This window comes from Natator depressus, chromosome 3 (genome assembly GCF_965152275.1).
Source record: "Natator depressus isolate rNatDep1 chromosome 3, rNatDep2.hap1, whole genome shotgun sequence".
Classification (NCBI taxonomy): domain Eukaryota; kingdom Metazoa; phylum Chordata; order Testudines; family Cheloniidae; genus Natator; species Natator depressus.
Window position 1 is genome coordinate 130,825,864 of NC_134236.1, and position 288,358 is coordinate 131,114,221.

The window sequence follows — 288,358 nt, forward strand, 5'->3', positions numbered from 1 at the left end:
TAGGTTCAGTTTTAGACAGAGTTTGGGAAGAAGGAAGAGGAGAAAAAATTGCAGAAAAAATCATTATTCCCCCAGCCTGTTTTACAACAATAGCATGGCAGGAAGTGGAAATGGAAAGCAGCAGCAAAAAGACATAGGGTGCAGCCAGAGGCGAAGGGAAGAGCTGCCAGACTAGGAGTTGCAGAGATTAAATGTTCGAGAAGAAGAAAAGTCACCTGTCTCCTGATAAACCTTGCTGCTGTCTTGCAGCTGGGGAAATCCAACTGCAGAAAATGCCTTCTCCTTCATAGTGGTTCCTGGTAGCACAGAGACTTCCTTCTCACACTTCTTTCTCTACCCCACATTTTAGTTGTCCTTTTTTCAGAGAGATTTTCCTTTGGTTACTCCTACCCTAATTTCTCCATAGTCAATTGCTACAAACCAGACCTCCTTTCTTCATCTCCTTTACCTGATTCTTCCTTCTAATTGTAACAGAAATTTCTAAAAGTCTTTCACCTATGCCAAATAGAATCTCTGCTTATTCAGAGCCTGGCTAGATGAATAGTTAATTCCCCTTTATTTAACTATGGAGTAGTTTCATCCAGTCAGAGGCAGCTTATCAGTAAGACTAATATACCTTTTTAAAACTCTTATGGATGAGCTATTCTGAGTCACACATCAAGTCTGTGTTCTAAGCCAATCAGAACTCCGCAGGTCAATAATGGCTACAGTTCATAACTGCAGTTGGAGTGCACCAGGATCCAACAGCTAGTGGTTAAATCTACATCAGCCTTCTGGTATTAGAAATAGTCACTGATATAAATTTTCCCAGGACCAATATCTCTTGAAGGGTTTCTTTAGGAGACATCCACTGCTACCCTATGCATTTTTTTCATATGCAGCTTTAAATCAGACCCAATAAAATCTGTGTGCTTTAAAGAGCTCACTAATATGAAACTGATTTTTAAATGTAAGGTCAGATCCCATATAGGGCAAATGAAACCATGAGGGGGACATTGTGTATAAGTAAATCATAATCTACTGTTTCCTTTTCAGTTTTAGATTTTCATCTGTACTAACTCCCCTTCTTACCTACACAACCTATTACTTTTCTAAATATGTTTTCCGCCTTTTATGTCTATTCTCTGTTGGGGTAAATACAATTCCTATTTATGGAGGAAGAACTGACCCTTCCCTGATTTGGCAAACAATTGTACAAGAATTGAATGGGTACTTAATAATGTTCTGTGATCCCTACCTTTAAAATTGAATTACAAGCATTTTTTCAGGATGCCTGAAAGTTACAAACCTCTCCTCCTCAAAAAGAAAAGGAGGACTTGTGGCACCTTAGAGACTAACCATTTTCTTTGAGCATAAGCTTTTGTGAGCTACAGCTCACTTCATCGGATGCATGTAGCTCACGAAAGCTTATGCTCAAATAAATTGGTTAGTCTCTAAGGTGCCACAAGTCCTCCTTTTCTTTTTGCGAATACAGACTAACACGGTTGCTACTCTGAAACCTCTCTTCCTCAATAAGTCTTGTGGTGGATGCAGCCAGGCCTTTGTTAATTACTTATCTAGGCTATCTTGCTGGTTGCTGAAACTATAAGTAGGAAATGTAGGAGCAGTTTCCTCTTCCTAATTTTACAGAGAAATAGCCTATAAAAGGATATTTTATGGTGGGCTACAAACCAGAACACTTCTACCTTTATCTTCCATAGAGAGAACCCCTGGTGAGCATATGGATTCCTTCCAGCATGTGTGTACATTATGTACTTTAGAAAAGTAGATGTTGGTTACCATTGCTCTAAGTGAGGCAGCTTCTCTCTTCCACTAACTTTTGGCACCACATCTGTCCCTCCTGTCCCGCTAAACGATCCATTTATTTCAATTCTCTCCGTAAGCAGCTGCTGTGCTTCCTATCCTAACAGAAGTGCGAGGACTACCAACTGGACTTCCAGCCTTCCCCAACCCAAAATGACCATTAAACCTCTACGTGACCATAAGTAGATTCAAATCCCTGGAGAATTTTTTTTAAATATATCTGAATATATCAGTGGTACAAATAGCATAAACAACAGCAGACCCACTGTGCATGGGAGCTGTCCAACCCATACTGGCAACGAGCCAGAACGTGGGTCTTTATCATCCTCTATATAGAAAACTGATTTTGCACAGCGTTTATTATTATTATTATTATAAAAAGCTGCTTCTGTGCAAGATTGAATTTTTCTACCAAAAAAACAAAAATCTGCCGTGATTAAGACAACGAAACGTGGCCCCCTGCGCCGGCCCTTCCCCCTGGGATGGAGAATGCTCATTAGGAGGCAGCGTCCCCCGAGCTGCGTGTGTGGCTGACACAAAGGGGCCGCTTCAAGAGACCCTACGCAAGTGTGCCTGGCTCGCCAGGGCGCTGTGCGCTAGGCGGCCGGCAGGAAAGTGGGGAGCGGGAAGTGAACGGCCGAAGGCAGGGCCTTGATGGGGGGCCCTCGGGCCGAGCGGCGCTGGAGAGGTCCCCGCCGCTAGCTCCCGGCGGGCCGGCGTCAGAGCCCCTTGCCCCCGGCCAGCCCAGGCCGCTCACCCCGCGGCGCAGCTCTCCGCTCCTCCTCCTCGGGCTGAGCCGGGCTCGCCTCCCCCGGGCTGCCCCGGGCCGGGGGCTCCCTGCGCCGCCTTCTCCTTTCTGGGTAGCGCGGGGTCGGGATTATTTCGGACACGAGCCCTCCCGGCCCCTTCCCCTGGCCCGAGGCGGGGGCCGGGGAGGGCCCGGCAGACGCTCCTTATACGGCCCGGCCTCTGGTCCCTGGGCCCGGGCCAGGAGCTCCTTCTTTGGGCAGCCCCGCGGCCGCGCGGCGGGTCTGGGGGGCTCCGGCCGGGCCGGCCGGGCTCGCTCGCTGCCCAACACCCAAATATGGAGACAGACGGGGAGACATTCCTGCGGCCGGCGGGGGAGGCGGCGGCGGCGGCGGCCCTATAAAGACCTGCCGGGGCCGGGCAGCCCACCGAGCTGGAGAGCCGCGAGGAGCCTGAGCCGGAGCGGAGAGCCAGGAGCCACCCGAGGTGAGCCGGGGGAGCCCCGCGGGGCGGGGGCTGAGTCCGCAAAGCCCAGGGAGCGCGGCGCGCCGCGCCGCGCCGCCAGACGCCCAGCCGGGGCCCGAGACTAAACAGTGTCTGGGGAGCCGCCAAAGCGCCAGCCCCCAGCGGCGGGAGCCTCCCCTCCGCTGCAGAGAGCGAGCGGGCGAGCCGGGCTGGCTCGCCAGGCTTCTGCCCTCGTGCTGCTGGGGAGGAATCGCGTCTACACGGGGGGGCACAGCTCGGATCCCTCGCCAGGCAGCGAGAAACTAGCGCCTCTTGCCTGGACTGCGGCCGATCTGCCGGGCAACTTCCCTGGAGCTGAGCTGGCGCTGGGTGGAGGGAGAGAGTGCTAGCAGGTACGCGTTACCTGCCTCTCTAGTACCTCGTTACTGATGGTAATGAACAAGGACATCGTTTAAGTGGCTCCTGCTGAGCCAGTCTTCTCTTTGATTGTAGCCCGGCGGAGGGGTCAGATTTTAAGGAAAAGCACAATACCATAGATTTTTACTATTTGGATTTTAACTATTTGTGCCATCCAAGATGGCACTTGAACTTGGATTACTTCGCAGTTTCTTAATTCCATCCAATTGAAAGCAGCACGTGTATTGTTTCAAACTTTTAAAATCCTTTAATAACTAGGCGAAAAGTAACTTTTGAAAGTTTACTCTTCCTGTCTCCAGTTTTTGCCACACTATTGAATCAAAGTGCCTGGCCTTTATTTTAAAACTGTGGCTTACTATTGTTATCCTGATAAAGGTTTATAATTATTTCTCCTAAATACTCTTGGCCGCTATGATCTACTTTAGCTTGTGTTCCAGATTGATGAGATTATAGGATCACAATTTTTACCCTCCCCCCACCACCAAATATAATCACTGTATGTATCTTAAGTGTATATATTAAAACTACCAGATTACATGGTGACAATCTCTAACCTTGATAAAATGAGGATCAAGGAATAAAGAAAGCAGTTTATTGAGGATGTGGTGGATTAATTCTATTAGTTCTTTGAGCTAATTTACAATTTTCTATAACCCATACTGAGTGGAATAAAGATTTAAAATAGAGTTATAACATTGAAGGGAAGGCTGGATCTACTTTGAGTTTAAAATGTGATTTTAATTAACCACTTTAAAGTAGTATAGAAGTTTTTTGTTTTAAATCAAACCCTTTGAGATGCCCATTGGACCTTGCAGCCCCATTCTGAAGCCACGCCTCACTTTACCCCGCACCTTCTGTGGGTGGGGAGAGCCTGGCTCCTCTGGGACAGTGGATCATGAGTGGTGAGACTGCGGCTGTGTTGCATTGTCTCTCATCAGCTCTTACGGTGGTTTGATTTTCTTGCTGTTCCCCAGAAAGCCGACACCATGTGTGATGAGGATGAGACCACCGCGCTCGTATGCGACAACGGCTCTGGCCTGGTGAAGGCTGGCTTCGCCGGGGATGATGCTCCCAGGGCTGTCTTCCCCTCCATTGTGGGCCGCCCTCGCCATCAGGTACGATGCCCTGTCTTCTAGCCGTTCCAGGACTGCAGCTTCACAGAGGTAGTGCTGAAAAACCAACCCCTGCTTTCTGGGGAAAGTCCCTAATCACTTGGGAGAGGCTGACCCCCCTCCATAATGGGACTGAGTAATTTATATGCCAGCTGTGCTACAACTGCCTGCTGTCACACCAGCTGTGACCCAATCACCGTTCCTCCCATCATGAAACTAGCATATATATATTACTTACTAACACTTATATAATATGCCATCAGTGCCCCACAAATGTGCTCTGTGCTCCATGCAGGCACACCTGTAGTGCAACAGCTGCTCTTACAATAGGCTGGATTTGCCCTAGCTGTGCCCTGTGACTTGGGAGCCTTCTCCTCTTCTGACCTGAGCTGGCTGTCACTCCCCAGGGTGGATAACGTGTGACTCTCTCCCTCCTTCCCCGGAGAGATGTTAAGCTCCCCAACCCCCTTTTGTTCCTCTCTAGGGTGTCATGGTGGGTATGGGTCAGAAAGACTCCTACGTGGGGGATGAAGCTCAGAGCAAGAGAGGTATCCTGACCCTTAAGTACCCCATTGAACACGGCATCATCACCAACTGGGATGACATGGAGAAGATCTGGCACCACACTTTCTACAATGAGCTGCGTGTGGCCCCCGAGGAACACCCCACCCTGCTCACTGAGGCCCCCCTCAACCCCAAGGCCAACCGTGAAAAGATGACCCAGATCATGTTTGAGACCTTCAACGTGCCCGCCATGTATGTGGCCATCCAGGCTGTTCTGTCACTGTACGCCTCCGGCCGTACCACTGGTAAGTGAGAGTAATGGGCCTCCAACAGCACCTACCCTCACCTGGGGGGCATCCACCTACCAGCATAGGTGCCACCCACCCTCACCTAGTGAGGGCACCGACCCACTGGGATAGACTCTTAGACATGAAGAGAGGCCCCCCATTCTGCTTTAGATTGATGTTGCCACTAGTAAAAACAAACTTTGCCTGCCCCTTTTCCGTGAGGTCCTGCAGGGTTTGCTCCTTCCCTTGTGACCATTTTCCCCAGCCTTGCCTTGTGTTGGCTTAGCGAGGTGCTCGGTCTCACCCGCTCTCCCACCCCCTCACAGGTATTGTGCTGGACTCTGGTGATGGTGTCACACACAACGTGCCCATCTATGAGGGGTATGCTCTGCCACATGCCATCATGCGCTTGGACCTGGCCGGTCGGGACCTAACTGACTACCTGATGAAGATCCTGACAGAGCGTGGCTACTCTTTCGTCACCACTGGTAAGTGGAGCCTGCACGCCCACCACCACCTCTGATTGGCAGCATACAGCAGTCACACTCGAGGCTGACTTGTTTAACTTCCACGGGGATGGCCAAATCCTGCAAACCTGCACTCCTTTGTGTGACTAGGGATCACCACTCAGTGCAATGGGCACTTGTACTTAGCTACTTGCTTGTTAATTGGCACAGGTTTGTACTTAATAGACACAACCTGAGCTGGGGGTACCTGGTGTGTATTTGCTCAGTGTGGTCCTGTTTGATAGATTTAATGTTAAACATGGGGATCTGTATCTGATGTTCCATGTTGAAAATCTGGGACCATGATTTGACTCCCCCCTCCAGTCATATTGTTGACTGACTCTGCACAGTCTCCCCCAGAGCCAGAAAACATGTAAGCACGTTCTTTTGGAGCCCTTGCCTGTTCCCCTTGACCTCTGGCTATGCTGTTTTCTCCTCTCTCCTGTTCCAGCCTTCTAACATCTTGTTTTTCCCTGTGACAGCTGAGCGTGAGATTGTGCGCGACATCAAGGAGAAGCTGTGCTATGTGGCTCTGGACTTCGAGAATGAGATGGCAACTGCAGCTTCCTCCTCCTCCCTGGAAAAGAGCTATGAATTGCCTGATGGGCAGGTCATCACTATTGGCAATGAACGTTTCCGTTGCCCAGAGACCCTCTTCCAGCCATCCTTCATTGGTATATAATCTTCTCTCTCCAAAGAAGTCCTTCCCTTCAGTGTTACTGATCCTTCTGCTTCACTGGTGAATTAAGTGCACTTACCTCTGTATTCCTTTATCTCCTCATGTCACCAGGTATGGAATCTGCTGGTATTCATGAGACAACTTACAACAGCATCATGAAGTGCGATATTGACATCAGGAAGGACCTGTATGCTAACAATGTCATGTCTGGTGGTACCACCATGTACCCTGGTATTGCTGACCGCATGCAGAAGGAGATCACAGCTCTGGCTCCAAGCACAATGAAGATCAAGGTACACTTGACTATATGATTATTGACTCTTATATTCAGATAAGACTTATTTTCAGACAAGTACAGTGGAATAATATATAATACTTAACACTACTGATCTTCAAAGCACTTTACAAACAATCAGATGCACCCATTCGAACTAACTCTACCTCTTTGGCAAATGCCATTCCACCTCCCTTAACATGTTAAGTTAGGTGTAGTAAATCATAAAATGTTTTCTGTGCCCATATATGGTTTGTTTACTGATCAGAGCTCTGCTTACTCTTGTAGATCATTGCACCACCTGAGCGTAAGTACTCTGTCTGGATTGGTGGCTCTATCCTGGCTTCCCTGTCTACCTTCCAGCAGATGTGGATCACAAAACAGGAATATGATGAAGCTGGCCCATCCATTGTCCACCGTAAATGCTTCTAAGCATGTTTACATGATCACTATGCTAACCACTCTCAGGATGACACTGTTGTAAGTTGTAGGTTGTTGAATACCTGCAACAGCCATGTAACTTTCTATTTTGTAACAATTTCTGTTACTGTTGCTGCAAACTCCAAGTGACACAGAGTGTATGTAAAGTGTACATAAATTAATGTATTATCTCGTTTTGTTTATTTTTAAAACCATGCCCTGTGGAAGGAAACCAAAAACTTCAAGAAGCATTAAATCAGTCATTCTGTCATGCCCCATTGGAGTTGGTTATGTCATGATTTATTTCTGTTTCTGGAGCTGAAATCTCTACATACATTTATCCTGTTCTTTATAACTGGTTACAATTTAGGGAGGAAAAAAAGGTTGACACTTTAAATTGACATAATAATGATGCAGGGTTATTGTACACAGTAGCAATGCTACATTAAACAAACACACTGGGTTATAGAAGGTCAGAGTGCTTCACAATTAGTTTTCAAAATATATTTAAAAGGTTTTGGTGTCCTTTTTTTCCAGTTTAAATATAAACCTGAAACTGCTTTCTTGGTTCTGAGAAATACTTAAACATCTATAATATTTTTAGAATTACACCTGATCTTCCTATTCTGTGCTATCATACAGGTACTGCCCTAGCCTCAAGTTCAGGTTCACATTTTCTGCGTAAAATCTCTTTTTCAACGGATTACAGCCTGGCTCTAAAAAACATGGTCATAGCTGTAATGTGCCTATCTCAGCCTAGACACCTTTTTCTAACTTTTTAAAAAGGCTGTTGGGTTGTAGGAGTTGCTTAAACTCAACAAAAACAAAACTCCTTTTGAAGGAGATGCAGTCTTACGCTGGCCCAATGCCAAAGAGATTTCACTGGACAAATGATCCTATGCAACACATGTGTTGCAAATGCCTCATTGGAACAGAATGTAAATAGTAAGTTTTTTATAACCCATTTCTAAGTGGAACTGACAGGAGAGGGTTTTCCTTTAGAACTACTAGTAAATCACTGGGCTAAACTATATATAACTTAGCTGAGCCCTTCACTCTTTATTTGGCCATTCTGTGACTGCCCTGAAACACTGCATAAAGTAAATGCCCAGTGGCAAACAGGGAGTGGGGCTTAAACATAGATCATTCCACTCTATTATACACAGGCAAATATCAACTACACCCCCTCTTGGGAAACAGGGGCAGTGCCCAGATGAGCCTTGGGAGCTTCCTCACAAGTTAGGCAAGGGACTTTGGCGCCTGAGGGAGATCCCTCTTTGAGAAGGGGTCAGAAACTTACTGTTGTGGTTCTTGTTCAATGGCTTCAGACTCTGAGTCAATCTGGTGGCCCTAGTTTGGCTGTCAGTAAATAGTAAAGACTGAATCATAAGATCCAAACCCAACTACGGATACAATTAGGAGGCCCACGGATAAGCCAGAGCTAACTGTTCAAGCTCCCTTTCATTAGCCACAGCATTTCTTCCCTGAGAGGAAGCCACACCTTTTAGCTCTTGATTAGGGAATGGGACTCGGCTGCCCTTATTAATTCAGCTTCAGCAAAAATCCAAATTCTTTCCCCTCTGCTCAGGAACTCCTGACCACTCACTCTTCAGGTGCTCACTCTTATGGACCCAGCAGTATGAGGGGATTGGAAATGTAACTGGGAGTGGCCAAGTCTTTCAGTGCACTCCTAATAGCCCAGACCCCCTGTTTGTCCTTCTAGTAGGAAAACGGAGATGGGGAGTGTTGTGGTTGTGGGGATGCACCCTAGGGGTCCTGAAGGAGCTATGGATCCTCCTTAATGCAGAGTTGGTAGGCTGGAAAATGGTAAGTGACAAAACAACCAGTTTTGACAGAGTATCATCCTAATGGAGGTAAAATAGGAAGCCAGTAACCCTGTCCCCTGTGTGTTCCTCCCTCATGCCCTGGAATGACTGAAATGGGTTCCTTTAAGCATCGTGGCATGATTCTGTTAGACAGAAATGAATCTCTAAGAGCCTTATTTGATATGGATTTCTTGGTCATGATCCCATTGAAATAATTGCACAGTAAAGTCAAAGAGATCGCAAAGATCCCCAAATATTGCATTTGTTTTAGATAAGGGTTTTTAGAGACATAAGGTATGTGCATGTGTGTAAATGATTGTTAGAATAAAAGATTATCACAAAGGGATTCACACTGGTATAGGACTCAATCCTACAAGCTTTAGTCGTGTGGCTGAGTGTTTTCAGGTCTAGACCATTTAGTGTCTTCAAAGTATTGTCAAAGTCAGATTCAGGACTCACATAATTTGTCAGACCACTCTATTTATTAGCAAAGAGCTTTGCTAATGCACCCAGATGTGAGCCCCTCTCTGAGGCTCAAGATAACTTATTTATACAGCTAAGCCAAAGCCAATTTAACATAAGAGACAAAAGAAAGCAGAAACTGACAAATATACATATATATCTTATTTGCATACTAACGTTTACCAATCTCCTAGCTCAGTAGGAGCTCTAAGTAATGTAGTTTGAGGACCCATTGTCTCACACTCCTTAATGTTTCTCTTCCTGACAATATATTTCAACAAACCCTTCAAGTAGCATTTCTTTAATGAATTATAATTTCAATATAATTCATTCTACTTTCACAATCCCTCCTTTTGGTCAAGCTACGCAATGACCAACAATGACTGGGTTCCACATATCAATCATTCTTTATCTCTTTGTTCATCAGTGATATTTAAAATAATCAAATTAGCACTCTGGTTTGGGGCAGCTATCTGTGTAGCATGCCTGACACAATTTTGGATACAACAGGAAAGTAACTGAAAACATACAAAAATTATTAGGATTCCAAACAGGAGAGATAGGGCTCCCTGAAACAACCAGTTTCCTATGTCAGAGAAATTGAAAAGGTTACTTAGCCACTTCCATAAAGAACTTGGCTCTTTGTGGGGAAGATATGCGATTTGTTCTAAGTGGCTAGCACGATCTATTACCTCATTGGTGTTGTCTGGTATATACACACAGCAGTCTTTTCCAATGAGAGCACAAGTCCCTCCTTTTGCCGCCAGCACTATGTCCAATGCCTGACGGTTTTGGAGGGCCATCTGTTTCTTTGGCCAGGGCTCTTAAACTTTCTCCGGTTTCATTTGCCATTATTTCAACTGCTGCTTGTAACCTTAGGATACTTTTTGCATGATGTATTACTCCCCCTAATGGTATTAAGGAACCGCCAATGGCCTCTTCCCAGGTTAAGGGGCTTATGTTGTTTACATACCATTGGGCATCTGTTAAGTCCCTTCTTTTTTGCCTGAAATTGCGGAGGCGTTCTCGAGGGAAGGTTCCGAGCACTCGGAATTGTGGGAAGAGTCGGGCGGGATAACAGATTCCTGACCAATTAGCTGGTAGTGCGGTATAAGCTCTGGTCCCACACACCCAGTGATGGCCTATTAAGGCCAGGAAGGGTCGGTTGCACCCATTTGTCATATAGGTGTTTGCAAAGGAGGAGGAGTATCCCCCAAAGGGTACAGGGTAATTCTCCTTACGAGGAGTGGTGTTATTTGCATGACATTGAAAGACTGTATTGTTTTCACTAAGGTTACTGTAGGGGGAATATGAGATTGATTTCTCTGTTTGATCCCAGGTTGAGAAAAAAATTCATATCTCCATACCCGGCCCGCCACTTTTTAGTTTTGTTTGAATAATCCCATACACCATTGGCCACAATATGCTGAAGGCAACAGCTTTTCCCCAGATCCAGCCCTGTCCCATTACATACCCAACACCAATGACCTTTTCCCTCCACCACACTTATCCATTTAGATGCATTTATTCCCACCGCTTCCCAAGTGTCATTGCTGTTCCATATTTTGTTAAACGGACACGGCCCTCCAGTGAGGTCTGGGGACTTGAGTGGGATAGCCAGGACAGGAACACCAGTTTGAGAGTGGGCTGGGATGTGGCTGCAGACCCAGCAATTAGAAATATTAAGGGTCTGAGCTATCCACACCTGCTGCTGGATAAAAGAATTGTCATCGTGGTCTCCCCGGACCGTAAGATACCAGCAGCCGAGGAACAGGCAGAGGCGCATGTTGGAGGCAAGGCTCTTCTGGTTCTGACAACCTCAACTGAGGGAACCGCAGTCACGGTTTTATGCCCACCAGGCAGTAGGCGCTAGGCTCGCTACTGCTTTTTTTTTTTTTTTTTGCTCGTCGTCTGCTTCTGGCAACCCTTACGAGAGCGTAGATTGTAAGGTATTGCAGACTGTTCCTCTACGTCTTCTTCTGGAGTCAAAATTGACTCTGCGTTGTCCTGAGGCGATGGTTGGTTCTCTGGGGATGGTGCCTTCTTATACCGTGAAGCATGTATCCACGCTGCGATGCCAGATAGCTTAACAGCCGTCTGTGTAGTAAGAAGTACCTGATGAGGACCCTTCCACTGGGGCTCCACGGCGTGCTTTCAATGATGGCGCCGTACGTAGACCCAATCACCTGGCTCAAGGTTGTGGCAAGCATCGGAGGTGGGTTCCGTGGGCCAGGCGACTCGAACCTGTGAATGGAAGTGACTTACAGCTTGCATTAGTCCCTTGCAATACTGAAGGAGCGCACTGTGAGTCAAGTTCAAATCTGGAACGGGAGTAATGGTAGTCATAGCTCACATAGGGTGTCCCATAACAATTTCAAAGGGACTTAATTTATGCCTTTGGGATGGAGTGGATCTCATGTCCATAAGGGCTAATGGCCAGCTTAATCCTGTAGAGTTACAAATTTTAGCAAGCTTATTCTTAAGTACACCATTTTGTCTTTCAACTGCACCTGCACTCTGTGGGTGGTAGGCACAGTGCAACAGGTGTTTGATATGCAATATACAGTCCAGGTGTTGAACAAGTTGTCCAGTAAAATGTGTACCCCGATCACTGGACAGAGTAGCAGGAATTCCCTTGGCAGGCATAATATGATTTAACAAACATTTGGCAACAGACAGTGAGTCAGTCTTGCGACAAGGAAAGGCTTCAGTCCAACCGGAGAATAAACATACCATAACCAATACAAATTCATATTGTTGACACTTAGGCATTTGTGCTTGAGGCAGGCCCCGGAACCCCTGGGCCACTTTTACAGGTTTACCAATATTATGGCTTTGGCAAATGGTACAGGCTGCACAGTGGCGGGCTGCAAAAGAGCTAAAATGGGGGGGCCCACCATCCTGTCTTTGTTACAGCAGAGACCATTCCCTCCTTTCCGACATGCGAAACACTGTGTAGCAGGGCGGCCAGAGATGGGTAGAGTGAAAAGGGGGCTACAAAGGTGCCAGTAGGCGAGCGCCAAAAGGAATCAGGATGTAGAGAGCAACCCTGGGCAACCCAGGATTCTCTCTTGGTTTCTGGGGCAGAGTCTTGGAGCAGGGTGAGGTCAGTGAGGGACCAGGAGGGTAAGAGGAGAGCGGAGAACAAGGGAATCAGACATTTCGACTAGGCACGCTGCAGCAGCCACAGCATGCAGGCAGGGGGATAAGCCTTGGGCAACAGGGTCTAAAGTGGCAGAGAAATAAGCCACTGGGCGGTTCTTTTTTCTGTGCATCTGAGTGAGAACTCCAAGTGCACACCCAGATTGTTCGTGGCAGAAAAGGGCAAAAGGCTTAGAACAGTCAGGCAGCCCTAAGGCAGGGGCAGAAGCCAAACCCTGTTTGAGGGAAACAAAGGCAGAATAGGCCTCAGGGGGCCACGGCATGGGGTCAGGCACAGACAATCGAGTGAGTTCCTGGAGAGGTTTTGCAAGGGAGGCATATTGGGGAAACCATTGTCTGCAAAATCCAGCCATGCCTGAAAACTTCCAGATCTGGCGTGGGGAGCGGGGTCGGGGAAAGCTAAGGATAGCTTGGACGTGGGTGGGAGAAAGTGCACAGGAACCCTGGGAGAGGAGAAAGCCAACGTATGTGACAGAAGCTTGACAGAGTTGTAGTTTAGAGCGAGAAGCTTTGTGACCCTTATTTGCTAGGGCAGTAAGGAGCACTAAAGAGTCAGTTTCAGAGGCAGACAATGAAGGGGAACAGAGGAGTAGATCATCTACATATTGGACTAGTGTGGACCTGGAAGGGAAAACAAGGTCAGCAAGGTCTCGGGCTAATGCTTGGGAAAAATATGACGGGCTTTCAGTATACCCCTGGGGCAGTGTGGTCCATGTGTACTGTTGCCCCTTGTAAGAAAAGGCAAACAGGAACTGGGAGTCAGGGTGAACCGGGACAGAAAAGAAAGCGGAGCACAAATCAACAACAGTAAAATGAGTTGCATCTGGTGGGATAGAAGCCAGAATCTTTGAGAGAGGCAAGTTTTGATCCTGTCCACCTATGATTTGCCTCTTCCCACCACTGCATGAAACAATCAACTTCTTCTTTTGCCAATTTAGTTTTAGGTTGGCCGAGTTTGTCTTTTAAGACGTCTACTCGGTCTTTGTCCCAAGATCCTAACAGTGGACACTGAATTTTGGGATTCTCCTGAGTTAGCCTTTTGCATTCCCATACACAGCCTTTTGAAGCCATCCCCCACCCATGTCATGAGGTTTTCTGTTCATTAAATCACAACAATGCTAGCAACAAGACAAACACCACAGACAAACAACACAAAACATAGATCCATGGTATTCTGAGTTATTCTTCCGCTGGCGCCAGCTTGCTTGTAGAGTCTAAAAACAAAAGAAACAATTTCCACCCCCCTGGTGGGGACAGATTATTGCTTAATAATAATACCACTTTCTTTTAAAAATTTCCTTGCTAACTGCAGGAAAAACAGAAGAATTACCTCCAGGATGTACTTATTTTGTTCTATAGTCAGGCTGTTCTATAGTCAGGCTAGTGAATTACCCCACGTACTGATCATTTATGAAATTCATGAGGTGGTGTGCCTCAGTTTCCCCTCTTGTGCAACAGACCATGTTTGCAATAGTTTCTCTGCTGTACCAAGCTATAAGTTTATTCTCAGGTAATAGCTGAGACACAGCTTCAGATTTTAGTACTATACACACACACAAAATTTTCTTTTGCCTAACATCCCTTGCACTGCGATTACTCTTTTACACAACTGTACCCCGATTACACTTCCATCTTGTACAACTAGACACAACCAGGAGCAGCCAAGTTAAGTTCCAATAGAAACCCCTTACATCCTTTAGTGATTTTGATTACATTACCCAATAGTCAAACAATGTTGATCAGATTCTCTCTCTGCCTGCAGCAGTCCCTTTCTGTGGGAAAAGGGCCCATTTTCCCTCAGAATAGCTGTAAAGGCTTCTGGGGACAGAAGCATAGTGGTGGTAGTAGTCACTCTACCCGACCCCCTTAGCCTAGACCATTTTTCCAGAAATTTACAGGAGTCCGGACTCTTCCTAAAATACATAAACTGAGCCGGCGTTCCTCTAGGGAACTGTCCCAACTTAGACGTCTGGTTACCCATACAGGAGGACTTTACACACCAATCACACAAGAAGGAAAGTCGGGTTCGTCAGAGCGATGCCCAGTGCAACACACAAAAGGAGCCCACAGGCTACTGCCTCAATCGCCCTTGCTTTCACACCAAGGGTTTTACCCAAGGCGCGGTGCGGCTGCGATTGTGCAGATTTCACTCACTCAGACCGTGGGGACAGGAACCCTTTGGTCAGCCGATCCCCGGATGGAGACAGCGCCCAGACTCAAACACACCACAGGGAGGACGGATAGACACAGAGACAAGACAGTCCTCAGTCCGGACAAAACACAGAAATAATTACCTGACCAGATTCCTGATGTCAGATCCCGGGATCCCTACCAGAACAGAGTGGGAACCAACAGGTTCGATGGCGTAGACTTCACTGTGGTCATGCACCCTTCCGTTCTGGAGGAGGACCGCTTGGGCCAAATGCCCAGGTGCCGGCTTGACATGGCCGTCCTAAGAACAGTCAGGAGTCACACAGCCCCAGAGAAGACGGTTGCCATCTCGGTGGAACCTCCAAATTGTCAAAGTCAGATTCAGGACTCACATAATTTGTCAGACCACTCTGTTTATTAGCAAAGTGCTTTGCTAATGCACCCAGATGTGAGCCCCTCTCTGAGGCTCAAGATAACTTATTTATACAGCTAAGCCAAAGCCAATTTAACATAAGAGACAAAAGAAAGCAGAAACTGACAAATATACATACATATCTTATTTGCATACTAACGTTTACCAATCTCCTAGCTCAGTAGGAGCTCTAAGTTAATTAGTTTGAGGACCCATTGTCTCACATTCCTTAATGTTTCTCTTCTTGATAACTATATTTCAACAAACCCTTCAAGTAGCATTTCTTTAATGAATTATAATTTCAATATAATTCATTCTATTTTTACAGTATGTACATTATTTGTAAGGAAAGACTGGGTGGATTTAATGTCCGCTTGAAAAAAGGTTTTAAACTGGTTACCATTGTTATCAACAGCTACAAATGTTTTGAAATCTACATACTTCAACATAAGGTATGTAATACGAAATGCACATGATCTTTAAGCCTGTAGAATATTTTGCTTTTTTAATGATGTCTGTAAAGTGTAAATAACGTTAAGGCATAAGAAAGGTTTGATCTGTTAGCCAAAAGTTTGGGAAGGGTTCACATTTCCTTTTAGCTCTTTGGGCAGCTTTTCTACAACTGCCCTAACCTCATATACTATAAACAGCTAGCTAGGTAAAATGTCACCATTAGACTTGGTTGGTAACCCACTTCTCAGGGGGTTACATTTCAGTTGCTTCAGTTTGCTTCCATCTTAAAAGTAACAACCTCAACCCTCCAAAACAAAAAAAAATCTTTTATACATCTATTTTGCTAAGAGCTGGTAACCATTCTGATAACTCCAGACACAATGAAATACATAGGACACCGTCCTGTCAGACCCCTGCAGAGCTATCCCCCTGAACTGTAAGGCCTTAGAGGATATGACCCTTTTTCTTTTTTAAAAGGTTTTCTGGTACCCCTTAAATTCTATATTAAAAACTGGCATAAGTGTCCACATATTGCAGTGATGAGCCTTGGATAAATGCCTAGACAAATAAGAATTTTGCTGGCATTTGCAGTGGTATTCACTCTTATGCAGGGTTTAAGTGGGGCATAGGAGCTTACCTGGGAACTATGTGCTGATGTGAATTTCACTCTTAGTTCAAGCTTTTGTTAGCAGGTTTAAAAATTTTTAAACTGCTGGGGAAAAAAGGTTAATCTAGAAGAGCAGCTGCTCTTCATGATGGGACAAATGCTGCTGTCAGATCTATGCATGCAGACTAAACTTTCCAAAGTGGGGACCTAAAGTTAGGCTCTTGACTCCATATTCAGGCATCTGATTAAGTGGCCTGATTTTCAGAGGTGCTGAGCACCCTCCATTCTGACTGAAGTCAATGGGAGCTAGGTGCGCAGCACTGCTAAAATTCAGGCCACTTATGCAGGTGCCCAAATATGGAGTCAAGAGCCTAACTTTAGGCACCTATGTGTGAATGTTACTAACTTCATTGGGATTTGTGTGTGCTTATCTGCAGGCAGAATTTGACTCAATGGCTTTATTATCCCTGTCAGTGAATTACATACGCTCCATGTCATTGGAGAAAGCCTAATAATTCTCTTGACATCTCAGTCCTTACTGTCCCTAACAGCAAAATTCAGTGTATTACTCATATACATAGTAATTGCCCTGAAGATGCCATGTTCTTACAATCAGATTCTCCCATTCTGTAGCTAAGTGCCATTGTCCTAGTTCTATTCCTACTGAAGTCAATGGGAAGAATTGGGATCTCTGATTTAAATGTTAAATGAGTGCTTATGGGCTCCATCCTGACTGATCCCACTGATTTAGATGGAAGCAGGATTGGTCTCTAAGCTACCACATTCTCTTCACTTTGGGGAAGCCAGGTACCTGCATCCTCGTTTATGTCTATGGGGGAACTTAGCTCATTATGGTATTATTACAAAATCCAAATGCCTGTTTTCCTTCTTATATGGTCAGAGAGTAAATCAGGGGCCAAATTCCAACTGGGTATACGTGGATGCAACAGCATAGCTTTCTGTGGCGTTTCACTTGCTTTCACCAGGTGGGACTTTAGCGCCTGGTGTGTATTTCACCTGGGTGCTATTTCTGCTTCTGGTTATAACAACACAAGCAAAACAGGACTGGAAACATTTACAAACAGCTTCCGAGGCAGTTTGAATACAACAAGGGTTCAACTGAAATGGTCAGATTTCGCTGGGTAAAACCCTTAGTCCATGCATATTTTGTTTCCTTCTTCAAAACTGAGGCACTCCACTATGTTTTCAAAATAATGTTTGAAGCCCTTGCAGGAGGTCAGACTAGAATGATCATAATGGTTTCTCCTGACCTTAAAATCTATAAATTTACCTCATTGGACAACCCCTGAAATCTCTCCTCTAATCCTTTAAGCTAGTCTTTGGCAGTTTCCATTGTTAATTGTCCTTTTTCGTGATTATAAATTTGTTTTCTTGATTGGATGCTGAATACATCCTTGTCACCGAATCCCCATTGACGTGCTCTGTGAGGGCAGCCATTGTACTATGTACAATCTACTCTACTTTGTTAGAGCAGATCAGTATGCGTGAATGTGGCTGTAGGCTGTTTCCAGCTCCATGCTTCTGCCAAATAAGGTTGGTGTTACGCCCATGACTATGTCCCGTCTATGTGTCATTAATACAGGGCTGTCAACTCACGTGCCTTCGGAGGATGACACCCACACATTCCCTGTGCCACCCACCCCTTTTTGAAACACTCCCATCAGCTGTGCTGGAAGGGTCGGCCGGACCAGTATTTGGGCTCCTATTCTGAGAGGGGCAAGGGAAGGGTGGTGGTGGGATGAAATGGAATAGAGAGAACATGGGAGATAGAAATGGAGGTGAGAGGAGACCCTGGGGAAGTTAGAAACACAGCAGAGGAGGATAATGGTGGGGCGAGATTGAGGCAAAGAGGAGAAAGAAAATGCTGAGGACCAGATTCACTCTTGTGATCCAGCTTTTTTGTGCCAGTCTGGTGGTAGAAAGCGGCCAGAGCACATCAGATGGGGAGTGTGTGTGTGTGTGTGTGTGTGTGTGAGGGGTCACCAGCTCAGGAAGCATCTAGTTACACGAACTTCTACACCACCCATCTCTGCAGCCCCTGGTATAGAGAGCCGGTATAGGGTGGGGGTAAGGCCAGAGCACCACTTTGCTGGGGCTATTCTTTGCTGGAGGAGTGTCCCCCTGCGGCCATAGCCAGCTGATATAGTTTTGAGAAAGTCCCTAGGCTGCTCTACCATATGCTGGGCCAGGCCCACACGTCAGCCCTCCTCTTCAACTGGGCCCAATGATCCATGGGCATAGCTGAGAATCTACCCTGGAAGGTAAAAATAGATAGGAAAGAGAGGCTAAATCCGGAAAAAAGTTTTGAAGAAAGAAGATTTTAGAGAAGAAGATTCAGAGAAACATTTAAATTGGACATGGGCTCAGATTGCACCATCCTGAGAAGCTGTAGATGTGAGCTTCCCCCAACCTGGTAGTGTGGACACAGTTGTAGTACAGCGACAGACTGGGTATGTCTGTTGCTGGAGGAGCACCACCTTCCTGAATGACAGCAGCCAGATCAATGGAAACATTCTTCCATTGACCTAGCAACATCTATGCTAGGGGTAAGGTCAGCATAGCTACATAGTTCGGGGGGGAGGGAGGTGTGGTGTGGATTTTTCACACCCTGAGTGCTGTAGCTGTGTTGACCTAATTTTAAATGTAAACCAGTCCGCATTGTCACTCCAGAGCTCTAACACAGCCCCTTCCCTGCTTTGATCATTATACTGGTGTTATTTAATCTTTTACATAGCACTTCTCACAAATATCGAGGAAGCAGAAGAGTCAAGGCTCAGGGACCAAACTCACTTCTCAATGATGCTGTAACTCCAGGGTGACTCTGCTGAAGTAAAAATCAGCACTGCACTGACAGCAGAATCTGGTCCAATGTGTGTCTTCCTTTCCTGAGAGGTGGACCACATGCCATGAATGCCACACCCCTTTTCATGTTCTGAATTGGGAATTTGTACCCTGTTCTTCTCTCTCTCCCATGGTGATCTGAAAATGTTAAACTGAAAAGCATTTTAACCCACATTAGTTGTTAGTATTGACCTATGCTCCCAGGGCTGGAATCTCCTCTCTCACAGGTTTTATGTCAATGTAACTCCATCAGTCACGCCTGATTTACACCATGGAGAGATCAGCATCAGGCCTAGATTAGTTATCCAATGAGGGCTTATTATTACACATTAAAAATCAAAACAGGAGAGCCGGCTGGAAACTGTCAATTATTTTTCACACAAAAAAAAAAAGAGAAAAAAAATCACTTTTTAAACAGATTTCCTGTGGAAACTTTTTTTTTTAAAAAAAATGAAAACAACCACCACCCTTCCAAAATTTTGGTTCTTGAAAACTGGAAAATGTTGGTTTTACTTTACTGACAAAAAAATGATTTTCAGTTTGTTTTTTCCAAATTTACCCCAAATGAACATTTTCTACAAAAAATTTTGTTTTGTCCAAAAAGCCATTTTGGGGCAAAGTTTTGATTATAACAATTCAGACAGCTCTGCAAAATCGCTTCCAGAAAGTATTTGTCACAGATGGAGAAACAGCACAGCTGGGTGAGTGTGGCCTATTGATTGGTTTATGGGTTCCTACAGGGTGGTGTTGCAACTCCACATGATGCTCTTAATTGACACTTGCTGTTGCAAGGGCGGGCTAGGTGTAGAGAATTCCCTCTGGAAGGATGGCTTTGAATAAGGAGCCCTCCCAGGAAGGACTGATTGGCAGATGGATTAATTCAGAGGGTCTCCTGGCCATATCCTGTCCTAGAACAGCACCCCATACTTCTGGGGTTGCACTGACTAGATCTGGGCCCCTGTGGAAGGGGAGGTTGATGCAGCACCTCTCTGAGTGGACTCTGCACTATGTTCTGGGTGAAGAGTGAAGACTTCGATGTAACCAAGGCTCTTAAATGCTGGAGTTTGCATTTGGACAGGGGTTAACTAAACAATGTATCAAACTCCCCAGTAGTCAGACAGCTCCTTATTGCTATGCAACTGGCAAGGCTATGTCCATTTCATGACAAAGACTAGCACAGGTGTGGGACTTTGTTGCATGAATAGGGTGACCAGATAGCAAGTGTGAAAAATCAGGATGGGGGTAATTGGCACCTATATACGACAAAGTTCGAATACTGGGACTGTCCCTATAAAATCGGGACAGCTGGTCACCCTAGCAGGGTGAAGCTCTTTATTTTGCAAGAAAAAAAAGTGTCATGCTAACTTTAACGATGCACAATAAATGCTACTAAGGGTAGGCTTTGGACAGGCTATGGAACAGCCGTTCTTGCAGACAGCTGAGCTCCACTCTGCCCGCCGGGATCACAGCCAGACATAGGACGTTCCCTCCCAGTTTCACATAACTTTGCCCCAAAAAGCGTACGGACAGATTCTGCTCTTAGTTACACCCGTGTAAATCCAGAGTAACCCCATTGACGTTATTTGGGAATCACACAGTGTAACTGGGATCGGAATCTGGCCCTGAGCATCTAGGGAGCATCCTAGGCAGCCATGGCATGAGCCAGCCTTTTAGCCACACCCAGAGAGCTCCGTATATATGGCATGCTGAAAGCAGCTCCCCTCCCACCAGCCATACACTCCAACCGCAGGCCCAGCCCCTCTCCCCCAGCACGGCTCTCTGAGCTATGGAGAGATTTACAAAAAAACCGCCAGCAGCTTATTTATTAGCTCCAAAGCAAATGACTCTTTGATGCTGAGGGAGCCCCCTGGCGAGGGGAAAAAAGAGGGAAGGATTGTGCAAAGGAGAAAGACTGACAGACCCAGGGCCGTCCCCAGCCATTCGGGTGCCCTACGCAGCCCCCCTGTGGGGCCCCAGGCCTCCTAGGGTCTGGGAGGCAGGAACTGTGGGGGGAGGGGGCACTTTTGGGGGCCCCACAGGCCGAGAGTGCCCTGGGGGATTGGCGGGGGCCGGGAGCAGCCCGCTCCGCTTCCCTCACTCCGGGAGCAGCCCGCTCCGCTTCCCGCCGCCGGCGAGTGCGGGGTCGTCCTGTCCCCAACCTCCCCGCGCTCACGGGCGGCGGGAAGCGGAGCGCGGCGGCTGGGAGCTGGCGGAGTGGAGCGGGCTGGGGCCGGGCTGCTCCGCTTCCCGCCGCTGCCGGGGAGCGCGGGCTCGCTGGGGGAAGAGGTGGAATGGGGGCGGGCCGGGGGCGGAGCAGGGGGGAAGGGGAAGAGGTGGGGCGGAGGGAGTTGTCCTGGGCCCCACACCCCACGCAAGGGCGGCTCTGCCCCTTGCAGTGGGCGCAGCCCGCGGGCGGGCGAGCGAGGGGTAGGGCTGGTCGCCGGGGCTGGTGCTGCGGCGTATGCAGCACGCAGCTGCCTAGGGCACCATGAAATTTGGAGCAAATTTGGTGCCCCAAGTTTCATGGTGCCCTACACAGCTGCGTTATGCCTAGGAGGGCCCTGGACAGACCCGTACCCGTAGAAATAGGCGTTTATTTTGTGTCTAATGGGCTGCGCCTGGATCGTGAAAGTCAATAGGAGTTTTGTCATCAAGCGCAGTGGGAAGTAGATTAGCCTCTGCCATAGATCTGGGTATGTCTACACGGCAAGAGACACTCGCGGCTGGCCTGTGTCAGCTGGGGTGACCAAATAGCAAGTCTGACACACTGGGATAGGGGGTGGGGGGTAATAGACACCTATATAAGACAAAACCTTGAATATCAGGACTGTCCCTATAAAATTGGGACATCTGGTCACCCTAGTCCAGTGGTTCTCAAACTTTTTTCCTGGTGACCCCTTTCACATAGCAAGTGTCTGAGTGCGACCCCCCCTTATAAATTAAAAACACTTTTTTATATATTTAACACCATTATTATATATGCTGGAGGAAAGCGGGGTTTGGGGTGGAGGTTGACAGCTCGGGACCCCCAACGTAATAACCTCATGACCCCCTGAGGGGTCCCAACCCCCAGTTTGAGAACCCCTGCCCAAGTCATCTGACTTAGGCTTGTGGGGCTCAGGCTGCAGAGCTTGAAAATGGCAGTGTAGACATCGGGCGAGGGCTGGAGACCAGGCTGTGAGACCGCATGAGGGGGAGGGTCCCGGAGCCTGGGCTCCAGCTTGAGCCTGAATGGCTACCTTACAATTTCATAGCTCCACAGCTCGAGCCCTGCAAGCCTGAGTCAGCGGATATGGGTCAGCCGTGGGTGTTTTATTGCAGTGTAGGCATACCCAGAGACTCTGGTTGGGATTTTCAAAGGTACCTGAGGCCTGGTCTCTACACAGTTTTTGAACCAAATTAACTGTTTCAGTTAGGGGTGTGGTGTTTGGGGGTTTTCTAAAAAAAATAACAAAAAAACCCAAACCACTCAAACCACAGTTATACCAATACAACCCCTGGTGTAGCCACTTACACCAATATAAAGGTGCCTTACCCTGCTATGGCGTATTTCCTTCCCCTCATAGAAATATCTGTACTCGTGTAAAGTGCTTTAAATTGTGCTATAACTGCATGTCTGCTCAACAGTCTTCTACCACTTCAACTATATCACTGTTAGAGCTGGATGGCGAAAGGTAACTCCATTTTCCAGAGGATTTTGATATCTCAACATCTGGTTTCGTTCCAATTGAGAATGAAACCCAAACATTTCAAAGTTCTCTTCAAAAGGAAACGGATCCCTGGTGGTTGCCCTAGAGTTGCAGATCCTGGGAGCCTTGCAGTCCCCATCTCCAAGGCAGCCTGCCTCAGGGATCCTGGGAGGTCGGGCTGCCAAGGAGCCACAAGTTGGGGTTTCCAGGCTCCCAGCTCCCCACCAGACCTTCAGGCAGGCTGCCGAGCGGCTGAGCTGGCAGAAAAGCAGGCAGGGTTCTATTGGAACATCATCAAAATCAAACCATCTCCACACAATGTTTCTATTCTGACAAATTAGCCAATTCCAACAAACAACAACAACAACAAATTTTCATCAGAATTTTTCTGACTAGCTCTAATCAGTATAGTTAAGTGGTACAATGTGTGTAGCCCAGGGCTGAGGGATGAGGCAGGCACCCAAATCCCACTGAAATTCAATGGGAATTGGTCACAGGCTCTTTTGAAAAACCTAGTCTCTGGCAATAGTACTTAGGTGCTCAACGTTAATTATGAAAAGTATATCATGCTAACTGGTCCTGCCCTGCCTAAATGATCCCCTGGCCAAAGAAATCCAGCTAGATGGAGAGGTGACACGCAAACAAAGAGACCCAAAATCAGATTTAGATCCTTCAGACCCAATAAGGTTTCACCTTTGGTGTCTTAATTACCATAACCGGTGGAAATAATGAAAAAATGGTTAGTATGACACGGAGGTTATGGGCCAAACTATGCTGAGTCAGGCAGTTCAGAGTCAGCTGCTATCACTCCATCCTTAGTTCATCCTGCTTGGTGCATATGAGCCTTAGGGCAGAGGTTTCACAACAGTCTGCTGACAAGCACCGTGCTAAAACTGAAGTAGTGCCCAGGTGCAGAACTAGTGCTTTTGAATGTGTCAGTAACTATTTGTGGGAGTGTTTTCATGGGGTCATCTTTAAGAATGCTGAGGAATGTAAAATTGTTGCAGAAGAAAACTGTTTGTTTTTTTTGCCTTCAAAAATTTATTTTAATAATTAGTCATAATAAATAATATTTTGTGCCTCTATAGTTTCTTGTCTAGGCATTTCAAAGCATTCTGATATAATGAAACTATTATTACCATCAAATCCAAGAGGGATTCTACAGCTGAGACGCTGCATTTTTGTGAGTGCAGGATTGGGCTCCTTAGCCAGGAACAGTGGCTTTGTGGTAAAGGCAAACAAGTGGGAATCCTGAAAACTGTTTATAATCCCAGTTTTGCCACAGACTTGCTGGGAGAGCATGTGGGCCGGGAGAAGTGGCTTTCTGTGCCGCAGTTTTCCCCATCTGTGAAATGGGGCTAATAATACCTACCACACAGGAGGATTATGAGGATTAATTAACATTTGTGAAGGATTTTGAGATCTTGGCAAGGAAGTAGCTATAGTAATGCAGAGTATTAAGATATGTCTAAACTACAGAAATTATACTGGCATAGCTGTGCTGAGGTTCAAGGGTGAGGGGATGTTTTCCGTTGGCATGTTGATGGAAGCTCTCTTCCGTTGACATAGCTGAATCCATACTGGAGTTTTGTCAGCATCGCTATGTCGGTCAGGGATGTGGGTTTTTTTCCCTGTAGCTATGCCCATATCACGTTCAAGAGTAGACCAAGCCTTAGTCATTCCAAATTCAGCTCCACAAGTCAGGTCCCATTTTCACAGTACAAATAAAAGTTCTAAAACTCACCACTGGCTGAAAATAGGGCACTGCTTTGGTTATGAGGTGCTGCAATATTGATCATCTTATGGAATCCCAGGCTGGGTGTCTCTTCTTTTGGGCCCCAACAAATGGATACAACACTATACACTCCTTTTCTGTCTGACTGCTGAGTATCCCAGAAGCCCTTTTAACAGATCTGGTCACTCCATGGGCACAAACAACTGGAGCTGGTGATGTCTTACAACACACAAGGGTCACGGTCCAAATCCTGAGTTCCAGCTCTCCAATGCCACATAGCGGATGGAGCCAGTGAGGGTGTGAGGAGCCAGAGCTCTGGAGCTGGGTTTTTAAAAAATCCAAAATTTAGCAACTTTTCAATAAAACGTTGCACAACTTTTTCACAAAAATGTGTCCCCTTTTTTCAGCCAGCTCTAGTTGAGTACACTCCAGGCAGTGAGGGAGGGGCAGGACAAGGGCAGGACTGCTATGCCATGAAGCTCCAGTCCTAGCTGTGGCATTTTTTTGTCTGTGTACAAGTCACTGTGTTAAGAAGACGTTTATCATTTTAAAAGAGTTGGCTGACCCAGCTGGGTTCAGAGTCAGGTTGTCCATACGTTTATAAATGATCTAGAAGAGCCAGTGACAATATGTACTACTGCAAAATTACTTGTTAGTAAATAGTATGGTGGCTTGTGAAGTACTCCAAACATAGCTGTTAAAAACTGGGTGATTAGGCAATGTGATACCAGATGAAATTTAGCAGAGACAAGTGAAAGGTAATATGCATTAGAAGGTATACGTTAACCTACTTGTAAACAACGTTGGTTTCTGAATTATTGCAACTTCTCCGCACAGAGCGTTAAGCATCCGCATGGACAGCTCAGTGAGAACATCTACTCGTCGTGGATCATTGCTTAAAAAACAAAGGGAATAGGTTGCTGTGAGGAGAGAACAAAGAATAATAATAAGAATATTGTAAGGTCAGCATATGCATTGATGGAACACCCTCCCCTTGGATACTGGACTGAATTTTGATACAATCATCTCAAAAAAGACAGGAAAAACTCCTGAGAGACACAATGAAAATGATTGGAGTCATGGGGAAGATTCCTTTCGAGGAGAGAGGAAAAATCCTGGGGTCACTGAGAGCCAAATCCTACTCACTTTACTTACATGACAGAATTATCTGTGTGAATAAGGTGATCTGAGTCTGGCTCTTTGTTTGGAAAGGCCAAGGGACAGAACACAGAAGGTCTGAAAGAGGGATATAAAATGATAGAGAAGGCCAACTGAGTGCTCGTATTAACTCTGTTCCAGTGAGTATTATTATATAGTCAGCTGGTGTGAATTGACAGAGCTGGATTTGGCCCAAAGTGCTTTAAAGGCACTTGGAATTTTGCAGCGTCAGACCCAAACTCTCTATTTGACATACACACTTAGAAATGTGAGTAGCTTGACTCAGGAACAGTCTTAACTGAAGTAAATAGGAAAAACTCACATGACTATAACAACTCCCATGCAAAAGTATGGGCAGGATCAGGCCATAGATGCAATAAGTGAGAGCTGCTGGGGGTAAAAGTTGGGAAACGGAGTCACAAGTCCACCCAATTTAGGCTTAATCAATTTTCACCTTTATTTTGTACAAGTTCAGACAGAATTGTCACTTATAGTGCCTGGCCGTACACGTGTGCCAGACAAATAATAACAGACATTCTGGGGCAGTGGGAGTCCTTCCACCATCCATGATAGTTGTCATCTTCTTTTATTCCCTTGTGTGGTCTTTCAGTCACATTCTTCAGTTTCTGGTCCGGTTTGGGCCCAAGTTCACTTAGGTCCTTTATACATTTCTACATTAATTCATCTTTATCCAATTGGCTTTTAGGATATCAGCCCTTTGGGTTTTAGGTAACCTGTATATTATGCATGCTCAAGCTTCAATTATCCAATTTGTGCATTTTTCCGGCAGGTTTTGCAGTTTCTGGGTCACGTTAATGTGTGCCACCCTGCCACTCCCAGAGAAAGTGGGGGTTTATTTATTATTCCCTGTCTGTGTATCTTTTACTTACATCTTCTAACACAACATCTTACTTTTGGTCTGTCAGCAATGACATTTTAAGCAGATTAGCAATTCTATATAAAAGAAGAATTGGCAAAACCACACTTATGCCAGCAAGAACTTGGCCTAAGTGTTCTCATCTGTACTCATTCACTATCCGTAACTACAAATCGTTAACATATAACTAAGAAAACTTTTAATTTTACCATTAACAATTCTTCCTTATATTTCAATGTTATAAGTCATTCTGTGCTATCCTTGATGGGTTAGAAAGGAGAGGAGGAGTTAAGGAAAACATGATGATTCTTTAATGTTAACATTTCTTATTTTCCTTAAAGATGGGTTTTTCATTCAAATTCCAATTTTGTTTATGCATCATTACAAAGAAACTTCATTAGAAATTTTCCTGTGAATACATTTTGAGGGGTGTCTCAATTTAGTTGCTATTAACGGTACCCCAACAGAACCAAAAACAATAGCAGCAAGAAGGGAAGAGTAATATAATTAGTTATGCAGTCCAGTAATGGGCACAACTTGAGTATATGAAATGATTAGTTAAAAAAATAAAAAACCCTCTGCCTGGTTCTTTTCTTTTTTTTTTTTTTTGTAATTTTTAAACCTCCGCCTGTTTCCCGCTTTCTTAAAATTAAGTTTCAAACGTGTCTCTTTTTCTCTATTTTATATCACAGAAACAGAGTGCAAAAGGGCATGCAATAAAATGAAAAGGGAAGCAGTGTGTATGTAAAAACAATCAGGCTACAAATATTTCGTAGAGCTTGGCAGGTAAGATGCTGTAAAGAAGAAATTGGAGTACATGCATAAGGCCTTGTTCTGCTCTCAGCTATTTTATGCCTGTATAACACCACGGACTTCAACTGATTTACGCTATGTCTACACTACAGCCACTAGAGTGGCACACCTACAGTGCGGCAGCTGTAGCATAGAGGCTTCCTGCATCGATGGAAAAGGTTTTTCCATTCATGTAGTTAATCTACCCCTCTGAGCAGTGGTAGCTAGGTTGACAGATCTCTTCCCTTGACCCAGCCATGTCTACACCAGGGGTTAGGCTGACCTAACTACAGTGCTCAGTGTGCAAAATTCTTCACAGCCCTCAGCAACATAGCCAGGTTGATATAATTTCTGAGTGTAGATCAGGCCTCACATTGGTGGAAGTGAGAGCAGGATCAGATGCTGAGGTTGGCTTTTACATCATGGTTTATATCTCAACAGCAAGATGATAAATGGTTTCACACTAGTTTTGGAGAAATCACTCTAAATCAAATTGATTGAACATGTGTATGGTGCTTTTATGGCAAGTGTGAGTGTAACGACAAGCCACGTTTGGAATTGTGAACTGAATGTTTAAAGCCAATGCCTGATAAGTTGCTCCCTGGCAGTTTGATTTGTGATTCACCTTGCACAGTCCCCAAACCATGCCCATCTCTATTTATAAATTCATGCCTTGCTATATCTGACTTGTTAAATAAGCATTCCAAAGTGTGGATGGGACTCTGGTGGTATATTATAGGACCTAGGGAATAATTTAGAAGAGTAAGTGTAATTATAAAAGGCACAGCAAATCTGTGCAAATATTCCTTCTTCCTAGCTGTGTTTTGTCATTGTCACAGTACAAATTGCACATGTTTTAGGAGAGAGGGTGAAAGTGAGGCTAAGCCGGGAAAGCATCCCTGTAAAGGCAATGATACTTGAGGCAAAGTAGCCACCAGACCATGCCCCCTAGTGGCTATATGTGGCTTTGCAAGAGGTATGCTTCAGTTTCCTCAGTGTCTTCTCTGGCCTATTTTGGTTGTTTAATGACCTGGCTGTCCAACCAAGTCAGGTAACAGAGTCCAGCCCTTTGCATGGCCTCAAAGCCCTTCACTTAAAGTCTGATAGAAAACAGCAAAACAACTAAATCTTCAGCCCAGCTGGTAGGTATCTTGTTTGCAAGTTAGCCCCAGCTTCAAGCCATCCCAATACCAGTCCCAGTTCCTGGGTTTCACTCCTGCTCCCAGGGCCTGTCACACTCTCTCTCTACCCCAGGTTTCAGGCAGACTGTAGTCCCTGATCAGCCCCTGTGTGCAGTCAGGCTTCAGCTGTCACCTGTTGAGCTGACCTAAACTTCAGCTTTAGGCCAATGAGCTCTCCCCCAGCAGTACTGGTGATAGGGCATGGAGCTGCACAGGACGTGACAGGTGGGTGGTTGGGTGCTGAGGGGTGCTGCAGGAGAACTATCCGTGGAGGGGAAAAGGTGGGACAGCTTGGTTTGGGGGGAGCGGGAGAGGTCTGGGAAGAAGATGGAGGCGGCTGACAGAGGAATTGTTTGGGTGGAGACTGCTGGGAGAAGCAGGGCAATAACTAAGGGAAGTTGGGGTCTGTGGAGGGCACAGAGAAGCTGGGTGTAGCTAGATTAATGGGGTAGAAATGAGAGAAACTCCACGGAGTTGGCGCCTATGCCTGCAGGCTCTTCTGCTGCTCTGCCTGCCACGCCACTAGGGACTGCCTTTCAATGTGGTGGGGTTGCTGGAAGGTCTGCATTGTCTTTTGCAGCTCCAACTGCTGCAGAGCCTGCTCCATGTCTGGATACTGAATCTTCACCAGCTTCCCCCCATGAATTTTCACTCACCATGTGTTGGGGGGGAAATCAAGATCTTGGACAAGCTCCCACTTGTGACAGGACACATGCCCCCACTCCATCCATCCTTGGCTATCCCAGGAATTGCTCAGACTCTGTTCTTTTAGTGTTCACTCAGTATAATTAATTCAAGTCTCCTCCAGCCACACCTGTACAGAGCAACACGACAGTCCTAATCCCTATGACCTGCAGCCCCTATTCATCAGGGCCCTGGGATGCTATGAGAGTCTCTTTCTTGGAATCTCTTTCAATCCAATTCAATCTAATCTAATCTAATTCAGACTAGCCCTCCCCTTAATGCTGTCTTTCTACCTTTTATCCAGCTCATCATCTGACGAGCCACTTAATTCCTTTGCTCACCCAGCTTCCTTCTCTGAGTAGCTAATTCCTCCCTATTTTCTCAATCAGCCATCAAAACTAATTGAGACTACAGCTATCAGTGTGCTGACCCATCCACTAGACCTCAGCAGTCTGTCACACCTTTACATCCTCTCCTCTCCCTTCCTTTATCTTTCTATTTAGCTATTGCTGCCTCCTTAATGAAACCTCAACCAATTAATCATGGCACTAATATATGCTGTTTTCAACCTATTATTCTGTTCCCCCTGCTGATATGTTCTGTCCCCTTCCTCTACCCTATGTCCTTCTTGTCTATTTAGACTGTAAGCTCCTTGGGGCAGAGACTGTCCGCAATTCTGTGACTGCACACCGAGACATATGATTCCCTGGTGACTCACTTATGCCAAGACCACAAGGGCATAATTTTCAGTATAGTTATATTATTCCTTAAATATTACTCACACATACATCTCATACTGATTATGAGTACTGATAAGTTACACGCTTTCAGTAGAGACCTCACATATTACCCCTCATGGATAAATACCATGAAAGTGGTGTATTAGGTGTAGTGAGTTTTTTCAGGTCTGAGACAGGAGTTGCTTCAACTTGCTTGTGAAGTTCACTGAACCCTTTTCCAGTTGGCACCAATGGGCCTTTGTGTTACACGTAGGTACTCCACAGTTGCCAACTTTCACGTGGTAAATAAGCACCCCAACTTTCACAATAAGCCAAAATTCAAGCTAATCCCATTTCAAATCAAGGCCAAAACAAGCCAATCCCTAAGAACCCCAACACTCTATGTGACTAGATCCTCCTGGCGAGCAGTCTGGGACTATGGTGGGCCCACTGTGCACCCCTGACTCTCTCCCCCTCTTGCCCCTGCTTGCCCCTGCTTGCCAGGAGCCGATTTAAAAAAAAAAGAAGCAACAAGCTACAGGCTAAAAACTAGCCAACAAGCAACTCACAAGCTATTAAATCTAACTATACAACTAGTAAGTCTTTGTGCTGGTATCCTTCCATAGGAAAATTGTTTCAAACTTTACATCATTTGATGTGATCTGGCTCAGACCAAGGGCAAAAAATATCCCTCTTGAGAGGTCTTTTATTTGAGCTAGGAATAATAGCCTTCCTTGGCAAAAATAGTTTTGCAATGCCTAGGGAGAGGAATAAACTATTTATCTCTGACATTTATAAAGCACCCATCATTGTAGTATCTGCACCAGAGGCAGGGAAAATCTCCCCCATCAGCTGGAATGCTCTATATAATTACTACAGTAAAATATTCCATGCATTTTTACCATCATTCTACTGTATGATCTTTCTTGGAGACATGAAAGAGGAGATTATCTCCTCAGGAGTAAAGAATACATGAGCTAAAGTGGTTGCTTTATTTAAAAGTCACACTTTATCTTTATTGCATTCACATTAGACTTAGTAAAAAAGCTGCCCTTGATCCTTATGAAAGGAAGGATATATAAGCCATATAATGAAAATAACATGCAGGCAGCATAGTGACAATGTCATTAATGCAATAGGAACAATTCTTGACCTGTTTTACACTGGCTGCTCTCCAGACTGAAAGGGCCAAGTGGGACAGTGACATTAAATAACTTTATAAAGATGTGGTTGAACATTAGCCCCTCCTTTCTCAGCTGTAGTCTTTTAGCTTTTTCTGGGCTTTAGAGTGACTGGAGCCAAAATGCTGACAGAACCTTATGAGATGGAACCCTTGGTCAGCTCTTGGTCTCACCAGAGCAAGTAAAACCATTGGAGTGGAAAAAAATCAGAGACCTCTTTAGGGACCCTGATTAGAGCCTCCAGGCTATTAAATCCCATCTGTTTCTCTCTCACTCACACACTGTGTTCCAGCCTCTCAGATCAGCAAGCCCAGCTCCGCATGTCTCCTTTGTACTGCTGGCCTGTCTGTTTATAACCTCTGGGGACCCTGAAGCAGTCAGGTATGATGTCCTTGTGCCATTATTAGCCATGGAGCCTGTATTTACACAGCTAAAATTTTTGCACAGATGTCAGAGCTTGGAGCTGAAATTACCTGCTCTTTTATTAAACTGATAAGAACAGGTTTTAAAATTTTATTAAGACGATGTTTAAAAAAAAAAAGTGAATGGTACAGAGTTTAAGCGTAGAAGTTTCTGGTTATCAGGGAATAACGTACAGATTATCAAGGGGCGCGAAGTTCAGTTTAAGATTGGATGGTGTAAGGAATACATAATCTGCAATATCTGCAACTGGGGGTAAAAGGTTAATGGGTCAAAGTACAGACATTGAGGTATGAGGGTATGTTGTTCATATAATGGCTATGTTCAGGTGTGGAGTATAATGAGTGGATACAATGATGACGATTGACTCTCATTTGGTGAGATTTAATGTTCAGTGAGTTTATGGTTCCAGTTCATATGGTCCAATGGAAAAAGTCTCTCGGTCCCTTCTCTTTACTTTTATCTCTTGGCCAAATTAGTCCCTGGTGGAATGTCAATGGAGTTACACCTAGAGTTCATCTGGCCCTCTCTCACTCTCTACTGGAAAATTGTGGGTTTTTTTGTTTTCCAGTAAGTATTCTTCATTATCTCTCTTCTTTGTTCTTCCTTGGTGTTCTAACTAGATAACATTAAAAGAGAGCCCCAGTCTAGCCAGAGTTGTGATTTGGTGGCTTCACAAATGGAGCTGGGGGAAGACAATCATCTGGTACTGGAAGGCAAATGGCTACCCCCCCACCTTGTTGAGCCCCAGCCCTTCCAAGGGAAGCCAAGACAATGGAGGTATGAATAGATAATCTAGTGACAGGTGCTTGAAAAGCCTGTGATAACCCTGCATTGAGCAACCACTGGTATGAGCTGTGGGAAGGGGCTTGCAAGTGAAGTTGTGCAGAACTGATCTAGTTGTTGGCTTATTTTGGCTGGTGTAATGTCTGAGCAGAGACATTCTCCTCCAAGAAACCATCACTTGTTGTGCTAAAGCAAATCTGCTTGTTCGGTAAGGAGCCACCTCTATGCTAGGATCTCTGCCATGCAGGGGATATGGATAAACATGGTAGCCCTTGGTGTACTTCTGTCCTTCAGTGCTCATGAGACTGAGCCATGTCCCCAGAGCATGATGGAGCCTTAAGCATTGCGGGGCTGCAGTCTGGCCTGTTAAATGGGAGAATCTAAAGGCAGTTCTTCTGAGCCCCATGTGTTAACGGGGCCCCAAGGCAAAGCATTATTGTGGGTGGGAGCTTAACCCCCCCTCCGCAACGAATGTCTGGATTATTAGACTATGCCTTAAATGGCTTTCAGTGGGTCCATCTCCGTCCTTGTATACCAGTCCTGCCCAAGCACATCAGTCAGTGCCAATGCGGAATTTTTCCAGTCCGATAGGTGTTTCATGGACCCACAGACTGGCTAGTGTGAGTGCACCAGTCCCTCGCTGGATGAACTGAACACTCAGCTTCCTGAATGGGAGATGGCTCGACTTTGGAATTTCCTCCATCTTTCTCCTTGTGTGCCCTGGAATGGGCAGGAGGAGTGCAGTTCAGGGGCTGAGATGATCGGAGACACCCCAGGGATGGAGTCCTACTTGCTCCAAGTGGTCTGTGCTTGTGAAGTGTGTCCACTGTGCTCTGAACAGGGGCTTGTCTGGATCTGTCCTCCCTGACAGGAACTGGAATGCACTTCACTCCACTCTGGCTGCAATGATTTAAGGGCAGGACACCCGGGCTTATTCCCATCATGTCTCACCTATCACCCTGTGGAACAGGGATTTCCCTTGCTAGCCGGGGGCACAGCAGCCCTTCTCAGGGAGGGGAAGGAGTGACTCCTCCTGTGTGGAATCCTTAACATGACCAAGGCTCTCAAGGCACTCGCTTCTGGCTACAGATGTTTAACAATTAACACCACCAACCAGAAATGTGCCTGCAATATTCATTTCACTGCCAACCATGTGCCTGGGTGTAACAGCGGCATAGCCAATGCTCTCTCGATTGCCAGTCGGGAGATTCTGAGAACTAGCACTGGAGGCCAATGATGTGCCAGAACAGAGGCCGGCAGCCCCCTGAAATCTTGGTTGCTAGAAGCAGTATCCACGGCCAAGGGAGCAATTGCACCATGCACCTGTTTAGCATACACAACGGCGTGGGAGGAGTTTCAGGGGGGCTGAGGGTCTACCACAGCCTGGCCTATCCCAGAACCCCAAATCTGGCAGTTGATGGTTTTGCTATAGCTAATCAGTTATCCAGGGTGGCCTTTTACTGCAGGTCTGCAGGTCATCCAGAGCCCTATCAGGAATTCATGATCCGAAGAATGTGAGAGGGGTGGGCCCGGGCTGCCAGGATGTGCAGCAACGTTAGAAAGACAGTGACCTTGCAGCTCCTTAGGTAGGGTGGCTGGGTGCCTGGTTTTTGGCTGGAAAATCCGGTTGAAAAGGGGACCTCAGTGTCCGGTCAGATCTACTAACTGGACACTTGGTTACTGCGGGCGGGGAAGGTGTGGAGGTGCCGAGTCAACATGCGTTCCAGCCCCTACTCAGCTGGGGCCATCTCCTACCTTTGTCAGGCTGCCGCAGCTCGCAGCCCCGGCTCTGCAGGCAAGTCCCTCCAGACCCAGGCAGAGGCTGGGGGAGGGAGGGGCAGAACAGTGAGTGAAACGGAGAGGGGGAAAGATGAGTGAATGGGGCAGGGCCCCAGGGGAAGGGGTGGGGCAGGAGTGAGGCCTGGGGAAAGGGGCAGGGTCTCAGGAGGAAGGGGCAGGGAAGGGGAGGTTCCAGCACTCCTGCTGGAGTGTCCAGTTTTCAAAATCTTACAAAGTTGGCAACCCTATCCTTAGGCAATTAGTTGAGGTTCTTCCTCAGGTTTTCCTTTCAGGGGGTGAGGCTGTACTCTTGAAGGCAGCCTTTCTGTTGGCTTTCTCTGGGGCCTTCTGCATCAGTGAGGTGTTCCCAAAGGAGACTCTTCAGGGCAGGCTCTCGAACTATAAGACATGCAGCGGGAAGGTGATTCTCTATGGCTCAAGGTCCACAGATCAAAAACCAGTCAGATGGGGGTGGGTGAGGCTGTTGCTTTGCACTGCTTTGGTGAGGGGCACCTTTGTCCTGTATGGGCAATATGGGCATATCTGGCTCAATGGTCACGCAGTGAAGGTCCCCTGTTCCTGCCTGGGGGACTACTCCTTCCAAACCAAATTCCAGTTTGTGGGAGTGTTTAGGAAGGGACTGTCATTCTTGAGCTTGCCATTGGGATAGTATTGCTCTCACTTGTTCCATATAGGAGCTACAACAGCAGCTACCCAGTCAGGTCTGGGGCATCAGAGGCCCTGGCTACAGGGTGTGGGTGATCCAGAGTTTATAAATCCTACGTGCAGCTACCTGAGGGGAGGCCGACACAGGTGGGGGCCATAAGCACCCCATGTTTTAACCATATCTGCTTCCTTCCCCTTGTCTATCCTACAGAATGTATTGGAGCATGCCTATGGGTGAGGACATGGATTAGTGGGCACAGCGCTGTGCACTGGGCTTACAAGAGAGCATGTCATTCAGCAAGGGGCTCGCAGCTGGGCTTCAGGCTGGTGAGAATTTTGTCTTGGTGCAGCAGATGCATAAATTGGGACCAGCTCATGCCTCCTTTGCATGGGCTGGTGCCCCATGAGTACACACCAGACATCAGTGTTAGCACCTGGGGGGGATAACCTGAGAATATGCTCCGGGCTCCAGCTGATTTGGAAGTTCTAAGCAGGCTATTGGACTGCAGGTGGACATGGTTTCCTGGCGTGGGGATAGTATAGCTGGGGCTATCAGCTCACAGGGTTTGGAAGACAACCCATGGCAATCCACCCATGGAAAAGGTGGATAGGGCCTGATGGAAGCCAACTGGAAAGTACTGACACAGCTGGAGTCCTGAAGTGGCTCAGTTTAAAGCCCAGAGTGTGGCTGAGCTTTACCGAGAGGACGGAGTGCACCTGTAGGTGCTGATTTGTTCCTGGATGATCTTGATATTGGGTTGGACGAACTTCTGGGTAGCTCCTGCAAGATGGGGTGGAGGCAGCCAAGCTGCTGCTGGCTCCTTCTTGTGGCCAGTGCTCAGCACAGGAACTCAGTGATTTAGCTTCCAGATCCAATAAGGTAACATAGTGGGCATCCAGGGGGCATCTCCTTATGAGCTTGGGGCATTGTATCTAACCCCCTGAGGGCAAATGTGAACCAGGGGCTGGGGGGACCAATACACTTGAGAGTGGTACTGGCTGGGGGTTGAGGCCCCCTCTTGCCTTGACCCCCCCAAAGGGGGAGGGATGCTAGTGGAGACCCTCCTAGTGTGATGATTGGCTCCCCCTGTGGTGGGAGCCCCCAAGAGTTGGGAAAGGATCAGTGGGGTGTGAGTGACTGTGTGGGGCTGTCCCCCAGTAGGCTCCTGGATGTAATTTGACTTATAAAGTTGCAGCCTGGCTAAAACCCATATCACATGTCCTTGCCTCCTTCCATGCAGTGAGCTCACCAATGAGCAAACCCAATTTAGGAACGCCAGACACAGATGTGTTCTTGTGTGAAAAGCAATTGCACTGTAGATGTTGTCACCTATGTCTGTAACTTTAGTATTAATGAGTGTAGTTAATTATCTCTGGGTCAGCAAGGCAAGGGCCCCATAGTGTCCTAGGCACAAACACGATTGTATAATGCTTTGCACTTCCATAAACGCCTTTCAGTCGAGCCTCATAGCGCTTTGGAAAGACTAATGACTTAACACTATCTCCCTGTGAGGGAAAGTGGTATTATCACCCTTTTCATTGCCACTCTTCTTGCATCATCAGCTGCTTAAAGCAGAAGTCAAACAACGCCAATCATCCCTACCCAGGGCTCATTTTTCCAGGTCTTTTCTGTTCCCCTTTTACAGATGGGAAAATTGAGGCATGGAGAAGTTAAGCCACTTTCCTAAGGTTACAAAAGCCTGTGACAGAGCCAGGAATAGAACCCAGCTCTCATGACACCGAATTCTGTGCTTTAGCTAGAAGCCCATCCAGCTCCTTGGTAGCTGCTAGTGAAATGGGCAGTTCACATCTGTTTGTGGATAATGCTTAGCTTTACCTTACACCTCAGATAAATATGTATGAGGATGATCTCTTCTTGCTCTTTAAACTGAGCTTCTCTTTAGATCAATGTCGGTTATTTCTTGAATTCTCTACATGAAGCGCTCCCCGACTGTAGCCATTTGTTTCTAGTATAGCTTTAAAGTGAATTCTGTGCCAGAAGGGAAGATATCAGTTTGACATGCTCCAGGGCAAAGTCCTCTCTGCTTCCGCAGAACAGCTACTGATCCAGCATGGGCAAGCTTTTCTCCTCTTCTGAAGGGGAGCGCCTCTGGGAGCCAGAGAACATTTTAATTCTCTGTGCTTATTGAGTTCTAGGTCTCCATGCTGAGTAGGGTGACCAGATGTCCTGATTTTATAGGTACAGTCCCTATATTTGGGGCTTTTTCTTATGTAGATACCTATTATCCCCCACCCCTGTCCCCATTTTTCACACTTGTTGTCTGGTCACCCTACTGCTGAGGCTCCTCAGCAAGGTTACCAATTGTGGTAGGGGGCTTGGTGACCACCAGCTCATTGCACACAGGTCAGCAAACACACTTCAGGGGTGGGACTGGGCCTCAGACTGTAACAGATTTTGGTCACTAGTGGTCTAGGCTGGATTCAAACCAGCTACTTAGAGATGAAAGGTTTTGTAATTCAAGTCCCCAAAGCTATCCAGTTCCTGCTGCTGGGTAAATACCTCACAATAAAGAATGGGTTTCAGAGTACCAGCCGTGTTAGTCTGTATTCGCAAAAAGAAAAGGAGTACTTGTGGCACCTTAGAGACTAACCAATTTATTTGACCATAAGCTTTCGTGAGCGATAGCTCACTTCATCGGATGTAATTGACAAATGTCAGATCTGTCTCATCACAAATTGTTCATGAATATAGCATGATTTTGTCAAACATATTTGTTATTCAAAATCATTCTTCCAAGAATCCTTTGTGGACACCTCTCCAACATTCCTTGGGAGAATCCAGCACCTGAAATTAATCTGTCTTTAATTGGACATGCAAGTCACATGATATATCTCTCTTCCCTGAGTGGAAGAGTTTTTAACTTTCAGAATCAAACCTCTGGAACCAATGTGTGTGATCACAAATTTGAAATTTGCTTTCCATGAGGATATTGCAGCTTCTGCAACTGTCACTGCTTTTGTGATCATTCTTGTTGGGAGACTAGTTTGCTAGAATATTTGTACGTAGAGAATGCAAAAAGAGCACAAACATAGCTGAGGTGAATTCATTAAAAATGTGAACAGATAGTCACAGAAAACTTATTGCAATGTTTGATCAGTGCTATTTATAACATGTCTATCTTTCTATGGGCAATTATGCTGCCTGTGTAGACTTTTTTCATCACTAAGAAGGCAAGGCTCATGACAAGATATAGAAACCTTCACATGAATATATTCAGGCAGAAAGCAACTTGTAATACTGTATGTGAGTCCTCTCTCCTTCACCTAAACGTAGATCTCCTGTTTAATTATAGCACTAGAGCTGGAAAAGAACTATTAGGTCATCTAGTCCATCCCTCTGCCAGGGCAGGAACTGTAACAGTACAACCTCTTAGTATTCTGAGTAATGCTATGCAATAGGCCAAAAAAGCCAATGTCAAGTAATGCTAACTTCATAGCAATGCTGATAGACATCAGAAGGCTCCACAATAGCCCTATCCAGACTGAAACAGCAACTAGCAAGCCACAGATATATGTTTCACCCTTCTTGGGGCTCCCTGGCATCCTGCAGCTGTTGTCTCAGTCACACAGACGCTGTCAGGCTGAACACGTAGGTTAGGAACTCTGACTAAACAGAAGACTTTGGAAGGCAGAACTGCAAAGCTGATGAACTGTAGGAGTAGGAGCGCTTAGCATATGCAGGCAGCCAGCCAGCCGGGATCTTGATAAACCCAAAAGAAGATACACTCTAAGACTTTAATCCTCTCTTCTAGTAGCATTTTTCCAGACTGTTAGTCAAGCCAAATGACTGATTTAGTGCCTCTCTCTAGCTACAGACATACACATACATCTGCGGACTCCAAAGAGTTAAAAATAAAGCCCACCCCTTTGTGGCTCATTTCATGTCCATTTAAAGGTGTGACATGCTTTCCATTCTAATACTCCTCTGCCAGATCTGAGGAAGCGTCTTAGCAGTGGCATTTTGATCAAGATCTTTTTATGATTTTTTTTTAAAAAAAAAACCAATATGTATGTAGGATAGCGTCCCTTCCAAAGGTTGTTTCTGCAGGAGTGTGTTTGCCATCCATTTGTCTTGTTTTAAACTGGGAAATAAACTGTGTTTGCCAGCACATTTCCGGTTCTCTCCACTGCTACATGTGTGGTGCCTGCTATGCAGTCAATTAGAGACATTGGCACACATTCAGGAGGTAATTATTTTATGCATCTCCACTGATGGTATAGCAAGACAGGGTCTTTTTGCTGTTTTATACATCAATGTGAACCTTTTCCATTATAGATTTTGCCCTTTTGCACCTTTCTCCAGTCACAGACCTCCGCCTTGTTCCTTTTTGGTGCTTTAGCACAGTGAATATTTGTTCAGATAATTGCTGTCAGTTCCTGCAATCAATTATGTCTTCCTCAGGCTGTTTGGTGGTAAATTATACTGGGTATAACCAAAATGAACATGCAATACCCATGTATTGTGTAAAGAGTCTTTCAAACAACGTGTCTCCTGAGAGTTAGCAGAAGGAACTTTAGGTTTGTCTTCACTGCAGCGTTAACGCTGGTGATCGGCACCTGGAGTAGCCTCATCTGGGTGAGTGGCCACACTGCAATGCCACTCTTGAGTTATTGCGTCCTCACTGGTGCCGCATTCCCCCATACGTATCTGTTATCCTAAGCACCCCTCAGGATAACAGATACCTACATGCTGTGGTAATAATCTTTGTACAAAATATGCCTTGTGAGGTATCACTGGAAAAATAATAACTCACCACCCATTAATACTCTTGCATGATGGATGGATGTGGTGTGCATTAAGAGTTATGGATGTATGCTGCAACGATGACTAAATGTGTTTAAAACAGGCAAGTCAGGGGGAGTTGGTAAACCGAAAGGAATGTATTAGCTTTTCTGTCCAGCCGGGTCACCGGGCAAAGACAGTGAAGGTACATTTACATATTAGGTAAACAAAGCTATCAAGCTAACAAATAGGGGAGGAGACAGCAGGGTGTCTACATACTGCATGAGAGAGAAGCTTGGTCTGGGTTTGCTTGTGATAGACTGTATTGCAAAAGTGTACTGGTTTATAAAGGGGCTGGGCTGAACCTCAAGTGATAAGCAATTGAATCAACTGATTGGATACAATATTACTGTTTTATAAAAGTGTACTGAGTGAGGTATTTTATGTAAACCTATGACACACTGGTGATATAAAATATATTAACACTATATAAAGAATTATGGATCCTCATTGATATTAGGCTTTACAGTCTGTGTCTGAACAAAAGGGAGAAACAGGTCTCCCCAGACAGGAGGGAAGGCAATGTCTCCAATGACATTAAGCAAGGTATGACCAGAAATAATGGAAGCCCTATTTACATACAGGGAGATGGGAAGCCAACAAGAAGGGAAAAAGAGCATAAGGTCATCATGCCTCTTGAAATAAGGTCATTGAACTTTGGAAGATATAAGCAAAGACAGAAACGCTCTTTGGCATTGATAACTAGACATACACAAGGGAACAGAGCTCTTACAAACTGAGAAAGATGGATCCTTCAGGTAAGGGGTGGGGGTTTGAAGTCTGGAAACTGAAAATAGGTGAGAAACCTGCTGTGGCAAAGATCTTTCACCTTGGAAGACAAGGGAAGCCAGCCCCTTGTGCTTCTGTGGAAGGTCCTGACTGAGGGAAAGTCAGCCATGGCTGGGAAGAAGAAGAATGATTGGTGAGAGAAACCATCTTGAACAAAGCCTGCACCTTGCTGGATTACCTTTCACACTTTGAGATGCATGTTTTCACTTTTATTTGCTTCTTATCCTTTCTAAGTTTATTCCTTTTACTTGGCATCACTTAACCTAAGTCCTACTGTTAATACATTTGTTTTATTTTTACTATAAACCAACTCAGTACTGTGTGTGAAGGGAAGGGTGTATTTACCCCAGTGATGTTAATAAGCTGTGATGTGCTTTTGTCTCTTCTCTGAGTAGTCCAGGAGAGGGCTGGACACTTCAGGGCACCTGGTTTGGGGAAATTCAGGACACGGAGTGTGTTGGGGTCACCTTGCTGGTTGTAGCCAAGACTGGTGGAAGCCAGGGTGGGACTGTGAGGCTGTAGACAGACTGTTGGGGTCAGAGCTGCTGAACCAGGAATGGCTGCATAGCACACAGACACTCAGGGTGTAACCTGCATTATTGTTGCTGACTGTGAGTGTCCTAGGCAGAGTGCTACAGCAGCAAGGCATTGTGAGGTGCCCATGGTTGCAGGGAAAATGGTGACAAAACCCCCCATTGGTCTGGATTACACCCCTCAAACTCTGTTATGGCATCACTAGGACTTCTGGAGGCACATCCCATAGTTCTCTGTGCTTCACGAAGCTGAGCCACTCTGATTCTTTCCCAATGAAGTGTGGGAGAACTCGTCTGTCCTGGGCACCTGGAGGGAATTGTGGGAAGGCACTGAAAGACACTCAGCACTCCAGTGATTTAGCATGTATCCTCACTGCCAGGTGGGTGGGTTATCAACCCAAAAGTAAGTGGCAGGGGAACTGTAGCCTATAACTCCAGCCATACCAGCTAGCCTGGATTGAAAGCACCACCAAACTTGAGTGACAGGGTTTTTTTGGTGTGGATGGAAGTGGGAACTAGGGAAAAACCCCAGGCAAGAGCCCCTGCTACTACTGTAGTGAAGATACATCCTTTCTGAGGTTTAGTCAAAGGAGAACAGATGTTGAAATGAGATGAGGTGTCAGCAAATTGGAGTGACGCGGGAAGGCTGTTCCAAATGGCATAGCCTGCAAAGGGGAAGGTTCGCACATCAACAGAGGGGAGAGGGTGTGACAGGACCGAGGAGGTGACCAAAACTACATGAGGAAGCCCGGGAGTAAAGAGAGACAAAGTTCATCAGATGAGGAGCAAGTCCATGGAGCATTTAATAAAAGAAACAAAGACCAGTTTGATCTGGATCCTGCAATGCATGGGGAGCCAGTGGCGTTGCTGGAGCCAGGAGACACATGGTATACTCTGTACATTTGAGGAGACAGCTAGCAGCAGCATTCTGCATCTACTGAAGTTGGGACAGCTGAACTTGGAAAGGCCACAGAGAAGTGGGTGTCAGCAGTGAATGTGGGAATAGGCAGATTTATAAATATGGGAACTATGGAAAGAGAAGGGGTCAGAGAACCCACTCATCACAGCTACAGCCAGGGGAGGCAAATGGAAAGCCAGAGGAAGAGGAAAAAAGCAAAACCAAGTTTGAGAATTCACTTCTCCCAAGGCCAAGCACTTCTAAGACCATTAACTGAAGGAGAGAGGGAGCACAAGGCAGAACAACAATGATCAGCAAACCAATGGTAGCTAAGCTTATAACAGAGAAGGCCTTTGAATCTGGCCCTCTATAAGGCTATGGCTACACTACAGAGCTTACAGCGGCACAGCTGTACCTGCGCAGCTGTAGCGCTGCTAGGGCGACAATAAGCCGATGGGAGAGGGCTCTCCATAGACTGACTCACTCCAGCCCCCGTGAGCGGTGACAGCTCTCCTGCCAACATAGCACTGTCCACACCAGCGCTTAGGTCCGTGTAACTTATGTCGATCAAAGGGTTGGTTTATTCACACCCCTGAGCGACATAACTCCTACCAACTTAAGGTGTAGTGGGTACATGGCCAGCGTACACTGTCTTTTTGTTCTGTGTTTGGACAGAGCTTTGCACATTGGGGTCCTGCTCCATGACTAGGGCTCCTAGGCACTACAGTAATGCAAATAATACAAGCAAATTTGTGCCATTTTAACTAACTGGTGCAAGCCACTAATGTAGACTTAGGCCATGTTTACACTACCACTTATGTTGGCATAACTGATGTCGGTCAGGAGTGTGAATAAGTCACCCCCCCCCCCCCCCAAGGGACATAAGTCACATCGACCTAAACATCAGTGTGGACAGCTCTGTGTGGGCAGGAGAACTTCCCACTGCTGCTCATTGGGGGTGGATTACGTCGACAGGAGAGCTCTCTAGTGTAGCCAGAACCTCACTTAACCAGTTTAATTTAACCTACATTTAAATCAGTTCAGTTTGGGTCAATATATTACCAATTTAAGCTACACTGATTTCAGGAAGGGTTAAACTAGTTTGAGAGACTCTACGCTATTGGCTAGCACCAGTTTAACTAGTTTAATTTTAAAATGATTAGTAAACTGGTGCAACTTTTCTCATATAGACAAGGTATAAGATCACTTATAAGGGTGTAAATCCAGAGAAACTCTACCAAAATGAATGGATTTATCTGGATTTACACAGGTATGATTGAGCTCAAAATGCAGCACAGTGACTTCATAGCCACAATTATTACTTTATAAGTAGATGTTCTATCAGGGTGACTTACTATAGTAGAAGAGAGTTGCTGTCAGAAGTTAAGCATTACTTGAAAAAGGATACAAGGATTTTCTTTGCTGAAGTCCATCAAATTCTGGTCAATATCATAAGCTATGCATAGTCTTCCAGACAACCACTTACTGCTGTGCTGAAACCCAAGAGAGCCTGGATAATATCCAAGAGGCACACTTGGTTCACATATCAAGCCAGCCTCACCCTATCTCTGCTAAAACCCAGGAAGGTTTGCATTCATGTGAGGACCTGGATGCTTTTATAAGGGACTACATTCTACCCTCAAGCACCCTACCACCAATCACAGAAGCTACTACCATATATGGAACTCCATTCACCAGATCTCAGTAGCAAGCCTACTCTCTCACATTTCCCACAGTATAACTCCCAGTCAATGCAGCAATCAGTGAGGTTCCCTCTAGTCCAGAGGTGGGCAAACTACGGCCTGCGGGCCATATCCGGCCAGCAGGACCCTCCTGCCTGGCCCTTGAGCTCCCAGCTGGGGAGGCTAGCCCCCGGGCCCTCTCCTGCTGTCTCCCCTCCCCCACAGCCTCAGCTCGCCGTGCCACCAGCACTCTGGGCAGTGGGGCTGCGAGCTCCTGCCGGGCAGCGTGGCGGGCTCTGGCCGGGTGGCACAGCTGCCAGTCCTGCTGCTCTGAGCAGCATGGTAAGGAGGCGGGGAGCAGGGGGGTTGGATAAGGGGCAGGAGGTCCCGGGGGGGCAGTCAGGGGACAGGGAGCAGGCGGTGGTTGGATGGGGCAGAGGTTTGGGGGTGGGGGCAGTCAGGGGACAGGGGGCTTGGATAGGCGTGGGAGTCCCAGGGGGCCTGTCAGGGGGTGTGGGTGTGGATAGTGGTCGAGGCAGTCAGAGGATAGGGAGCAGGGGGGGTTGGATGGGGGTGGGGTCCTGGGGGGGCAGTTGGGGCAGGGGGTCCCGGGAGGGGGCGGTCAGGGGACAAGGAGCAGTGGGGGTTGGATGGGTTGGGGGTTCTGAGGGGGGCAGTCAGGGAGTGTGAAGTGGGAGGGGGGTGGATAGGGGGTGGGGCCAGGCTGTTTGGGGAGGCACAGCCTTCCCTACTTGGCCCTCCATGCAGTTTCGGAACCCCGATGTGGCCCTCAGGCCAACAAGTTTGCCCAGCCCTGCTCTAGTCTGACTGAAGAGGTAGTGAAAGCAGCAGTTAAGAGGTGTGTAGGAGTGAGAGGAAGTATATGTCCATAGGCTCTTAAAGTCACATCAATTGGCTGTCTGCTAATTTCCCAAACCAGCATTGCCCCCAAGTGAAAGTTAAGACAAGCCACTAAACCAGCAGCTAGAGACGGGGGAAATTCTTACTTTCCTCTGCTGGCAATGTATTCTTTCTTTGTACAAGTGTAATGTGCATTTTCTTTCCTCCTTTAGAAACTGCAACAGAGTCCTCTTGCATCCAGCCAGAACAGCACTGGATGGCCCATTCATTATGCACAGTTAAAATTATTTGAGTTGCTTTAAACTAAACCCCCTCCAGGAAGCACAAGGGTAACACATTCATGCTGCATGCCACGCTGGAAATGAAGGCTAATCATTGCCCTCTATAAGAACATACCACTTCCAAATATTTGTACTGCCTTCCTCTGATAATACAGCCCAGTATAAATTGCTTTCTTCTTTGCAATTGTCATTGGTCTAAAGGCAGCACTCGTCAGACTATTCAGACTTACTGCTCATGCTCCATACTTTACTTAAAGCACTAGGAATTTTTTTAAAACTACCTTTCACCAAGGTGAAAGAGCCTGCCATACCACTGGTGTGTAGGCATTTCTGTGGTGCTACCTGAGTGCCTCATAATAATGTAAATTTCAAGACACCTTCCAATCAAGGATCTCAAAGCCCAAGATATACCACTCAGGTCTGTAAGTGGAGTTGTATGCAGGCTCTCAATCCTGGGGTGAAGAGACTATGTTTAGAAAGAAACAAACATGTAAATTTCAGATAAGCGTAAATTATATGGATTTGATTCTTATTTAAAAAGACAACCAACAACAAAAGCAGCGGAGAATTACTATTCAGAAATGCCTGCTCAATTTCTGCCATTTCAAATTGATATTTAGGAATACGTTTGCTGCTGCTCAATTGCATAACTGTTCTTAATAATTAGTACTTAGCATCTTTAAAGTCCTTTGGAAACATTAGCCTCTTTAATTTTCACAGCGCTCATGATGTGCGTGTGTAGTATTATTGCCTCCACTTTACAGATGGGTAGAGAGAAACACAGAGGTTATGTGACTTGCCCAAGACCAAACAAGGTGTCAATATTAAATTCAGGATCAGTACTTGGGGGCGCATATGGCAGCTGGGCACCAGAAGTGTACTGGGGGGCAACTGATGTAGTGATGAGGTCCCAAGGAGTTCTTGGCTTCTGCACCTGTGCTTAGACCAAAGAAGAAGCCCCGTCCCCTCTTTCTAAATGACCACAGAGCTTGGATTGAGCTTTTAGGAGGCATTATGTTGTAACCAGCCTTCTCTAGTGGCCCCTTTAGTTTCTGCAGAATGTAGGATGTCACATAAAACAAGATAAATATCTAGCCTTCATGGGTCTGAATGTACACAGCCAGCCAGCCTGAAAGAACAGTTCTGAGTGATGGGAACTGCACCCATTCAGCTCAGTTCAGTGCTAACCCTGAAGTCCAGTGCTGACCAATTTAAATAGCAGCCTTGTTAAGTATTTTACTGCACTTAATTTAGCAGAAACATCCAGAGCTTGAGTAGCACTTTCCTTCCCCTTCCCCCAAATATAACTCTGGCTATGGATAGTTATGTTGGGTTGCATTGGTCAGATACTTTTGGTGAAGGATTCCAGATAAATTCATGTTATTGTTGCTAAACTAGGCTGCCAGGGGTCTGCTCCTGTTTCTCACCCGGATGAGATGAGAGCTCTTCACTTTGCTTAACAGATGGGAAAGTTCCTTGGAACAGTGCTTGGCTCCATGCTCTGGCCCTGCCTCTTAGGCAATGTGGGGAGAGTACAGATTACTGGCATGAGAAGGGGAGAAAGGAGTGAGCGGCTGCATTGTCCTCATGTCCAGAGTGAGAGAGGAGGAAGATGGGTAGGATCAGATACAAGTCCAACTTCTGCCCCTCTCCCTTAGTGGTGCCCTGTGTGATTATAACGTCTGCCTAGGTAGGGTGAGGTTCTGCTGCCCACAGTGAGTGACACCTTACTCCTTGAGTGGCATATTGATATCACTGGGACTACCTCGGGAGCAAGGTCTTGCTCAGTGTGAGGAACGGTGGCAGAAACTGGTCCAGAATCACAAGCTCTTTGGGGCCAGTGCTGCCTCTTCTGTTGTGTGTTTGTTTACAGCCCCAGTGAGAAGACACTAAGTGTTTGGGAAAGCTAGTAAAGGGGAAGAGATAAAAGCAAAGAGGAAGCCAAAATGGGGCCGGGGGGAGGAACAAAAGGGAGACACAAATAGAATCACCTTTCTGCATCCAAGCAAATCTCTTACCTTTGGCTGGAACTTGGCAGCTCTGCTTGTGGCAACATGATCCAGCATGCTGGAGCTGGCCTGCTATTCCCTTCGGGAGAGGGCGGTGAGCAGGACACAGCCACACTGGGCCAGAGCCTCAGCTGGTGTCAATGCAGCTTGGCTGATTTACTGCAGTGGGGATGGGCTGATTTCTACCAGCTGAGGGTCTGGCCTGCACACTTTCAGGTGGAGGCATGCATGAGAAAGATGAAAGGATCATAGGCCAGAACAACTAGGGGGACAGGCTGGGGAGGTAACAGTTCACTGACCTCTCAGGGTTGCTTTTCTAGAGAATGATAATTGTGTCCAGACACAAGGGATCCAGCAGTGGCTGAGTCTGCCCATGATCTTATAGCTGTGGTGACCACTTTATCAAGTGTGTTTCACCCGACAGGAAACAGCAGGGAGTCACATCACATCACAGCCCAGGGGGAAACAGGCAAACTTGACAGCAAGGATTAGTCTGCTAGGAGATGGGGAGGGTGTGTATTCAGAGGGAAGCCGAGGAGCTGGATGGGTCTGAATACACAACTCACATAGTTAAGTAACATCACAGAAAAGTGGACCAAGAGTTTAATGAGACGGCTGGTTATGAGACAGAAAAGGAGTGTGTTCTGGTTTGCTGTGAATAGTTGAATCAGGATTTTAGGGGTAAGTCACTGGCCACAGGCAAAGGACCAAGACAGCAGATCATTATGTGTGCCAGATGATTATGGGCAATAGTGCTGTTTTGGGATATGGCAGAGTTGAATCTGCATAGCAGATTCCTGACTGTAGATTAAAAAACAAACAAAAAGCAGGTGTACTTGTAGCACCTTAGAGACTAACAAATTTATTAGAGCATAAGCTTTTGTGGGCTACAGCTCACTTCATCGGATGCATTGAATGGAACATATAGTAAGAAGATATCTATACATACAGAGAAGTTTCAGAGTAGCAGCCGTGTTAGTCTGTATTCGCAAAAAGAAAAGGAGTACTTGTGGCACATTAGAGACTAACCAATTTATTTGAGCATAAACTTTCGTGAGCTACAGCATCCGATGAAGTGAGCTCTAGCTCACGAATACAGAGAAGGTGGAATTTGCCATACAAACTGTAAGAGACTAATTAATTAAGATGAGATATTATCAGCAGGAGAAAAAATCTGCTCAGTGGTTTGAGCATTGGCATGCTAAACCCAGGGTTGTGAGTTCAGTCCTTGAGGGGGTCATTTAGGGATCTGGGGCAAAAATTGGGGATTGGTCCTGCTTTGAGCAGGGGGTTAGACTAGATGACCTCCTGCGGTCCCTTCCAACCTTGATATTCTATGAAAAGGGATATGCGTGGGGAGGTGCATGGGGAGCTGGGGGCAGCAAGAGGGGGCTGGGGGACACTCGGGGGAGGGGCAGGGGGGGTGGCAGGTGGGGCTGGGGGGGGCACCCGGCCCCAAATATTGGTGGAGCTGAGCCCCTGGGCTCTGAATATTGCTGGCGCTAAGGCACCACGTGGAGATATATAACTCGCCGCCCCTGGGAGTTTGTGCACATTTATCCCAGTGTAACCCAGATCAGGGTCTGGTCCAATGACTGTTACATGCACTAAACAAGCTGGTTTTAGTGCACTTTGTTTAAATGTGCAGTTTACTAAAAAACTTGGGGCAAACCTGGCTTCACCTCCCTAAAGCCAGCATGTTTGTGCTGGCGGAGGGAGGGAGGGGAGGCAGAAGGGGAGTGGAGAGGTTGGAAAGGGGATATATCCACCACCCCTTATACCCAAGACCAGTGTGTGCGCCTGCTGTGTAGGCTCTCACCCCATGGCTGCTATTCTCCTAGGGCTGGCAAAGCAACCTCAGCTCCTCTGTGCTGCTTGTGTGAGTTGCTAAGGCTACAGAGCTGCAGAAGGGCCCTATGGCCTGACTCCAGCATGCCTCATCATAATTTTCCAGGTCAGCCCATGTGGTGCTGGCACAGAGAACTTTCTGCGGCACACTGGAAGTTCAGAAGCGCCTCGTACAACTGCTCCAATCATGGTCCCTGTCAGGAAGCCTTTACATGGGATATATGTGGTGTGGAGACCCTCCTGCTGGGGCCCTCCATACCATGGGCTGATTTCACCCTTAGTTCTTATGAAGGATATCCGATTGCTAGGCCTGGGTTATTTCCACTCCTTGTGCTGCCTGAGGCTGAGCGGCACAAATGGAGCAGAACAGGGCAGAGAATCCACCCCATGTTTACTATGACTTTAATTTGAGTCAGTGTTTCCCAGACAGGGTGGTGACAGATCAGCCCAGGAGAGGGCAAGAGACAGGTGCACAAGAAGGGAGCAATGTGGGTGTGGAGAACTTCATGGGCTTGGATCCACTTCAGTTCCCCCCCACAGGCATAGTTTGATGTCTTCATTTGGTGGGGCAGCTCCAGTCAGGGCTGTGTGTGTGTGTGTGGGGATTCTGCACCTCCCTGAGGCTTCCAGTTGTGGGGGGGGGGCAGGCAATGTTCCCCCTCCAACACCCACCAAACTACACCCATGGTTCCCCTCTGAAAATGTGCTGCTGTGGGGTGGGGAAAGCAGCAGGCAAGCCTTTCAAATGCACCTTCCCTCCTGAGGCTGCCCCGGGAACTGCTCCTGCCTATGGAGTACATGCTCAGGAAGGTTGGACCTCTCCAGTGCATCATCAGGGATCTACAACCTATCCTGAAGGACGACCCATCAATCTCACAGACCTTGGGAGACAGGCCAGTCCTCGCCTACAGACAGCCCCCCACCTGAAGCAAATACTCACCAGCAACTACACACCACACAACAAAAACACTAACCCAGGAACCTATCCCTGCAACAAACCCTGTTGCCAACTCTATTCACATCTATTCAAGAGACACCATCATAGGACCTAACCACGTCAGCCACACCATCAGGGGCTTGTTCACCTGCACATCTACCAGTGTGATATATGCCATCATGTGCCAGCAATGCCCCTCTGCCCTGTACATTTGCCAAACCGGACAGTCTCTATGCAAAAGAATAAATAGGCACAAATCAGATGTCAAGAATTATGACATTCAAAAACCAGTAGGAGAACACTTCATCCTCCCTTGACACTCAATAACAGACTTAAAAGTGGCAATTCTTCAACAAAAAAACTTCAAAAACAGGCTCCAACGAGAAACTGCAGAACTGGAATTAATCTGCAAACTGGACACCATCAAATTAGGCCTGAATAAAGACTGGGAGTGGATAGGTCATTACAAAAACTAAAAACTAAATTCCCCATGCTAATTTCCTGCTAGTGTTACTCACACCTTGTCCACTGTGTGAAATGGGTCACCCTGATTACCACTACAAAGTGATTTTTCCTCCTGTTGATAATAGCCCACTTTAATTGAATTGTCTCATTAGAATTGGTAAGGCAACCCCCACCTTTTTATGTACTATGTATATATATAACCTTCTACTGTATCTTCTGCTCCATGCATCTGATGAAGTGGGTTTTAGCCCAAGAAAACTTATGCCCAAATAAATTTGTTAGTCTCTAAGGTGCCACAAGTACTCCTCGCTGTTCACGCTCAGGAAGCAGCTCAGCTTGCCAGACTCTCTGCTTTTGCAATACACAGCCCAGCTGTGAGAGCCCCTGTGCCAGCCCCCCAGAGTCACTAATAGCAGTTGGTAGCCTTCTAGTAACAGAGGGAACCAGCAGCCAAGAGGAGCAAATAACCAGAATGAATAGGGGGAATAAAAGAGAAAATAAGAAAGAATGGACAATAAGAGACAATTCATGGTGCAGGGAGATATGGGGGTAAGTAAAGGGGACGCCTAGCCACCAAGTTATTGCAAAGAGGGCTGTTAATAAGAAATTGAACTACTGTCTTAAGTGCTAATCATTCTGTTATAGTTAATAGTACAATGTCCTGGTGTGAGATATGGCTGTGACAGTTGCTATAGAAACACAAGCTGTTTCAGAGGTTACAGTTTTAAAACCGTGTCCCAGATCCTTGGAGGAGGGTGACAGTCTTATGATTGACCCTTCTTGCAGTTGTACCTGGTGTGCCTGTGCTAATACACTTCCCAGAGGGCAGCACAATGGTGGGAGATTTCCCCATGAAGTCTTCTGTAGACACAGGCCTAGAGTCTCTCATGGCTTCCACATTTTTAAAAATGCAATGCAGAAAAACGAGCTCTTACAGACAAGGCTTGGAGGATCAAAGGCTGGCTAGACTGCTGTAAACTAGATCAATTTAGATGGTCCAAGATGCAGCCATCGCAATTTCCTTCATCACTTAATACCATTGTAAATCATTTTTGAGACAGGCAAAGCGATCTCTCTTGCTAGTGAAACTCTTTCAAAGCTAATGTAGATTAGAGCAGCCACATTACCTCTTGGGAAGAACGGGCCCAATCTTGCAAGGTGTTCCCATTGGGCCCAGCACATTGGGCTGTCATGTTACCCAGTGTAAAACAGCACCATTCTGATTTGGTAGCATTTTCAACCTACTTGGCACTGATGTGAAAACTAGCTAAGGTGCAAGGCACTGGTGAATTGGATCCACAGACTTTAATGGGAATGGTGGGTGCTTAGCATCGTGTGTGTGTGTGTGACTGTTTAAATGAAAGATGAATTTCGCTTTGCATTTCTAATTTCTCCAAATCAAAGTGCAAAGGCCAGCTCCTGGGGGGTTCTTGTAGCGGGAGGGAACAAGAGGGGAGGTAGGAAGCAATGATCAGACATGTAAGGAGGGAAAGACTCCTTCAGAGCTGTAAAGGTGAGGGTGAAAAGCTTGACCGTGATATGGAAAGAGTGTGAGATTCACAATAACTGTGACATAGGAGTTTAGCTAGGTAAAGACTGTTGGCATGGTGGAGTCACAAGTGACTTGTCCAGGTCACAATAAGCTTGCACTTACCATGTCTAAGCTCTCTGGTTTGTTGTACGAAAGGAGTGGCCCAAGCTGTTTTGCTGGCCAGGGTGGAAAACATTTTCAGCACCCCCCTGAGCAGCTGAGCACCCCTCTTCCCCAAGCTGGCCAATTAGGAGCAGAGCACAGAAAAGAAGCCAAGCAGCACAGCAGTTCAGCACCCCCTGGAAGTTGGCCGCAGAGGGACTGCCCTGCTCGCTCACCCCTAGAACCAGCCCTGTGTCTGAGGTACTTTTTGCACCAAAATACATTGCTTTCTGCTAAACTGCTTTGTACGGTACCTGCAGCAGCTCCCTTGAGCCTTCCCCCAGGACAGCATTACGCTTTGCACAGTTGGTACAAGCCTAAAGGGATAAACAGCCCATGAAATGAAACTCCCAGCGATTGCTGGATTACTAGGCCTTCTATTACCAGTGTGATTGCCTAGGACTGAGACAGCTTGTTCTAGTTTTTGGCAGAGTTTAATCGGTGGATGCAGGTCCAGGCAGTTTATCTATCTACTGGCCTTATTTTGCTCATTTGTTGGATTTTCCGGCTGCTTAATTTGCTTAGTGAACCAGGCAGGCACTAAAAAAATCTGTTTCTAAGAAACAGTATGATTTTTCCCCTCTGTGGCTCACTCTCTCACCCAGCCATTATCCAAAGGGCTTGTTCAGCAGTCCCATTTCAGATCACCATCATTCCTGGTTTTGGCTTAGAGCCAGGCTGTAGCTTGAAAAGTTATAATGACAAATAATTTTTCCACCTCTACTACATATAGTGCAGCTGCTATCCTCTCTTATCACTTAGGATTGCAAATAGGCACTTTGGCATATAGTATACATGATTATATTTACTCTTCCTAGAAGTTACCCGTGAGAAAAGAGATCTGTGCTTACTTTTCTGTTACTTCCCCTTTCTAATAATCATTTTATATCTTCCTTGCATCTGCTGACCTTCCAGATGCAAATGATACTGTTTCCAGTCCATGTCGCTTTCTTGTCTCTCTTCCTTTTATAATGGGAAGCCGTATTCTGTTTAGAATTGGGTGGGACATGAATAAGTGTCATGGCTCCTTGGTTTTGTTCCCAGCTCTGCTGCTGGCTTGGTGTGCAAACCTAGCAAGGCACTTATCTTACCTGGGCTGTTGTTTTCCCACTTGTAAAATAGAATAGAAGGGTGTTGTAAAGCTTAGTTAGGGTCTGTAAAGTGGATTAATATCTTCAAATAAAAGGTGCTGTAAAAGTGCTAAGTATCATTTGAATTCTAATGTCATAATTCTAATATCTCTTCATTTATGAAAGTGTCCCAGTATCATCATTTCTTATCCTGGAAACTATGTAGCTGGAGTTACTTAAGAGTTTGATACAATTAGCATGTGAAACTCACTGCCACAAGTTATCATTGAGCTCAGCAGGATTAAAAAAAAATTGGACATTTGTATGGATAAATGAAAACATCCAGAATTACAGCAGTAAGACTGAGAAAACAACTATTGGAAGGGATTTGGGCACTCACTGAAGCATCAACTCTTACAGAAGGGGTTCCAAAAGAAACTTCCTTTTGAGCATGGGTGTTCCCTAACTGCCAACTGTGGGGTTTCTTAACTCTTCCTCTGAAGCAACTGGGGTTGGTCGCTGTAAGACAGGACACTGGACTAGATGGACCTTGGTCTGATCCAGTCTGGCAATTCCTATGTTCCTAAGGCTGATGGCTATTGAAATATGGGAGACAAAATGGATGAGGTAATGTGTTTTATTGGACCATTTTTTCTGTTGGTGAAAGACACAAGTTTTTGAGCTACACAGAACTCGTCTTCAGTCAGTGCAACTCAAAAGCTTGTCTCTTTCACCAACAGACGTTGGTCCAATAAAAGATATTACCTCACTCACCTTTTTGTGTCTCTAATATACTGGGTGCAACAACAGTGCAAACACTATTGAAATCGAAGGCATATTCCCAATGAAGTGGGCAGGAAAGTGAAAACATTTTAATTAGTTAAAGGAATACTGTCTATCTCAAGAAGTTCACCATACACCCCAAAGATCAGTACTTGAAAGCTGTTCTACCTTGCAAGTATGAAGGTCAAAATTTATCCATCCCCCAACGTTCTTCTTCTTTCACTGGAAACTTCTTGGGTGCCATAGATACAAGCTGTGACAGGGTCGGGCCAGATGGCTACAGGAGAGTAATAGAAGGCAGATATATTAGCCCCAGGTTAAGTAGGTCCCTTTTCCCTGGGTAAGGTAACAGAACAATCAAGAACCTTCTGGAGACAATTAAGACAGACAGGCTGATTAGAACACCTGCAGCCAATCAAGAAGCTGCTAGAATCAATTAAGGCAGGCTAATCAGGGCACCTGGGTTTAAAAAGGAGCTCACTTCAGTTTGTGGTGTGCGTGTGTAAGGATCTGGGAGCAAGAGGCGCTAGAAGCTGTGCGTGAGAACGTGGACTGTTGGAGGACTGAGGAGTACAAGCATTATCAGACACCAGGAGGAAAGTCCTATGGTGAGGATAAAGAAGGTGTTGGGAAGAGGCCATGGGGAAATAGCCCAGGGAGTTGTAGCTGTCGCACAGCTGTTCCAGGAGGCACTCTAGACAGCTGCATTCCACAGGGCCCTGGGCTGGAACGCGGAGTAGAGCGCGGGCCTGGGTTCCCCCCAAACCTCCCAACTCCTGGTCAGACACAGGAGGAGTTGATCTGGATTGTGGGTTCACAAAAACAGCCAAACTAAGGGCTGCCGTGAAGCTCCAAGGCGAGCAAATCTGCCAATAAGCGACAGACCCACCAAGGTAGAGGAGGAACTTTGTCACAAAGCACACTGGGCTGTGTATCTGGGTTATTGCTGTCAAGTCACATGTGGACATATGTTTCTGTAGGGTGCTCAAGAAGCCATTAAAAATAATCTTAAAATAGCGTCTCTTGTTTCAGCACTGATCAGTTACTATACAGGAGAATATGATGTGTAGTGGCTTGTGCATGATTACTGCTGCCATCTACTGGGTGAAATATATTAGACTTGCTTCCTCATGTGTCTCTGGTCCCTGTTCATGCTGAGCTAACAAAACTGCTCTTTCAGTTCAGCCAACAGCAGCTTATGTTTCTAGAACAAAAGGTTTTGTGTTCTCTTCTGAAGTGCATGTTAGTTGATTATGATCTATCCTAGGTTTTACTAAGAAATCTATCAGTGTGGTATCTACATGCAAGCAGTAAATTTGGAAAACCAAAGGTGTATGGATAAAAGTGAGAGACCACTGGTCCTAGAGTGACACCACAGCTTTTTACAGTGGACAGTGTTATATGAATCCTGATTTTTCATACTACCAAGAAAAACAACATAAAGGTAAATAGTATGTGGTGGGAAAGGATTCATGAAAGTAGCTAGCAAAAGTTTTGCATTATTTATATAGTGCTGACACTTTGCAGACAAATGTGGAGATAAGGTACCTGTCCTGAAGAGCGTCCAGTCTAAACAGACAACATATAGATGAAGGATAGGGAAAGGGAAGCGACACAATGGAAGTGACAGAACTGTGAGGTTTAGTGCACACTTGTTGTTCCTACCTTTTTGGGTCTGGTGACTTGTTTTAAACCATTCATTTTTGTTAATGACTTAGAGGGAAGGACTAGGATATAGAGGCTTCCTGGAAGAAGTGTGTTTTCAGTAGAGTCCACTCAAGTTAACAGAGTTATACAAGACGCACATTTGGCTTGCAAAATGTCAGCTGTAAGTCACCCGATGGCATCCCTGTACCTTACAGCCACTATCTCCTCCGGAATTGGTGGGAGCTTTCTCTTAGGGAAAAGAGTGATTAATATTTCTAAAATAATGTATTCCATGAATGGCTTTCTCTGAGTCACAACTGCCAGGGAGATATTTGGTACTCTTTTGTTCATAAACTTGACATCTTTTCTAGCCACAAATGAAACAAAAATTGCTAGTTCGGGGGCCTGCCCTCTTACATTAAATCTGTTAGTAATCCTCATCCCCTAGCCTTCTGGAATGTCACAGAAGGTCACCAGCCTGCAACAAGCCATAATTTTCTCTCTCTCTCTCTCTCTCTCTCTCTCTCACACACTCTTAATTAGAATAGTCTGTTGACCCCTAAACCTATGGAGGTTACTGCAAATGAAGTAACTTATTTCATTCTTTAATCACTGATTATTCTCTCAGTTTCATCTGGGTTTGCCCAGATGTAAAGATGCTGGAGGCCAAATTATGTCTTCAGATACAGCTGTGCAGCCTCTTATTTTCCAATAAACATGCTCTCTTGCAAAAGATGTGACTGAGGACATAGCTGGAAGACAATGGGATTGCACAGGTGCAGTCGGGAACATGAGTTGAAGACAATGGGAATTGCCCAGAAGTCACTGGGGGCATCACTGCATCATCTTTACTACTGGAGATGATGCATAAAAAGGAAACACCCAGCTTGATGCTCCATCCCAAAGTGAATTTATTGGCCTAGAAGTGAGGGAGGAAACCTCCATTTTACTTGTAAACAGTGTAAATGTGATAGGGAAGCAGTACAATTCCAATAAAACCTTCAAAGCTGTTTTATAGTCACTTTATAGAGCAGCTGAATGCCACTCTGCAGACTTGGACTCTATCCTGGCCTCTGCCTCCATGTTCCTATGTGAAACTGTCATTTACACCAAACTTTTCCCAGGTAGTCACTTTTGCATGTAACTAAAGCCTGTATCATAATTAGGGCTCCTTGTCTGTCATGGAGGCTGTGGAAGTTACAGATTCTGTGAATTTCTGCAATCTCCGTGACTTCTGAAGCGGCCGGTGCGGCTGGCCCCAAGGACCGCCTGAGCAGTGGTCCCAGGGGTGGTGGGAGCAGCCCCCGGCAGTGGTCCTGGGGGCGGCAAGAGCAGTGGCAGGTGGGTGGCCCCAGGGTCAGCTGGAGCAGCTGCTGTTCAGTGGCCCTTGGCAGCTGGTGCTGCGCCCCCTGGATACCCCCAGAGCATCAGCTCCCTGGACTCCCCCCCACAGTAGCACCCTGCCCAGCAGTGGTCCCTGGGGGACCCCCCAGAGCAGCAGCTCCCCCCAAGGCCCTGTCCAGCAGCAGCCCCCCTGTGGACTCCCCAGAGCAGCAGCTCCCCATGAGCCCTCCCCCCCCCAGCTAAGATTTAGTCAGGGGTATTTATTGTAAAAGTCATGGACAGGTCATGGGCTGTGAATTTTTATTTATTGCCCATGACCTGTCCATGACTTTTATTAAAAATACCCATGACTAAATCGTAGCCTTAATCATAATGCATAGGCACAAGGGGGCTGAATTAAGGCTGCATGAGCAATGTACATTCTGGCACTTCCTAATCTGAGATTGCTTGCCTTTGCCACTTTTTAATCCTTAACATTGTGTTTCCTAATTTGTTATGGCTTAGTTTACTGATGAGAGCAACCTTAAGTACATGACACAGTTTTTTGTTTGTAAATATACACCATGCTTTAGTGCATCAATTGGAGCATAGAGTATAGTATCTATCAGGCATAAGAGAGAATTTCCCAGTGGTTAATAATGGACAGAATTAGGAATTACTCCTACATTTTCTTCCTGGCTGACATTCATTTGCTATGTGGCCTCAGGCAAGTTAACAGCTGGCCCACCTATAAAATTGATAGAACAACCTGACAGGCGTTGTGAGACTGAATTAATGTTTGTAAAGCTCTTTGAGCTCTTCAGAGGAAATGTTCTTCGACCTTTCAGCTCTTCAGGGCAGGAGGTGCATCGTGCTGTATGCTCTGTACAGGACTGAGCGTGCTTTCAGCGCTCTCATACTGCTACAACTTCTACTAGATGTGCTACCTGAGGGCCTGATCCCTGTGTCTGTTGAAATCAATAGCAAAACACCCCCTGAGAGCCAAGTGATTCAGAGACCACGCTCCTGACTGGTATCAAAACCTAGATTACTAATGTCACAGCTTCAGGGTAACTGCACCTGTATTCCCCCTCTGTCATCCTTTGAGGGCACCCACTTAAAATTTCTGACTCTGAGCCATCATCTCTCTTGGGCAGAGATCCTTGTGTCTCTCTCTTCTGACCAGGGGGTTTTAAGGCTGCACAGCTCCCTGCCTTACACTGTGATATCCCCAGCAAGCCAGTCTTCCTAATGGCCAGTGCCTGTGTGCTCCTCTCTCTTGACTCTGAGGGCTAGGCACAGTGTATTGCCAGCAGTAACTACTTACTGCACCACCCTTTGTAAGCAAGCACAGTTATTGTTAATGTAAAAGCATTTAAGAGAAAACATAATAATTACAATAAACAGATTTAAATGCACACTGATCATACTGGGGTCACCCAACTATCTTATGGGGCCCTATTGGGCCTAAGTCTTTCCAACTGTTTCACAAGGGTTGGGGCCCCCTTGGACAGAAAGTCCTGTTTATTTGGTGGATCAGAAAGCAGGCCCTAAGTAAATGTAAACCAGCCTTTTTATACCAAAAACCCTTTCTTTGTCTTTTCATCTCTTGAACCACCATATGCAAGTCTCCCTGGACGGTAGGGGTGTGCCCCTCTGGAGGTGCTCACAACCTGGGTGATTCACCTTAAGTTCCTGGAGGAGCTGTGGTAACTCTATGATCCTAGAGTTGCATAGAATCCCTGGCCTGCAATGATTCATAAACGTAATACAACATGGTCCCCAAGGATATTGCAGGAAGTTGCCATATCTGTCACAATTAACATGTAATGTATCTGTCTCCACAGCTGGCAGATGGTGTTAGGTAGAGGGAAGGAACTGGTGAGTGCTCCCTCCTCCAACTCCTCCTGAGGGTAAAGGATACAAGGGCCGCAGATGGCAGCTAGTTTTCCTGCCTCCCTGCAGCTGACACAATTGTCAGAGCACTTTCCCCACCGCCCAGCTAACGCTAACCTCAGCAAACCCTCCTCCAGTGCTGTTTTACCACTTAAAACCAAATCCCCTCTCTATATGGCCACACAAGCCTTCCAGCAAAAATAACAGAGGAAGTCACGGCTTACAGAGGTTTCAGAGGATAGATACCACAGTGGTGGGTACACCAGGGGTGTTAAAAATGGGCCTTTTCCATAGCATCCAAACACTCACTCGAATCTCTGTTTGTTATGATTCCCCATTAATTTTGCTATTAGTCCTGTGGTTAGAAAGATGTGGGTGCCTTATTTTTGAGACACAGACTGCAGCTTCTGTTTTCATCCTGGCTGGGATGGCGGAGGACAGGATGTATGGTGTTATGGGAAGGCTGTAAACCAGTGGTTCTCAACCTTTCTCAGCTCAGGACCCATCTGTAAACCCCATGCACCATGTCACAACATCCAGAGCAAGAAGCTGAGCCCAGCCAGCCTTATGGGACTGAAACTGGCATCACAAGGCGAATGGGGGTGGGTGGGCGGGCTGTATAACACCCCTCCAGGGCCTCCCACCCCCTTGCCTAGTTACTAAAACCCTTCTGTAAACCGCACCTACAAGACAATCCTGTCTCTCCTCAGAGGCAGGTTGCTGGTGTTGCTGTCTTGATCAAGGAGGATGAATCCAAAGGGGTCAGTAAGTGGCACATATTTGCTGTGTGCATGTGCATGCAGACATCCATACATTGGTGTAGCCAGTGAGTTGTGTCTGCTTATGCCAGCAGTGAATTGGGCCCTAGATGTGGATTGTTGTGTTTGCCCCTGCTTCTTTTTATGTCTTTTGTCCCTGTGTAGGCTGTAGGACCCATATACAAGTAGTAAAGGTCTCCTCCAAATCACACAGTTGCCAGAATGCAGATTACTGGTGCATGAGTGGAGTATAGCGGGACCCTTAACTTGGATAGGCCATGTACACTACAAAGTTTTTGCCATGGCAGATTATATCAGCATATAGCTGCCACAGTTAGTATATCGCTTGTACCTGTGATACTTGGCTTCTTGCATTAGTGCAGTACATACTCACCAGGAGTGGTTGTGTCGATGCACAGTCCAGTGCACCATCGATAGGTATCCCAGTGTGAAACTTGCCACTGTTTATTGCACTGTCTTTTGGGTAGTTTTGGAAATGCATGGTGGGGCAGAAACAACTTGGATGGGGGTTACTGCGAGCACCGTGCCGACTTCCAATAATGCAATGTTCTAGAGTCCCATAATATCTCTATCCTATAATTTTCATGCCTATTTTCAATTTCCCATGAACCCGTGCAGGACTTGTCGCTGCCTGCCATCTCTAACAGTAGCATGAAGTCTGCACAGTTCTGCACTATTGTCATGAGTTTTGCAAGTGCAGGACACACAATCCTTTGGTATTTGCAGAGCCCCAAGGAGAACCATGGGGAACATGATTTCCTGGCAGTGATTTTGCTGTGGTACATAACAAGAACCAACATTGTTGGTGGTGTTCACAGAGCAGCTTCAAACAGTGGAGCGCCACTTCTGGGCCCAAGAAATGAGCACTAACTGGTGGGATCGCATTGTAATGCAGGTTTGCAGAACTTTCAGGTGTGCAAGGCCCCATTCCTGGATCTGTGTGGTGAGCTCGCCCCCAGCCCTCCAGTGAAGGGATACCAAAATGAGAACTGCACTGACAGTGGAGAAGTGAGTGGCGATTGCACTGTAGATATAGGCGCCGACTTCCCCTCTGCCCGGTGGGTGCTTGACCCCCACCCCTGGCCCCGCCTATGCCCCGCCCCATTCCACCCCTTCCCCAAAGTCCCTGCCCCTGCCTTGCCTCCTCCCCTGAGTGTGCTGCGTCCCCGCTCCTCCTGCTCCCTCCTGGAAAGTCCTAAGCTCCGCCAAACAGCTGTTTGGTGGCGGGGCGGTGGGAAGTGCTGGTGGGGGGAGAGAAGGAGGCGAGGAGGGGGGAGCTTGGCTGCTGGTAGATGCGGAGCACCCGCTAACTTTTCCCTGTGGGTGCTTCAACCCTGGAGCACCCACGGCGTCGGCACCTATGACACTGGAAACTAGCCATGCCGGATTGCTACCAGTCAGTGGGAAGTCATTTTGGAGTGGGAAAACCCATTGTGGGGGCTGTTGTCATGCAAGTGTGCAGGGCCATTAATCACCTCCTGCTACGCAGGACTGTGACTCTCGGCAATGTGCTGGACATAGTGGATGGATTTGCAGCTCTGGGATTCCTGAACTGTGGTGGAGCAATAGATGGCACACATATCCCTATTTTGGCCCCCGAGCACCATGCTACAGAGTACATCAGCAGAAAGGGCTGCTTTTCCATGGTTATGCATGGGAATGCTTCACTGACATCAAAGTTGGCTGGCATAGGAAGGTGCATGACACTTGCTTCTTTAAGAACACAGGCCTGTTCAGGAAGCTACAAGCAGAGACCTTATTTGCCAACCGGCAGATTACCATTGGTGATGTTGAAATGCCAATAGTGACCCTGGGGGACCCAGCCTACCCCTTCTCCTGGCTCATGAAGCTGTACACTGGCCACCTCAACAACACTAAAGAAAGACTCAGCTACAGGCTCAGCAGGTGCAGAATGACAGCTGTATGTGTTTTTGGTAGATTGAAAAGGTGCTGGCATTGTTTACGCAGCAGATTGAATCTCACTGTGCAAAATATCCCAATGGTTGAAACTTCCTGCTGTGTCCTGCATAATATTTTGTGAAGCAAAGGGGGAAAGCTTGCCGCAGGGGTGGAGGTGGAGTAGCTGTCTGCTGAATATGAACAGCCAGACACAAGGGCTATCAGAAGAGCTCAATGTGGTGCTACATGGCTTAGGGAGGCTTTGAAAGAGCACTTTAACAGTGAGCCACAGTAATGTGTTGTGGTGTGCTGTGTTCTACCTGAGGAGGCATTCTGGGGAACTGTTAGGAATTTTGTGGTGCTTGGTGCATACCTGTGCATATATCAGTGATAGTGTACCTATTAATGTTGGGGGATTTACTGCACATTTATGACAACTGCATTATTTGGCACTGATCTGATGGGCAGTGAGTGAACAAGAGCATTACTTTCACTGCCAGCAGGTCATAGAATCATAGAAGATTAGAGTTGGAAGAGACCTCAGGAGGTCATCTAGTCCAACCCCCTGCTCAAAGCAGGACCAACCCCAACTAAATTATCCCAGCCAGGGCTTTGTCAAGCCAGGCCTTAAAAACCGCTAAGGAAGGAGATTCCCCCACCTCCCTAGGTAACCCATTCCAGTGCTTCACCACTCTCCTAGTGAAATAGTGTTTCCTAATATCCAACCTAGACCTCCCTCACTGCAACTTGAGACCATTGCTCCTTGTTCTGTCATCTGTCACCACTGAGAACAGCCTAGCTCCATCCTCTTTGGAACCCCCCTTCAGGTAGTTGAAGGCTGCTATCAAATCTTGCCTCACTCTTCTCTTCTGCAGACTAAACAAGCCCAGGTATTATACACCATGTGTTGTAAACTAATAGAGATGAATCACTTTCAAAACAAAAGCGTTTTATTCACTAACGAAAACAGCTCCAAAAATACCCCTGAAGAACATAATAGTAAATATATTTTAACTTAAAAAAAATTTAGGAACCTTAATAAATAAACCAGAGGAAGGAACATTGGCCACTGTAGCTACACATACATCAACTGTGGCTCTCACAGGTCAATGTACATGAAGCTGTGGTTGTCCATGCTTTCCCCCCAGTGTGGAGTGGTAGGTGTAGGCATGCTGGCCCTGAGAGATTCTCAGGGTGGGGGGTATAGAGATGCACTATGCTGCAGTTGTCCACAGACTGCAATGAGAGTTGAGCCTGGGTTTGTTGAACCAGAAGACCATAAAAGTCTTCAGCCTCTGAGTTTGTTGTTGGAGAAGCCCTATTATGTCCTAGCACACCTCCCTCTCCTTTTCCTGAGCCTTTCTCCTGTGTGCTCTTTCCTTCTCCATGCAGTCTGCAATATTCACACTCCAGGCCTTCTCTCCAAGGTCAAATGAGGCACTGGCTTGCAGGATCTTGCAGAACATGTCCTCCTGCTTCCTTTTTTTCCCTTCTCTTTACCTGGGTCAGTCGTTCCTGGGTACATCTCCAGGCCGCAGCTACAGATAAAACACAGCAAGGTACAGTACCATTGTCAGGACAGTAGAAACAGAAAATGAAACTTAAGATTCAGAACTCCCCCCTGCCCTTGCTTCCTAAAGTGTTAAACAAAACAAGCTCATTGACACTTCTGCTTTGGAGTTCCTGATCCCTGGTGCCACCCTCAGTTTAAGCTGTGGTCACCAGGGGTAAAGGAAACGAAGAGGGTATTGCTCAGATGTATGAAACTATGCGTATAGGGCAATGTCACTGAATACTGGCACCATTTTCCACAGGCGGTGGTGGTGTTCGCTGATATCTCACTCCTGAGAGTAAAACAGGCACCGAGAGCACAGCTGCTGCTGGCGTCCCAAAGCCACCTGGGCCCGTATGCTGCTAGCCTGTGTACTGCAGTGGTGCCTGCTGAAGTTATCACTGCCTAGCGTGGGAAAGTGCCCTACTGTAGAGGAAGAAATAAGGCTGCCATCCTTAGAGGAGATGGATTGCAGCGTACCTTCATGGAAGTTTTCATCAAGATCTCTCAGGAGGATTCAAGGGACATCCCTGTGTCCATAAACAAACTGTTCCATATGAGAAGCAGACAGCACTGCTACCACTCTTGGTTGTACTGCGTCCTCTTCTAGCACAAGTAAATTAATGAAAAGTCAAAACCTGTGTCGTGCTAATTTGTGGGTGCCATCCCTGGAATGGGAAATTTATTTACACACTTACTTGAGGTTCTTTCCCCTGCATCGGGGTCAGCTGTGCTCAGTGGCGGGGTGGGCTGGACTGCAGTAGAATCAAAAAACAGCTCCTGGCTCACTACACAGCAGGTTTCCCCAGTTGCCTGTCTTCCTCTTCCTTCTCTTCCTCGTCTACCTCCTCCTCTTTGCTGTTCATGACAGGGGCCTGTGACTCAGGCTTCTTGGAGGTATTCTTGGAGGTGGTGTGTGAGGCCGTGGTGGGGTCTCCGTCAAGTATGGCATGCAGCTCATTGTAAAAGCAGCAGGTTTGCGACTCAGCCCCACATCAGCTGTTGGCCTCCCACCCTTCTGGTACGCCTGCCACAGTTCCTTGGCTTTCACAAGGCACTGCTGCGGGTGCCTGTCATAGCCCTTCTCTTGCATCCCCTGAGCAATCTGCTCCTAGATGTCCACATTTCTATGGCTGGTTCGGAGCTATGCTTGCACAGCCTCTTCTCCCCACAGGCCCAGGAGGTCCAATATCTCCTGTCTACTCCAGGCCGGAGTGCCTCTGTAATGCTTAAGTGAAAACACTCCTACGCCGACAGGAGAGCTTCTCCCGTTGGCACAGTTAATCCACCTCCATGACAGGTGGTAGCTATGCCGGCAGAAGAAGCCTTCCCATTGACATAATGCTGTCTACACCGGGGATTAGGTTGGTATAACTACGTCACTTAGGGGTGTGGATCTTTCACACTCCTGAGCAACAGTTATACTGATATTGGTCTGTGTGTCTCTATTCAGTCCCAGACCTGAAAAAGAACTCTGTGTAAGCTCAAAAGTCAGTCTTTCTCACCAACAGAAATTGGTCGAAGAAAAGATACTACCTCACCCACTTTGCGTCTCTAATATCCTGGGACCAACATGGCTACAACAACACTATTCTATCTAGAATAATTTTTATGAGAAATCTGCCATTCCCACACTTCAAAATATTTTGTGCCAGCAGAGGAGAAACAATCCATTGCTCAGCAAAAAAGAACCCCAGACAAGACAGTTGAATATAAATGTATTGGACAACTGAGATGCCTACTCCAATCTAAGAATAATAAAAAATACCTTTATATAGTACCTTTCATGCAGACATATCCAAAAGAGCTTTGGGATATTTAAAGTCATTTATAGAGGAGAAACAATGAATTATTGACCATAGTTAAGTGGATATTACTTCAGAAACTCAGTAGAGAAGAAACAGATACCTAGTTATGATACTTTCTGTAACATAATTTACATTATAAATATTGAGTGTCAAGTACTACTGCATAGTCTGTTTCAGAGTAACAGCCGTGTTAGTCTGTATTTGCAAAAAGAAAAGGAGTACTTGTGGCACCTTAGAGACTGACTAATTTATTTGAGCATAAGCTTTCGTGAGCTACAGCTCACATCCAATGAAGTGAGCTGTAGCTCACGAAAGCTTATGCTCAAATAAATTGGTTAGTCTCTAAGGTGCCACAAGTACTCCTTTTCTTTTTGCATAGTCTGTGCAACTCAATGTAGAAACAATGATGGGAGGAAAAAGAAACGCAAAGTCTCCTGAGGACCTCAAGTGGGTAAATTTTAAAGTGTTCTGGTTCCAACAGCAGGTTCATGATAGCAAGTTAAGCTGTAGGAAAACAACATTTTATTTCCCAGTTGTATATTTTGCAAAGGATTCTTATGGGAAGATATGGAGCCTTTCTAGTTTTATTTTAACTCAAGAGCAAATAAAATAAAGATAAACAAGCAAGATGGTATATCATCGTTCTGCTTCTCTACCTATCCTTTTATTCAGTGAATAAATAGGACTTCATGGTTTAAAAAAAATGCTTTTTCATATGATCTGCATCTGTGGAGAGGGATGCTTGTCAGGCTAAGGCCAAAAATATGGGCTTTGTTAGCCCAAATCACAAACACACATTTTAGAAGAAACATTTTCATGATGTAACAACAGAAAGAATGGTCTATGGTGAACGAAGGGCAAAGTGCACACACCATGGGACATATGACTTGAAGGGAACTCTTGGGTCATTAAGCCCAGTCCTCATTAGCACATAAGTGTTAAACAGAAAATTATATCTGAAAATTTTTCGGTTTTTGTTAATCTAAGATGGTGTTAGTAGCAGAGGGAAGGAAGTACTTTTAAATGTGATTTTTTAACCTAATTTTGTCCCTTTACAAATGGCATTTCATAGAAGAATCATAGATGATTAGGGTTGGAAGAGACCTCAGGAGGTCATCTAGTCCAACCCCCTGCTCAAAGCAGGACCAACCCCAACTAAATCAACTAAATTTGAAACATACAGCCAGCATTCACTAACAATAAAAAGTTCTAAATAATCATGAAACACAATTTAAAAAGTTAGCAGCGGAAGGCCTACAGTGCAAAGGAACTGTCTCCACTTCCCATCTAGCCTCATGTTTGTAAAACTAATTCATTCCATTTATGTTACATTCAGTTTTGCTACATTATTTTCCGTAATGTGGCAATACTGTGCGCTTCTGAAGCTCTCAAAGCACTTTACAAACTTTTTTTTCCCCATGAGAATGTGCAACCCGTAGGTAATAACATTCTGCTTCCTTAAATTCCCCCTTTAGTTTGAATTGAAGTCATGATAAAGACGGAAGAGATGTATTGTATTATCCAATCCATCCTTCTGCCACTGTAGGGTTATCCCCTATGGCAGGCGTCTCAAACTCCCGACCCGCGGGCCATCTGTGGCTCATGAACCTCCCCAATGTGGCTCCTGGGGCTCCAGCAGTTTTGGGGGCAGGTCTCTTCCTTGGCCCCACCTTCCGCCCCCAGGCTCTCCCCAGCTAGGGGCCTCGGCAGCGCAGCGGAGCTGACCGGGTTCCGCCTGCTCGCTCCAGTGGCTGCCGACCCCGCCCCGCGGCCCTGGGGCGGGGCGGGGCGGTGCCTCCGCGTGCTGCCCCCGCCCCGAGCGCCTCCGCGGCCAATGGGAAGCTGTGGGGGGGCGGTGCCTGGGGTAGCAGCGCACTGATGCGCCCAGTCCCGACCCGCCTTGGAGCCCCAGGTAAGCGCCGCACACCCCGACCCTCTCCCAGAGCCTGCACCTTCACCCCCTCCCCATATACCCCCTCCCGCCCCCAAACTCCCTCCCCGAGCCTGCCCCCCCTCCCCACACCCTCCCAGCCCCCAAACTCCCTCCCCGAGCCTGCACCCCCACCACCTGCCCCAGCCCAGAGCCTGCACCCCAACCCCCTACCCCAGACCTCCTCCCCCACCCAAACTCCCTCTCAGAGCCTTTGGCAGGTGGGGGGCGGAGTTTTGTGGGGGGCGGAGTTTTGGGCGGCACGGGGGACATTATTGGCCCACTGGGAGGATTTGAGGACTGGCACTGGCCCGAAGGTAAATTGAGTCTGAGACCCCTGCCCTATGGTTTATTTTCTATTGTTTAGACCAATCCATTTTAAAATGCTTCAAGCAGTGAGCCTAGGTTATTCCACAACTTAATAGGTCGTGAGGGCTTGAACTGGGAAGGAAAAAAATGTAGTGGTACTTTCCTCAAACTCCACCCCTAAAGCAAGCTCCTCCTACCTCAGACACTAAAATGAGACACCACTCAGTAGATTGTGAAGATATTCAAAATAAGCTCAGTTATGCTCTGTTGGCTTTTTGCTTCTCCTCAATGGAGTTTTAATACTAGGCAGAGCCCAATTAAGACTATGCCTATGCGACGAGCACTTTGCTGGAATAACCATAGGGGTATACTGTACCAGCAATCATGCACTTCTACTGTGGATGCAGCTTTATCAGCAAAACTGTGCTTTTGCTAGTATAATGACAGGTTTCAGAGTAGCAGCCGTGTTAGTCTGTATTTGCAAATAGAAAAGGAGTACTTGTGGCACCTTAGAGACTAACCAATTTATTTGAGCATAAGCTTTCGTGATGCATCCGATGAAGTGACCTGCAGCTCACGAAAGCTTATGCTCAAATAAATTGGTTAGTCTCTAAGGTGCCACAAGTACTCCTTTTCTTTTTGCTAGTATAGCATACACTACACCCCTCCCAAGTGAAATAGGATATACCACAAAAAGTGTAGTTTTTATGGTATAACTGAATGTAAAACGAGGGGCTTTTGACAGCACCAGCTAAATTAGTCACAGATCACACCCCTTACCAAAATAGCTAAGCTGGCAAAAGTTTTCAGTGTAGACCTGACTTACATTTTAGGCAAATGCTTTAGGGTCTCCACACACAGCATCATTGTTTCTTGTCTCCAGGGTTGCAAAAAAAAATGGCTTGAAAACAATTACATTAAGTTAATAATGTTTTTTCCCCTGAGTCTGAAGGCACCCAGGAACAGCGCCCACTGAGCCAGAAAGGAAACTCTATAGCTCCACACTCAACCCCAGAGCAGGCTAGGCCCTCACTGCTCTAAGGAGGTAGAAAGGGGCTAGTTGAGGAGGACTTAGCTATCCCATTAGACTCTACAGGATCGGCTCTTACTTAGTGGGGCTCACAAGATGCCCTCCTGGGCTCCAGTCCTTCCCTTTGACCCCCACAGGGCAATTTTTTTTGGTGGGGGGAAATGGTACTTTCCCAAGTGCCACTCATTCATGGCACCAAACTGAGTTGTAGATTGTGCAGATCTTCGTAATTTCATTGTTCCCCTCCTGTCTGACATGCGTTGAACAGCAGTGAAATAGTCAACACTGTTGACATTTAAAGGCAAGGCATCTCAGTTACTATCTCAAAGAGGTCAATGGAGCAGCTTAAACCTCCCAGAGCGATTGTTTCAGGTTGCCTGCAGACTCAGGCAGACATCACTGCATCCTTTACATGCTGTTCAAGTTGTAAAGGTTTTCATTGCAATCATGAGGGCTAAAGGGTTTCGTTATTATTATTATTATTCCAGTGAAAGCTGAAATTCTGGAGAAGAGGTTGGCATCATTTTTTTTTAAAGCACTGGGTTGCTGACCTGGCCCAATTCTATCCCTGGGACTAGCGTTAACGAAAGAGTATGTTAAAAGAGGGCTGATGGGGAGACACAAAGGAGGGGGGCTGTAGATTGTACCCCATGGCTCTGGAGGGAGAGGGGCAGGTCAGGGAGGAGCCAGGCTGCCAGCTGTACTTCGCTTTTGTCTCCTGGGTGCATTGATCCGACTTTGAGCTCCAGCCCCCTCCGCTATCAAGCAGTATCAACTGCTAGTGCCCCTGGCTGCCCCTTCAGGCTCAGGGGCAGGCCCTGATCGGCAGCGGGGGGGCATCTGCCCGTGACCGTCGTCCAAGGACAGTCCCGCCTGTGACGGGGAGAGGAATGGGGGGGATGCGCTGCTCCAGCCCATACAGGGCCCAGTCGCCCCGACGCCCGCCGGGACAACAGTGTCTGAAGCCCCCATCACAGCCCCAGCAGGAGGGAAGCCCCGGCAAGGAGAACGTGCGGGTCCAGAGGCAGGTTGCAGCGTTCTCCCTCCGCCCTGTTCCACGGGGCCCCTTTGTGACGTAGATGGGGGGGAGGGAGAGAGAGAGTGACGCTCTGCCTCCGCGGTGATTGGCCAGAGCGGGGCAGGGGCGGGCACAGAACGTCGCTGTTTGGGTTTAAACGTTCCAGCGGGAGGGGCGGGCCTAGGCGCTGTTTGCGGCGGGAGGTGGGGGCGACGAAGCCGAGCGGGGTCTCTCGAGCGGGCTCCTGGGAGCGGCCCCGGCATGGTGCCCGCGCGGCCCCGCGTGAAGAGCGAGTACATGAAGCGCTTCAAGGAGCCCAAGTGGGAGTCCTGCGGCCCTTGCTACTGGGAGCTGCTGCGCTACCGCCTCAGCCGCCGCTTGCTGGAGCAGGCGCACCGGCCCTGGCTCTGGGACGGCTGGGAGCCGGGCAGCAGCGGCAGCAGCGCCGGCTCCCCCTCGCCCCCCAGCACCAGCCCCCCGGCCGCGCAGCAGCAGCAGGAGGCGGCAGAGCCCATCGCGTCCGGTCCCGGCGGCCGCAGCCGCGTTGGGGAGCCGGGAGCAGCGGGGAAGGCGAGCCTGGCGGAGCCCCTGCGCGCAGCGGGTAGGTAGCAGGCGGGGCCGGGGGCGGCGGGAGCCCGGCTCTGGAGGGGCCGGGCCGTGACTGCCCGTGGGCAGGTGCTCCCCGCCCGTGGTATCGGGCCGGGAGAGCCAGGGTGGGAGGCAGGTGTCAAACCGCCCGGCTCCCCCTCTCGGGCTCCTGCTGGGCGCGTCGGGCCGCCCCTGGGAAGCTGCCAGACTCTGCAGCTCCGTCGGCCATAGCAGCCTCCACTAGCGGGTTTCTGATTAAAATCCCCCATCGCTATCCCCGCTCTGGGTGGTGCAAGGGGAAGGCGCTTCCTGCCTTCCCTTGCTCCTGGCCTGGCTGATGTAAGACACGGGCCTTTCTGCTCGCCCGTGGGTGGGGGAGCGGAGAATCTGTTACACTGTCCCCTCTGCGTCTCTCTTGTGGTGGGGCCTCCAGCCATGGTGGTCTCCGCTGTCGCTCGCCGCTTTCCGCAGCAGGAGAATCATGTGATTCTTGCCAGCTTGGCTGATGCCCGCAAGGCATCGCTGAAACTGATGAGGATCCGGGTCCCTTGTCACCCAGGGCAGCAAGCGCTTTCAGTGCCCCACGCAAAAGGTGCAGGAGCAAGCAAACAAAAACCAAACAACCCCAACCCTCCTGTGAATTGGTGCCCATGAATGTGGTGATTTGGTGCCCAGAGCAGCTGCCCTGTGAAGGTTTTGTTAATTTCACTCTTCTTAAAGCTATTCGTGGCTGGGGCCTGTTGGGAGGACTGCCTGTAGGCTCAGACAGGTAATGCTGCTTTGGTTATGCTCAGTTCCCATTTGGAAGGCTTTTTTATGACCCACATTTTTCCTTGTAAGGTTTAAATTCTACAGAACTGCCCATGTAGGTCTCCCCACTTGACATGACAACTTTCCTGCTTGGCAAGGGTGATGCACAAATAGGTTGTGTTTTTTTTTTTTAAGCTCCCTGGCTCAAGCGATTTCTAGTTACTTGCAGCCTAGTAACTTATTGTTCGCTTGGAAGCTAGTTGGTCTAGCAGTTGACTCCTACTTTCATAATTCAATACCCTTTCGTAAGGTTTCAATACCCTTTACCTGGCTAACCAAAGAACACACTGTACCAATTTTCCACACCACCTTGCTGGCTTTTCCCCTTGCTTCTGAGTTCAATTAAATTATAATTCTTAAGGAGCTTGGACCAAGCTACCTCTGTGCCTGCCACTTGGTTCCCAACTCTCCTCCAAGACCCCTGTGTTAATGAACTGGAAAAACCCAGAATGAAGCCACTGGTAGCTGGAGACAAAGTATTTTAGGTGCTAGTCCATTACTGTAGAACAGTTTGCCAAAGATCAGATTGTATTCTAATCTTCCCACCTTCAGAGCCTGGTGCAGGACGCAGTGTTGAAGTTTATTCCTGATAACAGAGGTGGTGATTTGGGATGGAATGGGGAAGTGCAAGTATAAGTGACTGTACCCTAGGCTCTGGTCTGCTTGAGTCCTTTATTTTTCATTTTACCTTATTTTCAGTGCCCACATGCTACTGTGATATATTTAGAAAACTCCAAAATTAGAAATGTGGAGAGATTTTATTTAATGTTGAGAATATTTTGGTTTGTGAAAACAATGAATCTTAGTGTTGTGGCACTGTAAATAATTCTTTAAAAAATCCTGTCGTCTTCCTTTGAGTCCTATCTATAATGAAGTATAGACAATCCTCTAGTTCATCCTTGCAATAATAAGACAACGAAAAACAACAGCATGGGATGTTAAATTGTATTGTATGTTTGTAGCTCAGGGAATTATAATTCCAGATTAAGTGAATGTCTGGTATGTTTCAGAAACACTAAGTGCTCTGTGCATCATATGGGCAGCACCTGTGCACATCTTCCTGCTCTGCCCTGTTGATGTGCCTTGCGTACCCCGGAGAGGCTATTTCTAGGGCAAGTGCAGCTGATTCTCATGCTCATTCATTGCTTATCTTCTGTCAAGACTGCCAACACAGGTGCTAGTTGTGATAACTGGCTATGTGGACCCTTGTCCACTACCAATTCTTGTCACCCAGCATTGTGTAGTAACTACTTTCAGTTATCCCTGAACTGTATTGTATTCTAGCCAGTCACACAAGTGCAAGTGTGATTCGTGCAGACACCATAGGGCCTAATCCTTGGGAGTTCCTGAGCACTAGAATCTCCCATTGCAGTGAATGGGTACCTGGCACCTACAATACAGTAACTCCTCACTTAAAGTCGTCCTGGTTAACGTTGTTTTGTTGCTGATCAATTAGGGAACATGCAAGTTTAAAGTTGTGCAATGCTCTCTTATGTCGTTTGGCAGCTGTCTGCTTTGTCCACTGCTTGCAGGAAGAGCAGCCCCTTGCAATAGTTGGTGGGGGATTGGAACCAGGGTGGACCAGCAGCCCCCCTGTCAGCTCCCTGTTCCCATTAGTTTCCTGTGCGGCAGCTGCTCAGCAGGCTATCAGTTGCCAGCAGTTTAGCTGTCCCTCCCTCCACTGCCATGTGCTGCTCTTGCCCTCTGCCTTGGAGCTGCTCCCTGGAGCCTCCTACTTGGGGGTGTGTGTGTGTGTGTGTGTGTGTGTGTGTGTGTGGGAGGGTGGTACTAATGTCAGGGTGTCCCCCTCCTCCCTGCTCCTGCACCCAGCTTATCCCATTTCCATAGAGCAGGGGTGGGGACAGGACAGGGACTGGGCTCAGGACAGAGAGAGCTTCCTGATAGCAGCTTCTGTGTCAACTTGCTGATCTACTTAAAAAGGCAGTGTACTTAGAGTGGAGTCAGCGTAGTTAAAGGGGCAATGCGCATCTTTCACACGGTGTGTGTCTCTGTCTGCCATGCTGTCTCCCCTCCCTTCATTCTGCTGCCTTGTAGCTTGTGAGGCTACATTAACAATGGGTTAACCCTTGAGGGCTCAGCTGATTGCTAGTTCCTAATTTAGCACTAAGGCATCCCCGGGAAATATCCCACCCTCTGACTTCACCACCTCAACCAAGCTTCACAATCATCATCGCTGTGTACAGTATTAAATTGTTTAAAACTTATTGTGTGTGTGTATGTATGTGTCTTTTGTCTGGTGAAAATTTTTTCCCTGGAACCTAACTCCCCCCTATTTACATGAATTCTTATGGGGAAATTGGATTCGTTTAACGTCATTTTGCTTAAAGTTGCATTTTTCAGAAACATGACTACAACGTTAAGCAAGGAGTTACTGTGCCTCAAAGTCAGACTCTGACACATCTACAATATACTAACATGTAAATTAAGTAAAAATATGAAACTCAAAATGGAAGATGTGATAAGAAGTCATACTATGTATATGGATGTATTAGGGCATCTATACCGTTAAGCGCTTTGTGAGGCGAAACGCTTTAACCACAGAAGTTCCACGTATTCCTTTTAACACCACTTTTCTTGCAGCATTTTTTGTAAAGTGAATGTGGTATTGAAGTACCAGGTACATTGATGACTGTAAATCACGCATTGTGGTGACCCTGGCTAGTGGGAAACTGTAACTGTGGCATCTGTGGAGTATCTTTAAAGAAACTCTTCTCCTGATTCACAGCTACTTATGTAAATTGTTGCTATGGTATCAGTGTATCTTTATAATTACATAAGCAGGTTCTGTGGCAAAAAGCAGCAGCAAGGAGAGCTACATGCTAGTTACTGGAGTTTTGAGAACATTGTATCTTCAGAGTATCTCTACGCCACATACCACCATCAATGGTGTGTAGCTATGTGCTGTTGTGAAATCAGGCTGTGTTGACACTACCGTGTGTACCTACGCATGACAGTAAAAGGCTCTGGTATGGGGAGGCAGTGAGGAAAAACTCTGGTAGAGGGGAGCTGCCAGAGCTTTACCCCATGGCTGGAGCCTTTCCCTGTGGCGGGGAGCTGCTAGAGTTTTTCCCCACAGCAGGGGAGCGACAGAATAAGTACATATATGTAGATCTCCCTCGCTGATGTGGGTAACTGTCTACACTTTTTGGCCCGAGGGCCACATCAGGATTCTGAAACGGTATGGAGGGCCCAGTAGGGAAGGCTGTGCCTCCCCAAAGAGCTTGGCCCCGCCCCCTCCCACTTCCCGCCCCCTGACTGCTGCCCTCCGAACCTCCGACCCACCCAACCCTGCTCCTTGTCCCCTGACCACCCCCCCCCGACCCCACCCTCTATCCAACTCCCCCTGCTCCCTGTCTCCTGACTGCACGTGTGCCCCCTCCCCCCCTGCAGAAATGCCGACTGCCCCCCAGGGCCTCCTGCCCCTTATCCAACCCCGCCTCCCTCCGCTTCCCACCCCCAACCATGCTGCTCAGAGCGGCAGGATGGGCTTATTGGAAAGCCTGGGACGTGGGCGGGCACAAGCAGCACTGCCCGGCAGGCACGGTGGGCCAGAGCGCTGTCCAGACAGCGGCATGGCTGTGGGGGAGAAGGAACAGCCGGGGAGGGGCCAGGGCTGGCCTCCCGGGCCGGGAGCTCAAGTGCCAGGTAGGACGGTCCCATGGGCTGGATGTGGCCCGCGGGCCATAGTTTTCCCACCTCTGATCTACATGATATCCAAGGGTTGCTTAGCCAGGACATGAATGCTTTGGCTACTTACACTAAGTGAATCTAAAATAGTGGCGACAACTTTCCATCATCAGACCAATCAGCCCCTTACAATCTGTGTTGAGGATTGTTCATTCCCTTTCCAGCCAGTTGACACTCATTTAGGAGTCAAATTGCACCATAGTCTAACATACCATTCCCATCTAGAACACTTAAAGAAAAGATCTCCTCCTGCACTGCCTTGATCCAGAAGCTGGCAGGAACGTCCTGGGGAGCAGAGGCAAATATTCTACAAACATCAGTCCTAGCGCTGATATTTGTTCCAATGGAATACTTTGCAGCAATGTAGTGCAGAAGTTGGTATACACATCTTGTTAATTTAGAGGTGCACGCAGCCCTACATTAACATCTAATTTATGTTTTGGGGAACTATATGAGCCATCACTTTGAGATGCCATCACCTTAAAACTGCTTGGAGGGCTTTTGACTGATGAAAACAACCTGTCACACACGAGGCTAACATGATGCAAATAAGCAACACACACTTCTCACTAGATGTGCCGGCTTCCAGAAAAAAACAAACCCCTATGGTTCCTGCTAACTTGCCGTGACTGACTACATGACATCCTTTTGTGGCAACTGTTCATGCACTCATGAGCCTTAGCAAGAGAATCTGAAACATAATTTTTCAAATGAGATTTTTAGCATCTCAATAAAGGCAGAATAAGCTGTTTGTGCATGTGTGTGTGTGTTTTTTTTTTTTTTTTGTTTAAGGAAAAGTCCCTCTTCTCTGGTCATACTGTGAACCGTTATGCTGGGTATTTTCAAAGCACAAGGAGAGGAAAATTTATGAAGAGGTAGTATCTACACTTTCCAGTCACTTCTCTTGAACAATTTAATTAGAATTAGAAGTGCTGTGTGGGTAGCTAAATATCAGCATTTTCTTTACTTAGCTCTTCCAAGCTTTGTGACTGACATCCACCCACACACTGCAGTTATATGATAGGGTCTTACCAGGAGATGTGCTTGTTTATCATGTACTATGCATTTCTCTTTTTGTTTTAGTTTAAGAGCTAAGACTGCAACTTTATTCATTAGGTTAATTTTGTCCTAAAAATCTTGTGCCTTTTTTTGTATGGCTGTTGTGAGATTTGTGCATTGCTTGTGGTTAGCACTTCTTGTTCTAATTTAGGAATATTTCACTGTTGCAGCGACATTTATGGGGACTACTGCTTCTTCCTTCCTTGGTCCTTTTGTGTAGCAGTCTTTCCTGAAGAAATAAGTCCTATTTAGATTTCAGTGCTGGTTAGTGCACGTCTTACAACTTATCGCATAGAAAGTTGTCACACAGGCTTATGTTCATTTGGAAGGGAGCCACTTAACACAAGAGTTGGAGTGCCAAATAAAGATCCCGTCCACATGGCCTTTGTCAACTAACTTGAAAACTGTTTCTTTCCTTAACATGGTCTGCATCCACATTACACGTTCTATAGAATCATAGAAATATGGGGCTGGAAGGGATCTCAGTCATTTAGTTCAGCCCCTTGTGCTGAGGCAGGATCAAGTATACCTAGACTATTTCTGACAGATGTTTGTCTAACCTGTTCATTAAAAACTCCAATGACTGGGATTCCACAACCTCCTTTAGAAGACTATTCCAATGTTTAACTTCCCTTCTAGTTATAAAGATTTTCCTAATAGCTAACCTAAATATCCCTTGCTGCAGATTAAGCCCATTACTTCTTGTCCCAAGGGGGGAGGGATAGCTCAGTGGTTTGAGCATTGGCCTGCTTAAATGCAGGGTTGTGAGCTCAATCCTTGAGGGGGGCCATTTAGGGATCTGGGGCAAAAATTGGGGATTGGTCCTGCTTTGAGCAGGGGGTTGGACTAGATTTCCTGAGGTCCCTTCCAACCCTGATATTCTATCTTCAATGGACATGGAGATCAATTGATCAACAGCTGTTAGCGTATTTGAAGACTTATCAGGTCCTCACTCAGTTGTCTTCTCTCCAGATTAAACATGCCCAGGTTTTAAACATTTCCTCATAGGTCAGGTTTTCTAAAGCCTTTATCACGTTGTTGCTAATCACCTCTGGACTCTCTCCAATTTTTCCATATCTATCTTAGTGTGGCCCCCAGAATTGGATACAGTGCTAAGCAGGCAGCTACCTCCCATGTCTTACATACACACACACACCTGTTAGCACATCCCAGAATATAAACCACTTTAGCAACTGCACCACACTGACTCATTAGATACAGGTCATAAACAAGGTTCTGGTGTGGAGGTGTTGATGGCACTGATGGATACAGATTGATGGCTCACTTTTCATCCTCCTTAAAGAATCCCCTGTTGCCTCTTACAACATATGGATGTGTTAACATGAGGACTTGTCCTGGTTTTATTAAGTGTAATTTTTACTGGTGCAGGTTCTTGCGCAGACAAGGCCTGTGCTGGAGAATTATTCAAATGCTGTGTAGCTGTAGTGTGACCCAATTCACAGTCAAGTGGCTTAAAGAGGTGTTGACCTGACGATAGTGCTGTGCTGGAGACGAGGCAGGGAAGAATGACTGCTGTTGACTGTGGGAATTGCACTCTACAGACTCTGCATCCTGTACTCCATGTGTATGGAGGATATTCTTTCTCACCCCTACCTTCTTGTAGTCTTCCATGCTGCCCTTTTGTTTGTGAAGCTTTGCAGGCAAGTATATTGCTGAATCTGTTTGTTTCTTCTTTTGGTACCTTTCTTAACCCCCCCCCCCCCCCCCCCCGCGTTGACTTCCCCAGTCCACTAGCTACTCCAACCTCAAGCTAGATGAATTTTCCTGTTTCACATGGTGTTTAAAAGTGCTAAGAAATAGTAATAATCGGACACCATATGTTTGCATATGCTATCCCACTTCCCAGGCAGTTCATCTCTATTGGCTACAGAATTTGTGTTCTTAGTTTTCACAGTGGGCAGATGTTGTCTTTGAAAAAGCTGGCAAGCTGTGGTGACAACCTACGGCCAAAACCACCAAGCCTAAAAATAACGTTGACTATTTCCTCTTACGTGACTGCCTTTTCCTGCGCTAGCTAAGTACCCAAACTGTACTAGAGTTTACATGCTCAGTGAAATCATAAGCTTGCTTTTGAAAGTTGGGTCCAATAGGAGCTCTGTCTAAACTATGGGTATCTCTTTACCTTCAACCATACACATTTTAAAACCAAAATACTCCATTAAATTTTCTGATCTCGATGAATTTTTTTTTTTATTGGCTTGCTCGCACCTCCTGATTTGAGGGTAGATCTCTGTGCATAGTGTTGGCATCTGGAGAACGGGAATGGAAGGCAAGCTCCCAGTCTGCTCTACAGCGCAAACCTGGCATAAGTTCATGAGTCTTGGGGTGAGGGATGTATGTGCCGCTGCCCACCAGGTGCCATTGTGGAGTTTAAAACTGGATGCTTGGGGGTAGGGGGTTGCCTTACATTTGGGCATAGAGACCACCAGCAGGATAGCAGTACTTTGATTTACATTGTGATCACTGTGTCTTCATAACAGAAAAATGACTTTTATTTAAAGTAGAACTCGCAGAATAATCTAAGGTCCTTCCATAATCTCCTCTTGTGCCCTAATATTTTTGTCATTAACTTTTTAAAACTGTTTGGCTTTTACTGTAAATTTCAAAGAAAAATTTCCATTATACGTATTTGTTACTGGTCTGGGCAAAATGTAACAACTCAAGGCAGGGAGAACTACACAAAAAAGGATTTTTTGGGGGGGAGGGGAGGGTTCATTTTCTGGGATGGAAATGGTTTTGTTTTCTTACAAGAAAGAGGGAAGCCTTCTGGCATTTGAGCAAACTTTCTAACAGTTAATTCATCTGTGTACTGTGAACCAGGGGTCTGTGTCACAGATAGAACCTTGAAAGGCCCTTCTTGAATGCATGTAGAACACTCTTTGGAACAGTGCTGACCAGGCTGGGGAGAAATCCTAGTGTCCACTCAGGACAAGTATCGAACTGCTTTTCTAAAGTGTCACTTTTCCTTCCCACTGTGCATGGTCAACAGATGGTAAACATCAGGGACAACGGCAATGAGTTGCCAGTCTGAGTGGGGGATGTCTGGAAAGGCTGAGAGGAAGTGGAGCACAATAAACAGCTGTGGAGGTGGAAGAATGAGGCGAACACTAGAGCAGAGCTGCCAATTAGAGTGGAGTATGATGGAGCAGTGCACACAGTTGGGCATGCTGGAGGCTGGGGCTCAGTTCGAATGTTCGTGATCCGATGGAGGTAGGGGAGAATGAGCATAGGTAATCTGAAGGCAAGGGATAGTCTAACTTTTCTTGCAAAGGCAGGTTGTGAAATAAAACTTGATTTTCAGGAGCAAGATGGCTTGTCTAACACTGGAAGTCCTGCAGTGCTGGACAGTTGAATTTGTTGGCCATTCTTTCGATTGCATATTAAGTACACTTGTGTAAAACAATTTACTTAAAATGTCATCAGCAAAAAGAGAACAAACCCTCAAATACCTGGAGAAAAAATATAACCCTGTTGACTTTTGGTGTTTTGAAAGGAATCTGCAGAGAGCAGTATTATAGGCTCTGCGCCAAGCATGACAGTGTCTTAAGTGGGACACTTACAGAAAGCTATTTTGGGAAGTGTTTTTTCCCATGGAAATATCAGCAGGATACAGTTGGCAAAAGTGTGTAATCGGGAAGCACGAAAGCTTTCACATGAGGAAGCCCAAATTCAAAGTCCCTTTTGTAAGGGTAGATGCTCCTATAGCGTGAGGTCCTGTTTCACATACTCTGATCAAATCTGTCGCTATCTTCAGTGTGCCTGGTAGAGTTTAAATGCCATATGTCCACATATTTGTTAGCTACGTGGAAAAAGTTGCAGAAGATGATGGAATAGGTAGGCTAGGGAGTCGGTGGAAATGCTGCTGATAGACTGAGTACCGTGAGAGCCGTCAAGTGCTGCTAGGTGGCTTTGGTCACACCCTTATATTGAATCCACTTGTTTTAAGTATTTGATACTTGATGTCCAAAACTACAAAATGACTAGCATGCTCCTTATGCCAGTCTGACACTAATGAGGGGAAGACGTTTTGTATAAATGAGACTTAATGGGGGTGTATCTGCAGTCATGCAGCTGCGGGCTGTTCCTTTTTATCTTTCAATACAACTTCAGGAAGAGATGATTTTTTTTTTAACTGTTGTTCAGGCATGTATATGTATGCAGTCTTTGTCGCTAAATGTTTTAAAGTCAAACTGCTTTCTTATTTTCTCCTTAGAGAAAGAAACAGAGGGAGACAACCAAGAAAAAGATGCAGAACAGACTTTGGTAAAAGAAACTGACAAATCAACCAGCCGTACAGGACAACATCCAAGTCAAAGTGCCTTGTCCAGTCAGAAAGATCGAAGATCAGCTAAAAGTCCTCAAAGGACAGATGCAGCAAAGGAGCATAAACATCCATTTGCTTTATATGGCTGGGGAGAAAAACGTACAGATACAGGGAGCCAGAAAACTCACAACGTCTGTGCTTCTGCTTCAGCACATGAAGTAAGCAAACATTCAGATATTTTTTTACAGTTTAGTTTTCCCCCACGTCTATAGGGAAAGAGGAATAATACTGATTATCTATAATAAAATTCACTATTCTCTTATTGTTACTAGTTACCAATGTTATAATCTTCTTTAACCTGCATCCAGGACTTCTTTGGGGCATTAATGTCTTGAAAAGTTTTCCTCGCTTAGTCGTGCTATGCTATTTTGTCACTCTGTATTAGTCAGAAGGAATGACACTTTGGGAGTGGTGGACTGGGAGGCACTAGATTTGAAATACCTAAATTCTCTAGAGCTCCAGGCTTGAATCCTACAGGACTCACTTGGACTTATCTTTTCCAAGTTTAGGAAAATTGAGTTCTATGTAACGTGTTCTTTCAGTTAAACAGTAGGTGTCCCCTGCCCTATGAATGCAAAGTTAAGGCTTAAGAAGCAAAAATCAGTCACTTCCTAAAAATATTCGGGTGCCCACTTGCACATCCTGCAGGCCTGACTGTCAGGTAGTGTTAAGTACCCACCCTCTGAACCTCAGGTTGTTGAGGTGACAAACTGGGCATCTAAAAACATAGGCACCCAAAATCACTGATAGCTTTAGGAAAATCTTGCCCTAAGGACATCAGAATGGCTCTTCTAATAGATGCCTTTCCTTTCATTGGCTTTGACCTTTTGCCCCAGTGTGTAAATGCATACATTCTTTATATACATTTCAATTCAAACTCTAAGGTTGAAGTCATACCAATGGTTTGAGTGCACGGTACGTTTAAAGAACGTTAGAATTTAAAAAACTCCAGGAAATTCAGTTAAGGTGGCACTCTTCAAACAAGGAACACAACCTACCTTAATTCTACCCTGAAGAAAATCAAATTCACAATCAAGGCTTTATTTCAGTGATGACCACAAGAACTAAAATGCTTTGGTCTTAACTGTAGTGGTTGTGCCACTCTGTCATACAGTACATAATTTATAAACTTCTTCCTAGACAAATAGTATAGTGAACGCACATCCCATCCCAACCCTCCCCTCCCCTCCCTTCCCCTCTTCATTAAGGGCCTGCTTCTGTGAGATGATGCTGAAGATGGGGTCCTGTTATCTATGTAGATGCCAATTATCCAACTGTCATTGGACATGGTAATGTCTCATTATAGAACTTGGGTTGGGAGAGCAACTGCTTATGAAGAATCAGTCTCCTGTCTGAAGAATCCAAATGAACTTGGACCAATACTTTGGTCCCATCACTAATTTTTCAAGCGCACAGATTACTTCTACTGTAAGAAAACTAGTGAATAAATCTATAGCTGGTTTTGGTTGGATCTAAGAATACTGCTGCAGCCTACCCTAATGTAGACCCAGCCTGTGCTGACAAGTTTTTATGCTGGTATGGGAACACCCCCACCCAAATGATGATAGCTATGCCAACAGAAACACACTTCTGTCAGTACAGCTATGTCTATACCGGGGCTTTTGTCTGCATATCTGGTCAATCAGGGGTGTGGTTTTTTCACACCCCCTGACTGACATACATGTGCAGATAGAAGCTTTAAATGTCCCCTAATTTCTAAACTGCCAATCGCTTTGAAAGGTTCCGGACTAAATGACCCCTTGGTGCAGCCTCTGATTAATGCATAGTTCTTTTTTTTTTTTTTTTTTTCCCCAGTAGCGCTGAAATAAGACAAAGTGGATGAAATAAATGTACCCCCACGGTCTGAACTCCATAACTGAAAGTCGATCAGAAGTGGGCAGTTAGCAGCAAGTGTCCCAAAGCAAACAGACAGGTAGACAAGCTCAAGCCTAGAAATAAGTGGCTCAGCTATTGATGAGTGAATCCCTCTGCGTCAGTCCCTTGGAAGCTGAGTAACGTTATGAAGTTGTAAATGTTGAACCTGATAGTGTTGCTGGCTAGTAAAATATTATGTCTGAAGAACAACTCATTATTCCAAAATGGTGACACTTCTGACTGTTGTAACACACTATCTTACAGAATGGCTGACCTTGACCTTGTTCGGGCCTGAGCCCTTTATTCCTTGTTCATCCAAAACTCCTGCTCAAGTCAACGGGTGTTTTTGGTGCACAAAGACTAGGCTTTACATCATCGTAGTATGTCAAGTCCTGATGTCCCATGACAGTGGACCAAGGGTATGGCTATGCTGCATAGCACACCTGGGTCTTTGGGACCCATTCTTTCCAAGCTCTCACGCAAATGTCCACATTGCATTGCTATGTGAGTCTCTCAGGCATGCTGATGCATCCACACTGCACTACAGAGACCAGAGTCAGACATTGAGGTTTCTGGGGCATATCCCAGGTTTCTCAGCACCCAGGGTAGCTACAGACACTCTAGGGCTTGGGTCATTATGTATTGCGGGAGAATGTCTCTGCCCATCCTGTGGAACTTGACTGGAGCCTACCAATGCATTTAGGCAAGCCATTTGAGTCTGCAACTTGGATCCAGCACTGGAGGAAGACCTTCTCCAGCTCACACTCTCTCCTATTTTGGGAATTGGGCAGAGTATCTGAGATACACTGCTGGATGTTTTGGCAGCGGTAATTGTCCTACTGATGGCATCTCTTGGCAGAGGGTCACAGATATGGCAGCTGCAACCTGACTGAAGCTGCTCATGCCTATTGTCAGTCGCAGATTACCCATATGTAGGCTGATCCTTCTGGAGCAGGACTACAAGCACGGATTGGTGGGATCACATCATGCAGACCTAGGATGACTAGGATTTCTTCCAGAACTCTTCATGAAAAAGCAGATGTTTCTGAAGGCTTATGATCAAACAGCTGCAAGTGGGTAGTGGTTTGTGCAGCTGCATAATCTCTCTATATACAAGGCCTTTATGTACAGTCATGTTGCCTTTTAATTAGGTGTAACTATTGGCCACTTAGATCTGCTGGGATATGGTATCACTTTGTTCTTGAATACATGTGTTCCAGAACCATAGTTCCACAGGTTTTTGGGATGGGGAGGAGGCTGACTATGACCAATGCCACTGAAAATAGGTGCAAATGTGTATTGTATTGCATAGCAGCCTGCATGATCCCCCAAATCAACTTTTTGGAAGTCCACATATTAATAATTCTTAATATAGGAAAAAGGCTTGCTTGTGTTTTCTCTTCTACAGCATGTTCCTTAGTCTATCCTGTACAATGTAGAACCTTATTAGGCTAATCTTGGGGTACTCATGAATGCTGGCCAAATTATGGAGATGCTGGTTGTGAGTCCGTAGTTAAGGTTGAGTTCTGTCTTGCTCTTACACTGAGATTATATCTTTTGATTTGTGAAAAATGCTCTGAGCCTATAGCACTCAAGTATACCATGACATTCTTTTAAAATGTACAAGCAAATCAGTTAGTTTGAGTTTTAAAATTAACTAACAGTGGGTCCTAAGAAATTTTTGCTGTAGTCTTTCCTTTTTCCTGAATGATGTTAGGAATGGAATAACACTCTTAATTTTCCATATAGTTAAAGCTCATGGAAATCTTGTGCATAATTACATTTGAAGAAATTAGGCTGTAATTAAGCTACATTTAATTACCGTATCTAACTGTTGTTGTTCTACAGGGTCAGTTCAACAGCTCAAGGGACTCTGAAGTGGGGCCGTTCACACTGGCTGCAACTCAAGCCAACAGTCAGCCTTACTCTACAGTTTACTTGCATGTGATAATTTTATTGATTGTATTGACTCATTAATGTGAGGGAGACTTGACACCTCCTCCTTCAAGATTCTCCAACAGCCTACTAACTTGGGCGTCAGTGTTTGAAAGGTTCCCTAGGGCTCTGCTGTGCACAGAAGGAGCACTGTTGGGATAACTGAGGAAGGAGTGGAGGCCCAGATGTTGGGCCTTGGGGGCTCGCTCCCGTTTCTCTCACTTACATACTTTTGGTCTCCCAAACACTGCCCTTTAAACCAATATGTCAGTTGCAAACTAAGGATCAATTTTGTAAGTACAGTATGCTTTGAATGTTAAGGACTGCTGTGGTGTACTGGTGAATCTGCCCTTAAGTTAAAATAAAAATAAGCTTGTTAATTCATCTTCAGATCAATAGAAATCTCTTATGATTGCATTCTTTTGGGTTTTGGTGTTTACGTATGAATTTTTAAAAACCAAAATTTCCAAAAGGAAGGAAAAATTATTAAGTTAGAGATGTACTCGACTGTAACTCCATTTTAAGGGTAAGATGAAAATTACAGGGGGTTGTAATTCTTAAACCAAGCACTGCAAATGCAGGAAATTCAGTTAGGGTTACGCTTCACAGATTCAAACATGTTAAGGTATGGAAATGCAAACTCAAGGCTACCAAGCAACCTCAACTCTACCTTGGAGTGAAATCATGAAGGGAGGAAAGAGTGAGGGTGGAAATCCCAATTGTTAAAGTTCAGTTTAATCTAATCTGAGACCACAAACACTAAAATACCTCCCTTTTGTGATTAGTGGCAGCAACGTATTTACCCCAGGCTGTTCTATAATCTCTTTGGAATCCTGTAGTAATGGGGAATCAAATTGTTCCCTTTGTTGGCTTGGGGAGTGAAGGTGGAGGATAAATTTTTAAACAACTTTGTTTTCTTGAATAAAAATTAGACTTCTTACTTTTTCCACAAAATTGACTGTAATTCTAAATTCTTGATAGATTCATGAGTCTGCACTACGAGCAAAGAACCGAAGGCAAGTGGAGAAAAGGAAGTTGTCTCAAAGGCGAGTGCACTCTACAGATGTGGATCGAACCTGGAGAGTAAAGCCTTCCCCGCCAGATAATCCCTGGATGACAGAGTACATGAGATGCTACTCGGCAAGAGCTCGGTGAATCAAAACTTGCTTGGACATCTCTCAATTAAATATTTATATTAAATCAGGACATTGGTGCAAACTACTTATGCAAGGTTTTTATAGGGGGTTTCCAGCAGTCTGTTACAATGTTTGTCTGTCTTTTGGCTACCTACCTCATCAGTAGAGTGTAGAGCTGGAGCCATAACATTTGAAGATGTTTTTAAATATAGTTCCTTAAATTTTTAAATATTTCTCCTTTTCTGAAGTCTTTTTAAGAGGCATTTCAATGAACCTTTTGAGACAATTTCAAAATACTGAAAGTTTAAGTGAATTTTTACAAAATCTTTTATAGAATTGGTTCATTTCACAAACTTTCAACTGCCCCTTTAAAAAGACCCCCCTTTTTTTGACTCCCAAATCATGTGATCATAGTGATGTGTTGGAAACCTTTCGTAGGGTGTGATGTATGTGCCATTGCATTATTTAAAATACCTGATTCAACATGTCCAAAATACCATGTAGACTCCAATATCTAACCTGGAAGCTAGTGGCTCTGGTACACAATAATCTGAGACCCAATGAATACTGGCCTCATGAAAACAGCTGTTAGGGATTGTCTATTATATAGTGGAGACTTTTTTTAAAATACTTGATATTTCTCTAAACTTTCAGTAATTAGTAAATCATGCAGATATTCTTCAATTGAGTTTCATTGCTGTTTTTTAAAATGTCAGTGGAATAGATTAATAGGATCTAGTTATTGTGGTGACTTATTTTCCAAGTGAGAAGTCACAGGATTAATTTGCGATTACTGTGACTATTACACCAAATGACGGATGTTGACAATCATTATCTGATGGCTGTTGGTCAATAGACAGTTGCTTGCTGTACCAGTCTTGACCTGATACCATCATACTGAGTTAGTAAAAACACCCATTTTGTGCTTAATTATTTCAATACCAGCCTCTCAATGAAGACTGTATATATTTCAAAATATACTTCATTGACCAGACACCAGCCGATTCATTAGTCTTGTTTATTTTTAACGTTTGTATCTGGAGAGTGGAGAGAGTATTTCACTGGTATGCATTCCATTTGGTTTAGTATGGTTAAGAATACTTTTAGAGGTTTTAGATTTGCAGAACAATTTTGATAAACATTTGCAAATGAAGTTTTCATGGGGTCATATCTGTCCTGGAGGCATATTCGTAACTCCCTAGCAAGGGGAAAGGAAAACAAACCCCTTAGTAACTGGAGACTAATGAAATCTCTTGGCTATTTTTACTTGGTGGATCTGTCTTTTGTACAATGTAGGACTGCCAGTAATTGAGGTTGGCTACTCAGTTGTTCTAATGGAATTTTTAGTTTTGTAGTAAATGTGAGCTTAAACAGATCCTTGCAATAGTTGTGCGCTTTTTGAGATCTCTTTGAAGTGCGGTGGTGGTAATGTAATAGTTCTGAGGTTCATTCTTTTACAGGATGCTTTGGAATCACTGACCGCTTTTGACATAGCTTGATCACACTTAACATTTCAGATTTTTTTTAAACAAAACTTTTAAAATCTGTTATGAGAAATGTTATGCCCCTATTATTGGAAGCGTAGTAACTGTGTGCTTAATGCATTTGACCAGTCTGCTTAACTTCACTGTAGTGAAATGCAGAAAGTAAAGTAAACAAATGGCAATAAGTAAACTGGAATCCAAAAATCTAAGGTTAGTAGTAATATAGGAGTTGGTGTGACTCAGTCTAGAATAGTCAGGCTTTCCTCAATGAAAGGCTGGCTGAAACTAGCCAAATTGAAAGCCATGCTTGCTCAGCAATATTTAAGTTTAAAGGGTTCCTATTAGGCTAAATAATATTTTGAAAGGTATATGTCACGGAGCCCAGAGATAATTAAAACTAACTTATTAAATCCTCCTGAATTTTAATAACACTAAGACATGGCCTCATTTTCTGGCTTTAAAAACTTTTCACTTACAATAGAATTACAAAAAGGAATCAAAACACCTAATAAATTTTATACAACTTTCTAAAAGCCTAGCCTTCTAAAACTAGTCACTAGAGGGTTTTTTAATAGATGGACCATTTGCTTTTCAGATCTAATTTCTGTTTACAATTGAAAATATTCTGTAACTTTATTTGTGGCCAGTAACATTGACTAAAATTGAGCTGCTTAGTAGATCTCCCTTCCTCCAGATCAGTGCGCAGTATTGAGGACATCCTAGTCCATTGCATGTCAAGTTAAAAAATTGACATCTTTCCGCTATCTGGGGCCTAGTTTACTTTCCCTCAAGATACATCTGCTGAAAACATGGTCTAGTTCCAATTGCCCTCTTCTGTTCTCAGGGTTAATTTATCTCCCCGCAGACAGCAGCACAGAAGCTCCAATAGCCCTATGCTAGCAACTGCATTGGAAAACAAAAGTGGCGGTGCCCGTTTCTCCACTGCCTTCTCTAAAACTGCTTTTACTCAGAACATTGGGTGCATCTCTGGCTTTGCTGGAATATTTTGAAGTACCTAATGTTTAGTCTTTTTGTTCCATACTTTCAGCGCAGATATCAAATCAGCCAAACTACTGCCTTGGTCTTCTAGTATTTAAAGATTCAGTAGGTTTGTTTAAATATCCTATATAAGGTTTATGCCCTACCTAAGCATCAGTTTCTCTTTGTTGACTTTTTTTTTAAAGGGGTTGTTCTGTTTTCACCCTCTGGCCAAGTTCGTTTTGACAGGAACAGCTGTTGGCTAACTTGCTAAAAGGCAGTAGTGTCACAAAATCAGGTCATATGCCTGTCAGTTCTGCAGTACAAGGCTGTGGCTAAAAACGGCACTGAATTATGTGCATGGACTGACTTTTTTGGTAACTCAGGTAAAGCCTGAGTTGAGAGGCAGGTTTTTCCTGAAGACTTTTTTTTTAATTGGGAAAGCTGCTGATTCTTCTCTGACTCTTCAAGATAACCTTTTGAAAATAAACACATCAGTCACAACACTTGCGGCCTGCATTAGAGATGGATTTGCTGAAGCAGACTCTCTTAGATGAGAAACTTAAAAACATCTAGCTAGACTAAATGTCCCAACCCTCAGTTTAGAGGAGACAGAAGCTTGTCTTGCACTGAGTTGATTTTAAAGAAAAAGTAAATCTACCAGCTTAATGAACCCTCGTTTTGAAGACAAGACTTGTGTGTGTTATACTTTGTGGTAAATATTTCATAGTATTTTTGCTAAGTCTTCACTAAAACTCTGAAGGGTGTCCCTTCATTCACCAGATACTTAACAGCATTATGTGACACTCGATAGATTTCACTAATACAATGCTGCAGTTCGTCAACTTCACAAGTTCTATGAAGACTAGTTTGGTGTACTTTGTGTACAGTGTTGCAATGAAAACTGTAAAAGAATGCCTTTGTACAATAGAGTAGCATGCTTGTGTTGAATCATGCTGTCACATCTTCCTTGCATCATGTAATTATCTAAATTTCAGTGTAACAAATATCCAAGTTAAGATGCTGAAAGGGACATTGTCTAGCTGTAGAGCCAAATTTGACTTATGATGAACAGTCTTGTATTCCTAGTAACTTGTTTTGATCCACTTTAATTGAGGCAGCAGCTGTACACCATCCAATTTTTCATTCTGGCAAAAGTACATCTGTCTTTAAATATAAAAATTTTATAATGTAATGCACCAGCATTGAAAGTCTCTCTGAGTTGGACAAATGGTTATAGTGACCAAAAGTTGTTAATCTGAGGATCTACGTGCAATGAATTGTTGGTTTCAGTCCATTCCTAGATCACTCAGCAGCAAAGCCATAAATGGAGCCTGACCCTCAACTCTACAGTTAGCTCCTCTAAAAATAGGGGTAGGAGGGAAAGCTGCCTCATGCTGTTTTGTTAGCTTTTGTGAGCACTGAATTCACTTTAAGAACTATGGGGAAAATACCATCTAAGCTTGAAGCAATATGTGACTTTTTTAGAATGTTTTTAAACAGTATTTTGTTTTTAGAGCTTCTGTATTTGTATTTAACACTATGTCAACTTGTACATGTGAATAAAACTGAGTGATTGTTAACTGGCTTAGACTCTGATTTAAACAGTGGTACAGACAGAAGATGCGGGGGGGTGGGTTATAGCTTTGTGAATGTAACTGCCTCTTCACTAACCAAGTACCTATTGACTTTGCAGGCCTTAAAGTGAAAAAAGCCTACTGCTATGTAAAAATACAGTAAGCTTGGCTTCAGCCCTGTCTGGTAATTACCCTGTACTCTGACACCACATTAGGAATAGGTACTAGTATGGAAAATGAAATTGGTGCTTTTCCATCTTCTGCTTGCCACTTTCCAGTATTCCTTTGGAGAACTGGACTCTTCTACTTTTCTCCCCCCACCCCCTCTTGCTATTGTTCCCACAGCAGTTAGGGATCATGTTACACCACACGAATAGCATTTCCTCTTCTGCTTAATGGACAGGACAACACTGGCTTCAGTGCTCTGCACTGTTAAGTGCAGATAGGGGTCCTTCTGACAAGGGCAAGAAGAAATTGCATCAGTTCTTTTGCCTAGGTAAATAGTTCAACTGGTCCCCGTAGCTGTTGGTGCCAAGGGGTGAGAGCTCTGGAAAGGATGCATTAACCTGCCTGGCCTTAATACAGTGGTGTGCTTACTCAGGCCTGATGCTGATATCCTCATTGTCAAGAAGGGCCACTCCACAAGTAGTCAGAGATGTTTATCTGTGTAACAGTTGGTGGTAACTTTCCAAGAAGTTACAGAAGCTTATGCAGGTGTCCTACTAAAGTTCTGGCAACGTGGGGAACTGCAAAAGGAAAGGCTAAAGGAAGTGTTCTTAGAGCTTAGCAAGCTGCTACTTTCCTAGATGTAGGTTGAAACATATTTAGGTAATAAGATGACCAAATGCCAGCAATAGGTATCTAATGTTCCCCAGGGTTGTGAGCTACCTGCCTTAATGTGAAGGAGTCTTAATCTGTACCTACGTGCATCAGCTCCCTGAAACCATCTGCTTCTGGCAGTACAAGCACTACCTGTGAGGCCTTGCTTGGTGCTTCTACATAGGTTCGGGAATAACATACACCAACCCACAGGTTTCCTATAGTGTCCAGCCCCTTATACATTGAACATTCATGGGAATACTGATCAGTCTCATTCCCCCTACTTCTTGCCCTGAGGCTGTTCTTACTTCAGTATAATACTCCTAAAAGCTGCTTTCCTAAGCAAGTGTTGATTCTACTTATGGAAATGTTACTAATGACTTGGCCACAAAGCTACATTTGTGTAAGAATTCCTCTCTTAGGATGCAAGGGGAGAATAGAGAAGTCTGCTGTCATTTGCACTAGTGTAGCATCCTTCATTTCAGATGCACCAATGCTACATCAAGCAGGGGTGGAATATCTGGTGGCAGTGTCTTTGGGATGGCTTTTGGGGTGCCTAGGACTGTGAATCACTTATCCCCCTGCCTCTAGCAAGAGAGATTTGCATGTGCTTAACTCTGTAGATCCGCTCTCTGCCACCACCATCTCTTTGGACTCTGCAGCCTTTACTTTGTCTTGCAGGTTAACAGATGTACCCTAGTCCCCTTTGACACATCCCTCTCTATCATTCACTGAATTCTGCTAATAAATACCTAATATCCTGTCTGCAAAGAAACTGGTTTTTTTTGCTATAAATGTTATGTAGGTGCTGATCCTGAATTAGCAGGATAAGTTTATACAAACAAAAAAAACAAAACAAAAATGATTCCTGAAGACTACACATGGCCTAACCATCCATCTAAACCAGGTTTTCTTCATAGCATGTCCAAGCAAGGCTCTTTAGGATTCCATTTCATGAAGGTAAACAGTCATCTTCTGCAGGACAAATGGATGTCTTGTTACCTTTCCCTTAAATTCCCCACAGTTCATGGTCTCCCCTTGGAGATTGTCCTTGGTATCTTGACTTTGTATGTAAATAGGGTTTTCATTGTGCTGGCTTACAATTCTTAATTTACACATGAACTGAGACAGATAGGACAAAAACCTGTACATCAACTCTGCCTTGATTCAGAAGACTTAAAAGCCATGTCTACACTAGCAAGCTTACAGCTGTAAGACTGCTCATATAGCCATGCTAAGCTGCTGGGAGCAAGCTCTCCAGTCAACATAATAAAATCACCTAAATAAGCATCTCCTGCTGCTGTAACAGCATACACATGAGCACTTAGGCTGCCAAAATTTGTTATTCAGGGATGTTTTTCTCTTCTCTCCCCCCCCCCCCCCCCCCCGAAAGTAATATTTTGCTGACATAAGTGGAAGTGTAGACACGATCTTAGAAACATTTTCATTATCCAAACCTAGCTTTGCACAAAACAATAGTGATGATCAGCATGATCTGGACTTTCATTTAAGACCTCACATGACATCAATTATGGCTATATACCATGAAAGCAATGTAGTGAGACTGTCAAACTTTTTAGGAGTTATTACAACAGTGAACCCTTGGCCAGTTAGCACCAGTGGGTGTCTGTCACAGTCTTCACAAACTAGGCTGATCAGACAGCACATGTGGGTGGGGAAAAAAAAAAAATCAGGACAGTTTAGACCTCCCATTGACCTCGGTTGCAGATGAGTGCCAAGCTCTTCTGCACATCAGCTCTCAGCATCTCAAGCTAGGTACCCAAACATTAGGGACACAACTACTGGCTACCAGAAGTTTGGTGTGAATTGTTTAAGACTACACAGGAACTCAGTCAGAAACAGAATCCAATGCCCTAGGATGGCATTCAACTGCTTTATCATGAGACCTTTCTCACTGCAATTCGGTCTTGTTCCTTACGCTTAACTTATCTTTATTCGGATTAATTTTTACATTAGAAAATGGTGAATGATGCATTTATTTTTAGAAAGTGTTTTTAACTTAAATGAATTTAAAATTTTTATTTTAAATCAGATTTATCCACTTTGGCTCTATCAAAAGTGAGTTGCCCTCAAGAGTTTAACAATTGCTGTCAAAACTTGAGTAACAATGAGTTAAACCAGCTCTGCACTATAACAGAGGTACAAGACATAAGACTACTCACTACAGAACACCTATACTCTTCAGAAAACGTTCTTTATTCAAGATTAGATACAAGCATCAAATATAATGGCATAGTGCAGCACCACACCCAAAAGGTAGGACAGAGTGTTTTATAAAATACTTAAACCTTTAACGATCTAAAACCTCCATGAACAATGAATTATAGACTTCAGATACCTGACATTGTGGTAGGAAAGCTTTGCTAAGCCACTTTGCTTTGGTAAGTCAGTTAGGTCTGGTCTACACAGAGACTGCGGAGCACACAGCAAGCAGCAATAACAATGGGAATATTGGTTTCGCTGAGGTCTAAGTGAGTCAGTAAACTGCGCCAGCAACCCTTTAAACATCCAAATGCACACTGTACCACCGTTCTGCACTTGCTCAGCCTATAGGTGAACAGCTCCCTACTACTGTCCAGGGTGCCTGTGTACAGCTTCATGAGCCATGGTATTAAGGGGTAGGCTGGGTCCCCAGCCATCCCACACTGATGTTGGTGAAATGTCCCTTGTGATCCACCAGTGCTTGCAGCACCATTGAAAAGTACCCCTTGCGGTTTATGTACTGGCTGCCCTGGTGGTCTGGTCCCAAGATAGGGATATGCGTTCCTTCTATAGCCCCACCACAGTTAGGGAATCCCATTGCAGCAAAGCCATCCACTGTGACCTGCACATTTCCCAGAGTCACTACCTTTGACAGCAGCAGGTCAATGATTGTATTGGCTACTTGCATCACAGCAACACCCACAGTAGATTTGCCCACTCCAAATTGATTACCGACTGACCAGTAGCTGTCTGGCATTGCAAGCTTCCACAGGGCTATTGCCACTCGCTTGTGAGGGCTGCTCTCATCTTGGTATTCTTGTGCTTCAGGACAGGGGAAAGCGAGTCACAAAGTTCCATAAAAGTGCCCTTATGCATGCGAAAGTTTTGGAGCCACTGGGAATCATCCCAAACCTGCAACACTATGTGGTTCCACCACTCGGTGCTTGTTTCCCAGGCCCAGAATTGGCATTCCATGGCATGAGCCTGCCCCAGTAACACCATGATCTCCAAATTGCTGGGGACCACGGTTGTAGAGAAATCTGTGTTCATGTCCTCATCACTGTGCTGCCATCCCCTCCTTGCCTGGTTTTTCAGGTGCTGGTTCTACATAAACTGCATGATAATGTGCGAGGTGTTTATAATGGTCATAACTGCTGCGGTGAGCTGAATGGGCTCCATGCTTGCTGTGCTATGGCATCTGCTCGGGCAATCCAGGGAAAAGGGCATGAAACGATTGTCTGCCATTGCTCTGACAGAGGGAGGGGTGACTGACAACATGGCTTACAGGGAATTAAAATCAATAAAGGGGTTGGCTTTGCATCAAGTAGAAACAGAATAGCCCCTGCAAGAATAGAACTCAAAACCCTGGGTTTAGCAGGCCATTGATTTCACAGAGGGAGGGAGGCAAAAATGAATAGAAAACAAATCTCGTCTATTTCTCGTTTTGATCCACTTCATCTATCTTTATACATCTTGCTGGCAGCAGATGGTGCAGTACAACTGCTGGCCATCATCAACTCCTGGGTGCTCGGCCAAAGACGGTGAAGTATTACTGCTGACAGTCATTGGCTCCTGGCTGCTCATTAGAAGACGGTGTAGTAGGACTGCCGACAGGACTGAATTGCCATGAGATGAAACTTAAAAGGGAAATGACCTGGCTGAGTCACTCAGCTAGGAAGGGAAGGGGGGGACTTGAGGCTATGTACCCAGAACCACCCCCGACAATGTTTTTGCCCCATCAGGCACTGGGATTTCTACCCAGAATTCAAATGGGCAGCAGAGACTGCAGGAACTGTGGGATAGCTACCCTCAGTGCAAAGCTCTGGAAGTTGACAGTTGCCTCGGTACTGTGGATGCACACTGCCAACTAAATGCACTTAGAGCATTTGTGTGGGGACACACAATCAACTGTATAAAAACGCTTTCTAGAAAACCGACTTCTATAAATTCAACCTAATTTCATAGTGTAGACATGGCCTTAGAGTAAGAACTTCACACATGGAATGCATGCACTATGTTTGTTTAGGGAAGGTAAGGGGACTATTTAGGTAAACACTACATTTGTCAATCTGCTTTGTTACATGTATGATTAAAATTTTAGAGCCAAACTTGAACTACTAGTTTGGGGATGTTCCTAGCATGACATTTGAGATCTTCAAGTCTATCACTGTGGAATAATAGATAATCTAATGTACACACTGTGGAGAGCTACCCTCTAATGATTACATTTTTCCTAAAGCTTACTACATTAAGTTTTAAAACACCTTGTTACTTTACCTCTAATACCAACTGGTCATTAAAATGAAATATGCATTACACTACAAATCTTAACATATATAAGTCATGCACTTTAACCTTGTTAATGTGCACTGTCTGAACGCACTATTTTTAGAAACACTTTAAGATGTTAAGATCAAGTATATACACTAAGGCTTACTGTAATAAAGCTACTTATTCTACAATGAAGGGAATCTGGAAGCTTACAGAAAAAAATTGTGCTTAGCTTATTTTTAGTTCCAGAAAATTGACCAAACTATTCAAAAAGTACTCTCATATAAACAAAAAAGGCTTTTTTTTATCAGTTTTGTATGTGAATGGCAAGAGGGAGGAAGAGATACTGTTTTTAATCAACTTTAATCACTAAAGCTGCACCAGTTATTTCTCAGACTGTTTGGAAAAAACAAAAAGATCACATTTGTAACACCGAAGAAAACTACATTGTAACAGAGAAAAGTAAAGAGCTGCAGAGAAGGAAAATGAATGAGGTTTAGCATCGAAGGAGGAGAAAGCCACCTGAGACCACACTGCAAGTAGCACTGGGGTCAGAGAATCTTGGAATTAAGCAAACCTTCCTCTTATCAGCACCCTTAACTTGGTGGGTAATAGGAAAACTGGATGATTAAAGGCCCTACCCACTTTGATCACAGCAATAGTGGCAGAAGAGAGACCACGGCTTGTGCTACATCTCAGAACTAGGAAGGTCAGGCGGCTTTCCCCTTTCTTCACCATCTACCAGAAAGTTGAGCAGGAGGTGTAAAGGTGAAAACCAGACACTCATTTCCCAGCATTCATTCCTGTTTTGGGAATGTGGAAAGCAGGACACAAATTCTCCCAACTTTAAGAAGCTGGTATGAAGGCAACATATCCCATTGGACTACCTCCAGCGGAGTTTGGGATCAAAGGATAGGCAACTGCAGGATCCAAAACTAAAAGCTATCAGCAGGGTCTTTCAAGTCTGATGTGCAAACTCCCTCTATTTTGAATCACCAGTCATAGTCTCTCTCTTGTCTGGGAGGAGAAACAGAGGGGCTGTGGTAGAAAGCACTTCTAGATGATACGTATTGGAAGACAACCCAGAAATTGGGATCAAGGCAGATATTTACATATTATGGTTCTTTGGAGTTATTTTAGGCTTTGAAATGCAGTATTAGGCAGTTTCCAAAACATATATGCAAATATACCAGGAGAGGAACATTCCTTGGGAGCATTTCTGGTCAGCTAGGTAGACCAGAAACGGATGGTCAGACATCCATGCTATATAATACTCCTGGGGGAATTCTGCATCACTGTGCGAATGTATGTTTTCATGTGCCATGCACATTTTAAAAATTTTTTGGTAGAAAATAGCTTCTGCCAAAAAGTTGCTGCAGTTTTGCCCACCAGAGGGCGCTGTGGTGCTAGAGCACAGCAGCTGCTCCTGGCAAGCTCCAGCCAGGATAGGGAAGAGAAAGAGCCTGCCTTCTTCACAGTGCCTGTTGGACCAGGTCAGGAGACATGGGGAGATAGACAGCGTGGGGCTGCTGGGGGTCAGATCGGGGCTCCAAAGGGCTAGTGGGGGAGGACAGACTGGGGCAGGGGCTGAATGGGAGTGGAGGCACAGGGACATGGGGGAGGGAGATGCAGAGGGGGAGGGGATGCAGAGCTACAGGGGGGAAAGTGGATGGAGCGTGGGGGCACAGAAACACATGGGGACAGGGCAGATGTGCCTGAAAAAATGGCAGAGGCTAGGGGTCACTCAAGGTCTGCATGGGGACACTCCCTAACAATCCCTCCCCACCCCCCCCCCCCCCCAAACCTGTTCCAAAACTTTTCCCACCCATACCCAACAACCCTTTAAGTTCACATCCAGGTTCCTCTCCAGCAATTTACTTCCCTCTCCCTCAGCTCTTCCATTACCCCTGATTCCCCCAAACCGTTTGCACTGCTTCTGAGGGGTGTGGGAAATAGGTCTGTATTGTTGTTTAATTACTGAGTTCTGTATTAATATGCCTAGTAAGGAATCTATTTGTCAAAAAACATTTCCTGAATCTTTTTTGTAGTATGCATTGTTACAGACATACTTGCTGACAGGTATTTTGAAATAAATAAAATATGTAGAATTTTGCAGAATTAAAAAATATTTTTGGGTGCAGAATTCCCCCCAGGAATAATACAATAAGCGTCTTTTCTACATGTCATTTAAGTCTAATGCTGCATGCTGACCATTTTTATTGAGAAAGGAACATCATACAAAGCTACTTGGATTAATGGCCTGCAAGATTTCAAAGTTAGATTTTCCTTGTACAAAGCATGGTAAAATGATTCAATGTAATCCTTTTGCTTTTACATTCAGTTTAGATACAGACCCACACCCTTTTGGAAAAACATTTAAACTGCACCAAGCCCCACGATGGACTATCTTTAAATGTAGGATTAGAATTCCATTGAGGGGCTCTAGTATCTACCTCAAGCACTCTAGCTATGCTCATGTGCTGCCAATACCCTCTGGCACTATAATTCAGTTTCATTTTAATATTGAAACATTTATATTCTACCTGTGTTCTTTAACAAGTGAGGATTCAGGTATCCCTCAATAATGCAGTTTTTGGCCCATGAAATTGTAATAGATGTCTGACAAATAATTTTCTGTGTTGCTAGGTTTCTTGGGCCAAATCCTGTTCAGTTACACCAGTATAACCTTAAGCTCAATGGAGTTATTCTGGACTTACATTCTTGAGAAACCCTTTGACCCCCCCTCCTTATTACATTCCTTTCAGAAATGCCCCCACTCCATAGGTCCTTAAGTGGCAATACATAAGCTATATAGATTTCCCACCACTCCTGGAGAGTGATGTGGATATCTAGGCTTCCTGCTGTCATTGGACTCTCTCCCACCGCCTTAGTATAGCTCTAATGGAGCCATGACAACAGGATTTCCTGTGCTGGCTGTTTTGCCCCACAATAAAGAGCTCAGGAGGGAGATTCCAACATCCTAAACAACTCTGTATTAAAGTTAATATGACAGGCTGAATACCTGATGCTTTCCAGGGGCAGAGAGAAAAATGCATGTAGCCCACCTATATTCCATTTCCTCATGTATATAAATCACCAACACTATGAAATACCCTCAGTGGGATCTGACAACAGGGAGGATGGTACCCTATTCCAGGCCACAGGGGAGACTTGTATGAAGAGACCCTCCAATTAGAACCATCAAGCCCTATGTTTAAACTCCCATAATACCATATATAGTTTTTTAGAATATTTAAAATAAATTTTAATGAAAATTCCACATTCAGCATAGTTGGTTGCACTTCCTAGATACCGTACATTTGAAACACTTGGCCGCACTGAACAGGTATGCATTCAGCAGCACCCATTACTTTTTATAGCCGATTGCTTTATTAGTAGCTAAAGCATTTTTGAGAAGTGCATTCTAATGAGATTAAGCAATACCTTATAGAAACTGCTCTCATACAGACACATGAGAAATCATTGTGGTGATCTTTCATGGACTCCTCACGCAGCATTAGAATCATTAAACAGAAGATGCACAGTTTTGCCAAACAAACAAACACAAACCAACTAACCTCATTGGCCCCCGCTTCTATACAACAGAAGTAGAAAAGGAAAAGAAAAGAACCAGAGAACACAGAAAAAAAATCCAAGATCCAAGGTCAGACAGCAGTCATTTCAGAGACTTAGCAGCAGCATTTTTAACCTACAAAGTAGGAAAAAATATAGTTGAGAGAAATTTATTTAAGAATGGTCAGAAAACAGGACAGATGCACCTCATTAAAACATCCATTCCAAATTTGACAGATTAGTAAACATAGGTAATGTCCTCACCGTACTTCAAGAATGATCATGTAAACACCCTGTAGAATGTGGCAAACGTAGTGAAGAAGGAAAATCACTGACAGCGCCAGTGGCTTTGTATTTCAGGTCATAAACATAACCTAGTGTGCAATTAACACAAACATGATAAAGCCTAACTCAGTTAACAAGTTTTAGTTAATATGATTAAAAAAATAAAATATAATTGCTTTTAGTGCAACATTTATTATATCAAACGTAAGTAGATCATGCTTTGGAAACTTACTGTTACATTATATACAGTATACAGCAATACTTTAAAGATGAGTGACAAAAATATGTAACGGAAAATGTTTACATACAGGTGAGTCTTAGTATTGTCCACTGAATTGTCAGGTTTGTTTTGCAGTCTGCTGTGTCATATGCACATTCTTGCCTACCACCATACAGAACTGTTTTTCCAGCAGTGGCTTTTCTGTTCACATACGTTAGTAAAGATGTTTTAAAAAAACTGCATAGCCTTCAAGCTTTGTCAGTTGTTGCTACAAACACCAATTGCATGGACATCTGAAAAATATAAAAGAACATATCATTGCTGTGAACATTTTATGGAAATTTAAGCTTTCTAAGTTTAGGGGGGAAAAAAGGTTCAAATCCTGCAATTGGATCCATGCACATGCACCCTTGCGGAGCCCCATTGAAGTTCCTGGGACTTCAGATGGACGCCTTCTTCAAGTCATTTGCAAACTCAGGATCCCTCAAGCTGCATCCTCCTTCTAGTTTTCCTTCATTTAAAGAGCACAAAGCCCTTTAAAGCCCTTTGATTGAGGGACTGCCAACTCACAGATTACACTAGGAATAGAAAGTTTCATTTTAGGATTTAAGGATGACAGTTGATTTAAGAAATCAATATTTGCAAATTTTTAAAACTTTGCTCTCTTTCTTAAGTTTCAACCTCTTCTGTTCAGATTTCTGCTAGCAGCTTTGAATGAAGAGGATGTGTACTACTCATACTATATCACACTCAAGCCAAAATGAATGCAGAGAAAATAATTCAGTTACTGTGTTTCAAAGACCAGTTTTATTTTTTAATACATCTGCAGCTCAGAGCAAGTGGGTGGCTCTCTTCAAAAACCATCTGTTTATTGCACCAAATGCAGCATGTATTGATTACCTGCCCTATGAGCAGGTGACGTATGTGTGCATTCGGTGCAAGGAACTCCTGGCTCTCCGAGACTGTGTACGGGCTTTGGAGACGAGGGTGGCTGAGCTGGAGGAGCTAAGGGAGCCAGAGAGGTACATAGATGAGACTTTTCAGGACACGGTAGAATGGTCCCACCCCCGTCTGACAGCCTCTGTGTTATTGAGGAGGATGAAAGTCTCCGGGAAGGAGGACATCCAACTGAAGCAGAGGGAAATGATCCTGTAGTTGGGACCCTCCTTCCAGATGAGGATACCTCTCCAAGGGAGGGTACTCCAGTTATTAGGAAGAGACAGGTATTAGTAATGGCCGATTCTAATCATTAGAAACGGATAGCTGGGTTTGCGATGACAAAGAGAACCACTTGGTGACTTGCCTGCCTGGTGCAAAGGTTTGTGATCTCTCGAGACATCTAGATAGACTTATGTGTAGTGCTGGGGAGGAGCTGGTGGTCGTGATACATGTAGGTACCAGTGACATGCGAAGGATGGGAGGGAGGTCCTGGAGGCCAAATTTAGGCTTCTAGGTAAGAAATTGAAGTCCAGGAGCTCCATGATAGCAGTCTCTGAAATGCTTCCAGTTCCACATGCAGGGCCAGTTAGACAGGAAGAACTGCAGGGTCTCAATGTGTGGATGAGACAATGGTGTAGGGAGGAGTGGGGGTTTAGATTTATTAGGAACTGGGTAAACTTTTGGGAAAGGGGGAGCCTATACAGGATGGATAGGTTCCACCTAAACCAAAATGGAACCAGATTGCTGGCATTTAGTTTAAAAACTGCTCAACGACCTTTTTAATTTTAAAGGGATGGGGGAAAGCTGACAGGTGCGGAGGAGCACATGGTTCAGACAGAGACATCCCTTAGCGGGAAGATATATTAATGAAGATTCTCTATGTCCTAGTAAGGAGGAGAGGATGGAAGATGATAAAATACAGGTAGGATCTGATGAGAAACAGTCAAATGAAAAAAGTCTCATTCAATTACATCATATAAATGGCAGACATCTAAAAAGTGACAAGTTTTTAAAGTGCTTATATGCCAATGCTAGAAGTCTAAATAATAAGATGGATGAACTAGAGCGCCTCGTATTAAATGAAAATATTGATATAATAGGCATCACAAACACTTGGCGGAATGAGAATAATCAATGGGACATAGTAATACCAGGGTACAAAATATACTGGAAGGACAGAACAGGTTGTGCTAGTGGGGGAGTGGCACCACATGTGAAAGAAAGCGTAGAATCAAATGAAGTAAAAATCTTAAATGAACCAATGTACCACAGAATCTAAGGATAGTAATTTCATGCTTGAATAAGAATTATATAGCAGTAGGGATATATTACCGACCACCTGACCGGGGTGGTGATAGGGACTGTGAAATGCTCAGGGAGATTAGAGAGGCTATTAAAATAAAAAAAACCTCAATAATAATAGGGGATTTCAACTATCCACATATTGACTGGGCACATAATCACCCCAGGATGGGATGCAGAGATAAAGTTTCTTGACATCTTAAATGCATCTTGGACCAGCTAGTCCTGGAACCCACAAGAGAAGAGGCCATTCTTGATTTAGGACCAAGTGGAGCACAGGATCTGGTCCAAGAGGTGAATATAGCTGGACTGCCTGATAATAGTGACCATAATATAATTAAATTTAACATCCCTGTGGCGGGGAAAACACTACAGCAGCCCAACACTGTAGCATTTAATTTCAGAAAGGGTAACTACACAAAAATGAGGAGGTTAGCTAAACAGAAATTAAAAAGATACAGTGCCTTAAGTGAAAGCCCTGCAAGCTGCATGGAAACCTTTTAAAGACACCATAATAGAGGCTCAACTTAAATGTATACCCAAATTAAAAAAACATAGTAAGAGAATTAAAAAAGTGCCACCCTGGCTAAACAACCAGGTAAAAGAAGCAGTGAGAGGCAAAAAGGCATCCTTTAAAAAGTGGAAGTTAAATCCTAGTGAGGAAACTAGAAAGGAACATAAACTCTGGCAAATGAAGTGTAAAACTATAATTAGGAAGGCCAAAAAAGAATTTGAAGAACAGCTAGCCAAAGACTCAAAAAAAGAAAAAAAAATTGTATTCAAGGACATCAGAAGCAGGAACCCTGCTAAACCACCAGTGGGGCCACTGGACGATCAAGATGCTAAAGGAGCACTCAAGGACAATAAGGTCACTGCGGAGAAACTAAATGAATTCTTTGCATCGGTCTTCACGGTTGAGGATGTGAGGGAGATTCCCAAACCTGAGCCATTCTTTTTAGGTGACAAATCTGAGGAACTGTTCCAGATTGAGGTGTCATTAGCGGAAGTTTTGCAACAAACTGATAAATTTAAGAGCAAGAAGTCACCAGGACCAGATGGTCTTCACCAAAGAGTTCTGAGGAACTCAAATGTGAAACTGCAGAACTAACTAACTATAGTTTGTAACCTATCATTTAAATCCACTTCTGTACCAAATGACTGGAGGATAGCTAACGTGACGCCAATTTTTAAAAAGGGCTCCAGAAGCGATCCCAGCAATTGCAGGCCAGTAAGCCTGATTTCAGTACCGGGCAAACTAGTTGAAACGGTAGTAAAAACAAAATTGTCAGACACATAGAAGAACGTAATTTGTTGGGGAAGAGTCAACATGGTTTTTGTAAAGGGAAGTCATGCCTCAATCTACTAGAATTCTTCGAGGGGGGTCAACAAGCATGTGGAAAAGGGTGATCCAGTGGATATAGTGTGCTTAGATTTTCAGAAAGCTGTTCACAAAGTCCCTCACCAAAGGCTCTTAAGCAAAGTAAGCGGTCATGGGAAGGTCTTCTCATGGATTGGTAAACTGGTTAAAAGATAGGAAACAAAGGGTAGGAATTAATGGTCAGTTTTCAGAATGGAGAGGGGTAAATAGTGGTGTTCCCCAGTGGTCTGTACTGGGATCAGTCCTATTCAACATATTCACAAATCATCAGGAAAAAGGGGTAAACAGTGAGGTGACAAAATTTGCAGATGATACAAAACTACTCAGGATAGTTAAGTCCCAGGCAGACTGAGAAGAGCTACAAAAGGATCTCTCAAAACTGGATGAATGGGCAACAAAATGGCAGATGAAATTCAGTGTTGATAAAGGCAAAGTAATGCACATTGGAAAACATAATCCCAACTATACATATAAAATGATGGGGTCTAAATTAGCTGTTACGACTCAAGAAAGATCTTGGAGTCATTGTGGATAGTTCTCTGAAAACATCCACTCAATGTGCAGCAGCAGTCAAAAAAGCAAACAGAATGTTGGGAATCATTAAGAAAGGGCTAAATAATAAGACAGAAAATATATTGCCTCTATAAATCCATGGTATGCCCACATCTTGAATACTGTGTGCAGATGTGGTCACCACATCTCAAAAAAGATATATTGGAATTGGAAAAGGTTCAGAAAAGGGCAACTAAAATGATTAGGGGTATGGAACGGCTTCCTTATGAGGAGAGATTAGTAAGACAGGGACTTTCAGGTTGGAAAAGAGATAATTAAGGGGAGATATGATTGAGGTCTATAAAATCATGACTGGTGTGGAGAAAGTAAATAAGGAAGTGTTATTTACTCCAAATGAAATTAATAGGGAGCAGGTTTAAAACAAAAGGAAGTATTTCTTCACACAGCGCACAACCTGTGGAACTCTTTGCCAGAGGAGGTTGTGAAGGCCAAGACTATAACATAGTTAAAAAAAATAATTAGATAAATTCATGGAGGATAGGTCCATCACTGGCTATTAGCCAGGATGGGCAGGAATGGTGTCCCTACCCTCTGTTTGCCAGAAGCTGGGAATGGGTGACGGGATGGAGCACTTGAAGATTATTTGTTCTGTTCATTCCCTCTGGGGCACCTGGCATTGGCCACTGTCGGAAGACGGGATACTGTGCTATATGGACCCTTGGTCTGACCCAGTATGGCCGTTCTTAGGTTGGATGGACAGCTAGATGAAAAAAGCCCTCAAGAAAACCCTAGAGAGTTGAAGGAAACTGGAGAGTGGGAGAAGTGCTCCTGAGGAAGTTAAGCAAACAAACCAGCTTGATGAGCTCCCTAAAGTAGAGCATCTGACTTCCACCCATCTGTAAGCCCCTGTGTGCTACTGGAAGGAGGAGAGAAAACAGGCTGGTCTATCAATAGCTCTCCCTCTCCAGCCTGGCACACCTCCAGAGTTGGGAAGCATCAACTCTGATTCTGAGAAGGGCTGGCCAAACACAGCTCATTGCCTCCCTTTTTGTTTCAAGAGCCATGCGAAGAGCAGGCAGGAAACAGTTAGGCGTTCTTGCAAGGAGAAATCAGCTGCCGATCTTCATCATTTATCCGTCATTTCCACAGTCTGCTTGAGAACTCCTGAAAGGAGAGCGAGTGATGTTACATTCTAGCCTCCCTTTCTGTCTCCCAGAGACATCTGTCAGACTGGTGCTGACAGATATGCTGCAAATGACTTTAGACAACAGCCTGAACTGGTAACTCTGTCTTAAACCAGCAAAAGGGAAGAAGCATTTGCTGCATTTCTGCTCAAGTCATAAGAAGAGATGCAAGACACCTAAGGCTATTCTTCCTAGAAGGAAGAGGAGAATGTTTGGAACAACATATTATATTTTAATTCATTTTAAAGACCAAGTTTGATTTTTAACATTTACTTTAAAAAAACTGATTATGAAAAAAGCCTTTGATAGATATGGAAGTGTACCCTATGTTTTTTTGAATTCTGATTTCTAGAAATATTTTCATATGACACCGTGGAAATGGTTTGCACTTCTGTACAGTACAGATGTCTATTAAAAAGTTAGAACATATTTCATGGCAGCAGAATAGTGCAAAGAGCAGGGCCTTTGATTATTTTTATTCTATAGAATTTCTCAAATCATTTCATATTTCAACAGTTGACGCATGGAACCTACCTCTACTTGAAGAGGAAAATGGCAGCACAAATGAACCTTTGCATATTACTTTATTGTTCAATGGTTTTGTAACCCAAGAACCCCTCAACACTAACTGGCAAGGAGGTTACAAGAATATCCTGATCATGATACACAGGTTCTGGTTCACCAAAGAATGTTATGTGAAGTCTTAAATGAAATCTAGGCTCATACTGGTCATTGTTATTGTTGTGAAATGTATGTACAGACACCATGAAGAGCTGTGTATGGGTACTGAAAATAAGTTCTTAGATTCTGTGTCATAGCAGAGGTGGAAAAACAGGTTTCCTGTCAGACAAAACATGTTCATTCACGTGCCTCTGTTGCCATGCAAATTAAGCATTTTAAGTTAACACAATGGATGCACATTTACATATGAAGTCAACAGAGAGATATGCAAGTCAACAGAGAAGAGAGGAAAAACAAGTGATGCGGATATACTGTTTCTAAGTACAGACAATGAACTTAGGGGACATAAGTAAAAGGAAAGGAAGACACCCCCTTATCCTGCACCTAGGAAGTAAAGTGAATTTACATTCAGGAAAACAGGATCACAACCAGCCTTGGTTAAAGAAGCTGCAAACAGCTCTGGGTTAGATAAAACTTCGTTAGACAAAAGTTTAACATAATAGTTAAGTTTAGTACCTAGAAAACATGTAATTTTGTTTTTTATGTAGCCCTTCTTTATCCATTATCATTACTCCCCAACTCTTGAATCTTTAATAAACCTATTGCTGTTTTCACTATAACAGTATCTCAGTACTGAGGTATTAAGCAAGGTGTTGATCCTGAGCTGCATCATATAAGCTGGCGTGTACACTGTTCCCTTGGGGACCACAGACCTGGTATTTCTGTGAGTGTTCACTAGACAAGGAGCTGGACACTACAGGAACACATCAAAAGAACTCAGGGATGGGAGTACACCTATTCTTAACTTGCAAGGTAAAGGAACATAAGAATGGCCATATGGCTCAGACCAATGGTGCACCTAGTCAAGAATGCTGTCTTTAAATAGTGGCTGGTGCCAGATGCTTCAGAGGGAATGAAACAGAACATCAAGGGATACCTGCCATCATCCAGTCCCAGCTTCTGGCAGTCAGAGGTTTAGGGACATCCAAAGCATGGGGTTCCGTGCCCAACCATCTTGGCTAATAGCCATGGATGGACCCATCCTCCATGAACTTAGCTAATTATTTTTTGAACCCAGTTATATTGTTAGCCTTCACAACATCCCCTGGCAAGGAGTTCAACAGCCTGACTGTGTAAAGAAACACTTTCTTACGTTGTTTTAACCCTGCTGCCTTTCAATTTCATTGGGTGACGTCTGGTTCTTGTGTTACATGAAGGGGTAAATAATACTTCCTTATTCATTTTCACCACACCATTCATGATTTTATAGATCTCTATCATATTCCGCCCTTGGTCATCTCTTGTCTAAGGTGAACAGTTCCAGTCTTTTTAATTTCTTCTCATATGGAAGCTGTTGCTTACCTCTAATAAGTTTTGTTGCACTCATCTGTACTTTTTCCAATTTTAATATATCTTTTTGAGATGGGGTAACCAGAATGGCAGACAGTATTCAAGGTGTGGGCATACCACGCATTTATATAGTGGCATTACGATCTTTATTGTCTTATCTATCCCATTCCTAACATTTATCTTTGTGACTGCCACTGCACATTGAGCAGATTTTTCAGAGAACTATGTGGAAAGGGCTGGCATTGCCCAGAGAAGTGTGCATGGGTGACGAACAGGTTGGAGGTGTCAGGGAGCTGACATCCAGCTAAGAGCAAGCAACCCTCCCTCATACTGGAGGCAAGGGGGGAGGGGTGACAACCCACCTTGGTACCCCCAAAACCAAACAAGTTAGCTGTGAAAAAGTCCAACGCCACAAAATATGAAGGCTCTGTATGGCGGCATCAATATAATAAACTAATGAGGTAGAGCAACCTACCAAAGATGCTCATTCTCAATTTCTATGGCTTACCTTTTGTTTCTAGAACAAGTGTTCAATTTTTTTTGTTGTGTTTTCTTTAACAGCCACATTCTTGAGCACTTTGAGCCTGTGCTCTACGTGGGGATCTCAGCTGTCTCAAGGCAGCATCTCCATACTGAATTCCTGAGCCCATCCTTTCTGGATCCAGTTCACCTGACGAGAAACAAAATGGCCTTATAAGTTATCCTCATTTGTAGACAACAGATTACAAGTACAAATAGCTAACACTAGATAAAGTTCTTAGCATTTATGTTTTCCTATCCCAGTTATAAAGAACATGATCACAGTTTTATCATTCATATAATTCCATCTCATTTCCCACAGTAGTTTCAAATTGTCCAGTCCTTGAACAGAACTGAAGCAGTGCATCTTACAAGTGACTTAGGGCTTGTCTACATGGGGAAAAAGCCCACAGCGGTTAGTGTGTACTAGTTCCCTGTGGGAACACTTACACTGCGCACTAAAAGTGCCTCGTGCATAGTAGCTTACTCTGCCTGCCCAAAGTGCAGTGTCTCTCTACACTGCAAGATTTTTTTTGGCAGTGGGCACACACGCACAGCCCTCCTAGTATGGGTATAAACAGCAGTGCAGATGGCGAGGCATGGATTAAGTCAGTAGAGTAGACACCTGAAGGGTGTGGATTTGTACCCCGAGTACATTCCCTACATGTTCTCTATTGGCCCAAGCTGTGCCACCCATCTACACTGCTAAATGTAGCAGTGTAGTGTCTTGCTGCGGGAACCTTTCCCTCTGCAGTAAAAGGCTGTGGCAGTGGGCAGGTGGCAGGGAAAGGCTGCCAGCTCCTGCCATTGGAGCCCTTCTCTTCAGGGAAAGATTCCGGCAGCAGGAAAAGGCTCGGGGGGGAGGGCGGAGAGAGGCAGCAGGGAAAGGCTTTGGCGGGGCGGAGACAGCAAGGAAAGGCTCTGGCAGCAGGGAGCAGCTGAAGCCTTTTCCCATGGCCTCCCCTCTCCCAGAGGCTTTCACTAACTTGGGTAGTTATGCACTGCAGTGTTGACACAGTGTGCCTTCCCCAGTGGCATTTAGCTACATGTACACTACATGCCACTGAAAGTGGTGTGTAATGTAGATGTGGCCTTAGTGTGCAGTAGAGTGTGTCCACATGGGGAGATTTGTGCAAAATAGATAATGCACTTTAAATTCACACTCTAGCTTACTGTGCACTAACTTCCCTGTGCAGACAAGCCCTTTGACTGCAGCAAGAGGTCTTTTCCCTTATAGAGGTAGTTAAAGTCCAAAATAACTAACGTTTGCTTTATAGTTCCAATTTCATTCTGAGAAGAAGAAGAAAAAAAAAGGTTACCCAATTTTAGAGACTAGTTTTCAAACAAAAAAGGAACAGGATATTTTCAAACAAAGAAGGATCAAAAGTACCATAGTAAACCAGGGATAGACAGATCAGTTTGATACACTAGGTGTGAGCTTTCTGTTTTGGTCCATTTTAATTTAAAATACAAATAACAAATGGAGTTTTGGCCTTGATTGAGTTAAAAAGGAACAGAGGAATTTACACTAAAGAGTTCCTGAACATTCAAAATATGTCCTTGGAATTCAAAACATGGAAACTGGCTCCCTACTAGACTGAGCTTCCTGATTTTGCCAATTTTAAAAAGTTACTTTATGGAGGCACCAAGTAGACTAGAAAGTGGATTTGCTGCCACGACTATTACCACAATCAAGTCTCACTTGTACTATGAGGCACCTTGTGTATTCTGGAGCCTGCAAAAATAAAAATGAATAAGCTGACCTCAGCCAGAAGCCATACAGGTCAATCAGAGCACTTCTATAGCAAGGCAAGGTCTCATATGTAAGTATATGATCTATTTAATCACCTTGATATTATTATTCCCTACCTATATAAAATCAGGTGCAAAAGTGATCTGAAGAGTCATGTCTGCTCTGATAGTGATGCAGCATAGAAAGCTGCTAAAACTTAAGTCTTCCTAATTCAGAGGCTCTGTACTTGTGAAGACAAAGAAGGCCACAGAGCATGTAGCCTGCAACCAAAAAGCTGAATATTAAGTCTAACATTAAGAAACTCTATGGGGGTACAGTCTCCTTTTGATGAACGCAATTAAATTTAATGTTCATTCCTGTTAACATATATGGGGAGGTAAGAGGTGGATAAACAGAAAGGGACATTTTTCTACAACAAAATGTGTACATTCTTTTATCTATTCATACATGTAATCTGTTACATAGATTTACTGATGCACTGTGACTAAACTTTTACTATAAGGAAATTCCAAAGCTGTGAGATTCTATAGTTTTCACTGTGGGACAAGAAGCGAAAATACATTCTAACAATCAATCTTTATTTCAATTTACCTGATTCAATTTTATTAAGTATTTTTCTTGCACACTGTACAAAGGCCTCTTCAACATTCTCCCCGGTTAGTGCACTTGTTTCCAAAAACATCAGCTCTGCATTTAATGCCAGAAAAATAAAATCTCAGGTCATTAAAACTTTGAAATACTGTTCTGACAAACTTTTTCTTGTTTCAAGTACAGTAAAGAGTAAGAATGTCTTTTAAACAGAAGCTATTTTTAACTGAGACTCTGAAGCAGTTTAGCCTCCCTCCCATACAAAAAAAAAAATTAGGTTCTGAAGGTAGAAGTCCTAGAACATACTGAATATTGACATATTCATGATTATATGCAATTGAAAAATTGTTTTGGTTTGAGATTTAAACATTCTCCCTCAAGTGCTGGAAACTCAAATGGAACAGCATTCTGCTTGTGCATGGGAACCAGAATATGAAGCCAATTGCACAGGCCCATCTAGTTTTACTGTTCAAAGCAAGTGGAGGATAAAAATCAGCCAGCATTTACGGTAACACATTAGATTTATCAAGAGGTTTTAGTAATACAGATATGGATTCTTTAATTGATTGTGTTCTATGTTCCTTTAACTCACCATGCTGTTATTCAGCACAAGTGTTTTCCAGTGAATATTTTAAAAAATGCCCTAAAAGCTGCAAGCATGGTGCCAGAGCGGAAACGGTGATGCGAGCACCAAACTATGAAGCCGCTCCAAGCCAAACCTAAAATACACTTATTTTGAGCAATTTTTAAAATCTCTAATGGAAGGGAGATCATTAAATCAGTGGCTAATATTTCCCAAATAGGTCACAAACAACATTACATTCACCAAATAGATATCTGATCATACACAAATTAAAAATGTTGTTCTAGACTACAAAAGGCTGCATATTGTCTCTATGGCACCATGAGCTAGTTCTTGGATGAAAATTCAGCTTACCACTTTATCTCAAATATGATAGCAATGCAGTTATTTGGAAGTTTACTGCATCTTTATTCAGTCTTCTGAAGTGAACTTTACCTGGGAATACCCTCCCCTCACCTTTCAGTTATAAAATTCAAATTTTAAGATTGAGAGAGAAAGCTATTCAGAAAATCCATCCCTCAATAAAAGGTCTACTTAGGAAAGATTTGTTTTAAAGGTGGAAGGGGAATAGCAGGGAAATCCCACCATTCTTCTTAGCCGTAGCCCAAGATACCTTCACCCACTATCCAAACCAAGGGCATATTTGCATTTTGGATAGACAATACCAACTTGATTTGTTCCAGCGGCTAAAGGACTGTCACCTTATAGCATTTGCTGGGTTGCCTTGTCCATCCTGATCTTCTTAGGAGATGTTGCCTGCCTGCCTACCTACCTACCATTCATGTTACATTTCAAAGAGGAGCAAGCTTAACTTCCCTTTACAAGGTTAATCAATGCTGCTCCACAGTGGCTTAAAGCAAGTACTGTACTATATGTTATCACCAGTTAACAGAGCAAGTTACATAACTGTTTTCCTCTTTGTGAGAAAAAGACAACGTTTGAAGTCACTCAGATCCTCACATAGTGTTGCATTGCCTGCAATTTTTGGATCATAGAAAAATCATGTAGGAGACTGAAAAACAATTAAGATTGGATTTTTAAGACCAGGTCTTGGGTGTGTTCTTTTTAAAAACAAAAGAACAAACAAACAAACAACGCTGTTCCGTCTTCCTTCCCTTTCTCTCCTTAAATTGCAGAAAAGAATCAGCTGGCCTATAACTTTCATATTTTTCCCCAGGTAATGCTCTTTCAGATCCATGCAGGGAGGGGAACCTCCATGCCTGGATCTCACCCCTCCCACATGGAAGCTGCCTTTGTGGCACCATCCTACCCCAAGAACCTGCAAAAGGATCCCCATGGGAGAGGGATCCTCACAGGGGGAAAAGAGTGGGAGCTAGAAGATCCCATTCATCATTCTCTCCCCAGCCCTATGGAGATAATAGCCTGGAGCTGCGTTGCCTGTATTTCTGCCATATTATTTTCTCAGTGGATCTTCTCTATGGTTAGAAACCCTCCTTTAAGAGGACCCGGAGAGTAGTTATGTGTAGGTGGAATCTTTGGTAGTGTGGCTTCAATGCAGCTATGCTATTAGGGATCAGGAAGTAGGGGATGAAGCACCTGAGGCACACAGCCCTTACATGGATGGTTTTAGCCTCCCATGGATTCCTGGGAACAAGGGGGCTTTGTGGGCCATCTTTTTGGCCTTTTCTGTTGTCAGGGAAGAGAGTTCTGTTCACTGACTCCCTCAGGAAACTACATGATGGGATCCTCAGGGAATGAAATTTCCTCCCTCCTTCCCCTTTACTTCAGCGAAGCCCTCTGTATTTAATACTACATTAAAGGGAAGGGGCATTACACTGACAACAGTATTAGGATTTTAACAAGGTTTGTAAGTGGGCAAACGTTAGTTCCTTAGACACAGAAGCTGAATAATTTCAAGTAAAAAAAATACATCTTCAATACTAGATTAGACAGACTACCTACCATTTTCTTGTGCAAACCTGGATGCTTCTAAAAAAGTAACTTCACGATCTGCATCGAGATCCTTTTTGTTCCCACACAGTATGATCACAATATTTTGACTTGCTAACATCCTTGCATCTGTCAACCAATTAGTAAGTGCGTTGTAGGTTTCTCGGCTGCGTAACACAAAAACAGTTCAATAATATACAATTATAAAGATTTCTATAAACTTCTGGACCAGGGTGGCCTAGAGGATAGAACTCAAGAGACCAGGGTTCTATTCCTGTCTCTGCCACTGGCATGTTGGGTGATCTTGGACAAAATCACTTCACCTCAGTTTCCCCATTTTGAAAATGGGGATAAAACTGATCTCCTTTGTAAAGCATGTTGAGATCTACAGATGAAGAGCATTACAAAAGGTTATTTACTGTCACCAGAGTTTTGCGATAGACTGAATATTCACACTCATGAGATATGTCAATGGTGCAGATCTGATAAGTGAATTCTTTTGATAGAACTTGTTGGAGCACTCACATCCTCCTACTCTTCTTTTCACTGTTCCTCAACATTGAGTCAGATTATAAAAGGGGGCATGATGGTCTGGCCACCTCACTTCCTTCTACTGCCCTCTGAAGAATTCAGTTAGAACTCCAAGGAAGAGGGGAAGTTTATAGCTGAAGACAAATTTTTAAAAATGTGTCCTTTGGCAGAAAGGCTGTTCCTACCAGAGAGTCCAGAATCACTCCTATGAAGAGGATCCTTTGAGTGGAAAGCAAAAGTGACAGTCTCTTATCATGAGTCTTAGTCTGCCAAGAAGGCAGGCTGGTTGTGTGGATATAGCCCTGGAAAGGCTTAATTTTGAGGATGCTTTGATTAGCCAATTGTTTAAGGACAGGTATGCATGAACCTCCACTCTAAATGCACTGCCAACTGCAGACAGGCACTTGGGGACAGTAAACACACCACATGAGAGACTGTTGTACTGGAAATGGTTCTTCCTCCTCACTACAAAATGAAGATATTTTCTGTGCATTTGAAACATGCATCCTTGAGATGGAGAGCTCCAAACCAATCTTGAAGGGCAAGGGAAGGTATAATAGATGCTAGGGTTAAGATCCAGAATATAAACTTTCCTGAGGTTCAATATAGATCATAGATCTCTCGCTGGGATCAGTAAATATCTTGAGTAAAAACCTCTTCCTCTGACCTCCTTTGGCACTTCTTCTATGGCCCTCATCTCCAAAAGAAAGAGCGCGCCTCTGTTCATAGCAGGCTTTCATAAATAAGAGGGACTCCTCAATAATCTATTGTATATAGATTCTTATACTACGCTCATCACCATAGTATCTGAGTGCTTACTGGTAGTGCATTAAGCAATGTGACTACATACCTGTCACATGTTTATTCTCACATCCTGTCCCCAGGGGGAAAGCATGTGAAGTGGAATGTCTTGTTTTGGTAGGGTGGTTTTAAAAAAAATAAATCTACCTCTTGCTATGTGAACAGGGAAGGAGGGGGTGAAGGATTTGAATTGGCTCACACATCCACTTTGTATCATTTCCAAATGCCCATTTTGGACTGGGATAACCAGAGACAACATTTTGAAAATTATATAGGTGGTATCCAAATGAGGTTATGGGGGGAGAGGAGGAGATATGGTTCCATATTGGTTCATCGTTCTTGATCCTCAGATCAAGTCTGTGGTCTCAGGTCTGACCCAGAAAAAGTCATTGAGTCTTCCTGATCTTTACTGGTAGCTTATCAAGGACTACCCATTGATGTTGGTATTGTAACCTTTGATTAAAACAGGAGGAACTAGATGAAAATGGATATTTTTTGTCTGTTACCTAAAGACTTACCTCAGGTTTCCTTTGGGAGGTTGGTATACTCCCAAGGACATAGCAGTAGGCCTAGTATCCTTCATTTTAGTGGAGAATAAGCTATCACACTTCAAACAGGAGGTTCTTTACTTTTGTCTCTGAAGACAGACTGAGCAAAGTGTGATGTTTAAGAAATTGCTGAGGCTACTGCTCTTCCAAATGCATCAGAGGAATCGAATGCTGCAATCAGTGTTTTGCCATTAACTGTCCCTCTGATATCAGTGCATTAACCAGCCTTCTCTGATCTTCTGGAAGAGATCTTTAAATATCACCATCTTTTCCTAAAGATGCAACTAGTACCTTGCCATTGTATTCTTGGTAATTGGATACTCCAATGCCAAGTATTGCCAACAAGAAGATTTTTCTGCCAGTTAAATTTATCATCTTTCCTTCTGTCTGCTGGTGTAAAGTCAACTTGATTGGCCTTTGAGCTTTGAACTGCAGCCTCAACTAGCGTGAATGTGAAAATAAAGTTTTCTTAAGGAACCTGATAATAGTTTATCTCCCTACTTGGACACAGCCTGTATTGATGCAGGCTTGGACCGTATGTTTTTGGCTGGCTCTAAAAGCTCATTCAATAGCAGCAATGTAGTCACCTTTTTAGAACCAAGGATATCAAATTTAGGCTGTAGAATTTTTCCACTGCCACAGGAGGATTTTTAAGAGTTGTTGCAATTCTTCCTATTAATTTGTAAAACAAGACTGTATCCTCTGAAAGGCAATGCTAATGCCATGTGCTCCAGCTCTGGAGAGATCTGGTCCTCCAGCTCTGGAGAGATCTCTTGATAACCTTTCAGCACTACCAGAGTATATCTGGAATAATAACTGGAGACTGGTCCTTTTCTCTAGAAGCTGACAGATCCCGGATCTTTGAAGCCAATAAGAGATCTCCCTTAGTTTCTTCATATAGTGAGACTGCTGAGTGTCAGGGTCATGCCCAGAAGGATAACACGAGGGCCATCTAGCCCAGGGAGGTATACAATAATCTTGCCAATAGTTCATTCTAGGCTCTATTTCATATCACCTGTCAGGGTATGGTGCTTGCTTAAATGATGGGTGCTTAGCAGTATACCCTTGCTTGTGGGTATTGCTGGTGAAATAAAAAGTGGTGTAGCTTGTTCCATTCTAATTTGTTCATGTCTTGCACACAACAAAGTTACTGCTTTGAGTAACCTAGTTGTCTTGTACACTACAATCATAATCGGTATTTTTGTGGAAGTTTTTAGTGGGGTTTAGAAATTAGCAATAAGAGCTCACTTTGGAATGAAGTTTAGCACAAGAGCTTTAGACTAGTAGTTTTTTTGATGAACTCATGTGTACACCAGTAAACTGCTAGTGAAGTATAATGACATAACTATGAAACATTCTGTATATATTCTCATGTTTGTGGTAATACAAAATTCCTCTAGCTAAACATTGAGTAGCTATCTAGCTTCGGATTTATTATTGTTATTTTTTTTTTTTTAACAGCACCTATTGCCATATTAAGCAAGAACACCACCTCTAAAGAATTTTTAAGGATTTATATAAGTCAGTTACACTCTGATCAGACTGGTGTTCTACAAGAATTTGGTTATAAAATGTCAGAGGGGAGAAGACAGTTGATCCTAAAAAATCAGTGCATATAAAAGTTAACATAGCTATCTGATTAACATTCTTGAGAACTGGGTTTCACTACCAGCTAAGAAATCTCAGTGAGCCCTACAATAAAAAATTAAGACAGAACCACGAACAGAAGTAATTCTAGTACTACATCTAGAGCTGTACCTCCCAAATCTGGGGGGATCCAGCTAACCACCTCACTTTCTCCAGAGAGCAAGAGGGGAACCGCCATACCAGCACACAGACAAGTCAGGTTTCCAGAAAAGAATTTGCTTCCTCAGTAAAGAGGCTAAATTCTGCTCTTCACTTGTGACACCCTGGGCTTGGTAAACTAGTGTCAGATTGTTATACTGTTTCTACCTTATATTAATGCTGCTTTAGATCAGAGTGGAACTTCACTGTTTAGACCCTGCTCATCCTACTAGATCTTCTCTACACCAATTCCAGCTGAATTCATTTTATTCATTCCAGCTAAATTCATTCACCAGAATTGTACACAGTATTCCTATTAGCAATGCCTTGTACAATGGTATTAATACTTCTCTCTCTACTGGAAATGCCTTGCCTGATATACCTTAGGAACACATTTGCCTTTTTTCACAGCCACACCACATTAAAGCATCCTGTAACTGAACAACAAACCACGTCTCTCTCCTCCTCTGTCGCGTCCAACTCATAAGCCCCTAAGTATTGATTTTAAAGAAAAACATTTTGAATTATTAAGTCTATAATTCGTTTGATACTAGATACTATTAAGTAAAAAAGAAAACGCCAGAAATGGTTAATTTTTATTACCTGGTAATGTCATAGACAAGCAAAGCACCCGCTGCACCTCTGTAGTAACTTCTTGTTACAGACCTGAAAGGGAATTTTAAGTTGCAAAATTATGCTCCCATAATGCCTTTGTCATCTCAAGTCTGGGTTACCATGATGTGTTCCATATGGGGCTACGCTTTCAAACAATTCAGAAACTGAAGCAACTAATTAAGCAGTATTTCCTGGAGGAAGCACCTTCCACCAATGTTTTGTAATCTGCACTGGTTACCAAGTGACTTCCAGACAGAGTTTGAACTGTGGGTTTGACCTAGGAGTTCCAAACTCTCTGGGTCCTGGCTACATGAGAGATTGTATCCACTCATTCCAGGGCAATTGTGATCATCCGAGGTGCATGAACAGTCCTCTGGTTTGCCCAACAGCAAGACATTCTCAGGAGCCTTCAGCTTCGAAATTCATTTCTCCTATTATTTGGTCTGTCTTTTGTGACCTCCAGTGGAGGTTTTCCTAAGAGGCTCTTATTGGGTATATCTACCCTGTCTGCAATATTAGCCCAGGTTCTGAACTCTGGCTCAAGCCTAGCCCCCTCTGCCATTTACAAACAAACAGCAATAACACGGGGCTTGGACGCAGGACCCTACAGTCAAGCCAGAACCCAAGGTTCAAACCCTATTACTTTGTCTTCTGTCAAATTTTGTGAACAGTGAAGTTCTCCCATGCTGCACCACAACAGGCTAGAATGGCAACATTTTTGGAGATGCTAAAAAATTTGGAATATGGGTGTTTGGACTTGGGCCCTCATAATTCAGTGTAGACACTGGTACCCCAGATTGGGACACAGGGTTCAACAATTCCTAACTTGGGGTTACAAATGAGTAAAGATGCTCAAATCCTACGTTAACTAACCCAGGGTCTGCTAACTTGAGTTCCACTAACCCTGGGTATGTCTACACTGCAATGTAAGTACATCGTGTTTCAGACATGATATTTTTTTAAAAATTTGCAACTTCACCAGATAAACCCAGATAAAGAGAGAGTCACCCAGTGTAGGTCAGCTGTAGTTTAGCTTTAAGCAACTAAAGATAATTTCTAATTGGAGTTTTGATCAACCGTTCAGTTAAAGAATATTGAAGTAGACATAACGTATCGTTGAGTACTTTTAGATAGAGGTCAATTCAAATATTTGTATCAAAGCCTTCAGTATCTACATTTTAACTGGGATCCTGGAATATACCAGATAATAAATAGCCGTCTGAATCATTTAAGGGAGTGGAGAGAGGCAACGACCTTCACTTATCAAAACCAAAACACCAATGTACCTTCAACAATATATTGTACCTATACCAACATGTCTGGGACATAGACCAGTTTCTTTAGAAGTGTATTTGGCAGACTATGAATGCATTTGACAAAATGTACTAGGACTATTTTTGTAAAAGACTACATTGATATTGGGATTTATTTTCTTGTATATTTTGATTGGCATATAGTTTCTTGGCACTTCCTTGTTCCAGCCAGAAGTTTTCCACACAAATCTGAGTACTCAAAATGTGATAACATGATATTTGAATTTGGTAAGCAAACTTAAGGCATGTATTATTCTATTTACATACCTTAACCATTATATAAACTTACACTACACAACCAACTGCATGAGTGGTGTTTCACTATATGAAAAACAGAAGGCTTGAACAGTAGAATGATGCTGACTTGCATCAACTGAGGAAGTCAATGGAGCTACACCATTTTACACAAGCTGAGAATCTGACTCAGTGGAACAGAGCACTGACATGACATAGCCATGACATAAACAGATACAACTCCAATGACTCAGACATTAACTGCACCCATTTACACCAGGGCTGAATTTGGTCCATAATATCTACACCTCCAATTTAGTATTAAATATTCTTTAATAAAGTAAATGAAAAAGATACCTGAATCTCTCTTGTCCTGCTGTGTCCCATATCTGTAATTTTACATATTTACCCCCTACATTTATTATCTTGGAACCAAATTCCACTCCTATAGTATGATTTGAGTCATCTTTGACTAAAATAGAAAGAAAAACAGATTTAGTGCTTATTTTGAGAACATTTCAGGTTTATGATTAGATGTTTTTACATAACTTAGAAACATTTCAATATATATTCATTGTGAAGGTAAGAGTATAAACAGTGAAAGTGCCATTAAAAATAGATCTCTACCACTTACTGTAAATGCTAGATAAATCACCTTCTGTGAAGCATATGCTCCCATTTTAGGCAGGAGCAAAACTCTTCAACTGTAACCATAAAGCTACAACTTGCTTGTCAAAAGACCAGATGAATTGTACATAATCCAACGTATCTCCAGTGCCATCAATACATTTTCCCCCTCAATTTTTGAATATCCTGACCAATTCAAAATATCACTGCAGGAAAGATTCTCTTAAAATACAGCCACTTCATAATACTGAACCCACTAGCAATTTTAGGGTAATTTTAATATAGTCTCTGTATGACCATGTTTCAGGCTCTACATTTTTTAAAAACAGATCAATTCAATACAACAGCAGAACACAACGGACTCAGTCTTGTCCACAAATATATAGGCTGTATTTCTCCTGTAAAGTAAATGAATAAGCTTGTTCTTGTACATACATACGGAGCTCATATTTCAAAATGTGCAGCAATTCACACCTGCTTAAGTACAGGAACATGCCCCAGTGCATAACTACAGGGCCATGTGAGTGTTGCATGGGTCAACCAGGAGGTTAAATAGTTTATTAACTAGCTAACAAACCGTACATAATGCACACTGTGTATCAGAATCCCAGTTCATTTTTGTTTAAATATCATGACAATGAATGCATGGCTCAAAGTGATAAATGTAAGATAAACCAATAAAAACATTAAGCACTACTACCAGAGTCAACAAAGTATCTGCTAACATGAAAGGCAGGGTTGCCTATTAGTAGGGCCCTACCAAATTCACAGTCCATTTTGGTCAATTTCACGGTCATAGGATTTTAAAAATAATAAATTTTATGATTTCAGCTATTTAATTCTGAAATTTCAGTGTTGTAATTGTAGGGATCCTGGCTCAAAAGGATTTGTGTGGGGTGATCACAAGGTTATTGTAAGAGTGGTTGCGGTACAGCTACCCTTACTTCTGTTCTGTTGCTGGCAGTGGTGCTGCCTTCAGAGCCGGGCAGCTGGAGAGCAGTGGCTGCAGGCCGGGAGCCCAGCTCCGAAGGCAGAGTCACTGCCAGCAGCAGCAGCACAGAAGTAAGGATGGCATGGTACAGTATTGCCACCCTTACTTCTGCGCTGCTGCCTGTGGAGCTGGGCCATCAGTCAGCAGCCCCCGCTCTCCGGCTGCCTAGCTCTGAAGGCAGCGCAGAAGTAAGGGTGGCCATAGTGCAACCCCCCTAAAATAACCTTCAAACCCCCTGTAACTCCCTTTTGTGTCAGGACCCCCAATTTGAGAAACTCTGGTCTCCTCCGTGAAATCTGCATAGTATAGGGTAAAAAAAAACAAAAAACAAAAGACCAGATTTCACAATCCGCCACACGTTTTTCATGGCAGTGAATTTGGTAAGGTCCTATCTATCAGTCGTAGCAAGAGACTAGGCATTGGGAGACAGCTGAGTTTCCTCAGGACACTCAGGTAAACTTCTGTCTCAGGACACTCAGGTAAACTCAGCTGCCCATCTAGATAAATAGCAATAAAATCTTCCCATCTTTGTGAAATGTTTCTAGAGCATTATGCACTGCCATGCCTTATAGTGGCATAGGAGTGCCTTTATAGTAAAAGGTTGAATCATGACATCTGTTTAAAGGTGGACCTTTCTAAGTTTTCTAAAATCAGCAGTCTTAGTCTGATTTCTCTTTCATCAGCAGGTAGGATTAATGACACAAATTTGGCGTCATTTCAGCTCAGAGTTCCAGAAATAGAAGCCTCCACCCCCAAAAGAGCCATTTCTTAAACATTGTTTTAGGTGGGTGGTGTTTGGTTTTTTTGTGCCCAGAGCTACAGATCAAACTGTTGATGTGATGTGAGTCAAAGGTAGTGCATTTAGTGACAACAGTATTTAAGAAAAAACATTTTTTATAGTGCGCATGTGCCAATACAGTAAAACAGCTAGAGTTTCCATTGCTGTCATCCATATGTTTTAAACTAGTCTCTTATAAGTACTCTAAAAATAAAACAGATTACTCTGAAATTTGGTGTGCCTAGTCGGGGCACAATAGTGTTAGTGATCCAAATTTGCGGTCATTTGACCAAGGGGTTCCCAAGTTATAGCACTCCACAAAATGGTTTATTCTGCTGCCTTGCACTGTTAAACTGAGAGGTACTACGAAGGGATGAATCACAGACATACCTCTTGGTGGCTGTGAACTCACCATTCAATTAACAATCATAACCCCCCACTTCAGACAAAAGGAGTTTTGAACTTAGTGACGGAAGGTTGCTGCAATTTGAGGCTTGGGTCTGGGTCTACACTACAGAGTTAGGTTGACATAAGCTGCCTTGCACTGACCTAACTATGTAAGTGTCTACATTAAAATTTTGTTCCCACCAACATATCTGCCCCCCACTGTGTCGACTTAATAACTCAACCTCCATGAGAGGCACAGAGTCAGTGCTGATGTAGTTAGGTTGACACAGTGCCAAGTTAGACACTGAATTGCTTACATGGACTGTTACTGGCTTTGAGAAGCCATCCCACAATACCCTACACCGACAGTACGAAGTATCAGAGTAGCCATGTTAGTCTGTATCCACAAAAACAACAAGGAGTCCGATGGCACCTTAAAGACTGGCAGATTTATTTGGGCATAAGCTTTCATGGGTAAAAAACCCACTTCAGATGCATGGAGTGAAAATTACAGATACAGGCATAAATATATAGTGGCATATGAAGAGAAGGGCAAATATATATTTATGCCTATATCTGTAATTTTCACTCCATGCATCTGAAGAAGTGGGTTTTTTACCCACGAGAGCTTATGCCCAAATAAATCTGCCAGTCTTTAAGGTGCTACTGGACTCCTTGTTGTTTTACTGACAGTACAAGCGCTCCTGGTAGGACGTGCCTGCTGACACAAGGAGCAAAGTGTAGACACCCAAATGATGCAATTACTGCAGTGGCTGTATGCTGACATAAATTGACTTAATTTTGTAGTGTAGACATGCCCTTGGTCTACAGTAGCAACTTATGTCGGTATAACTACGTTGCCAAAGGGTGTGTAAAAGGAAAAACAGATATATAAAATCCACACCCCTGAATGATGCAAGTTTATACTGACCTACTCCAAATGTAGAAAGCACTGTCGACAGAAGCACTTCTCCTGTTGACTTAGCTACTGCCTCTCAGGGAGGTGGATTACCTACGCCATTGGTGTAGGAAGCGCCTTCACTGAAGTGCTGCAGCTGTGCTGCTGCAGCATTTTAAGCATAGACAAGACCTGACAGTCGGGGGTGGCACTTTCATTTTGGAGGGGAACAAAAAGTTAGACGTGTGAAGGCTTCCCAGGAAGGGAGGAGGGTTTGTGGCTGCAATGAAGGGAGGGGGAAAAATGGAGATGGTTGGCAGGTGAGGTGAGAAAGGTTAGAGGCTTAAGTGAAGAAAGCATAGCACCCCCCAGCTCTGCCAGTGCACCCCAAGCTCCTGCAACATGTATGCTCTTTTTTCTGAGGAGTTGGCTAAGTGTGAGAGTATATGCCAGGAGCTGGAACTCCCTGAATCTTATAATGCCAATAGTCAACGTGAATAATGAGTCATTGCTTGAAGAGGGTATAGGCAACCTGTTCTTTTTTGTTCTCTAATACTGTTAGATGAAATCCTGTGGGTGAGAGAGAATGGGCTGTAAAAGGAAGCGAAGAGCTCTGCAACTGTGGAGTTTGCAGAATGAAGATGTGTGTGTTAAGGGGGTGTATGGGAGCACTGCTGAAAGAGAGAAGAAGAGTTAAAGTTGCATGGGCAACCTTAACTCTGCATTTGCTGGTTTTCTGAAGTCTCAGTTTTGATCGACTCAATGTTCTGCAAAGGAACGACATGTCACCAAGCAACGTCAACTCTGTATTAAAGCAGTTTTTTGCCAAATATAAACAAGTACAAAATAGATAAAGGTGTACTCTCACAAGTGTTGGCCCAGCCCACTCTGGCATCAGAAACATGCTAGTTTACTTTGCTTAAACACTCACTACTAGCATGCCCTAGTATGGTGTACCTGGACAATGTGAACAAGAATTATTACTGAGCATCATAGTATTGATCATCTCCCTCTAAAACAGCACAGTTTTAGAACATGGTTTTGAAAACAGTTCCCAGACGAAATCCCTGTCTACACTGGTTAAAGAAATGTTGTTAGTACAGAATACTTTTAAACAATGTTGTGGCTAGCAAAAAATGGATGTCAGTGTGGATAGAGCTTTAAAACTACTGTACGGTGAAACATCAGACACGTCACTATACACAGACATAAATACTTACATTTCTTCTCAATAAACTGATGAAGCAAACAGGACTTGCCAGTTCCAGCATTTCCAATAACCAAGAATTTAAACAGGAAATCTGAAGAATGAAAACAAAAGAAGACCTATGTGCAAATATGAAAGTGAAGAGAGCCAACTATGAGACATTTACTGCTGTTTTAATATCTGCTTTTTGCCTTGTCAACAGACCAAGTAAATAAGGGTAAGGAGAAAACAAGTCTTCAGTCAGCCAGCTGCCACTAGCTGTTATTCTAAAGAGGAGGAATAGATAGGAAATTTAGGAAAATGGCCATAAAGATAAGGAATAAGGTAGCAATAAAGGGGTTAAAAGAGTTACAGCACGTTTATGGCGCTATAGGGATAGATAACTAAAAAGCAGAGAAGTTGGATTAAAAGGGCAATTTAAAGAAAAAAACAAAGGCATAGTAAGATAGGTGGTCTTTAAAGATGTTTTTCGCAGTATCCCCACTTTTCACAATGAGAGCCCTAAACACTATTTGAAAGTCATTTCAAGTTGCTCAGACATTACAACACAGTTCTTGTACATGAAGATGTTTCTGTAAAGTCAAAATGAAAGTCATACTGAAAGTCCTAGGAATTGATTCCGATCATAAAATCTAGAAGTGATATTACTTAGAAGTAATACCATTTCCATGCCTCTTGGCTGTTAAGAGCATAAGAGGTGATTTATTTTAAACACATGAAAACTGATTTGCTTCATGTAACAGTTCTTACATCAAGAGAACACAGAAAAAGTCAACCTTAAGACAGTCAAGAGAAAATGAAGCATTGCTATTTGTAGTATCAAGAACTAAAAAAATTCACAATGATGCTGAACAAAATCAGAACACCATTCAAGATATACTGATACACAAAGTGGTTGTTAGAGTTCAGGGAAAAAAAACTGTGGAATAACCATATTACAAATCATTAAACTGTTGGATTCAAGATACATAAGCCATTTGTAAGGAATAAATAAGTTTAGTATTATAACAACACCTACTACAAAGATAAATTAAGAAACTCAGTTTTTAAACGGACATACTTCACTTTAAAAAAAAAACCCGAAACAAAAAAACCCAACACACATTACTGAGCACTACCACCTCCAGAAACTCTTGTCACCCTTTAGCTTGATGTTCTGCAGATAGTTAGTGTGGTCATACATTTGTATCATCAATCCATGTGCAAAACCCTTGAGTTGTGCTGTTATGCTTGGATTAATGAAAACAAATTAAAAGGGTATGTGTATTAATTACTTAACTCCATATTCTACTGTAATATATAGAAAAACTTGTTTCAGATACAGAAAATATGTACAGGCTTAAAAAAAAAAAAAGATATATTCCAGGATCACTGCCCTCACATCTCCCTTAAAAATTAAGCCACTTCTTCTGTGCCATAAAAAGTGATTCAGAAATAGAAGTTAACTGAATAATTCTGTATATTTGGCTCATTTATATGTTCAGTATTTGTGCTCTGCCCATACCTGCTTCACCCTTCCCTTAAGGAACTACTTCCACTGTTTGCTTATGACAAGGAAAGGAAAGATTTTTTCCCCCAACATTTAAGTCTGATATTGATATGAGAAAATTTATTAATTTCCCAATACATGGCAATAAAGATTAAATTTGGCATGTTAATTCAGGGTGGATTGAATTAATATTTTTTAAAAAAATTGAACTTAAGTTTATTTTTAAAAGTAAGCCTAATTATGACCTGTGTTGAGACCTAAATTTACTATAACCTATTAAAATCATCTGTTAATAAAAGATATTAATCAGTACATGTTTGTTACCAAGTTTTTTTTAAAAAAGTCAAACCACTGGTCTGGTGGAAGGCACCAGCTAAATACCAGGACAGAGTCTGCTAAAGTGCTGTCAGCTTTTGACAACTAGCCTCTTCTGCAAGTACCAAGACAGTATTTTTGTCATTTCCGTTTATTCAACTGTTCAGTTCCATGACTAGTTATTTCAAAGGTAAAAAACAGATTTGAAGTTGAAAAAGCAGAAAGCTTGGTTCTCTCTTCCAATCTATGATTAAAAACTAGGTGCGAAAAGATATCTACTAGTTTGAAAATCTTGAAGGACAAAGTAACAAGAGACAACTAGTCCAACTCACTAAACTACTGGTAATAGTCACTTTGGTTAATCAATCAGTTAGCTTTAAATTCACAACATGTTTTGATACATAAAAAAGTATCCAGCACATTTAAGGTAGTTTAACCAACATAAAATGCACAAAACCAGAATTTTGAAAGTGTAATTTCCACCCAAATAGAGCTCAACACAAATCACAAGTAAAAATCTAGTAAAGAAGAAATGCATTTGACATTTTCTTCATAAGAAAAAATTAAGTAAATTAAGCTAAACAATTGCTTAAAAGTGTATAGATTAGTACATCCTTCTGATTAGCAAAAAAGCAGCAAATTTAGTGTAAAGGTTATATTTAATTGAAAATTAACACGTTTTAATTGTTACCAATGAGAATTAATCTCTCTTTAGGAAAATAACTAAATACAAAACAAGATTAAAATAAAGTATAAATCAAGGCTTCCTACTTGCCAATTTAAATCATGATTAAAACTCAGGGATTTAAATCAATCCACCCTGAAAGTTACAAAATTTTACAAGACCTATTTTGTTCCAAGCAAATCAGTTTTCTTTTAATCACCGTTATTAGTTTTCTCCTTTAAATACAGCTAGCTTCCAGAGAACACAACATAAGCATGAAATTGAAGTATGAAGACTGGGATTTCACCAGAAAGTGAAGATTAATTCTATCAAGCAGTCAATGTTCACTGGTCAAATGGGTTACATAAATATTAACTTCGAAAAATCGGGCCATGGCTAACATGTCAAAGCAAGGAAACCATACTTCATTAGAAGTCTGGGGTGTGCTCTTCATTTATCGGTTATTTTTCTCCAGGAGCATTCATGCATTCAAACCATTAGTCCATTCTGTTTCAGATGGGAATGATTCTTTGTTACAGTGCATCATTAAGCATTTTATAGGAATAGCAAAACCACCACAAATAAATTTCTCAGTGTTTATAAAATCCTGCTGTTGAAGAGTAAATGGGAAGACAGAACAGAAGACTGATGCTCGGATGTTTCCATCCCTCTTATGTCTGTAAAACTTTCCTCCAGAATGTATTCATCTCTACAATGACAACGTACACTGTCACTGTTTTACTCTTATGGTTGTGTTTTGCCTTTCTGGTGCCACACATGATGTTAGAATTATATCAAAGCATTATATTTTCTGCTAATTTGAGATGTTTGACTTACTCACAGGTATAGATCACTCTTCCTCACTACATTCTGTTCCCAAATTCTTCTCCCAGTTAAACTTCACTCCTCCATCCAGCTATTCTTGCTTCCTTTACAGTTACACAGGAGGGTTTTTTGTTCTAGTTGATGGGCATTCTGGATAGCGTCTTCCCCAGTGGACTGAAAGGTAGGGCTTCACACAGTGTATATCACTGGTTCCTAGGCGCCTTTATTCGGCCTACAGTTCTTCTCCCAACTTCTGTATTACCAAAATGCATGCTTTTCAGAAGGTTTCATTCTTTGGGCCATCTGGAAAGCCTCCAAGACTACTGCCTGCGTCAAACTGTGACATTTATCATAAAATCCCGCAGTGTCCCAAGATGGCATCAGCTGACAGCTTTGTAGATATCTGACAAAGTTTTTAAATTCAGATTTTTCCCCCACTTAAGAATTAACACAAGCTTTTCAAAAGAACATTGTATCTTCATTGTGATCAGTTTGGTTCAATACAGTCTCCCAGATTTAAAGTATATCAGTGACTTTAAGCCCAATTTGAAATCAAGTAGTCTTAGGTAATAGACTTAGCTAAGGCTCCTTGTCAGATTTTGTAGTTAAAAGAAAAGGGGAGGGGGGTGTTAAATCCCCCCCACCACATTGTGTGAAAGAGCCACATCAGACACAGTGAAACTGACTATACAAAAACAAATACAAATAAATCTGTTAGTCTAAGGGGCCACAAGGACTCCTGGTTGTTTTTACTGATACAGACTAACACGGCTACCCCTCTGAAACCTGACTATATACACTAAGTGCTATCAAATGCACAGGGTAAACTAAAAAAAAAAAAAAAAAAATGAAAGATATTTTCCTCTTTAACCTTTTTCAGTTACAAATAACCTCTACAATTACTCTAACAGTTGTACTTAAAAAATGTGTCTGAAAGTTTGAAGATGATGGTATCCCTTCAAATTCTACTCTGAAAAGTGAAAATAGCATTTTGGTATTCCAGGGTTGTCTCTTATTATTTGTATCATACTAGCACAGAGGGCCAAATCAGGATTAGGGGCCCATTGTGCAGTATAATCACAATAAGGGACAGTCCATGCCTCAAACTTTTTGTCATCTAAACAGTCGACTCCAGAGCAAATTTAGTTTACAATTTAATTTTTTACATTTTTTTTTGAACTGCCAGTTTAGTAAACACTGATTCAAATGAGCTGCAACAGTGAGGTTAAGGTGTAAATGGAAGTATATATACACACATCTCTTTATTGAAGATTTTACTAGAACGTATGTTGAAAATACCAGCATAGAATCCATCTTATTTCCACATAGCTCTTTTCATCTTACAGTAAGTATGAACAAAAACAAACTTTTTGTCAGTGACGAACATAGATATGTTTCAGAGTATACACTAGGAGCATATCTGTCAAGTAAAAATGCAACAATAACGTCTTTTGGATGAGTTGCACAAGTTGAAAACACATTATTAAATGGAAATTTTTTTTACACAAAGTGCACAGACTTAATTTCACCACATGCCCTTTGTCCATACATTATGCAACAGGTAAAAAGAGAAGAGTGAGTACTTTTCACTCTGCTGTTTTGGCAAACTCCTCTCACAAAGATCCATGCTACACTCCAGGTACAATCGTGTCAGAAGACCGTTACGACTCCATTCCATTCTGTAATTTAGACAGGATTTAACTGTTTTGAACTGTCCTTGAACTGTGCTGACACAGCCAAAGCTTTAACATGATTCAGAAACATGGTTTTAGTCCTGTCTACCCTACGAAAATGGGTTTTAACGCATCCCCTTGGTCCAGCTATAATTTCAGCATACACTAGTCTTTATTCAAACTCAGTGAGGAACAAAATTGATTTCTATATGCTCACTCCATGTAGTATTAGAGCACTGAAAGCAATTCACATTTAGTGCTTCTACTGCTGCTGAATTGCCTGAATGTCTTTTCAGTCATCTCTTCCCAGAGCAGAATTGGAAGCAAAAACACTTTGCAAGTCACTTCATTTTGTGGTTTGTTTTCTCTTTCTTCACAACTGACAAAGAAACCTTAGTTCCAACATTCCATTCAGCTGTCATCCTAGAGGAGCTTCTGTCTTACATTCTGTCATTCTTTCTGGACAGTGCAACTGAAAGAAGAAGGTCACTCAGACATTACACAAAAATTTGCTGCTATGGCTAAAAGAAGAGTTTAGAAATGTTAATCTTTGGTTGTAGTTAAGATCCTCATAACGCAGAGGAGGTGGTTTAAAAACAAATCTTCAGAAAAAAAGTAACTATATGGCATGCACCATAGAGAGTTTCAGATGACAAGAAATACCATCATTAGTCACAAAACTGGCCAGCATGGTAGTGGCAGCTGGGAGCCCACAGCCCTTTAAATCACCCCGAGCTACCAGCTGCAGAGGCAGCTGGGAGCCCTGGGGCTCGGAGGCGATTTAAAGGGCCCAGGTCTCCAGCTGCCGCTACTGCAGGGGAGCCCCAGGCCCTTTAAATCACCAAGGAGCCCTGGAAGCTCCCGGCTGCCACCACTACCCCGGGGCTCTGGCAGAGCTTTAAAGGGCCTGGGGCTCCGCTGTGGTAGCAGCTACCGGAGCCCCGAGCCCTTTAAATCCCTGCCTAAGCCCTGCTGCCCGAGCCCTGGGGTAGTGGTGGCCGGGCTCCATCGGGGATTTAAAGGGCCCCGGGGCTTCAGCTGCCGCTACCACCCCGGCCCTTTAAATGCCCGTTGGAGCCCCGCCACTGCCGCTACCCCAGGGCTTGGGCAGCAGGGCTCAGGCAGGGATTTAAAGGGCCCCGGGGCAGTAGCAGCTGCTGGAGCTCTGGGGCCCTTTATATCCTTGCCAGAGCCCCGCTGCTGCTACCCCAGGGCTCAGGCAGCAGGGCCCCGGCCGGGATTTAAAGGGCTCTGGGGCACTAGCAGCAGCTGGAGCTCTGGGGCCCTTTAAATCCCCGCCAGAGCCCCGCCACTGCCGCTACCCCAGGGCTTGGGCAGCAGGGCTCAGACAGGGATTTAAAGGGCCCCGGGGCAATAGCAGCAGCTGGAGCTCCAGGGCCCTTTAAATCCCTGCAGCAGCCCCGCCGCCGCTACCCCAGGGCTTTAAATTGCCCTCTGGGAAAGCTGGTCCTGGTACGGCGCACCAGCTCTTATCGGTACGCCATACCGGGGCGTACTGGCTTACTTTCACCTCTGATCCAGCTATGCCATGAGCCAGGACCTGTTTGAGACTCCACTGCAATCAAGCACAGGCAAGTCCAATGCAGGAGAAGGAACTTCAAGTAAATGTGTTATTATACTTACCCTTACAATGATGTCCTGTTAAGTTGAGGATGCGCTCAATACGACTATGAACTGCCCTTTCCCCTCTCTAGGACAGGAGGAGAGCACTACAAACCTCAGCTACAGTGGTAAGCCAGACCAAGCGGCAACAAGATGGCCATGCTGGGCACAGGCCCTTTGATTGCCTTAACTTTGTCCTGTAACGTGCTTACATAGACAAACCATCACTGTTTTCTTGTCCTCTTTCCCCATTCCCTCCTATGGTTTTCTATACTTACATATTTTATCTTTGATTTTAAGCATTTTGGACATAGGCTCCGTACAAACTTATAGAAAGACATGATCTAGCACAAGACTCTAATCCTAATTAGAACCTCTGAGCACTGCCACAAAAGTAACAATCACCTCCTGCTAAAACAATGGATCTCTGATGTTCCTTCTGAATCCCTTTAAAATACAACAGTATTGAGTGTCTACTTAAGATTCAAGGCCTGAATTTCACCAACAAGTCAAATAAATCACCAGTTCTCAACACTGAAAAAACATATTAAACTAGGCATTCTAATTGTAGGCTGCTTGTACTGAGCACCAAAGGGAAGGACCACGGCGAAATCCAGGAAGCTGACAACACAGGTAATGTATTTTAGTGTTTGCTTGTTTCACAAACGTAAGAGAAAAAGTCTGGCTGAAGGATAGGAGCTAAAAGCCCGCTGCAGTCCAGGACCTCAAGGATCTGCCAAACTGGGTCAGGCCATGAGTCCATCAAATTTCCTGTTCTGTCTCCAGCTGTGGCCAACTTTTGTTAATTCAGAAGGATGCAAATCTTCCCCCCCCCCCGGGATGATAATGCACCGAGGCACCCGCGCAGCGCTGCGCCCAGAGAGGAAACTGCTCCTACTGCATCCCACACGCTGGGGCCGGGGAGTCGATGGCCCCGGAGCCACCCGAGCTCCCGCATAACCACCGGTGCTCCCAGACCCATCCCGCAGCACCGGCAGCTGCTGACATCCCCTGCCCCTGTCCCCCGGGAGCTCAGCGTGCCCCGCCCCCTACCGGGCCGAACGCCGCACAGGGAGCGGGCATGGCCCGCGGGCCGGCCGCAAGGGGGCCCGGCACCTCGCACGGGAGAGCAGGGAGCGAACCCTCCGGGGCCCCGCAAGCGCAGAGCCGCCCGGGCAGCGCCGCGCCCCGCCGGCCCCGGCTCGGCTCCTACCATAGGTCTCGGACATTGCTGTCTGCGACATTTTGGAAGCGTCGCGCCTTCGGCTGGTGCTGAGCGAGGGCCTGGGGGCGCCTCAGGACGCCAGGTACAAATGGCCGGGGGGGGCGGGGGGGCGAGTCCCAACAGCGGCCGCCGCTACAAACCCCCCAACCCGAGAAGCTTCCTCAGCAGCAGCAACTGGCTCGGAACGGGCACGCACTGCCACGTCTGCGCATGCGTGCGCACGCAGCTCTTCACCCCCCCCACCTCTCGGGGCGTGGTCTCTCCTCCACACATGCGCATTGTCTGCCCTTCTCCGCCCTCCTCCCCACCCCCAACGGCTCTCACCAAAACAGAGCGCACGTGCGTGGCTTGAGAACGAGCCGCGGAGGCCGTTGGGAGGAGACCCTGGGCGAGTTGAGCCGGGGACGTGGGCGTGGCTGCCCGCGCAAGGGGCAGGTGACGGAGGGCGAGAGGGAGGGGCAGGGCGCGGCTGGGGGAGGGCCAGTAACTGTGTGGGAGGCGCGTGAGTCGTGTCGCTCCCTCAGCCCTGGTGCGCGATAGAGGGGACCCTTCCGCCCGCATCGCCGCTTCTCCTGCGCTGGCCTGGGCCGTCACCTGGGTATGCTGGAGTGGGGTGGCTGGGGCGGGTGGCTCCTGGGCCCTGAGGTGCCTCTTTACACGGCCTAAGGCCAGGCTGGCTACCAGGAACCTGAGGGCTGCCGGCAATTTGATTCTAGTAGACAGCACAGCACCCCCCCTTGGGTGCTTGTGGCTGCCAGTGACACACGCACTTAAAATGGTTTCAGAGTAGCCGCCAGCCGTGTTAGTCTGTATCTGCAAAAAGAAAAGGAGGACTTGTGGTGAAAGAATAAATGGACTCAAATCAGACCTCAAGAATTATAACATTCAAAAACCAGTCGGAGAACACTTCAGTCTTTCTGGTCACTCGATTACAGACCTAAATGTCACAATATTACAACAAAAAAACTTCAAAAACAGACTCCCACGAGAGACTGCTGAATTGGAATTAATTTGCAAACTGGACACCATTAAATTAGGTTTGAATAAAGCCTGGGCGTGGACGGGTCATGACACAAAGTAAAACTGTTTCCCCATGTTTATCCCCCCCCTACTGTTCCTCACACATTTTTGTCAACTGCTGGAAACGGCCCACCTTGATTATCACTACAAAAGGTTTTTTTTCTCTCCTGCTTGTAATAGCTCACCTTACCTGATCACTCTCGTTACAGTGTGTATGGTAACACCCATTGTTTCGTGTTCTCTGTGTATATAAAATCTCCCTACAGTATTTTCCACTGCATGCATCCGATGAAGTGGGTTTTAGCTCACGAAAACTTATGCTCAAATAAATTTGTTAGTCTCTAAGGTGCCACAAGTCCTCCTTTTCTTTTTTCACTTAAAATGAGTTTCTCAAGGTTGTCTGATTAATAGAGCTGCTGACCTCAAAGGACATTCATGTCTCCACATCAAAGGTCTTATATTAAACATGGCCCCCACACCTAGGGGATTGTGATGATTTTTGTAAATGGTTAGATTTGTGAGTTCTTGATGATCCTTGATAATCAGTCTCCACCCCAACCTCCCCAGAAATCAGACACAAGTGTGCAGGAGCAAATTTCAAGTTTGTACCTCAAACCACTATTTGGATGAATGGCTAAAATCCCATAAGAAAGGTTGGTGACCTCTGATGGAAAGGTCAAATTATGGAATAATCTAATTCAGGACATTTAAATGGTAAAAATCTTACTACATGTTTACAAACTGATTTAATGTACAACAAAAATGTTGGAAGGGATATTAAATCTTGTGCTTCAGGGATTAAGCCATTCCCAAACTATTAAAGATCAGGGGAGACCTCTGTGGGAGGCAGATTATTCCATACTTGCCTATTATGGGGTTCTTACACTTTGCTCTGAAGCATCTGGTAATGGCCGTTGTCAGAGACAAGATGAACCTTTAGTCTTATCCAGTATGGCAATTCCTGTGTTCCTAAACTACAGCATTTTATTTTTTAATGTATTTATAGGTCACCTATATATTATATTGCAGCTTCCAAAGTCTACAAAAATTTATATCATAATTAACATAAATGCAGGAGACAGGATGGCTCAGAGGTTGGTTACAGATGTTCTTGCCTTTCACTTCTAGGTGGCTGGCTCAAATTCAGCACTACTCAGTAATGAATAAAAGTTATTACTGTCTGTTGGCTGTCCAGTAGCCTCTTGGAAATGAGGGAAGAGGTATCAATGTAAAGCCAAGTAATCGTAGTAATAGACATGGTCTCGTAGGCACCTACTCCATGGGTGCTCCAGCCCTGGAGTACCCATGGAAAAAAAATTAGCAGGTGCTTAGCACCCACCTGCAGCCAAGATCCCCCCACCCCGCCAGTGCCTTGTGTCTGCCGATGGCCCCACTGATCAGCTGCTCCCCCTCCCTCCCAGAGCCTCCCGTCCACCATGGATCAGCTGTTCCATGGGGGAAGGACGCGCTGGGGGAGGAGCAGGGATAGGACATGCTCGGGGGAGGGGGCAGAGGAGGGGTGTGAGTGGGTGGGAGATTGGGGGAAGGGGTGGGCTGAGGGCAGGGCCTGGGGTAGAGCAGGGGCAGGAAGAGGCAGGGCTAGGGTGACCATACATCCCATTTTGGCCAGGACAGTCCCTTTTTTAAGTCCTGTTCCGGCTGTCCCGACTTTTTTGGCACAAGTGGGCATTTGTCCCATTTCCTCTTGCCAACTTGATCAGTTGGCAAGAGCAAATGGGACAAATGCCCACTTTTGTCAAAAAAGTGGGGTGCGGTGCAGAGGCATGTGAGGCGGGGAGGTGAGTGGAAATGCCAGTCCCACTCGGTGGGGGAGGCAGGGCTGGGGGATTGGCAGCGTTCCAGCATGCGGGGGGCTGTCAGGGTTCCAGTGACTGGCAACAGCCTTGTGGGGAGGGGGGCCGGCGGCTTGGATGAGTAACAAGGGATGTCCCATTTTCCCTTTGGGAAATATGGTCACCCTTGGCAGGGCAGGGGTGGGGGTTTGGGGGAAGGGGTGGAGTGGGGGCAGGGTCTGGGGCTGAGCAGGGGTTGAAGTTGCAATGGGGGAGGTTTAGATTGGATATTAGGAAAAACTTTTTCACTAAGAGGGTGGTGAAACACTGGAATGCGTTACCTAGGGAGGTGGTAGAATCTCCTTCCTTAGAGGTTTTTAAGGTCAGGCTTGACAAAGCCCTGGCTGGGATGATTTAACTGGGAATTGGTCCTGCTTCGAGCAGGGGGTTGGACTAGATGACCTTCTGGGGTCCCTTCCAACCCTGATATTCTATGATTCTATGATTCTATGAATACCTCCAGGGAAAGATGGAAGCTGACACCACCTGTCTATGGTCTAGGGCCCTAGTCCTTCAACAAGCTCCAGACTGGTGAACATCTGCATCTAACAGCCCCATTGACTTCAGTGGTATTCAGAAATGATATTTTGTCAAAGTTGCAAACTGAAACTTTATTAATAAATTTAAATAGGTCTGGAACTTGTCTGGTTTATTTATTTACATGGCTTTTTGCCATACTCTGATATATTATGTCATTTTTATGAATCAACTAATAAGGTCTAGATTCTGTAAGTCAGTACCTTTTGTTTTTAAAACATTGTTTCAGTGGGCTGTGATGGTTTTAACATAATATTATTATGCTGAGTTATTATATGGTGCATTCATAAATATTGATAATAAGGGTTTTAAAGAGGCACCATCTGCTTGAAATTTGGTAAATTTCAGTACCTTAGTAGTTTCAGGTAGGAAACCTATTTTTGTCATTTTAAAACACCTCTTTAAAACACATAAACAATAGAAGAAACTGACTGAATAGCTACCTGATTATATAGGGTAAAACAGTGAAACCTGATTACACACACTTAAAATGCACAAAGTAAACAAACGGGGGGGGGGGTAGGGGGAGTCAAATAAATTTTTCCTCCATTTCCATTCAGGTATTGTAATCTTAAATGTTACTTGTAACAATAGTAAGTTAAATATCTATATATATATATACACACACGTACACACACAGGAGTTTGTTTTACATTGGTTTTCCCTTTAATGAGTCAACATTAGTATCCTCTTTCCATTGTCAATAGTGTCCCCTGGTGGTTGATAAATTGTGTGATCCCTTTGTCTAACCATCTGAAGAATGTGCTTCAGGGCTAGATGGAAAAGGAGGTTGCCATGGATAGGCAACAGTGGAGGGACATGAATAATAACTCAAATGTTCAAATTAGAAAAGTGTGCTTTAGAAAGAAGTTTTCAATAATGGCTGAAAGATAGTAGTAATGTATGAGGTAATCCTTCTGAAAAAGACCCATAGAACTTAATCTTATAATAATCCTATATAGTTTAATAGGAAGTGATAACTTTTCTAAAGATTTTTTTAAAAAATTATATACAGTGCAATAGACAATTGTAATCTTGGTTTGTATAAGATAATTTAAAAACCACCTATGGAAAGGATCCATATTTTTAGAGCAACTTCTATAGAAATCTGTTACATTTCCATAGAATCTTACTGTTTTCATATTTTTAAAATTTTGTAGGGCTTTTCCAAAAGAGAGAAAAGGTAGAATTTTAAAATTGTGCTTAGAAATAGATAATTATTCAATGCTGATTCAAATAATTTTTGTGGGTGTACATGATACCAGTCAGTACATTTTGCTTTGTTGGGCAGTTAGTAATAAAGGCCTGATCCTGGAATCTGTGGAAGTTTTGAATATGTGAAGAGTGGGGTAGTTACCCCTAATGTAATTTGGTTAAGAAAATTCCCCCTAATTCGCCATTTTGTAGAGGCCAGTGGTATTTTAATCAGGGCATTTAATGAGCTTTAGAAAAATTATAATGTTTTTGTGCTGAGATTTAAACAATTTACATATATAAAGAAATGAAGCCGATTCTTAATAGGGTGCAACTCTGATTAGCCAAACATTAATTATCTGATAATCTCTGTTATCCAAAATAGGGTCATATCCCATGACAACATTTAATTAAATTGAAAATTCCCTTGATTAGCTAAAAACCTCAATTATTCAAACTTATTGAATATCCTCAATGTTACTAGAAGTTGTACTGTATTTATAAGGGTACATAAGAAGCTTTGCACACCTCTCCCCACCACCTCCCCATGCAGCGGTGCTTTCCTGGGGGCTCCCCGAAGGCGGCGACATGCCCCTCACTCAGCTCCTAGGTGGAGGCATGGCCAGGCAGCTCTCCGCACTGCCTCCGCCTGCAGGCACCACCCTCACAGCTCCCATTGGCCGATGTTCCCGGCCAATAGGAGCTGTGAAGCCAGTGGTCTAGGCGGAGGTAGCGTGTGGAGTTGCCTGGCCATGTCTTCGCCTAGGAGCTGAGCAAGGGGATGTGTCACCGCTTCTGGGGAGCCCCCGAGGTAAGCACCACCGAGAGCCTGCTTCACCCCATCCCATGTCCCAATCCCCTGCCCCCACCCACACCCAAACTCTGCTGGGGGGGACAGTGCAGAGCCACATAAAGAGCCTGCCAGCCCTGCCAACCTTCTCTTCCCCCTCCCCCCCCCCCAGCACCAGCAGGGGTCCCGGGCCGTATGCCACTGCCCGCCCTCCCCAGCACCCAAGCTGCCCTCTCCCAGCACCCACGGTGCCCTCGGGAAGCCCCCCTTCTCCCGCCCTCCCCCCCCAAGTTTTAGTTGAAGGTATTTTTAGTAAAAGTCATGGGCAGGTCTCAGGCCATAAATTTTTGTTTACTGACTGCAACCTGTCCATGACATTTACTAAAAATACCTGTGACTAAAACGTAGCCTTAGCCATGATACACACCATTTAAGAGGGTCTAAAATGCAACGTTTAAGAAGTCCCCTGGTGTGGTTCTGCTGTGCAGCGGCTGGGGCAGGAGGCAAGAAACTCTCACAGAGGTCTGCTTGCCTGTGTGCCATGGACCAGATCTTCACATGAGCCAACTGTACTCCAGCATGAGGGCAATGTTGGGTGAAGGGGCCAGGGTCAGTGAATCCCTCAGTATAGATGCTATTGATTTCTTTTTTTTCCCCAAAAAAGAAAAAGGTTACAATGTCCATCAAACAAGGAAAACAAATTCACTTGGGCAGAGGTACGTGGTTTTACACCAGGATCAGAGCACAGAAATACAGCAGTGGCATTTTCATTAAAATAGCAATTAGTCACATTTGACCTTTCTTGTCTTTTTGATTCTTTAATTATGGATAGCTTGCTAGGAGAGTGTGACAACGCAGAGATTAATGATTGGTAGAGAAATAGTAGCAACTAATGGCCCCAAAAGATTACTTAACGTGTTTATGGTAATAAAGTGATTAAAAATGTAAAACTCTCTATAAAGTGTTGAATATTATTATTTTATTATTGAACAGAAAGAGGATAGGTGGAGGTGGTTTTGATGAAGGCAAAGAGACGGGAGGGCTCTGAGTTACTACAGAGAATTCTTTCCCAGGTATCTGCCTGATGGGTCCTGCCCACATGTGCAGGGTCTGATCGCCATATTGGAGATTGGGAAGGAATTTTCTCCTGGGTCAGATTGGTGGAGACCGTAGGGGTTTTTTGCCTTCCTCTGCAGCGTGGGGTATAGGTCACTTGCAGGTTTAAACTAGTGTAAATGGTGAGTTCTGTGTATCTTCAAATCTTTAAATCATGATTTGAGGACTTCAGTAACTCAGCCAGAGATTGTGTGTCTAATACAGGAGTGGGTGGATGAGGTTCTGTGGCCTGCAATGTGCAGGAGGTCAGACTAGATCACGATGGTCCCTTCTGAACTTAAAGTCTATGAGTCTAAGAATGAAGAAAAGGGTGAGTTGGGTTGGGATTGGGGTATTTGAGTAGTTTTGCTTTTAAGATGAAATAAGAACAGGAAGTAAAACTTACAAATCAAGAAAAAAGATCCACATAAACTGGGAAGTACATAGTTGACAGCTCTACTGTTTGAAAATGTAGGCTACTGTATCTTAATACAAGCCACTATTTTTTAGTAACCATCAAATAAAGTTGCATAGAACTAACCTCACCAGCATCTAACTTGAATGGGATAATGAGAAATTATAGGCCCACTAAAAATGAGCCCATTAAAAAAATGCCCTCTGATTTTGTGCCTGCAGCCAGTTGCACCTGCTAGTAAATGCAGGCTCAAATGAGATAGCAGGTAAACATGGAAATATCAGTTTGTGCCAGTACATTAGATCAACAGACATTTGAATCCTATCATTTATACCCACAGTTAACCTCACCATAATTTTATGCCTGCAGTTGATTATGGGTGCAAAATTGCAGACACAAAATGAGAGGTTAGACATGAGGTCCATTTAGAAATTTTACCCATAGTCATTTACAATTACAACAAATTTCAACTAACCAGTATACCAGAAATGTGAGTGTATGAATGGAGATGGGCCTGAATCAAAACCTCAGAGTCAAACCCTGGATCTGGATTCAGATGTGAGATTGCAGCTGGAACCTCTCTCTATAATATTCCAAAGCTAAATATCTTGAATATTGGGAAAGTACCAATTTGGATATGGATTTAAAATCCCACAAGTTTGGGGTTGGTCAGATCTGGATGTTTTGCTTCTGCCCATTACAAGGATACAAAGTTGAAATTGAATCTGAAGTTCAGATCTGATTTTGTTTGGACCTGCATCTACTTCAGACTCCATGGCTTCCTGCTAGTCTTGGAATGCAATGGGACTAAGGGAAGGACTGGTGCTCAGAAGAAAGCACACAGAGCAAATCTCAGGTTAACCTGAAGGTGGCACTAAAAGGCCACATGTGAAAGGCACTGAAATCAGTCTAAGTGTCAGGTTTCAGAGTGGTAGACGTGTTAGTCTGTATCAGCAGAAAGAACGAGGAGTACTTCTGCTTGTAGCTCTCAAGTGCTCAGGGAATGGGGAGAAAGATACAAGGAGTCTCCCTCCTTCATGATACTTTCCTGGTCCATGGGCACTTGACATGGAAGGACAGAGGGAATCTGTGGCAGATGGAGGCCATTGCCTTCAACTGGCATTGAACTAGTGATGAAAAGAGTCCAAATTAAATATACATGTATAGTTATGGCTGAAATGTTCAAAGGAAGCTAAAGGAGTTAGGCACCCAACCCTACTAGCACTGAATGTCATTAGGAGTTGGGTTTCCCTCAGCCAGCCCTCACTGAAGACCACATGCTGCCACTGATCCACACACTGTTCGCATTGGTGGCTAACAGCAGTTGTGTCTGAAGATTGAAGGTAGTATATGGCACTTAAATACTATGAACCAAATCCATGGCTGTTCCAAGGAGTGTTTGATGCAGCTGAGGAAGAGGAATGGCTTTAATCTACCTTTGAGCGCCTTCGGTCATGCAGTAGATCTGCACTGGGATCTTCTCCCGGAATAAGTGACAACAGCCCATGAGCCATTGTAGCTCACGAAAGCTTATGCTCAAATAAATTTGTTAGTCTCTAAGGTGCCACAAGTACTCCTTTTCTGTTTTACAGAGGTTCTTATATGGTGCTCATTACCAGTCATGGAACCATTATGGTGGATAGTGCTTGTCAAGGTAAAGGGACACCCTGGTTACACTCCCTTTCCTCTAGCCATGCCTTCTGCACCAACTGCAGAGAGGAGAGAGAGCACAGGAGCCACTGCAGTGGCTCTGTGTCACCTGAAGAAACTGCCTATGTAGGGAGAATCCCCCCAGTGGTTGGATAAGTTAGCTTCAGGGTAGTTTTGTGCCAGTAGAATGGTGCAAAGTTGCCCTAATGCAGCCCAGGATCTGGCCCCATCTTTTTATGTGCACTAGAACATTATATAACATTTTACATTATTTGTTGTGATGAAACTATTTGTCATGGGGTTTTATAGGACACAAATGTTCAGAGAATCCCTGTGTCACAAACAGAAATGTACAGTATAAGAGAAAGGTTCACAAGGAAAGTAGAGTATAGGTCCAGCTTTCAAAAGTGACTGGTGATTTTGGGTGGCTTACATTTTTGGGCACCCACTCTGAGATATATTAAAGGGCCTGAATATCAGAAAAGTGCCAAGCACCCTCTTCCTGAAAATCCTTTAGGTATCTCAGGCTGGGCACCCAAAAATGGAGGCACCCATGACCACTAGTCACTTTTGAAAATTTGTGTCATATTCTGAAGAACACTTAAATATATGGAGTGACTATGGTAAGTACAGCTTTGTGGGAGCATCGGCATGTATTTGTCAACTTAGCCTGATGGTGTCGCTTAACTAACGCTTATGCTGCTGACATGTAGGAATATTGGGACATAACAAGCTGCATTTATTCATTTTAAACAATAGAAAATGGCTGAAATGCTTGCTATTTTTTATCGTGACATCCTTGAAACACAAGGCTTCATAATAGATTACTAGGGAAAACTCAGAGTCTCCAGTTCAGCCTCTGGAACATGAAGCTCTTTCGTCTGTTCTAAGGAACTCAGAGCCAGGTCATGTGACAGAAGTCTGATCAACTGGATCATGTTTTTGGAACAGATATCCTCAAAGATGTGATGTAATGGTCTTGATTCCGTTCCACAACTGTCTGAGCATTTATTGATTTGAATGTATGAAGTGTGGTTGTAGCTTCTTTTGGTTCCAGGATATTAGAAAGACAAGGTGGGCGAGGAAGTATCTTTTATTGGACCAACTTCTGTTAATGAGAAACAAGCTTTCAAACCACACTGACTACAGATGATGCTAGTTAATCTCACTGTTATTTTCTTTCTGCTTAGAAAGCAATGATTATCACTGAATGTGATTATGTTTTTCATATTCAGTTGAAGGCAAATTGTTTTGGCATTTCAAGGCCTGCTGCTGGCAGTTCATCATCCCAGATAAAATCAAAATCTTAATGTGCAATTTTTCGCACAAGTTCAGGGTTTAGGGCCATGCTTTTAAAGGTATTTAGGTGCCTAAAGAGGTGCATAGGTAGAGATAGTCAGTGCCTATCTAAACCGCTAGATGCCCAAATACCTTTTAAAAATCTGGCCCTTAATGTCACGCTTGACTTTGGAATTTGCTTTCTCAAGTGAATCTATACAGACCCAGGAGTTTCTGATTTGTCTATTTTTCTGTACAAATAAATCTGATTAAAGAGAAACCTTGTGCAGTTTACATCTGTAGTTCTCAAGTGCCTTTGACTTCCGTGGGAATTGGGCAAGTGTATCTAAAGGCAGAATTTGGTCCTAACTACATAAATATCTATATAAAAAGTACATTGCTTATGGTTACCAGAAGAGGTTTCTGTTCCTGGCCATAACCACCACTTTTCCTACCATTGTTGGATCTCTGGATGGTTAATCCTGCTGTTTTCCTTTTTTGGAATATATGTGTAGTTTCAGTACCTTGAAAATACTTGTGTTATGTGAAGATACTTCTTTTTTATTTCTGAGGAAGCTAGCTATATGTGATCAAATTGAAATGGATGAGCATTTTTTCAAATCCAACCCAGGTTGGTAGTGACTGAACATTGTTACTGATGGCTAGGGCCCTACCAAATTCGCATCCATTGCAGTTAATTTCATGGCCATAAGATTTGAAAATTAGTCAATCTCACGTTTTCAGATGCTTACATCTGAAGTTTCACAGTATTGTAACCATGGGGGTCCCAACCCAAAAGAGGGTCGTGAGGGGGTTGTGGGATTGCTACCCTCACTTCTGCGCTGCCTTCAGAGCTGGGCTCTGCAGGCAGCAGCCCCAGAGCTTCCTGCAGCTGCAGAAGGTTCCTGGAGCTGGAGCTGGGTCTGATCTTCCCCATGCTGCTGGGAGTGCCCCAGCCAGGAGCTCCTAGCTGGTAGTCTGGGCTGGGCTGAGGAGGGACAGGACTTGCTCTTCCCCTGCATGGCTGTTCTCAGGAGGAGTGGGGGAGATCAGACTAGCCTCCACCGCAGAAGTTTGCCAGAGGCTGCAGGAAGCTCTCGGGTTGCTGCCTAGCCCTGGAGCTTCCTGCAGCCGGGGGAGGTACCTGGAGGTGGATCTGCTCTCCCCCCAGCAACAGCTGGGCAGCGGAAGAGAAAGTCCTGTCCTTCCTCAGTCTGAATGGGACTAGCAGCTGGAGCCCCAGGCATGGTAGGACCCCTTGGCTCAGACACTGCCACTCCTCCCCCTTCCCTTCCTCTCTCCTCCAATAGCTAGATTTCATGGGGGAGGTCTGATTTCATGGTCCATGACACATTTTTCACAGCTGTTAATTTGGTAGGGCCCTACTGATGGCCCACGTAAAATGTGTTTGATCTTAATCCAGCTTCTCAGCTGTTCACATCACAAAACCCACACCGCACAGTTAACACTCATTGTCTCTTTTGTTGGGGTGCTCAGCAGAAAGACCAAGATTTAATGCGACAAGGTGGGTGAGGTAATATCTTTTATTGGACTAACTTCTGTTGGTGAGAGGGACAAGCTTTCAAGCTTACACAGAGCTGTTCTTCAGGTCTGCTGAAGAGATCAGAGTAAGCTCTAAAGTTTGCCTCTCTCACCAACAGAACTTGGTCCAATGAAAGATATTACCTCACCCACCTTGTCTCGCTAATATCCTGGGATCAACACCACTGGAGCAACACTGCATACAAGATTTAATGTGGCAGATACTGAATAGCACTCTCCCTTCCTGTCATACATCGGCAAAGCAGTGTAGAGAAGCTTGCACTGCTGGTATCTGTGCAGCATTGTATCTGTTCTGTGGATACCTAGAGAATGTGGTTTCTAGAACTGCCAGTGCTGGACCTTTCACAGCAAGTAACTTTATAAAATTGTTTTTTAAGTTTAAAAAGCATCAAAACGAATGATAATGAAGTAGACATGCTTTTCAGTGAAATTCTGTCAGAGACCATATAACTCAAAACTGCCGTTTATGGCTCCTATCTTTAAAACTTCTCCATGGTGGTGTGGGAGTCTTCTCGTGGATCCATTTTGGGGGACTGGGGTTCATATTAGATCAGCAACACAGTACAATACAATGAATCCTATATTGCTGCTATATTGGCAATGTATAATATCAAATTATTCTTTTGTTTCTTTCAAGAGTATTTTTCAAGAATGATTTTTTTAGTGCGTAAGTCACATCAAAAAGTGTGTAAACTAAGTTTTATACCACTTTCAGTTCTTAGCAATCCTTAGTAGTTATGTAGCTAGTATAAATTTCTTCACTCTGCTACCCTTATAAAGTCAGCTGAGCCAAGGAAGTCTTTTAGATCCATTTTACCTAAACGGATGCCTATCAAATGGGTTAAATTAGGGTGTAGACTTTTAACTATGCTTTTTCCACCATGTACTGCAAAGTCCCTCAAGAAGGGGAAAATTGCTCCTACCAACCATAAGGGGAATCTCTACTTTACACTCCACAGCAACACATTTTGCTAACACAACAACTCAACCCTCCTCCTGATTCAAAGTGGTCACAGTCTCACTTTCCACAGTCAGTGGGTCTGATTCTCTTTTACGCTAAGGGCCTTTTGCACCACTCTGGTAGTGTAAAGGGGGCTTAGTACAAATGTCAAGTCTGCTGCATATTTAAGATTGTGTTCTGAGTAGACTTATCAGTAGCACTTTCCTTTAACCATTAGTGTAGAAGTTCAAGTTGGACAGTTGTTTAGGTGTTCCTGGAAGGGCCTCTTATCCTCATCAGCTACACTTGGTGCACATAATTGGGCACTTGCATACATGCCCATCTTGTCCTTGTGCCTGCACACAAGCTAATCAGATCCTTGCCATGGACATAGGTGCCAAGCAACCATCTGTTTAGATATCTGGCCTGCATAACCCAGGAAGTACCATCTTAAGTATAGGAAGGTCTCTGCATACAGCCAGGATATAAGTATTGGCACCATACGCCTCTTTACTCTTGATTGCACCTGTGGACACTCATGTTATAAACTGAATATGTAAGCAATAGAGAAAAGAGGGCTCATGAACAATTGCAGTTGCCAAATAGGTTGATTCCCACACAGGAGATTCCCACACCTGAGCCATTCTTTTTAGGTGACAAATCTGAGGAACAAATTGAGTTATCAGTAGATGAGGTTTTGGAACAAATTGATAAACTAACCCGTAATAAGTCACTGGGACCAGATGGTATTCACCCAAGAGTTCTGAAGGAACTCCGATATGAAATTGCAGAACCACTAACTCTGGTATGTAACCTATCATTTAAATCAGCCTCTGTAACAGATGACTGGTGGGTAGATAATGTAATGCCAATTTTTTTAAAGGGCTCCAGAGGGAATCCTGGCAGTGCAGACCAGTAAGCCTAACTTCAGGCAAAGTGGTTGAAACTATAGTAAAGAACAGAATTATCAGAAACTTAGATAAACAGGATACGTTGGGGAAGAGTCAGCACAGCTTTTGTAAAGGTAAATCATGTCTCTGCAGTCTATTAGAATTCTTTGAGGGAGTCAACAAGCATGTGAACATGCATGGTGATCCAGTGGATATTGTGTACTTGGATTTTCAGAAAGTCTTTGACAAGGTCCCTCTTAAGCAAACTAAGCAGTCATGGGACACTCGGAAAGGTCCTCTCATGGATCAGTAAGTGGTTACAAGATCAGAAACAAAGGGTAGGAATAAATGGTCAGCTTTCAAAATGGAGAGAGGTAAATAGCAGTCTCCCCCAAGGATCTGTATTGGGAAAAGTGCTGTTCAACATTTTCAGAAATGATCTGGGAAAGTGGGTGAACAGTGAGGTGGCAAAATTTGCAGATGATACAAAATTACTCAACATGATACAAAATTACTGATTCTGAAGAGTTGCAAAGGAATTTCACTAAACTTGGTGACTGGATGACAATGGCAAATGAAATTCAATGTTGATAAATGCAAAGTAATGCACATTGGAAAACATAATCCCAATTATACATGCAAAATGATGGGGTCTAAATGAGCTTTTGCAACTCAAGAAAGAAATCTTGGAGTCATTGTGGATAGTTCTCTGAAAATATCTGCTTAATGTGCAGTGGCAGTCAAAAAAGCTAACACAGTGGTTCTCAAACTTTTGTATTGATGACTCCTTTCACACAGCAAGCCTCTGAGTGTCACCCCCACCCCCATATAAATTAAAAACACTTTTTTATATTTAACACTATTATAAATAATGGAGGTGAAGCAGGGTTTGGGAGTGGAGGCTGACAGCTTGCAACCCCCCGTAATAACCTCGTGACCCCCGAGGGGTCATGACCCTCAGTTTGAGAACCCCTGAGCTAACAGAATGTTAGGAACCATTAGGAATGAGAGACATAAAAAACAGATAATATCATAATGCTTCTATATAAAGCTATGGTACGTAAGGAGGCATATGCTAGAGGTCTATAAAATCATGAATGGGGTGGAGAAAGTGAATAAGGAAGTTATCTTGACTTATTTACCTGTTCACGTAACACAATAAGTAAGGGTCACCCAATGAAATTAATAGGCAGCAGGTTTAAAACAAACAAAAGGAAGTATTTCATCACACAACGCACAGTCAACCTGTGGAACTTGTTGCCAGGGGATATTGTGAAGGCCAAAATTATAACTGGATTCTGAAAATAATTAGATAAGTTCATAGAGGATAGGTCCATCAATGGCCATAGATGCCAACTTCTTGGGTGGTTAGGGGCTCAAGCACCCATGGAGAAAAAATAGTGGGTGCTCAGCACCCACAGGCCTGGCCACGGCTGCTGCTATGGTGGCTCTGGGGTTAGCTCCCAGTTAGCTGCTCAGCGGCTGGCCCTACCTCCAAGCAGCAGTTCACTGGCTCGTCCACTGATCAGCTGTTGAGCAAGGCTGCCCCACCACTCACTCCTCTCTGCTCCCTCTCCACGTCACTGCCCTTAAGGCAGGAGGGGGCAGAAAGGAGCCAGCAGCTGGCAGGAGGCACTCAGGGGAGGGGGTCTCAGGGTAGGAGGCGGAGTGGGGTGGGAAAATCTGGAGTGGGGGCAGGGCCCTGGGGCGGAGTGTGGGTGGGGCCTCAAGGAGGGGGCAGAGCCAGTGTGGGGTACCCACCAGCAAAATGAAAAGTCAGCGCCTATGTCAATGGCTATTAGCCAAGATGGTCAGGATGAAACCCAATCTCTGGGTGTCCCTAAACCTAAAACTGCCAGAAGCATCTGGCACTGGCCATTTTCAGAGAGAAGATACCAGGCTAGATGGTCTATTGGTCTGATTCAGTATGGCTGTTCTTGTTTTCTTATGTCTTGCAGTAGGCAGTTGGAAACCTTTAATCTTTCTCCTCCTTTTAATAAGGCATGTATATGCCAGCAAAGAAGCCCAGACTAATCTGTGTAAGGTCATGTCAATGTTAGTTAATGGCGCTAGGAAGAAGCTAAAGGAGAAGGAGAAAAAGGAGAAAATCCTGCTGATCCCAATGCATAAACTGTGTATATTCTCTGAGGAGTGGGTACCAGAATGAGGAACAGGAAAAAAAGTATATGATGCCCTTTTATATGGGATAAAGGAACACAAGGGATTTTTAGCTCTGTTGATGGATCATGGGAAACAGCCTTAGTGGAGTGGGACCAGAATGCAAGTCCCTCTCCACACGTGAACATAAATGATTCTGATCATCATGACTCAAAGCTATGCAAATATCCGATTCACAGGATTTTTGTCAATTTAGCTCTGAGAGCCCTGCTTGTATGTTGGTGTCAACCTTCTTTCTATAAACATGATCAATTAAAGCAGCACAATGTAAATAGTCAGTGTATGTCACCTTTCATATTTGGGAAAGTTGACTTCTTGATATACATTAATTGATGGGTCATTGCCTAAGATTTGCAGTACACTGACTGCACAATAAATTTTGGCTCTTGGATCAGGATTAAGTTCTACAGCAGCTGAGCCATTTAATCCCTGTTTTGCTGAGCCATGCAATCACTGCAACAAAAATTATTAGGGGACTGGAACACATGAAGAGAGGCTGAGGGAACTTTCAACTACCTGGAAGGGGGTTCCAGAGAGGATGGATCTAGACTGTTCTCAGTGGTAGCAGATGACAGAACGAGGAGTACTGGTCTCCAGTTGCAGTGGGGGAGGTTTAGGTTGGATATTAGGAAAAACTTCTTCACTAGGAGGGTGGTGAAGCACTGGAATGCGTTACCTAGGGAGGTGGTGGAATCTCCTTCCTTAGAAGTTTTTAAGATCAGGCTTGACAAAGCCCTGACTGGGATGATTTAGTTGGGGATTGGCCCTGCTTTGAGCAGGGGATTGGACTAGATGACCTCCTGAGGTCCCTTCCAACTCTGATATTCTATGATTCTATGATTTAGAAATCAGATTTAGATCTGTATAAAGTCTTTACATATAAAGCTAATGTCAACTGCATAAGTCTTAATGGAAAATCCTATAATGTCATAAATCCAATGGGTTTCCTTCCCAAAGTGGTTTCAGGAGTTATTTCTGTGAAATCTGAGATTAATATAATATGCCTATCTATGCATTTATAATGCAGCTGTTATGGCAGAATCTGAATACCATGCACATAAATGAGATTCACGTTGATTCAGCTAAAAGGGACTATAATTTTCAACCCTGATTCTGTGTATTCCATGCAGGGTCATTCAGATGGTTTTCTCTCAGGAGGACGTTGCTGGGGCTATTCTGTGGCTCTGTTACTGGAGACAGGGTTGTGCAAAGGGTGTTACAAAACACAGGCTGAGTCGTATTTCCGATGGTAGACAGCTCCACAGACTAAGGCCTTTAACAGAACATTCATGGCACTTCCAAATACAAGCATACAAGTAAGGGCTTCATTTGGATCTTACATATTCCACTCTGTCTTGATAGGCTGTTTATGAAACCAGCTGCTGAGGCACTTGTCAAGATTAGAATTCAGCTGCAAATGTAAAGACCTCCTACAGCACAAAGCTACTCAGGGGATGTGGGGAATCTCAAAAAGTTTCTACTAACCCAATCAGTGGATGTAGACAGCTTCTCCCTACTGGACTGGAAACAAGTAAAGAAAACCAGTAAAGCACTTTGTGCGGGGGCACTATGTAGGGGCTGTTGGGGTTCAGGATGTACTCCAAGCCGGCAGGCAAGCTGAGGGGCAGCAGCACATCCATCCTTGGTTTTGCAACAGGAGTGTACACTTCTAGCCTGGGGTAGTATCGATATTTTTTGGCACAGCTCCAGCTCAATGTTTCAGTGACTATTTTAATCATTCTAAGCATCAGTTTTTGCAAAATACAAAACATTTCAATTTATCAGTCTAATGTGCTCATATGATCCCCATTACTGTAGTCGCTGAGCACTTCACAGTCTTTAATGCATTTAGAGCTCTCCAGTGAGGTAGGGAAGTGCTATTATTCCCATTTTACAAATGGGGAACTGAGGCACAGAGCGACAAAGATATGTCATCACTGCAGAGTTAATCTGGGCTTTTACCCAACCCTCCTCCCACCATCTACACACAAAACCCCTTTCGCTGGATTTATATGTGCTTTGAACCTGGGCTTGCTTATCCAGTTGTGGGTAAAGGTTAGAGCCCAGATTTCACTTTAACTCAGGCTCTAACACACCTACTTCACAGTGTGACTGCAGGCTGAAATATGGGTTACAAGACTTAGGTTCTGATAGTCCTCCACTGTCTTCCCACAATTCCCTGGGGCTGTATTCTCCTGGCCGTCTACCTACTCTGTTCCTCTGCACTAAAAATCACCTACCAGTTCATATGCATCTGGTTAGAATTTATACCCCTCATTCTACATGGCCTGCTCCATTTCTACATAGCACTTGAAGGGCGTCTGACTGAACAGAGATGCCATCCCAGCATGCTGCTAGCTGACTGGAGGCTGACACCAAGGTTGTTGGGGACATCTGGTTCTTGGAGACATTATTCAAATAAATATGAAATATTTACCATTGTCTTGCTGGGCTGGGGCTGTTTCTGAGCAGGAAAATGTAGGGAGTTGGAATAATGGCACACCAAGGAGATCAAAGGTTCAAGTTTTGGCATTGCTGTTATGCAAAACATTAAAGGGGAGAAACTTTTTTCCCCCCTTGGAAAAGATAATCTTTCATTGCCTTTGCAGGACCTTCTACCTCAGTTGGAGCAAGGCTCCCACCCAAGCCTGTTTGGGCAAGGAGGACCCTGAACCAGTGGGGCCAAAAAGAAAAGGCCCAGGGACAACCTCCTGCAGGACATACATAGGGACTTTCCACAAAGGTTGGAGCAGTTCCTGGACATGTAGAGGGCAGGCAAGGAGTGGGTGGTGGCGGAGTACATCAAGCATGACAGAGCAATGAGGGAGTAGGAGCTTCAGCAGCAGAGGGAACTGTTTGAGCAGCTGCTTATCATGATGGCCAAGGATGACCATGATGGCCAAACACTGGAAGCCTGTGGTGGAACAGGGAATTGAACCCATTTCTCCCTAGTCTCAGGCAGATTTAAATATCAGAAGCACTAAAGAGACACAAAATAGCCTCTTCCATTTAACATGTTCTGTTTTTCAGTTATTTTTTATGTATAAAATAAATCATGCAGTTTATTTTAGTTCAAAATATTTTAAAACTGTTTACCCATTATTATTAACATCTAGCAGCATTCAAGTCAAACTGAGGCAGTACTTACATTTTTACATGATTAGATTATTGTTTTACCAAATGCTGCAAAGAATTCCTTCCTGGGCTGAACACATCACATTTCAACCTGGAAGCGTTTTGCTTTACCAAGCTATAATACCCCGGAAATCAGGCGTTTTTCAAGGAAATCCCAGCACACTTAGCTATGTCATTGCTAATGCACAATTAAAGTAATATTAAGGTCTGGAAAATTGAGAGTTAGGGTTGAAATGTCCTTCATAGAGTTGGATAAATAATTCATACAATGAATTTCCTCTTTTTCTTGCATCAAGATTTGAACCATAGAATCTCACCCAGGCAGAAGGCAGGGGAAGTGGATACAACATACAAAAAAGTGATTAGGAGAATGACAGGGACATCGTTATAACTTCCCCCCACAATTCAATCTACTCATCTTCCCTCACAGTAGTTTCCTACCTTAGTTCCAGTGATATTGTATCCTTCCCTTCACATATATATGCAATTCTTTCATTCATAAATACATGAAATTAACTAATAGGTGTCTTAGCTAGTTTCTTATAGGCATCATGGAAGAAGTAGGCCTTCAGGAGGGATTTATGGGCTGGAGCCTGCTCCATTTAAGTCAATGACAAAATTTCCATTGACTATAGTTGGAGTAGGATGGAGTCCTTAATGAGTGGGGTAGTGGTTTTGCAGACCAGCTCAGAGAAGGTGCTCTGTGTGTAGGGGAGAATATGTGAAGTTGGGTGTAGAAGAAGTTATCAAATGGGGTTCTAAACCTTGATCTACCACACTGTGCCTAGCTACTGTAGCTACAGTATATATAGGTAGATTAATCTATCACTCATCCTACCTGTATGTGAGCCAATCACTGAGATATCAGTAGGTCAAAGGTAGATCTTACTTTCTGAGTCTTGGTCCAAAATCTCAGAGGAGATTTCAGTCACAGTACCAGTGAACCCAGAAAACAGAGCCCTTCTGTTTTGAATACTGCTCTGAACCAAGGCCATATGTATGGGATGTCACAACGGGATTTGAATCTCAGCTGTCACAAATCCATAGGACTTTGGATTCAAGTTTCTGATTTTGTCCCATCTGTAATAAGAACCACAATTATTTTGTGTATAGTTTTTGTTTAATTGTACTAGACTTCCCTATAATCACATATGCAACAGCAGGGTTTCCTAATGCTCCCGGTCCCTGGCTCCCAAGGATGAGTGGAGGTTAGACTCCGTCTGAAAAGCATTATTGTCTAAAATGTCATGATAACACATTGCAATAGATTCAGCCCTGGATTATCCCATCTTCTAGTGATGTAATCCTGGGCACAGAGCCATCTGAGGCAAAAAATCCACTGGGGGAAGTTGCAAAGACACAATTTTTCCACCGAGGGCTCTGGAAGTAGGAGGTGGTGATTAAAGAGGAAGTGTGGCCAGAAGATGCACTCGTAAGTGCATCCCCTGGTATCATCCTCTGCCAGTAGAGTTCCACAGATGTCCAGACCACAGGTTAAAATCTTATCTCAGGTGGAATCCCTGAGAGAGAGTTCCAGTGAACATACCATTTACCCTCTCCCTTGTGAGTGAATGCCCCCCAGGGCAAGGTGGGCCCTGCTTGTGGAAAGAGGTTCAATGTACTTTATCTAGCACAGCATGGCTCCTCTCTCAGAGAGGACCTCGCAGCACTGTCATGATATAAGTAAGGGATAATAATAATGATTTGTACCCTCCATTCAGGGTTGTGATTCATCAACAAGACATTACTCTAAAATCAGGAAGAAAAATGCCCAGTGTCCAAGGAGAGTGATCAGTATCTCTCAGAAGGAGTGGATTGGTGTGATGTCCTGGCTTTCACGCTCAGCTCAGCGATGTTCATACAGTCTCATATAGATCCAATGGACTACAATCTGCTGTCAGTCACACCAATCTATATCAGTAACCATAATTTCATTGACTCCAGTGGAGTTACTCTGAACTCAGACTCATGTAGCTGAGACCAGGATTTGACCCATTTTCCTAACTGAGGAAGTTCTCCAAAGGAATCCTAGCTCTCCTTTCTGGTGTTTGCTCATCTTATTGTGAAGTAATATCTGCACCCTGAGACACTATTGTGTAATTTAGGGTTAGGACAAATATGCCATTGACCTTTACTCTGTCATCAGTTTATTTATCCATATTGGGTAAACAGAGTGCAAGTCATTGGCTATATCTCAACCTTGGCAGACAGCAGCCTTTGTTAGTGTTGTAAATATCGTTCATTGCTTTATTTTATGGGGAGGGAGGGAGATTATGTTATCTTGTTATTATGGCTTTCAGGGATGCCCAGTTGGAAGGTCTATTTTCTCCGCCCAGGGCACATGCAGCTCCTGTACTCTGAGCCAAATTTTGCCCTTGGGTCTGCACAAGTTCTGGAGCATGTTGCACATCTGACAGGACTGACAGCAGCTGGCTCTGTGCTTAAAGCACAAACCACCAGATCCTTATCTGAACTTGTATGAACTGGAAAAAAAAAAGAGCTAAAGTTTGGTCTCGGTGATAGATGAAGGTTCAAACAAGTTCCAACACAGGTATCTATGGGGGATTCAGAACATCATTGATGATGCTCCTAGTAGAAGTAGAGATGGACTCTTAGAACAGGGTCTCCCCCATAATACCCTTTTTAACATCTGAAATATAAGGTAACGGGGCCTTTATTTTTTAGCTATACTGAACATAAAGTAAACTGGTACTTATAATAAAAAGAAAGCAGCAATGACTTTTAATAATACAGCTTCTTGATTTCATTAGCACCAAGCGGGTATTAGGAGGGTGTTTCCTTTTTATTTTCTTGGCTCAGCTCATCTAAATTATTTTTAACTCTGAAGGGCTAGATTCCAGTCCCAATGGGGGAGATTTGCAGTTACAAGCAGAGCCACTGAGGTTGGGATCTGGTCCAGATTTGTGATCTACTTTTTCTTATGTGCAGCATAAGGGAACAGTGTCTAGACTATGGGAAGGAACCTGTGTCTTGCCAGCCCTCGTATTTGCAGGAAAGATGGGCCTGAGTCAAAGTTCCGAATTCATTCACCACTGAACTTGGAGGAAGTTTGCACCTGAATTCAAACGTTGTAGATATCTTTTCCTGGGTAATGGAGCAAATAGAATCTCTGGATCCAAACACCCCTGATTTTGAGGGAAGTTTAGGTCCAGATCAGACCCATCTCTAATTTTGACCTGTAAGCCTGTTCCCCAGACATTCTTTTTGCATTGTTGGCCTTCTGTTTAGTATAGAGGCATTTCCCCAATCAACCTTTGTTGTGCATTTTGAATTGGGCATCTTTTAATTGACTTTAATTGGAGTTGGACTGGGCCCTTAGAAAACACGTTTCCCATTTGCTTCCTTGTGCCTTCGATCTTGTTTTTGGCAAAGTTAAAAAGAGAATTGGTTCTGTCTTACTGAAAATCCTAAATCTTGGATTTGGTTGGAAAACTGGAATCTTCTCTTTGTTTTCTTCCTCCAGCACTGAAATGTTCAGTAACGTATGCAAAGCTTCCCCTAGCAATGCTAACATTTAATCTTGAAACCTTGCCAGACCTGTGGTTGATATGCAGCCACAGGCTAGAAAATCCTTTCCTGGAGCAAGTCCAAGCGCTTTGATCTTCAAGCAGAAGAATTAGCAAATATTGTGTAATAAGTAAAGGAAAAAATATTTTCCAGCCTGGTGTGGAGATATTATCAGCAATGAACTGTGACACATGGAGTTGCAGATGACACATGAAATAGTCAATAGACAGGGAGGCTGAATTATTCATGGTGAAGGAAATTGGCTGCTCACCTTTGGGAATGGAATCTAAATGAAACCTAAGGTATTAAAATGAAATAAGTGGGGTGGTTTCAGCCCTCTCTTAAGGGGGCAATAATGTCAACATCATGTCCTTATCTCATTTGGAAATGTCCTTTGACTCTCTCTGATAGTATACTGCTGCTGTGCCATTACTGCCGTTGGCCACTGTGCAGCTGCTATTTTCTATCTGGGAGCCTAAAGGTGTGCAGAATTGCAAGGGGGCAGGTCCATGGGACATTCCTCTTTGGTATTCTGTGGTGAGGACAGATGGCTACCAGGCAGCTGGCAGCCATAGATTTTCAGTGTCAGTGCACTCTGCAGAGCTTTATTTCATTGCCTTTTCCATAATCTTTGGGTCTCTTGAGATTTTAAATGCAATTCTGAACAGACGCCCTTGGCTCCTTGTGTGTGTTTTGAGCTTGTGAGGATTCCAGGACTGATCTAGAGTTGGAGACTGAATTGCAGGACTTCCTTCACCTTCAAAGGATGAGTTCCAAAATAATCTGAGATTGTCTCTCTTCTCCCTTTTCTGTGGCTCCTATATTTCCCTCTTCCTCCCAACCCAAGCAGATTCTTCTTTATCCCCTCCACAGATCCCTTGAACTGATCTCTAACACTGCTTCCTTCCTTTCCTCTTCTTTTCTCCCTCCCTCCAGGTCAGTTTCTGACTGATCTGCTCCATCCTCTAACTTGAATGCTCCCTCAGTGCAAATGGATATTTGGGCATCTAGCTATCGGCTTACATATGCTTTATCCTATATGCTCATGCAACTGCTGTAGCAACACGTGCCTATGCATTTTCATAAACATTTTTGTTCACAGGCCTCCACACTCCAAACCAGATCACGGTCTCTGTTCTGCTCCCTTTGTGGCACTCCAATGGCAAAAAGAAGCTGAAACTGGCCTCCCCACCCCAGCTGCTTATTTCTCTAGCATGGGGGAATACCCAGTGGCTGTAGAGTTGACATAACCAGCACTGGCATGGTGGGATGGGAAGGGGTGTGTCAGGCACATATTATGCCAGCTCTGTGCCACCTGGGGATTCCCCATGTAACTGGTGTGACAAAGTTCCTGCTCTACTTGGTGGGTCTTGCACTTATTGGCGGATTTGCTCAACTTGGAGCTTCACAGCAGTCCTCAGCTTGGCCGTTTTTCTGAACCCACAGTCCAGGTCGACTCCTCTTGTGTCTGACCAGGAGTTGGGAGGATTTGGGGGGAACCTGGGCCCGCCCTCTACTCTGGGTTCCAGACCAAGGCCCCGTGGAATGCAGCTGTCTAGAGTGCCTCCTGGAACAGCTGTGCGACAGCTACAATTCCCTGGGCTACTTCCCCATGGCCTCCTCCCAACACCTTCTTTATCCTCACCATAGGACCTTCCTCCTGGTGTCTGATAATGCTTGTACACCTCAGTCCTCTAACAGTCCACATTCTCACTCTCGGCTCCTAGCGCCTCTTGCTCCCAACTCCTCACACGCACACCACAAACTGAAGTGAGCTCCTTTTTAAAACCCAGGTGCCCTGATTAGCCTGCCTTAATTGATTCTAGCAGCTTCTTGATTGGCTGCAGGTGTTCTAATCAGCCTGTCTGTCTTAATTGTCTCCAGAAGGTTCCTGATTGTTCTGTTACCTTACCCAGGGAAAAGGGACCTACTTAGCCTACTCTCCTGCTACTGCCCTCTGGCCTGGGCTTTTCTTGCTTTTTGCCCCTGCTTTCAGCTTCCCCCCTGACTGGGCCGGACGCTCTCCCCTCTTTCTTTTCTTTTTGTTGTTTTTTTTCTTTCTCTGCTGTTGCTAGAGTGCCGGCTGCCGGCTGGCTGTTAGCCCCCCCTGCCCGCCCGCCCTCGGACGCTGCTGCCGCTCCAGCTAACCCCCTCCCTGAGAGAGGGGGGGCCTGCTAGCCCGCTCCCCGGAAGGGAGGAGTGGAAGGACCCAGCCCCCAGACCCAGCTGCTTGCCGTTTGTTTGTGGACCCATATTTGGCTGAGAGGACTTTTATCATCTGCTCCGGCATCCCTGGAATGTTGCAGCTGCAAAAAAGAAAGCCCGGAACAGAGGAGGAAAAAGCCGTCTACTGGGGGAACACCACCCGGGGAATCTACAAATCGCTGTGGAGGGGGCCTAAGACTGAGTAACTTTCAAACTGTGCTCTCGTGGGGGGGGAGGCCTTGACTGTGTCTTAACTGTGTTTGTAGGGACACAGGGGGTCCCTGGCACAGAGCTGCCCCCCAATCCATCTGTGTCCTCCCAATCCCCACACACTGTTCTTCACCCCCCCACTCCACCATCTTTACTGGCTGTCTAACATCTGCCTCCAGACTCAGCTGCTTGCCCTGATTCTACCGCGTGGGCCAGAAGCACCAGCCAACCAAACAGGACTCTCTGGACAAGTGTACGGTGGTTCATGTGCCCGCCCCCCCCCCGAATTGTCCACCCCACAGCTTGTCCCTTTCTACCTGACCCCAACTCCTGTTAACCACCTGCCACCGCCCCCACTGGGGCATCAGCACTGGAGGGTACCGGGGTGACCTCTGCCGCTGCCATGCCCATCGCCTCCCCAGACTCTAGGGAAGCCCCCCCCACCCCAGCCGGCGGGAAAGGCCAGGGCAATAAGAAGGGGAAGGGCCCCGCTAAAATCACCGGGCCCTCCATGGCAGGGGCCACCCCCACTGCTGCGGCCCCACCACCGACCACGGCGTCCTTCCCCACTGCCCCCTCCACCAGCTCTGCGGGTGTCCCTTCCTCAGCCCCCAGGATGTATGCCCGAGCGGCGGCAGCCCCCCCGCCTGCCGCCTCATCATCTCTCCCAGCCACCGCCTCCGCCACCATCAATAGCGGCCGGGACCCCTTTCCCACCATGACAAGGAAGCACGATGTCCGATGCCTCCTGGTGCCCACCTCGCCCCACGTGGAGACCTACGTGCGGGCGTTGGCGAGGGTGGTGGGGCCCTCGGCCATTGTGGTGGCCTCCAAAATGTAAGGGAAGGTCGTCTTCTTCTTAGCATTGGAGGCTGCCGCCCAGGAAGCGGTGGAGAGGGGCCTGGCAGTGGGGGGGGGTGATTGTCCCCCAAGAGCCGCTGGAGGACCTGGGCGTCCGCCTGGTCCTGATCTCTGTCCCTCCTTTTCTCCCCAATGCTGCCCTGCTACCCACCCTTTTCACCCTGGGGAAACCTGTTTCTGTTATCAGCCCTCTCCCGTTGGGCTGCAAGGACCCCACCCTCCGTCACATCTTTTCCTTCCGCCGGCAAGTGCAACTTTTACCGCCGTCGGCGGCGCGTGACAGAGTGGCGCTCGAAGGGTCCTTCCTAATCCCCCACCAGGGGGCCCGTTACCGGGTGTACTTCTCCATGGGGGAAGCCCGGTGCTACCTCTGCCGGGTGTCGGGCATCTCCGGAGGGACTGCCCCCTAGCCCGGCAAGGAGGGGCACCTGGGATCCCCGAGACCCGGCAGGACATCGGCCCCGTCATTGCCAATGCCCCTGGCCGCCAGGTACCCGAACCCGCCCCCCATCCTCTTCGGACCACTGCTACTCCCGCTCAGGCCCAAAAGGCACCTCCCCTACAACGCCCAGACGAGCGGGAGAGCCCCGCCCTCGCTGCTGACAATCTGGCGGGGCCTATGGAGGAGGGTGTGGCAGAGATACCACCAGGCATGGGAGAGAGCCTGCCCCGGGGAGAATCCTCCCTCCCTTATGCTACCCCACCGTTCCCCCCCCCAAGTCCCTGAACCATCGCCTTTACCCCCTGACACGACCCCTGCTAACCAGCCCCCAGATGATGCCATGGAGGGCTGGGCCCTAGTCCAGGGGAAATGAGGCAAGCGGAAGGCTCGAGCTCCGCCTCATCTACCCGAGGCGGAGGCCCCCCGGAAGACTAGGAAGGGGGGCACCGATGCCGAGCCTTCCACTTTGCCCACAAGTGCGTCCCACCCACCGGTGTCAGCCGGGAAAGACATGGCAGCACTGGAAGGTAGTGTCTCCCCTCCACGGGAGACCCTCCCCTCCGAGACCCTCGAGGAAGCCCCTTCTGTCCTGATGCTACCCAAAGACCCCGTGGACCCCGAGGCAACCGTCGTGGCGGGTGCCGGCGGGGAGAACCCCGGGGCGGCGGAAAGTGTCCTCTCCTCCATGTTCGAGGAGATCGAGGCCTTAGATCTGACCCCGGTCACCCAGGGGGAGGACGACCTTTTGCCAGCAAATCTCGATCTGGGCGACCTCACTCCACCCCTCTTTTCCCCATGTTCCCTCCCCTTAACTGCTGCTTCTGCTCCCACCTCCAAGGAGCCCCTGGACTCCTCCACCGACCCGGCCGCTGATGGCACCCCGCTGACGACCACCGAGCCTGCTCAGGTGACAGCCGGTGCCACGCGGCCGGGACACAAGTCGCCGGGGCACCCCCTGTTGGTGCGGAGCAATCGACTTCCTTCCTGGGCGGGGGCCCTACAGAAGATAATCCACCTCCTGATGCTGTGGCCACTAAATCCACCACAGAGCATGCGCCCAGTGTCACTGAGAGCTCTCTCCCCACCCCCTTAATCCTCGAGCCTGATCGGGAGGCGCCACCATCCAGCTGCTTGCCTCCCGAAACCCAGAACCTCACCTCTGCCCCTGCTCCTGCCCCTACCCCTAACCCATTTATCTCCTACAATGTCATTGCCCCCCCCCTCCCCGGGGCTGTTTCCTTCCCTTTCCCAACTGATGACCGCCAGGGAGCGGCCTTTGTGTTCTCCTGCCCCGAACCATTAGGAGCTGCTATTTTCCCTCCACGTCCCCTATCGCCCCAGAGCTTGAGGCGGGCCTAGAAGCTCCAGCCCATCAGGCACCCCGTCGGGGATCCGCACCCTGCTTGTCCGTTTTAGTGGACCACAGGGCTGCACCAAGGGCCCCGCCGGGGAACAACCGGGAAACCATAGCCCCACCCCCCCATGAGCTGTGAGGAGAGCTGCGGAAGTTTTTAGAGGATGTCCATGGCTCCTGCAACAAGGTACAACTTGCTCTCCAGTGATGGGGGGGATTTTTCTCAAATCCTCCGGGCCACAAGGGCCCTCATGGGGGAAGGTAAAGGGATGGGAAAGTAGGATGCCGCGGCCTACTGGCGGGTCCGCGTCTTCCGTGAACAATTACTCACCTATGGGATGGGTCACAGACTGTTGCGCGGCCCGCTGGGAGATGTGAGCATCCCTGCCAGTGAGGATCCCCCCCTAGCACCTCTCACCATCGCAACGTTGAACACCCGGGGTTGTAGGATGGCTCTCCACAGGTCCCAGGTACTCTCCTTCCTTCGGGAGGGAGGGTACTCTGTGGTTTTCCTGCAGGAGACCCACATGGATCCGACCACCGAAGACGGTGGCTGGAGTGGGGGGACAGGGTCTACTTTAGCCATGCCACGGTTCGACAGGCTAGAGTGGCGACCCTGTTCTCCCCCGACCTATGGCCCGAGGTGCTAGGGGTCGCCGAGGCCGTGCCGGGTCGCCTGCTGCATCTCCGGGTCTGTGTGGAGGGGCTCGTGGTTAACTTCGTTAACGTCTATGCCCCGACATCGGGCCCGGAGCGGCTGCAATTCTACCAGCGGGCGTCCGTCTTCCTCAGCACCTTAGATTCTCACGAGTGCCTGGTCCTGGGAGGGGATTTTAATACCTCCCTTGAGGAGCAGGACTGCTCGGGGACCGAGCAGAGCCCGGCTGCCGCGGACACCCTCCGGGAGATAGTCGAACATCACTCCCTATTGGACATCTGGCGCGACCACCACCCGGATGACACTTCCACGTTCACCTTTGTCCGGGTGGAGGCCCATTGGTCGAGCCACTCCCGGTTGGACCGCATTTATTTATCACGCTTCCATCTCTCATGAGCCCACTCCTCCAGCATTCGGCTGGCCCCATTTTCTGACCATCATCTAGCCACCGTGACAGCCTCCCTCTGTGCGGAGAGGCCGGGGCCGGCCTATTGGCATTTTAACAACAGCCTGTTGGAGGATGAGGGCTTCGTGACGTCCTTCCGGAAATTCTGGCTGGCCTGGCGAGGGCAGCGGCATGCCTTTCCCTCGGCATGGCGATGGTGGGACCTGGGGAAGGTGCGCGCCTGGCTTTTCTGCCACGACTACACTTGGGGCACCAGCCGACGGAGAAATGCAGCGATAGAGCAGTTGGAATGGGAGGTCTTAGAGCTGGAGAGGTGTCTGGCCGCCAGCCCCGAGGACCCGCTCCTCTGCGGAGCGTGCCGGGAGGAGCTCCGGGCCCTCGAGGACCATCGGGCCCGGGGCACCTTTGTTCAATCCCACACCCGCCTCCTTCGGGAGATGGATCGCGGCTCCCGCTTCTTCTATGCCCTGGCGAAAATGAGGGGGGCCAAGAAACACATGACCTGCCTCCTGGCAGAAGATGGTACCCCCCTCACGGAACCGGTGGAGATGCGCGGGAGGGCCCGAGCCTTCTACGCAAGTCTTTTCTCCCCGGATCCGACCGACCCTGGCGCTTGCAGAGTGCTCTGGGAGGAGCTCCCTACGGTCAGCGCGAGCGACTGAGACCGGCTAGAGTTGCCTCTCACTCAGGTCGAGTTCTCGGAAGCCCTCCGTCGTATGCCCACTAATAAGTCTCCAGGCATGGACGGGCTGACTGTGGAGTTCTACCGTGTGTTTTGGGACGTCCGCGGCCCAGACCTAGTCACCGTCTGGGCCGAGTCTTTGCAGAGCGGGGTACTCCCTCTTTCGTGCAGGCAAGCCATGCTCGCCTTATTGCCAAAGAAGGGGGACCGCCGCGATTTACGAAATTGGTGTCCCGTCTCGCTCCTCAGCACAGACTACAAAATCATAGCGTAAGCAATCTCGCTGCGGCTAGGGTCTGTGCTGGCGGACATGATCCACCCAGACCAGACCTACACCGTCCCGGACCGCAGTATCTTTGATAACCTATTTCTGGTTCGGGACCTTTTGGAACTCAGGCATAGAGACGGTCTGTCGTTCGCCCTCCTGTCCCTAGATCAGGAGAAGGCGTTCGATAGGGTGGACCACGGGTACCTCCTGAACACTCTGCGAGCGTTTGGCTTCGGACCCCAGTTTGTGGGTTTTCTCCAGGTGCTGTACACCTCCGCAGAGTGTCTGGTTAAGTTCAACTGGACCCTGACCGAACCGGTCACCTTCGGGCGAGGAGTACGGCAGGGGTGCCCCCTCTCGGGCCAGCTGTACGCTCTGGCGATCGAGCCCTTCCTCTGCCTCCTCTGCAGGAGGTTGACAGGGTTGGTGCTGTGGGAGCCGGAGTTGTGGCTGGTCCTGATGACGTGCTCCTCGTGGTCCAGGACTCAGGCGACTTGGCGCGGGTGGAGGCTTGCCAGGCCATCTATTTGGCAGCCTCCTCCGCCCGGGTCAACTGGGTCAAGAGCTCTGGCTTGGCGGTAGGAGACTGGTGGCAGGCGACCTCCCTCCCACCCGCGCTTCAGACCATCCGGTGGAGCGCGGGTCCGCTGCTCTACCTCGGCGTTTACCTTTCTGCCACGCATCCCTCTCCGCCGGAGAACTGGGAAAATTTAGAGGGCGGGGTGATAGAGCGGCTCCGGAAATGGACGGGACTACTCCGATGTCTCTCCCTTCATGGGAGAGCGCTGGTGCTTAATCAACTAGTCCTGTCCAAGCTCTGGTACCGGCTCAACACCCTGGTCCCGGCCCCGAGTTTCCTGACCAACCTCCGGACATCGATTCTGGGGTTCTTTTGGTCAGGAATGCACCGGGCCCCTGTAGGGGTTCTTCATCTACCCCTGAACAAAGGAGGACAGGGCCTGAAGTGTCTGTACACTCAGGCCTGCGTCTTCCGCCTCCAGGCCCTACAGAGACTCCTTTATGGTGCAGGCAGTTCGGTGTGGAGCGTACTGGTGCACACCATCCTGCGCTGCATCCGAGGGCTCCGATATGACCGGCAGCTCTTTTATCTCTGTCCGGGAGGTCTTCCGCGAGACCTCTCAGGGCTGCCGGTCTTCTACCAGGACCTCCTCCGGACTTGGAAACTGTTTTTAACGACCAGGTCCGTGGCGGCCACCGAGGGGGCAGATCTCCTCGCGGAGCCCCTGCTACACAACCCCCAGCTCCGTGTGCAGGTGGCGGAGTCCCGCTCAGTGCGCCAGAGCTTGATCCTGGCAGAAGTCACGAGAGTCAGAGACCTCCTGGACTACGACCGGGGAGACTGGCTGGATTCCCTGACGCTCACGCAGCGCATGGGGCTCTCCAGATCTTGTACTCCCCGGCGCGTACTTCAGGAGGTGAAGGCCGCTTTGCCGCCCGCTGCTAGAGCTTACCTTGTTCGGGTCCTGCTCGAGGGCATGCCCCGCCCACCCTCTACTCCAGGCCCGCCGGACCTTTTAATTGGACCCCTGCCCCGTAGACCCAATCGAGCCCCTCACCCTTTTACGGCGAGCCAGCTGCATGAACTGCAGCCGGTATGCTTCCAAACGGCGCCAAGGAAACATCTATACATGCTCATGCTCCACACCCTTCACGCCCTCACCCGACACAAAGTGGCGAGACCTTCTGCCACCTTTGGAGGGTGAGCAGCCCCGGTGGGCCAGCCTATATTCCACCTTGGTTCTGAGGCCCGTCGGGGACATCAGTTGGCGGCTCCTTCATGGAGCTGTGAGCCTGGGCACGTACTTGGCGCGGTTCAACCCCGTCCCAGATACTTGTCCCTTTTGCGGTGTGAGGGAAACCCTGGCGCACGTATATTTGGAGTGCGCCAGGCTGCAGCCCCTGTTCCGGCTCCTCACAAATCTTTTATTACGTTTTTGGTTGCATTTTTCCCCTCACCTTTTTATTTATGCACTCCCCATCCGTGGCCTCACAAAGTCGCGGGATCTCCGAGTTAACCTCCTCGTGGCCCTGGCTAAAATGGCCATCTATAAAACCAGAGAGAGGAGGTTGGCTGATGGAGTTTCCTGTGACTGTGGGGCCGTTTTCTGATCCTCGGTCCATTCACGTATCCGGGCGGAGTTCCCCTGGGCGGCATCCACCGACTCCCTTGATGCTTTTGAGGAGCGGTGGGCGCTATCCGAGGCTCTCTGCTCGGTTTCCCCGTCCGGCTCCCTTTGTTTCGACCCTTTGATTGGGGGAGAGAGTAAGGGACCCCAGCCATTGCTACTGCGGACACCACCACCTTATAGGGGTCCTTTCACACGTGGGTGCACATGCCCCCCCGGGTTGTCAACCCCACAGCCTGCCCCCTTTGTTTGGTGCTTTCAGAGGAGGGAATTGTTGGTGACACTCGGGTGTGGCGCCAGGTAACTCAAGGGGGTGGCAGACCTTGAGAGTCGATGAAGCCCCCTCGCTCTGGACCACCAGGTAACTTGGAAGCGTGGAAGACCATGAGAGTCAAGGAAGCCCCCCGCTCTGGGCCCAGGCAAGCTTGAACACTTCCCTCCCCTGAAGCTAATGAGAAAACAATTGTGATTGGTTGCTGTGTTACATATTGCATATGCTGATGTTTTGTTTTGTAAGTGTGTTATGCAAATAAAAAAACACCTTTTTTGCTTCAAAAAAAAATTACTCTCCTGTAGCCATCTGGCCTGACCCTATCACACTGGTAAATCCAACTTTCTGGAAGCATAAAGCATCCTTAGTGGCAGAAAACAGCCTCAGGGGCTCAGGATCTGTGGTGTTATTGTGCAGCAGAGCTAAGCACTGGGGTTCCATAAAAGGTGTTCCACTTAGTTTGCAGGGATGAAGCATATACAGAGGCAAAAATGTGGAGACTTAATTTACTGCACCACACAGAGCGTGTAATTTCGAGAAAACCGTATGTTGCGAGATTTGCCAGCCCTTTAAACTTTAACAGTTTATTCATGCTCTAAAAAAAGCAAACATAAGAAAACATTAATAGATATAGTCATGCACAGTGTGCAGGGCTTATCTGACTTAGGACATCTGATTGCAGCGCAGCCTCATTTATCCGAAGAGACAGAGACGTGTCAGCAACATCAACAGCATTTGGATAAAAAGGGCTTAGGACAGTCAGGGGAGTTAATGGGTAAGTGCTTCATTCAAGGGGACCAAACCTGATTCATATATAAAAATGTTTTCGTTAAAGAGGGGTTGGATTATGGGTAAAGAGGGTGTTATCATACCAGTTTCTTAGAGCAAAACTCCAAAATATTATTATTTAAAAAATGATATACCTGTACTCATTTTTTAAAAGTGCCTGATTATAATAAAAATAGTTAATACGTATACAGGAAGTTGCTTCTCTGACAGGAATTGATTTTGGCGGAGTCTTGGACATGAGGCAGCATGTCCTAGTGGATAGGTACAGGACAGGGAATTAGGAGACCTGTGTTCTCTTCCTGATTATGTCACTGACCTGCTGTGTGACCGTGGAAATATATATGTGCCTCAGTTTCCCTATCCGTAAAACGGGATCAATGATACTTCCTTTGATAAAGCACTTGGAAATCTATGATTGAAAACAGTATACCACAGTAAATATTAACATTGGCAAAATTATTAGCTGGAAGAAAACTTCCCAACTAGGTGGGACACTCACACTGCACCCTCTAAAAAGGTGTTGCATGGGCTGCACACCCTGGGAGCTGCAAGAAGCACATTATTTCCAGGAGCTCCCAGGGAGTGCAGGAAATGCACTATCCTTTCAGTGTGTGCTTCCCACCTAGCCCAATAGTTAGGGCCCTAACAAATTTACGGCCATGAAAAACACCTCATGGACTGTGAAATCTGCTCTTTTGTGTGCTTTTATCCTATACTAATTTCATGGGGGAGACCAGAGTTTCTCAAATTGGGGGTCCTGACCCAAAAGGGAGTTGCAGGGGTTCACAAGGTTATTTTAGGGGGGTTATCATATTGCCACCCTTGCTTCTGTGCTGCCTTTAGAGCTGGTTGGCTGGGCGCCCAGCTCTGAAGGCAGCGCCCCACCAGCAGCAGCGCGGAAGTAAGGGTGGCAATCCCATACCATGCCATCCTTACTTCTGCACTGCTGCTGCTGGCGGTGGCTCTGCCTTCAGAGCTGGGCTCCCGGCCAGCAGCCACCGCTCTCCAGCTGCCCGGCTCTGAAGGCAACACAGCCAGCAGCAGTGCAGAAGTATGGTTAGCAGTACCGCAACCCCCCTACAGTAACCATGCGACTCCCCACAACTCCGTTTTGGGTCAGGACCCCTACAATTACAACACCATGAAATTTCAGATTTAAATAGCTGAAATCATGAGATTTACAATTTTTAAAATCCTCTGACCAGGAAATTCACCAAAATGGACCATGAATTTGGAAGGGCCCTACCAATAAGGAAGTAAACCCAGCTCTGCCTCCAATTCCAGATGGCACCTTAATGGCTCTCTCAGGCCTGTGGGGCATTCATGCACTGTGTTTGTGCAAGACGAAGGCTGGTACCTGTGCCCTCGCAATGTTGTTTTTTGCATCTGCTGTGGTGCACTCTTGAGTCTCTGCTCCCTCTTCCATGTTCCACAAGCGCACGCAGGGTTGGTCCCACACTCCCAGATTTCTGCACAACATGCTGAGGAAATGACCTATATTTCACCTTTGTACAACAGTCCTGCCCATTGTGTCTCAAGTAGCCTCTCTCTCTGGCCAGAAGTGATGTGAGCATTCCTGTAAAATACACCATAATCTAAACTGAGCAAATGCATTTTGTTCCAGTTTCAAGCACAAAAATCTACTTCAACGTAGAAGTGACTCCCTCCTTTTCTGACCTACCTCTCATTATTGATGTTATAATTGCTAACCTCAGTAATGTGGATGTCTTAAAACTCCAGGGCATGGGAATGTGTTTTATGAGCCAACTCACACCTTCTGCAGGAGAAAACTGTGCAAGGGCCAGAAAACGCCATGTGTTTCAGCTTGTGGAGTTTCTACAAATCATCCAGCCATGCAGTGGGGTAGGGTCCATAGTGATGGGTGTGTGTTGCGGGGGGGGCATGACCCTCCCAAATAATGGAAGTCTACGGATCCACAGCAAAATCCTTTAGCTCTAGCTATGTATCCAGAAGGCCAAGGAATTAATAGGGTATCCTAGTGCATCTGCACTTCTCCCCAGGGTTCCTGTCTCCCATGGCAGCTCTCCTGGGAAACTTGCTCTCACTCCATACCTGGGCCAACACTTGCCTTTCAAAGCAGGCTTGATTTTGTGGAATGGGATTCTGCATAAGAGAAATCTGATAGGGAAATCCAGATGAGTCCGGAGGGGGCTCATAGACTCATAGATATTAAGGTCAGAAGGGACCATTGTGATCATCTAGTCTGACCTCCTGCACAATGCAGGCCACAGAATCTTACCCAGCTACTCCTGCTGATGCTCTGGAGAACAGGCCTCCCGTTGGCCAACTCTCTCAGGGCCTCTGAAGAGCCTCAATTGTCCAGAGTTTGACCTAAATGTTTCTGTAGAGTTGGAGGGAAGGGGGAGGATTCTCCATTGGCTTGTTCCTTCTCCCACTGATACAATGTAAGACTTTTTAGTCTGTTTTCCTCACCACCATAATTCTAAAGGGAGTGCATGAGGTGGCCCTCAGTTTGTAAAGTGCTGTGGGCATTCACAATGTGCTGCAAGAGATTTCTAACAATAAATAACAACTAGATGAGATAAAGATGATGTCAGGGGCAGGACTGAGGCTGCCATGGCATGTGGTATAAAGTTAAATACAAAAATCCCCAAACCAAACCAAACCAAAATAAAATAGCAAAATACAAAACACACAAAACCAAAAATAAATAAAACCCGCACACTGAAATCTGTGAATTGGAGTTGATTGAGCTTCATCTCTAAATTGTCACTAGGTGGCAGTATTTCAGAAATTAACTGCACTGCTATGAGACAGCAATGGGTATTGCACAGTCATATTCCTAAGGGGTAAAGGTCATGAGTGATACTATTCCATAAAGGGTCAGCAGCTTCAGAGATTTAAGGTAGACAGTACAAAGGACTATGAACCGCTTTTGCAAGATCAGTTTTTCAAGTAAAGGCATGTAAAATCTGCAGGCGCCTGTCTGTCCTTGTGGGTAGCTTAAGAGACCTCTTTACAGGAACTATCTTTAAGCTTTGCAGGAATTGATTTTGTATTGCTTTTTGAAATGGAATTGTCCTGTTTGGAAGTAATTTAGGTCTTGTTTGCACAGGAAAGGATTTTTTTTAGTATAATCCAATGTATGAATTTAAACAACTATAGTTATTCCAGTATAACTCCCTGTGTGGACGCTTTTATTACTTTGAGTACCTTTTCCAGTTTAGTTTATGCCACTTGGGAAGACGTTTAAACTAAATCAAACAAAGCCGTTCTTATATGTGAATAAGTGTCCACATTGGGGGGGGGGTCGGGTCATACCAGTATAACTGTTGGTATAATGGGTACATCTTCCCCATGTAGACAAGACCTTAGGGACAAATGATAGCATAGATTTCTAATTCAGAGCATGGGGAATGGAATAGGAGGGGCATACAGCAGGGAAAGACTCAGTAGGAGAAATTGCCCCATTGAGTATTTGCTGATTGTCAGATGGAATATCCCTAGAAAGAAAATTTGTGATTTCCTCTCCTGCTCCTTCCTCTGTCTCTCTCACACACATACCCTCTCTCTCTCCCTCTCTCTCTCCCTCTCTCACTCACTCTCTCTCCTCTAGTTTGAAAATGAAATGTAGTTGGTCCTGTAGCTCAAGTAGTTGAAATCTGTGCTGAAGATTCAGGGTTCAAACCTGGTAACAGTGCCTTGTCGGGTGTTTGTTACAATTGTATGTAATGAACGGGCCATGTGAAACTTTTGACCTCTGATATTTAGATGCCTTAAAACTACCACTGGTCCCCATCATTCTGCATTTAAAACACTGCATTTCTGCCAGCGATGCAGACTTTCCAAAGCAACTACTGTCAGAGGAAAAGTAATGAGATAGAGCACTTCTTGGCCTGGTGAAATTCTTCCCCAGGTAACCTCAAATTAACCAATATGGAATCTACTCACCTCTGCAAAATTTCAAGTCTCTGGTTCTATCTGATTAGGTCTATAACCACAAATGCTAACCAAGTCTCATTGTCTGAGCAGGCTACTCAGGTTGTTAATCAGGACAGCTGGATTTGGGCGCTGTCGATCCTATACTATTAAAGATGATGTCATTCTTTACTGAAATATCTGTTTTCCCCATGGCAAAGAAGGATTTGCCATCCCAGATCAGACCATTGGTCCATCAAATTTGGTATTCTGCCTCCAGCAATGGACAATATCTAGTGCTGCTGAGGGAAACCAAATCCCCTACCCTATAATTCAAGTAACCAATTATGCTATGCTGTACATTAACAAAAAAGTCCTTCTGGTCTCCTGCAGGTGATCAATTTATGTCCTAACGAATGAGAATTGATTACCCTTAGTGTGACTTACATAACTTTCAATGGTTTCAGAGTAGCAGCCGTGTTAGTCTGTATTCGCAAAAGGAAAAGGAGTACTTGTGGCACCTTAGAGACTAACCAATTTATTTGAGCATAAGCTTTCATGAGCTACAGCTCACTTCAACTTTCAATGTTGTTAATGACCAGAATATATCCCATTTTGTTTTTTCCAAATCCACCCAAAATGTGGGTACCTGATTCACCACTGTGCTACCCCAGTTTTACACCAGTGAAACTCCATGGATATTACTGGAATTTCAGTAAGAGTTTCTATAATGCTTTATCAAATTTCTGTCAGAAGATCAGATTAGAAGGGATTTTCTAATTAAAGTACATTCAAGACACCACACTCAGGTAAAGACAAGACACACTAGATCAGTGCATATAGTAATATTTAATGAAACAATGTATGACGCTATATACACTAAAAATGCAAACAAGCATATAAATAACTTCATGCTGCTTCTCATGTATGTAGCTTGCTACATCTCCTTGTGCTATGATCCTGTCAGCTCTCCTAAGTGAAGTAGGGTTAGTCTGGATCAGTACTTAAATGGAAGACCTGCAGTAAACGCTGCATGAAGTTGTATTGATTATCTTGTAGGTGGTACTTTTCTCTCTGAAACAGTCTCCCAGATTGTTGAGGGCCACTTTGCTGTTCAAGAACGTCTGAGGAACGGGGGGGGGGGGGGGGGAAATAAACATGGGGAAATAGTTTTACTTTGTATAATGACTCAACCACTCCCAGTCTCTATTCAAGCCTAAATTAATTGTATCCGATTTGCAAATTAATTCCAATTCAGCAGTCTCTCGTTGGAGTCTGTTTTCGAAGTTTTTTTGTTGAAGAATAGTCACTTTTAGATCAGAAATCGAGTGACCAGAGAGATTGAAGTGTTCTCCGACTGGTTTATGAATGTTATAATTCTTGACATCTGATTTGTGTCCATTTATTCTTTTACTTAGAGACTGTCCAGTTTGACCAGTGTACACGGCAGAGGGACATTGCTGGCACATGATGGCATATATCACATTGGTAGATGTGCAGGTGAACGAGCCTCTGATAGTGTGGCTGATGTGATTAGGCCCTATGATGGTGTCCCCTGAATAGATATGTGGGCACAGTTGGCAACGGGCTTTGTTGCAAGGATAGGTTCCTGGGTTAGTGGTTCTGTTGTGTGGTGTGTGGTTGCTGGTGAGTATTTGCTTCAGGTTGGGGGGCTGTCTGTAGGCAAGGACTGTCCTGTCTCCCAAGATTTGTGAGAATGATGGGTCGTCCTTCAGGATAGGTTGTAGATCCTTGATGATGCGTTGGAGGGGTTTTAGTTGGGGGCTGAAGGTGACGGCTAGTGGCGTTCTGTTATTTTCTTTGTTGGGCCTGTCCTGTAGTAGGTGACTTCTGGGTACTCTTCTGTAGGTTTCAGAGTAGCAGCCGTGTTAGTTAGGTTTCAGAGTAGCAGCCATGTTAGTTCCCCACCCCACTCTCCTGCTGGTAATAGCTCATCTTAAGTGATCACTCTCCTTACAATGTGTATGGTAAACATCCATTTTTGCATCATCTGTGTGTATATAAATCTCCTCACTATACTTTCCACTTTATGCATCCGATGAAGTGAGCTGTAGCTCACGAAAGCTTATGCTCAAGTAAATTGGTTTGTCTCTAAGGTACCACAAGTACTCCTTTTCACTTTGCTATTGGAATCACATAAAACTGAGATGTTCCCCATCTGATCGTTAAAGAGCCGATGACATTTTTGGTAAAACTAGGGATATTACCCCTGGAGTCATAACTAAATGCCAGCCTGAGTAACTACATTCTGCCTACCAAAAGTTTGCCAAATCAATGGGAAGTTATTCTACTATCCTGTCCCTATGCTCTTTTGTGGTGTTTCTGTTGCTGTCAAATAGCTACCACATTTCATGGCCGTAGTGGCCGCCTATCAATGCTGAGTGTTGTGCTTCCTGTGGCTAGTATGTACTTGTTTTCCTGGTAATTGTAAAGTGCTTTGGGATAAAAGACACTATGAGCCAAACCCTGTAGTTCTTCGTCAGGCAAAACACCTGACTGCCTGATTTCTCATTTATTCCAAGGGCCTTGGGTATGTCTACACTGCAGTAAAACACCCACGGCTGGCCCGGGTTAGCTGATTTGGGCTTGCAGGGCTTGGGGTGAGGGGCTATAAAACCGCAGTGTAGATGTTCAAACTCTGGCTGGAGCTTGGGCTCTGAGCGCCTGTGAGGGAGCGGATCCCAGAGCCTGGCCTCCAACCTTAGCCCAAACATCTACACTACAATTTTATAGCCCCACAGCCAGAGCCTCACGAGCCCAAGTCAGCTGATCTGGGCCAGCCATGAGTGTTTTATTGTAGTGTAGCCATACCCTTACAATGCTCTGGCAGTATAAACAGGCCTTAAATGTTTACACTCACTTTAAAGGCCCCTTTAGACTACCAAAATGGTGTAAATGGATGTTAGTGTAAATAAGAATCTGGCCTCTGGGAGTTTTGCCTTGATAAGAATGTCAGGATTTGGCCCTCTGTACATATAAGCTCACACTCATTATGATCTTCTTCCAAGACAGAAGAGAAATGCCCTACTTATGAATACACCCTAACATGTACTATAAGGAGACTAACAGCAAGTGCTGTACACAGACAGCAAGAGAAATATATAGTACTTTATATAACTCAGTAAAAATGGACTGCCCAGACAAAGGAGACGTAGTTTTTTGAAGTACGCACAGCAGCAAATGACCAAACAGGAGAGTAGCAAATGCAAGTGACATTTCAAGGTGAAATCCTTTAGGGAAACAAGATAGTAAAAATGCATGCTCCAGTATCTTGTGAATGTAGCTGGCTGATAAAAATATTCGCTCGTGAGTGATGCAATCATTCTAAAAAAAAGGATTAGTCCTTGGAGAGGAGGGGGAGGGTTAGAAAGCTCAGGTGAAGGTAAGATGAAGAACAGCATCATTTAGGCATCTGTAGTTGTCACTATGTCTCCAGGGACAGCATTTCCTGCATTCTTAGTACGATTTACTGAAACTACATAGGCATTAATCATATGTCACCAGGCAATGTGGCATACTGCCCAGCAAATGATACAATAGAATATAGTGGGAAGGAACCAGACTTTTTTATAATCAAAAATGCCCAGGTCAGGCTTGATTCTGATCTCACACTGGTTTTACATTGGTATAACTCCATTAACTGCCATGGAGTTACTCCTGATTTACACCATGAGGCCTTGGAATGGACTAGAAGAGTGAATATGCAGTCTTAATACTAAGGCTGTGTGAAAGATTTGCACAGAATCCTGAATACACCTGAAATCAGAGTGGGGTTCAGATTCTTTTGCTATCTACATACCTCAGCTCAGATTTGGGAAAGGAACCTGCCACTCCCCATCTCAGGGCTCAGAGACTGTCTGTATTTCCATGCATCCGATGAAGTGAGCTGTAGCTCACGAAAGCTTATGCTCAAATAAATTGGTTAGTCTCTAAGGTGCCACAAGTACTCCTTTTCTTTTTGTATTTCCTTAGATGTCTTCAGGGGAGCCATCTGCAGTGGCCACCTCCTGTGTCCGGGTTTCTATGCCCCAAGGCATTTAGGAAGTGATGGGTGGCTGCTTTGGGGTAAGATCATTGCCAGGTAAGAATCATTCCCCTGCCCAATCCTAAAGGGTTTATGCCTCAGGGCAGGATGTGCTTTCCCCATCCCCCAGTAGGGCAGTGGAAGAAGGGAAACTCCTTCTCCCACTTCTAGCCTCAGGCTTTACTATGCTTACAACACCAGACACCCCATAATACCTAGGATGGTAGCTTAGGAGCCCTGAGCGATCCTTAGTGACTGCATATTAGGGAAGACAAGCAACATAAACTGCAGCTACATAGTTTCTTCTACAGCTTCACCATTTAGATCCTTGCAAAGCAATTGTGCAGCTCAGGGCTGATGGAAAACAAGGATTTCTTTCAGTTTCATAAATGGGAGGGGGCAGGGGAACGTCCACATTCCCAGTGATCTGAGGCTGCCTAATCATCCTGAAGCTGTAGATTGCTTGATGCTTCCAGCCCGTAATTCCTGAGTAGTTCATTGGCATCGTTTTTTCTGGACAGACAATTGTCAGCACTATCAAATAGGCTGGCCAGCCATGGGGGCTACTTCAAAAGGCAGTGGTTGAAGGGTATTGACAGTGATGCTGGTGCAATGCATCTGCCCCCAGCATATAAACTCCATGGCCTGCTTCCCCTCCCATGTACACTGGTTTTACACTGGTGTCACTCTATTGACTTCAGTGGAGTTACTCTTCCTTTATACCAAAGGAGTACTTGTGGCACCTTAGAGACTAACCAATTTATTTGAGCATAAGCTTTCGTGAGCTACAGCTCACTTCATCGGATGCTCACGAAAGCTTATGCTCAAATAAATTGGTTAGTCTCTAAGGTGCCACAAGTCCTCCTTTTCTTTTTGCGAATACAGACTAACACGGCTGTTACTCTGAAACCTTTCTTTATACCAGTGTCGAAAGCAGGCAAATCAGGACCTCTGCTTTTGTAGTGTGCCCCCTGTCCTGAATTTTCCAGAGAAATCCTGTGAAGTCATTGTTTGCTAACACATTACTAATTGCTGGTTGGCAAGACAACGTACTGTTAGTGTTCTGTTCCGAGTGCAATGTGCAGAGTCCTCTGCAATTACCTGTGATGTCTAACTCCCTTAATCAGGCAAAAAATGTTTTCTTTCTAATAGTGTGATGTGATGGTTAGTGCCACTGAGGCAAGACTTAAGGCAGTAGCAGGGTGTTGACCTTTAGCCCAGAAAGCTATCACTGAGCGCTATGCATAATGCCAAGTGAAAGAGTTTGGGCCATTCTAATCACTGTGAGAATAAGATAAATACAGTTAGCACTAGAGACATGCATTTTAGGTGATATGGGAGAGGAGAGAAAGCTGGAATAGGCAGCCACTCATGAGCAGCAATCCCAAGCACTGAAGAAACCTTTTTATTGCACCCATCATCCAGTAAAAGATATTACCTCACCCACCTTGTCTCTCTAAAATCTGATGTATCCACATTTCGGCTCTGAGCCTGAAAAGACATATGCATGTGCCAACTTTACACACTCTGGGCTTGGTTTGCAGAAGTGCTGAGCACTCACAACTCCAGTTAACTTCAAGAGGAGCAGCAGGTTCTCAGCAGCTCAGAAAATCAAGCCATACGAGTAGTTGCATTGAAATGAATGGGAATACTCACAGTGCATAAAGTTAAGCATGCTGCATAAATCATTGCAGGATTGGAGCCTTATATAGCACCGATCACCATATTTAGGCGCTGTAGTTTTAGCTACTTGTAACTGTTGACCCTGCAGCCACAATTTTCACTTGTGCCAAAGTTGGATCAGTAAAGTCTCCAAACCAAAGTGCAGCAAAAAGCATGATATGACATCACAAGTGATCTTTGTGCTGTTGATATCAGATTTAGCAACAACCCATAGCATGAACAATGCACTATGTCCACAGTATGCTCAGAGAAGGGAGAGTCTCACAGTCCCACAAAAATAATAGGTATTATCTTGATTTTGAAACAATATTTGTGTGAATCTCATATAAAGTTTAACACATATGCAGTGCTGGGGAGGAGCTGGTGGTCCTGGTACATGTAGGTACCAGTGACATAGGGAAAGGTAGGAGAGAGGTCCTGGAGGCTAAATTTAGGTTGTTAGGTAAGAGATTGAAGTCCAGGACCTCCATGGTCTGAAATGCTTCCAGTTCCATGCACAGGGCCAGTTAGACAAGTAGAACTGCAGGGTCTCAATGCGTGGATGAGATGATGGTGTAAGGAGGAGGGTATTAGATTTATTAGGAACTGGGGAACCTTTTGGGGAAGGGGGAGGCTACAGAGGAAGGATGGGCTCCACCTAAACCAAAATGGAACCAGACTGCTGGCTTGCAAAATTAAAAAGTTTGTAGAGGAGTTTGTAAACTGAGGGCTGGGGGAAGCCAACAGGTGCAGAGGATCACACTGTTTGAGGGGAGGCTCTATTAATGGGGATTCTCTATATCCTAGTAAGGTGGCAAGAATGGAAGATGGTAAAGTACAGGTAAAAATTGAAGAGAAACAGTCAAATGAACACCAATTACATCACATAATGGCAGACAGCTAAAAAGTAACAATTTTTATAAGTGCTTGCAGACAAATGCTAGAAGTCTAAACACTAAGATGGGTGAACTTGAGTGCCTGGTATTAAATGATGATATTGATATAATAGGCATCACAGAAACTTGGTGGAACGATGATAACCAATGGGATATGGTAACATGATCATACAAAATATATAGGAATGACAGAGTAGGTCAGGCTGGTGGGGGCACTCTGTGTAAAAAAAGCATAGACTCAAACATAGTAAAAAATTTAAATGACTCAAACTGTACCATAGACTCTATGGAGAGCAATTCTATGCATGAATAATAAGAATATAACAGTAGGGATATATTACCAACCACCTGCCCAGGATGGTGATGGTGACTGTGAAATGCTCCAGGAGATTAGGGAGACTATAAAATAGAAATCTCAATAATAATGGGGGATTTTAATTATCCCCATATTGACTGGGTACATATCACCTCAGGATGGGATGCAGAGACAAAGTTTCTTGACACCATAAATGACTACTTCTTGGAGCAATTAGTCCTGGAACCCACAAGAGGAGAGGCAATTCTTGATTTAGCCCTAAGTGGAACACAGGATCTGGTCCAAGAGGTAAATATAGTTGAACTGCTTGGTAATAACGACCATAATATAATTAAATTTAACATCCTGGGGAAGGGGACACCAAAGAAGCCCATCACAGCAGCATTTAACTTCAGAAAGGGGAACTACACAATGAAGGAGCTAGTTAAACAGAAATTAAAAGGTACAGTCACTAAAGTGAAATGCCTGCAAGCTGCATGGAAACTTTTAAAAAACACCATAATAGAGGCTCAAATTAAATGTATACCACAAATTAAAAAACATAGTAAAAGGACCAAAAAAGTGCCACCATGGCTACACAACTAAGTAAAAAAAGTGGTTAGAGGCAAAAAGGCATCCTGTAAAAATTGGAAGTTAAATCCTACTGAGGAAAATAGAAAGGAGCATAAACTCTGGCAAATCAAATGTAAAAGTATAATTAGGAAGGTCAAAAAAGAATCTGAAGAGCAACTAGCCAAAGACTTAAAAATTAACAGCAAAAATTTTTTAAAGTACATCAGAAGCAAGAAGCCTGCCAGGAAATCAGTGGGGCCACTGGGCAATCAAGGTGGTAAAGGAGCACTCAAGGGAGAAAAGGCTATTGTGGAGAAGCTAAATGAATTCTTTGTATCAGTCTTCACTGTAGCGGATTTGAGGGAGATTCCCATACCTGAGCCATTCTTTTTAGGTGACAAATCTAAGGAACTGTCCCAGATTGAGGTGTCAATAGAGGAGGTTTTGGAACAAATTGATAAATTAAACAATAATAAATCACCTGAGTTGCCCCTGAGTTGAGGGGTCTGTGTACCCCAGATTTTGATCAAGCTAAGTGCAACCATATTATGTGTATTCAGCCATCATTAATTAATAAAATAGAACACCACATAGTTAAGGGTTAATTTGAACAAACAGGGCTTCTAGAGGCAAGATCAGATGCTAGCTGTATTTGCAGTTTCTGCTAATCAGAATGGGAGGAGGGGAGAAAAAGAGTCAACAAATTGAGACTGAAAGAAAATAAGTGGATGAAAACTTTGAATTCAGGTGCCTTTGATATGGAAGCTTATTATGACTAAGATTGTTAGGAATGTTTGTTGATAAGTCATTTATTGAAGTTAGGAGAAGTGATGATCCAGTAGGGATCAGTATGATCTAGGTGTTTTGTAAAAGTTAGTTATAAAAAGACTAGATAATAGAGTGTACTTTGGAGCAGTTCTCTGAAGCTATCCTGAGAAATTTTTTCCTGACACCAGACTCCCCGGTGGGAAGCAACCAGCTATTGCTGACCTGCTGCAAATTACTCAATACCATCTCAGATTCTAGGTAATTTGGGATGGTCTAAACCTATTGCTTATGTCTGTGTGTGCTTAAATCTAATAAATTGTAGTTTTAGATAAGAGCACATTTACTTGTATTAATCTTTCATCAGACAGAATTGCTGTGTTCCCATTGACTTATTCCTGACACCACCTGGAATGAAACAATTATGTTACCACTGCTTTGGGTTCTGAAAACCCTGGGTAACAGTCTTCATCCAAGAGTTCTGAAGGACTGAGGTGTTTTGAATGGTGACTGAGGAACTGTGGGGAGGGGAGTGTTTGAGGGAAAAGATCAACAACTCCATTTTGGCCAATTGAGTTTCAGTTGATGACTTGACATCCACAATGAGATGGCAGAGAGAGAGGCTGAGGTGTTGGATGGGCTGATTGGCTGTAATTTGCTGCAAGCTAGTAGATCAACAGCTTCACAGATCCAGGAGCATTATCAGAAAAGTAAGAAGACAGACATACTATGGGCCTCTTTCTATTCCCATTGAGGTCAAAGGCAAAACTCCCATTGATCTCTGGAAATAGGGACAAGTCCTAACTCAAGGGTCTGCAAGAATATTTCAACACATGAGAAAAAACAGTTCCTGTTTTTAAAAGAATAAAGGGTCATGGCTGGAGCACTTGCCTCCCTTCTCCACTTCCTCCCACAAGTCCCATCTGCTGAAATGAATGCACTGGGAGTTCATATTATAGAGCCACTCCTCACTGATTAAGTGCAATGTGCTAGCTTGTATCAGGCAGTGGGAATCACTGCTCGCCTGATGACTTCAGCATACAGGAGAAGGAGCTGGGCTGAGTGTGAGAGGAAACAGTAGCAAATGTGGCCTGAATGCTAAGTCAGAGCAATGAACATGTAGTTGCTCTGATGCAGACACTTTCACTGCCCTGGGCAAAATGGAAAAGGGATACCTCTTCCCATCCAGTGATGGAATCAAGAGTCACTAAACATTCTGCTGCCCTAGGCCTGTTCTGCCTGCATGGTGGAAATGGCTCTGAATGCACATTACTTTTAACTGCAGAGACAGTATTGTCTTTTCTGTTTTTAATCTGAGAAACAAAGGAAACGATTGCATGGTCTAACGTCTGAAAGAATAGCCCCTAACACAACAGGCATACGCAGTTACTGCAGCAATGACTTGAATGCATTTATTTTCTTGCTAATACCTTTCCACTTATAACAATATTTGACTTAATGATAAACCAGGAGCCCCTCTTGTCCACTAGGTCTTTTCAAGCAATCAAACTAAAAAAGAAACCCTTCCTTACACAGTTTTCCAAGAGTTTTGCATGTTATATTTCTTTTTAAAAAAATACATTTTCAATTGGTTTCTCAAAGAAATAACAACATTAGAGACAGTGGGAAAAATTCTAACCCCAGATGCACCCGTGCCTTGATTTTGCTGAATGTGCAAATGCACAGTATAACCCTGTCCAGTGTTACCAGTAGGAAGAATACAACTTCATCTCAAACACAATAACAGAACATCGGAGGGAGCAAATCCGCTTTAGGGCTTGTCTACACATACAGTGCTGCAGCAGTGCAGCTGTACTGCTTAGTGAAGATGCTACCTACGCTGCGCTGGGATAGGTAGGTATCATAAGTATAAAGGGAAGGGTAAACACCTTTAAATCCCTCCTGGCCAGAGGAAGAACCCTTTCACCTGTAAAGGGTTAAGAAGGTAGGATAACCTCGCTGGCACCTGACCAAAATGACCAATGAGGAGACAAGATACTTTCAAAGCTGGAAGGTGGGAGAAACAAAGGTTCTCTCGGTCTGTGTTTTGTTTTTTTCTTTGCCGGGACCAGAGCAGGAATGCAGGTCAGAACTCCTGTAAAGGGCTAATAAGCAATCTAGTTAGATATGCGTTAGATTCTGTTTTGTTTAAATGGTTGATAAAATAAGTTGTGCTGAATGGAATGAATAGTCCTGTTTTTGTCTTTTTGTAACTTAAGGTTTTGCCTAGAGGGATTCTCTATGTTTTGAATCTGATTAATCTGTAAGGTATTTACCATCCTGATTACAGAGGTGATTCTTTTACTTTTTCTTCAATTAAAATTCTTCTTTTAAGAACCTGATTGCTTTTTCATTGTTCTTAAGATCCAAGGGTTTGGGTCTGTGTTCACCTATGTAAATTGGTGAGGATTTTTATCAAGCCTTCCCCAGGAAAGGGGGTGTAGGGTTGGGGAGGATTTGGGGGGGGAAAGACGTTTCCAAGCGGGCTCTTTCCCTGTTATATATTTGTTAGACGCTTGATGGTGGCAGCTATAAAGTCCAGGGGCAAAAGGTAAAATAGTTTGTACCTTGGGGAAGTTTTAACCTAAGCTGGTAAAAATAAGCTTAGGGGGTTTTTCATGCAGGTTCCCACATCTGTACCCTAGAGTTCAGAGTGGGGAAGGAACCTGGGCAGTAGGGTTACCATATGTTTGGGTTTTCCTGGACATTGCCTCTTTTTTGAGGCTCTGTCTTCTGTCCTGGCAGATTTTTCAAACAACAGGCAATGTCTGAGATCTTTGCAGAGCAGATGTTGCAGCTGAGAAAGAGCCCTGATTGGTCTGCTTCCTGAGTGGTCCCTCCCCACAGCTGCAGGATCCTGCCCACCCAGGCCCCAACTCTCAGCCCTGGAGAGGGGGTCCCAGAGGGAGGTACTGACTGACTGCTGTGGCTGCATCCTGGGTTTGCACCAGCCACCCTGTGACAGGGAGTGACCTGTCCCCGCACCTCCAGTGAGTACCCCCACTGCCGGTACCCCTCCAACTTCCCCAACTGTACCTCCTCCAGCTCCCCCTCCGCCAATGTCCTCTTTTTGGGAATCTGACATATGGTAACCCTCGGCATAGGTATTCCATCTCCCTGAAAGGTGATAGCTATGTTGACAGAAGAAACCCTCTCATCAACATAGTGCTGTATATACGGGAAATTTGGTGGGTATAACTATGTTGTTCAGGGGTATAGATTTTCCACACCCCTGAGCGATGTAGTTATACCAACATAAGTTCCTAGTGTAGACCAAGTTTGCTCATGTTGTAAGTGGCAATCAGTTCTCAGCTAGTTTGTGGTAGGTTCTTGTATTCTGTACTTTTTTTTGGTGAGGGTCAAAGGTTTTAGGGTCCCGAGAACAGAGTGTGTAGATTTCCCTCCACTTTTTTTTTTTTAACTTCCTCCTTTTTTTGGTCATATCTATCAGCGAATCTGGTTAAGATCAGGAATCTTGTGCAGTAAGGGTTAAATTCATCAGTGTGAAGAGGACCAGCACAAGGCTTAAGCAGGACTTAAGAGGTGCACAAACCCTGTGTCAGCCTCTGTCATTGTATCCTGCTTTCTCAAAAGGAATCAGTACTTGTACATTCATTCATCCTTGACTGCGTGATGGTGGATGTTATAGATTTTCACACTGTGGCTACTCTGTTGCTATTAACAGCATGATATTTACAGATATCTTGATGCTATTACCACTTAGCGTTTGCACTTTTCACACTGGCTCTTCTGTGTATTGCTACCAAACAGCAGGATATTTACCAATCTGCCCTGATACACTGGTCACTGATATCAACTCTGCATTTGCCATCCTGCAGAGATTGTAAAGCAGGTTTCCTTCTATTCTCAGTACAGGAATATCCAGCACCATAGTTATTGCTAGTACCTTGGTCAGTTGAGTTTTTAAGGTGCCCACTGTATATATCTTGAAGCCCTCAGTTTATTAGTCATGTATGTATATGTAATGCGATTGTGGTTCTCTCCCTACCTGTCAAGGAGGGAGACCACACACCCTCACTACAATGCTCGTAGAGTGACTCTGTTCAGGGGGAATTAGCCAACAGTTAATAGGCCCTAGCCTTCAGTCCAGGCTGGGTATCAATTGGGTGTGGTAGCCCTGACACTCAGCCAGAGTGGGGCAGCACAAAATTAATGGGTCTGGCCCGCAGTCGGGCCGGGTGGCGGCAAGTCTGTAGACCAGAGCCTTCAATCAGCATGGGGCCATACTCAGTTAATGGCTCTAGTTTGCCGTCAGGCTGCACAGGAGTAAATCTATATGCCTGGGGCCCTCACTCAGGGCGTGACAGCAATCAGGTAAGAGTGCTCTGGCCTGCTGTCAGGTAGAGCAGCCCAGCAGTCTAGGAGGTATTAGTTCTCTGATGGGACAGCCAGCTAAACCATCTGACATCCTAGATCAGGCGTTATACCAATAAAATAAAAACCAGCAGGATCTTACTAAAGGGGAAAAGGCAAAATGCCACATTTATTGTGAATACAGAAAGAATCATAGTAAGCAGTTAGTTATAGCTATAACATTCCATTCAATTTCATATTGATTCACACATTCATTCATTCATACACACACACACACAGGTTCTGCAAGGTTGTTATCATAGTTACCAGCCTTAGAGTTGCTCATGCCAAGCCCCTGGCCAGGTGGCCTGGACATGAGGAAGGAGCAGGGCCTTGTCAGATGCTCATCTGATGCTCCTGGAAGTTGGTTTGCAGAATCAGACCCCAAAGTTCTCAGTTTCTAGAGTCCATTTTTATAGGAATTTATTCCTATGCCAGTCTATGGGAATTGCTTCATCATGCTATTGCTAAATCAATCAGCAGATGGCACAGTCCTGATGGCTCCATGTTGTTCTTCGGTTCTCCCATCCTTGAGACTGTTGGGTGGATTCCAGTCTGCCCTCTGGGGGTCCTCTGGTTGTTTCCACTTGATGCCTTCTTCGGCTGATGGACACTGGATTCTTAGGCTGGCACCTCCCTGATCATTCACCAGGCATCCATCCACATACATCCTCTAGCTCTATTTTAATCACAATTGTTAACAAAGCAAGATAAATACAACAAAAGGGCAGGGAGTCTCTGTGTGCTGTTTCTGTTGTTACAAAGTATTGCTTCGAGTCTCTCTTAGGATGTACTAACACAATTAGCAGCTTGCAAGTTTCACACAGAGAGGGAGAGAAACAGTAAAAACAAGAGACCTCTTAATTAGTAAATTTAAACTATGGGGAAATCAAACTCATTTGTGATTTTAATACAGAACTTCTTTAATATGATTCACCATAACACAGGCATCAGACCAGGGAGGCTACCACCCCTGACAGTGAGGTGCTAGGGGGTAAAGGGACACAGCCCCCCCACTCCACTGCATCCCAGCCCAGGGCCCTAACAGTGCCACACAGAGTGGTCCACCACTGGGTCAGTGGGGAAAGCCAGTTGCAACACTCTGGCCTGCTTGCAGTCAGTAACACAGCCAAGCCCTATTCGGCTTCCCTGGGCTCCTTCCTACACTCCCAGTCGGGGGATACCTGAATTCCAGGGTTGTGATTGGTCTCACTGGGGTAAACAGTGAGTGGCAGCCCCACCCTCAGTGTCCCTGGTGTCTGGCAGTCCCTCTGGGTCTCTGATACTGTAGCAGCCTCTGTCAGGTCCAGGCTCTAGCAGAGGGGAAGGCGGCAGCAGTATCCTGCTCCTCTGGCAGCTCTGCCCCAGCTGAGCTAGAGGGCCGGCCTTTTATAGTTCCTGTTCCTGTCCCGCCTCTCTGCTTCCAGCGGGGTGGCCACAGGTATCCGGTTCTGCCCACCAGGGGGCAGTTGTGGTTTTCTCCCTGTCTTTCAGGGAGGGAGACCACACCCCCTTGCTACAGTATATCATGATTGACACAGTGATAAATATAGACCTAGGCAGAGTGTGTATGTATGTGTGTTTATATACATATATCTACATATACATATGTATATACATATATATATTTACACACGCACACACATATGTGTTTAATGGAACAACCAAGACATGAATATAACAACCTTATGTAACCACATGATCATATTATTGTAATCCTTATCCTCCATTCCCTCTAGTCCCACGTTTCTATTACACATTGCTTTTTGTAAAATTTTAGGCTGTAAGCTTTTCAAGGCAGGGGATCATGTTCTTTTTATCAGTACAACACGCACTTAGCATATTTTGAGATGCTAAGTAAATAATACAAATAACATCTCAGACAATTTAAGACTGGGATTCTCAAAGACCTTTTTTCCTAAAGTGAATTAGGTGCTGGGGAAAACAGCTACACTTGCAGCTGTGGACTGGAGATTGTAGTCAGAAAAAGCATGGGTGATAGCAATGCAAACTTCCCTACACTGCCCCACCCAGACTGCGTGAGACCACTTCTAGTGACAGTTCAGATTTCAGACTCATTTAATTCTTGAGCTCTCTGCTGAGATTACTAAAAATGATGGTGATGGTGGCTTTTTCTGATGTGGACTCTTATCTTCTAGGAACTGGACAGGTAAGCAATTAATTTCACAAAGGTCAACAAACAGATTTATTTTTCTTTTGAGGGATTCGTGATGGTTAATTGTACAAAAATGTGGACAGTTAGAATAGGGCACCCTCTATGCAGCAGAGACCAGAGTCAAGTGTAACCTCACTTGGGTCAAAATTCCATGATTCAAATAATATCAAACTGTGAAGAAGCCTGTGTGTGTGTGTGTGTGTGTGTGTGTGTGTGTGTTAGTAGCAAAAGCAAGCCTCAGTGTGTGAGCATCTGTGCGAATCAGCTTGTAGGAGTGTGCCCAACTGAGTATCTTGGAAATTACATAATCAGCATACGGTCACTTAAAAAGCAACATCACTTAAAAAGCCATATGTTCCTTTGCTAATGGCAATGTTAAGTCCACTGTATGAAAAGGCGACCGAGACAGCTCTTGAGGCATTAGGGGTTACAGCTTGCACTGCTGAATCATGCCGGATGAGCCAGTGTCCTCCAAAATATATGACTCTTTAACCAAATGTTCCTTTTTATGCATCACCTAGCTGCTAAGCTAAGGGAAATATATAAGTGATTTGTGAGCTCTCGCTACTTTGCCCAGTCTGTAATTAGGTTTCCGGAACTGGCCCTGCAGTAGCGATACCCGCAGTTTCCCACAGATCCCTCCTCCTGGCATTGTTCGTTGTGTTCTCACCGCAAGATACATGAGGACCTCCCCACCCCCCATTCACGGCTTGATTGAAAACATTTGGTGTCAATACATTAAAGCAAAGGAAGTGGTTCTCTTCTCCCTGACCATGTTCTCAAGCAGCCAGGAGGGAAGAAATCCAACAAATATGGTCCAGTGAGATAATGCTTTGCTTGCATTACAGCCTCAGGCAAAGCACAAGATGGGTTATTAGGCCTGGTCTACACATGCATTTTGGACTAACTATTTCAGCTGTGGGTGTGATTTTTTACCAAAATAGTTACACTACCACAACCCCCTCGTGTGGCTGCAGTATTACCAGGACAAAGCTGTTTTTACCAATTTAGTTTATTCTCCTAAATTTATAGTAATAAAATAGTGGATGGAGAACTGGACTGGGACTCAGGAGAACTTGGTTCTGTCCCCGGCTTTGCCACTGGCCTGCTGGATTACCTGGGACAAGTCACTTTGGGCTGGATGCACCAAAGAAGTTAGGTGTTGTGATGCTCAGCAAACTGATATAGTTAAAGTGGTATAAAATCTGAGTGTAGACCAACCCTTACTCTCTAATAATCCCCAGTGCAAAGAGATAGATGTTCCTTTCACCTGGAATGACTTTATGCAAGTGTAATCCTGTTGAGTTCAATTACTCTATTCCTGAGTTAGGATCACATTCAGCAAAGCACTTGTCACATCAAACTCAACGGGACTGATGCCTCAGTGGGATATTATGTGTAAAGTTAAGCATATGTTTAAGCGTGTTGCTGCACAGGAATTGACTGCTAAATCAGGGCCTAGAGCACTTAAGCACCTGCTTAAATTGAAGCACATACTTAAGTACTTTGCTGAACTGGGGCCTTGTATCAGCATAAGTGAGAGAGGAGAATCAAGGCCTGCAATCACAGAGGGTAGGGATAAAAATATGGATTTAAAAAAGGCTTTGCAGAGAGCAAGTGAAAATTTCCAAGACATTTGAGAAATTGTCAGGGGAAGTTGAAGAAGCAGCAGCAGTGGAAACATTTCATTCCAGAAGGAAACATTTATACTCTGGGTCCATTCTTATTCCTATTGAAATCAAAGGCAAACTCCCCATGTACTTCAATTGGAATAGGATTGGGCCCAATCTGTAAAGCTTTGTAAAAGACATTTCCTGTTGCCAAAAATAGTTATTTGTTTACAAATTGGTGTTAGTGGTGCAGAGAAGGTCACTCTGGGTGCAGAATGGAGGTAGCTTGGGGACAGGTCTGAGATGGGCCACAGATCCATGTTTGCATAGGTCCAGAAGCCCCAAACCCCTACAAAACTGGCACACAGTGGCAACCCATAGATCCAGGGTTGGGGTGTATGTGTGATTTTCATCTTTCCATCTGTCCTGAACGCCACTCACAAATAGCCTGAATAATCAGACTATAGCAGATGTAGTGAATTTCCAGCATTTGATGCTTACTCCAAACTCTTATTCAAGTCTATAGGATTTTTTGAGTTTTGGGATGAATTTTGCTCTATGAAAATAAACTTTCTATCACAGATTCCTTTTTCTCTTTCATTATTTTTTAAAAGCTAGGAAATTAATTACATTAAGCTATGTTAACACAAGGGTTAAGGTTACACAATTATTTCTATCTCATTTGCAACTCTTTTGGGAAACAAAGCTGCAATACAGTTGTGTCCCTAATGGGTAATAACCCAATTTGATTTTGTCTGTTTTATAACCATATTAAGGGAACTGTGCTAGACTCTTATCTTTTCAGAGTTGTAGCTCAGTTCTTAACATGCCTACACAGGCAAAAACCAAGTCACAAGCTCCCTTCCATGATAAAACACGCACAGAAATGGGTTTGGGAATTTCTGCAAGGCTTTTCTTTTAGTGGCTGTGAGGATTAGTGTTCACTTTTAGCAAAGCAGGAAGGAAAGGTTAATTGTGCACTAGTTTGACTCCCTGTACAAAATTGGATCTTGCAGCTTTCTTTACCTTTTGGAAATGAATTCTTGCCCACATTACCTACCTTTTTTTTAGTTCATAAGTGGAACATTTTTCATGAAACTTACATGCAATTTTTCCAGACATTAGAGCCTGGAATCCCCCTGCTTACACACAAACGCATAGACTACTTTGTGCTGCCTCTTTGTCTTCCTTCTCTTTCAGCTTGTGTATTTGTGATCATGCACAGATCAGGGTTACCTTTTCCCATTCTCCATGTTTTTTAATCTTCATTCCTCCCCTTTCATTATAGGCTTTTTAAAATTTGGGAGGCTTTCTTGAGATAAGAAGGATAACGAGATAAAATGGACTTTAAGATTATTATTTAACTGTCACAGTTACAGGGCTAGCTGCACTCTTGTCCCTCAGGGTGAAATCCACACTTCTCTTGCTGTCATAGGTAATGCCTCTCGTGGAGGCTAGAGTGACCAGACAGCAAGTGTGAAAAATCAGGACGGGGTGGGGGGGTAATAGGAGCCTATATAAGAAAAAGACCCAAAATTCGGGACTGTCCCTATAAAATCAGGACAACTGGTCACTCTGGCGGAGGCGGAGTTATTAAACTGATGGGAGAGCTCTCTCCCATTGGCTTAGAGCGTCTACATCAGATGTGCTACAGCAGCGTAGCTTCACTGGGACAGCTGTGCTGACGTAAATTTGTAGTGTAGACCTGCCCACTGTAGACACAGCTTACACAGACAGAAGTTTTTCTTTCATTGTAGGAATACCAGAACCCCAACTGAGGTTAGCTTAGCTATGTTGACAGACGCACTCTTCCATGGACATCATTGTGTCTACACTAGGGGTTTTGTCAGCATAGCTACTTCAGTCAAGGGTGTGACTTTTTCACACCCCTGACTGACGTAGCTAGGCTGATATAGCTTTAAAGTGTAATCATATTACTGGAGTTCGTCACCTGTGGTTCTTTGCATTGGGAGTCTGTGACCAGTGGTGTGCAGTGACCAGACAGCTGTCTTAAACCAAAGTATTGCTTATCTAACAATCAGAACAAAGATTTGAGAGAGAGGATTTTACAGCAACAATCTACATGCATGCCTATCTTACCTAAAGCTTTACCATACTGTGATGGTGACCTAGGTAGACCTCATTTCACCTGACACCCCAGATGTGTCCTGTGTCTCAGCCTCTTTCCTCTGAGCAACTACTGCCTCTCTTGAGAGAGGGTCCCTTTTTATGCTACCAGAGTTCACTTATTCTTCTGTGTTCTCGGGCCTTCCCTGTCCTTATCCAAACCAGTTTTGTAGGTTGGCTGGAGAGGAGGCACAATAATGGAAGCTAATAGTTCTGGCATTGTCCCTTAACAACTCCTAAGAGTTTGCTGAGAGATGGCTCATCTTGGGCCATTCTTTTCCTTTGTGCCTGTTTTTCCACACAGATTCCTGTTGAGCTAACCCACTATAGTCAGACAGAAGACACCCAAATAACCAGGCCAACATGCAGTATTCATACATTACCACAGGACAGCTCCAAATCCACCACATTACAATGCCATGGGGGCTTGCCATTTGCTCCTCCCTGATGTTCTTCATGCTATTTTTTTTTTTTTTTTTTTTTTTTTTGCATTTCTTCACAGAGGAGCCAGGTGCCATGTAACTTTATCTGATAGTGGGTCCAATTGCCACTGGAGTCAATACAAGTTTAGCCCTGTGTGCTTAGCATCAGGCACTGGCCACCGTGCAGGACCAGTTCTGGTTTGAAAACCTGACAGTTGAATGAGGATTTTTGCAGGATCAAAAAATGAGTGTGAAAAAGAAAACTTAAAGCAAGAGTTGAAATGTGGCCAATTCAGCCTGACAATTTGATCCCTGTTTCTTTGACTGTACCAACTTAGTTTTAATTATATTAACGCTTAGTTGTTGTTTTTTCCTCATTACCTTGGAATTACTGAGGAATTGTAATTCAGGTGAACCTTAGTGGATATAAATGGTCTGCTGTCTAATCTTCACTAACTGGGCTCCTGTTAGCCAAGAGTTTTGTCTGGCTATGCCAGAGTTTTGTCTGGGGTTGATTAAAGCTTTGGTACTGCAGAGCTCCTCAGCTCTGTTAGAACGGAGCTTCAGTCCAATAAGCTCCACAGGGCCAAAGCTTCAGACATGCAGAACTCCTAAGATCCATAGGAAGGAAGTTTCGTGCAGTTCTGTCCTACAGAAATGCTAGGCTCTGCAACAGCAGTTGCATGGAGCTCCAAAGCTCCATAAAAGTGAAGTTGCAGACCTAGCAGCTCTTGGGCAATCTGGCCAATTCTCTATAATCAGCCCCTCGCCGCTGTGCATAGATTTAATCTCCTGCTGGGCCCACTCCCATTATCATCTGAAGGTTTCAGATGTTCCCAGAGAACTTCAAATAATTTGAACTGTACTTTAAATAATCTCCCTTTAGCTCTGAAAAGAGAACTGAGAGCACAAGAGGACTCACCCATATGCACATCTGCTAACTTTTCATTTTTAAAAGAGTTTATTTCCAAACTGTGATTAAATCCTAACGATCCAAAATGCTACAGCTTACAGTTCTGCAGCCCTGCAAAACTCTATTTGCCCTTACCCAGGTCAAAGAGTTGGTGTATTTTTTGACTGGTAAGTAAAATATATATATTTAATGATCATTATCAATCATCAGAATTAAGGACAGATGCACAGGTTTTGTGCCTGTGCTAGTCAATTTTGAATGACAGCTTTGCAAGGATGCAGGAGTGTAACTACAGTGTTTTGGGCCATCACTGACAAATAATGGAGCATTTTTCATAACTGCAACAACCATCACTTAGTGTTTTTGCATCGGTTTTTTTACAGTCAGGATAATCAATATACACCAAAAAGGTGCAGAGAAGAACCACTGAACAGCGGAATTCCTGGGTTGACACAATGTTTACAGGAAGAGAGGAGCAGGGGGAGTTGAACTAAATTTACAAACAGTGCCTGCCAAGTTTGTTTTCAAGTCAAATGAAGAGTAAATATATGAAACCATTAATCCTCAGGGCCTCCTGCAGTAGAAGAAGAATCAGTGGTGAACCAGTCCTTTCCCATTCTTCTGGGGCTCAGAGAAAATATGAGTGATTTCAGGAGTGCAAAAATCAATGCTCATGGGTCTAATATGCTTTTCCTTTCTCATTTTCTCTACATGAAATAGAAAGAGACATTTCAGGCCCTCAACTTCCTTTGGGCCCAATTAGTCAGTTACTTGTAGCCATTGCTGTCATTTCCATTTTGGGCACTCTCACAAATAAACTCAATTGTTTTTTTTTAAGTGATTATTTACATTACCCAGGTCTGACGTGTTCATAATTCTTGCTTAATGTGAATCAAACACAAAGCCCTGATTGAGCCCAAGCTTGGCAATATCCTCAGTGAACAGCTGAGTCATAAATGTAATCATGTAGCATAAAACCCACAGAAGATGGGAAAGACTGCAGTCCACCATATCCAATCCTGGCAATCAAAGGAAACTGATTAAATCAGGTTACGTCTTAATGATGCTAACAGATGATCCCTGCTCAGTGCTGCAGAGGGAAGCAAAAATCTCCAAAGGTGGCTGTCAGTGTGAGGTGGGGGGAAAATTGCTTCCAGTCCCAAATTTGATGATCATTTTAATCCTGGCTTATGGCCGGCTCCTGCAGATACAAAGGACAATTGTAACAAGTGCTCAGTGTTTGACTTGCCGATGGGAAATTAAAGATGAATTACATTGCCGCCAAAGAAGCCCTATTTCATCTGGCTGTGTTCCCAGGGTTCAGGGTAACTTCCTGATCTTCATAAAGTGGCACAGTAGCATAGCAGTGTGTTTTGAGAATAGTCATGTTAGGCCCCCTTCCCTCTTCAAATTGCTCTTCCTTATCTTAGCTACTTATATGCCCCCAGACCTATAGTAGCTGAACAACTCACAGGTTTTACTGTACTTATCCTCATAACACCCCATGAGGTAGGGAAGGATGATCATCCCCATTGTGCAGATGGGGAACAAAGGCACACAGAGAGATTTAATAACTTGCCTAAGATCATACCAGAGCAAGGACTTGAACCCAAGTCTTGGACATACTAAACTAGCGCCCGAACCACTGAATCATCCTTCATCTCTAGAAACTGTTATTAGAATGCTAAGAAGCAGAGACAAGGTAAGGGGAAAAGAGAGAAAAAATGAATTCTTAAATCCTGTATAAAAGCAATGCACCATGTGTGCACAAGGCACAAAGGGGATTATTAAAGAGGGGATAAGGGGCACGCATACTAACATATTATCTATACAGGGAAACAAGAGAAACATATACGCAGGGGTGAAAGTAAGTTAGAGGACTTACCAGTACGCTGGAGTCCTGAGCAGGGGGCGTGGCCTCAACCGGAAGAGGCAGGGCCTTAAATCCCCGGGCCCATTAAATCTTGATTTAAATCTTGATTTAAAGGGCCAGGGCTCCAGCTGCGGTAGTGGCGGCTGGGAGCCCGGGGCCCTTTAAATCACCCCCGAGCTACCAGCTGCAGAGGCGACTGGGAGCCCTGGGGCTCGGGGGCGATTTAAAGGGCCCAGGGCTCCAGCTGCCACTACCGCAGCGGAGTCCCGGGCCCTTTAAATCACTGAGGAGCCCTGGGGGCTCCCGGCTGCCACCACTACCCCAGGGCTCTGGGCTCTGGCAGAGCTTTAAAGGGCCTGGGGCTCCGCTGTGGTAGCAGCTGCCGGAGCGCCGAGCCCTTTAAATCCCCACCTGAGCCCTGCTGCCTGAGCCCTGGGGTAGCGGTGGCCGGGCTCCCTCGGGGATTTAAAGGACCCCGGGGCTTCAGCTGCCGCTACCACCCTGGCCCTTTAAATGCCCGCCGGAGCCCCACTGCTGCTACCCCAGGGCTTTGGCAGCAGGGCTCTGGCGGGGATTTAAAGGGCCGGGGCAGTAGCGGTGGCTGGAGCTCCGGGGCTCTTTAAATCCCCGCCAGAGCCCCCCACCCCTACCCCAGGGCTCGGGCAGCAGGGCTCAGGCCGGGATTTAAAGGGCTTGGGGCTCCAGCCGCCGCTACTGCCCCTGCCCTTTAAATCCCCTCCGGAGCCCCACCACCGCTACCCCAGGACTTCGGCAGCAGGGCTCAGGCGGGGATTTAAAGGGTCCTGGGAGGGTAGCGGGGGCTGGAGCTCCAGGGCCCTTTAAATCCCCGCTAGAGCCCCACCACTGCCGCTACCCCAGGGCTCGGGCAGCAGGGCTCAGGCGGGAATTTAAAGGGCCTGGGGGGTGAGGTAGCAGCAGCTGGAGCTCCGGGGCCCTTTAAATCCCTGCCGCAGCCCCGCCGCCGCTACCCCAGGGCTTTAAATTGCCCTCTGGGAAAGCCGGTCCTGGTACAGCTCACCGGCTCTTACCGGTATGCCATACTGGGGCGTACCAGCTTACTTTCACTTCTGCATATACATAAAAGGAAATACTTCTGGAATGGCTTTTAGTAACCAGAAGCGCCAACAGTCTTTGCCTAAACTGAGTTACTTCTATGTGAAGTCCTTCAGAGCAGCCGCTGATGGAGATTTAGATCATCCTGGAGGCATGGTCTTGGTTCCCTGTTCATATTCCAGGAAATTGGGGTTAGGTTATTAGGGATATCCGACATTACCTGTGTTACTCCTTCCTGTACCCCAAGGGCCATCAGGAGCTAAAGGGAACCCTATAAAATGGAAGCTGAAGGGAAAATAACAGAGGTTATCAGGGAGCAAACTAACCCAGAAAGCTCAAAAGAGGGAGCTCCCCTGGCACCTCTGAGATGATCCATTACCAGGTTTTGCTGTAGCTTTTTGTTTTGCTTGTTTAAGGTTATTTATTTTCTCCAGGTTTTAATTATAAACGCCTGACAACAAACACTTGGGAGAAAGCTCTTTCTGCGAAACACATTTGCTGTTGGACTATGTCGGCCAATTCTGTTATTTTATAAGCAGCTCCTCCCACCTGAGCTACCCCTTACTCCCTCTATTTTTAGGGGATTGAAACCTAGATCTGAATTTTGCAGCCCAGTTCATCCCAAATATGAATGTTACAAGAAGTGCCACTGTACAAGTGGGTTTGTTGTTACACTGTGAAGGTCTGACCATGCATATGGTTTGTATCAACACGTGCAAGGTCATCGCAAAGGTTATCTTGTTCAAATTGTAGTCCTTTGTTTGTCCATGTGGCCAGGTATGGTGCAAAACAGCTGCAGTGTCAGTACAATCTTTCCATTGCCCTGCCAGTGACCTCAGCCCTGACCTGGACTCCAGACTATGTGAAGATGAGAGGTTATTTAGGCTCCATATGAGTACAGCTTTGAAGAGGGCTATGAATTAAAGCTGACACTTTACCTTAAACACCTAGCCACAAATCACTTGTGAAAAATCAGGTGGCCAACCTGAGATCCAGCTTGTCTTTATCAGGCAGTTCTCAGTGTTCAGTAAAGCTTTCCTGGTCACTGGGAGCTTGCACGTACCCTTTCCAAGACTGAGAAAAGCTGCATTTTTTAGGGACGAAAACTGGAAATTCTCCAGCGGGGTGTGGAGGTTGGGGAGAAGAGATCTCTTACCACACAGAAACATACACTATGTACAATGTTGAGTGGCAATATGGGACTAAATTCTGCTGCAACAACCCCTAAATTCCACAGCAATGTTAATTTATTCTATTGCCACAAAATATCCCCTTATATTCCCCCCCCACATAAACTCACAAGATTCATAAGCAAATTTTTGAAAAGAAAAAAAGTCACACATCAGAAATTCAACAACATTATATTTAATATTAACTTCAGTACCCTCTGTTAAAGATGGGAATAATGAGTGAGAGGCAGAACTGGTCTATATTTATTCCTGATCTCTGCCTTCTTCAGCATGTGTTATGAACATTTAGTTACTGCTGGCTAAATTATCTGTGTCCCTCTTTATCTGATTCACTAGTCAAATACTGTACATCAGAGAGAGACAAAGATAAAGCCACCCTTTTGATCTACTTCTGATACTAGTTCGTAACTTTGTGACTCAGGCTTATCTCTACTCTATATACACTGTAGGTCAGGAGTAACTCCACTGAAGTCAGTGGTTTTACACTGGTGCAAATCTGGTGTGAGGCCAGAATCAGGCTTAGTGTATGTGTGTGTTCTATCTAATATTGGAAACAATTATTCACTGCATAAATTATTTAATGAACTTTGTCTTTATTCGTCTAATAAATTATTCAACAAATAGTATTTGAATAGCTTTAGAGCTGGTACAATAGTGCAAATGGATATTTGTTCAAATAACGTATTCAATGAATAACATCACTGAATCAAATAAATAATGTATTTGACAATTAGGAGTCATCCAAAGCTAGTTCTAATTGATCCAGTTAGAAAATGCAAAGGGGGTGTATATACTGACTCATAAGCTATTGATCCATTCTGCTCTCGTTTGTTCTCTTGGGGTACATCTAGACTACAGCACTATATCAACCGAGCTCAGCTCAACTTATTTAGTTTGATGCAAGCTAATGCAAAGCAGTACCTCGATACACTGAACTCACACACATGTTGCGCTGGATTGCTCTTACCCCCTACCTCCACACTAGTACTGGACTAGTTAGCTGCAATGACTTCTGGGCACGCGGCCCATGGTTCCCGGCGCTGCTCCAAACTGCAGGACACTGTGGAGGGCTGTAAGAGTGAGTCAGTGGAATAGAAATTAAGCCTGATTCTTCACTTCCTTTCCCCTGGTGCAGTTATTTATGCCTATTCAAAGTAGACGTAAAATAATACCCACCCAGAATGGGAGCATTTTCCATTCACTTTGAACTCACTCTGCGCAGGTGTGAATGACAATCCAAGGTGCAAGGCAGCGGAGAATCTGGCCCATTTTCCTTTATTAAAATACAAGGAAGGGAAAATGAGAAATCAAGTTGCTTCACCAGCAGGTATGCAGATAATTTATTGTAGAAGTGTGAGGAATCTTATTTCCTCCAGGAATTGGTTTAAGGAACAGGAATAAACGAAACTCATATTTTGTGATCATAGATATTTGACGACTGAAATTAGGGAGACATGGTTATATCTCTGTTACTATTACAAACCTGATTGTTTTTTCCTTTCAATGCCTCCAATTCTTTCTTCATATGAAAAACCCTCCTTCCCATCTAACATTTTTCAGGTGCAGACTCTCATCAGAGAAGATTTTTTCCTTGGAAATTTTTGAGATAAATCAGAGATCGGGTACTTTGACAAAACAAGGTGTAGTTTGCTGTTTGAAAAGACTCTCCCTTTTGAAAAGCTGTATCTCAAAAGTGTCTTGGTCAAAAAATTTCATGGTTGTTTTCTTTTACGATAACCTGGGCTATATATTTTTAAACTCGATTTTTATTGTAGTTTAACCACACTGTCACCTGCATAATAAAAAACTGTCTAAAAATCAATACACGCTATGCCACGCATTCACTTTGAATAGCCTCTTACTCCTCAAATAGTTCCATTGATTTGGGACCACTTGCAAACTACATACTCATTAGCAAGAGTATTGGAATATGGCCTATTTTGTATAAACAACTGGACGTTTATCTATTGTGGCACAAAATAAAAGACCAAATACTGCAAGTACTTACGCACGTGAGCAACTTTAAATGAACATATGAATGAGTAACTTTACTCATGTGAGTATTTCTGTTGATTTGAAAGAGATTACGCATGTGAGGAAGAATTGCTCATCAGGATTTGCAGGATTGGGTCCTCTGTATCTTTAATTTTCTATAAAAAATGGACTTTAGCAACAGGCAAGTGCACAACAAAAAGCCCAAAGAAAGAAAGTCACCCGGACATGATTTCATGACTTCTTCCCCAGTGAATATGGTTTTCTAGTTTTCTTCATCAGTGGCCGGGGTGGGGGGAGAGAGAGAAGCAAATTTTAACAACCCTATTGAAAATGAATATATTCTGCTGGAACTGGTCCTGCCACCCTAACGCTTGACACAATCCAAAATTCGTTGAAGTCATGGGAATCTTTCCATCAGTGTCAATGGGCTTTGGATCAGGCTCACTGAGTATTACTGGAGGAAGTGTAAATACAATAATTATTGGCGGGAATAATATTGAAGGGGTATCATTGGAATAATAATGTGGGAGAAGAAGTTGTGTCAATGTGTATGAGCTGATGTGGAAAGCAGCATGTAGAGCTGGTCAGAAACTTTCTGGCAGGGCTGGCCTTACAGGTGGGTGACCGCCCAGGGTGCCGTGGTCAGGAGGGTGCCCTCTGAGTGCCGTAAACTGTCGGGACTGGGCGAGCCCAGGGCTGGAGCCCCTGGCCAACAGGGCAGGCAGGGGGCAGGCGATGCCTCCCAGAGCTGCCAACCTGGTGGGGAGGATCAGGCAGCAGGGCTCACCCCTGCGGAACCAGCGGGCCAGCCCCTGGGTCCCCCTTCGTGGGGGAATGGGTAGTGTCTGCGCACCTGGTCTCCTACTGTTAGATGGTCAGGGGCTGTATGGCTGGAGGAGCCCCCAGACTCAGAAACTCCTCCCTGTGCAGCCCAGCCAGGCTCCGGGGCCAGGAACTGGTCCTTGCACCCTGCGCCCCACACCGCTGTTCTCAAACCCAAAGAAAGGGCACCAAAATACAAGTTCACCCAGGGTGCCATTTCCCCTAAGGCCGGCCCTGCTTTCTGGCAGAACATTGTTCCATCAGGAAACGCCAATTCGTTGAAAGCAAAATATTTTGCGGAAACGTGTTGCCATGGATGCAAATTCTTGTCGAAACAAAAACAGGGGAAAAAAAGAGTTTCTGACTTTTGGGTTATTTTATATAATTATAAAAAATAATATATGATGTAAAAGAAGTCAAAATTGGAAAGGGCATCCCAAAACAATTTTTTTGGGAGGAGGGGGGAGAAGGAGATTTTAGTTCACATGAAATTTTGGAAGATTTTGTTTTCGTTCTGCAAAACTACCCCTGAAACAAAAAATCAGATTCGTGCACAGCACTAGTAACATCTTAAACTTTGCTTCATCTGCTTGATTTTAAAAAAAGAGATTTATTACCGTTTACATTTTATTTTGTTTACATTTTGAGCTGGAGATGTTGCAACGTACTCAGAGCCGTGGAGAGCACACCAGCAGCACTACAGACTACACTGAAAGACCTTCTGACAGATATAAACAAATGGGAAACCTGAGTTTACTTCCCAGTACGCAGTTCCTAAAGCCAATGCACAGTAGAAAACAAGGTCGGATTTGTGACCTTGCTAAGGGCCAATTTGAGGGACTCAGGAGATTATAAACCCAGCTGGGAGAAGTTAAGGGGGAGTTTGAACAAACCAGGAGCTAAGAGTGAGCAGGGCCAAAACCAAAAACTTGGAATGAATGGAGCAGAAAGTGATTGAGGCAGGAGACAGAGACTCACTGCTACAGAGAGAAGCAAATGCTAAAGTGGCTGATTACACAACTCATAGAAAAATTGGAAGATGCTGGGAACAGAAGCCAGCAGCAGCATCTCAGATCACTGGAGCCCCGCAGGAGGAGAGGAAAATGAGATGATATTTATACATTTGTGTAGACTTTGTTAAAAGCTGTGCTGCAGAGAGCACTGGAACTAGCCGTCTTTGAATAGGAGATGCTGGATCTGAGATTAAAACATTTCAGTCCAGCCTTAAGCTGGCCTCCATTCTTGTGGGTGCAAATAATCATGGGCACAAATAGCCCTGGGAAGGGTTAAATTTCGCCAATAAATGACTCATCTGTTTTCAAATCTGACTAAGCTATTTCCTTACTATAGCTAGAGCTGGACACAACTGGAAAAATGGTATTGATAACATTTTGGGTAAAACCATGGATAAAAATGTGGAAAAAATTGTGAAAAAAACAAATTAAAAAAAAAATCAACAGTTTGCCAGTTTTCCACGAAGGGCTGTTTTCCAGTGAGCTTTCTGTCTGAAAAATTTCAATCAGCTCAAATTATAACATTCCTTTCATTCACTAAGAGGTTCTGCTCTGAGGAATTACTGAGTAAAAATGGCTCTGTCTTAATGAACATATTTGCTCACAGGGGCAAATTTTGATCTCAGTTACACTAGTGTAAATCCAGAGTAACTCAGCAGTATTCCAGATTTACACTGGCCGTGCACAGACTTTAGAGGTGATGTCATGTGTGTGGAGAGCATAAAGTTGCATGCTGGTAGGGTGACCAGACAGCAAGTGTGAAAAATCGCAAAGGGGAGTGGGGGGTAATAGAAGCCTATATAAGACAAAGCCCCAAATATCGAGACTGTCTCTATATAATCAGGACAGCTGGTCACCCTACGTGTTGGTGGGTGGGAGTCTAAAGCTGAAGGAATCCAAGCATTCCATCAATTGTATGTGAGCAACTTTAATTGATTTCATATATACAACAGCATACAACTGACAGGATAACCAGGCCCAAAGAGCCTAAGCTGTTGTTTTATTTACATAGGGAAGGAACCAGAAGAAGGTTTAAGACTCACCACTGAATTTGGTCCCATGGGCATTATTTTGATCTTACTTACATTCGTTTTAAAGTGATGTAATTTCAACAGAACAGATTTTACTGGAGCGACAGCCGTTTACATCCGGTGAGGATCTAGCCCATTTTCATTATGTAAATAAAGACATATCAGCCCAATTAAACTCTGATTTTGATCTAAAGTCCTTGCAGTTATTTTAGATTTACACTACTATAAGTGAAATGAAACCTGGTCTCATGGCTAATAATTAGAACATTTCTCAATTTATACTGCATTTACCACTCCTGTAACTAAGCCCGTCCGACTACATTTAAAGCAAGCTATAACGCTTGCATCAGCGCAACAGAAGACTCCATAAAATCAATCCACATTAAAGTTCCCTTTCCAGATGGTGACTAATTCAATGAATTAATCAAAAGCCTGATTAAACAAAATTACACTGAAATGAAATTATCTCAGTCAGTGGGAATGCAGAAACGCCATTTTTAAAAATAACGTCTCTTGCAGTTGTATGACAGTGTGGATTTTGTCTGTGTGTGTGTGCATGGAATATTGTTTCTTTCTCTTTCATTAAAAAATTGACTACTTAATTACTAATTCCATATTATTAGCAATAATTAATAATACATTTGGCCTTAGGGTTTATATATCCCACGATAAGATTTCTACCAAGTTTATTAGCTGAATAGACAAGCATCCAATTGTCTTGGCCTCTGCACCACACTGGCCATGACAGCCTAGCATGAATATTTTGAAACCATAACTATGAAAAGTGAGCCTGAACCAAAACTCCGGATCTGAACATCTCTGAGGTTTGGGAAGTTTGAACATGGATCTGAACAGCGCAGCTCTAGTAAACATGCCCTCCTATGTGAGATCTGTAAGGCCGTTATTCACCCAGCTGCCACAGCAACCAATGGCAGTGTTGACGTTGTGGCAGCTTGGGCTAGCTGCCTGTGTCGAAGCCTGCCTGAACCCCTGGGTCCGAGCTCAGGTGGCTAGCCCGAGCTGCTACCAGTGTCACAGAGTCCACACTGTTGTTTTTATCATGCTAGCTTGAGGTGAGCTAGCTCAAGTCTGTCTACTCGTGCTGGGAATCATACCTCCCAGCTGCAGGGTAGACATGTCCTAGCATGGGCCAGATTGCTCTGACGTTTGCAGAGGGAACAGCAGTCAAGACGAAAGCATCCAGGGGCCTGGATTTGGCACAAGAGCTAAATGATTGCCTTCGAGCGACTGTGTGTAGCCGGTGGAGCATCTCCCGGTGCAGGGGAACTCGCTTGTGGTGGAGGTTCCTGTGCAGCCCCCACCCTCACAGTGGGAGGGAAGGAGAGGATGTTTGGTGTGTACCACAGGCCGTATTTGGGCAAGGGAGGGAATGTGGCAGAAAGAAGATCTGCTACATCTGACCCTCCCATGGTGTAAGGTCCCTGAGGCGTTCTGAGGGTCAAAATTGGGCTTAAGTGGGACGTACGTGATTCATAGGCCTAGTGCTGACTGGCTGCAGAAGGATCCATTTCACCCCTGGAGCAGAGCTGTAAGTAAGAAGGTGCTATCTTTCCATAGTCTCTTTGCAGAGTAGACCCACACTTTGTAGGGCAGGCTATGCCCGGTGCAGTGACAGGAACCTAGTAATTAACTACCGGTCTTCATTTCCCTTCCTCTTTTCTCCCCTCCTCCTGCTCAGCAGTCCCCAGGCACAACTCCAGTCTAGCGTTCAGGGCTGGCTAGCATGCCGCCAACCAAACCACAGATCTGGCATGTTCTGCCAGCTCTGGAGTATGGTCAGACCCCAGCTTGTTAGCATCCATGTTGCCTGCCATCTGGGGGCTTGGCTGGACTCCTCTCTTAGAGTAGGTTACATGCTGCTCCCTGAGGAGGAGAGAGTAGATACCATGGAGTAATAAGTTAACCCTGAAACAATCCCTTGTTTGTTCAGCTAGAACTGTGCTTTATTTACAATAGCTCCTGTACCGATTTCACCACCTATTCCTCAGCATTGCTGGCCGTTTCAGTGAAGGTCCAGTCTCCCCGTTGTCCAGTGCCTGTCCGTGTGGAAGGAATACTTCAGCCGGGAGATGCACCACGCTGTTCATTACTGTGAACCACTCTTGCTGATAAATATATGAGGGATCCACACATGTCATCTCTACAGGCTATGTAGCAAGCAGTTGACCCCAGCCCTGTAGAAGGCAGATGCCTTTAACTCTCCTGGACAATGGCCCTGTGAGAGAAAATGGAGAGTCTGATGTGTTTATACAGTGTGTTGGGTAAAGGATAAAGACTGTGTTGAAATAAAGCTGTCAAGTTACTGAAAACAAATTGTACTGCTCCTTTCCCTCCCTGCTGTTACTATGGTTTCTTTGCTTTCAGCCAGGGAGGGAGGGACATTTCCCACTGTTCACAGTTTTACAAGTTTTTCAACAATGTCTCCATTATGGCAGATACACAAACACAGAGCCCACTGCTGCTCCCCTTGAAGTCAGCTGCAAAACTCTCCATTGACTTCAATGGGAGCAGGAGCAGGCTCCTGTTTTCCCACACATTGGTTGGACAAAGCACCTAGGTGCTCGCACTTGTATCAATCTAATTCATCTTTCATCTCAGGTTTGTATACAGCACCTATCCCTGGCGTGTCAGCTGCTTTCCCATTTTGTCACCCTGCTGTTATATGGGAAAACAATATCTCATGCCTTGGAGATACAGAAACATGCTTGAAAGCCATGGCTCATGTATCTCACACACGTGTCTTTAACAGGATCATTGGCTTGTGTGAGTACATCCCATCCGCATCAGTAATGGAAGCAGAAACTATTCCCGGGGCAGAGTAGTTAGAAATTAGAGAGAACAGCCATTTTGCTAAATTTAGAATCCACAAGTTCTAGATCTAGAACAAGAGTTGACATTTTGGAAGGCGGAGTTCTGTTAGGTTCTGTCAAAATAGGATTTTTTGAGCGCCAGCATGAAATTAATAATAAAGAATAATCATTAATAATTTGTTATTAGTACCCATTGTAGCCCCAGAAGCAGAGTAAGAATTACTTTTAATCCAGACTATCTAGTCCAGATTCTGCTCCCTATTTCTGTTCCAGAAGACGCCATTAACATCTAACGACCCATCCTGGTTTAGTGGTCAAGTGAAGTCATCAAATAGAAATAAAAAATCAATATTTAACAAATAAAAAAAGGAGAAATAGACAACAATAAAAATAAATTAGAAGTTATGAAATGCAGAAAATTGATAAGGAAAACTAAAGACATCAGGGAAAAATCCATAGCAAAATGGCTAAGGAATTAAGAAAGAGTTTTTTAAGTATATTAGGGACAAAAGAAATCATAGCAGTAGTATAGCCCCATCATTGGAGGGAGATGGTAAAATTGTTAATGATGATGCAGAAAAGGCAGAAGTGTTCAATAAATATTTCTTTTCTGTATCTGAAAGAAGCAGGATGATATACTCATAGCACGACAGGATGATGAAGTATTTGCCAGCTCTTTATCCCTAGTAGAAAATATCTACTAGAGATAAACACTTAAATCGTCAGGCCCAGATAACTTGCACCCCAGAGTTCAAAAGAGCTGTCTGAGGAGATCTCTGGCCTGCTGATGTTAATTTTTAATAAATCTTGGAATACCAGGGAAATTTCAGAAGACTGAAAGAGTGCTAATGTTATGCTAATATTCAAAAGGACAAATAACTATAGACTGGTTAGTCTGACACCAGCCAAGGCAAAATAATGGAAAAGCTGATAGGGAATTCAACTGATAAAGAATTAAAGGATAGGAATATAATTAATGCCAGTCAACATGCTTTTATAGAAAACAGGTCTTGTCAAACAAACCTGATTTAATTCTTTGATGTGATTATGTTTGTTTGCTAAATCAGTGGCTCTCAACCTTTCCAGACTATTGTACCCCTTTCAAGAGTCTGATTTGTCTTGTGTACCCCCAAGTTTCACCTCACTTAAAAACTTACAAAATCAGGCATACAAATACAAAAGTGTCACAGCACACTATTGCTAAAAAATTGCTGACTTTCTGATTTTTACCATATAATTATAAAATAAATCAATTGGAATATAAATATTGCACTTACATTTCAGAGTATAGTATACAGAACAGTATAAACAAATCATTGTCTGTGAAATGTTAGTTTGTACTGACTTGGCTAGTGCTTTTTATGTAGCCTGTTGTAAAACTACGCAAATGTCTAGGTGAGCTGAGTACCCCCTTGAAGACCTCTGTGAACCCCCAGGGGTACATGTACCCTTGGTTGAGAACCACTGTGCTAAAGTAACTGCATAGATGTAATAGCCTTTTGTAAGATGTTTGACTTAATACTTCATGATATTCTAGTTAAACAATTAACACTCTACAATATCTATAAAGCACATGTTAAATGGCTTAAGAGCTGGCTGACTCTCTGATCTCAAAATGTAGTTGTCAATGGGAACTCATCATCAAATGGGGAGGGAGGCGGTTTCTGGTGGGGTTCCACAGTGAGAGACACTAGGCCTGATGCTATTCAACATGTTCATCAATGATCTGGTAGTAAATATAAAATCACTGCTGATAAAATCTTTGCAGATGACACGAAGATTGGTGGAGTGGTAAATAATGGTGCAGACAGGGCAGTCATACAGAGAGATCTGGATACTTGGTAACCTGGGCCCATTCAAACACCATGTGTTTTTAACACAGGCAAATGCAGTGTTATACATCTAGGAACAAGGAAATCAGGCCATACCAAGAGAATGGGGGATTGTATCCTGGAAAGCGGTGACTCTGAAAAGGATCTAGGGGTCATAGTGGAGCTCTCAATGTGATGCTGCAACAAAAAGGGCGAATGTGATCCTTGCATGTATAAATAAGGGAGCAGTGAGCAGCAGTAGGGGGGTGACTTCATCTCTATATATGGCATTGGTGAGACCAATACTGGAATGCTGCGTCTAGTTCGGTGTCCACATTGTAAAAAGGAAGTTGAAAAATTAGAGAGAGGGCAGAAAAGAGCCACCGAAAATGTTTTTGAGAGCTGGAGAAAAATGTCATACAGTGAGAGACAAAGTCAAGAGCTCAATATGTTAGCTTATGAAAAAGAAAGGTGAGAGGTGACTTGATTGCAGTGAGTAAGTACCTTCCCGGGGAGAAAGTACTGGGGTAGTAAAGGGCTCTTTAATCTAACAGAGAAAGGCCTAACACGAACCTACGGCTAGAAGCTGAAGCCAAACAAATTTAAATGAGAAATTAGGCACAAATTGTTAACAGTGAGGGTGATTAACCATGGAATCACAACTAGTGTAACGGAAGGTTGAATCTGGTCCTAAATCGTTTGCATAGCCCCAGCTTCCACTTAGTTGGAAATACATTTTTAAAAATTAACCTTTCCTTGAAAATGATGCTTTAAATGAAGGGGGAAATGGCATAAAACCCCCATAACCCGTTAAAGCCAGTTGGCCCTTTCCTCAGTCTCTCTCTCATCTGTCTAGGTGTTTAGAATATGTCATTAGTGTCGTATCAAATTCTCCCAGCCCTAAAAGAAATATGGAAGGAAAACAGTAATTATTCTGGGTTGTAACATGTGTACCGCAAAAAACTCTGCTTATCTCAGGGTACAATGAAAGATCCACCTTTGCAGACAGCCTCCCCATCACAAAGCCCAATCGGGCACGTCTCCTGGGTACAGAAAAGGAGGAGGAAAGGAGAGGAGAGGAAGCAGAAGAAAGAGGAATCACACACACACACAGCAATTAAATCAAACAACACAGAGCTAATAACGCAGCATTCCAGGAGAGAAGGAGCTTCTGCAATCCTTCCTTCTTTGATGATTGCCTTAGTCCATCTGCTAAAAGGAGCAGAAGGTTTAGCTTGTTGTCTGAGCCATTTCTTATGTTGGACTGAGAGGAGGCTGAGAGTCCATTGCGAAATATAGCAGAATCCTAATGCGCCAGATTCTGATCCCCTTACTCCTGTGCATGGCTGCAATGAACAATCCTACTGATTTCAATGGGGCTACACAAAGAATACGGTTAGACTAAATGTGAGTGAGGATGTCAGAACCCAGTCCTAAATTTGTATTCATTGCTCAGATCTCCCTGTGATTTGGCACATTTTAAATGCTTACCTAGATCATAGGATGTTGCCAGGGGCAAAATCTGAAATGGAGGCCCCCCCTTTCTAAAAAATTACCATGGGGTATGTGATGTGGGGGCAGGGTAGGGAATGGAGAGCAAGCCCACCCAGCACTCATTCCGCAGCAGCAGCTCCTGTCCCACAGGGCTGCGTGCGATTCCCTGCTCCAGCCCATTGGCTCTCAGCAGTGTCATGTGACCAAAACCGGATGACGAAAGGGCAGCTGGGCCAATCCTGAGCAGCCCTGTGACCCTGTGCATCAGGTCACAATACCGCTGACTTAAATTTGGTCCAGTTGTCCTCCCCTCACCCCCCTCCATCATGACCCTCCTCATTCATCACACATCCCCAGCCCACCTACTTTAAATGGTGCTCTGCAAGAATTGTTCCTTGGATCAAGCGGGGTGTTCAGGGCAAACTGCCCCCTTTTGTCCCCCTCCCGGGCAACCTTGGAGGGAGGCTGTCAAAGTACAGTAGCCTTCACCAAGAGGTTTGTGAAGCAACAGTGGCAGTACATATGTTCATAGGTCAAGCAGTCCTGACATATCCTTAGCATGTTAAGCATAGCCTGAGAGAGAGATTGACAAGTGAAAAATATTTGAGTAGGGTCAGGGACAATTAATCCCTTCAAGTGACAGTGAGTGCAGGAGCTGGAATGTCAAAGGAATTGGGAAGCAATTCAAACTCTGATTTGATGGGCAAAGGGCAAACAATCCATTCCTTTGTAGTCTTGACCTGATTCTTGCTTCCACTTCAATTAAGGTCACAGAAGCTTTTTTTTCTGTTTGGTTTTTTTTTGTTTAATTTGCTTATGCATGTATGAAACATCCATCTTGCTGAAATTTTCCACACTTGCTGTCTGGCTGAAAGTGAACTTTTCCCCCACCCCCCAAGTTTAAGCAAAAAGGGTTCTTTTTTTTTTTTTTGAGTAAACGGAGTGTGTAAAAAAATATTATTGTTGACCACCTTGTGCTAGGTGCTGTGTAAACGTGCATCCTGATTATAGAAACAGGCTTGTAACATTTTCTGGACAACTTTACAGTCCAAATGCCTGGAGATAGAAAGTTGAAATTTAGCAGTGAAATACCATTTTAAAGGCTATTTTTCCCACTCCCTCATTCCTCCTGATTTGCACTTCTTGTGCAGTGAAGGTGTGCAGGGGTTAGGGAGGGCTGCTGTGCAGCTTTTAAGGTGTGCAAAGGGCTCCATCCATGATCATGTAATTGAAGAGTGGGCCCATTTCAGCACTGTCTCACTCCAGTTTCCATAGTTTCTAAAGCCAGAAGGGACCAGTATGATCATCTAGTTTCACTTCCTGCATGTCACAGGTTACTTTCACCCAGTAATTCCTGCACTGAGCCCAAAAAATTGTGGTTGTGTACTTCATATCTTCTGGAAGGACATTCGTTTTTGATTTAAAAGACTCAAAGGATGGAGAATTTACCCCACCCCTTGATAATCCGTACTACTGCTTAATTACCCTTAGAGTTAAAATCAGTCTTCTTTCCAGTTTGAACTTTGCTGACTTCAGCCTCCAGCCAGTACATTTTGTTATGCACTTGTTAGCTAGATTAAAGCTCTCCATCGAAATCCATGGAATGACACTGGTGTAAAACTGGAGTAATGCAGCAGTTAATCAGGCCCTGTAGTGCAAGCAAAGGATGTGTGTGTCATATTAACTGTGTCATTTCCTGACATCTGAGCGCTCAACTGTGTAAACTCAATGTTCCTTTTTTCAGAGTAGCAGCCGTGTTAGTCTGTATTCGCAAAAAGAAAAGGAGTACTTGTGGCATCTTAGAGACTAACCAATTTATTTGAGCATAAGCTTTCGTGAGCTACAGCTCGCTGCATCCGATGAAGTGAGCTATAGCTCACGAAAGCTTATGCTCAAATAAATTGGTTAGTCTCTAAGGTGCCACAAGTACTCAATGTTCCTGTAACGTAATATTTTGGATGGAACCTGTATTACAGCAATGCTATAGTTAAAGGTAGAATGACACTTCCATTTTATAACATTTTAGTCTCTGTTGAAGAGCTTGACATAATTGGGAATGACTGCAAATCTGTCGTTATAATTAGAATTCGGTCTTTAGCTCTAGGCCTTTCCCCTTCAGGGGGGGTTGATTGGAAGCCAGGGAGGCCTTACATCTCAGCGAGTTATTTCCTGGAGACTCTTTCATCCCTGCTGCTAGGTGTGCACTGAATAACTCTGCAGGTTAAGAGTGATGCTGTACAGGCTCTGCAGAGTCGGAGCAAATAAGTGATTTGCACTGAGTTGAAGTCATGGCAAAGAGGGACCAAAACAACATTTCCATTGGAAACTGAAAGGCTGTGATTTTCCCTCCCAATGTGGCATCAGTGTCTGCTATGGAAGAATATCATGGTGTGGCCATTCTGCTTTGAAAAGGGATGGAGACAGAAGAAAGAACTCCGGGTAGTTAAAGGATTTCCTAAAGGATCATGTAATAGGGACAAAAGATGAGAAGCAGAGGGAAGGGAGCAGAGCAGAAGGTATTAGAAAAACACAGGATGGCAGTATCTTTGGAAACAACCCTTTCCCATGCACAAAGCACCCCCTTTATTGAGACCCCTTGTTTTAGCCTTCCAAGCTTCTTAGAAACATTGGGCCACATTTTCAGGTGGTGTAAATTAACACAGCTCCGTTGACTATATTGGAGCTATGCTGATTATTTCCAGCTGTGGGTCTAGCCCTTATTAGATTTTATTTACAAAGATGGGTGTAAATTTACAGTGCTAGCATATCCTTGGACATAAACAGAAGAGTAATCATGAAGCTAGCGGATTAATGGCACAGGCTGCATTTTCTACACGTGCACACTCGAATTGTACAGTTATACCCACCTCTGAACTTTGCAAGTGGAAACACCCAAGTGTACACTTTAACCAAGCTAATACCTGTATGTGCAGCTGTTAGAACATGCACCTGCAAAAGCCATTTGTCCCCGTGAGTTTTGTATGTACAGATTCTATCCTGTGTGTCCAAGTGTCAGACTCCTGAAGTGTATGCTTGCGTGTTTGCCGCACAGGCTCACGTACGTGCACACAAAAATTTGTACCCACACATGTTGGTCAGAGACTGAAAAACTACCTGGAAAGATCTACCGTTCTTTAAACCCCTTACACATGAGATCAGTCCCATTGGAGGTAGAGAGCAGCTGGGAAGGCCAAATTAATACCACATAATGTCTCATTATATCCCCACCTTTCTCTTCCCTCCTCTTGTTTCTACTTCATGTTAAGGAACAGTGACTGCGCTCTCTCCAGATACTTTGTCAATGTCCACCCCACACAACTGTCCTCTCCTCCACGCTCCGCCCACACGTAGATATTCTAAGCTATTGACAGATAAAGTTAGAAAGCTTTCATGCTTGGCTTCTGGGTATGAAGGATACCAGAAATGTCAAAGGAGTAAGTGTATGTCATAATGGTAAGGCTGTAATTTGACAAGAGAAAAGCAAAAGGAATTCAGTGGCTAGGAGGCTGCAACTCACCCGAGCAGGTGCCTCCTGAAAACTGGGATAGTTAGAGCTGCCTTTGTAGCTCTTGTGTTATCTGCACCGTAGCCCAGTTCTCTCACTTAGAGGTAAGACACAATGGGCCCAATTCTGATCTTACTTACACTGATGTAATTTGGGATTATCTCCGCTGATGTAAATCATTGACTGTAATGAGGCTATGCTGAGTTACACCACCTGAGGATCTAGCCTAATAGGCCAGATCCAGGCCCAACTCCGGCAGTGGTGCAAAGGGGCTGTAAAGTTGTCTTAAACAAGCAGCTGAGGCTTTCTGCCACCCTCTTGTGGCCACTCAGAATAAGGGGTATGTGCCAGGAACAGGCCACAGGCAGGAGGAACACAGAAGCACACTACGTTGAGCCCTGACTGTTGTAACTGCCCTTAGGGGGCTGTTCCCAGCCAGTGTGACTCAGAGCAGCGTTGAGGGACTGAATTAGCCCCCAGCTGCCCAGGCTAGCGAGCTAACAACTGCCCACTTTTTTGTGAGGGTAAGATCTGCAGGCAGAGGATCCCTTCTATGCACAAGTCATGGGCGAACAGTATGGGACTCATCATGCTTGGTTCCTTTCTCCCTCATGCTGGTGCACATCAACAATAACTCCACTGGGTCAGCGACACTACAGCAGTTTAAGAGAGTGGAATCAGTCCCATTGACTTCAGTAGGAGTCACTGGCATTGTGTGGCAAGAAAATAGGGCCCACTGACTTGAGCTGCTTATTATTATTATTTATATCACAGAAGCAGTTGAGGTCCCTTCAGAGAGTGGGGCCCCATTGTGGTAGGTGCTGTACAAAAAGCTCTCAGGAATAGTCCCCTGGCCCAAAGAGCTCACAGTCTAAAGAGATAAGATAGACAAAATGGGGGGAGGGAATAGTATTACCCTGGTTTACCGAGGGGGAACTGAGGCACAGAATGTTAAGTGGCGTCCCCAAGGTCACACCAGCAGTCTGTGGCAGAGCTGGGAACCGACTCCCAGGCCACAAGACCATCAACCCTCTGAAGTGGAGTCACACCGCTGTTGCTGAAAGCAGAATTTGTGCAGCAGCCTGTGGTTGCTGGGGAGCCGAGGAAGGGAAGCATTTGCCCAAGCAGTTTTACAATGGTTCACATTTCTGGGGGATAAATAAGAGCCTGTCTTTCTAGTTTAATTGGCTGTGATAGGTTTGCTTGCCTGGAACACCTCAACGGGAAAGAGGGATTTTTAGGATTTAAAAAGATGTCTAAAAAGACTGTTGAATAAGAGAAACCTGAGGGAGAAATTGAGGCTGGAAGGAAGGAGCTAATGTGACTTGGTGTTGACATTGGAACTGAATGCTGTTTCTTCATCGCTAGACTAGAACAGTTTTAGCTTTGTAATCAGTAACGAGGCCAGGGCATTACTTTTAGTTAGCGCTGTAAGATGTACATGAAGGGCTAGGTGTGCTTTTAAGGTGCATCCCTGTGATCAGGAACCGGCGGAGGAATTCTGGCTGACTCAGTAAGAATTCCTTTTGGGATTCCTGGGAGAATCACGCTGCAGTGGGAGCTCTGCTGCCCTTTAATGCCCTGTGCCATGCGAGCTCCACTAGCTGAAGCAGAGAGGTAAAAGCAGGGCCACAACCTCGACAGCCAGTGCTACTGTTGGAAACAGAGAGGAATGGCTGCACTCCCAGCCACATTATGGCCGGTCCCTGAATTGGGGGCACCAGGAGGGGGAAGGTTACTGGGAAGAGTCAGCCATAATTTGGCTCAAAATCAAATAATCTGCTTTGCTTCAGTGAGGAAATAGTGTTTGATTTGCAACTGGAAGCGCTTTCAATGGCAGGACAGATTATGTTATATCCTGAAAAGGACTGAAGTTCGAAATTACAGGAGAAACAAAAAGCTGGGGGTGTAGAAACTGATGAGCATGACAGAACCAGAGTAGGCATGTCTTCCTTAACACATGCACACCCACATTGTTCCACTCCGGCGACTGCCCACTTTATTTATAAATAATCTGTAACTGTGAAATCCCCAGCCAAAAGAGAACAAGGTATTAAAGCTGATGATCTGATCACCAGCTTGAGACCCAGAAACTCCTGGGTCCTAGTTTTGGCTTTATCATTATCATCTCTACCTCCGTTTCCCATCTATAAATTGAGGATGATGAGACCATAAGCTCTGTGGGGCAGGGACTGTCATTTATTATATATTTGTACAACACCTAGCACAATGGGGCTCTAGGTCCTATTGCAATACCCATGTTTACATGATGAATGACAGCAAATGACTGCCTACCTCACAGGGATGTAGTGAGGATTAATGAGTTGATTTATGGAAACAGCGCTACTGAGTGATGTTTTGCACCTCGTGTTTGCATATTTTGTAACTACTAGAGACCTGCCACTTCTTTAGAAAAGCAAACAGTCAACCGACAGCGTTAATGACTGACCATAGTAGTTTAGGGACCCTAATAGCTTTAGGGAATCAGTATGTGATGACAATGCGCTCATTAAAGGGATTAACTGTAATTAGGGCACTAACTTTATTAATTAAACTGCTAGGTGCATTTTATCAGTTCACTGCTTTTGAGTAAGAATTTCAAAAACCGTCAGCAGGGGTCTGGGGGGTAAGTCTACACTGCCGTCAGAGGAGTGGTTGCCGCATGGGTGGACATATCTGAGCTAGCTTTAATCTAGATATGGTGAGTACCAATAGCAGTGAAAACGTCATGGACAGTGGCTACTTGATTACGTACCCAGGCTCCTGGTCGAGTGGGCAGGGCTAGCTTGTGCCACCGCTTGTTGGCCACAGCTTCACTGCTATTGTTACTTGAGCTCACTTTGATCAGGTACCTCAGGTATGTCTACATATGCTGCAGTCACACTTCCCGACTGCAGCGTAGACATACCCGAACTCTGCTCCCACTGAAATCAATGAGAGTTTTACCATCAACTTTAATGGGAGCAAAGTACTTTTGAAAATCCCATCTTAATCTGTATCTCCTTTTGGTCTTTATGGCAGGGCAGGGGTAAAACCCTCTTTGAAGCCCTGCCAAAATGCTGGCTACAGACAGCTCTCTGGTCAAAAGGCCAGGTAGAGAGACATGGGTATGCAGCAGGGAGCCCAGCTGTAAGCCCTAATGAGGGCTAGCTCAGAGCAACAAGCTGGCCTGAGTAGGAACAGCTGGGCTAAAGACTGGGAGGGCTATAAAAGCCCTGGGAAAACCTCAGTGAAGGTGTGCCAGGGGACGAGACAGGAGGGCTGTTTCTCTGGTACCTTACCTACTGGAAGGAATCTCAAGGGCCAGAAGACCCTGGGAGGGGGTCTGTGGTATGATTGTTGTTGGGGGAATTGGGGCTGCCCAAGAGCACTGTAAATAAAGGTTCAGGAAAATGGCAGCAAGGTTTGTGATGATGGAGACCTTGGCCTCTGATTTGAGAGTCCCTGAGCTGGAATCTAGAGTAGTGTGCAAACCTGGTGTCCCCTACCAGCCATTAGTGAAGTGGCATAGGTTGGAATTGGAGTACTGCCAGGAACAATATCCAGACAGGGAGTCTGGTGAGACTTTGATACACTGGAAAGGGAAAACTATAGTGCCCCGGGTGGAGGGCCAAGCCACAAAGAGGGAGCATCCTGATTCACAAAGGGAGTACTGCAACTCCTGAAACATGAGAGGGGTCACAGCTCAAATGAGAGACAGCAGGGGGCATCAGACTGGGCGGAGCTATTCCTCAGACATAGCCACGAGAAGGGCCACAGCAGCGCATGTACCCTGTTATGGCAGGACAAGATATCCTGACATTATGTAGATCAAAGTCTTGCCCTTTACTGACAGACTCTGAAATGCTAGAAATTGTCAGCATTAAATGCTATTTAAGGATCCAATTTTCCCTCAGTTAAATAAACTGCAAAAAAAAATATGAAACTTGTTGTAATAAAGCAATTTTAAATTCTAATCACATTCTGGAATAGGAAAGAAGCACTTCAGTTTTACCCTTTAATGGTGCTTCAGTGAAGGCACTACAGAGCAAAACACTCCAGAACTGCAAGGTCCAGGGCCACATCCCCAACTGGTATAAATTGGCACAGTTCTGTTACAGAGTGGTGCAGCTCCATCGATTGTATCAACTGAAGATCTGGCTCATAACAGGTTTTTCCTACCACCTTCCCTATGTTGCCATCCTCCCTGTTTTGACAGACTGCCAGCATGGAGCTATGAGATCAAACAGGAAAGCAATGTGAATTTCCTGTGTGTACACAGACTCTGGAAGACAATTTTGGATTCAGTTTTATTGTTAGAATGAGCAGTGTTGAAAACAACAATGAATGTAAGGGTTTGCACAACAGCGAGTATGCAAAATTAATGATAAGCAAGTGCAATTTATTAGCAGCAGAGGATCTGTCAAGTTTCTTTCTTTTTCCTGTAGACTACCAACTTTTGGTCCTGTCTACAGATACATTAGAAAACTTGACTGAGCTACTGCCTTTTCTCCTCATTCCAAGCTCAGTGAAATGAGAGTGATTTGTGTGTTAAGTAATTTTGCCATTAAAAAGTTTAATAGTCAGCTTTTAAAAAACAAAAACAAAAACAAAAAACACTGTAAATAAAGACACAAAGCTGAAACTACTGAAGAAGGTGGTGGGACTCTTGATTAGACCAGCCTAAACACAGGGTGCAGGCACAAAAGTGGGAGTGCCGGCCTAGACCCTGTGACAGTCTTATAATGGGAGTTACAAGGACAAAGACTCACTCATCATACTCCTTCAGGTTCTGCTCTTATCTGCTCCCACAAGCTAAGAACAGTCAGCTCTTTGGATAGGAGAACTCCAACAAATACAAAGGTGGTGCAGAAAGTGAAGTTAGTGTTTCTGTAGGTGGAACTCTGCCCACTGGGCCAGTATGGAATCAAAGCATCAGCATGGCCTTGAAACACTCTGCTTATGGAGATGCCCTCTTTCAAATATGGTGTATGACCAAGCTCTTTGACTAATTGTGGCTTTAAAGATCTCAGGGTATGTGTGTCCTGCCCTGATTCCAGTTTGAGTAATTACAGGCTGCCTGCCTAAGTTTCCTCTGCAATTTCAATTGGATACACTATTCTTTACTTCCTGTCCTAATCTATTATGTAGTGCTGCTGTACACTGTTAAAGAGTAGCTGTATTTCATCTCAGAGATGGCTACATTTCATTAGTGACATTAAGCCATGTGCATATATATAACACTTTCTTCAAATAATTTCTTCCACATTTAAAAGGTCAAACAGATCACTTTTGTTATCGGTTAGGAGGGATAGCTGGAGGTTGAGTCACTGTTCGGAAGCTTGCAACGCAGGGTGTACTATAGATTAACTATTGTCTGCAGTGTGCCAGGAATTCTAGCCCTATAGACTTTATATAATGCAGCTTTTCCAGCACAGTTGATACTTAAGACAAATAATTATTATTACAGACAGGAGGGAATGATTTCTGTTCCCTGTGTGGAGAGAGAAGACTGGCATTAAAAATTCAGGGTGAAGTGGCAATGGTTTCTGAACTTCAAGTGTACACTCAAAATTACATCTGTCCTGATTTACAGCCCTTGCAATGCCACTGAATTCACTAGGTTTAAATCAGGATCAAATTTGGCCTGACTGTCCTCCCGTGAAGGCTTGCTTGAAAAGTAGTGCCGGTCCTTCTTTTCACACTCTCTCTCTCTCTCTCTCTCTCATAATATAGGAACTTGATTAAATTAACAGCTGGTAACTGGAGAACCTCAAAAAGGAAATACTGTTTCACACACCATGTCGTTATTGTCAGCCTTCGGAATGCCCTGGTGCAGGAGATCATTGAGTCAAATGCTATAGCTAGATAGCGTTTCAAGGGCAATAAAATTATGCATGCTATGATAGGGGAAAGGAAAGCTCATGTTCCAGAACGGAAATTGAGCATCACCAGGGGTCAGGAAGGAATTCCTTCCCCCAGGCATAGCATTCCACAAATGGCAAGGTGATTTGGGAGGGCTGCCTATTTCTGAAATATTCAGGTATCCTTCAGCCAAAGGAGAATAGCAGGCTTGATGGTCCAATAACCTGACATGTTATGGCAAATCTTGCGTTACATGTTGCACGAGATTGGGGAGGTGAGGCAGGGGAGTTTCAAAAGTGCCTAAGTAACATAGCAGCACAAGTCTCATTGACTTCCAATGGAACACATGCACTAAATCACAGAGGCACTTTTGAAAATCCCATCCCTTGTCTTGTGCTGGGCTCTGAATTCACAAAAACAGGCTGAGTGGGATGAACAGTTTTCACAGCTGTTCACATACCTAACATTTAAGATTTTGATGAAAATATGGAGATTTGCTACTCTCAGCGGACTATCCCACCTTCAGATAATGATACATAGCAAGCAACACTATCCCCATTGTACCAAGGGAGCCAAGACAGGCCAAATAACTTTTCTAACTGAATGTAAATGGTAGCAGTGGGAATAGAACTCATGCCTTCTCACTCCTAGCCACTGCCATACCCCTCCAACCCCCGACCACATCCTCCGTCTAAAATAAAAAGCAGCATATAGACCATTTAATTTACACAAATGTGGTTTGTGGTGCACAGTATACTATGCCATCGCTGCGGTGCAGTGCATGCCGGGGTGCATGTAACTCTGTATGCAATATAGCTTGTTTTAAGACTCAAATTGCAAGGGTAATTACTTGAGGAAGGTAGCAATAATTGGCTTTGCTAGCAGGCAGAAGCAGAAATGGTTGCCTGGAGCTCCACTTTAAAGGAAAACAGCAAAGAGCAGTCAGCAAGAGGAAGAGGTGGTCCCTGCAGACTTTCCCATAAAGAAGAGGTGTCGGCATTTGACAGGTTAATTGAATGTTTACAGGAACAGGCTGACACAAAAATAGATTTTCCTGTGTATGGCTCAGAGAAGCTAACCTTTGAACACAGCATATGAAGCAATGGCAGTATAGGAGAGTGGGCAGGAAAATACCATGTGTAGGGGGTAAATTACAGTCAAGAGGCTTAATCTCATTTCCACTGAGTTTGCCTATAGTCAGTTCTCAAGAGGCTGAGGTGCCAGCTGAGAAATGCTCTTATGTTCATGCTGTTAACTGCAAGATTGGTGGCCTTGCACCTAATGACACCCTGGTGGACAGCTGAAACTTAATTAGTCATCAGTCTCCCCTCTAGTACCAAAACCTGTTTAGATGATATTGCTGGACCACTTTTGGCACAGTTAGTTCTGGACTTATATTTGGTAGGGCAGGAACCTGAGGAGATTGGCAGGAAGGTGGTAGGGCTGTGCTGTTTGCATCAAACCTGAAATGCATATAGTCTCCTGCTCTCCGCTGGATTAAATGCAGCACTATGCGTTCATCTTGTGTGTGAGCTCCAGGATAGGGATATGTTAAGACGAGTTCTGGTGCACTGACTGCCCCCTCCATTGCAGCCTCTGCATGAGCGGATGAAGTTCTCCTTATCAGTTCCTATATTCACTGGAGGCACCAAGGCTGATGGTGCTCAATGACTTTAACATCTGCCTGGATGATGAATCCTTAGATTCAGTTCAAGGTTTCATGCCCACCATGGTGATCATATGATTATACTGTGTGGTTACTGGTTCATTCAAACAGCTACACACACTATTGATTGGAGTTAGATAGGAGGTCAAGCAGTTGGAGTTAGGCCCATTTCCTGGACTGACTGCTGTCTTCTGTATTTCGAGACTGGAGTGCAAGCTCTTGTTGGGAGGAGGGAGCTGTTTTGATGGCCTGCCCTCAAGGTCAATGGAAACTAGAGAAGGCCCTGAGGGAAGACACCATTCTTCAACAGGTCATTCTCTGAAGGATTCAGTAGGATGTCCTAGCAAATTTTTTACAACTGCTACAGTTCCTATGAAAGTCTTTTAAAACTTATCTATGACTAGGCGTTTGCCACTCTTATTTTCAGATGTGCACATTGTAGGCTCAAGACTTGCTTACTTGAAAGACTGCCTCTCTCTCTGCGTGATATTGTCAACTCTTCAGAGAGGCAACTGAGATTAAACCCTCTCAGTGTAAAAGAGAGGAGATGCCGGCAGGGCATTCTCCATGAAGGACCCTTTGCTTTGAAACATACTCCCCACCCCACTCTGAAATAGCATGCATCTCTTCACCTCCAGTGCATGCTATAAGGCCCATCCTATTACCCTCATGGAGGGACATGATAATGCTGGTATTTGTGGCATAGCAGTAGTGTTCAGGGTTTTGCTTTCATTCTTGGTTAATTATTTTCTGGCTTTGGGGTATGGAGCAGCTGCTGATTTCATTTTTCCTTGCACATGTTTGTATTAATGTACGGCAAGTATGCCTTGAGATCTGGACAGGTGCCTTTTTATATATTTGTTTTAAATCAACTGAACATTGATGACTCCTCACACAACACATTCTCTTCCAGTCTGTCTCCATTACATCCCTCCTGCAATATCTATTTTTGACAGATTCGTGGGGCTGGGCTTTGTTATCATATCAAACAGTAAGGTCCTCTGACTTCCACAGTTTATTTTGATTCCAAAGTGCCTTTCAATTCCACCCACAGCTGCCTTTCATTATTAGGTTAGCACAGAGCAAAACAACTAGACATGTTCAGAAAAAGGCTTGAAGCACCGGTGGAACTGTCCTTCCTCCATGTCCCTCTGGTCACATCTGTTCCCTCCAGGAGGGAAGCAGAATTTTGTATTTGAAGCTCATCATGCTCTCAAGATTTAGAAAGATGCTCTTTCCCTATCTCCCTCTCACTCCCCTCCTCTCTCCTGGCCCCATCAGCTTGTTTCTTATGGATTAAGAGATGTTGCACAATCCTGTTTTTGGCATTCAGATAAGATACCCTGAATTCTGCATTTTACCCCAGCTCTTTCAAACCCAGTGTGTCCATGCTAAACTGGCAGTCTGTGCAATGCTGAATGCTTACATGAAGAATCCATTTGTCTCGGAGGCAGGTTACGTTTTGCCAACACACTTTTGTTTTAAATTTTATGCAGATGAACTGTATTGTCAGCCAATTAATCGTTACAAAGCTACTGTGGCTTTGGATCGAGAGGCTGGGGGCTTTCCATTTCTGGGAAGGGGATTTACTGCAGACTATCACATGAGGATACTGTGACAATCTGGCTGAGGCATATGAAGAGCAATCCTATTAGGCTGAATTGTCAATAGGGATCAAAGCTATCTTCCTTCTTATACTAATGCCATGATCACTGGCCAGGTCTATCAGACCATGAAACTAGATTAGCAAACTGGTGCCTTCATGACCCAATGATAGAGCAGCTGAACAGCTGAAGTAGATATAGAGAGAGGGAGGGAAGGTAGGATATGTAAATACATGGTAAATTACTCACTTTGTAGAACTCTGCCTCCACTGTGTCAAAGGACACAGTCAATGCTGTGGTCTATAGAATCCCTGAATGAATAAAATCTGTAAATTTGCCTTGACAGCTACAAGCTGAACCAGCCTCTCTTATTAATTTGGGCTATAGGCACAAGGGCATGCAAACATTAACGTGTACATTCTTTCCAATCAGGTATGTACTATATGTGCTTTCAAATATCTGGGGTTCTTTAATAGAGTTTAGAAATTCTGTGGAAACTGAGTGAGAGAAAAGAGAATGCTGCTGGGTGATGGGTTACGTGGCCTGTTACATCCAGGCCATTGTGATTCCACCCCGGTCTGAATGACCTTTTGTTATTTATATTAAAAGAGTGCCCAGAGGCCCCAAATGGGAGCAGGGCTTCTTTGTGCTAGGTGCTGTACACACATAACGTGAAATACAGGCTCTGCCCCAAAGAGTTTACAATCAAAATACTCCAGTGAACCCAGAAAGTTGTTACAATCTGAGAGCTAGTGGGTGGCCTACGTGAAATGAATTTGGTGGCCTCAGCCCACTTCTCAGTGGACAGATACCACAAAAACACCTTTGCAATTAATAGTGATTTATATCTTAGGGTTGGCAGGCTCAGCAGAGAAGCCAAGGACTGAATGAACCTGGAGACTGAACGATTCTCCACCCATTGAGTTGGTCCCTTGATGCACAGAGTTAAGTCTAGAGCAATGACCTACTGTATAGTACTCAAATAATAATTGACTAATAATGCCTTTTTAGCCAAATATTATTTGATCAGCTATACAGTAGTAAAATAAAACAAAAATCATTGAATAAAATATTCAATTATTGAATGAAAGTATTAACATCTCCCCTGATTGAGACGTGTTGATGGGACAGTGCATAGAAGGCTGATGTCAGTGGGTGTCTTGCATGGGAATCAAGTGCAGAATATGCACAAGGGCTCAATACTAGAGCCTGGAGAGCAGAATTTTGCCCTGAATGTGCTTCCCAGATACTGCTTTCTGTATGTTTGCCATAGCGTGCTTACTACCCACCCTGGGGATTATCTTGATCGATTTTTGTACCTGGTCTAGCTATTGCTGAAATATGTTTTTTTCCCTACTGAACTAAGCTGGACGTGCCACCCACCAATTGAAAGAGCAGGTGTCAAAGGTAGCTTTGTTTTTTTCAAACTGTCAACTAGTATGACTGGCAGATCACGGGGATTTCTTACTGTCAAGGCAGTTTGTTTATTTCACAACTCACCTGAGCATAAGTTGCCTTCTGTTTAGTTTCCTGCACCAAACTAATCTCCATAGCAGTAGCAAATGCTGCTTAGCAAGTGAAATTTGGTTTCCTCATCCTGTTTCTTTCTTTTGATTTTTTCTTACAGTTACTGTGAGCCAAGAGTAACAGCTCGTAGATCAATGCTGAGGAGGGGGAAAGGTACAACAATAAAAATACACAGAACTAGCTATCAGTCAGGACAATGGAATGTAGAGATGTGAATCTATTAACCAGAACTAGCACATTAGTGATTACACACAACGAGGTGACAACCAACCCTGGCTAGTAGTTAGGTACAGCTTCCAGGTCTGTATATGTATGGCATTGTTGTGACCCAAGAACCCCTTAATGCCAACTGGCAAGGGGGTTACAGGAATGTCCTGATCCTGGCATGCACATTCTGGTTCAAAGAATGTTATGTGACATTTAAATGAAAGCTGTGTCACATTAGTCATTAATATGGTTGTGAAATGTATGCATAGATACTATGTAAGGAGCTATATAGATTACTGCAAATATGTTCTTAGTCTGTAGCAAAGTACGAATCACCAGCAGAGGTGAAAAACATTATTTTCTGTCAGATATGAGATGTTTAGTCCCCTCTCTCTCTGTAAGCATTGCAAGCCAACACGATGGATGCCCGTGTACTTACATAGTCAAAATGTTAACAAAAGAGATGTGAAGTGAACGGGGAAGCAGCACACAAGCCATGTGTGGTTATCCTGTCTCTGAGTACAGACAATATACTTTGGGAATACATGTAGGAGACAAAGAAGGCCCCCTGCCATCCTGCACTTGGGAAGTAAATGAACAGCACGTTTACATTCATGAAAATGGGATCACAACCAGCCTTGGTTGGTAATGCTGCTGAAGACTTTGGGTGGGCCTAACCTCCTGTCTAAAGAAGTCTTTACTTATTAGTTAAGTTTAGTCTCTAGAAAGCATGTTATGATTTAGTTTTCTATGTAAGCATTTATTTCCAATATCCTTACTCTTACATCTTGAATCTTTGATCATAAATATAGTTTTCACTATAAATATATTTCAGTGCTGTGGTATTAAGCGAAGTGCTGAGTTGAATCATACCAGCTTATATGTACATGGGTCCTCTGGGGTCAGCAGACCTGGCATTTCTGTTAGCGTTCAGTGGCTAACGGGCTAAGGGACTGGGCAGTTCAGGAGTAGGGTGACCAGATGTCCTGATTTTATAGAGACAGTCCCGATTTTCGGGGCTTTTTCTTATATAGGCACCTATTGCCCCCCACCCCTTGTCCCAATTTTTTACACTTGCTGTCTGGTCACCCTATTTAGGAGAGCTCTTCAAAAGGACTCAGGGACTGTCTGCACCTATTGTTAAGCTGCAAGGTGAAGACAGGGCTGGCATAGACCAGAGGAGAACGCTGGAGTGGCAAAAGACTGGTGGTGTTCGGGAGCTGGCATCCAGCTACCACAAGCAAGACTCCGTCATGCTGGAGGGAGGGGGTAACACGGTGACTCACCATCCTGGGGACCCTGAGAACTGTCAGAGTGGCACAGATAATCATATTATCATTATTAGTCTATTTATACTCAACTGATGAAGTCTTTTTCTACATGCGTGGAGTAGGATGGGGTAGGCAGGGGAGACCCCTAATCAAATATTATGTTGGAAAGAGGCCTAAACCACTACCTTGGCTGCAATCCCCACCTAGGAACATTGGGAACTTCTCATTCTAAGCTGGATCTGTGTTTTACAGTGTGGGTTTAGCCCTAAAATGGATCTGAACCAGAATTCTAAAGCTGAGCCCCACAGAATTCTGGGAATATTCAGAGTCTAATCCAGATCTGTATTTCAGGGCTAGGGCCTATCTCAACTGTTGATTGACATGGATATAGCACTCTTTAACCTGAAGGATCTGGTTATAATAAGTATTTTACACTGTATATAAAGAGATCTCTTTATACCATTGAAATTCAGTGATTTCTGCAGTTTTGAGGAGGAAAAAGTGAAGAACATCTGCAATTGAAACACAGAGGGACATTTAGGAATAGTGTAATTACCCCAGCTGGAGTTTGGCTGGGATATCCAGGTTAACACCCCCATCTCACACAAGTTGGTTCTGTAGTGTATAGCATTTATATTGTTTAAATGTCAAATAATTTGCTGGCTTCATGCATGAAACATACTGCAAGTCAGATGCCTCTTAATATCTGGTAGAAGCTCCCTGGTGATTCACCTGCACGCTGCTGGCTGTAGGGCGCCAGGTGATTCATATGTTTAACAGGAGGATCTTTTCGTTAACTCAAACGAGTTACACCCATTTTGGATCTGGCCCCATAGGTATATAGTCTTAGAAAACAGACATTTTACTCTGACTTTTTAAAAAGTACTTAAAAAGAGCACAGGGTACTTTGCCTTTAAAAATGATTGCCCACCTCCTCCTGTCTTTAATTTGGAGTTGTGTGCTCCAGGTCACTCTGTACATAGCCCGGACGGGAAGAAGCCAATACTTAATCCAGTTATTTTACTGTCTGCACTTATGGCTGCAGGAGAGAGCTACAGAAACCACCGCTGCTGCAAACAATGTAAGAGAAGTGCTTAAGGTGCGGAAGAAGGATCAGGAAAAATCTTCCACCCATCCTGCTTTCTGCTCAAGAATCCAGGCTTGAAGCAGAGTGGCTGCATGAGCCTTTGGTGAGGAGGAACCCTCCCTCCTCTCTCCCAGACTTCGCCTTCTTGCACTTGCTGAAATTTCAGAAGCCCCTTCTGTTCCTGCAGGAGTCAATGACTTGGGAACTGGCAGGTCCATTGGCCCTGCTGCCCCTCCTTTCCAGCTCCCCAAATCGTGGCTCATTCCCCTCAGCACAGCAGAGCTGCATCAAATCTGCTGAATTTGGGGCCACCGGTGGACAAGAAGGGTGGTCCAGGACTTTCCCCTTTGTAATAACAGCACCTTCTTAACCAGCAGATCTTCTCCCTGGGAGACTTTTGAATCCTATGTGTTTACTGACAGAAACTAGAATTGCCAAGCCAGTGGAGGTATGAAAAAGCAAGATGGCTTCTATTCTGTCTTCTGCATCATCAACGAAACAGTCAACTTGCAGCCTCTTTAGGGCTGCTGCTGCACTAACTGAAGAGTCAGGAAAGACACAGCTCCACTTTTTTCCTGATTCACCAGGTTGAAGTCACGGGGCTGGCACTTAGAAGAGACATCTACTGACCTGCAGCCAGGGCAAATGTGATTGGGAGTTCCTGGTTCAAATTCAGCCCCTAGCTTAAGCAGGCAGAACTCTGATAGGTTTCAGTGGGAGTTGTTCCTGTTTACACCAGGGCTGAGTCTGGTGCTTGGTTAAAGAAAAAACATGAAACAGCACAGTGATCATTTTGCAGCATTTAACCTCACTCTAAATGACCCACTCAGCTTAAATGTATCAGCCAAATCTTGGTATAGGTGCTGAGGAGCAGGACGTAGCTCTTTTGATTTACAGAACTGGTGAATATCATCCAGGACACAACGTGCGCTGTATGTTGCAATGAGGCTAGCGGTGCTGAAAGAGGGTAATGTTTGTAATCAGAACTTTCCTTTGCAAACATTGAATCATTTTGTTGTGAAAGCCGGACACAGAGATGAATGACTCACTGTTGGCAGCATATATGGTATCAGTAGGCTCATTTTACTGGAACAGGGGGGCTGAGGTTTGATATCATCTCTGTGCTCCCAGAATGCTAATGAGTAACAGCACACTGTGGCCTCTATTGATCTGCGATTTACTTCTTCCAGCCTTTCACCAGTCTCTGCGCAAAAAAATACCCAAGTTGAAGGAAATCACATTGTTCATTGTTCTACACATCTCTCTTGCTGGCCGTATTTTTCTAAGCTTGGATTTTTTTTAATCAGGCTAATGTTTTACAGCAATAAAAGGTGAAACCTCATGAAAAAATGGGCTAAAGTTGGGTGCCTGGAAGAGACAAGGGCAGGGCTGATCATGACAAACAGACCTGTACATCAATGGTTCTAGACCCAGACCCACTTGATGTGGGGTGAAAGTCATTTACCTCCTAATGCCTATTCAGTGCTCTGTGGGGAATGAGTGTTGATCTCCATTCTATTCCTAGATGGCAAGTGTCCACATCACCAAAGGCATCATCACACTGATCCTTAATTGGAGGAAACCTCAGCAGAGAGGCCAAAGACTGAATGAGTGTCTAAACTGATCTATCTTCTCCTGGTGACAGAAGGTCTTTGCAGGTCACAGTTGAGACACAGTGGTAGGAAGAACCTTGCACTGCTGCTGCCGATTCTGTACCAGTATCTGCTGTGGTAGAGAACTTCAGTCTCCACCGTTATCACTCTTGATCTTTAAGAGTCAGTTGAAAGAGTCCCGTTGACTTCAATGGGCTTTAGATCAGGCCATTAATAAGCACTGAATTCACTTTGAAACAACTGATGAAGTTTTAAAAGAAAGCTAACAGCTACTTATACTCACAGCTCATAAACAGATAATGTGACCCACATATTATGTAGTGCATCAATACCTGAATCAAAGACAGGCCATCTCAAATGAGTATGTGCACACACACACACGCACACACACACATACTAGTGATGCAGCAGGTTTGTGGTTGTAGATTAGGCTATAGTGAAATGAAATCCCCATCTATGTCCCCCCTTTATGGATCTTGAAAGGCCAGGCGGTACAAAGTTCGTTCCTGTCCTGATTAAGCTGTTTTTCAGCTTATAAAATGATTCAGTCAAAAAAAGCAGTCACAGCTTCTAGACAAAAGCTTTCTAAAAACAACCTCCTCCCCATAAAGATCTCCTATGTAATATGTGAGTATAGGCTAACCTATTTAATTGAGTGTTTATATTTAGAATTTAGTGCTGCTAAAGGAAAGGTTAATGCTGAGTGAACAGTGTGATTTCAAAAGTGACCAGCAAAGGGAATGTGAACATTGAATCAAAAGTCTTCTTGCTGGCTGCAAGATTGCTATTGCGAGCCTAGAATGCATGATACTGAAGTATCACAGATTCTGGAAAATCTTATAGAATGTAACAGAAAATGGTAACCTTGCTAGAGGTTTAATTAAACGTTTTTGAGAAATAGAAAATTATGTCTCTGTTACAGAATTTTATAGGATGGTTCACAAAATCTATAGAAGGGATCAAATTTTGTTAGTCTATCAGTCTAATTTTTTGTTGGTGTAAGTTGTCATTGCTGTTACCTTCAGTAGAGCTACACCTGTTGCTACCAGGAGAAAATTTGGCCCTACAGGTTTTCGGAACATTTGTTGAATTACGCAGCAAACTTTATGCTGGCATTTCCTAACTCACTCACTCACTCTCTCTCTTTCTCTCTCTCTCCCTCTCACACACACACACACTTTTAATAGGATCAGCAGATATTATATTGGGGGGAGATTGAAGGGAGAGATACCTCTGAGGGAATCCCACAATCCCTGTCCCGCTATAAGAAGTCTGTCTCTAGAAAAAGCTGTTCAAGAAGAACATTAAATCAATCAGTTTCAGGTGCTGGTTATAGGCTCCACTTTTAAGTTAATGGGGAAATGTTTGTGTTTCTTTAAGCAGTTAGTTACCACCAGTTTCCTTAATCCAGGTACCTATTTATCTTAATTATAAATGAAAATCAGCTTTGATCACATACAATTTCATTGCATAATCTGTTTCAATGCACTATTGTTTAGCTCACTTAGTTTGCTATGATTAAAAGGATTTGTATTTCACACTGGGTAGGAAGTCCTATTTAAATATTTCCTGGTTTTGATCTCCGTACAGGGAATTAATTTATGTTCCTGCTAACAAAACAAAACCAAACCCTGCCCCCCGCAACACGACGCTACTTGATTGAATCATTTGAACTGCCATAGCATGAGCCACTAGCTCAGTGGGTTAGGCCCTCAGGTTTTGATTCAGAGTTGCTACATTCCTGTGTTTGGCACAGGAACAGTGAGGGGGACAAATGTAGCTTTAAGTCATCTTTTGCACCCCCTTTCTTGTGAGCCTTGCTAGGCCAGTTAAAGCATGAGTTCCAACCTGGGGGCTGCTACCCCAATGGGGCTCGCAACCACTCTCCTTTTCCTTATGGCTAGATGGTCTCAAAGTTTCTGTTGTAGCATAGCCACACAGCACACTTCACTCCAGCCCCTTTCTTTCCCCTTCTCACCTCTGGCATGGTCCCTTCACTCAGGGCAGTGATGAGGATGGCATAGAGCCATCCCACTAGCTGTGTGCTGGAGGGGGAACTCCCTTACATCGGCTGTATTCCCTGCAGGGGATTACATCCTTTTACACCACCAGAGTGGGTATGAATGGATCTTAATGCTACTGCTAACTGGTTTCTTACTGCTCCCAAATCAGGGTATTGCCCGGTGCTCATTTCAGGTAGGAACTATCATCCATGTGAAGCTTTCCTGCTTATTTTTCCAAGAGAGAGTTAATGGATCAAGGGAGATGTCTTTATAATGACCTGGGAAAATTCCTTCTAAATTACTCAGTGGGATTTTAGATCAAACAAGATTAACAGTCCCCCGCTCCCACATACACACATTCCAGACTCCATCCCAGAATTTGTTGGATTTGGGGAGATTTAGTTATTGCTGAGTAGGTGTCCACACAACATGGACAAGTTCAATAAAGCAGATAGAACCAGCTTACTTTATTACCAGAACCAACCCATACTGCATTAACCCAAGCAGCCAGCCCTCACATAGGGCACTAAAATCTTCTGTTTGTTGGCTTACCTCTCTTCCTTTCTGACACTTCAGACAGATAAATCCTAGACTGGATTTTGTGCCAGTGTGAAATGGATTTTGTCTTTGTGGCAAGGATTCTAGTTTAAACTTTTGACACTTGTATGGGTGACCAGTATTTCTCATGTTTCACAGGTTTTAGGACCTCAACTGTGCTTACATCTCATCTTACCATAGAAAGGAAGCAATGAAAAAAATAAAAAACAACATCCCAAAACAGGGACACGTTTCCCCACCAGTTGCCCTCACAAAAAATGAGTTCTGTTCAAACCACTAAGGCGGGGTTGAAGTTTGCAATGGACTGTCTGCAAATTAATCCTCTGTGTCTCCACCAATTGATGTCACCGTAGTTTATGAGGATCCAGGGAGTGGTGTAGAGTAAATGTAGCCAGTAAAAATGAAACACAAACAAAATTACATTTTAGAGAGTGTGTTATTTTACAGCTTTTACTTCCCTAATCCCTGCCCCTGTTCGGGATTCGGTAATCTTTGCCTGTCTTTTATGATCAGTTTAAGGCTGTAATATCCTTTCACAGTTTTTCCAGCACAGATCTGCTCCCCAATTTTTCTCAGAAAAGTTGACATAGTCCTAATCATTTTATATTAAGTGCAGGAATTATAACTAAGCAAAGGGTCTGGCATGTCAGGTGTATCAAAAGAAGCTCTAAATTACATTTGATGGGTGCATCATTCCCTATGAAGTTTCACACATACCATGAACAGTATTAATACAAGGCTGGGTTTTAGTGGATTAATACTTTTGAACTTCATACATAAAACAAGTTCTTTGCAGATACCCCCTGCAAGTCCAGGGAAGTCAGTGGGGTTAAATGGGATGAAAGTCTGGGTAGAATTTGGCTTGTAGAGCCCCACACTCTGTTGCATCCCCCTTGAAATAATTGGAATTACACCAGTGTAGAATTTGGCCCTCAGGCCCAGATTTTTAAAGGTACTTTGGCATGCATTGCAGTGCTCAGCATCGCACCCCCAACTGATTTAGGAGCCTAAATTGCATTTTCAAAAAGGATTTAGGCTGCTCAAGTGCCTAAATCCTTTCTGAGAATGCAATTTAGGTTCCTAAGTCAGTTAGATGGTGCAACACTGAGAGCAACTATGCCTAAATACCTTTAAAAATCTGGGCCTCAAGTTACTTTTAGCACCAAAGGACCATTTCCATTATGAAAAGAGATTGTATAGTTTCAAATTTACCAGTATTAATCCCTCACGCGTGATGCTGACTGGTGTGCCTTTAAGGGTGAGCTCTAATGTACATGGGGTAACTGCACACACTGCAAATTCCGCTAAATATCCTGTTCTCCTGCACAATTGCTATGGGTCAAATTTTCAAATACCACTTCTGAAATTGCACACACCCATTTTGCATGTGCAAATAGGCAAGTGTAAATGCAAATCAGATATGCACATATTTCTCTACCTAATTTGCAGATGCAAACACCTTTCTGTACCCACAAATTGATGTGCATGCAATAGGCCCAAGCCAAGGCAAACATGAATTACTCCATTAACTCCAAAGGGACCAGATTTCCTTGTGGAATTTTAGAGACCAGTTTGAAAATTTGGAAAGAGAACTTTCCAGGCATCTGACCAATTTATGCATAATTTTAAAAGGTATATCATTTGCAAAGAATTACATAGTTATAAAACTTTATAGCATTTTGCATGGTATTTTAGTATTTCTGCTTCAGTCCCATATGATACCAGGAAATGCAGAAGTACCCCAATTATTGAGGATTTGGGGAAGATTTGGTCAAAAATTGGGTCAGCGTTTTTTTGGGTTGGTTTTTATTTTATCCGATCCTATGCACCCATTCTCAACATCAGCAATCTCCAGTTCAACTGAAAGGTAAAGGAGTTACGTCAGAGGGAGAGAAGGTCTAAGCTTAAAATGTAACCAAAAAAAAAAAAAGAAGAACAGAGAGACAAAAGTTTGCGGGCCACTGGGAAAATATATATTTATATATACGCAGAGGGGTGTTGGCATGAAAAGGTAATCTCTCCCATATGGTGTGGTGACTCTTTGTGTTCACTTTCTTTATATGACTGCTCATATTCATTATGTTTGTTTTCTTGTGGGATGGCAAATTGCCATCTCCACGAAGGCAGCTCACCGCAGCACCATGACCTGTGGGTAACGTGTCAATTGACTGCCGGTTCCAAAGAAGTTGATTCCTTAACAGAATTCCAACGTGGAACATTAAAAACTTGAATCAATCCCTTCCTCTTGTCTTAAAGAGCCCAAGCAGTCTTGTGACAGCCATTAATTAATGTGCTGATTGGAATACCGTCCACTGCGTGTTGGTTTTTTTCCCCCTTCCTATACTGACTAGCCAAGCCACAGTCTAAGAACCCTGAGCCAGATGCTCAGCTAATGAAAAATCTGAATTCAGTGGAGCTAGGCTCATTTACAGCAGCTGAGCCTTCTACTCTGTGTAATAAGGCAGTATTCCAGCCATTGTAATACCAGACACACTCACCCAGTGGGTTGGTGGTACACTGTCTCCTTTTATGCCTGCTTTACTGAGAAAACATGACATGTCAACAACTCTCAAACTTGTAGGAAATGCCACACAGTTTAAAAAAAAGAAAAAGATTATTGGAGATCGTGTTCCCCAGAGGAAACATTTGAAAGAGCTTCCCTGCTCCCTTCCAGCTGCTTTCATCTCTGACTCACAGCATGAAAATGAAAGATACTATTGGAAGAAATTTTTCTTTCTCAGTGTTTGTGTAATGAGTATTATATTAACTTGGGTTTGGATCTACTGTGCTTTACCATTTCCCTAATCCCTCCTATAATAGACACACAGATTAGACACACACACACACACACACACTTTTAAAAATACTAATTGAGTAATCTTCACCTGAAATATTAAAATGACGATTCTAGAAGCAGTGCAGGATTCAAAAGATTGGTACTAGAGGAGGTTTTGGAATTAATTGAGAAACTTAACAGTAACAAGTCACCGGGACCAGATGGCATTCACCCAAGAGTTTTGAAAGAACTCAAATGTGAAATTGCAGAAATATTAACTATGGTTTGTAACCTGTCCTTTAAATCCGCTACTGTACCCAATGACTGGAAGATAGCTGGCAATTTACAGACCAGTAAGTCTACTGTCAGTACCGGGCAAATTATTTGAAACAATAGTAAAGAATAAAATTGTCAGACACATAGAAGAACATAAATTGTTGCGCAAAAGTCAACAGGGTTTCTGTAAAGGGAGATCATGTCTTACTAATCTATTAGAGTTCTTTGAGGGAGTCAACAAACATGTGGACAAGGGGGATCCAGTGAACACAGTGTACTTAGATTTCCAGAAAGCCTTTGACAAGGTCCCTCACCAAAGGCTCTTACGTAAATTAAGTTGTCATGGGATAAGGGGGAAGATCCTTTCATGGATTGAGAACTGGTTAAAAGACAGGGAACAAAGGGTAGGAATAAATGGTAAATTTTCACAATGGAGAGGGGTAACTAGTGGTGTTCCCCAAGGGTCAGTCCTAGGACCAATCCTATTCAACTTATTCATAAATGATCTGGAGAAAGGGGTAAACAGTGAGGTGGCAAAGTTTGCAGATGATACTAAACTGCTCAAGATAGTCAAGACCAAAGCAGACTGTGAAGAACTTCAAAAAGATCTCACACAACTAAATGATTAGGCAACAAAATGGCAAATCAAATTGAATGTGGATAAATGTAAAGTAATGCACATTGGAAAAAATAACCCTAACTATACATACAATATGATGGGGACTAATTTCGCTACAACTAATCAGGAGAAAGATCTTGGAGTCATCGTGGATAGTTCTCTGAAGACATCCACGCAGTGTGCAGCGGCAGTCAAAAAAGCAAACGGGATGTTAGGAATCATTTAAAAAGGGATTGAGAATAAGACGGAGAATATCTTATTGCCTTATATAAATCCATGGTACGCCCACATCTTGAATACAGCGTACAGATGTGGTCCCCTCATCTCAAAAAAGATATACTAGCATTAGAAAAGGTTCAGAAAAGGGCAACTAAAATGATTAGGGGTTTGGAACGAGTCCCATATTAGGAGAGATTAAAGAGGCTAGGACTTTTCAGCTTGGAAAAGAGGAGACTAAGGGGGGATATGATAGAGGTATATAAAATCATGAGTGGTGTGGAGAAAATGAATAAGGAAAAGTTATTTACTTGTTCCCATAATATGAAAACTAGGGGCCACCAAATGAAATTAATGTGTAAGAGGTTTAAAACAAATAAAAGGAAGTTGTTCTTCACTCAGGGCACAGTCAACCTGTGGAACTCCTTGCCTGAGGAGGTTGTGAAGGCTAGGACTATAACAGGGTTTAAAAGAGAACTAGATAAATTCATGGAGGTTAAGTCCATTAATGGCTATTAGCCAAGATGGGTAAGGAATGGTGTCCCTAGCCTCTGTTTGTCAGAGGGTGGAGATGGATGGCAGGAGAGAGATCACTTGATCATTACCTTTTACGTTCACTCCCTCTGGGGCATCTGGCATTGGCCACTGTCGGTAGACAGGATACTGGGCTGGATGGACCTTTGGTTTGACCCAGTATGGCCATTCTTATGTTCTTATGGTAAGGGCCATGGGTCCTTTCCCTTATTGATCAGAGGTTTGAATCAAGTTGTTGTGGACCAAGTGACATATCTCTCTGGTGACTGCCAAAGCCAATGGGGTATAGTAGTAACTGGAAGTCAGCATAACTCCTAGGCAGGGTGTTCAATACTGGAGAATCTACTGGGCACTGCTCTGCTTCTCACCCCATAGAGCTGAAATTCAGACTACACACGGTGTCAAGTCTAGAGATGGTCACCAACCTGTATTGCTCTCACGCCTATCCACCCTTTTCATTTCATGAACAAAAATTGAAATTTGAAATTTTTTTTATTAAAAATGAAAAACTGGCAGTGCTGAGGGCTCCCCCTACTCACGTTTCCCCCTTTTTTCCTTCCCTCCCCCTTCCCCCACTCCCATTGGCAAGATGGATAAAGGGAAGGAAATAGGATGGGCAGAGAGAATGAGAAAACCAGAAACATTTCATAATTTGTTTTTCATATTTTTGGGTCAAGAAAAATTGGAAAGTTAAAAACAAAACAAAAATTTTCTTCACAAAGTTTTGGTTTTAAAAGGGGTGGGGGGCACTTTTCAGTCTAAAACCATGATGAACACATTTTTTCAGCCAGCTCTAGTCCAGTCCTGTCGAGCAGCCTGCTCCAAAACTATGTAGAGGAGCACTAGTGGGTTAGATTTATTGCGGGGCTTCTGCACCCAGAGGCATGCGAGGATAAGGTAGGAGCATTTGGGCCATAGCCATTAGAACGTGTCTTAGGGAGCCAGTGTTCATGGATGGTAATATGCAATAGGTTTATGTTCATGTGTAGTAAACATATATTATATCTTCTGTGCATAATCTAAATGTTTAAAATGTGCACTTGAAAATGTCTAAACACACTTTTAGGATGTTTAGCAGTGGTATTCTCATCACATCACCTGCTATATTTTATAGCCATCTATTTTGAGGCAGATAAATATGGTAAATCTGGCCGCCTATCCTCCGAGGATACCATCATTGTTCTCACTATGCTGAACTTCATGGCAGCAAGCAGGCACAATACTCACATCCTCCTCCTCCTCCAAAAGCAAAGGGCCCCATCATTTGAATGAATAGAGAATCTGCTTTAGATAGCAGCAGTATGTGTCACACAGCTGAGGAGTTCTGGTTCCATCCCAGACAAGGCAGTGAAACACATAAACAATAGCCAGTTCATTACAGTAGAACGTTTTCTTCCAAAGCATAAAGGAAAATAAAATCCAAGATCTGGTTTCTTTACATCATGATACCTGTGAAGACTACAGAGTATAATCTACAATTGTATTGTGTCTGTGAGGTTTGCTCTAAGTGATAAGGGGATATGGTCATCCTCTCACAGGTAATGTATAAATGGATGAGAAGAGACTGATGTTTGCCTGTTCTATATAGAGTTGATTGCCTCATTTCCTCTAGCTGATGTGTCTGGAGCGCCATGGAAGGTGCGCACAGTAAGAGACCAAGCAAAGAGTTTAGCTCAAACTTCTTTTAAAAAGGAAGTAACAAGAGAATCTTATGTTGGTGTGACTCTAGCTAAGGTTTCTTTACCATTTCCATTACAGCATCTGGGCTCTGAGGGGTTCATAATGCAGTCACTTTGATCTATGCCAGGACAACATTTGGCTTTCAGTGTGCTAGTTTCTCAAAGCTTTGATTAAGATGAGCTTCAGCTAAGTATTCACATTTTTTGGAGATGATCTCAGCCAAAGCGAACCTCTGCACCTTTTAAAGTTTGCCCACAGTTAGTGGCAATTCAGGTCTTTCTTGGTCTGATTACTTTAATCATGGGAAACTTTTGCTATTCTGAACAAGGAAGTGCAGTGACAGTGGTTGTCTTCTCCTTTCTTTGAAGAATAGGGAGCTTTTGCTTGCCTGTCCCCATACTCCTGAGCCAAAATTCAACCCTGGTGTAAAGAAATGCAATTCCACTGACTGTGTAGTTGCAGCCACATAATCCAGATCTAAATTAGTCATCTAGGGAAGTGGTTCTCAAGCAGGGTTACATGTACCCCTGGGGGTAAGCGGAGGTCTTCCACGGGGTACAGCAACTCATCTAGATATTTCCCTAGTTTTACAACAGGCTACATAAAAAGCACTAGCAAAGTCAGTACAAATTAAAATTCCATACAAACAATGACTTGTTTATACTGCTCCGTATACTACACACTGAAATGTAAGTACAATATTTATATTCCAGTTGATTTATTTTAGAATATAATAAAAATGAGAAAGGAAGCAGTTTTTAAGTGATAGTGTGCTGTGACACCTTTGTGTTTTTATGTCTGATTTTGTAAGCAAGTAGTTTTTAAGTGATGTGTAACATGGGGGTACGCAAGACAAATCAGACTCCTGAAAGGGGTACAATAGTCTAGAAAGGTTGAGAGCCACTGCTCTAGGGTGATATGTTGGCCCTATTGAAGTCAGTGGCAGAAGTCCTGTGGATTTCAGTGAGGCCAGGATTTTACTCCTAGTGTCTAATAGTCCAACAACTGACAGAAGAGAGTAGGAGTAGGTGAACTGGATCAGATAAAAAAAACCCAAGTCTCCTTCCAAATCCTCAACCAAAGCTTTATTCAGACCTAAAGAATTTTCCAACTGAAGTTCTGTTAGGTTTCCTTCAGTTTCATACACCAGCAGCTGTTATTCAGTTTCATACACCAGCAGTTCTACGCACTGTCTAGAGGTGAAAGGATCAATAAAATACCCTGAGAAGCAGCTCTTCTTGCAGTATTTCAGGCCTGATCTATAGCAGGAAGTAGAGCAAATCCCTCAGCAGAGCCAGTTTTGATATATTTTCCAGCACAGCTCTGTTTACCACAATGTATTTTCTGAATGTTGAGTTGCTTCTCTGAGTGGAAGCTCCAAACCTTTTGAGATTTGCCCATCAATAGATGTACCTGAACCTCAGACATACAGTACACCAATACCTAGGCAGGCAGAAAGCACAAAAGGCTCATTATGGACTACCGCATCTTGATGTTGGACAATTTCCTGTAGGGCATATCCCTACTCTGAACTATGCTTTTGTTCCTGGAGGTGCATATTACTAGAAAACTGAGGCTTTTCATTTTCTATGGACTGCACCCTCTACCTTTCTAAGCAACCTCCTGACACAGAAACAGTAGTCCTTTTGCCGACAGTGGCTACAGACTGAGAGAGCGTAGATGCACACACTGTGCTCTCTCATGGCGGTCTGACTTTCATTCATTTTTTGATTTTTTTACTTGCTGTGAAAGAACCGCTCTTTTAGGCTGAAAGTACACACTTTCTACGCGTGGATGGAAACAAGAATAGGCTGTAGAGCAAAAGGCATCAGATAAATATGCCACACTCCCTCTTATTTTCACGTGTCAATCATAACGTTCTTTTAATATAGTTTGTTGAATGAAAGAACGAGGTGTTAAAAATAAGTTGTCTCGCTGTTTCCTGGACAACCACCGTCACCGCAGTGGTTTATCTCGGTGTTTTCAGACCTGGCGGTGAATATTATGAATGAAGCATGCACAATGCAAAGCATTTCAGGGTTTAATATGTTGGGCTAATAGGACAGTTGCCTCTAAATCCGGTACCTGCTGCACAATGTAGGATTAGCTTGCAAGAAAGCAGAAATTGAATGTGTGTCAATTTTTTTTTAATTCACTCTCTTTCTGGTAGAGCCCCTCAGCAGGCAGCGTTTTCTGCCTGTCGGGCAGAAATCTAGAGGTTGAAGTGTTGGCTGGGAACAGGCATATGTTCCCTCAGCCCATACTTCAGGATCGCTGCAGAGCTATTGCGTTGCAGGGGAAGCTTTCAAATTAAATATCCTGGTTGTCTTAGTGACTACAAACACACACTCTTGGTGCATCTAACAGGGAAGATAAGAAGTGGGCTTGCCACAACTCTTTGCCAAAACTTTGGTTGGGTCAAATTCAGTCCGAAGTGTAGCTTTCTGGCGGTAATGGAGATGAAGTGAGCTGTTGCTCACGAAAGCTTATGCTCAGATAAATCTGTTAGTCTGTAAGGTGCCACAAGTCCTCCTTTTCTTTTTGCGGATACAGACTAACACGGCTGCTACTCTGAAACCTGTAATGGAGATGTGACTTCTTACACCAGGTCAAAGTGTCTGGGCCCAAAGGATCAAGTCAAAAGACATTAAAATCTTCATTGTGAGAAACAATTACACACAAAATCCCCCTTTAGAAAGAATCAGAAGAAACTGAGGGAAGTGACACACACACACACACACACACACAACAGAAAATAGGTGATAATTTAGCCAATAGGATTGGTTTGCCATTCTAGGTTGAGCAAAGGCTAGGTGTAAAAACAGCAGTGTGCTCTCGTTAACTTGAAATGAGCTATAGCCCATACATTGAGTGACAATTGATTCATTATAGATCAATCGCTTTGATTATGTGATAGGTTTCAGAGTAACAGCCGTGTTAGTCTGTATACGCAAAAAGAACAGGAGTACTTGTGGCACCTTAGAGACTAACCAATTTATTTGAGCATAAGCTTTCGTGAGCTACAGCTCACTTCATCCGATGCATCCGATGAAGTGAGCTGTAGCTCACGAAAGCTTATGCTCAAATAAATTGGTTAGTCTCTAAGGTGCCACAAGTACTCCTGTTCTTTTTTTGATTATGTGATGACAAAGAAGTCTTAGTGTTACACAACAATCCCACAACAAACAATGCTTTTTCTAATGGATATTGACTGGAAAATAAAAGAAATAGGAAAAAGTTGTTAAACTTGGGGGCCTCCTCTCTATTCCCTGCCCCAGCCCAAGCCTTCCCTTTAATAGAAATCAAATACAGTGATCTTCAGTGTGACTGCTGTGAGCCAGAATCTCAAGTGGCATAAACTAGCTTTGATTACAATGGACCTACACCAGTTTAAACCAGATGAGACTCAGGCCCATTGATAGGAGAACTTCAAAGGGTCTGGCAGTTGAGTTTAGAAAGACAACCAGCTATTAATCAGATGTTAAGAATTATAACATTCATAAACCGGTCGGAGAACACTTCAATCTCTCTGGTCACGCAATCACAGACATGAGGGTCGCTATCTTAAAGCAAAAAAACTTCAAATCCAGACTCCAGCGAGAAACTGCTGAATTGGAATTCATTTGCAAATTGGATACTATTAATTTGGGCTTGAATAGAGACTGGGAGTGGCTAAGTCATTATGCAAGGTAGCCTATCTCCCCTTGTTTTTTTCCTACAAACCCCCCTCCCCAAGACGTTCTGGTTAAACTTGGATTATTGCTGTGCACATTGTAAGATGAGCTATTGCCAGCAGGAGAGTGAGTTTGTGTGTGTGGTTTTTGGAGGGGGTGTGTGTGGGGGGGGGGGGTGAGAAAACCTGGATTAGTGCTGGAAATGACCCACCTTGATTATCATGCGCATTATAAAGAGAGGTTTCAAAGAGGGATGGGCTATTACCAGCAGGAGAGTGAGTTTGTATGTGTGTCTGTGTGTTGGGGGAGGGGGGAAAGAGTGAGAAAACCTTGATTTGTGCTGGAAATGGCCTTCCTTGATGATCACTTGATGATCACTTTAGATAAGCTGTTAGCAGCAGGACAGTGGGGTGGGAGGAAGTTTTGTTTCATGGTCTCTGTGTGTATATAATGTCTTCTGCAGTTTCCACGATATGCTATGCATCCGATGAAGTGAGCTGTAGCTCACGAAAGCTCATGCTCAAATAAACTGGTTAGTCTCTAAGGTGCCACAAGTACTCCTTTTCTTTTTTCTTTTTAGCTATTCACTTGTTTATCTGAAGCTGTGAGCGTAGCTGTGTAACAATCATGTCTGTTTTCTCTGTACTGCACCTGTAAATTTCTAATGTGTCACTCTGGCCACAAGGAGAGCTGCCATTTTGTGAGGCAAAGTCGATGCACCATGTTACAGAAGAGGGGCATACACAGTGCTTTCTCTCGGAGACTTCTCTTCTGTTTGCTTACTTTGCTGTTCCTCTTGCTCTAAAATCAAAGTTTATTGAGATTCCAAGTATATGGTTGCTCTTGGATGATGAAAACACAAAACAGACATACCTGGATCTCTTGTGTCTGACAGTTTGGCCTGGAGATCTCATACCAACCACAAGAACACCCTCTTTTCCATTCCTAGCCAGAACTCAGAAAGGCACAAACATGAAAAATAATGTTAACTGAACTTTTTCAAATCTCAGAAACATTTCTACTACGATGGGGTTTGGCAGGTGGGAGGCCCATCCTTCGGTAATACTCCTCATCTCACTGACCGTGCGATATTTCTTAGCCAGTTGTAGCATGTTAAGGTAAACAAAACTTGTCAGCCACATTAAAAGCCTTGAGCCAGGCTTTTCCTTCCATTTATGGAAGCTCTTATCAGACTACCATCTGCGCTTAATTTCTTGTGAACAGCAGAAAGATTACCTACAGTACTGTATCAAGTGATAACTAGGAAAACACTTGTCTCAAAAACTGACCTAAGTGCCCCAGCAACCCAACTTGGTTTCAGACATCAGTGGAGGTACAGCTAAGGAGGAGGAATAGTTGATGTGACCAATCTCCATTTTTAGTCATGTCATAGTAGCTGGAGGTATAGGAGAGCAAAATAAGGAGCTAATATATTTGGGGCATATGGGACTGGTAAGAAGAGAGCTACCACAGCTTAGGCACTGAGCTGGTGCTAGTGTAACCCACACACCTCCTGGGTGTGGTACTCTGTCCCCTCTAGTGGCACCCAGACCACTTAGAGCAGAATGAGTCTGCTACACCCTTAGTTAAGAGCCATGTGGCTTTTAGCTCATGTATTGAGCTCCAGAGGTCCCAGGTTTGATCCTGCCCACCGACCATCAGGGTCTGTCGGCATTACGCTAGTGCTGCAAACAAGCTGGCATAAGGTGGTGCACTTTCCATTGCTTTTAGTCATGTTCTATCACCTTGTGGTAGGGGTGAATTTGGCCTGCTATTTCTTAGGATGCTTTCTGTGGGCAATAAAGGAGGAGACTGTCAAGACCTGGTTGTTAATCTGGAGGCAGACTACTGCATTGCTCTAGATCAGAGGTGGGCAAACTACGGATGTGACCTGTGGGACTGTCCTGCCTGGCCCCTGAGCTCCTGGCCCAGAAGGCTCGCCCCCGGCCTCTCCCCCGCTGTTCTCCCTCCCCCGTAGCTATGCCACCGCGCGGGCAGCGGGGCTGCGACCTCCTGCCGCTCTGAGTAAGGGGGCAGTGGCAGTGCATGCGTGCGGCGGCAACAGGGCTGGGTAGGGGTCCCGGGTGGCAGTCAGGGGACAGGAAGCAGGGGGCGGTTGGATGGGGGGGAGGTTCTGGGGCGGTCAAGGGTCGGGGAATGGGGGGGTTGGATAGGGCATGGGAGTCCCGGGGGGCCTGTCAGGGGGCAGGGGTGTGGATAGGTTGGGTCAGTAGGGGACAGGGAGCAGGGGGGTTGGATAGGGGGTGGGGGGGTCCCAGGAGGGGGCAGTCAGGGGACAAGGAGCTGGCGGGGGGGGGGTTGGATGGGTCGGGGGTTCTGAGGGGAAGAGTCAGGGGGGCAGGAAGAGGGAGGGGTGAATAGAGGGCAGGGGCCAGGCTGTTTGGGGGGAATAGCCTTCCCTACCTGGCCCTCCATACAGTTTCATACCCCGATGTGGCCCTCAGGCCAAAAAGTTTGCCCACCCCTGCTCTAGGTAGAAGTTACTGTGTCTCCAACTTTCTGGCCTGGCAGAGGCTGGGACGGTTGCTCATCTCCTGAAGAGAAGGGGCACCTAACTGTTTCTTTCTAGAGTGCTAGAGAGCTCTCAGGAACTCAGATACTACAGTGATGGGCGTGGTATAAAGTGATAGCTATTTCAAGTCAGGCAGGAAGGGCTAGTCAGCATGATTGTGGGACCTGGACAACAGGAAAAGGGAAGAGAGGAAAATGCATTGCAATACTTTCCCTTTGTACATCTTTCATCAAATCATGACTTCCCTTCAAAACAGGATTCTAGGAAAATCCCAGTTTCCATTCACACAAAGAATGCCTTTATTCCATGAATTGAGATATTAATGAGGCCCACTTGTTCCTTTGGAATTAAGTAAAGAAACAGCGGACGATAAACTGAACTGACAGCTCTTTAGGAAGCTTCAAAATCCATGAGCGTTTTAGGACTTTGTTTCTTTAAAAAAGAAAAAAAAACAAAGTATGCAATTAGTGACTCAAAGCCACAGCAGGCTAGATGGCCCAGTTGCTATTAATGCAATTAGAGTCCATGTCCTTATAGCACTAGCACTTGTTTGAACTCCAGGCCTCCATTATGTCAAGAAGTTCATTGCTGCTTTATCCTTTCTAATGGTTAATAAAAGAAAAACGTAAGTGATGGCAACTGAAGTCATTCCTTGATGTCACTACAGCTGACAAGCAGGGATGACTGTAAGCTGTTTGGAGCAGGAACTGTCCTTTGTTATAAGCTTATATGGTGGCTATCACACTAGGGCCCTGATTCGTGCTACCACAGTACAAATAAAATAGCTTTCTTGTACAAATTTTCATATAACTGGATGTAACCCAAGGAACCCATGTGGGCAACAGACCAGGGAAGCAGGAGTGCGCAATTTGAAGTCTATATCCAGTGACTTGCCTAGATGGCATGTTGCCTAGACAGATATGTTTGCCCTAGGATCACCGTCTTCACAATATCTCAGCAAAGGGGGCTGTATGTGTCCTCTGCCGAAAGCTGCTTGTCATGATTATTGTGGGATGTTTGCATGGAAAATATTTTAAGGGTTCTATAATGTGTAGACTATAGTGTTCCAAAGCTTCTGGAGGTAAAACTGGTCCCCTGGGGCAGGTTGGTCTCAGAGCTAACTCAGTCAGGGGCGAGAACTGACATCCATTGGCCCAGCCTGGTGAAGTATTCATAGTCTAGAGACAGTGCAAGTTTGAGCCTTTATAAAGCACAGACAAGCCCCAAGAAAAAAGATCTTGAATAGGGGGGACCATCAGGGGTGAGCTGAAGATAGTGAGAGGCCCTGGTTATGAAGAGAAACAAAAGGCCTGGAACTGTATAAAGGGGATAAAGAAGAGCACAACTTGTGCCACACAAGATAGGATCCATTATGGAGACAACACTCAGCCACCACAAGTGCCATGAAACCTGGATCTCAGCTCCCATGAAAACTGGATCTCAGCTCTCTCCACTGGACAAGCACTGCACAGACTGACCACTGGGTGAGAAATACTTTATTAACAAGTTCCTTTCCTAGCTAAGCAGTACAGGCTCCAGTTTGCATTTTATATTTTTTTATCTGTAACCAAGTCTCCAATCCCTATACTGATTTCTGTTTGAACGTAATCTTTGTCAGATAAGCTTCTGGTTAGTTTTACTATAGACACCAGTAAGTGCTGTGTACTAAGGAGAGGGTTGAACTGAGGTGAAGCTAGAGAACCAGGAGAACTGCTTCCAGAGGCAGCAAGTGTGTGTGCATTGTAGGTATCCAGGAGTCAAAGTCTGGCTGCTTGAGTGCAAAAAACTGGAGAGTACAACATAGGCGCCGACTCCGTGGATGCTCCGGGGCTGGAGCACGCACAGGGAAAAATTAGCACTGGCAGCCAAGCTCCCTGCCCCCGCCCCACCTCACCTCCTCCTCCGCCTCCTCCCCTGAGCGCGCCACGTCCCTGCTCCTCCACCTATCTCCCAGTGCTTCCTGCCACCAAACAGCTGTAGCAAGCTCTGGGAGGGAGTGGGGAGGAGCGGGAACGTGGTGCGCTCAGGGAAGGAGGCGGGGAAGAGGCGGGGCTGGGGTGGGGATTTGGGGAAGGAGTTGAATAGGGGCAGGGAGGGGGTGGAGTTGGGTGGGGACTTTGGGGAAGGAGTTGGAATGGGGGCAGGAGGGGCTGGGGGCAGAGAGGTGTCGAGCACCCACCGGCGCGATTAGAAGTTGGTGCCTATGGAGTACAGACTGGTTGGAGGGACTTGTGCCCAGGGCCAGAGCAGAACTATGGGGGCTAACTATCTCCATAGATTTAGCCATAGGTTCTCTCTACTGTGCCCCAAGGACTCACTCAGGGAGCCTAAGGGCTGGGTGTGCCAATTGCTAGCCTGCATAGCAAAATAATGGGGTTTGCAGAGTCCTGAGTGTGTTACCAGTAGGGTTGCCACCTGTCTGGTTTTCGGGTTTCGGCAGGTGCCATTTGACACGCCCTGATGTCTGGGGGGTTTTACTGGGGGAGAGGGAAGAAGCAGAGCAGGGACAGGGCCTCAGGGGTCCAGTTACCAGCCATTAGAAAGGTAGCAACCCTAATTGCCAGCGGCCAGTAGTTTTGGCCAAGTTTCTTCCAGTGGGCACAGACAAAGGCTCCTTCATTCTATAAGCAGGTGATAGTGATTCATCCTGGAACCCTTGGGTAATCCCAGCAGTGCCACAGTGGCCATTTAGAGATTACACATACACATTACCTATAAACTAGGAGAAGTGTTAGGCTACATAGGGTTGTCAACTTTCTGACCGAATAAAACCGCTGTTCGGTTGAAAACTGAACACCTGGTAACCCATTATCTCTGATGCTTCACCGACAGTAATATACTTTGTGTGTATGTGTCTATATGTGTACACACAGGAGCCACCCTTCAGAAATTCTACCCATTTGAGAGGTTCTCGTTTCTATCCAAATCCCACATTTTAAAGATAAGGAATATCTCTGGAACTGTTGGAACTATAAGTGTCTGCCCCATGTGTAATACATATATTTCTCTCTAAATTTTCTTGTTTGTTTTCTTTCTTTGTGTTGTGTTATAAAAGCTATGTACGATCCCATCAAACCAGAGTGGAGATTTGTGGATTTGACATGTAGAAGCTAACCCATTTGATCCTCAAGGAACAATAGTCACCGGGGATGGAATTCACCACAGTCTGAGAGCAAGGCCCTTCACTCCACACAAGTGCTTCCATATGACGGTGATGGGCAGAATACATAATCTTCAGATAGATAAAATACTGAGAATTTTATCCTAAATCCCATCCTGGGCATGAGGGCGGGTGAACATAAGAGGTCAAGTACTGGTCACATTCAGGGCAGTTGGGAAAATCTTCATTGACTTCAGTAGGGATAGGATTTGGCCCAAGGTATGCTATTTAATCACAGATATGTCTTGACAGAGTCCCAGCATTCAGGAGTTAGATTACGAGTAAATAAGGCCTGCATTCACTACAATTTTGGCAACCTCTTCTCTTGGGCAGATTCTTCCTTCCTCTGACTCCTGCTGATTTTGCCTCCTCTTTATCTACTATAATATCTGAGTGCCTTCCATATTAATTCCCCTCACCCCCAGCAAAGGCTATTTCATATCTCCCTTTACAGGTCAGATCTCTGCTTAGCATAAGGAGGGGTTTGGGAATAAGAGGGGGGAAGGATGAAGCCCTGCCTCTCTGTGGCCCCACCCCTGCTCCTCCTCCTCCTCTTCCCCTTGAGGACCATCCCTCTCTGTGGCCCCACCTCCTGCTCCTCCTCTTCCCCCCATGGCCCAAACCCTGGCTTTTGGAAACTGAGGCTACCTGACTCCTTGCTCTCATTTTTCCAACCACCCCAACCATTTTCTCCCAGACCCTCAGTTTTCCCAACCAAACATCCCACTCCACTCCAGCCCACCACAGATAGATTCATTCTCACTCCAGTTCCCTCCCACCAACTTCTGATTGACTCCCTGCTTGCTCATGTTCTCTCAACCCACATTTCAGGATCACTGCAGGGTATTCAAAGCTATTGTCCAAGGGGGAAGTGACTTATGCAGATGACACTGTTGACCACTTGGGTTTGCTACAAAATATAGTTCTTGGGCTTTAAAACCCCCACCTATCTTGCTGAGACAATTCCATTGAATAACAGTAAGATTTTGGGATTATGAAAAGACACTCCCTTAGTGCCAGACAGGTGGAATTTAAAGAGTCCAGGATTGTATCACCTTCCACATAGTTTTTAACTCAGTGTGGATTTGGACTAAACCACAATAAGCCACATGTGCTCGTGCAAATGCAGAGTCCCATGGATATGAATATTCTAAAGCACATTGATTGACAATGTTAAAATGAGTAAAATGACACAAATTATGGTTTTGCAGTTCATTAAGAGAGCTATTTGCATACGATAGCCCTGCTCCAACCACCTCTGCCAAGTTGCACTAGTAGGCATCTGATTGCACTATTCAGAGTTCATGAAAAACAAAAAACAACACTCCCCCCCAATATTGTAACGTTTACCCCAGGTGGATCATTCCATTAGTTCTCTGCATTCATTGATCCTTGGAGTAATACTAGCTTTGAGAGGCACTGTGTGGTCTAGTGCTTAATGCATGGAACTAGGAATCAGCAGTCTAGTCCTGGATCTGCCACAGACTTGTTTTGTAGCCTTGACAATTCTATTGTGAATGGCAGGTGTCAAGCCAGTGACTCTGATCAAGTTATGAACAATGGATATACGGGGCTATTCCATAAACAAAAGTTGTTTCAAAAGCCTGTTAAATTGCTAAGTGACAATGTGCTATCGTATCATTTACAAAAACCAAGAGCTTATAAACAAGGAAATGAATAGTTAAGAACATCTATAATCTTCCACTGCTCACATAAACATGAACCTGTGATTGTGATATGTACAAAGAATTGCAGAGTTCATTTTCACATAATGTTAACTGATTTTTTAAATAAGCCTTTTTATTTAGGGACTTCCCCCCCTCTTTTTTTGTTTTGTTTTTGTGTGTGTGGAGATAAATAGAAATAGTTGCTTTTGTTTATTTGTAAACAAATGAGATGGAGGGGCAAAGGCATAGACCCTCAAAGGCATTAACAAGGGTTAACTGCCCAAATACCTTTGAGGATCTGTGGCAAAGAGATGATTAAAAACAAAGGAATGAGCAGCCTGGTCCATGCTAATAATGGCTGGAAACCAAAATCCATATTGACACAGCAGCATGCAGATTGTTGTGGTAAAGGCTTCTCTCATTTGTGTTGGCTACCAGTGGCCCCTAGTAAGCAGAGTGGAGGCATGTTTATAGTCTCATCCTCATCTGAACTAGCTAGTGGTCTGGAACAGGCACTGGAGGAAGTGCATGCTGCACTGAGTGACAGGGTGTAGCTGTTGTCAGTCCTATGCACACTCCTCCGGTACCACCAAAAACTTTCCACTTGCATTTGGTCTCTGCAGGCAGAACGCTGCTGGAGAAATGGCCTGTCCCACCCCATTCCATTCAACTGCAGCAGTGGCTTTCCAAGCCACAATACGGATCACAGTAAATTAGGACTTGAGGGATAAAATAAGAGATGAGCGACACTAACTTTTGACTGTAAGATTTGTGAGGTAGAGATTATCTGTGTTACATATGTACAGTGCCTAGGACAACAGGGTCTTGGGACATAACGGGGATGTGCGCAGGTACTACCACAATACAAATAAACCCACCACCACCACTTTGCAGATTATAATTTTTATATAGCATCTTTCCTCATGAAGGTTCCCCAAATGCTATGAAATTATACAGATTGAAAGCATTTAATTAAAATATTTACATAATAAAATACACAGATTATATTTTGCAGTCATAAATATGTTGGCATTCAAAAATTCTAGGCCCTGATCCATAAGCTATGGAAGTCAACGGGAAACTTTTCTATGGGTTTGACATTTGTCTAAGAGCTTGTCGGACATATATAATATTTGATTCCATAACTTCTCTACATATTCTGAAATACAGCCTTTCAAACCTTTTCATAGCATGGACCACACCTTCGAAGTTTGTCTCCCATTCTCAATCGCACAGGCCACCCTGCCGTTTTTTGGTCAGTTATCCCTGTAGTAACTACTGCATTTTAGAAAGTAGAAGAGTAATATGAGGAAAATATTTGCTGTACCTTTAGCTGCTGTTAATGAGATGCAACAGCTGGAAATAAAACAAAACACCATGTGACAAAGCTTTCTGTGGTCACCAGCCAGCATTCCACAAACCACAGTTTGGGGTCTGCCAAACTAGGAAAGGCACTGTTTGCACTTTGCAGTCCTTCAATTAACCTGATTAGTGAATTTCTCTTTTTCAGTTTCTGTGTTGGTCCGTTGCCAACTGTGTCCACATATCTATTCAGGGGACACCATCATAGGGCCTAATCACATCAGCCACCCTATCAGAGACTCGTTCACCTGCTCATCTACCAATGTGATATATGCCATCATGTGCCAGCAATGCCTCTCTGCCATGTATATTGGCCAAACCGGAGAGTCTCTACATAAAAGAATAAATGGACACAAATCAGACGTCAAGAATTATAACATTCAAAAACCAGTCGGAGAACACTTCAATCTCCCTAGTCACTCGATTACAGACCTAAAAGTCGCAATATTACAACAAAAAAACTTCAGAAACAGACTCCAACGAGAGACTGCTGAATTGGAATTAATTTGCAAACTGGACACCATTAAATTAGGCTTCAATAAAGACTGGGAGCGGATGGGTCATTACACAAAGTAAAACTATTTCCCCATGTTTATTTCCCCCCCACAATGTTCCTCACACATTCTTGTCAACTGCTGGAAAGGGCCCATCTTGATTATCACTACAAAAGGTTTGTTGTTTTTTTTTTCTCCTGCTGGTAATAGCTCACCTTAACTGATCACTCTTGTTATAGTGTGTATGATAACACCCACTGTTTCATGTTCTCTGTATATATATATATCTTCCTACTGTATTTTCCACTGCATGCATCAGATGAAGTGGGTTTTAGCCCACGAAAGCTTATGCTCAAATAAATTGGTTAGTCTCTAAGGTGCCACTAGTACTCCTTTTCTTTTTGCGAATACAGACTAACACGGCTGCTACTCTGAAACCTGTCAAATAAATTTGTTAGTCTCTAAGGTGCCACAAGTACTCCTGTTCTTTTTGTGAATACAGACTAACAGGGCTGCTACTCTGAAACCTGTGTTTGTTATGTCTTTGTGACTATGTGGATTTTCTTCATATCAGTAACCATACTTTACCACAGGCTTCCAGGGCCAGAGTTTTGATCTCTGTTCTTACCTGTGTAAATGCAGAATAGCTCCATTGATAAAAAGGTCTTTTACGGGTTAATCCCTTCATTTGTTACTGTAAGTCATATGTGGAATACCCGGTATATAAAAAAAGCACTGAGTGTTGAATCACATGGCACAGTACCTGGTATGTGGTACAAGGGAAGTTGCTAATAAAAGACTGACATATTGGCAATAGAGGGTAGTTTTGTTTTTAAATACTGCAAAGCACAGAAACCATCTGTGTAATGAAATCCTGAGGCAACCTATTTGAAATGTCAATGCTTTTTATCCTCTAAAATCCACAGCAGTTACCCCCAGCTGTGCTACCTTAAAAGCCTGCAGTGCAGTTTAACTTTTACCATTGGAAGTCAATTTAGATATAGAGCCAGGAGGCCAAAAGTATGTTTAAGATTGCAGGCTAAATGGTGACAGAGGCTCAAAGTAGAAGGGAAGTGGAGATATGGCACAAATTCCTTCTTGATAATTAGTTTTAAAGTGTGGGCAGAGAATGAATGATAAAGGTAGTTCCTTCTCCATTTTAAAGGACCATTTCTCCTTTCATTGAGGTTAACAGGAACACATCTACTGACTCCACTGAAAGCAGGACTGGGTCCTAAATATGTACCGCTTGACCCGTAGTTATAATTGTAATGTCCTAATGTATATATAATTTCTATATTAGTGGTGGCATAAATAGGCACACATTAGAATTCCAAGTAATCCGTAAGGTACTGTGTATTCATGAGTGGTGCTGACAAAAATGGTGCATACAGGTGTGTGTGGAATTTTCAGAAGGTGGACAACTGGCATTTTAAAAGGGCAAATGCTAGTTTCAGGAAGGTTAATAGTGCAAATTCTGGTATGTGCTGTACACCAATTAAAGACTGTAACATAATCCTGTGATTCAGAGGTTCTTTTTCCTTTCCATAGCACGGCAAGATTCTGTTGTTAACGCCAATCATCGGTTTCCCTCTAGATATGACACAGGGGATTAAGATTTTTACTGGTCACTTTACTGGTTTCAAAGAAAAAAAGATGTAGCTGATCAGAATATTTAACACGAACAAAAAGAGCCAAGTTAGAAAAAGAAAGGCAGTTGTTTGAAGGTGTGAAATCAGAGAGCCAAGCTACAGAGGGTTTATCCATTTAAACGGACAAATTAAACAAGACAATTGCAACTAAATTGCACCCCTCTTCCACCCTCATTCATAAAGCCAAGTTAGCTATTTTAATGACCAAGTTAAACAGGACACAATTGAGTTGGACTCCTTTGCAACTTGTTTTAAGGTGTGATATCTACAAAAAGAGCCAACACTGACCCTTTTTGGTAGATGTGCAATGGTTTTGATTAGCTCTTTTTAGACTCCCAGCCTGCTTGTGTGTTTTGGATGGGTCCTGCCAGTTGAGTCTGTATTTTCAAACACAGATGTAGCTAACAGAATTCCTGCAGGTGCAGAGTGTGGCTGAGAGGATATTGTTCCTGTGGAAAGGTGAATCACTTTGGAGAAAGTGGCACAAAGGTTCTTCTAAAGTGTTTAAACAAGAGTCTCTGCCCTTTTAGCATGACTGCCCTTCTGGGTCCCAACTGGCATAGAATCATAGAATCATACAATATCAGGGTTGGAAGGGACCTCAGGAGGTCATCTAGTCCAACCCCCTGCTCAAAGCAGGACCAATCCCCAATTAAATCATCCCAGCCAGGGCTTTGTCAAGCCTGACCTTAAAAATATCTAAGGAAGGAGATTCCACCACCTCCCTAGGTAATGCATTCCAGTGTTTCACCACCCTCCTAGTGAAAAAGTTTTTCCTAATATCCAACCTAAACCTCCCCCACTGCAACTTGAGACCATTACCCTTTGTTCTGTCATCAGCTACCACCGAGAACAGTCTAGATGCATCCTCTTTGGAACCCCCTTTCAGGTAGTTGAAAGCAGCTATCAAATCCCCCCTCATTCTTCTCTTCCGTAGACTAAACATCCCCAGTTCCCTCAGCCTCTCCTCATAAGTCATGTGTTCCAGTCCCCTAATCATTTTTGTTGCCCTCCGCTGGACTCTTTCCAATTTTTCCACATCCTTCTTGTAGTGTGGGGCCCAAAACTGGACACAGTACTCCAGATGAGGCCTCACCAATGTCAAATAGAGGGGAACGATCATGTCCCTCGATCTGCTGGCAATGCCCCTACCTATACATCCCAAAATGCCATTGGCCTTCTTGACAACAAGTGCACACTGTTGACTCATATCCAGCTTCTCGTCCACCCTAACCCCTAGGTCCTTTTCTGCAGAACTGCTGCCGAGCCATTCGGTCCCTAGTCTGTAGCAGTGCATGGGATTCTTCTGTCCTAAGTGCAGGACTCTGCACTTGTCCTTGTTGAACCTCATCAGATTTCTTTTGGCCCAATCCTCTAATCTGTCTAGGGCCCTCTGTATCCTATCCCTACCCTCCAGCGTATCTACCTCTCCTCCCAGTTTAGTGTCATCTGCAAACTTGCTGAGGGTGCAATCCACACCCTCCTCCAGATCATTTATGAAGATATTGAACAAAACCGGCCCGAGGACCGACCCTTGAGGCACTCCGCTTGATACCAGCTGCCAACTAGACATGGAGCCATTGATCACTACTCGTTGAGCCCGACAATCTAGCCAACTTTCTATGCACCTTATAGTCCATTCATCCAGCCCATACTTCTTTAACTTGCTGGCAAGAATACTGTGGGAGACCGTGTCAAAAGCTTTGCTAAAGTCAAGGAACAACACGTCCACCGCTTTCCCCTCATCCACAGAGCCAGTTATCTCGTCATAGAAGGCAATTAGATTAGTCAGGCTTGACTTGCCCTTGGTGAATCCATGCTGACTGTTCCTGATCACTTTCCTCTCCTCTAAGTGCTTCAGAATTGATTCCTTGAGGATCTGCTCCATGATTTTTCCAGGGACTGAGGTGAGGCTGACTGGCCTGTAGTTCCCAGGATCCTCCTTCTTCCCTTTTTTAAAGATGGGCACTACATTAGCCTTTTTCCAGTCATCCGGGACTTCCCCCGATCGCCATGAGTTTTCAAAGATAATGGCCAATGACTCTGTAATCACATCCGCCAACTCCTTTAGCACTCTCGGATGCAGCGTATCTGGCCCAATGGACTTGTGCACTTCCAGCTTTTCTAAATAGTCCCAAACCACTTCTTTCTCCACAGAGGGCTGGTCACCTCCTCCCCATGCTCTGCTGCCCAGTGCAGCAGTCTGGGAGCTGACCTTGTTCGTGAAGACAGAGGCAAAAAAAGCATTGAGTACATTAGCTTTTTCCACATCCTCTATCACTAGGTTGCCTCCCTCATTCAGTAAGGGGCCCACACTTTCCTTGACTTTCTTCTTGTTGCTAACATACCTGAATAAACCCTTCTTGTTATTCTTAACATCTCTTGCTAGTTGCAACTCCAGGTGTGATTTGGCCATCCTGATTTCACTCCTGCATCCCCGAGCAATATTTTTATACTCTTCCCTGGTCATTTGTCCAATCTTCCACTTGTAAGCTTCTTTTTTGTGTTCAAGATCAGCAAGGATTTCACTGTTAAGCCAAGCTGGTCGCCTGCCATATTTACTATTCTTTCTACACATTGGGATGGTTTGTCTCTGTAACCTCAATAAGGATTCTTTAAAATACAGCCAGCTCTCCTGGACTCCTTTCCCCCTCATGTTATTCTCCCAAAGGATCCTGCCCATCAGTTCCCTGAAGGAGTCAAAGTCTGCTTTTCTGAAGTTCAGGGTCCGTATTCTGCTGCTCTCCTTTCTTCCCTGTGTCAGGATCCTGAACTCGACCATCTCATGGTCACTGCCTCCCAGGTTCCCATCCACTTTTGCTTCCCCTACTAATTCTTCCCGGTTTGTGAGCAGCAGGTCAAGAAGAGCTCTGCCCCTAGTTGGTTCCTCCAGCACTTGCACCAGGAAATTCTTCCCTACACTTTCCAAAAACTTCCTGGATTGTCTGTGCACTGCTGCATTGCTCTCCCAGCAGATATCAGGGTGATTGAAGTCTCCCATGAGAACCAGGGCCTGTGATCTAGTAACTTCTGTGAGTTGCCGGAAGAAAGCCTCATCCACCTCATCCCCCTGGTCCGGTGGTCTATAGCAGACTCCCACCACGACATCACCCTTGTTGCTCACACTTCTAAACTTAATCCAGAGACGCTCAGGTTTTTCTGCAGTTTCATACTTGAGCTCTGAGCAGTCATACTGCTCTCTTACATATAGTGCAACTCCCCCACCTTTTCTGCCCTGCCTGTCCTTCCTGAACAGTTTATATCCATCCATGACAGTACTCCAATCATGTGAGTTATCCCACCAAGTCTCTGTTATTCCAATCACATCATAATTCCTTGACTGTGCCAGGACTTCCAGTTCTCCCTGCTTGTTTCCCAGGCTTCTTGCATTTGTGTATAGGCACTTGAGATAACTCGCTGATCGTCCCTCTTTCTCAGTATGAGGCAGGACCCCTGCCCTCTCGCACGCTCCTGCTTGTGCTTTCTCCCGGGATCCCACTTCCCCACTTACCTCAGGGCTTTGGTCTCCTTCCCCTGGTGAACCTAGTTTAAAGCCCTCCTCACTAGGTTAGGCATCAGAAACAGAAAGATCAAAATGCCACAAGAAAGTACAGATGGGCTCAAGCCTCAGAATTGGGATCCGGGTTTCAGACACTATGACGTTTGGGGTGCTCACATTGATCTCTTTAAGAAAGCTTGTTTTTGCAGCATTTTTGTCCGAGTTTGGAAGAGGGAATGCTGGAAATTACAGCTGATCTGGGAGTTCCACTCCCCCACAAAAAAGTTTTGATGAAGAGGATATTATTTTAGTTTTCATTGAAGTTTATTTAAACGTTTTTTGGGGGGGGAAGGGGCGGATTATATTAGAAAGTCAAACACTGAAATGTTTTGTTTCCAAGAAGTATAATTTCAGTTGCCAAAACCCATAAAGTGTTTGTTTTCAGGTTTTCATTAAAAAATAAAAAACCTCCTATTTGTCAAATTTGTAATGTTTCACTTAATTTTTTCTGCTTAAAAAGTGTGTTAGTGAAAAACTTGCAGTTGTCTCTACTGGAAATCTCGTAAGATGCCCTATCTTTGGGAGATTTTTCCAGCCCGGGTTTGGATTCAGAATTTTGGGTACTTCACCAAACCTGAATTCAGTTGCCATTAAGAATGCTTGCAAGAACTCACCCTCTAACAGCAAGCAGTGAATTGGCTTTCTATCCACTCCAGTCAGAAAGTTCATTTCAAACACTGTTGCCCATTTTAACCCAACTAGCTACTTAAAGTTTGGAGCCCCGAGGGTCTTCCAGGTGGGAGCAGAAATTGGTGGTAGTCAGGTATCTTTGTAAATAAACAATTGTGCAAAGACCGCACAGAGTTCAGTGTCTCTGAAGGCAGGAGGAATCAACTAGCACAGCAGTTCTCAAACTGTGGGTTGGAACCCCAAAGTGGGTCATAGCCCTGTTTTATGGGGTTTCCGGGGCTGGCATTAGACTTGCTGGGGCCTGGGGCTGAAACCCGAGGGTTTCAGCCCTGGGTGGCCAGAGGGCCTCAGGTTACAGGCCCCCTGGCCAGGGCAGATGCCCTTGAGCTTTGGCTTTAGCCCCTCTGCCCAGCTCAGCAGGGCTCAGGCTTCAGTCCCACCTCTTAGGGTCAGGTAGTAATTTTTGTTGTCAGGAAGTACTCATGGTGCAATGAAGTCTGAGAACCCCTGTAATAGGAAACAGCTTCTTTTGTTCACAGCACCAACACTACTCTATTTGCCTGCTCCCTTGACCCAGAAACCTCTCCCCAGTTTTCTTCTAGGGTCTGCCACTGCTCTCAGCTGCTCCTTTTGGCATCTGTGCTCAGTTTCTAGTGATGTTCTACCCACCACCCCAAAACAAAACAATACTCAGCGAAACCTCCTGGGTGGCTTCACACACTTCTCTTCGGTGCAGCTTATGCCTATAGTTATGCCAATTGAAGGGTAAATTCACACCTATCAACCTCAATACAATAACAAGGTTTCATCCAACTCATGAAACTATCCTCCCAATGGGTATTTGATTAATGGTGGCTATTGCTACCTATGGCAGCCCACAGAGAGAGATTATCACATCACTACCCCTTCTCACCTTGACTAGGCCAAGTGACCGGATTTTATCTTTGTGGGATGCCACAAGTGGCTAGAAAAATAACCACCTCACAAGCTGCTGCTGCCAGAGCTTGTAGGAAAGCTGTAGATCTGGCAATCCACAAGCAGAGCTGTCCCTAGCAATTCTGGGGCCCTTCGTAGCCCCTCCACGGGGGTGGGGCCCCAGGCCTCTGTGGGGTAAGGGGGACTGGCTTGGGGGGGCAGAGGGGAACCACCCCCACAGCACTCACTGGCGGCGTGGCTGGGGCCGGGTCGCTGCACTTCCCGCTGCTGGTGAACGCAGGCCCGGCCCTGCTACAGAGCTCAAGGGAGTGGGGGCGGGCTGGGGGAGAGCAAGGGTGGGATGGGGGCCCTGGGGAAGAGCGGGAGCAGGGGTTGGAGCAGCACGCAGCTGCGCAGGGCACCAGGAAATTTGGTTTCCTGGTGCCCTACGCAGCTGCATACTTTGCGTATGGGTAAGGATGGCCCTATCCACAAGATAGTTAAGAGAAGAAACTATAGCTCTGAGTCCACTTGAGGGGCAGTCTTCAAATATGGGAGTAGCTAGGCTGCTCTGAAGGGGAAGTCTGCTGGGCAGTCATATGGAGCAAAAGTGGCTCCTTCCCCCAGGAAAGCCATTTCTTTGCTTTCTCTCTCTTTCTCATCCAGGTGGTCTCATTAGAGACAAACCATGGAGGCGAAGAAAAGCTAAGAGCAGTGAAAACAAAAATTCAATAAGCCATGGTAGCTACTGTCAGTCTACAGACTAGATAGATTTTCTGCTGGGTGTACAGTCAATATTAGTGCATTTGAATTTAAACAAAACCCAACAAGAGCAAATAATCAGTTCTGCAATACAAGAACCTTGGGAATATGGCACTTGATTTCACTTTGGATGGTTTCCAGGTGAGTTCCTCCCCTTTTACCCCTCAGAACCCAATCCTGGGGATGGTTGAGCACCTGCAACATCAACTAATGTTAACAGGAGTCAGCTGCAGGTGCTGGACCTGGCTTTGAAGGGGCTCCTACTCCAATTTATAAAGGATGAAACTCATGCACATTATGCCTCTGGGGCAGACATGTGTAGCCACAGGAATCCATCCCTACAAAGGATACCAGTGGAAAACATCCCTATTTGACTATGCTCCTAATGGCAGCAGATTTACGACCTTGCTTGCAGCTAAACCTGTTAACAGTGACATCATGCAAGAAGCATTTAAAGGTGCAAACCATGGTATTAAGTTGATTACTTGAGAGGCACAGTGGGAATAGGGGAGGAGCCCTAGGGGCTGAGTGGATAACTTAAGAGGTGCATTCCTCAGTGATAAATGAGAACCTCTGGCCTGCCCTCAGTTTGGTGTCATGGTGCTTAATGCTTAGAACTGCAATGCAGCAAGTTAAACTCTAGTAACAGGAACAGCAGTCAGTTCGGAGGGAGTTTGTGCATGAGATCACTGTCTCTCAGCATGAGCAACCTAGTTTGTATGTTAACTGCAGACAGTTGGTGTTAGAAAGTAATTAGAAAACAGAACAAGGTGCATGGATTTTAGGGAATCCACTGACAGCAAATCATTCATGATAACACTGTGGTTTAAAGTGCATATCCACCCCCTCCAGCATTGAAGTCAGGCTGCCTGGTCTGGTTATGGATTCGGATGGGCTCTCCAACAGTTTGTCTATAACCCTTTAGTCACCTTGCTTTCTATGACCTCCCTTGGTAATTTCCAATTCCCTCTTTCCCTCCCCAGTGTCCCATCACCTGAGTTTACTGGGCATATCATCTTTATCAGATTATGTGCAACTGTATGTTGGTCCCCAGGACTGTTTCAAGCAAGTCTTGTGCACATTATACTCTAGAGTATGTCTCATAAACCTGCCCTATGAGATTAAAGTACAGCAGTGATGGGCCCCAGGGCAGAACTACATGCAGGACCCTTACCCACAGAAACAAATATGCGGGGGGCGGGGGGAGACACTGGAGTGGGTGGGAACTAGAATTCAGACTATCGAGAGGAAAGAGAGCTACTTGCATGAGAAAGGTCACAGGGAGCGTCTCCTTAACAACCCTCTTACTTTCAGCAGATTCAGATACCACCAGACTGATGTTCAGAGTTGCTGTCTGTAACACAGAACAGGGTCACCACCTGCGGAGCACCCCCTCATGGCCAGGAGTGGCTCTACATCACTCTCACCTCACTTCTTAGGGCTCCTCAAAACTCCATAGTCTGGTTTGGCTGCTGCAGTGACTTGGCCCTCTGGCTGAATCTTAACAAAAGGCCACCCCTTCTAGGCAAAAGAGAAGTTCCTTAGTCTAAACTCAAAACAAAAAACCACAAAGTCTTTGTCCTCATCTCAAGCTAAGCCCAGCCCCTCCTTCCCAAGCAGCCTGTCCGCTCTAAAGGCTTGTCTACACTTACAGCACTGCACCGGTGTAGCTGCAGCACTTAGTGACGACACTACCTATGCCGACAGGAGAGCTTCTCCTATCAGTGAAGTTATAGCAACATAAGTTTGTAGCACAGACCAGATCTCAGTCTTCCGTCTCCAGTTTTCAGCCCTTCCCAGCTCTCCCTCAGCCTCTCCTGAGCACCTTTGGGTTGCTCCATGCTCTTTCCCAAGCAGACACTCCCAGGCTTTCCTACCTGGAGTCTTTCACAGGCCTCTGCCTGCCTTGCACTTTCCTCCCACCCTTCCTGCATGCACTTACCGTCACAACTTCTTCCCCCCAGGCTTCTGCAGGGTAGATAAGGTAGAGTACTGATTGGGTCACATGACTCACTAGCCACATGACCTTTATCTTCCCTACCTGGGACAGAGAAGTTAGCTGTGTCACAGATGGGACTGAGACACTTCTCCCTGTAAAGAATCAGCCCCCCATGACACTGGCTAATGTCTGCTAGTCACAACTAATAGTACATAGGGCATGATCCAATGTCCACTGACATCAGTGTGGGGGGCTTTACATTGATGTCAATGGGCTGTGGATCAGGCTGACACGGTGGTGGGGGGTGCTATATAAAACCCTAAGATAGGTAGATAGGGATGAGCAAACCTTGTAGAACTGGCGATGCTGTGAACCTTGTAAACTACTTTTGGTGTTCCTAAGACCAGTTGGAGTTCAAGCTGAACTTTCAGAAGCAAAAAGTTTAAGTGAGTTTGAATTTAGGCAAGATGACTTCCCTTATCCCCAATCAGAATCACATTTGAAATGTTTCCCTCCCCTCACAGGGGTGAATGTCTAGCTCTTATAGCATACATGTAACAAACAGGGCTTGAAAATTAGGCATGGAAATCATTCTGCTTGCTTTTCAACCATGTCCAACCGCTTACACTGCAAGCCCTGTAAGTGCGGTGAGACGAAGGAGGGGCCCTGAGTTGGAAAGGAAGGATGGATCTGAAAGAGAAGTGGGTGGGTTCCACAACAGGAGAGGCTAGCAACAGAATAGGTGAGAGAATGGAAGACTCTGGTGGCTGAATTATGTTACCTTTAACAGAACTCTTTACTGGTGTATGTATCCTGTCAATGCACACGTGTGCCTGCACATGTCGTCCTTGCCTCCTGACAGACTGGCTGTGCCTCCCTCTCACTGAATTCCAGAGACGTTACGTGTCCGTCAGAAAGGAAGAACTATTTATGCCACAGGCATAAATAAATCCAGAAAGCATTTGCAATAACACAGATTACTAAGGGCCCAATCTTGATTCCACTGAAGTCAATGACAAAATTCCTATTGGTTTCAGTGAGAGGTGGATCAGGATCTTAAGAGCGCAAGGGGGAACACAACAAAGGCAAACAGAAATGGGCGGAAGAATGAACTGACAGAAAATAATCTTGGTTTCCAGGAGGAGTGAGGAATTGTTCAGGACAGCTCTGTGTGTTTGTCAAACTTTCAGCAACAGAGGGGCAGGATGTTCTTGTGAGGCGGACCGTTGATGTACAATCAGCACCTTAATCCTGTGGTATAGTGCACGTTAGAACTGCATAGATAGATTAGGCAAGACAGATTTGTGCTTGATTAAAAAAAGAACAGGGTGAGGATTCATGCTGTGTAATAATTTCTATTTGTTATTTAAAACCACATCACCTTGTTTTTCTCTCAGATGCCAATTCATGTCTGCCCTTTGATTGGATGAACTTACCATAAGAACATAAGAACGGCCATACTGGGTCAGACCAAAGGTCCATCTAGCCCAGTATCCTGTCTTCAGACAGTGGCCAATATCAGTGCCCCAGAGGGAATGAACAGAACAGGTAATCATCAAGTGATCCATCCCCTGTCGCCCATTCCCAGCTTCTGGCAAACAAGAGGCTAGGAACACCATTCCTGCCAATCCTGGCTAATAGCCCTTGATGGACCTGTCCTCCATGAACTTATCCTCCATGAACCCTCTAATAGTCTTGGCCTTCACAACATCCTCTGGCAAAGAGTTCCCCAGGTTGACATACCATTATCATAATCATTGGTAGCAGTATCACAGGATAGCCTAGAGATGCTAACTGAGATCTGGATCCCCACTGTGCCCCAAAAGGGACTTTTTTTAAAAAAAAGAAGCAAAACAAATTAAAGGTTGTGTGATCCAGGGAACATGTGAGCGCTGCTGACTTTAGCAGATGTCTCTTTCTAAGCTGATCCGGTTTCACAAAAGGAAACTCCGTTAATGCTGGAATAGTGTGTCAGCTGGTCTGTGATGGAAGTCCAAGGGTCCCCACCTCGCAAAGACAAAACACAAGTAGAGGATTAAGTTGCCATGTCGTATTTTTGTTTTTATATGAATAATCACATTTTTAAACCATATGTAATCCTGTTTACATGCTTAAGTGATTGCATTATACGTACGAAGGCTCAAAACTAGTCTCTAAAAATCCCAAATTCTCCAGCTACAGTTCCTTAACTACTAAGCTTCTGGAGGGTGCAGCAACCTTGTGTTCATTTTTGGCTTCAATGCTATTTGTGCCAAGCAATGCATTAAAAATGTCAGCCTTCTATATATATCTATATATAGATGTATATATATAAACATTTGCATTAGCAACAAGAAACTTGAAAGATTTGGCTGTTGGGTGAAATCCTGTCCATTTGTAATCAATGGGGAGTTTTGTCGTTGACTTCATTGAGGCTAAGACTTTACCAGGTATGTATTTGAACCTATTCATCTCTTTCAGTAAAGAAATCTGGTTGAAAACATCACAAGAAAAGGCTTTCTTGCTAGATTTCCAGTATTGCCTGGTTTCAGCTGATTGGAAAGACTGCAAGAATTGTTCCTGTATGATAATTTGAAATTTCTGCTTCTGGTAGCAGCTGAAATCAAGACTTCAGCCCTGGAAAACCCCCCGGAGTTGGTGTCTATGCCGTGGTGTCAGCATTACAGAGCAGTTCAGTGTCCAAGGAAGGCAGGGATACATACACAAGTTCACATTACAATAATTTTGCATTTCTGTAGTGCTGCCCACCTTAGGATTGCAAAACTCTTTACAGACAATAATCAGTCGATCCTCACAACTCTCTTGTGACAAAGGCAAGAATTATTTCCACATTTCACGGACAGGGAAACCAGAGTTTAAGGCTGAATCTGAACCGCTGAAGTCAATAGGAAGGTTGCCTTTGACTTCAAGTGGAGCAGGACCAGGCACTAAAGTGATTGTGCCCCAAGAGCATTTAGCAAGTAAATGGCAGAACTGGGAAACAGACCTTAGACAACTCCCATCCTTTCATGTATTTATACCTGCTCCTGTATTTTCCACTCCATGCATCCAATGAAGTGGGTTCTAGCCCACAAAAGCTTATGCCCAAATAAATTTGTTAGTCTCTAAGGTGCCACAAGGACTCCTCATTGTTTAGACCTCAGACTCCTGGCTCTGTGCTCTAAACAAGCTCCCTCTTACTGGGTGCATGTAGCAAAGCAGGAAGCAGCCAGGTCAGAAATAGCTCAAGTAAGCAGTTCCATGGCACCTTGCAGCAAGATGAATACTAGGAACAATGTCGTTCAGATCCTCCAAGAGGTCAGTCTATCTCAGAGAGGTCAGAGCTTTACAATGAAAGCACAAGGGCGTGACTATGCCAGGGCACATGTGGAGACAGGTTGGCACAAACAGAAAACCTGGCCTGGCCTGGAGCTACCTAGTTTCCACTAGGGTTAGGGAGCTGGGGAAAATGCTATTTCAATCAGCAGGGCCTGGGATCCTTCTGAAATTAGGGGTTTTACAAGGAGCAGGTTTGCTGCCGTGGATTATAACAGCTGGGGCCAAGCCAGTACAAGCTCCATCTCTTTGTTTTCATTGGCACTGATCTGTGTATAATCAATATCGTTTTCTGGACAAAGGGGAAAATACCCTGATGAACAAAGAGCATTGATTGCTCAAATCAGTGTCATTCTTTTCAAAACAGAATAGTCATCAAAATGAGCAAATTAGGCAAAGGCAACATCTTCTTTTGTTCTCATGCAAACGTCTTTAATTCAAGAAAAGTAAAGGATAATCGTCATTTGCATTTGCAGCCATGGGATGATCTCAAAGCATTTAAAAGCACTATTGAATAAATCCTCTCAGCACCTCCCCACTCCTCCATGACAGCAGGAAGCATTATCTTCACCATTAATCATGTGGGCAACAGGAACAGAAGTGGCAAGTGACTTGCCCCAGTGACTCAGTGGAAAGGCTTGAAATACAACCCAGGTGTTCTGGCTCCCACTCAGCTGGCAGAATACTTTCTAAGACGTATTTCTCCAAGCTGTCCCTGAAAAATCGGATGCTCATTAAATGCATTTTGGGAAAACAGGACATTCTGAGATAGGAATATGATGTGGGTTCAGAAATTCACAGTGTGGGGGGTTTGACAGCAGATTTGGGATCCAGCTTAGTTTGGGGGTCCACTTCTCTCTATTCTGCAAGGCTCCAACACTGCCTCATCTCTCCCAGGGCCTGCAAATCCTTCTGTATCTTTCAGACTCAAGTCATGGGGTCTGTCAGGTCCAAAAGTTGACAAGTTGTTGAGCAATATCTATCAAGCAGATTACAGGAGGACCTGAAAATCTGTAACATATATTCCTGGTTAAAACATGCAAGAAAGTTCTCACTTTTCAGGGCTCTTGAATTAGTTTCTATTCTGATGAGTGTCATATCCTAACCTCCTGAAAGAGAAGAACAGCTTTTCCTGGGGAGGTCATACTTAGCTTGTCTCTAGAGAAGCAGGATGCTAGATTGACAGGGTGCCTTTCCAAGGCTATAATCTGTTTGACCTGAGGTAAAATTTACTGGCCAGACATGTATTTTCCTGTTCTCAGAAGAAGCTCAATTGTGTGTTCAGCATGCAGAATAGAGACTTCATTAAACAGTAATGGACATGGACACTCTGGAGACTATGGTTGCCACCAGTCTCAGATTTGGCAGTGCTGGCGTGCCTCCTGCCAAGTTTCTGACAATGACACTGTGCTGTTGCAGGATAGCATGATGATGCAATATCAAGACATCATCATGATGCAAACACGGGATTAAGGTGTGATGGCTTTGTGCTGGAAAACAATGGTTAACTCAGGCAACCTACACCGAGAGTAATGACTAATGGCCTAATTTACTTTCCCTGGTTTTACACTGGTGTAACTATTAATGTCAGTGGAAACACTCCTGGATTTACAGGGGTGTAAGTGAGAGCAGAAACAGGCTCTAAATTATGGACCTAACAGAGGGAGGCATTTATCTTCTGCTTCATTCCCGTTCCCTTCATGAGGAACTATGGAACCCTATGAAAACAGTAGTTACTGCCTGTTCTCTTTGTTCCTACACATAGGGACTTTATGGAATAGATGGCATTAGTCTACATTTGGGGATTTGCTCTTGGAGGTTTCTGTTTGTACCTTGAGGCTATAGTGCATCCTGCTTTAATTCTCTTTACTCCTCCCACAGATGACATCATCTGGTGTAATGAAGGGTCTTTTCTGTCTGACTGGGCTAGGCTGAATATTGGTTGGATTTGGTCCCTGAGGGAAGCAGGTGTTTGCTCAGAACCATTCCACCCCCAGAATTAGGCTGGTCAAAGCCTTTCAACTTGCTGTATTTGTTGTCTGAATCTAAACGAGATTTGAGGCTTCTGAGGAGCAGGTGGGATATGCTGATTATTTGAATCCTTGTTGTTTGAGTGCATGATGAGTAGTTTATTTTTTCCTTTTCTTTCATGTTCACACGATGTTTTACACTGATTTCCCCTCCACATGTTTATTGCCAGACAGAGCGATATAATGGACACTGAGTCTCACTCTCAAGGGCTTTTGTAAGAGCTTGATATGGCCGGGCTGTGAACTCAGTGAGAGGCAGTGTGTGTATCTAATCCTAAAATACAATAACAGGCTTCTTCTTGGATTACGTTGAGTTTGCTTAATTTATGATTGTTTATTGTTCACCTGTGTAATGATGCACACGGGGCTTAGCACAATTTGAAAATATTAATGAACATGATAACATTTTAAATAATACATCATACAAAATTCTCCCATAACTTAAGGGAACACTGTCAATATAAATTCACATTGAGCAGGAAAATAAAAAAAGATTTTCCCTTATCTGTGTTACTTACTATTAGTGTTATAACCTAATAGGTTATTCACAGTGAAAGACTTACCTGGGGGCCTGATTCACCAGTTTTACACTGGTTTAGTGGAGTCACATCAGTATAAATCCAGTGGAATGTAAAAATAGACATTAAATTAGGTGAACACTAGTGAATCAGCCTTTTTACAATTTGAACTATTGGTTTATGTTCTGCAGGTCAGCCAGGGTGGGCATGAAACTGGAGTGGTCAATTTCACTTTCTGACCATAGTTATTTTCACTTTCTGGTTCCCATGCACTCCTGTATAACTCTGCAGCATTTGTGATTCCAACATTGCAGTAGGATCTTTAAATTAAAAAAGAAAGTTTTTATGACAGTTTAATTAATGAATGCAACACATCTGATCTCTATCAGGGTTTTGTAATTCCTCCCCTTCCCATATTTTTGCAAAATCTAAATGTTGGGCCTAAACTAAACTAACAGCCCTTTAATCACTTACCAGCTGGTCCTGAGAATACTGCATTATTGACCACAGGGCACTCCATCAGCTGGAAGAATGATTTGGATTAGTTAAACATTCATCCAAACTCCCCTTAGACTTCTTGAACTGTCAGTGGGAGCTGGTGAACTGGAACTTCTTTCACAATTTTGCAAGGAAAATACAAACGGGTTAAAGCAGGATGTCAGCTACAGGGAAATCTCATCATGTTGACAAAGCTGTGACGCTAGAATTTGGGAAGTTCTGGCAGCAACTATTTCACTTTTCAAGGAAGCATTCGTTTTTCAATTAATACTGCACCAATTCTGACACCAAAGGGCTGATGAGGGAGTTGTTGCATACAAGCAACAGCCCTTGAGGTCACTGGGAGCTGCCTGTATGATGTGGCTGCATAACTGAGCACCATATGTTCACCAAAAATAGCTCTAGCACACGACCGATGCATTTTCTTTCAAGTGCAACCAGTGATCAGCTGCCAAAATTTGAGCAAGGGGCTTCTGTAAAAATATTCTGCCTCCGTCAGTGACATTTTGTGTAAAACATTCCAGCCACTCCATATTCATGCACCATCCTTTCTTCCGCTGCTGGTTCTGCACCTCTCGATCCAACATGCACTCCCCTCACCATAACCTCGTGGAGGCTCCTCTAGGTAGCCCCCGCAGTAGTGGTGGTGGCAAGTGGGTGTCCTTGGCCACATGAGTCGCAGGAGCAGTCAGCAGCCATGGGAATGGAGAGGTTACGTGTATGTAGTGATTTCCCCAGGCACTCCCACTGGCACTGGTAGGGTTTACAGGAGGGGAGTCCCGGTGGTAGCGTCTGTGGCAGCTGCACACAGCAGCTGCCTGAGTCAGCTCAGTCCCAGCCCCAGGGACAGCTGAACATTTTAACAAGCCGAGTCAGGCTTAGCATTTTGGGCCTGTGAAACATTTTTGTGCCACCCATCGCCCCACCATTGTTTCTTGGAGAAACAATGCAAAGACGTTGAAGAGAGCTGGAGTAAAAGGGGAGAAGCTGGCAGGCAGTGTGTGTGTGTGTGGGAGAAAAAACCCTGAATTCAGCTTTCCATTGGAAATCTGAAAACGTACACCTCTTTGGAGACCTTCCAGCCATTATTTGCTTTTCCACCTTGTAGATCCCCCACCCAGCCCATACCTTTCTCCGGCAACAGCAATAACTATAGAAGTCCAAGTACAACCAACCAAAGTTTGGCTGGAGCTCAACACACCTAGGAGCCTTTCCGCACTTCAGCCTGGTCTGCCTTTGATAGGTTCCTTTGTCTCCATCCATTTCTCCTCCACAACCTGGCCAGCCTGGTTGGGCATGGGGCATGTTTGTTGTAATGACCTCCCATTGTGAAGTGAGCAGGGCGTACTGGTTCAGCTATACAAATAAGAACAGACTTAAACCTTTAGTCAAAAATCAAACCCAAATCATTTAGAATTTTTAAAATGCTCCAGTGACATTGCTTTTCATTTTTGTAGTTTTCAGCATTTCCTAGCTGTGGTTGGGACTGGAAGCAGAAATGATTAAATATTGGGGAAAAAAATAAAAAAAAAGTCCTCTTGGCAGTTCCCTGTGTAGGACTAGAATCAGGAAGCCCTTTAGATGCAATGGTGCAGTCTAAAAGCCTAAGCAGAACAGAGGACCAGAAATCTCCAGAGAATGCCTCTTCTAACATCTAGCTAATCCATTTCCCAGACACCTGAGGGTTGGATCATTTGATAATATCTCAGCTTCTAGGTTTTTACCCCAAACAAACCTCAGAATCTTTTTAGGGTTTGTCAAGGTTCCTTCCCCACTCTGAACTCTAGGGTACAGATGTGGGGACCTGCATGAAAGACCCCCTAAGCTTATTCTTACCAGCTTAGGTTAAAAACTTCCTCAAGGTACAAACTTTGCCTTGTCCTTGAACCCTATGCTGCCACCACCAAGCGTGTTAAACAAAGAACAGGGAAAGAACCCACTTGGACACGTCTTCCCCCCAAAATATCCACCCAAGCCCTACACCTCCTTTCCTGGGGAAGGCTTGATAAAAATCCTCACCAATTTGCACAGGTGAGCACAGACCCAAACCCTTGGATCTTAAGAACAATGAAAAAGCAATCAGGTTCTTAAAAAAAGAATTTTAATTAAAGAAAAAGTAAAAGAATCACCTCTGTAAAATCAGGATGGTAAATACCTTACAGGATAATCAGATTCAAAACACAGAGAATCCCTCTAGGCAAAACCTTAAGTTACAAAAAGACACAAAAACAGGAATATACATTCCATTCAGCACAGCTATTTTACTAGCCATTAAACAAAAGGAAATCTAACGCGTTTCTAGCTAGATTACTTACTAACTTAAGGAGTTATGAAGAGCATTCCTGATCTGTTTCTGGCAAAAGCATCACACAGACAGACAGACCCTTTGTTTCCCGCCCCCTTCCAGCTTTGAAAGTATCTTGTCTCCTCATTGGTCATTTTGGTCAGGTGCCAGCAAGGTTATCTTAGCTTCTTAGCACTTTACAGGTGAAAGGGTTTTGCCTCTGGCCAGGAGGGATTTTATAGTTCTGTATACAGAAAGGTGGTTACCTTTCCCTTTATATTTATGACACGGTTAATTCAGAAGTGACCCTTTATTAAAGGCAGTTCTAAGGGAAATCTCCATGCTGTGCAGTCTGGTATGTTCAAACCGATGATTTTCCTGATGGATTCAGTGAAAGCAAATGGTATTGATCAACGCCACACCCCACCTCCTTGCAGCTTTGCAATATTACACAGAACTTCACTGAGAAAAATGATTCATTAGTGGATGCTATTGATTGGAGGTTGTGATTAATTCCTTCCTCCCTTCAGGTGCACCTCTGTAATGAATTCACTCAATTTAAAAACCTTACAACCAATAGGCCCAACCAACTGAAAGGAAGTGATACTTGACCTTCCAGTCCTGCTCCTTGTTGCAGTCGAGAGATTTTCTGCCTCATCCGTATAGACATGATAATACATAGCACTTGTACAGTGCCTTCCATGAGGGCACGTTAGAAACATGAAAGTATTTAGACTCCCAAACCCCTGAGAGATAGGGAAGTACTATTGTCGCCATTTCACAGATGGCAGTAACTAAAGAACTGATTGATAAAGTGTCCTAACAGGCCACACAGTGAGTCAGTATCATAGCCTGGAATGGAGCCTAGATCTAGAGCTTCCCAGTCATGTGACCTAACCAGTAGACCACACTGCCTCCACTTTGCTTTCTGTTCCCCTTCATTCTTGCTTTCTGGCCCCTCCCCATCCTTTTTTCTCATTCACTACAGGACTGATCCAAAGATGGACAGGCTCCCATTGACTTTAATAGGCTTTAGATCAGGCCCTGTTTGCACTCTCCTATAATGCTGCTTTTGAGTGAAGCAAGGAGAAATCAGCACTGGGGAGCCAGACTGAAGCAGCAAAGCTGATCTCTCTATGACGAAGGAGCAGGAGTAGTGTTCCCAATCGAATGCTCGGTGTCAGCCGTAGGCAAGGAGCTCTCTTCCAAGAAGGTTCCCGCCTTGGGCAAGTATTTCTGTTCAAAACAGAAGCTAAACAAAATAAACCCATGCATGCAAAACAGATACAACACACCTGCTTGGCTTGTGGCTTCCCTTGATGCTAGAGATGAGCCTGAGCCACAAAGCTCAGATCTGGATTTTGGTTTGAGCCCATCTTTAACTAGTTCAGTTAATGCGAAGTCTCAGCCGCTAAGGTACCATGCTCCAGATAGTAGCTTGATTCACTCCTGCACTAATGGGAGCAGCCATACCCCATGTGAGGTCAGGCAGTGTTTACAGTGCCATCCTCCTCAGAGACACCAGCAGTCAGGGCAGCTTTCAGTGTCAGATTCATAGTTGCTTAGAGTTTAAAGCCAGAAGGGACCATTAAATCACCTAATCTGACCTCTGATAACTTGCATGCAGTTATCTCTGTAATGAGCCCCATAACTATAACTTATGTTTGGCTAAAGCAGCTCTTTCAGAAAGGCATCCAGTCCTGCAGACATCAAGAGATGGAGAATCCACCACTTCTCTTGTTCCTATGGTTAATCTCCCTCACTCTTAAAAATGTGTGCCTTGTTTTTAATTTGAATTTGTCTGACTGCAGCTTCCAGCCATTGGTTCGTGTTAGGCCTTTCTCCGCTAGATTAAAGAGCCCTTTAGTACCCCAGTATTTTCTCCCCAAGAAGGTATTTATACAGTGTAATCAAATCACCCCTCAATCTGCTTTTTGATAAGATAATCAGATTGAGCTCTAAGTCTCTCACTGTAAGGCATTTTCTCCGAGCTCTCAAATCATTTTGGTGGCTCTTTTCTGCCCCCACTCCAATTTTTCAACATCCTTTAAAATGGACACCACAACTGGATGCAGTCTGCCAGTACAGGTCTCACCACTGCCTTATACAGAGGTAAAATCACCTCCCTACCTCTACTCACTACTCCCCTGTATAACATCTAAGGATCACATTAGCTCTTTTTGCCATAGCATCGCACGGAAAGCTCATTTTGAGTTGCTTATTCACTATGACCCCTAGATCCTTTACAGGGTCACTGCTTTCCAGAATACAGTCCCCCATTCTGTAGATATGGCCTATATTCCTTGTTCCTAGACGTGTAACTTTGCATTTGGCTGCATTAAAATTAATTTTGTTTGAAAGGGCTCAGCTTACCAAACAATCCAGATCACTCTGGATGACTGCGCTGTCATCATCATTATTTACCACTCTGCCAATCTTCATGTAATCTGCAAATCTTATCAGCAGTGATTTTATATTTACTTTCAGATCATGTTGAATAGCATTGGATCTAGTACCGCTCCCTGTGGAACCCCACTAGAAACACCCCGATTTGATGATGATTCCCCATTGGCAACTGCTTTTTGAAAACTATCAGCTAGTTAGTTCTTAATCTATTTAAGATGTGATTTTTTGATATTGTATAGTGCTAATTTTTTAGCTAGTATGTCGTGCAGTGTTAAGTCACATACCTTACAAAAGTGTAAGTATGTTACAGCTACAGTTACCTTTGTCAACCAAACTTGTAATCACACCAAAGAATTAAATAAGACCTATATTCCATAAAGCCATGTTGACAGGCATTAATTATATTCCTATCCTTTAATTCTTTATCAGTTAAATCCTGTATCGGTTTTTCTATTATTTTGCACAGAACTGATGTCAGGCTAACTGGTCTGTAGAGACCTGGGTCATCCCACTCACCCTTTTTGAATATTGGCACAACATTAGCGCTTTTCTAATCTTCTGGAATTTTCCTGTATTCCAAGATTTTTTTAAAATGAACATCAGCAGCAAAGAGGTCTCCTCAGCCAACTCTTTTAAAACTCTTGGGTGCAAGTTATCTAGGCCTAATTATTTAAAAGTGTTTATCCCTAGTAGATGTTGTCTAACGTCCTTCTTAGTTATTAATGAACTGGAAAATACTTCATCATTCTCATGATACAAAAATATCATCCTGCTTCTTTCCAAATACAGAACAGAAATATTTATTGAACACTGCTGCCTTTTCTGCATCATCATTAACAACTGTAACCCTCCATCTAGTGATGGGACTTTCTCATTACTAGGATTTCTTTTGTTTCTTACATACTTAAAAACCTCCATATTGCACAGATGGTGCTGTCACAGGGCATTCCTTCACCTCGCCTGCAAGTACCACTGTCTAGCCTGTTCTTGTAGTCTCCTAGTCACAAGCATGTGCGGACTATTTGTCTTTCACTACATGTGCACTTAATCTTCAGTTTCAAAGCACAACAGAACGTACCACAGGTTTACAGCAGGAGGAGACTTCCACACAGCTTTCTCTCCTCTCCTAGGCTTGATCACCCTCTTGAGCTCCTGTTCACTTCCTGTTCTTCCCAAACATACAGCCTCCCAATTACTGAGCCAATTGCCTCATCAGCCCAGCAATTGCCACTCAAGTGTCAGTAATTCCCAATAAAAATGGGTTAATTGCCTTCAGTTAAGCCTGCAGTCTTCTGCAACTGCAGTGACCAGGATACTACGCCACGAATTTATTTATATGTGTTAATATTATTGTAATTGTTCCTCATCTTTAAATCTGTGTAGTTTAATGCTTATTTTTATGTGTGTCATTTTCAGTAACTTTACACACACATTATTGCTCTATATTGCTTAAATTATAGCATAAGTGCAGTTTAAGTGGAGTCCTTGTGCTTATATAGTTCCTCTCTGACCCCGGTTTCCTTAAACCTTCTATGTGGAATATAAATTCTAAGATACACTGCACTTATTTCACTACAGATTAATTGATTGAAATAAAAAGTACTTCTCCTCTCCACGGGCATGCCAGCAAAGTGGGGATGAAGCATGGTCTAATGCAGTGTTTCTCCATGGACTGGTGCCAGTCCTTGAGATCTCCCTGGCACAGTTTAGGAAGGCAGCAAGCTGGTCCTTGGTATCAGAAAAGACTGAGAAACGCTTGCCTAATGGATAGGACTGGGAGTCAGGAGACTATCTAGGTTCTATTCTGAGATTTGCTATTGATCTGCTGTGAGACTGGGACAAGACGCTGGCCTCAGCTTTCCCGTTTGTTAAGTGGGAATAATGATACTTTCTTCCCTCTATAAAGTGTTTTGAGATCCACCCAAGAGAAGGGCTTGGATGGGTCTGATGCAAAGCCCACTAAAGGTAATGGGAGTCTTTACAATGACTTCCGTAGGCTTTGGATCAGTCTCTGTGACAGTCAAACGATGCAGATTATTATTTAGTGTGTTGGCAGAAGTCTCCTGCCTGGTTCTATGTGTGGATCCCATCACACACTTCACAGTGTTATGACACGTCATCTAAGAGGACACAGCACAATGAGATATGTCTGTTATGCGGTTAGCTGAGAAGTCGAGTTCAAGATCATTTATAAACAAGAAGCTGGAGTTGTTGGGTTTGATTTTGTCTTTTTAACTCACACCTAAGACACTGGTGTTTAGCATTTACGATAGCCATTTTTTCCAAAAGGTAATGAGTGGAATAAGTGAAGAGGAAAGCTGAAACCAGGAAGGGTCTGGATCCAATCTGTTATTCACTCCTCATGGAAAGATCAACTTTGGTTCAGAACTTTCCAGCTGGTAAAACTTTCACTCTGTAAATTCAATGTGAAACCAAATGTGTTTCTTTAAACGGATCCTCTGCGGCCTTTCAAAGAGGCTGGCAGGTCAGATGTATCCAATTAGCAAGAGCCTGTGACAGCACGGAAGGGCCCTGCAGGGAGGGAAAGGGAATCTTCCAAAGCACATTTCACATGCACTGAGTTGAGCTGCAATATGTTCGCTCCTTGGGGTGAAGCACAGTGAGCTCAGGGCAGAGCTTGTTGTCAGAAACATATGGAAAGAGCAAATAGCACTCTGTGCATGGAGCACAGAGGGAAGGATCCTGCAGTGGAATGGTTTATACAGTGCAGCCAGGTGAGTAAGAGCCAAATTCTGCTCTTGGATATTCACACGTGGCACCCTTTGGTGGAAATGTGATCCCCACACATACATCCAAGAGCACAATTTTGCCTAAAATGATTAAGTAGAGCAGACTGAAGAGCCAGGGATTTTTAAAAAATACTCTACCTGACTTATCATGTGAGTTGCTTATGTTTTATGAGGCCTAAAATTTCTGGCAGATGAGGCCAGACCCTGCAAGTCCTTCCTCAGGCAAAATTCTCATCGATGTCAGTGGCAATTTTGACTGAGTACGAAGTACAGGATGAGCCTTTAGGTCCCCTTCTTCACTCCCAGTGAAGTCAATTAGAGTCTAATTGGACCTTTAAAGAGCACTGTCCTTTACGCTCACCAAACCAAGCTCCTGGCTGGTGCTATCCTAAAGAAGCATGATTGCTAGGTACCCAGTTCAGATAAAATGGGATCTCACAGGAAATTTAAATGAGGAACTTTAATCTAAAACTTAAATTGAATCCAGGCCTATTTTGAATTTCAAAAGTTTAAATTTCTCTGCGCTGGCTGGAGCTGGAAATGCTGAAGTGACACAAGACAGTCTGCGCTCTTGGGATTTCTGGACCATCTAGAAGTGGCAAACACTGAACATCTCGTGAACAAGTGTGTTTGTGTGAGACTTCTAGCCCATCTCTGCACAGTCAAGACCTCCACATGGTTTGGTAACATGGTTTCCATGTTTACGGGTGTTTTTCTAACTCTTTGGAGGATCAGCCCTCATTGCTCAGAGATAGGTCCAAGCGACTTTGTTCAGATCCGTACTTCCCTAAATGTAGGAATTGGGATCCAGGGTTCCATCTTAGCCCCCTCTATAGCTAGGAAAACAGTTGTGAAGTTTAGATCCAGATACAAACTAGCTCAAAGATCTAGGGTGTTTGGATCTGGGGTCTAGCTCTAACTTATTGCAACAATAGGATGTTGATCCAAACTTTCTCCAGGAAAAGGGGAGCTCAGCACCAGGGATTTGGAGGTCAGCATATCTCTATTGCTTACAACCTCCACTTTGAGACTGTCCACCAAATAAAGAAACAAGTTGAAAGCTTTCCAAAAGTACAGCATAACACTATTGCTTTATAGTTACATGGAACCTTTCAGCCTGAGGGATCTCAGAGCATATCACAAATTATACGCATACACCGCTATTGAAATGCAGCTTCCCTGTGGTAAAGGCCAGCACAGGATACTGCACAAGAGCAGGAGGTGAGGGGAGAGAAGGACAGTGAGAAAAACCTCTATTGTTATGGCATCTGTTAACAGCCATGCAGAAAGCAGGCACAACCTCGGTTTGTAAGGCCTCAGCTGAAAGAAATGTGAACAAAGATGGTCTTCTGGTGACAGTGCTGGTCTGGAACTCAGTACACCGGGGTTCTCAGCTCTGTCACAGGCCTTCTGCGTGACTTTGAACAAGTTACTGTATCTTTCTGCCTCCATTCCTGATCTGTAAAATGGGAATATAGTAACATTTCCCTGCCTACCTCACAGAGGTGCTGTGGTGATAAATCCATTACTTAAAGCCAGTCTCTCACTGATAGAGGACAGGATGAGACCTACGCTAGGGAGCCAGATGATCCCATATCTGCCTACTGTGGGTTTTGTAGAACTTCCTCTGAGGCATCTGGTACTGTCCACTGCCAGAGATGGGATACAGCACTAGATGGACCTTGGATCTGATCCCATCTGGCAATACCTGTGGACCTATGCATATGACACATTCAGGTACCAAGGAGCTGGGGGGGGCCACATAAATAGATTATATAAGTGGAGACCTGAGAAGTGCTTCTATAACAATATTACAGACAGTACCTCATCAAGCTGTGTGTTGACTAGCTTATGAACAAAGAGGAGCCGATCATAGAGGCTACTAATTTGCTTCAGTTCACCTGATAAATATTAATATATCTCCCAAGGTTAGTTCTCTGTGTAATCATCTTACCTCACAGCTGTCTGACAGCAACGTCAGGAACAAAGAATCAAAGTACAGGTGTCTTTGAGGAAAGGCTGAACACGGCTTTACATTTTAGATGGGCTTTAGGTTAGAAAAATAATAAAACCAAACATCTTAATAGAAAGATCAGCTCTAAGGACAATAATCCGGCCAGACAACAGCAGGATGCAGAGCGACCTGGGGAATGTTTGATGTAAAATCAAGGTCGTGCCCAGAAAATCAGAGACAGACGTTGAGAGCGGTATGTGAACCATTAAAAATGAAAGGAAACCTGAGACAAGCTGCTCTGAAAGCTGCCAAAGACGCCGCTCTCTCTGTTTGTATACGCTGAAACCCCCACTTCCTTGTGAGTCTAGTGAATGCCGCGGTGTGGTACTGTCCGAGGAAAGGAAACCCACAATAGAAACAGAAGGAGAGTTAGGGAAGTGCTTTAAAAATTCCCTGCTGGTCATTAATCTAGAGGGAGGGGGGAGTTTCAATGCTTAGGCTCCAGATCCTGAACCTAAGCGTCTGAACCCCTCCTTTACCTACAGAGCACATACAGAATGGGCAGCAGGGTATTAGCTTCCCCACGGCCTCCAACCCTGAAAAGAACAACAGGAGACAAGACAGCATGTCAGTCCCTGGTCCATTCAGACCTTAGCCCAGAGGTAGTCCTTTGTTTTTTGGTCCAGATCCACATTTCTTGGTCAAGGTCCAGACTCCAGAGAAAATAATAAAAAAAAATAACAATAACAATGATAAATAAAAATATTTTGGTGTCCGTTCAAAAGCACCTGGTGGTCCAGATTTGGCCCATGATCCGCCTGTTGACTACCCCTGCCTTAGCCTGTCTGCTGGGACTGCTGGACAGCAGAGTTGGACCTAGTGTGCTATTCAGTCCCCAGGATTGAACAGAGACCAAAGTCACATCACACAGGGTCAGACAGTTTCCCCTTCCCTTTGAGACCTTTCACAAGCTTGCCCTCCCTGTTCACCCTTTCTTAGGGGCCTGTGATACTGAACTTTGAAGTCAATAGTTTTGCCATTGCCATTCAGTGGGAGGAGGAGCAGGGCCTTCTATCTTATCATGTCATCCCTATTCCACTCTGACATCAATGCCAGCCTCACTGCTCTTAATATCTTTGTGCTTTCTTCCTCCTTTCCCATACACATGGAATATCCTCCCTGAACTAATCTATAAAACCACTAATTTGTCCTCCCTCCAACCCCTACTCAAGACCCACTTCTACATTGATGGGTATGGGTAACCACCAGCTGGGAATGACTAAGCAGCCAGCAAGCAGGGTCTCCTAATATTCATCTTATGTATTAGTTTCTCTTATAATTTCACATTGAGCTTTCCATAAATGCACACATTTCCATTTTACACCCGATACTTCAGGCTTAATTTCAAATTCCTTGTTTCATTTCTTTCCTGTAAAATCTTGGATTTGCCATGAATGGAGTTTGCAATCAAAAGCCTTTAACCCGATCTCTGCCATGGTTAAAGTCAACATTTTCTTTTGTGTCAATATTTTATGCTTATTTCTTTCTCTGGTGAAACTGCAAAACAATCCAAAATCCCTGCTGGAAACATTCGCTTAAATGATTTAAAGTCTTCCAAGTCTATCCTAAAGCTTCAGAGAGCTCACACACACTGTGATCTAAGACATAATGATCTCATGGAGCATGTTTATTTTGGCTTTGACCCATTTGACATGCTGTTATACCAGCTGGCAAAAGCATGTCAAGTGACCACAACTGACACAAACCACTGATCCTTAAGTACAATATTAACCAACAGCTTTTGACCATGGGCATTCTGCCCACAGAAAAAGCCAAAACCAGCTCCTTTATTTGTAAAAGTTTACCAACAAATTATGCCTCAGCTTTATTGCAGTGGTTTACCCCTAATAGTTAGGGTCACTGTAAATTGCATAAAAGATCCAGCTAACTTTGCTGTGGGTGCTCACTGTGGGGCTTTCCAAACAGATTTATTTTACGTAGTTTTATACTTCAGCCAGGGTCACTATAACTGTGGGGAATGACAGGGCAATATCCAGGGGAGCTCAAGCTTCAGGGTCCCCTGGCCAACATAGTTTTTATTAGACAGTAGTAATAACACATTGGATGCTATGTTGGGATCTTGTGTGGTGACACTGCTTCGCCATGTGATGACCTTGTGTCACCAGAGACAATGATGTACTCTCCCCACATCCTAAAACATGATACGACATAATGCCACATTACTGCAGGTAGGCAGTAAAGAGCACAATAAAGCTGCATTGTCTATTATTTGTCAGCCGCGAAGGTCCCTGAATCTCGGTAGGCCCAGTACCCTTGTGCCTTTAGTCTGACCCTCTTCTCTGAGAAAATATGTTAGATTGCAAACTCATTGGTACAAGGTATTGTCATTTCTATATCTTTGTGCAGCACCTAGCACAATGGGGCCCAGACCGGTTTAGGTTACTAGGCACTACCACAATATCTTTTACTGTTGTATACAGTGTTGTTGCAGCGCGTTGGTCCCAGGATTTTAGAGAGGAGCTCTGTGTAAGTGCAAAAGTTTGTCTCTCTCACCACCAGAAGTTGGTCCAATAAAAGATATTACCACACCCACCCTGTCCTTCTAAGAAGAACGATGAGAAAATGAAGCATCTCTAGGATCAGTGTTGTTTAATATATTCACTAACAGTCAGGAAAAGGGGATGAACAATGAGGTGGTGAAATTAGCAGATGAGATCAAATTATTTAGGTTGGGTAAAAACTAGAGAAGACTGTGAGGAATTTCAGAGAAATCTAACAAAGGTAGGCAATTGTTTGTACTTGGCAGTTTTTGTGTATGCTCCTAGAGCAACATATAGATGCCTAGTTGTATAAATTGAAAGTAAATAATAGATGTGACAAGTCAAGGCAATATAATCACTGATATATCATGGAGAAGTAAAAAAAAAAAAAAAAGTAAACACTGGGAATCAAAATGCAGAATCAAGGCTTCAAGACAAGATGATTTCATTCTGCTGGCCAAATACAAATAGGTGCCAGACCTACACTAATTAGAATAAAATTTAACAATGCTCACCTATGGAGGCTTTCTGGGGAACATTTTGCATGTGGATCTGGTCACACTGCTCCATCAATCTGACCTATTAGTATCTACCTATTTGCCTGTTTAGGCATTTATACATTCACCATCCTGTGGTATTTGAGCACTTTCATGTCCTGTTGAGATTGACTTGACATTTAATAAATGGCTTTCTATCCAACGTTATATCTTCCCCTTTGGTTCTTGTAATTCATTGTCAGTGAAATATCTGAAACACAAGTTTCAAAGGGTAGATTGGAATCTGGCGCATAATTTATCATCGCCTTCCATTCCAGAAGAAAGAGATAGTTCCAGTAAAGTCTGGTCCAGGGGGTAATGATCTATTGGCTAAATTCCTCTTTGCTTATTAAGGCTGGGTGTACAGTACTTAAAAATGTCTTGTGCAAGGGCGGCTGGATCCTATCCTTGATGTGGTTGTCAAAGCCCTAATGCTGGTGTTAGAATCAGGATTTAATGACTAATGACCAAACATATGCTTCACAGAAGCCAGACCAAGCCAAAGAACAGTCGTGATGCAGAAGATGGGAAGCAATAGTATTAAATCAGCAGAACTACTTTGAACCCACTGAGACTGCGTTGTCATATTGAAGTCACAGACATAGTAACCAGCAAAGAGGTGTGCCACCCCTGCAGCAGCCCCTGGAGAAACTGCCTTTCTCAAGAATGCACCCTGTTTGTGCTGGCTCAGCTCATTTGGTGTAGAGATGCACCGGGCCATTGCTCCACAACCACTTCTCTCTGCCCCCTGCACAGTTTCTAGTGATACCCCCACCTTTTGACCTGCACTCGAGGATTGCGGCTGAGCCCTCTGCAGGACTTGTACCCTCTCCCACAACCCCCAGTCAGGACTGGTTCTAATCTAAAGTTTATGGCCACGGTTTTCAGAAATAATACCAAAAATTAGGCTCCTCCATTCATATCTGGGCACCTAAATAATGGGCCTGATTAAAAAGGTAGTTACTGTGTGCTCAGCACTTGTGCCCAGTTCTTTAGACACCTAAATAAGGATTTAGATGCTTAACTTTAGGCACCTGTTGTTTTTTTTGTTTTGTTTTGTTTTAATCTTGGCCTGTGTTATACTGGGTCAGATCATTTTACCAATGGGTCAGTGCAATCACACGTTTAATGCTTTTTAAAGATCAATATGTCTAGATGACCGCATGTCAAGCCACTGGCTGTGCACATTCAGCATTGTTGCTCCATGGAGTTGTGGGGTTTGATTTGCATGGCTTCACACCCCCCAGGTTTTGCTGCGTGCTCAACCCATTTGACATTGCATGATTTGTATAGTTTTGACATGAAGCCATAAATCAATCCAGTTTGGGTGGAAAGGTTCACGAACCCTGTTGAAGCTTTTAACGAAGCTGGCTTGAGTTTCGAGTTTATAATGAAACCTGAAACCAGGCAGGTTTCACAAGGATTCATGTTTCATTGTAAATATTTTGCAGAGCTTTAATAAGAATGCAGTGATCAGGAAAATATTAGGGTTGTTTAAAGCAAATAAAAAGTGCAGTACTCAAGCGATTTAAGTGGACAAAGGATGCTTTTATGAAATAATCCTATTGAATTTAGTAGAAAATGATAATTTTTTGACAGATATTTTTAACTATCCGAAAACATTTAAAGGAGAATTACTTCTGTACTATAGGATTCTCTAGGATAACTAAAAAAATTCCGTAGAAAGGATCTCATTCTCTATTAAATTCAACAAATTTTTAGAATAATTTCTATAGAACATTGTTCAGTTTCTGTAGGACCCTATTGATTTCATCCCTATTAAATTCCATAAAACTGGTTGAACATTTTCTGTGAATTTTTTGTTGCTTTTTACCAGTTTTTGCAGTCGTTAAAATGTTTCAAAAAGTATAAATTTCAACAATTTTTTTTAAAAAATTAAAAATCAAACAACATTTTTCTTCATTTTTCAGCCAGCTCTTAAATTCTATATAACTTTCTTATAAAAGGTAAATCTAAAGACCTTGCCAAAAAGTCTGTTCTTGCAAGTTTCCCCAATTTATTTTCTAGACTAAACAGACTAAACTCACCCCCACTTTAACTTCCACGAAGTCAACAGCACTCTACATGGGAGTAGACTGTTAAGGGCTTTGGAGAGCTTCAGGTAACCACAAGTCAGACCCCCCCAGAATCACAAGTCAGACTGCCTCCAAAAAAATCATGAAATTGGCTTCAAAATCATGAGATTTTAAAGGATAAGAAGTTTGAGGTTCTTTTTATTTGCCTTCTGGTTTTTGAGCCTTAAGGGTTCATGTTTTTAAGTTTTTCTCTACAATAACGAGGGCTAGAAACGTAGGCTATGTCACACTTAAACTGCTACAGCCGCACAGCTACAGCGCTGTAAAAGTACCCCTGTAGCGCTTCACTGTAGAAACTACCTATGCCAATAGAAGGGGTTCTCCCATTGCTGTAGTTAATCCACCTCCCCGAGAGGTGGTAGCAAGGTCGACGGAAGAATTCTTTCATTGTCCTAGTGCTGTCTACACTGAGGGGGTCGGTTTAACTGTGTCACTCGGGGTGTGGATTTTTCACACCTCTGAGGGGCGTAGCTGGATCAACCTAACTTGTTAATGTAGACTTGGCCCCAGGTTTTTTTTTTTTTTTAAATGAAAGCTGAAGGCTGGCCTACATTGAAAACTTACATTGGCACAGCTACACCAGTTAGGGGTGAGAAAATTCTTCCATTGACCTAGCTAGCGCCTCTCAAGGAGGTGGATTAACTATGCCGATGGGAGAACCCTTCCTGTTGCTGTAGTGAGTATCTACATTGGAGCTCTACAGTGGCACAGCTGTGCCACTGTAGCACAGTTTAAGTGAAGACATAACCTCAGATTCTCACGTAGTCACGTGACTCCTGGAGTTGAGGCCTTAAGAAAAACACCAACTATGGCGAGACTTGCAATAAAACTTGCAATATAATTGTGACAGCTGGCAACGTGGCTTTTGGATGCTTACTTGAACTGCTGAAACATTTTAGGGTTGACCTTCACTGAGGCTTACTACACATTGGTGAGAGTCTTATAATATCTGTTAGACTTTAGAATATATAGTAAGAGTATATATACTGCATGTTAAGAAGCTACTACAACAAATCAGCCCCGTGTTCTGCTTTAATTTAGGAGGAGTTTTGCTTTTTGATTCAATGGGAGCTGGATCAGCCCCCAAATTAGCAAAAAATGCATTGAAATCAATGCCAGTTTAGCCATTTTAACAGCCGAGTACACAGTAAACAGTGCCTTTTAATCAGCTTTATGTAAAATATCTACTTCTCCTATGCAACGACCTCTGTTCTGGTGTAAATAGCTGAACTGCATGAAAAATACACCACTGGAGTCCACTTGAACAAGCAGATCTTGATAATTTGGAGAAATGGGCTAAAAAAAAAAAGGATGAATGTAAAGTGATTTGTTTAGGAAGGAATATCAGCTGCACAAATATCAAATGGGGAATGCTGGCCAGGGCAGAATGGGATCTGGGAGTTACGGGGGATAATGAACTGAAAATCTGTTAGCATTGTGCTGCTACCACAACAAAATAAATGCTATGGGCCAAATCTTGCTTCCAGCCACATAGATGTACCTCTTGTAGATTCCAAAGCGATTGCACCTATGAAAGCGACAGCACAGTCTGGTATATTTGGCTTTCTTATGTGCTCATTTTTGAAAAATCTTACTCACGCTGGGCTAAATTCTGACCTCTGTTGCATGACTGTAGGCCTGCAGTGTCAGTGAAACCACACTGGATCTTCACAATAATGAATGAGATCAGAACATACTGCTATACAAGGCACCATTTGCATGACTAAAGCGTTGAAGGATTGGGATCCAACTGAGGTAATTATTTTGCCCTACTCCACAGTGGTTAGGCCTCGGAGTATTATGTTCAATTCTGGGCACCCGTTTTAAAGAGAGGCCATTGACAAGTTTTGGAAAAGACAGACAAGGCAAGGTAATAGAACTGGACAGGTCAATATAGGAGGAAGAAGACTGAGGGGAGGCATGACGACTGTCTACAGCTATATAAAGGGATGTTATCAAGACAACAGGGAATGATTATTCTCATGAACCAATGAAGATGAGACAAGAAATCATGAGCTGAAAGCTACAGAAGGGAGGTATATGAGTTGTTAGATGTTCGGAAAACTTTATGAGAAAGGTTAGGCAAGTTGTTGAAGTTGTAGAATCCCATTGGGTCAAATTCTGAGGCCATTACTCAGTGTTTACTCGGTACTTAGGGAAATCACCCATTCAAGTCAAATATGCAGCAAGCTATTGAATCAATGGGGGTTTGCCGGTGTAAATACTAAGTAGTAACCAATGGAGTAATTTTGCCTGCAAACACAGGTCTCCCCAGCCCCTGAAAGAGCCCCACAACACAAGTGATGCTCCAAACTCACCTTCTATCAGTCCCCTAGTGCCTGCTTTGGCCTCCTCCGGGACCTTCCTTTGCTAAACCAATATTGGTGCCAAATGTGGGGGTGGAGAGAGACAAGGGGGCCAGAGGTAACTCACTAAAGATCCCTTTCATTCGAAATGATTCCATGCAATGCTGTTAGATGCTTCATTTCGGGGGCACTGCCAAGTGCTTCCACTCTAATTTGGCCATGTTAGCCAGCACTATTTTCCTGTTTCAAGATTTTTCCTAATATTTCTATTCCAAGTGGAGGTGTTTGTCTATTACTCAGTACATGCAGAGAGCCCAGCAAGGTGCTTTCAGTCATTAAAGTGAGATTCTTGACTCAATCCGCCATACCATGGACTAAATCCCAGTTACACCGCTACCTGAGTACAAACATGCTCCCCTAGTCTGATTCTAAAACAAACCTCTCCTGAAAAACCAAATAGCTGAAACATGCGATCAGTAGTGGGGTAAAGGGATGTTTATTTATTTGAATGAAACCTCACTGGTGTGTAAAGGACCCATCCTGCTCTCATTGAAGTCAACAGTGGGGGGAAGGAGGAGGCCTTAAGTAAGACCCACAGTTTTTAATTAGAGATTTTTCCCAGCAAATTCAGATCTGTATGTGTGTATACACACAGAGACAGAGAGAGGATAGTGTATGCTCTGCAATTCATTGTTACATGCTGCTATTTTCCCCCCACACCTCCACTGACACAAGCAGGTAAGAGGCTGCCGTATGGATAAATCAGTAATTTACCAGGAGAAGATTAAAACCAAGCTGTGGGACTGTAGTGTAAAGTTTCTGTAGCACTGCACTCAGGGCTTCCAATCAGAAGTTTACAAACTGCCTTCATTTCATTTCAAGAATTTAACACAGCTCCTCTGCAAGACAAAATGGCCCACTCCTTGCTGTCATCTTCTGAGATTTAAGGAGGCAGTGAGAAGTGTGTCTGTTCCCTGTCACTGGATATCTCTTTGCAGCACAGCCAGGAAAGAGGTTTATTAACTTGGCCTCCGGGTTTCCTTTTTTCTGGTTACTTTGGCAAAGGGGTCTTGAATTTCTCCTTTGTTCTGCTTTAAAAAATTGTATAATTTGGAGATTATGTGGAATGATTTTATCGAATAAAATTAACTCATACAGGATTTGAAGAGAATCCTTTTTCTTTCTCCCTTCTCCACGCATGCATAATCTGGAGCATCTATATATCCGTGTTCTGTACCTACACAAAAAGCATATATTTGCAGGGGCTGAGGCAGCTGGCATACAACCAGTCTTGCTACAGAGCTCTCACAGGGAAGCTCTGTTCGGCTCAGAGATCCTGCCACCATTGAAGTTAATGGTAAAACTACCACTGATTTAGGTGGGAGCAAGATTAGGCTATGAACGAGCTGGAGTTTATTTCTTGCTGACAGAGTCCTAACCAGTCGGATGGCTAAGACACACATCCATCGCCACACTGTCTTAAGGGCCAAACTGCTCCTGGATGCCTGCAACTTCCATTTAAGTCATATGCATATATCCAAGGATAGAATTTGACCCTGAAACCAAACCTATCAGTTCATGAATAGACAATAGTTCATAGTCTCCTCTTAAGAGGCACATGCAACTCCCATTACCGCTAATATGAATTACATATGTGCTCTGAGAATATACTCTAAAGATCTTACCATTTATGGTGCAGCTACTGAACCTTTAATGCAGCTCAAACTTACAAACTGGCTTGGAACTACTTAACCTCTAGCTACTGTAAAAGGAAAGGTTTTTAACAGCCACTGAATTGCTAAGTCAAATCATCAGAGGATAAGAATTAAGAGAAATACATTTTATGTCAGAAAACCAATTGCTGAACGAAAGATCTTTTAGCTGAGCCTTTTAAGTGGTTCAGGAAAAGAGAAACATTAAGAGGTTGGGTGGGGGGTGTGATAAACTGCACAGTGATTTGTGATTGAGTCGATTCCTCTTCTAGGGCCCCATGCACTATTTAATAAAGCCTGTGGGGTCTTGAATCAGCAAGTACCACATACCAGGTGGGTGTAGGCAAGCCTGGAAATCCAATCTGCTTTTATAATGTAATAACAGTGTGTCCTTTTTGTCCTGTCCATAAACAGATCACATGGCTATTAGCAGTACGCAATGCACAGGCTCGTCATGCAGTATAGAAAGCAATACCAAAAAGAAGCAGGAGCTCGTGGCAGGGTGGACACTGCACCTTTCCCCCAGTAATGGCTGAGGTACCAGCACTACTTCTGAATCAGGAAAATGTCAGTTTCGTTTAATCCATAGACAACAAAAGATGCTAAGACTGAAAAAGGCAAACATGCTTGTTGCATGACAGGGCTGAGTATCCACGGAATAACTCTTTATTCAAAAATTTTTACCCAGCTCTATTACTTATTTTTTATATTCCAGTAGCGCTTAGAAGTGTGCACCCAAGATCAAGGCCTTATTGACAGAGTAAGTCTCTGTCCCCAAGAGTTTAAAATTTATACATACAAGAAAGACAAAGGCTGAGAGAAAGGATGTACTAGTATCCTATGATGGGGTCTACAGACCCCATACTGAATGAGGGCAAGGAGTAGAGCAATACTGGGCTAGGGAGGCCTCACTCCTCAACAAGTGTAGGGCATGTTCCTAGCGGAGGAATAGTTTAAAGGACGCTGGTAGCCCAGGCAAGGGGGGGAAGGAGCTGTAGGTGGCACCAGTGGTGAGCTGGAGCCGGTTCGCACTGGTTCGCTAGAACCGGTTGTTAAATTTAGAAGCCCTTTTAGAACCGGTTGTTCCGCGAGGGACAACCGGTTCTAAAAGGGCTTCTAAATTGAACCGGCCAAAAGTGGCGCCTTAGGTGCCGACTCCACGGGTGCTGCAGCCCTGGAGCACCCAAGGGGAAAATTTGGTGGGTGCAGAGCACCCACCGGTAGCTCCCCGCCCCACCCCCGGCTCCAGCTCACCTCACCTCCGCTCCACCTCTGCCTCCTCCCCTGAACGCGCCGCCCCGCTCTGCTTCTCCACCCGCCCAGGCTTCCTGCGAATCAGCTGTTCACGCAGGAAGCCAGGGCAGGCTGAGAAGCAAGCCGCGACTTTCCGCTCAGGCCCAGGGAGGCAGAGAGGAGGTGAGCTCGGGCGGGGGTGGGGGGGCGCGAGGAGGGCTGCCTGCGCCGCAGCAGGTAACCTGGGGGGGCGGGGGGCACGCAGGGGAACCGCTCCCCGCCCCAGCTCACCTCCGCCACCCTCGGCCTGAGCGGGAAGCAGCGGCCTGCTTCTCAGCCCTCCCCGGCTTCCCGTCAAACAGCTGATTTGCTGGAAGAGGGGGAGGGGGGCGTGGAGAAGCAGAGCTGGGCGGTGGGTTCAGGGGAGGAGGCAGAGGCAGAGGTGAGCTGGGGCCGGGCGCGGGGTGGGGAGCTGCTGGTGGGTGCTCTACACCCACCAATTTTTCCCCGTGGGTGCTCCAGCCCTGGAGCACCCAGGGAGTCGGCACCTAAGGCACCATTTTTGATGTGATCAGTGGGGGGAGCAGCCGCTCCCCCTGCTCCACCCTAGCTACGCTCCCCCGCCCCTAGGAGCCAGAGGGACCTGCCGGATGCTTCCTGGGAGCTGCCCCAGGTAAGCACCGCCAGGACTCCCCACCTCGCCCCCCGGCAGGTGCCTCTGGCTCTTAGGGGTGGGGTGGGCACCCACTACGGTGGCCCACGAGACCCTCCTGCCCGGTTCTGGGGGCAGTCAGGGGACAGGGGAGGGGGGTGGATCAAGGAACGCAGGGGGGTTGGACGGTGCAGGAGTCCCGGGGGGCGGGGGTGGGCAACGACCCCCTCGTGGGGTGAGAAGGGAACCCATTGTTAAGATTTTGGCAGCTCATCACTGGGTGGCACCAGAAAGCAAGGCTGACACTGGGAGCTGTGATGGGGTGGCTTCACCTTTGCTAAGGCTGCTCTAGCAGCAGGGATCTAGAGTCTACACACACCCACCTTTAGGGACCTGAAAGCCCTAAAAGTGATTGCTCTGAACAGGACACTAACAGACCAAGTGAAGTGTTCTAAGCCTACGACCATGCCCCAAACAGAGACGCCCTAGTCTGGTAGGAAGTGACCCAGGAGAAAGTGTAACCTGGGGTAGATAAATCACTGGTCTGGACACTTTGACAAATCCCCATAGGCCCTGGTGGAGTGAGTGGGCCTGAGTTAACCCCTACCTTGGCCCCTCCTACCTTGGCTCCTATGTCCTGATAGAACCCCAAGGGGCGTGCTAGGAGCACTCAGGAGAGATTGAGGCCTGCTGCATACAATTTGGCCAGATCCCCTCTGGGACTATTAGGCTAGCAAAAATGCTGCCTGACCACTAGGCCAGCTGGTCATCAGACTATCCCACCACATATCCCCACATGTAAAAACGGGAACCAATCACAGAGAGACTGAGCAATTTGCCCAAGTTCATACAGAAAGTCTATGCCAGAACCTAAAAATGAACCTAGATCTTCCAAGCCCCACTCTTGTACCTTATCCACAAGACGCTCCGGCCTCCAAAATGCATACTGTTTACTGAAAACCATCTGTTAACAACCATCTGAAATAAAATCTACCCATCACCAAATGTACTTTTCACAATAACTAAAAGTAAATATAGATAATCTACAAATTCTGGGGAAGTGTCTGTGTTGTTTGGAGGGAGCTGTGTATTTACAAAGAATGAGTTGGCTTATGGAATCACTAGCAATTGCTCACCAACCTCAGAAGGATATATTTATTTTCTTAAATAATCATCTGTTTAATCTGCTTTCTTGGCTGGAAATGAGGAGATAAAACAAAGACAGTTAACATCTTGTAAAAAAGAAAAGGATGCTATAGAGTTCTATAAAGATTCTTAAGAAGATAAAGCATTTCTGTATCTAATTTACAGAAGATTACTAGGTTTCTTCAGTGGCACATGAATAAACAAACAGAATATACTGTAGATAAATCCCTCTGGAAATCTCCTTTTCTTTGTCATCTGGAAGTAGCATTAATTTGTGGGGAGACTAGAAGGGCTAGAACAATTAAAAATTCTTTCGCAAAATTATTATTTTAGTTCCTTAGCTAAAAATTACTCAGATCACATTGTACTTAACACAGGCAGGGGGAAAAAATAACAGTGAAGCTGTTATTGTGGGAAAGCCCTTGAAGCCATCACTCAAGTGCCTGACTTCAGGAAAAAGCAGCACCGTACCACTTACTTGCATAAGCAAAGGGAGACATTCTTACTGATACTACGGAAAATTAAGTGTAACTACTGAAGTTAATAGGCTTGATTCACTGATACACTAAGGCTACTTTGCACTACTCTAGTAGTGGCCAAAAATGGCCACTATCTCAGTCTAACCGGCCACGGGAGGACTCCGACTGTGCAGGAACCTACATCTGGTGATGTCAAGTCACCACAGAAGTATCTGCTCCAGTCCCTTCCTGGCTACCAGTGCAGGAGAGAAGGCAGTGGGAAAGCACTAGCATTTCCCTACCTTCTCTACACAAAGAATCTACTGGTTTCAGAGTAGCAGCCATGTTAGTCTGTATTCGCAAAAATGCTATTCCATGAGCCATGGCACCTTAGAGACTAACCAATTTATTTGAGCGTAAGCTTTCGTGAGCTACAGCTCACTTCATCGGATGTATTCAGTGGAAAATACAGTGCGGAAATGTATATACATAGAGAACATGAAACAATAGGTGTTACCATACACACTGTAACCAGAGGGATCACTTACAGTGAGCTATTACCAGCAGGAGAGCGGGGGGGGGGGGGACCTTTTGTAGTGGTAATCAAGGTGGGCCATTTCCAGCAGTTGACAAGAACGTCTGAGGAATGGGGGGGGGAGGGGGGAGAGAATAAACATGGGGAAATAGTTTTACTTTGTGTAATGACCCATCCATTCCCAGTCTCTATTCAAGCCTAAGTTAATTGTATCCAGTTTGCAAATTAATTCCAATTCAGCAGTCTCTCGTTGGAGTCTGTTTCTGAAGTTTTTTTGTTGAAGTATTGCCACTTTTAGGTCTGTAATTAAGTGACCAAACAGATTGAAGTGTTCTCCAACTGGTTTTTGAATGTTATAATTCTTGACGTCTGATTTGTGTCCATTGTTTCATGTTCTCTATGTATATAAATCTCCCCACTGTATTTTCCACTGAATGCATCTGATGAAGTGAGCTGTAGCTCACGAAAGCTTATGCTCAAATAAATTTGTTAGTCTCTAAGGTGCCACAAGTACTCCCTTTCTTTTTAAAAAATCTACTGAGGTTCATCAGAGGGGATTCTCTCCACTGTAAATCACAAGAGATTGAGTGGGCTTCCTTCTTGCCATATCTTCCTGTACCCCAACCAGGCTTTGGAACAACTTCTTCTCAACTGGACACCTCTACAGTTGACAGCTTCCTATCAAGAGATTTGCTTCCACCACGTCCCCTTATCCTCTTGAATCCCACTGCCACCTTGGGAGACACAACAACCAATGAAATCTTTTGACATGTGTACAGTGCCCCTCATGAATTGACTCATTTCAGCCAATGGAATTGTAAAATGCAAATCAACTGGAGAGGAATGGTAATGATTGGCTGAGTTACCCTAGCTATCAAAATGCTGCTCCTTAGGAATGACCTGAGCTATTGATCTGGTCTTGACTGTAACAATTAGATAAAATAATCATTGATAATTTTGCTTAATTGCAACCAGATTTATTAAAATATAGCTTAAGTACCAGTTTACAACAATTTTTAACTGGGTGGAAAGTAAAAGGGCTAAGAACAAGCCATTTATTGGCTAGAAGAAGCACCTGAGAAAAGCGTTTGAAAATTCCTTAAAAGGTCCATTTAAAAATAACTCTCAAATTAACCGATTTATTTGTAAATTCTCAGGTGCTGTACTCAAAGACTCAGTGCTGCAAGTTTGGGGATGATACACTGTATTATTCAGACATAACAAAGAAAGAGGTTGAACCCCTGCTTTAAGTGCAAATCTCAGTGCAACCTTAACTATGAAGTTGCTATGACACCTTCATACTACAGAGCAGGCTTTGTAAGTTAATTTCTGATGCAGATGTCAATACTTGTTGTTCGGGTGCTGGGGGAATAATAGTACAGTATCCAAGTTCCTTAGATTTTACATTGCTGAGACACAGCTACTGGTACTGAATCTGCTCCAGTTTAAGCCAACAGCAAAACCTAAACATATTTCAGTGGGACCAAGATTGGGTCCATTAAAGAGACAAACATTAGATTCCCCCAAATGCAGACCTTTCCCTCCAAGACTGGCCTGCAGCTGGCTCTTCATTTCTTCTGGCTCACTCTAATTAATTAATGCGTGATTTTACATACTTAACATAAGACTGGTTATTAATGTTGGCTTTGCATCTTTTCCCAATAGAAATTCATGAATAAAGCTGTCATTATCATAATGCATATACATGAGTCTAACAGAAAGCCATGTGCATATAGATTCGTCCATCCAGACTTCATATGTGTTTTACCATCAATGATCTTGCTACACTTGAAATTAAATGTGTGTGTGTCAAGGTTTGCAACTCCTGGGTTGAGAAATAGAACTAAAAGAATATTGAGAGAGGCTAGAAACAAGTGGAGGTAACAACTGAATCTGATCAAAACTTAATATTGAACAGTATTTTTATCCTCCAGCTGGCATTCTGTGTGTACCCTACTCTTACTTATGGTGAACTGAGCTGGAATTCTTCTCTAATATATTATCCTTTCCTGACCGGTGGACAGTGTAAAATGGAGCAATAGCTAAGACTTTGGGCAGTAGAACACTAGTTTGGGCTCTGGAGCAAGACAGAGCAACCTCAAAGCTGCTCTATTTTATACCCAGTTGCTCATGACCTGCAGGGTTCATTCCAGCAGACAGGGAATGAGCAGAAGTTATTGCCTCCAAACCCTGTCCCTGACATATCCCTGTTATGGGGGACAAGGGACAGGAGGGCAAACAGATGGGTATGCTGGCTCTATGCCATTCAGGGATTTACAAACACTGGAGGAAGCTGATTTAGCTGGCTTTAAGGCTTTAAATTCCAAATACAAACCACTGTTGTATATTTCAATAGATTATTTAAAACGTGCATAATTTATGTCAGGAATAAGGGAAATGCAGCATGAAAGGTTGATTGAAGAACAGAGCTCTGCCCATACCAAAGATCAACGAGAGGATGAAAGAACAAATGTGACAGATGTGTAGTCACGTTGCTTAATGCACCACTAGAAGTACTCAGCTACTACCATGATGGGTGCAGTATGAGAGTCAGAATAGAACAGAAATGTAAGAGAAGGCATTAGCTAGCTGTCTAGTATACAAACACCACCACACTTGTTAGAAATGACAAAGCTGTATGGCTACGTATCACACACACACGAGTATTTAAGGGAGTCTGCAAAGAAATCAGTGAACCAGTAACTGATATTTGTTAAGTTCCCAAATCATTGAAATGTTTCATGACATTTGGAAAATGGCAAAGACGACTCTGTTTTTAAAAGCAGGGTAAAAGACAAACCAGACTAGTGAGCTTGACATCTGTTCTGAGAAAAATCTTGAGAACTATTTTAAGGCATGTGTCGGGAGAACACCTAGGAAAACCTAGCTTGATTAAAGAAAGCCAGTATGGACTCAGGCATGGGAAGGTCACGTCATGCTTAACTCGCCTGCTGGAATTCTTTGAAGATACTACTGCCAAGATAGATAAGGGGAATTTAGTGGGGCCAGTATATTCTGATTTTCCGGAAACATTTGACAGGTTTCCACACCGGAGATTAATGGCCTTAGTAAAAAGTCATGGAGGAGAAGATAAAATAGTAGTTGGGATGGAAAACTGGTTTAAAAGCAGGAGAAGAAGTCTGGCCATAGATAAAGAAGGAAACATTTCAGATTGGCAAGAAGTTAGGAATAGAGTCAAGCTATGTCTACACTAGAGACCTTACAGTAGCACAGCTACACTGCTGTAAGATCTCCCATGTGGCTGCTCTATGCTGACAGGAGACAGCTCTCCCGTCAACAAAATTAAACCACCCCCACCGAGTGGCAGTAGTTATGTCAGCAGGAGAGCATCTCCCACCCACATAGCGCTGTCCACACTTCCACTTATGCCAGTGAAACTTATGTTGCTTGTGTGTGGAGGGTGGGGGGTGTTTTCACACCCCTGACAGAAGTTTTGCTGACATAAGTGGTAGTGTAGACATGGCCTCAGTTTTAGGATCTATATGTATAATGGGCCAAATGCTACTCCCAGTGAAGCCAATGGTAGTTTTGCCTCTGATTTCAGTAGATCCAGGATTGGGACCATTAGAGAAGAGATCTGCAGGAGGAAAATGAAAACAAGACGCTTCCTTCCCCAGGCCATTTATTATCCTTTCAAACCAGACTGGAGAGTATATGATGGTGTTCATCTTATTGTCTGGACTGCAGGAGTGTAGCAATTGTAATCCCCATTCATTTCTCCTAGAGCAGTAGTGAAGTTTGATACACTATACTGGGATCCTGAGAGTAGAGATGTTCTATTAAGCAATGCAGAACAGTAGGACAGTGCCCATACACAAGCTCCAGGCAGCAAGCTACAAAATCATCCTTTAGGAAATGGCATGTCTCCACTGCTGCAGCTTTCTCTCTGCACAAACATGTAGGGTTCAGTGGTCTAGCACGGATCTGCAAGCTCTGAGTTTGCACCACAGCTGTGATGTTAACTATCTCTGTGGCCTGAAATAAATCCATTGAACTTTGCTTCAGTTTCCCCTTTTGTAAAATGAAGATAAAGATACTTGCCATCTTCATCACAGGGGCATTGTGAGGATAAATTTATGTTTGCCATGTGCTTTGAAGAAGGATCCCAGCCATCCGAGCCATACAGTCACTGAGGGCATGGCTACACTGGCAGATGTAGAGCACTTTGAGTTAAACCAGCCTTCGCAGAGCGCAGTAGAGAAAGCGCTGCAGTCTGTCCACACTGACAGCTACAAGCGCACTGGCGTGGCCACATTAGCAGCTCTTGCAACAGCCAGAGAGAGCAGTGCATTGTGGTAGCTATCCCAGCATGCAAATGGCTGCAACGAGCTTTTCAAATGGGCGGGGGGGATGGAGTGTGACAGGGAGTGTGTTGTGTGTATGTGGGGGGAGAGAGAGTGGGTTTTGGGGGGGCTGAGAGCATGTCAGCATGCTGTCTTGTAAGTTCAGACAGCAGCAGATCCCTCCTCCCCCCCAGCCTCTCTCTCTCATGCACAGCATTCCGCACTAATGGTTGCTTTGTCTCGGAGCAGATAAGCAGCCGGCTGTCAGAAACTGAGCTTTCAAAGGGCATATCCGCATTCCTGCAGTGATTCAAAAACAATGACAAGAGTGGCCACTTGACTTAAGGGGATTATGGGATGTTTCCGGAGGCTGATCAGAGCGCAGTAATGCAACACCTCGTTCACACTGGCGCTGGGGCATTTCAGCCAAGGCGCAACAAGCGTTAATCTTCTCGCCAAGGTGGAGTAAGAGGAGCGCTCCAGCCATGGAGTCAGAGAGCACTACGTGCCTTGCCAGTGTGGAGGTGTAGTGAGCGAAGGCGCTCGGGGCTGCTTTAATGCACCCAAACTCGCAAGTGTAGCCAAGCCCTAAATCACTATGATTTACTCACTCAGAGTAATCACTCAGAGCAATCAGAGGAAAACAAAGACACAGAAAGCCATCTTGTCCATCCTGGCTGCCGGAACAGGGCTGTCCCTTCCAGCATATTGACCAGTGTTTTGCCCAGTTTATTTTCAAATGGAAAAGACAAAAAGCCCAGCTTCTGTGGGGAAATCCTTCCCTTTCTCATAGAGTAGATTTGTTCCTGAACAATTGCACTCAGGAATCAAAGGACATGTAGAGCTATTGATACCTGGATACTATTAAAACAAACGACAGAACAGATCACAGCCCATCCATGGCAGTGCAGATGTTGAACTGGGAGAAGGATTAGTAGAAATGTCTGAAGTGTTCTCTGGAAGCGTGCACTTACATGACAGGAGCCGTGGAAACAGCTGCTGGTATTGACTGATCGGGCAGGCTAGGGGATGCTACTGGTAGCCACTCGAGGAGGTGGAGCTGTGCTTCAGTGAACTCTGGCATGATTTTAGTCTTGATTCAGAGGCTGCTTAAAAGAGGGTTTGAAATATATCACATTGTTTTCACATCCCTGGCTCAAAGTGCCATAAAGATAGCAACTGTTCCCTTCCCCTACTTTCTAATCAAGTGCCACCACCTGACTCCTCCTTCCTTCTCTTGCCAGTGTGTAAAATGAGAAGAAACCCGAAAAAGAAAGGACATTAAAAATCAGAAGTGATGATTAAACCTTACAGTTTTTATTACCATACAAAAAAAAGAGCAGATAAGAGTCAGGTATCATGAGGATGAATGTGTTATAAATGAAGGGTTGAAACCTGGCTCCGCTGAATTCACTGGCAAAGTGCCATTGACTTCAGCAGGGCCAGAATTTCATCTAAGTGTCTGATCTCTTCCCTCATCACTCCAACCAATCGCCCAAATACAGGGCTGGCACGGTGATAAGTAAGAAACTCCAGACTGGAGTGATACTTACTGACATTAGGGACTGTAGGTATTTATCATAGAATCATAGAATATCAGGGTTTGAAGGGACCTCAGGAGGTCATCTAGTCCAACCCCCTGCTCAAAGCAGGACCAATCCTCAATTAAATCATCCCAGCCAGGGCTTTGTCAAGCCTGACCTTAAAAACCTCTAAGGAAGGAGATTCCACCACCTCCCTAGGTAACGCAATCCAGTGCTTCACCACCCTCCTAGTGAAAATGTTTTTCCTCCTATCTAACCTAGACCTCCCCCACTGCAACTTGAGACCATTGCTCCTTGTTCTGTCTGTTTATGAACAAGGGGTGAGCACATAATGAAAAAGAAGGTTGTAGCCAATGCGTAAAAGGAAACGGGTCAAATTTAGCTGCAAATGTAGGTGTGGGCCTGATCCTGATCTCAGTTACATTGGTGTAAACCAGTAATAGTTGCCATTGACATTAGTGGAGTTACACTGGGGTAAAACTGCTGAGAGACCACAACCAGGCTCCATCCAACTTGCGATAAAACCTTACACCGGTAAAACTGTTTCTGAATTTTTTTCTTTACCCCGACACAATTTTTATTTTACACAATTAAATAGTCTCTCATGGTGTTTTATCTCAAACATTGCCACATAGGACTAGTGTATGAGAACCAGCAAGTGAATTTGACTAGCCACAAAAATGAAACTGACTAATCTAGTTTCATTGTCCAAGCTGAGAGAAACGCAATATATACATAAAAACTGTTTTCAGTTTTAATCATGCAAAGTGTTATTACTAGTATAGACCAGAAAACTTTAAATGCATAGAGCCAGATGAGCAGCTGATGTAAATCGTGGTAGCTTCACTGGCTTTATTACCAGCTGAGGTGTAAATTGGGGTATGTGCATTAAAGTCAATTCAGCTACATTGATTTACACTAATTGCCCTTTTTAAAAACTTGAGTGTCTATTTAAATGCCATGGGGATGTGCTCAGAGGGGGAGAAAGAACATCCACAATTAAAGAACGGAAAGCCTTTCTTCCTCGGTCCTCCCCACTCAAGCCCTGTCCGCCTGTGTGGAACAGTCTTTAACATAAGCTGATGCCCTTGTCCTCTGACATGTGCTCTACTTGTCAGATCTGCTGATCTAGGCCTGTGATATACTTGGATCAGGGAGAGCCGACAGGTATTCAACTTGTCTACTTGTACTATCTCTCAGTTTGTTCTCAAACTACATTAATTGTCCGACAGAAGGCCCATTAGACTGTAAATCACTGGTTGAGTGGGAAAGAAAAGACTAATTTTCTCCCACAGGCCTTCATTATCTCTCCTAGTCCTACAGGAAGCACTCTGCAAAGCATAATTATCTCTCATTTACAGATGATTTTGCCTGAATGCTCATTCTGTCACTTCCAGTATTGTCTCTTGTACTTGGTCCTGGCTTTTTAGAAACAGGAGAAAAATGCATCGTATTAAAAGAACAGTGGGAAACAGAAAATAGTATTGAGACATATATTGCTTTTAGATATAGTTTTCTACCTGTGTCCTGTGTTTCCTCTAGAAATGGTTGGAATTCATGATTCCAGCTCAGTTCTTAAAATACTCCTGATCAGAATGTCAGTAAATGAAGATGAATGTTACTGTGTCCCATTTGGTTCCAGTTGTTTATATCATTGTAAATTGCATGGCCCAGTAAATAATGTCCAACAAACACATGACAAGAAGTGACACTTAGACAGCTTGAGCCACATTCTGCTCTCACTAACACCAGTGTAAATCCAGAATAGCTCCACTGAAGTCAATTGAGTTACCTCAGTAACAGCAAAATCTGGCCCATTATCTTTCTTCCCGCATCTCCACCAGACAAAAATGAAGCAGGGACGAGACAAACAGAAAGAAAAACAACATCTGGGTGTTAAAATGTTTGCCTGAAGTTTAACTTTTACCTAGCAGGGGGTCTTGTGTTAAAGATTAACATAACAAATTCGGGGGGGGGGGGAACAGCTGTGCTTTCTGTTGTTTATTTAAGATAGCTCCTCACTTACTGTAGCTTAAATTTTTAAAGACTCCCTCTTACTTGATTAACATATCTTGTGATTATTGATTAAACCCTTGCACAGTCATCCTTAGTGATACTATATGTAACTGTGAGAAGAGAGATTTATTTTAAACTCCTGCTTATAGTCATCAACTTAAAAAAAACCTGTGCGTGTATGTGAATGCACATATTAGTATATATACATATACACATATATTAAACTGTATTCCTTTTTTATTTTATACAAAAAGATATGCTGGAGCTTGGGTAGCTCCAGGCAAATGTGCATATCCTTAATCTATGGACAATTACAAACTTCATGGAAGCTAATGGGCATATGCTAGCTGCCTGCCATCCAGGCTAAATGAGGGAACAGTTAAATGCCCTTTTCCTTTAAGTGATAGCAGAAGCCAATACTCAAAGACCAGACTGAATGCAAATGCAGGGACTGGGGATTGATTTTGGTGGTAGTTGTCTGTGTGTGAATTAAAAAACCGAACTGGAGAGCAGATGGCAAGACCAGCAAAAAGCCAAGAGAAATCAGTCTGAAAGCCAGAAAACAATGAAAGAAGCACTTGAACCATGGCCCTGGGGGAAAGCAAAAAGAGAAGGCTTTTTGAGCAGAGTGCTGGTTGAAAAGAGGCTTGCAAATATGAGCAAAGAAACTGCCTCCTGCTGTTTGCTTCTTACTGGTTTCAGGGAAACAGGACTTTGTGAACCATTCTTTGTAAATAAACAGGATTGCCTCCATCAAATACTTGATTCTATCATCAATTTCTCCTCCTAATGGAGACATCCTGCCACACCCCGAATGCTGGCTAATTGCTCAGGTCTGAAGGGGTTACAATAGCTTAAAGAAATGTATGAAATTTGGACTTAGTTTTCTCTTTTACAAACTGAACTTCCATCTCTTCGGTATTTATCTATCTTCAGGGTGGGCGGGGTGGGGGGGAGGGCGAAGAGAGATGAGAAAGAATTAGGTAACCCGATGTACCCAGCACTTCAATAAATGGAAGTAGAATATTTGGACATTACCTCCTAAATGACTTTCTGGGGAATGCACCTAATGTTACTACCATCAAACATGGTTTGGACCCATCCACACTAACCCACTGCACCAGTGGTCTCCAAACTTTTTTGATTGCGCACCCCATCTGTAAAAAATTTTTGAGCATGCACCCCCAATATATGTATATTTATTTATGTATAAATTATATACATGTACTACTGTACTAATATATTATGTACATTATAAAACATACACAAAAAATAGAAATTAGAAAACGATGAGATAAAGATGAAATATACAATATTTTTTAAATAATTTGTTATTTTATTTTATTTATTAACGGTACAAAACCCCTTTTTGCTCTCACTAAAAAAATTATTATTAATACTAATATTTTAGTGAGAGCAATGTGATTGAATATGCTTTATTATTTTTGAAAATCTTGGTTTAACACTTTGTGATACAGCGGGCGCTCAGAGTGGGGTGCGGGGTCTGGGAGGGAGTTAGGGTGTGGGAGGGCACTCAGGGCTGGGGCAGGCAGGAGGTGCAGAGCACTTACCTGGGGCAGATCCTGATTGGTGCAGGGGGTGTGCGGGTGGCTCTGCGCAGCGCAGCACCACCCCCATGGCCAAGATTCTGGGAGCCGCAATTCTGGGAGCTGCCCCCCCACCCCCACGGCAGGCAGGGCCATCTGGGACGCAGGGGCTTTAGGGGCTTCAGGGTCCTAGTCTAAGGGGGCCCCAGGGCCCTGGCCCGCAGCTCTAAAGCCCCATTCGGAATGCGGCCCTGCGAGCACGGCCGGAGGACTCAGGAGGAGCAGGGGCAGCCGCGCAGCCAGCGGCCGGAGAGAAGCCGCACTTTCCCCTTCAAAGCGCCGCTTCTCTCCGGCCGCTGGCTGCGCGGCTGCCCCTGCTCCTCCACGGGCCAGAGGACTCAGGGCTTCCCCCCCGCCCCTTTTTTTTTAACTCCAGCGGTGCTCATCCTGCCGCACTACCCTTTTGCTCTGGCGGCACTCCTCCTGCTGCGCCCCCCAATCGATCGTCTTGCTTGGAGACCACTTGCACTACACTATAAGGCCTTGTCAGTAAAGCAGCTTTCTGCGGTGTAACTCCTGAGGTGTACACACTGCCAA

General features: G+C 44.4%; 3 protein-coding genes and 1 long non-coding RNA gene across 5 annotated transcripts; 3 read left to right on the top strand and 1 right to left on the bottom strand.

Moving 5' to 3' along the window:
* Positions 1 to 2,877: 2,877 nt before the first annotated feature.
* On the top strand, positions 2,878 to 7,502 carry ACTA1 (actin alpha 1, skeletal muscle). The gene is made up of 7 exons (XM_074948828.1): positions 2,878 to 3,036; positions 4,407 to 4,547; positions 5,029 to 5,353; positions 5,662 to 5,823; positions 6,324 to 6,515; positions 6,632 to 6,813; positions 7,083 to 7,502. The coding sequence occupies exons 2-7, from the start codon at positions 4,419 to 4,421 to the stop codon at positions 7,224 to 7,226; spliced, it is 1,134 nt and encodes a 377-aa protein (XP_074804929.1). The 5' UTR covers positions 2,878 to 3,036; positions 4,407 to 4,418; the 3' UTR covers positions 7,227 to 7,502.
* A 61,346-nt stretch (positions 7,503 to 68,848) lies between these two features.
* Positions 68,849 to 88,146, top strand: CCSAP (centriole, cilia and spindle associated protein). The gene is made up of 3 exons (XM_074948829.1): positions 68,849 to 69,261; positions 79,060 to 79,328; positions 83,962 to 88,146. The coding sequence occupies exons 1-3, from the start codon at positions 68,922 to 68,924 to the stop codon at positions 84,133 to 84,135; spliced, it is 783 nt and encodes a 260-aa protein (XP_074804930.1). The 5' UTR covers positions 68,849 to 68,921; the 3' UTR covers positions 84,136 to 88,146.
* Positions 88,147 to 96,761: 8,615 nt separating this feature from the next.
* Positions 96,762 to 128,886, bottom strand: RAB4A (RAB4A, member RAS oncogene family). Its single transcript, XM_074948830.1, has 8 exons — positions 128,765 to 128,886; positions 120,976 to 121,056; positions 116,432 to 116,546; positions 114,516 to 114,578; positions 110,260 to 110,414; positions 107,757 to 107,852; positions 105,402 to 105,563; positions 96,762 to 97,839 (listed from the first exon to the last, which is right to left on the bottom strand). Exons 1-7 carry the CDS (start codon positions 128,793 to 128,795, stop codon positions 105,448 to 105,450), a joined length of 657 nt encoding a protein of 218 aa, XP_074804931.1. The 5' UTR covers positions 128,796 to 128,886; the 3' UTR covers positions 96,762 to 97,839; positions 105,402 to 105,447.
* On the top strand, positions 128,765 to 192,936 carry LOC141985085 (uncharacterized). Of its 2 annotated transcripts, none has more exons than XR_012638869.1 (3): positions 128,765 to 128,858; positions 169,029 to 169,137; positions 192,496 to 192,936. It is a non-coding gene; the product is annotated as an uncharacterized LOC141985085 (long non-coding RNA). The 2 variants fall into 2 exon arrangements; XR_012638868.1 differs by lacking the exon at positions 128,765 to 128,858 and adding an exon at positions 161,030 to 161,121.
* The last annotated feature ends 95,422 nt before the right edge of the window (positions 192,937 to 288,358 follow it).

Bases quoted from the DNA above. Each gene is read 5' to 3' on its own strand.
- ACTA1 (XM_074948828.1), top strand. From the start codon at position 4,419: ATGTGTGATGAGGATGAGACCACCGCGCTCGTATGCGACAACGGCTCT. The intron at 5,824-6,323 runs GTAAGTGGAGCC...TCCCTGTGACAG, and splicing joins CTACTCTTTCGTCACCACTG to CTGAGCGTGAGATTGTGCGC. The intron at 6,516-6,631 runs GTATATAATCTT...TCATGTCACCAG, and splicing joins CTTCCAGCCATCCTTCATTG to GTATGGAATCTGCTGGTATT.
- CCSAP (XM_074948829.1), top strand. From the start codon at position 68,922: ATGGTGCCCGCGCGGCCCCGCGTGAAGAGCGAGTACATGAAGCGCTTC. The intron at 69,262-79,059 runs GTAGGTAGCAGG...TTTTCTCCTTAG, and splicing joins GGAGCCCCTGCGCGCAGCGG to AGAAAGAAACAGAGGGAGAC. The intron at 79,329-83,961 runs GTAAGCAAACAT...AATTCTTGATAG, and splicing joins CTTCTGCTTCAGCACATGAA to ATTCATGAGTCTGCACTACG.
- RAB4A (XM_074948830.1), bottom strand. From the start codon at position 128,795: ATGTCGCAGACAGCAATGTCCGAGACCTATG. The intron at 121,057-128,764 runs GTAGGAGCCGAG...TTCATTCTTCAG, and splicing joins AGCAATGTCCGAGACCTATG to ATTTCCTGTTTAAATTCTTG. The intron at 105,564-107,756 runs GTAAATTGAAAT...GTTTCTCGTCAG, and splicing joins ACTTAATAAAATTGAATCAG to GTGAACTGGATCCAGAAAGG.